The sequence below is a fragment of the Odontesthes bonariensis genome, chromosome 13 (assembly GCF_027942865.1).
Source record: "Odontesthes bonariensis isolate fOdoBon6 chromosome 13, fOdoBon6.hap1, whole genome shotgun sequence".
Classification (NCBI taxonomy): Eukaryota; Metazoa; Chordata; class Actinopteri; order Atheriniformes; family Atherinopsidae; genus Odontesthes; species Odontesthes bonariensis.
The window spans coordinates 3,249,462-3,537,819 of record NC_134518.1 but is presented as its reverse complement, the minus strand read 5'-3'; the positions used below and the strand labels follow the sequence as shown (position 1 = coordinate 3,537,819).

Below are 288,358 nucleotides of genomic sequence, written 5' to 3'. Positions count from 1 at the left end.
GTTTATACACAAACGGAGTTTTTTCCTCCGAAAACGAAGCTAAAAAAAAACTCCGGCAAAAGTGGAGATTTTTTAAAAACTCCGTTTAGCGTTTGTGTGTAAACTGGTTGAAAGAGACAAAAACGGAGTTTTGGGAATGGAATGAGGAGTTGTCGTCATAGTACAGAGCCCCGCCCCTATCCGCCATGTTGGCAGGATGCTAGCGTGAAAACGCCATTCTCTCCATCCATTGTTTATCTGGCAACCATGGCGGTACTAGCAGCATTTCTGTTGTTGAGAGCTATACTCGCTTGTGTGATTTTGAAAATTACAGTCATACAATGTATTGAACAACAAAGACATTTTTCACGGCTTTAGCAGTTTTATAGTCCAGCGCAACGTGTAAAAGTAGCTCAGTCTCGCTATCAGTCCACACACATGAGCCTGGTGCCATATTTTCTTCTTGAAAAGGATCCGGAAGTTCTTCCTGTCAGCGGTTCTCTATTAGGCTTCTGATTGGCTTGTGTGGAATTCTCATTGTTCTAACACTGCCACCGTCAGGCTTGGCGTAATTTAACAGCTCTTGATAGCTTATTTATGCGGATCAATGTAGACGTGTTTTTTTTTTAAAACGGGGCTGTGTGCACCTAGTTTTTTTTTTGCAAACGAAGGTTAGAAAATATGCGTTTATCAAAATACCCGGGTATGTGTAAACAGCACCTAAAGCACTGGCACTGACCTGTGATAGGTCTGTTAGTGCATTAGGTCCAACCCCCCTATGGGCGGTGTTGAAGGGTGGGAACTAGCGCTTGTGGTCTCAACAGAAATCCACCCCTCTTGCACTTCCTCCTACAATGACGCAAAATGACGATTTTTGCGTCATTGTAGGAGGAAGTGTTAAAGAGGTGAATACGGATTTCTCCCGTCTCAGGGGGAAATGAGAGAGTGTTGCATGACCATTCAAAAGTATGACTGGGTTTCTAACAATGCAAAGCCTAATGCAAATGGGTGGAGTGTTCCTTTAAGGAACTTTCTGCAATTCTCAGTTTATGGTATTTAATGTCACTGGTTACTTTCTAGCCCTCAAACTGCAGAGCACAGGGGACAGAGAGAAGAGGAAAGAGTGGCGCAGAGGGTGAGAAAGACCAGAAGACAAACATGTTTAGGAGGTATTACAGAAGGAAACAATTCAAAAGAAAGGAAATATCTGGTTTGAGTAAAGAGGAGGAAAAAGTTTAGGTCAGGGTTAAGACTGGATATCCGTCCACTAATCTGTCCTGTCTGACCAAGAGGATGGGAACCGACTGATCACACCTTCATTGCTGAGAGCAGAGAGGGGAAAAAAAGACATCCACTTTCACAAAGGCAAGTGTGAAGGATGTAGGAAAAGAGATGTTGGAGGACTTGAGTCTTGTTCTTTGAAATTGAAAAAGAGAAAAGGTAAAATGAAGGCGCTCACAGTTTCATCTGAGCTGAGAGAAAATGCTTCAGAAAGTGAAGATCAATAAAATATCTGACAAAAATCTGCCCAGTCCAAAAAACAGATAACTTCGGAAGTATTTCAACACTGTTGAAAATGACAGAAATCCTTATATGCCCAATTACTTTCCAAGGGAAAAAAAGTCTGCAAGCGCATGTTGAAAATAGTTCTATTATTTATTGCTGAAGGAGACGTGCAAATTTATCAGTTTTAAACCAGTTTAGCAAAGTCAGAATGTTACTTTTACACAGTGCCCTGGCTTTTAGAGTGTGATATTGTTATAATACATTAGTAATCTTGCCATTCATAGTTCCACCAGTGAAGGAAAACAGTGACTTAATGCCGCTGTATCACATGCTTTGGTTCATCTCCTACATATTGTGTGAGGGCTTTTCATTGTCCTGTGGATAGCAGCGAGCCACAATGGAGAAGAATCTCTGATTGTTCTGTGGTTTTAATCCTCCAAAGTTATGTAGCTTTTAACAGTTGTACGCTGTGCCCCAGTGCTTCCCCACACATGGATGAGCCTCTGATTGCACTGTGACTTTCAGATGGATCAAACCTAATCTGAGCATGGATGCAACGAAGAGGGAACAGTTTTATAACACAGCAGAAAGTTTCACTGACAGCTTGTCTATTCTTATCACAGAAACTCTATGGCTCCTGAATGACTCAAGCTTCAGTGTTTCTGGACCACTGGTGTAAGTGCTGTGTGTGTACATGATCTGTTCCTTATTAGCTTGCTGTGTGAAATGGCATTAATGACAGCAGACAAAGGGATCAAATCGTCTGTGACAACAAAGTCATTGTTTGGAGTTCTGTGCCCTTCATGAACAATCTTATCTTCCAACAAGTAAACCAACAGCCAAATAGCTTATTTAGCTTGTATATGCTCCTTTCAAAGACATAAGTAAAGTGATCAAAGGGGAGAAAAATAGATCTCTCATATTACTGACTAACTTTGTCTTGATTTCACCTCTCATCCTTCTGTTATGCTGCGTGTACACCAAGGGCGACCTACGCTGCCTGGTAGCTGCAGAAGCTTCGCTTGAGAATGCGCTTTGGTAGCTTTGTTCGCTCGTGACGTCACATTTAGAATGTTCAATTTTTAAAGGCCCCGCGGCTGTGCAGCACCCCCGCGAAAAAGAACAAAGGAGGAAAGAGAGGGCAGGGACACGAATAAACGTGTTGTTATTTACAATTTGTTATACAAGATATACATCACATTACAAGTGATGTAAAACTACATTAGGTACACCTGAGAAGAGCAGGAATAGCAGAGGCAGCTGTGAAAAATAAAATAAATTCGAAATAAAATCTGAAATAAATCTGAAATAAAACTTAATTGCAGTGAGAAAGGTATGCGTGGGGTTACTACACTATTGTATTGAAGCACTCGACACGGCAATTGCAACGGATTAAACGACTATTGTTTGGATAGGAACCAAAGTTTACACGTCTGTTTCCACGAACCCCGCGGATTGTCGGACCCCTACAATCTGTGGATTGTCATTGGTTTTCGCCGAACCGCGTTATAGATCATTACCATAATATTAGCTTGAGTTTAATCGCTGGAATCCGCTCTGGTCATTCAGTTCGCTTCGCCCCTGGCGAATCCGCTCTGGTCGCTCAGTTCGCTCACCCTCCATAGAGAAATAACGATTTCCGGCGCTCAGGTAGCGTAGGTCGCTCTTGGTGTACACAAGGCATTAGACTTTTTCATTGCTGGGCAACAAACAGATTTTATCTCCTCATTTTGAACAGCTGCCAAGATAAAAAATTGACTTGCTATGGTGGCAACCCCCAAGTAAAATATGCCAAAGACTGTCTATAAGAGAGATTGGGACTGATACGGTATGTCATAGTATTACAATTTCCAATAATGGTCATAAATGTTTCTAAAGCACTTTCAGAGGAACTTTATCCCATCCCCCCCGACAGGTGCCATGGTAACAAAATGAATAACGCCGTACAGATCACATTGACTTCACAGTGTGTCTGATTGGTGTCATTTTCATGTAATAGTTTTCCAGTTGTGAGACATTTCAAATGTTTGTTATGTGCATGCTCTGAACTGAAAGGTGATGACTGTTAGCAAGCCACAACAGAGATGCAAGACTATGCAAAGACTATATATTTCTGCCCAGGGCACTGATCAAACGTGCGATGGATGAAATTCTAGGTGAGATAGGTGTCAGTACGACCAATGATGGTCAGTAAAATCTCTGGTATTTTCTCCAGACAGCCTTTTCACACAGCAGAGCCTCTCTGTACACACAGGCACACAGTGAAGGGTCTTTCCATGAAGCTTCCTGTGAAGAATGTTTCCTGTGGGGAGAGCAGAGAGAGGCAGTAATTACCTTCAGCACCTTAAACACTGTTATTGCACTGTAAACCCGGAATTTGTTTTCAATTAAACGTTTTAGTGTTCATTACTTATTCTATTATGTTTTGTAAAAATCTATGTAATTACTAAATCAAATTAGTTCTTTGGATTAGAAATGTGAAAATATACACTGCAATGATCATGTTAAGCAGAGATTACATATAAAGTTACGTTCTGTGAGGGAGGGGCGGAGCCTATTTGAAGTTCAACTGAGAGTCAAGACCCGTCCTGTGTGAGAGCGTGACCAGCTCGATTTTTGGAGAAAACTGAATTGTGTATTTAAAAATAAACTGTGGATGTTTTAAAGTAGTTTTAACGACACTAAGTAGACGGAAGAGTGTGTAAAGCAATTATTAAGATTATTAAGAAGGTTAGCTTAAGACTGCACCAGTCTTAATTCATTATTGCTGCAGTGAATTATTTGTGTTAATTTTTATTTGTTAATTTCAGTGTTTTCTGAAATAAAATAACTTGAACAATTTAAAAGTATTTTTTAATTTCTTCCTTCCCATACAAATTTCTTTTTAAACAATATATTGTGGCATGCTTTGGGTGTGTTGCCGCATTGCATTATGGGTGCTCTCTGTTCCCCGTTTATGTGCTGTATTTAGTGCTGTGGTAGAGTTTGTATGTGTTTATGTTTATGTTCTGTACGCAGTGACGGTGTAGTACAAGGTTTTTGTTCGTGTTGCATTTTAACTAAATCTGCACCATAACTGAAAGTGGTGAGATAGAAAGTTACCACCACTTGTTCGAATACATGTGGGTTGGTTGAAATTCACTATTGTTCCTGTGAATTGTCTGTCAAGATAAAAGTGCTTACTGCAGGAGGAAGTCTGGACTAAGCCTTTTCTTGCCTCCACCTCTACCATTGCTACAATGGTATATACAAACTCTAAATCAAAACAGTATAAGTCATTAATTAAAATTTGAAGACAATACATTACTTATATCAACAAATGATGTTAAGTAATGCTTTTATATATATTTATGTGCATTTGACCTAAAATGGTTGGCTAGACCTCAGAAAAGAGATAAGTTATGTGAACTAATGGTTTTGAGTAAAGGTTACTAATGTAAACTTGAATATGTCTAAGTTATCTATGCCAATACAACTTAAAAGGTTTAGTTTCATGTTTTGTAAAAACTTAAACGGGATAAGGCAACGGGTTTCCACGCGATTTTCTAGTAAACTCAACTAGTTCGGGTTAAGAGTGTGGGAACACTCAAGAAACATACAGTAATGCGCATGTACAGTGCCAGATAAACAAAAGGGTAAACAGATTCTTTATTCCTCTACCTGGTACCTCATCAAATGAAACAGTGCAGAGGAGGACTTTATTCATCAAGCAGTGAAATGGCCACTGTTTATGTGGTTTATATTAAGGTAAACATTACTCCTACTCATCAAACTGGAAAAGGCTGGTTGTTCCGTTTAATTTCAATTTTTTATGTGAAAGAGTCTCTTCCAAAGAAGACTGAAGTAGGAACATATCTGTTCTGACATGTCTTTATTCAGAAGTCAGTGAAGATGTAGCCTACAGTTAACCCAGGCCCCACATGCAAATTATATTTTCTGTCAGAAAAAAGAAGATTTTCACAAAAAAAATTTAAAACATATTATTATTAGGATTTTTCATTGATTTAAACATTGACATTTAAACATAAACATTATATCCCCATCTGGCAATAATAATAATGAAAATAAATAAATAAAATAGAATAAAAATAAATAAACAGATAAACAGTTAAACATACAATAAAACAAACAAAATTATACTAATGTAGATAAATAATAATTAATAAAACAAAATTACATTCCAAAAGGGTCACAGCAGTGCACACATTGCAACCTTGAATCACAATTCAATAGAAGGTGTGTCCACACTTTTCCACAATAATGCAATTATCCTCCTGGCTTGTAAGAGTCAAAAGTCAATGAGCAGTAACTGATGCTGATACACCACAAAGTTCTCTGAGTATATTACCACTAAATATATTTTGACTCGCAATGGAACTTCCCTTCTAACTATGAGGCCGATACAATGTAATACATTTTTCCAGAATTGGTGTATCTTTGAACATTCCCACAAGCAATGAATTAATGTACCCTTTTCTTCTCTGCATTTCACACAAACATCAGGTACATTAGGGCATATATGATTCAACCTGCAAGGTGTAAGACAAGTGCGCATTAACCACTTATATTGCAGCAGCTTATATCTGGTATTAACTGACTGGGTCTGAGCCTTAAAACAAGCCCTTTCCCAGTCAACTTCCTGGATATTCTCCTTTAAATCAGTTATCCATGCCTCCCGCTTTTAAGAAGATGACTCTTTTGAATGTTGTAACAGTAAATCATATAACAGTCAAAATTGTCCTCTGCCCTCCATGCGGGATAGAGCCAAGTCCTCGATTTTAGATAGTAGGGATACAGACAATTGCCTATGTGTGGATAAAATAAAATGTTTCAGCTGGAGGTATTTAAAGAAGTGCTTTCTTGGAATATCATATTTCTCACACAGTTGATTATATGATAACAAGCTACCTTCTGCATATAAATCCAAAATTTTTGCAGCACCTTTGTCAAACCACATCTTAAATCCACCATCTGCTCTCCCTGGTATGAAACAATTATTGCCCCATATAGGGGTAAACTGTGATAATGCTGGTGTGCCTCCAAAGATTTTTACAAATGCTTTCCAAAAAAGATTTTTGAAAACTCCACAGCGACCAATGTTTTAAGTTTGGATTTCCATTTATAAATATATCCATAGTCATGTAGTCAAGGCTTCAGTTGGGAAGGGTTTAATCTGATATATCCCCATTTAACAAGCATCTACGTCTCTTATAAGATAATAAGTCAATACATTATTTCCTTAAATTGTGATTGTGTCATTAGCTAGACTCACTTCCAATCAGTGTACTAGATTTTAGCATTCAAAGAGAAGTGTGGGGGGGTGTGACTGTCCTGATTACTATGAATGGTTTGGAGTTATTAACTTTTATTCTGCTGTCATTGTCCGAAGGTATGGAGGATACATTTTCAAAACATAGTTTTACCGTGTTTGGAAACCATGTATTATGCCAATATCTCATTTAAGAGTATGTTTATTTTTGTTATGGATTCCAAATTGAATGCACTTATTTCTAATGGTTCCTCTCTTGATTGACTTGCAGTAGCACTGCCAGGAAATCAGCTCTTTAAATCTGATAAAGGGATTATGGCTTCCAGTACCAACTACAATTTCATCTTCTTTTCCACTCAGCAAAATAAAACTTTATTATTTACCATGTGTTTTATAGTGATGCTAAGTGTATGCCATTAATTTCCCTGTAATGTTGTGTCCTGTAAATGTCAGGTTGGGTGAAGATGTGTATCGAAGTGGCAGTTATGATAAAAGCTGGTCAAATTCCCTAAATGCTAAAAAAAAGAAAGAAAAAGGAGGCGTTTAAGCTTGCTTTATTGTCTTGTTTGGTTTAAGATACACTTAGCTAAGGAAAACGAGATAATCCCAACCCAGAATCCGACCACAACTTTCAAACCTCTGCTCTAATATTTCCATACCGTTCAATTAACTGGGATTAATAAATAATCATGAGGGCAGAAGAATGAGTTGGAACTCCCTATATTCTTGTTTCATACAAAATTCAGCTCAATCACATGACAAAATCTGTAATAGCTACATTGTTCCCCAGTGCAAACAATTTCAGTTTCACATAAATGCTCAGAAAGAGTTGAATAACTACATTTCCGTTGCTCTTGTTCTTACAGAGATGCAGCTTATATCTTGCTATGTGATGACGTAGATGTGTGATGAAATCGATCACTCAATATCTCACTATGATGTCTCGTTATGTCCCTCGCGACAATGATCTTCAATGTTTGACAACGTTAATTTGGCCACAAACACTAACAACGAGCTGTTACAGAGATGTTAGTCCATCAACTCCCTTGCCACTTTATATCCAGGTTTATTTATATAGCACCAAATTACAATAAATTTCATCTCAAGGCACTTAAATAATAAAGTCCAATTCAAGCCAATTGGAGTTCAATTAATTGTAATCATAATTAATTTAAAAATAATCCAATTCATTCATATAGAGCCAATTCAAAAAAAATTTCCTGGCTAAGGAAACCAACAGATTGCACATAAACTTGTCTTCAGTCCAATCTCCCGTCCTGAGCGTGCCTGAGGCGACTGTGGAGAGAAACGACTCCCTTTGAGCAGGAAGAAACCTCTGAGAACCAGAACCAGGAAGGGTGGCCATCCGCCTCCACCAGCTGGGGTTTGAGAGGACAGAAAAGAGGGGACAACAAACACTGTAACACCATTCAAAGGATACCTGATGGGACAGGGAAACACGAGTTAATGACCACAAAAATGTTACATGTACATAATATCATTTGAGAAATTAAACGAGGGGAAAAAGAGAGTAAAGTGAGGAAAGGTGCGTCAGATGAGGCCCCCCAGCAGTCTGGGCCTATAGCAGCTTAACTATGGGATGTTTCAGGGTCACCTGAGCCATCCCTAACTATAAGCTTTATCAAAAAGGAAAGTTTCAAGCCTGGTCTTAATAGTGGAAACGGTGTCTGCTTCCCGGACATTTACTGGCAGCTTATTTCACAAGAGAGGGGCCTGATAACTGAAGGCTCTGCCTCCCATTCTACTTTTAGAAACTCTGGGAACCTCAAGTAAACCTGCAGTTTGGGAGCAAAGTGCTCTGTTAGGAAAATATCTTATAATGAGATCTTTAAAGGGATAGTTCGCCTCTTTTGACATGAAGCTGTATGACATCCCATATTAGCAACATCATTTATGAACACTGACTTACCCCCCGCTGCGTCCTGTGAGCCGAGTTCCAGCTGAGTTTTGGCGTTGACGTAAGTAGTCCGGCTAGTTGGCTGGGGCTGAAAAAATAAAGCATCTTGCTTCTCAAAACAATATGCGTTCAAAAGAGTAATACATTTGCATCACAAAATTGTCCATACAGAAAAAGTCAGACCTCACATCGCTTGGCGCTATTTTTGCCTCCCTTGATATCAATAAGTTCAGCCACCTAGCGATAGCCGCACCTGTTACGGTGTTTACTGCTCGAAAGCAGGGGAGTGCTCGGTCTGCTCTTCGGTCTGCACAGTTTACATAGCCCGTGGTGATACAAAGGTAGGTAGAGGTAGAGTAACTTTCACCAGTGCTGTTTCTGTGCTATGATTCACTCTGAATCCTGACTGAAACTTTTCAAAAGGTTTAATTACAGCAACCTTAAAAGTCTGAGGTACATATCCTGTCAATAAAGACAGATTGATCAAATCTAATATGGAAGTATTGATTAATGGGAAAACCTCCTTGAACAGTCTGGTTGGGATTGGGTCTAAAACACAAGTTGATGGTTTAGATGAGACTATTGCTGTTGTTAGTTCAGAGAGATCAACTGGGCAGAAGCCGTCTAAATACAAATCAGGTTCTAAAGATACTTCTAAAGCTGCTGTACTTGATGATACATATCTGATAATAGTGGGAAGGACTCCATCAAACTTCTTCTCTGATAGAAACAATTTTATTGATAAAGAAGCTTATGAAATCATCACTGCTGAGAGTTAAAGGGACACTCCACTCATTTGCATTAGGCTTTGCATTGTTAGAAACCCAGTCATACTTTTGAATGGTCATGCAACACTCTCTATTTTTCCCCCTGAGACGGGAGAAATCCGTATTCACCTCTTTACACTTCCTCCTACAATGACGCAAAAATCGTCATTTTGCGTCATTGTAGGAGGAAGTGTTAAAGACATAAAGACCTGGATGACTCAGAACTGTCTGCTTCTAAATTCAGACAAAACTGAAGTCGTTATCTTTGGACCTGAACGTTTCAGGGAGAAATTGTCTAGCTATATAGTTACTCTAGATGGTATTTCCTTGGCTTCTAGTTCTACAGTGAGGAACCTTGGAGTTATTTTTGACCAGAACTTATCATTTGACTCGCATATAAAACAGGTTTCTAGGACTGCCTTCTTTCACTTTCGTAATATTGTTAAAATCAGGAACATCTTGTCTCAGAGTGATGCAGAAAAACTAATTCATGCATTTGTTACTTCAAGATAGGACTACTGTAATTCTTTATTATTGGGCTGTCCCACATATTCTCTGAAAAGCCTCCAGCTGATCCAAAATGCTGCAGCCAGAGTTTTGACGAGAACTAACAGGAGAGATCATATTTCTCCAGTTTTAGCTTCTCTTCATTGGCTCCCTGTTAAATTCAGAATAGAATTTAAGATTCTTCTCCTTACATATAAAGCTCTTAATGACCGAGCTCCATCATATCTTAAATATCTCATTGTAAGATATTTTCCTAACAGAGCACTTCGTTCCCAAACTGCAGGTTTACTTGAGGTTCCCAGAGTTTCTAAAAGTAGAATGGGAGGCAGAGCCTTCAGTTATCAGGCCCCTCTCTGTGGAATAAGCTGCCAGTAAATGTCCGGGAAGCAGACACCCTTTCCACTTTTAAGACCAGGCTTAAAACTTTCCTTTTTTATAAAGCTTATAGTTAGGTCTGTTGAATCTGCTAGTGTATCTGCTAGTGTGTCTTGTCCTGCCTCCACCTCTGGCACCCTCTATACTTTCATTACCCCCTACCCGAACCAGGGTTTGAATCCCCACCCCGCTGTGACTGGTGTGCAGTTGGTGAGAGGCTGAGGTAGCTTGTGGCTGTAAAAAGATGGTTGTTGTGGTGTGAGGAGCAGATCTATATAGGGATTATAGGGAATTACTCACTGAGTCTGGTCCTTTATTTTATTATTTATTTTTTCGTTAGCACAAGTTTCTTGTGTTTACCTTGAATAGGGATGGCTCAGGTAATCCTGAAACATCCCATAGTTAAGCTGCTATAGGCCTAGACTGCTGAGGGGCCTCATCTTTCACACCTTTCCTCACTTTACTCTCTTTATGTATATGTGATATTATTGTGGTCATTAACTCGTGTTTCCCTGTTCCAACAGATATCCTTTGAATGGTGTTACAGTGCCGCCGCCGCCGCTGCGGCCCTCCCCCCCTCCCCCCCCTTTCTGTCTTCTCAAACCCCAGCTGGTCGAGGCGGATGGCCACCCTTCCTGGTTCTGGTTCTGCCAGAGGTTTCTTCCTGTTAAAAGGGAGTCGTTTCTCTCCACAGTCGCCTCAAGCACGCTCAGGCGGGAGATTGGACCGAAAAACAAAAAGTTTTCAGTGCAATCTGTTGGTTTTCTTAGCTAGGAAATTGTTTTTGAATTGGCTCTATATGAACGAATTGGATTATTTTATGAATTATGATTATTATTAATTAATTGAATTCCAATTGGCTTGAATTGGACTTACTATCTAAGTGCCTTGAGATGACATTTGTTGTATTTGGCGCTATATAAATAAAAATGAATTGAATTGAATTGAATTGAAGTGTAAGAGGGGTGGATTTCTGTTGAGACCACAAGCGCTAGTTCCCACCCTTCAACACCGCCCATAGGGGGGTTGGACCTAATGCACTAACAGACCTATCACAGGTCAGTGCCAGTGCTTTAGGTGCTGTTTACACATACCCGGGTATTTTGATAAACGCATATTTTCTAACCTTCGTTTGCAAAAAAAAACTAGGTGCACACAGCCCCGTTTTAAAAAAAAAAAGACGTCTACATTGATCGGCATAAATAAGCTATCAAGAGCTGTTAAATTACGCCAAGCCTGACGGTGGCAGTGTTAGAACAATGAGAATTCCACACAAGCCAATCAGAAGCCTAATAGAGAACCGCCGACAGGAAGAACTTCCGGATCCTTTTCAAGAAGAAAATATGGCACCAGGCTCATGTGTGTGGACTGATAGCGAGACTGAGCTACTTTTACACGTTGCGCTGGACTATAAAACTGCTAAAGCCGTGAAAAATGTCTTTGTTGTTCAATACATTGTATGACTGTAATTTTCAAAATCACACAAGCGAGTATAGCTCTCAACAACAGAAATGCTGCTAGTACCGCCATGCTTGCCAGATAAACAATGGATGGAGAGAATGGCGTTTTCACGCTAGCATCCTGCCAACATGGCGGATAGGGGCGGGGCTCTGTACTATGACGACAACTCCTCATTCCATTCCCAAAACTCCGTTTTTGTCTCTTTCAACCAGTTTACACACAAAAGCTAAACGGAGTTTTTAAAAAATCTCCACTTTTGCCGGAGTTTTTTTTTAGCTTCGTTTTCGGAGGAAAAAACTCCGTTTGTGTATAAACGAAAGGCAGAAACGAAGGGAAAGGTCTTCGTTTATCAAAATACCCGGGTATGTGTAAACAGCACCTTAGACTGGCAGAGAGCTGCAGCTAACTATATATATATATATATATATATATATATATATATATATATATATATATATATATATATATATATATATATATATATAATTGTCATGAGATACACACTCCTTACCAGTTGGTGGCGGTAATGCTGCTTTAAGTTGTTTGCCAACCGCCAATAAAAAAAACGAAATAGAGAGAGAGAGAGCTGCAGCACAGATTCTATAATAGTACAGATACGCCACTCACGGTGCATTTCCGGTTTCCAACGAGGCGATTTTGGTTGCAGGTCCACCCTTTTTCCACGTGGGGCGCTCAATTTTGGAGACCAGAATGAATGGAGTCCTATGGAGCTATACGCCCTTTCGTGCCCTTATCTCAAGATATAATTTTTTCTCTAGTAATTCGAATGTTGTTTTCGAAAGAGGATGTTTAGAAAATACCCATGGCTGAGTTTTAGATTTTTAGAGCCACTCATTTGCTTAAAAAAGGATTTGAAGTGTAAATGACGTCATACATAGCTTACGACCGGAGATGCCGCTTTACGGCAACAATCCTGCTTGTTGTTGGTCTCAAAGGCAGCAGCGTTTTCAAGGAAGAGCTGTAGTTAGAGAGAATGTGTGGTAACATCACAGATTCTTAGGCTGTGGTAACATAAGCGGAAAAAGTCCATCTTAATTCTGTTGTCGCTTGGTATGGAGCCAGCCGTCAAGCGGTGCCTCTGGTCGTAATTCTGGTCGAGCGCTGTCATTAGCACAATGCTAGCGCGTGGTGGACAACAAGAAGCCAACCTGTAAGAAATCAAAGGGATACATGTACTCGTTCAGTAGATTTTTGACTTGAAACCCATGTTGAGCTCTCAGAAACTACATTCAAATCTGAGCGCTCTTGAGGAGACTTAGGTGAAACTGACCATTTGTAGCATCTAGCTCCATTGGGCCCCATTCATTCTGGTCTCCACCGACGCCCCCAGTGGAATTCTGGTGGAACTGCAGCCAAAAAGCCGGTACAATGGGGCTTAATAGAGAGTGGCAAGGCTGTTCGTTATAATGGCTGTGGCTGCAGCTAACACGGAGGACTGGACTGGGATTTTGAAGAAGATATCGAGCTAGGGCGAATTGGTGGCGACCTGGAGACCTACTTTAGAATACCTAAAGTCAACTGAAAACGACAGCCAAAGCCTACAGGGCCAAATGGACGTCTTTCTGTAAAGTAAGTTTGTTTTCTTTGTTACTATGTCAAGGAGTACTCTTGCTAACACGCTAACGTGGCATGTTCATTGCACAAATACTGCGGGCAAGTGGAGGACGCTCAGGAGAAGCTATAGTTTCCTTGTTTTATATTCATTCAACAGTTTGTATAGTTATTTAATTAAATGGTTAAAATATACGTTGTTGTGGTTCTTTCTTAGTAATGTTGCTCCAAGTGTATTCGAGTTATTGAACGACCAACATTTCAGAACTGGAACTACTTAGCTACTGTTACCTCAGATGACAAAACGACAGAATTGTGATCATAGCCTACCTATAATTACTATAAATTATGAAGCATTACAAGTATACATTGCATTATAAGTTTGTTGCAAATCAGTTACCTCCTTCCAAGTTTATGATGCTATTCTAAACTTTGTTGAAGGCAGACAGGAGAGAAGGAGTGACATTTTGTTTTTTAATTCACAAAATAAGAATTGTCATGAACATAAAGACACACAAACAACATTATCCACACTATAAAAAAAGAGGTATTGACCCTGTGATTGAGTATACAGTAAGGTGCTCGATGGAAGTGCAAACAGGTAAGGCAGTGACATGATTTCCAGGTATAGTAGAGTCGGGTGGAGCTACTACACTCTCGGGGGAGTGGCCTGCGGATCTTGAACATTGCAATGCACTATGGGGATTGTTGTCTTTAATCCACAAGCACAAAAAAGTCATTTTCTGCCTTTTCTCGGTCAAGAAGGCACCAAATTAAAAATTTATGCTACTATTCTACTACATCTATGGCCCACTTTCAATACATATTCATGTCTCCACTGGTGGAATGTTCCTTTAAAGGAATACCTGGCTCAGCAGAGCTCGGACTCTTAGTCAGACTGGCTACAGTGCTGAAAAGAAACCTGGGATTGTTCTTATTCTCTTCTATCAATGATGAATAATAAGCAGTTCTAGCTTTACGAAGGGCTTTCTTATGCGTTATTAAACTATCTTTCCAGACTAATTGAGACTCTTCTAAATTAGAAGAACGCCACTGTCTCTCCAGCTTTCTTGCAGTCTGCTTTAAAGCAGCTGTGAATTATACCAAGGAGCCAGCCTCTTCTGACTGATTACCTTCTTTTTTCATATCTGCACATGGTAGTGAAGAAAAGGATGATGGAATTCATTCTTTAAATCTGGTTACAGCCTCCTCTGATAGACACCTTCTATATGTAAATTTCTTCTCAGAAACTGTATAGTCAAGTAATGTAAACTCAAAGGTTATCAAAAAATGGTCAGATAAGACAGGGTTATGAGGGAACACTGTTAACTGTTCACTCTCAATGCCATAAGTCAGCACAAGATCAAGGGTGTGATTAAGGCAGTGAGTCGGTCCGTGAACACTATTAATAATTAATAATATTTAGGCTGTCATTTTCAACATGAATATTAAAGTCACCCACTACAATGACTTTATCTGTACTCAGCACTAACTGGGATAAAAACTCAGTCTAGGACTGATTAGTAACCCTGATCTGAAAATAGCTGCCACTCCTCCTCCTCTGCCTGTGGTTTGAGGAACGTGAACATTTAAACAGTCAGAGGGAGTTGATTCATTAATGCTAACATGATCCTCCTGCTGCAGCCAGGTTTCTGTAAGACAAAATATATCAATATGATGATCACAAATCAACTCATTCACTAACAGAGACTTCGAAAGGAGAGATCTGATATTCAGCAAACCACATTTAATAGTTTGATGTTTTTGTTCAGTTAAAGTTTTTGTTTTAATTTTTTTTGCACAAGAGGATTTGCTCCTTTTGTGTTAATTGATTGGGTGGGTAGCAGCAGGTGGGAAGATGCAGAGAAGTGTGTAAGACTACAACTCTGCATCCTGGTCTGAACCCTGGGTTGTCATGTTTTAGGCGGGTGACTAATGAATTTCATATTTCTAGAAATGAGAGCCGCTCCTTCCGAAGTGGGATGGATGCCGTCTCTCCTCATCAGACCAGGTTTTCTCCAGAAAGATTGCCGATTATCTATGTAGCCCACGTTGTTTGCTGGACACCATCTAGACAACCAGCGATTGTAGGACGACATGCGGCGAAACATGTCATCGCTGGTCAGATTTGGCAGGGGTCCAGAGAAAACTACGGAGTCCGACATTGTTTTGGCAAAATTACACAACGATGCAACATTAATTTTAGTGACCTCCGATTGGCGTAACTGGGTGTCATTACCGCTTACGTGAATAATTATTTTACTGTATTTACGCTTATTGTTAGCCAGCAGTTTTAAATCGATTATACGTTGCTCATTCTGGCCCCTGGAATGCATTTGACTATGGCTGCTGGTTAGACCCCGAAGCCGCCGCCAAAAGCGCCATTTAGAATTCCAGCCGCCGCCAGCCAACAATTTTGTAAGTCAAATTGAGCCGCCATCTATTAAAATTTGGAGAGAGAGAGAGAGAGAGAGAGAGAGAGAGTTCCCACCCAGTGATGCGCGTGCTGACCCGAAACCAGCGGGTGCCTGCAGGCATCCGCGGTCACCCGCAGTTGCGGGTCATAAAAAAATATTTTTTATGATATTCGGGTTGCAATCGGTCGGGTCGTTTGAGATAAACATTAAAACATAACGTGGTAAACGTTTGTAATTCAAACAGTACACACAATGTTCTATTAAATAAATAGGGCCTACACTGAATAACTTCCGCAGAGATGACGTACGTGGTCAGGAGACGGCAAGAGAGAAGGTCAAGTTGGGAGAGTGGAAGCTCCGCAAACACACACGCAGAAAAAGCCGAGATCATCAAAGATGATGAGCAAAGTGCAGGCTTTGTCATGTGCACCTCCTGTGAAGCAATGCATGCATTTGATAGCCACAAAACAGTAAACAGACCAATTTTAACACCTTAAAAATTAATGCAGGTAGGCTATATGAGGTCCGTTGTGCGTTGCCAATGACGCTAGGATGTTCATTAAGACCATTGGCTACTTTTTTTAAAAGCGGGTCGGGTCAACATTTTTTCATAAATATTTCTTGCGGTCTGAGTTAACGGGCGGGTTAGTGGAAAAAGCGGTCGGTTGTGGGATGTTTTTTCGTCGACCCGCGCGTCACTGGTTCCCACCCCTTGGGCTTGAATTCTTTTTTTTTTTTCATGGTTCTCCGTTGTTCTTGAACTTTAAGTGACTGAGATAATACTGTAAATAAGACATGTACATGTATTTGTTCCAAATCAGTACATTGTGCTTGAAAAGGTGTTTTTAATATGAATTTTTTTTAAACTTTTAATAAACAAATGCTAAAATAAATACATTATTTGTTGTAGTACTATCCGGTTTTTTTTGCTAACCTGTGTTGTGGAAATAGCCTATGTATATGTGTAACCAGTACACTGCATGTTGGGACCTTGTTAATCAGTAGAACGTAGACCATAGGCATGAAGTAACTGTATGAGCCATTTACAGCCATGAACATTTTGGTGGCTGCAGCAGCCATTAAGGTTTTGGCTGAGCCAGCTAGCCAGCCAATAATTTCATCAGCCAGCCATTATCCTAAATACAAACGGCTTCGGGGTCTACCGCTTGTGCCTCTAATGCCACATTTATGACTATAGAGCTGCCAATTACCAGGGTTTTGTCCTCAGCGGGTGTGTCGCTGAGTGGGGAAAATCTGTTTGAAACGTGGACAGGTCGATGGTGAACCACTAGCTTGACTTTAGGGCTGTGCCTCTTCTTCCTGACAGTCACCCAGCCAACCTGGGGTCCCGGCTGCTCAGGTTCTGCTAGGGGGAGGCTATTGGAGCTAGCTACGCTAGGTGGCTCCGCACTGGCTAAAGGGACCTGGCTCGCTATCGGGTGATTTTCAACGGTGCAGAGCCGAGCTTCCAATTCAGATAACCTCGCCTCCAAAACTATAAAAAGACTGCATTTGTTACATGTACCATGAATGTATTATCGCTAAAGGAGACAGAGGAGTAACTAAACATCTGATCTGACACACGGAGCAGGTGAAAGCAGGAGATGGAGGGAGAGAACTGGTAGCCATGCTTAGCTAGAGAACCAGACACACCGCTAAAAAGTGAAAATAAAGACTAAATGTCTGTAGGAGTGTGTTAGAACAGAACCATATGCTATAGAGTTTAACTATGCAAAATTGTGTAAGTTATCGGGATAAATAAAAAAAATGATTATCAGTAGTCCAAGAGGTGCAAGAAATTCCACAGTACACAAACAAGGTAACAGGAAGTGATGCAATACGTCTTACCGCAAAGCAAAGCGTCAGCCGAGTTGTATATTATCCCGCTCAGCCATTTCACTTTTCAACTTCACTCTGACTTTCAAATGTTGAGGGGTATGAGTTCAAACCTGTTCAGCCCAATGAGTTATTCTAGGGTTTGTGCTCGAAAAACGACATGCCCAAAATTAATGAAGAGGACTATTTATCTTTAATTACAAACTGTGTGTAAACCATCTTGCTATCAAAATAAAGCTATCACTCAGAGCCGGATCAAACCCGATGTTCCCCTCTGGCCACTGCCACTGGGGTTGAAGATGTTAATGGATAAGTTTGTTGCCCAGTATATAAAGTCAGAATGAAAGAACTTTGGTCAAAGTATCAAATATGCATTTTTTTCTCCAACTCTGGAACAGCTGTAGTTTCAAGTGTTAGATGTGGTTAGAATTGCAGCATAATTGTGTTTTTCTAAGTCTTTAAGAATTTTTACTCCCATCTTTCCTGAACCTCACACCATTTCCTATAGACGTCGATGTAAATGATTTACCTAATGACATAGTTTTTATTGTACAGTACCACTCAAAGATTTGGTCAAACTTACCCTTGATTTGTCATGATATGTAAATCAGAAAAGAAGATAAATGGACTGAAAAAAAACAGCATATGACTTCAGCATCAGGGGTTGTACCACAAGGAACTGGTTCTGATTTATCTGATATATGTGATTCAGTTGTATTATTGTTATTATTATTCTTTTTTTTTTTCTATGATTTCTAATCGATTCTGTGATCAAACTAATCAATTCTATTGGGTAAGTTGAATGGATTCATTTTGCTGAATAGGGGGATACCATTGAGCTTATATTTGCAATGAATACATCTTTATGTGTTTGTCTTCAACTTGTATAATCCTTTCAAAAATGGAGGTCCTGGTACAGGCTTAAAATGTGTTTCTAAAACACAATCCACTGGGGCTTAAAAATTAAGCCAATGTAGATATTGAAGATATCTCCAAAAGACAAACAGTCTCCATAGACCTCCATATTACTTTAGAGCAGAAATAAATACATTTACCTCAGGTTCATATGAGAGGTTTTGGTCTCTTGAACTCTCAGTTAGACTCATCGCTTGATTGTCACCTCTGGCTTCAAAACCCCTTGGATGGCAACAAGTAAATGATAAAATCAAGGCTCAAAATTGCAGTACTAATACTAATTATTAGAATCAGAATCAGAATTCGTTTTTATTGCCATTGTTATTGAACAGTGTTCACTAACTAGGAATTTGCTGCGGCGTAAGGTGCAAACATGTAACAGGGATATAATGATAAAAAATAAAGAATAAAAATATATGAATACAAAATGTACAAGGTGTGTACAACAATACACAGTAACCAATATACAGAGCAACAACAGTGCAGCTTCATTAGTGCAATTTTAATGATGGTAACGTAAAGTAAAGTGAAGTAAAGTGACTGGGGCAGGTTATGAGGTGATTATGAAGTGTTTATAAGTCTGACTGCAAGGGGGAAAAAACTGTTTTTGTGACGGGAGGTTCTGGTCCGAATGGACCGAAGCCTCCTGCCCGAGGGGAGTGGTTCAAATAGTCCATGTGCAGGGTGAGAAGGGTCAGCTGTGATCCGAACTGCTCGCCCCATAGTCCTGGACACGTGCAGGTCATGGATAGATGGGAGACGTGCAGCCGATCAGCTTCTCTGCGGAGCGCACAGCTCGCTGCAGTCTGTGTCTGTCCCTGGCAGAGGCCCCGGGATACCACACCGTGATGGAGGAGCAGAGGATGGACTCGATGATGGCCGTGTAGAACTGCACCATCAGCTGGGCCGGCAGCTGGGCCTTCCTCAGCTGTCGCAGGAAGTACATCCTCTGCTGGGCCTTCCTGGTGAGGGAGCTGATGGTCGGCTCCCACTTGAGGTCCCGGGTGATGGTGGTGCCGAGGAACCGGTGACAGTCCGCAGTGGTGATGGGGGTGTCAGTGAGGGCGAGGGGGGGCAGGGGGGCTGTGGATTTCCTGAAGTCTACGACCATCTCCACTGTCTTCTGGGCATTGAGCTCCAGGTTGTTGCTGCTGCACCAGGTCACCAGCCGGTCCACCTCCCTCCTGTAGGCAGTCTCATCGCCGCCCGAGATGAGTCCGATGAGGGTGGTGTCGTCCGCAAACTTAATAAGCTTAACGGAGTCATGGCTGGAGGTGCAACAGTTAGTGTACAGGGAGACAAGTAGAGGTGAAAGTACACAACCCTGTGGAGATCCTGTGCTTAAGGTCCGAGTTGCAGAGACACTCTTCCCCAACCGCACGCGCTGACTCCGGTCCGTTAGGAAGTCTGTGATCCACCTGCAGGTGGAGTCGGGCACGGAGAGCACAGAGAGCTTGTCCTGGAGCAGAGTGGGAAGAATCATGTTGAATGAAGATCTGAAATCCACAAACAGGATCCTGGCGTAGGTTCCTGGGGAGTCCAGATGCTGCAGGATGAAGTGCAGGGCCAGGTTTATGGCGTCGTCTACAGACCTGTTGGCTCTGTAGGCAAACTGCAGAGGGTCCAGGAGAGGGTTGATGATGGATTTGAGGTGGGATAAAACCAGACGTTCAGAAGTCTTCATGACTACAGACGTAAGAGCCACAGGCCTTTAGTCATTGAGTCCTGTGACACGTGGTTTCTTGGGGACAGGGACGATGATGGAGGACTTGAAGCAGGTTGGGACGTGGCATGACTCCAGGGAAGAGTTGAAGATCCCTGTGAAGACCGGGGTCAGCTCCTCAGCACAGTGTCTCAAGGTGGAGGGAGACACAGAGTCAGGGCCCGCAGCCTTGTGATGATTCAGCCTCCTGAACAGCCTGTTCACGTCCTCTTCTCGGACTGAGAGGGCAGAGGGGGGAGGGGGGCAATCCAAGGTGGATGAGTTCAGGGTGGTGTAAGGGGTGGGGAGGGGTGAGAGGGCAGAGCATTAATTTAGCATATTGCTCAGCATTGCAGAGTACTACTCTGAAGACAACGTATACACAGTTCTTGTGCCTGCTGTCAGGCGCATGAAATATATTAACAACTTCAGTAACAGTGTTCATTGACTCTTAGAAATCACCTAAATGGGACCAAAGCCCATGATATGAAATATCATGAAATATAATTCTGAAGAAGCATCCTTATTGTATCTTTTTGAGAAGATTAAAACTCTAAATTACCAACTAATCTGCTGATTCTGGACTGTGTTAGTGTAAATTTATCTCAAGTGCTGGCAATCTGAGCAAGTAACCACACAACAAATTAACAAAGATATGTAATATTACTTTTTTATTACCAGAGAAAAAAGACAAACACAAAACCTACAGATAAAGAAACTGAGAGAAAAATAGGGGGTCGCGGGGGGACTGGAGCCCATCCCAAATGCCATTGGGTGGGAGGTATGGTGCACCCTGGACTCGTCATCAGTCAGGGCAACACCAGTTTCCATGAATTAATATGATCATGACCTAAAATACCAAGATGCGTCATGTTTTCCAAGTCTGATAATCATGAAACAGACATCTGAGCAAAGAGCATCCCACATTCCCACAGCTATTTAATTGCATATCCTGTTATAAATACCTCCTTTACCAAGGCTGAGCAATTCCAACAGGTTCCGTGGTGAGCCATTACAATTGCAAACCATCAGCTTAGAGCTGTTGCAGGCTCCCTTACTTGTGAGATAAAGCTGTGTCTCTTAGATCTTTCTGTATTCCAAAGTGTCTTTGGGGAGGATAACTCCATCCTGATAGAGACAGACACACACACACATCAGTCTTATTAAGTTTGTGGGGACATTACATTGAAAAAATATATTCTCTTTCCCTAACCTAACCATTACAATAGAAAACCTAACTGCAAACCTTACCTTAAACCTAACCACAACTTAAGTCTCAAGCCTTAAAAATCACTTTGGACCAGAGTGGACCTCGTTAGGTCCCCACATCAATAGGAGGTCCCAGTAAGTTGGTGTTTTAGCAAGATATGGTCCCCATAATGAATGAAAACAACAAACACCCACCCACCCACACAGGTGGCCTTCCTCTGTTTACTCCAGCGCCTTGTGTCAGATGAATGAATCCCTCCTTCTCTTCTCTCTTTTTGTCAATATTTGACATGCTTGAAAACTCTGTTTGTTTTTCAACAAAAGAGATTTTCTGTCAACAATGAGAAAAAGAATAAGATGGTTTACAAGTATAGAGCCAAAATGCTTTTGGAGCAGCTATGACTTCTATCAGTTAAGGGGCAGCTGGTGGCACAGCGGCTTGCCAAGTGGCTGAGTTTGTGCCTTGAGTGTGTGTGTGTGTGTGTGTGTGTGTGTGTGTGTGTGTGTGTGTGTGTGTGTGTGTGTGTGTGTGTGTGTGTGTGTGTATGTGTGTGCAGTTTTTTTTCTAGATATTATGTAGTGCTACAGTAAAAGTAAGATTAGTGATTAGTAATGGAAAAGGAGTGGCAGCCATGTCGCCTTCTCCTTCGTAAGGAACTAGTGTCGGTCCTAAATGGAGTTGATCTCACAGAGAGGAGTAACAACTGTTTTCAGAAACTGAAGAAGAGATGGAAGATCCCTCTTTATTGAGGAAAATGCATCATACTGGAAAACATAAGAACTCTTCACCTTGAAAGGAGCGAGTTAAAGTGGTTCAAACGTCTTATTTTTAAAAAACAATAATTACAGCAAGAACATAATTTCCCTTCGGGATAAACATTTTTTCACTTAATTTCATTTCATCTCATTTTAGGCCCCTTCCAGTGGAGGCATTCAGAACATGTGAAAGACCTGGTGAAAAATGGATGGATGAATGGTATGTGTACACCACCCCGGGTGATCAATTAATTTAGCATCCACATTTACAAATCTCCAACACTCTGCACTGAATGCTGTTGTCTGCATTGCATGTTTTTTTAGCTGCAGGCATCGTTGCGTTAATAACAATGTCTGAATAGAAATTATAGCATGGGAGAGAGCCATAAAATAAAGCACAAACAACACAGGTTAAAGGAAAAAAATCATTTGTGGTGCAACAGATTTTTTTAGTAATATATTTGTCATATATATATTAGATCAAATGAACTGGTAAAAGGTGTACACAGATCCAAAACACCTTTCTTTTCCCTTTTCATTTACATCTTTATGTACCATTTGGTCCCCACAAGTATAGTGGGCTTCTATTTTTGAGGTTTCTTTGAGTATAGAAAAACATGTACGCACACCACTAGCCTATTTGACAAACCAAAACCAGATAATGATGTTCTAATGCAGCACAGCAGTAAAGGTGCAGACGTTGGCACAGTCCGGCTTCATGAATTCGGTTCAATAAGAATTAGATACAAATTAATTAAATGAAGCTCTATCCAACATATTAAATTTGCTGCAGTGTCTGGGCTGCGGTTTAAGGAGCAGATGATTCTTTCCCCTTGTTGTACTTATCATCTGAGAGAGCTCTCTCAAGCAAATCTGCCAGGTACCTTGGCTAAGTAGCTCACAGAGGAATATGGTGTTATCCATAATAGTGATAAGAGCTTATTAGTGTAAAGGCACAAAGGGCAAAGCAGGCTGTGCGTGGGAGATGGAGGAGATGAAGGCAAAGCAGTGAGACAGACATTTCCTCTCTCTGTGTCCGTGAGTGTATTTGTGTTGCGCCCATGTTGCCAGGGTGACATCACACCCTCCTCACGGACTGGACTCTCTAAGCTGTTTACCTACCAGTTCAACCGAAGAGGAGACTCCTAATCGGTGTCTGGCAGGGAGGATCTGGGAGCTCTGTACAGTTCTGGGGACTTCCTGTGAATTTCTTCCGTAAACAGCGACCAGAAAATAAACTTTGAAGAACAGATGAGTCGATGTCTCTCCAGCAAGATGCTTTGACTCATCGTTTCATGTCTTACATCTCTGCTTCCTTTCAGAGACGCAATGAGGATTTCAGCTTTATGAACCTCTTTCATTTCTTTTCATTATTTCCCATAAGCACTGGGCCTGTTTTACAAAACACAAACAAACTACTGTGATGAATAATGAATTAGAATGAATAAACATGAGGGATACAGAGACATAGGGACAGGAAAAGCTGAATCCAAGAGGACTGCTGCAGGTAAAAGGCAGATAGTGTGGATTCATACATTCACTGTATGTCAAAATCTCTGCTTGCTTTCAAAAGAACAGTGCAAACTGCTCCAAGATACACTGGCCACTGAAGATAGTCAATGTACTGTACAGCTGAATAATGTAGTTTAATGCTGGTAGAAAATGTTTTACTAGTAATATTGAATAGGAATTAAGACAACTCAGTGGAGCTGTCTTCATAACCGTCTCCACTGGACTTATAAATCCAAGCTATTTTTAAATTTCTGTACAAATATGAATCTGTTACAGCGAACAGCTGTAACCTCCTTAATTTGACACGTAATAAGACAAACTGTTGGGCAAATGTGACCACTGAAAGGGACAAGATCTAAGGATGCCTTAAATATTTTTATATGTTTTTATGTGTAATATTACAGGATAATACTTAAATTCCCTCAAATAAAACAGAAATAAATATGCATTCTGTGAGTCTGTCATGTCGCAGAAAGATGTGTTATTAGCCATTCGGACAAAGTAAAACATTTAAACAGATCTTAATTACATGCAATTAGGTTAAAAAACAAAAAGTAAATAAAAAAAAGGTGTTCTCTGATGTGAGACGCTGGGGGCAGGTCTGCTCCCTAGGAGTGAGTGTGAGCATGGATGGATGAATGGATATATAATTGCAAATACAGGACATAGTAAATGTTCCCATCACTTGGCATCTATGGACTGAGTTGCCAACATTTTTACACTGTGTAACTTCACACTGATTTAGTTTAGTTTTGTTCATACAGCACCAAATCACAACAAATGTCATCTTAAGGCGAGACACGGCAGGCAAAAACAGTGATTTTTCATGCAGTGGTCAATTTTTAGATTTTGGGCCAGTCTACTCCTTCAATATGTGTTATTTCAAAACATAAATTAAAATGTTTATTTCATCACATTTTGTTTAATTGCGGCAGTACGTTTCGCCCAAATTTACCAAAATGAATTCCCCTATTTAAATCTTTAAATGCCATTTTCTCAAAATCAGTTTTTTGTATTTTTCCAGTATCAATATCTCAGCCTATGGAGCACCTACTAACACCAGACTTTCCAGTTATACACTTAACAGTATTCTGAAGATATTTACAGAAGGACATGTTGATAAATCATTCCTGGCCTGATTTATGTGACATTAATAATAAAAAAAATGGCGAAAATTGATGTTTTTTAGGCTATGGGCAGTATATTTTGATTTCCTTGGAAATTAAAGCAGATATCCTGAAATCCCTCTGTAATTTTCTTTTCATTTTGTGTGTAAACAAAATGAAAAAAGAAGTTTGCACCTGGCTTTATCATATGTTCAGATCTATCTTCCGGAAATATATGCAAATATCCATCCATCCATCCATTATCTTCCGCTTTTCCGGGGATTGGGTCGCGGGGGCAGCAGCTTGAGCAAAGAGACCCAGACGTCCCTGTCCCCGGCTACTTCCTCCAGCTCTTCTGGGGCGACCCCGAGGCGTTCCCAGGCCAGCCGACAAACATAGTCTCTCCAACGTGTCTGGGGTCTTCCTCAGGGTCTCCTCCCAGTGGGACGGGCCTGGAACACCTCACCAGGGAGGCGTCCAGGAGGCATCCTAACCAGATGCCCGAGCCACCTCATCTGACTCCTCTGGATGCGGAGGAGCAGCGGTTCTACTCTGAGCCCCTCCCGGATGACCGAGCTTCTCACCCTATCTCTAAGGGAGAGCCCAGACACCCTGCGGAGGAAACTCATTTCGGCCGCTTGTATTCGCGATCTCGTTCTTTCGGTCACTACCCACAGCTCGTGACCATATGTAACAGTGCCGAGAGGTAGACACTACTTTAAACAATCAATTTTATGCAACTCAATATTCCTTTAAATATACACCGATTGTAGGGGATGAATAACAGAGACGTGGGTTACAAAATTACAATTCTTTATTTTTCTTTGGTGATAAACAGGTAAAATACCGGCATTAAAGGATAAGACCGGTTTTTTGACATTGGGCCCTTGATTTCATATTATAACATGATGTTCTACTCACCCCTGCTTGTTGTTGGTCATTTGGAGCTGTTCCGAAGATATTCGCGAGGCGTCTGGCTGCTCTCTTGAGATATTCGGCCATGAAACGGTTTCCTATGGGCAAGCTTATACAGGCACAAACTATGCTGTTTATAATTTATTAATTACTGTACACTAGCACTGATAACGTGGAGGTGCGTCGCTTACTTAAAAAAATCCGGGTTACTAATTTTGAATTTTAGCCGAATGAATAAATAGGCAGCAGGTCTGTGGGCTGTCTGTGGCAGTAGCACGATGAGGACGTCAGTAACACCCACTTTACGACAAAAAAAATCAAAATTACAATAACCCGGATTTTTTTAAGTAAGCGACGCACCTCCACGTTATCAGTGCTAGTGTACAGTAATTAATAAATTATAAACAGCATAGTTTGTGCCTGTATAAGCTTGCCCATAGGAAACCGTTTCATGGCCGAATATCTCAAGAGAGCAGCCAGACGCCTCGCGAATATCTTCGGAACAGCTCCAAATGTTCAACAACAAGCAGGGGTGAGTAGAACATCATGTTAAAATGTGAAATCAAGGGCCCAATGTCAAAAAACCGGTCTTATCCTTTAAAATCACTCTCACACACACACACACACACACCCACACACACACGCCGGACACTGGCTTAGGCTATAGGTTGGACACTCCACCCTAGTGGAGCGGTTTCGACAAACAGGACCAAATGATGCTGAGGTACACAATTAACAAACAAAACACTGCAAACGAATAATAAGAAAGCAAAATAAATCACAGAAAAACAATGAGGACGGCAAACAAAACACACAAAAGCAAAATACCCAGCACACCAGGTTCAGCAGAGGGAATGCACCATTAACTGGCGGATTACAAGTTCACTAAAAGCACATACAGCCAGCGCACACAGAGAAGGGCAGACGTTGACCAAACTGACCAGACAAACACTTAAAGGGGAACTCCGGGGCATTTGAAGCGCGTTTCTATTGCTAGAGGTTGTCAAATACTGATAGTAGGACACAGAGAGGTGCAAATCTGCGCTCCCTGTGTGGAGATCGCGCTGTTCGCACACCCTGTCATGCGAGGCTAATACGTGGTGGCTAAGGGGCAAATTCTAAACCTTCCATGTAAAACAACAACTTGCACACTGCAGAAACGTCACACCACTTTATAAACCATCCGACAATAAAGTCACAAGCCTTATCATCAAAACCATATGCATGGTTCTCACATTACTGGCATGGGGACGTTACAAAACAACTTTATAAACAGCATGTCACTCACCGGCTGGTTGTACGCTCGCGCATGTGAAAAGAATTGAGCCCAAAAGAGTCGATGGACGATAATCCCATATACAAAACAATTATTTTCTCTAGAAAAACTGCGTTCAAGTATTTAAAACATTACAACAATACATACCCAGTAATATTGTTGTAATGTTTTAAATACTTGAACGCAGTTTTTCTAGAGAAGATAATTGTTTTGTATATGGGATTATCGTCCATCGACTCTTTTGGGCTTTCACATGCGCGAGCGTACAACCAGCCGGTGAGTTACATGCTGTTTATAAAGTTGTTTTGTAATGTCCCCATGCCAGTAATGTGAGAACCATGGATATGGTTTTGATGGTAAGGCTTGTGACTTTATTGTCGGATGGTTTATAAAGTGGTGTGACGTTTCTGCAGTGTGCAAGTTGTTGTTTTACATGGAAGGTTTAGAATTTGCCCCTTAGCCACCACGTATTAGCCTCGCATGACAGGGTGTGCGAACAGCGCGATCTCCACACAGGGAGCGCAGATTTGCACCTCTCTGTGTCCTACTATCAGTATTTGACAACCTCTAGCAATGGAAATGCGCTTCAAATGCCCCGGAGTTCCCCTTTAATCACGGGACAGATGATGCAGCCTAGCGAGCAAGCTCAGCGCCATGCACCTGCACCCAAACCTACAAGCGGCAAAGCCGCCGAGGCTAGCAAGCAATGGAGAGCGGCTGTTACCGTGAGCAGACGGGAGGACACAGCGGCAACTCTGATCGTTCTTGGTTGGAAGCCCCACGGGCCCGCTGTAGCTGGCACACGCAGTCCTGAGAGGCGACTCCGGTTACGGACTCGTCTCGTGATGTATACTGTATACATGAAAATGTCAGCATGTTGCCTAATTAAACATTTAGTGCATATACGAGTAACATTACAACTCACCTGAATAAAGGTAAACCGAGCGCGTCGGAGGAATAAAGATGGAGCCGTACGGCCAAACAATTTGCAACAATTAGCCCAAGCTGAAACGAGAACCCCCCCGTAAAGACACGGAAGCATTTAAGCACAAGAAACGCACGTGAAAGGAAACCAGCAACCCACCGAACAGCCAGGGGCAAGACGAGTTCCCTTCGGGGCACCAGCGACGAGGAGCGCACAAAACCAGAGCCGCTGACCTAGTCTGTTCCTCTCAGAAAAAGCAGAGAGCCTGTGCGCAGCCATGTTGCTTTATGAGGGTGTGACTTGTTACAGTCGCCCAATCGTGAGCCCAGGTGAGCCCCCGCTAAGGGGCAGTCACCAAAGTGTCAACAACACACACAGGGAAGGTAGAGATGTAATGGTAGCCCAATAACCAACTCTACTGCTACACATAGGTGAGGGTAGGAACATAGACTGACCGGTAAATCGAGAGCTTCGCCTTCTGGCTCAGCTCCTTCTTCACCACGACGGGCCGGTGCAGAGCCCGCATCACTGCAGACGCCGCACCGATCCGTCTGTCAATCTCCTGTTCCATTCGTCCCTCACTCGTGAACAAGACCCCGAGATACTTGAACTCCTCCACTTGGGGAAGGATCTCATTCCCAACCCGGAGAGGGCATTCCACCCATTTCCGGCTGAGGACCATGGTCTCAGATTTGGAGGTGCTGATTCTCATCCCAGCCACTTCACACTCGGCTGCGAACCGCTCCAGTGAGAGCTGAAGGTCACGGCCTGACGACGCCAACAGAACCACATCGTCCGCAAAAAGCAGAGACCCGATTCTGAGGTCGCCAAAACGGACCCCCTCAACGCCCTGGCTGCGCCTAGAAATTCTGTCCATAAAAATTATGAACAGAATCGGTGACAAAGGGCAGCCCTGACGGAGTCCAACCCTCACAGGAAACATGTCCGACTTACTGCCGGCAATGCGGACCAAACTCTGACACCGGTCATACAGAGACCGAACAGCCCATATCAAGGAGTCCGGCACTCCATACTCCCGGAGCACCCCCCACAAGAGTCCCCGAGGGACACGGTCGAACGCCTTCTCCAAGTCCACAAAACACATGTAGACCGGTTGGGCGAACTCCCATGCTCCCTCCAGGATCCTGCGGAGGGTATAGAGCTGGTCCACTGTTCCACGGCCAGGACGAAAACCACACTGCACCTCCTGAATCCGAGATTCGACTATCCGGCGGATCCTCCTCTCCAGTACCCCCGAAAAGACCTTACCAGGGAGGCTGAGGAGTGTGATCCCCCTATAGTTGGAACACACCCTCCGGTCCCCCTTTTTAAAGCGAATATGCACATATTTAATGAGATAATGCCTAATTTGCATAATTAAACATACAAATTTCTAAAACTTGTAATACATATTTTTTTCATACTTGTATAAGTAATCAACTGAGGAAGTTTCATGGTGATATCTATTATTTTAAAATATTATCCTATTCACCTGTAGTGTCTCGCCTTAAAGCGTTTTACAGATACAGTGTGCATAATCCCAGCTTTCTGTGGTTTATAAAAGTACCAGGTGAAAAATGAGGTGGGTATTGGCTCCAGACGTCAACTCTCTTTCACTGTGGCTCTGTATAAAGTCCAACTACTCAGTATCAACTTATTACTCCAGCTCGCAAACCTCTGCTGCGCAGATGGGTCTTCAAAACATTTTTTCATGGTGTGTTACTCTAATAAGTAAATATGTATTCAGTCCATAACAGCCGAGGTGCATGGTCACACGGCCCTTCTATCCACGAGCACAAATATGATTCTCTGAGTTGGTGCATTAATGTTCCAACATCAGCCATTCCTCGTTTCAACATTGCTTATTCCAAAAATAATCCAATTTTTCTTCATCTCATTATTCTTGTTCTGCAAATTCTGGGATACAGGAAATATCAGAAGAGTTAGTGTTAGGTTAGTCAGGTGTTAGGGGCAGGATCTGCTGTTATTCACTTTCAATGCCACTATGTTGTGTCAAGGAGCCCAGACTTTCGACCTGTTTGATGAAAAATGCACAACATAGTTCATGTTCTTGTCTAAAATGTATACCAGTTTTCCATGCAAAAAGTACCTGCATTTGCTTTACTCAAACTTTAAAGCTATGTAATGTTATCGATTTACCAAACCCATTAATGTGTTGACTGTGTCTCTGTCACACAAACTTTGTTCTATTTACAGATGTTGTTGAGACTACAGAAAACCCCAATTGAATGATCATTGCTGTAAAACATTGTGAGCTTCGAGCAGCTTGAAAAAAAAAAATCTGATTTTTTTGTTTCCACCAATCAATCAGTATTAGAGTCTTAATGTCAACTTGGAAATCAGCCACCTGGAACAGCCTTTTTTCTAACTGCATCAAGGATCCCTTTGGAGAAGTTTGCCATGTGGCAGCATTCCTTGTCATATTCATCCATGCACACACAGGTTTGTTTACATCTGAGCCTCGACAGGTGTTCACTGTGAGCTTATACTCAAGAGGTTGCAGCATATTCAGCACCTGAAAGGTGTCCTCTGTGTAGGCTGATGCCAGTTGTTCAGAGAGTGGATGTTGTTAGTGGTGTGTAAGAAAGAATAAGTCAACATTTTAGCTTATCAATTTTTAAGATTCAAAGGGGTTTTACTTTTAGACAGACACCATTTTTAATGTGAAAATCCTACTAAATGCACCTTTAATGCACCCCCTTGATCAGGGGAGCTGAGCAGAAACCTGTGCTACAGAACAATGAAAATATGCTCCTGGTGCTATGATGCTGGTTTATAGTGCAGGACAGAACAATGAAATCAAATTCATTTGTGTGTAAAAGTCATCACAAACCTTTTATGACCCTACAAAACCAGTCCTGACCTGTACCCACAACCACACACACACCTAAGTCATTACATCCCGATCCAATAAGACGCTGTGAGTTAATGAGGCAACCGGGTTTACTGCCGAAGCAAGCAGGCATTTGAGCACACACACACAGCTGGGTGTGTAATGTACCAGATGCCATTGGCTTAACACACAGTGTGCTGAATAGGAGGGGAACCAACTTTTGCTCAGCAGCATTAGTGTAATTGATTGCACCCATCCTGGCCAGAACTATATTTGAACACAGGGTTTTCTGATGGACCAGCAGGCCTGTGTACACTGCAGAGCCTGCGATTCCCTCTGCACACCATGTGACATACCAGTGGTACAGATCACACAGGATACCCGAAGATAATGTATTACAAGTAATATGCATTGAAATGCTCTTTAAACTCACTTATTTTAGTAAACTTTACATGTTTGCAAAGCTTGGTCGGTAAAGGGCAGTAAAGTTTGAAGTTATAGGGAAAAACCTGGGATCTACATCATTACAGCTGAGGAGATTTCTGAACCATATTTGAGGCAGCAAAACTTGAAAACTTGTTTTGCAGTTGAAAGTGAAAAGCAAGACCTTTTATAAACAGATAATTGCAATTATTTCAACGTGGCGTGTCTCCTATCCTCACAAAACTGCCTCTGTTAGAATTAAAAGCACAAGTTCCATGCAGCTTTGCAAAAAATGTTGTTTGGTCTCAAACCTGACTGAAGTTAAAAACATAAATGACTGAGTTTTACTCTTCTTTATCTGGAGACACAATGAAATCTTTGTCACTCTTAATAATTTAATTAAGCTGTGTGACAGCAACACCGGTAAAAGGAAATTTCAGAGACTAATAGGGCTAATGACCCTCTGTTAGGGCTGATAGCTCACTCATACTTGATAGACAAGGCTATAAACAACAAATAATGCAAAATGATTGTAAAGCACTGAAACGGTTACCAAATGGTTTCTCTCGGACGGAGAACTTCTTTGCGTAGGTTTTTTTCTCTCTTTTTGTACAAGCTTGGCTCTGCAGTCTTAAACTAGACAACACATGAATTTTCATCAAGAAAAAGACATTAGCAAAGCATTCACGAGACTTACGGTTTGCAGCTCTGCTAGCAGATTCACCAGGAAAATAGGAAAAATAATATTTACATATAAAGCTTGGTTTAAGAACACTTGTCTGTCTATCCTTTGTATAGTTGACTCAAATGAAATTCAAAAAGGAACGAAAACATAGTCATGTACACCACTGGATACATTTCTCGCACAGTTAGCCAGACAGAAGTATGCTACCTTAGAAGCAGTTATATTTACTTTAAAATAAAGTTAAGTTTCACTTTATACATATTTTTTTCAATTCAAATAAGAATTTTGGAAATGTGAAACAGTCAGTTATGTTACATAACTAGTCATGCTGATGAAGACAAAGTCAGCATTTTTAATGTGCCACCCAGCACGACTCTCTGGTTAATAGGATGTCTGGTTCATGTGTCCAGCATGTTTTGTGTGTTTCACTGAGGCGCAGCTAGTAATCTAGAAAAAGGATTTGATTCAATACGTTTTACCAGGGTCGGTTTTAATGCAAACCACGAGGTTTCCCTAGTCTTAGGGGCACTTTACACGGAAACGAAAATGGGTTAAAAACGCGAAACCTTTTTGCGGATGCACTATATCGTTTAGATGGTAACGGCGTTTTGGGGGCATGAAAACGCAAAAAAGTGAAACCGCCCTCCAGAGGGGAATTCTTGAAAACGCTCCACTGTCACGCCACCGTGTAAAGGATGAAAAACGCAAAACTGTGTTAGTTAGCTAGTAGTTTGTAATGTGTAAATATGTGACAATATAGTGAGCGAAAGTGCGACGAGCCACTGACTGAGTGCAACAACAGCTGCTCTATCCGAAAGAAGCAGTAACTGAACACAAAAACAAAATTTGAAGATCAATGTACCTGAAGGCAGTAGCTGATGGTCCAACAGGCCACATTTCATCCCCTTTTCCATGGTGTATTTATTTGTCTGGTGTATCTAAATCACTGTTCAAAACACCACCAGGTGCTTAAAAAGCACCAGCTGGTGTTTTGAAAAGTGTAACACCACTAGTTGTTCCTTAAATGCCAGATGGCACTATTTAAAAACCTGTTGGTGTCTAATAATGATTTCCTGCCTCAGCCAATGAATTTGGAGGTTTCTGACCCCATGGAAAAATTACAAGGGCACACCTTATTAATCAGGAACTGACTTTGGCTTTGCAGTTTGTGAGACTGTTACACTGTGGAGTTATTTTAATGTGCTGTAAGCACCAAAACACAGGAAATCATGTCTCTGGACACATCAATGATATAACATTTACGTGATTCATGTTTTGCTGTGAGACAGGGTTGTGCTAAAATAAAAATGGAGCTGTAAAGTATCCTTAACTGAGTATTTCTATACAACTGCACATCCCCACCACATTTTCAGAGGAAAACTTTGGACTTTCTAACCAACACTTTTAGCGGACTGCAAGTTTGTAGTTACTTTCAAGATGAAGATTTTACACAGCTCATTTTATAGCAAGCTTTTACGATAAAATAAATTGTTAAAAGCTGTTGAGCCACATTCCAAATGTCAACAAGTTAACAGCTCCATCAAATGGGAAAATACAATTTTTCACATGGTTTAGTTTCAGGGAACATCCCTGGAAGCCACTTTGTCCTTTCATTCTTTGTCTTCTCTCATTCATATCCTCATGACCCCACATATTAATTTGGTACAGAGTACTTCACACTAACTCCAATTTTAGGAACCGCAACGGTGACATAAAGCTCACACATTCACAGACTGGTGCCTCATAAATCTAGTGCCATCACACATAGTAGCATCAGGAGTCAGAGGTACAAGATGAGAACTTGTTCTTTGATACATAATTTACTAATAAGTTTTTTGCTTCATTTATTTTTAAAAGTATTACATGAAAGTCTGAAAATAACAGTTCTTACAGCTTAAACCTTTATAGTGACGTGTTGTGTATGAATATAAAACAGCCATTAAACACTTGCTGAATGTTTGAACAGATTAATTTGGCTCTTAATGAGTAGATGTGTGAAAAAAGTAGGATCCTATTAATCTATTAAAGAGAAACCCGGTGGAGAACATTTTGAGATGATACAGTTTTTTTCTGAGCATGCTCGCGTAATTTGGAACATCTGAGCAACAAGTGTATTGATTTACATTTCCAGCAGCTCAAACAGTGAGGACTGCTTAAAAGCAGATCAAAATCAGCAGGGGGAAGTCTCTTTTTGTAAGCTGCTGGATTAAGGCAAGAGCATCTCAAATGTCAGTGTAAATTAGAGGAGCACGAGGATGAGCTTAAGATGGTAGGAAGACAGAATATACACAGCTGGTGACATGGTCGGCCAGGATGAGGGAGGAATAGCAGGGGAATGAAAAGTGAGAGAGATTGTGAAGTAAAAGAGAAAGATTAGAAGGGAGGAATACAGTGTCTGAAAATTAAACAACAGGTGAGGTGGGAAGCATGGAGAAATGAGAGAGTAATGGAGAGAAAAGACACATAAATATAGGGAACAAATAGGGCAGGAAGCAGCCATATTATGTAAGAAAATCCAAAGAATATGAAGAATGAATAGAAAACAAGTTTGAAAGGAAAGTTAGAGCATGAGTGGTAAACAGCTATCTGGATCATAATGCCATGATGCAGCTGTGGATCCCCCTGACCTGCATTATTACCACATATAAACACACACCTTCCCTTGTTACACACTAAAAATAAATGCAAGAAAAAACACAAACCGCTACTCAAAAAAAAAAATAGCATAGAAAGAAAATGCACAATGCAAAATCATCACCAATGTTTTTCTTCCTTTTCTTTGTCTTAGCGCTTTCCATCTCAACAAAGAAAATCTGAAACACCCCCCCTTTCATTTTCACATTAAAACTTCATGGAATTCAAATCAGAGGCTGTGCAGTTGCATTATTAATCTGAATACATCAGCAGCTTTAAAGCAGCTATTATTTATCTCTCATTTGGTTTCTTCTTCTTGAACAATGCTACTTAATTAGTTCTCTTCACTGCATGCTGTGGGGACTAAGTTCAGCTCAGGAAAACACTTCCGTTCATCCATCCATCTATTTTCTATACCCACTTAATCCAACTTACTTGCAGGGGGGACTGGAGCCTATCCCAGCTGTCATTGAGCGAGAGGCAGGGTCATGTGATGGACAGGTCGCCAGTCCATCACAGGTGCCACACGGAGACGAACGAGAGACACAACCATGCACGCTCACACTCTACACACTCTCTCCTAAGGACAATTTAGAGTCACCAATATGGCTGGGCAACGATTAAAATTTTAAATCTAATTAATCACATAATTTCCCTGATTAATCAGGATTAATCGCATTTGTACGCAAAATCCAAAAATTAATCCAAAAGTAGCGTATAGCTTTTAGCATTTAGCTTTATTTTAAATGTGCTGCCATATGAATGAAAGTGCCATAACATTTGTTGTGCAAACACACTTTTAACATCAGCATCTTTCTGTAGTTTTTATGTAGAAGCCTCGCTCCACTGTCTGTTTCCTTGAATGACTTGCTGCTATCAGTTGTGTGTTTTGCCTTTAAGTGATATTTTAGACTGGAACTACTACGCTGAGAAGACAATTCAACTTGGCAGAGTTTACAGATGACTTTGGTTCTGTCGACTCCGCCGTCTGGAAGAACTTTAAAATGAAAATGGCCGAGTAAAAGTTCCGTACCCTTCTCCATGTTTGGTGGATCCGCCGATTACTTTCTTTTCCTGTTCCACAGCAGACAGCAACAGACTTTTACAAAATAAAAGCCTGTGAGCAACATACTTTTACAATAATAAAATAAATAATAAAACCTGCGTTACTGCGCGATAAAATATTTGTTGGCTTCAAATAATTAACGTGATGATAACGAGTTAACTCGCCCAGCCCTAGTCACCAATTAACCAAACATGCATGTTTTTGAATGGTGGGAGGAAGCCGGAGTACCCGGAGAGAACCCACACAACAGCGAGAGAACATGCAGATTCCCTTTTACGTTCAACCAAACCGAATCTAAACCAGTGATCATACAGTTAGGTACTTTTTTGTACACATGTTCGTATAATGGATTGCATCTAAGCTCTGTCACAAATACACTCTACTTTTATCATCCATTGAAAGCGTGTTCGAAGCACGATCTTCAGGCAATCAGAGGAGACAAAGAGTTTTTCAGGTTTTTGGCTTCAGTGCCTTTTAGATCATTTAAGGAATCCTAAGTGTCACTGTACAAACCAGATTCTAGCAGACACTAGTAATTGCTTCTCCAAAGGTCCCTCCTCTGTGCGTGTTCTTAACGGGCGGATGTGTTGGAAATCTATCCTGAAAATTGCTCTTTAAAAGTTTTGTTTTTGAACATGAAAAAAACTAAAGAGTGTTTGCCAGTGGCAGGCAGGCAGGCACAGTTTTTAAGATGGGAAGAGAAAAGCACCGCCTGCAGAAGGTGGATGAAGGCACTTCTTGACACAGTGTGGTTGAAAGCAAAGAAACAACACAATGTGTGACTCCAAAGATGGAGGACAAGTCAGCCTGCAGTACAAAGACACACGATTCATCTTTATCTGTAGTGTTTTAAATGTCTGCCAGTCTGTGTTTTCCTGTTTATATCTGTTTCCCTCCCTCTTTCTATCCTTCCTCTGATCCGTTGCATTCTTATTTCTCAAGCAGCAGTTGCCAAGGTAACTGACATTAATTCATACGGCCTTCGATTCACTGCTGTGCTTATTACTGTTTACCTCTGACGTTCCTCTTTGTGTTTGTTCCCCCAAAGCTTAGCTGGACCTCACCGTCCACATGCGTGTGTTTATACTTCTCACTTCTGTCAACTTTTGTTGTTTCGGGGTTTTCTTTGTCTAACTTCCATTCATATCAGCTGGGTTTTTTCCTTTTTCATGCGATGTGAGCCAGCACTTGACGGCACAGAACTGAGACTGTTCCGCTTTAATTGAAAAAGCCAAAAAGTGAGAGATGGAAAGAAGAATAGAGTAAGGCACAAATGATCAGGACGAGCTATCACACACACACACACACACACACACACACGCTCGGATATACGCTTGTTTAAGGTCACACTGTTTCACAGAAGGCATCGATGTGTGGGGTGATGTTTCAGCAGACAAACACAACGTAAAGTCCCTCCCTTTCACTCCTCTCCCTCACACACACACACACACACACACACACACCTGACTTCATTATCTGCGCTCTGCGATCAGGATCTCAGCAGCAGCAACCATGGTAACAAGTAGAGAGAGACTGCTGAGATTCACAGCCACTTCACACCAACGCAGCATCATTAATGTCATTTAACTCACCCCTCGGTGACACTTTCTATCTACCCGTCTGTTTTCCTGAGTCGCTCCCCGCTGCCCCCCACCCACCCACGCTTTCTTCCTCCCATGTTTCGCTCTTTTCTCACCCATCTGTCTCACGCTATCGCTCTGTCTGAGTCAGGTTTTTATACGGGGCTTTACTGATGACTCACATTACCTGCTTACTTCCTAAATTGAGCGTGCGCGTGTGTGTCTTTTTGTGCATTAGTGACGGCCAGGTCCCATCCTGCAGCCTCATTACAGCACAGCTGCAGCGCACAGCTGCACTGGAGTCACTATGAGGGTTAGTTACTGTTATTTCTGGAATTCATTTCACTTGTGGTGTGGTGGTTAGCACCGACAGGGTTCCCAGCTGGGGCCTTTCTGTGTGGCGTTTGCATGTTCTCCCTGTGTATATGTGGCTTCCCCCACCATCCAAAAACATGCACCTTAGCTGCACGTGCATGGTTGTGTATCTTGTTTGTCTCTGTGTGGGCCTGGGATGGACTGGCAGCTTGTCCAGGGTGCACCCTGCCTCTCACCCAATGGCAGCTGGGAACCTAAATGGGATTAAGTGGGTATAGAAAATGGATGGAGGGACTGGCAGTGCAGAGCCTTCCCTGCATTACAGTGGGAGGAATGTGCAGTTTCTGTGTCAGAGGTAGCGCTTCTTTAAAAATGAATGAGAGGTGAGGGACGCCGATTCTCTTTATTCAGATATTTCATGCATTCGACTGGTTGCCTGCTGAGCCTGACAGATGAACTTCCTTTGCTTCACCACTGTGTTATCACAACCTATTAATGTACAAGATGAGAAAGTAGCCAACAGAAACCCACAATTATACATGCTGAGAAAGTCTAATTAATATTATACGTATGTATAATGAGAGTCCCGGTGCTCTGCACATGAATGTGTTGATGAAACTGGAAAATTTCTGAGCCAAACCGGGCAGTCACAACACGTACATTTAAACAAATAAAAAGAAAGTTATTTATTTTGTTGAAGTTTTATAAACAGCCTGAGTTTAATGTAATCAGTACATGTTTCTGAAGAGCACTACAAAGGTTTCTCTGATTGGGAGAGACAGAGAAGTCAGAAAGGGAGAGAAAAGCATAAAGATGTGCTTAATAAATGGAGTAACAGTGCCATCTGCTGGTCACAAAGATGGCTCTCAGTCATCCTGCTTTCAGGAAAGTCATCATCATGTTTATGTTTATGTTTATGCATTTGGTAGATGCTTTTATCCAAAGCAACTTACAGGTAGGCAGGTAGGGTAAGGGGTCTTGCCTAAGGACCCCTACTGGAGGTAATACCTTTCCTGCAGGGGATTTGAACCCAGGTCACCTACATCATCATCATCATACACTCTCACAGTGAAATTTCTTAACAGAGGTTTGCAGTGGGGCAAGTACGCTACAGTTTAACCCAGTTTCCTAACTGTCTCCTTGTCCCAAAGCACGTTTTACTGTACCATGTCTAAATCACATAAAGACAACATGAAGAAAACACTTTCAGTCAGTGCCTCAACCTCAGGGTTCCGGTTATGCAGAAACATTTTTGACATACATGTTTTTGCATAACCGTTTATATATATATATATATATATGTCTGAGCCAAACCGGGCTAGATGTTTATATATATCTATATATATGGATATATAAACATATAAATCTACATAGCACAAAAGTACACAGAAATTGAAGTTGGTGGCATCAAGGTAAATATTTCCAAAATATATTAACATGGAGCGATATGTATTTAAATATAAAGGATCTAGCTGGCATATAACAGCCAAATAAGAGAAACTGTCAGACTTCCTATAACATCAGTAGTCCTGTGTGTATTTCTTGTTCAAACTGCCCTGTTATATAGTAGGCCATAAGCCAGCCATTTTGTTGGTGCATTTGGCATGACCTATTAGGAGTTCCTTTCCTCGGGCTTCTCCATTCATACCGTAGGAACCGGGGGCTAAACAGTGTACCTGGGAAGACATTTCAGCCCTAAAAAGGGCCTTGGTAGGGAGGTAGTGTTGAGGAGACTACCCTGAACCTTTGGGATGGGGCTTGGAGCATGGGATATCTCTGAGTGTTTTAGTATTTTCAACATTATCTTCTCCTTTCTGTCTCAGTAACCTCAAGTTTGAGGTCCACAATAGCTCATAAAGTCTGTTAAGTCAAAGTTGTACCACAGGTAGGCTATAGTTACTGCTTGTAAGCAGTCAAACTCATCTCATTCATTCTGGAGCTCCCAAAATAAATGTCTGACATCACAAGAAAATAATCAAATCAGGGCAATGAACTTTTAATCTCTAATTGTTTCACAGTGGTAATACAAATAAAAACACCCAAAACCCTGTAGAAATGTTTAACATTAACAGAAGTCAGGACCCAGAAGTTGACATAGCATGCTAATGCTAGCTACTGCTAGCTGGAGCTAACGTTTCTACAGTGTATAAATGATGTGCAGGGCTCTCAAGTCTCACGCAATGAGCGTGAGACACACGCATTTCAACAAGTTCACACACTCACACGCCACACATGCCATTTCTCACGCTGAGAAATGATCAACTTCGTCGCACAGAAATTCTAATGGCCGATACTATAAACGAGTCAATGGCAGGTTACTGTGCGCTCGTACAGCTCAGAACTATAGCTCTGGTACAGCTAAAACAATTTATTTTAAAATATAGCAGAATTTAGTGTAAAAGTGAAGATTTGTGATTTTGGTATAAATAAAACAATTTCTTTGTTCTTTAAGTAGCTAGTTTATGGCGATGGGATACTGCAAGGGACCCCCCCCAAAAAAAAACCGAAAGAAACCCCCCCACGCACACGGCCCGGCCCCTGCCCCGCCCGAATCTCACTCCAAGCAAACTTGAAAACTTGAGAGCCCTGATGATGTGACTATTCTCTTTTTAAGCCTGAGATGCAGGACTTGAGAAATTATTAGAAACGTATGTACAGAAACCACATTTGAAGCTTTATTTTGAACAGTAAACCTGTTAAGTTGTTGCAATGCTGCTTGCTTTTCAATTATCTAACCGCAAGATACAACAACACGACCACAGGGGCTTTAAGAACAGTTTTGACATATTTCATAGCTTTTTGTGGTTAATATTGATTCCTTACAAATACATTGAAGATCATTTTGATTCGAGCAGCAGTCAGTGTATATGTAGGTAAATACGGTACAATTGGGAAAAATTACGCACCGACTGTATTTATGTCTTAAGTTTACATCATTGTTGTGGACAGAGGTGTCATTTTACAACATGTTCTCATCCCAAAAAGAACGAGTTACCTCAGATTGGATGTATATGTTTTCTGCTAGCGTGTGACTGTGAATGTACAGCCCATACTTATGAAGTACCACTGCATTTAAGTGGATACCGAAAAGCTGTCTGCCCCTCTCCACTCTATATAGTGAACACTTTATAGAGAATGCCCTGAGGCTGTCTTTAGTGTGCACAGACCCTGAATTCTGACTTCAGCATAATGTGTCTATGCTCAAACTGTAGGATCATCCTCCAAAATCTCAGTCGCTTTCTACTATTCATAACCAAACACTAAACATGTCCACTGCAAGCTAAAAGAAAACATGTTTCTGATGATACAAGAGGCTGAAATGAGTTTCCTTTGAAGGGTGTCTGGGCCCTGCCTTAGGGACAGCGAAAGGAGGAAGCTTGGAGTCGAGCCACTACTCCTCCGCATTTTTCAGAAGTCAGCTGAGATGGTTCGGGCATCTGATTGGGATGCCTCCTGGTTGCCTCCCCTTGGGCATTCGGGAGGAGACCCAGAACTCTATATCTCTTCTGACCTAGGACCATTTTAGGACCCCCCCCCCCCCACCCACTCTTAAAGCATAGTTAAGGGGAGCTAGTATTAGTATTCCATCCATACATACATTTTATATACCCACTTAATCCGATTTAGGGTCACAGGGGCCTAGTAGTCATTGGGCAAGAGGCAAGGTACACCCTGCACAGGTTGCCAGTCCATCACAGGGCCATGGAGACACACAACCATGCTCACTACTTCACCAATTAACCTAACCTTTTGGACGGTACCCGGAGAGACACATACACAGGGAGAACATGGAAACTCCACATAGAAAGGGAAATTAACCTGGAACCCTCTTCCTGTGAGACAGTGATGCCAACCACCACGTCACCATGCAGATCTCAGTATTTCAAACTGCAGAGACGTGATGCTCAGTTTAAAAACTGAAATATTTCTCCTGGCATTTATTACATTCTAAAAAAAAACTATCTAAACAAACTCCCAACTGATATTGAATATATGCGTAATGTCTTGATGACTATAACTGTAAATGGCTTAAAGGTTGCCTCATTTAGTTTCTGAGGATTTGCCAATATGCAAATTCGCCTCACCTCTGCTCCCTGCGATCCAACACCTTGAATGGAGACCGCAGCTCCTCCATGTACTATCTCTCCTACCTCTGCTGCATTATGGCAAATAGGGTTTGCACATTGATGAGTATCATTGTTTTTGTTTTTCTTCGACTGTTTGTTTGTTTTCCAAAAGACTGTACAAGGACTTGACCCAGTGCATAAAGTAATGGCATCTCGCACCACTCGGTTCTCACATTTCCGCAAGATCATTTTTCCCCATTAAACGCTAAAGCCAGAAGAGCTCCTCTCTATCACAGAGCTCCATATCAGAGCAGAGCTGAGCACACATGAGGAGCAGGGTGTTATTTATTGCCTGGGAGGAAAATCATACAACCCTGAGGATAAACTCAGGCCTGAGGGAAGAGATCAAATTTTTTAAAGGATATTACAACTTCTGCTTCTTGCATTTGCATGTAAGTTTAGGCAACCTTGGGCTAATTACATTTGTTGTTGATTTTCCCTTGCAGCAAAGAGACATAAAAATCAGCTGTTTCTTCAAATGTGACATTAACGTATAAACTGCCGCCCAACCGAGAGATGGCTTTAATTCTTTTTTCATAACTTCCCTTATTTATTCTGTTCATGGCTGCCTGTGTCTCTGTGTCAGTCTGCTCTGTAACGGGCCGGCAGCCTGTCCCAGGTGTATCGCTCAGTGGAGTCTGGGATACCCTAAAGCATCCTGCTACTTTGAACAGGACAAAGTGAGGCTGATGTGATGGCTGGATTGCAAAGTAATTCTTTTTTTTTTTAATTCTTTATTTAGGCACTTAAACAAACCCCGAGCTGTTGTGGAAGACGGGCTGCTTTTCACTTTCATAACTAAATCCACGACATTGGCACCCAGAATTAGTTGATTTTTCAAACACACAAATGTTTTCTTTCAAAATCTGTTACTGTGCACAATGTGTTGTACCAGTCGATTTAGAATATAGTGGTCTCCAAATATTTGAGACATCAAAATATCTTTCATGTTTTCAGTTCATTTGGAAATAATCCACATGGCTGAGGTTTAAGAAACACTTAAGAACAAAGAAGCAAATTAGTGGCATTGACAATTCAAACTAAATCTGTACACCAAGTCAGATATACTTTATATGTGTCCTTCCACTGAAGCAGCAAACAGATGAAACTATAGAAAGAAAAATATTCATTTAAGGGGCAAAAATACAAGTAAGCAGGAAGATTTCTTTCTTTTTTATTAACCTGTATCTTCATTCAATTTTCTCAGCCTATTAGGAATATTCATCCATGTGTCCCATCTCATCCTGTTTAGGGCCTGGCGCCTATCCCAGCCTCCACTGGCTTAGAGGCAGGGAACACTCTGGACAGATGCCAGCCCATCAAAGGGCTAACACAGTGAGACAGGAAAGGATGCACACTCAAACCTAGAAGTTTAGAATTCACAATTAGTTGAATGTGCATGTGTTTGGACCGCAGAGGGAAGCTGGAGCATGTGGATCAAAGCCACTCAGGCAAAGGTAAAACATGCAAATTCCACACTAAAAGACCCAAGTCAATGAGGAGGAAGTTCACACTGGGAGCCTTTTCACCATGAAGTAATTGTTTAACCATGTGTACATTACTTATATTTCGTAAGACTTTATTCAGGGATGTAGAACATAAAGGGGGCGTATTATGCCATTTTTTTGACAAGCTGACACAATTTCCTGATGTCTCTTGATGCTTTGGTCAAAATACCAAAGAGACTAAGTACCAGAGCCTCTTTTTTCCACTCCAGGCGTCTTCTGCTGGATCTGTCTAATTTGAGATTGGTATTTTAGCTTTGGGCTACAATGCAAACATAAATTTGGACACAAATTACACTCACCTTTAAAGCATGTTATTACTGTATGAGAAAACATACACCTGACAGCTCCCACTGGCACACACAGCAAACTGCTCTCATTGGCACACACAAAACTGATAGAAGTAAATGTTTGACTGGCAGTTTTATTCTCAAATACTTACATTTTTCTTGTTGAAGTGGCCCAGGTTGTTAAAACACTGCACCACAGATAAGAATGCTAAATTGACATGATGCGTACCGATTGTTTACCGATTTTATAAATTAATTTAGTGATGGGTAATGTCTAATTCTTCCACATTTTTGGTCAGGTAGAGAGTGTTAGCGTAACAAATTTGAAATCTTTCATTGCATACTCTGATACAATGTTGGACAAAGTGCTGACAGAGAATTATAAGCTCATTCCTTTCAAAAGTTAACCAGATAACTGCTGATGAAAACTTGTTGTTGATAGTAAAGCAAAAGCAGAAGAGTTCCAACTTCCTACTTCTGAGGTACAGTGGATGCAGCCGGATATGAAATTGCTGATGGAGAAAAAGGCTTGTGTTATGTTGGACTTTTTGAGTCGGGAGCCACACAACTATTTTTTAGGTTCTTTTTTTTCAATTTGTCTCCTTTAACAATACTAATGACTACTTCAACTCAACTTTACTTTTAGATTTTTTTTTTCTTTTTTAATTTGTAAAACTTAAATTAACATCAGAGTGAGGACATAACGAAAATAGGAAAATAGCCATAAATACAAAAAGACTGTGACTATTTTGTACCCAGACTGGGAGTTGTTTGGACCAAAGAGAAGCCTGAAAACTGAAGGCTCTGCTTTTCTTTCTAGACCTGGAAAATTTGGGAACCACGAGAAAGCTTGTGCTCATACAGAGAAGACTAAAGACACACAGACACATAGTTATATGTCTTAAGTGAGATGAGCTCAGCTGAAAAGTCACCAAACACTTTTGGCCATATTACCTTACCATTTGGCCATATTGTATACTGATTTCCTCAGTATACATTCAGAATAACAGAACACAGTGCCCCCTGCATAAAAGCTGTTTCTGTTTATGAGTCAGATGAGTCAGATGAATCCATGGTTCGGCTGTTTTTGTGGAGGTAACTTTAATGTAGGGATATGTATCAGAATTTTAGGCAGACAAATGCTACAATCGTGGAAACGTCTTTTTAGCAGGTTACAGCCTGACCCCATTCTGCACAACATCCAGCAGCGTGGCTTCATGGAGAGACGGGGGGGGGCTCATGTACAAAGGGTGCGTACGCACAAAATAGTGGCGTACGCACTTTTTCACGTCAACGATCAGATGTATCAAGAACGAAAAGACCGTGGAAATGTGCGGTGCCTCACGCCAACTTCAGGGCTGGCCTACGCACTTTTCTGCAGCTGTTGATTCTTTGACGACACCTAAGGTGATGTTGGGAAACTGTTATAATAAATAAATGTGAAAACAATTAGTCCTCAGACAGTGATGTGCACATTTGAGATAGATGAACAATTAATACTGATAAACAATGAACACACCCATGTGTCTGCAGTTACACGAGTGGATATAAAAGCAGCGCAAAGTTGTCCAATGCATACCATTAAAAACAATGGCTGCTTTAGCAGAATTAGAAGACTTGGTGCAATGGTGCAATTTGAAGAGAGAGTGTGTTCAGAGACAGAGAGGATTTGCTGGCATATGATGGCGACTGGCTCATTAGCTGTTTTGAGGGAAATCCTCCTGGAACTGTGCGCAGAGCTGCCGCCGGCGTTGGAGCGCAACACAGCGAGGAGCCATGCGCTGGCTGTGCTCACAGGTGATGTGCACACTGGGGTTCCTATAGCAACCGGGGCATTCCAGAAGGAGCTGGCCAACCGATTGGGACTGTGCCAGTCTACCCTGAGCTGAGCCATGCCAGCCGTGTGGGACAGAATTATCCACATCTCAACCACGTATATCAAATTCCCACAATGCAGTTGAACAGGCCAACAGTAAGGCTCAATTTGAAGCGAGAGCAGGTTTTGTAATCGGAGCTACCGACTGCGCACACATTGCTATAAAAGCGCCATCACATGATGAATTTGTATGTTAACAGGAAACATTTTCATTCGATCAATGTAGGTGCAATTAACCAACATTGTGGCGAGGTGGCCTGGTTCAACGCAGGATTCATACATTCTGAGTAACAGCATCGTTGGGAACAGACTACAAGCTGGCACTGTGCGTGATGGCTGGCTTCTTGGTGAGTAACTTTATTGTGTAATTGTCCTAATATTATTCCCTGTGACGTGCATTGAGTATGTGCGCCCCAATTTCTATCCCGTCTTCACAGTATCAGTCTGTGGTTAAAGTTAGTTTCTTGCTGTTTTTTGCTGGTTAAACTTCAGCTTAATATCTTTCTAACAAGCCCCTGATCGTCTCTGTGGGCAAATGTTAATAACCCCTGCGCGTAAAGTGTGAAATGTCTTAATCAGCCTCACCTTTTCCCCGGAGCACTTCTTCACGTTACTGTATGAACACGTTGTTGTGAGTTACACAAAAACATCGGTATTTACCTTAGGGGATTTAAGAGGTCACCCACATGTAAAAAAAAAATATATATATATATATATATACTTTATGGGGTTGGGATTCTGTTCTGAGTGTTTCTGTATGTCTGTGTTTTATTGTGAAAAAAGCTTGATAAACAAAGTTGAAAAAAAAAATGTATCATTTAATTACATTCCTATGACCTCATCGACAAACAGTGTATCTACCCTCTTCTTCTCTCAACTATTCGTTGATGTCATCCTGGTACAACAGCCACACCAAACTCCAGTTTTAACCTTAAGTTTAAATTTTTTGCTTTTGGAATTCAGCCCCAACTAATGAACTTAATTGAAATAAAAGAATAAATGAAAAAATACTTAATTTATCTATTCATATTGTCCCTGCTTCCAGGGATACCTGCTTCAGTATCACCACGCAATCCATTTTGATCAGTCGACCTGCTTGTTATTTCGCTTGTAATCTGTCTGTTGAGCAGAGAAAAACTAGGATTTCTAGAGCTTTTAGAGTAATCAGGGTTAGCCACTAAAATGTGTGTTCTGCTTTTATAAAAGTCCCATTAATACTGAGCTAACGAGGTGATTGTGATCACTTGCAGGCACGATGAACCCATATGACCTATAGTGCCTGGAAGGCAGGTGGAGAGTGAATGTATTGGCTTCGTCCTGTTAAGGTTCGTGATGGATCTAGAACCTATTCCCCTTCTGGTGAGAGGCAGAATACACCTGTACACAGGTGATCCCCTGTCCATCACATGGCCAACAGACACAAACGAGACAAACCACACTCACTCCTGTAATCAATTTAAAATCTAACTAACCAGACATGCATGTTCTTGAACTGTGGGAAGAAGCCAGATTGCCAAGGGAGAAACCATTTGGGGAGAACAATGAAACTCCACACAAAGAGACATAATTTGAACCAGAACCTTCATGCTGTCAAGTGTCTGTTAACCATCACACTACCATGCTGCTCTTGTCTGTAGTGTATTCTTTAAAAAATACTATAACAACAAGATTGTTGCATTGTTTTCAATGGCATCTCACTGGTGATAGATACACACTGATTAAATTTTATCTTATGAATTCTGTCATATTTTTCTAAATCCATAAGATCCAATGTTGATTATTTTGTTTCTTTATAGAAACTGACAGACTTTTAGGATGTTTTTTGTTTTCATTATTTTTTTTCTGCAGGGAAATTTTTAAAAAGCTCAAAAAGCAAACGTATTTTATTGAAACAATAATTTATTTTTGCAGCACAAAATAAGACTTGACTATGTAAGAAACAAAATATTACAGAATATTTTAGAAGAATGACAAAGCCACAGTCATTTGGGTGGAACAGGACTGAACACTCAATGTGATTACATTTAAGGTGGATCACAGCACAGCTTGAGAAAGCAAAATATTGCTACAGTTTCAATCATTTCAAGATTCATTTTCTCAAAGACAAAATACTTTTTCAGTTTGACATGCTCAACTATTCATAAACACTCATATAAAAAATAATAAGGAACAGGTAAATCCTTTGATAATTTAATGATAAATAACATTTAAAATAATAAATCATATTTCACGTTCAGCATCAATATCTTGAATTTTGCAAATGTACCTCTGCCGTACTGACATAGTGTTTGATTCAAATTTTACATTTGGGATTCAGTGACTCCTGATTGGTTTAATAAATTACAAATAATATTTAAAATGCCACGTTATCTTGATCTGAAGTTAAATTATTCTGTTACATAGTTCATCTAGAAGAGGCTTTGCCACTAATGTAAGATAACAGTTTAGAGTGCAGACTTAGACACCAGTGAGGATGAGATTGAAGCTGGAACAGAATGCTCTTCAACAGGACATCTGAGCCTTCCCCAGTGAGGACTTCTGAGTCACTGAGTCTGTGAAACGAACAAGAGGAACAATGACGGAAAGCACCATTTTTAATGAGAAGAAGAGGAAGGGCTAAAAGCATTCAGAGTTTGGATGATAGAGAAAGAGCAGGGGAGAGGGAGGACCAGGCTCAGCTTTCAATTATGAACATGGACTATGAGGCAAATTTTCTCAGATCCTTTTATGTTGTTTACTTTCACTGAACTTATTTCACTGAAAGCCTCGCCATAAATTAAATCCATAAATATTCAGAACTGTCACTTCTCATCCCAAATTAACCGCACTAAATTGCAACAACATTTTCTCAGATGCTGACACGATACAGCAATGAGACAAATTTTCAAATTAGTGTTATTTTAAAAGCAACTTAAGAAGCAAGCTTTGCAGCACATGGTGGACACAGGGATGATTGCAAAAATGAGAGGTTGATGCATGACAAGGGTTCTTTTGGATTAATGAAAAACAATCCAGTTTTCTGTTCACCTTATTGAATTTTCTCCTGGTACATCTGTTTCAGCCTTTCCAGTTTCAAGTGGAGACTTCCTTGTGAAATGATTGGCTCATAATTCATTTCCAGTGAACAGAACACTTGTGTCTGTAAATAAAAAGATTAATGAACATTAAATCAACCGTTTTTAATCCACAACATATCACTAGTATTTTGATTACATACTCTATGCTTATAGTCATGAACTTAATGAGCTCAACTGAAGCACAAACGGCCACTTATATATTTTTTTCCATTTTAATTTTAGGAATTTTTTTCATCCCTCTTAGCCCAAATATTTGCTGCAGCAGCTTCATAAGTGCGGAATATGTGAACATGTTCTAATTTGAGTAGATCAAGATCAAGCAGTACCATTTCTTTTTTTTTCCTTTTTTTGCAGGGTATTGACTAAAGGTATAACTTTGATACAATACATTACATGTATTACATAAATATATGTGATTTATATATTTTTTTAAGAGAATTAAGTCTGTTATATTCATGCCTATGTAATTTGCTTCATTGTTTGCTCTCGTTAAAACTTAAAACGTGCTTCAGTTGTAGCTTTTGAGCTGTGAATACTGTTCTTCTGAGATGTTATCACTGTGATAATAGATCAAATGTTCAGTGTGAAATGCAACTGTTTCCTGGCTTTCAATTGCAGTACGTTCAATCATTTTAGGTGCTGCATCCTTTGCAGAGCATCTGCAGCCAAACAACTGCAGTACAGTCACACAAAAAAGCAACCTGAATGAAAACAAGTCCATCTGAATGCTATCCTTCCAGCTTTACAACACTGAGTGAGCTTACGAAATGTTGTGAGCGCTGTTATTCAGAGCGTTCACCAGTTCAACACAAACCATTAGCCATGGTCACTTACCTTCTTCTGACTAATTCCTCTCAGCCTTCTGATAATGTGTTTTATGCAGGTATTATGGGCACTGGAGGGCAGGCATTCAAGGCCTTTAATGAAATAATCAGGAAAGGCACATCGCTGTCAAGAGAAAGAAATACATTATTAAAAACTAATTCACTCTACAAATGTCACGCACACTTAGTGGATAAGATAAGCTTTTTGACAGTATATCACGAGCACTTGTTACTTTGTTGTGTGTAGAGCACAAAGAATCTGCAAATATCCATATCTGACTGAGTACAATTTCTGGCCCCTAGCTGACATTAACCAAGTAACACAGTATGGACAGGACTTTTTAAGTGATACAGGAAATAACTCATATGTCCCAGTGTGTCCTAAAACTAATAACTAAAGCTAATGCTAATAAGTTAACAAGGATAATAAGGATTCTAAAGCAATTGCAAGCTTAGAGGTTCTATCTGGTTCATCTTCTGGTTAAGTTATGCCAGGCAGTGCCCCATGCCTGTTTTTTATCTGTATTAAATGCTCACAAATTAAAATCATCCTTCTTCTTCTCATCAGATTCTGAGGGATTTTCTTGTTCAAAATATCAAAAATGTGTGCACAAAGGAAAACAAATTCATATAACACATAAGAATGAGTTTATATGTCCTAATGTACATGAAGGAAGATATGATATGACATGACGCGTCAGGCGTGTTCCAGCACACCCTACAACTTATTGAACATGTCAAAGTCATTTCCACATGAATGTCAGGACCCAAGACTTTCCAGCATGTGATTATCACATTATAATGAGTAGACAATTATCAGTCACCTCTCCTGTCAGTGGTTTTGAATATCTGGCTAATCAGTAAAAATTCTTACACTCGCACACAAAACGCACTGCCTCACTTACCCCCTGTGGCACACTGAGGTTGAGACACTGGCATGCTGTATTCTGATGAGATAAGAAAAGAGAAGAGGTAAATATCTGATTCACCATTACATTCCTCATGAAGTCTGCTTCCATGTGCAGAATGTCTTGGTCAGCTCTATCAACAATGAACCAATCTGAGGAAACTATTTTTAAAAAATCTACAACAAGTTGTATGTTTTTCACATTACAACAGAGAGAATTCAATTCGCCTCACAGATGTATTTTATATAGAGCTGGAGGTGGATCAAACAAGTTACATCACTGTTTGCCTTTGCATGGAAAGTCGAGAAAAAATTAAGACAATTAAAACAATAATGTATCCAGTCAACAAAAATCTTCTCAAATAACTGGAATTGGCTCATATGAGATGAATGCAAAGCAAAGAGGAAGTGGTAAAGATCTATTGATGCTGAAACTATGTTGGTACAGAGTAGACTGTCAAAGAGTGCAAGTCTGAGCTTTTTTTTTTTTTCTTTAGTGATACAGTAAAAACATTATAATACATCTGTCGGTCCTATTATTATTCCTCATAGATTCTCAAGTTTTAAAAAATGTATGCAATTTCCAGTGATCTTACATTAGACTTTCCAATCAGTTTCCCTATTCATTTTGTGACATTTTAACCTGACACAATAAATGGCAACACTGGAAATAAAGCAGGTCATGTAGAATACCACATCTGTTCAGTGTTGTGAAAATGAAGCTGTCAAAAAAGGAGAAAAATACTTTTGCTGATAATAAACTGACAAAATTAGGAGAAAAACCTATACGGGATTCTTCTTTTTTTCAATATTCAAAGACTGAGCCGTAGAGACAAGAACAAGTGAGACATCATTGTATAAATACCAACACTCAAAATAATACAGCATGCTTGCAAAATCAAAAACAACCTAAATGTTGCAGCTGAAACTTCCAGGGAATTAGAAGGGGTGGATAAAGTAGCTAAATTTGTCAAACAGATTAAGTGTTGTACTTACAGTAATGTTCATCAAGCTGCAGTTCTGGGGACAGTTCTGTCAATCCAAATAAGAAACACAGTTGAAGAAAACACATGTAGCATCACCATCAAAAGACAAGCTAAATGTTAATTGGCTACAAGCACCAGCAGCTAACAGAAAGCGTGTTGTTATCTGTGTATCAGCTGACCCACATATCAGTTTTCTTTGTGGCTGAGGCAGCAACATGAAGGTTGCATCTAAAACTTCCTCAGACAGTCTGCTGTGTTTATCAGTGATACAAGTTTTAAAAAACAGTAAATATCATGAATTGGTCGTTAATTCATAATTAGCACTCTATTAAATGACTCAATATACTATTTCCTGTAACATATTGTTACAGTATTTTTTTTATTCATTTTTTTATTTAACCTTTATTTAACCTGGCAAAAACCTCATTGAGATTAAAAATCTCTTTTTCAAGAGTATGTCACCTTACCTTCACTAGATCTCCCAGAGTTTTCAGTTCTTTGTCAAACTCGTGAAAATTTATATCATCTGGTGATGGTGCACAAGATGACTGTTGAAAATGGATTAAAAGAGGCAGCAGCAGTAGGAGCTGTATCCATGGAGAGGAGGAGAGAGAGGATCCAGTCATGGCTGGTGAACACTTCCAGCTTACAATGTGAATTCAAAATAAAATCAGTTTTCAGCCTATTTTATTTCTGCCACTATTGTCTTAGCTCTTCTTAAACCCACCCCTCCGGCCCTACCCTTCTGCCCTTCTTTTCTCTTGTTAAGCGACCTTGGGTACCCTGAAAAGCGCTATATAAGTCCAAGTTATTATTAGCTGGATTTTCTGGCTCAGAATCGCCTATAGAAAGTCTTGATGCATAAACCCTGTCCTGTTGCTTTGTCAATGGATAGGTGAGAAGTTTGCAGCTTTTAACACAGCAGGTTGGGACATTTAACTTTTGGGGAATCCCAGAATTTGTTGTCCAAGTTTCAATCATTTTCATTCAGAATGTTCCCACACAGGATGTCCTTACTCAACAGGACCCTGACACTATGACAAGTGTGCTGTGATGCTAGCCACATATCAGTGAAATCTCATTGCTTATGACTGTCACGGCATTTCCTCACCTCTCAAGATCTGGCCGTCACTGCAAAGAGGAAAAAAAGTCATGCATTTTCCTTTTCTGTAGTCTCACAACTGTGGATGGACAGTCAGCCCTAAAAAATATTCCCTTTTACCAACTTCTGGCTGAGGACGTATTATTTCATTATATAACTTGGTTTTACTATTATAACTTGATACAGTCTTGATACAGTTGAGAGAACAAATGCATTACTTGTAATTTTTGCCTTCATTTTTCTCAAACTGTATTAATTCAAAGGTGTCTCACAGGGCAGCATCCTTAATACATTGAAATGTTAATACATTCATTTTTACTCCATCCATTTTCTATCCCCGCTTAATCCAATTCAGGGCCGCTGGGGGTGGGGCTAGAGCTTTTCCCAGCTATCATTGGACGAGAGGTGGGGTAAACGTTGGATGGGTCACTGCGTTATGAGAGATTTTAAGTACAAAATTCTGGCCAAAGACAGCACCAATATTCTAAGAGGGGTACAGATGTTGCCAGGGAGAGGGCTAATACAATGACTGACCCCCTCAGCAAAACAATCAAGGCCAATCTTAAGGACCTCGGTTTTCTCAGAGGAGTGACAGGAAAATATTTATTTCTTGTAAAAAAAAAGACAATTGTGAAATTGGCGAGGTTACTAAGATTAATAAAACATTTACTACTGAAGCCAGCAGTTCACATTTAGCTTAGAACAAACCAAAAGTACCCTGCCTTTCTAATTTTTCTCAATTCTCAATGCAAAGCAATTCAATAAAAATTTGACAACCGCTGAAAATTCAACAAAACTTCAACAAAAACAACAAAATTTTGTTGAATTGTCAGCAGGCAAAGACAAGCGTTTGCCGTCAGATTGAGTTTAGCACATTCTGCCACAATACATTTTTTCTTTATCTTGTTTAACGTTTGGTTTTATGGTACAAAATTAAGTGTTGCTGTAATGAGACTAGGGTAGCACAGGGTAACACTCATCTTTAGGTCTCACTGGTTTATGACTCTTATGCTAAAGTTTGGTACCCTGTCTAAGGTTGCTTATCAAAGTCACTGTCATACATACCATTCGGTTCATTCATTTTATTTTCAGAAAATACCAGTGAGTAAACAACTATCGGTTACAGTGTGGGTTCAAGCATTATCAAAAATCATCATTTTTTTTCCACTGTTGCCTTTCTTCATAGTCATAAAAGAAAAACCGATGTTGAAAAGCTGATTTTCCTATCACATTGATCAGATAACATTGTTAAACCAAAACACATCAAACAGTATAAACAAGGCTTTCCCCAAGCATTGAAGTGTAGTGAGGAGGCTCAGAAAATTACATGATGCAACAGACCGCACTGTTTTTCTAGGAAGATAAAAACCATCCTGCCACATCTGAGACTGTCTGTGTTGTCAGTGGACATTTTGGTGGAAGCTTGGTAGAGACAAAACCCCAAGCAACAATGAATGTATGCAATTTTTTTTTACTTTTTGAATTTAATTAAGTTGGTCAGTGAAAACACAAAAAAATCATTTCAATTGTCTTTTTTCTTTTGCTTTTTTTTCGGAAAATGTCTCAACTTTTCAAGAAATTAGATTTGTACATGAATATTCAGTATGGTGCACCTACATTATTTAGATGCTATTATTTAATCAATATCAGTGTTTGTGTAGTTTTGTTGTTTTTGAAGTCAACATTTTATCCACAAAATATTAGTGAGTAATTTACATTTACGTTTCTGTGTATAATTTAAGCAGATGTAGCGTACTCAAGTGTGGAATTAATACAAGCTTAAACCTTTGGAAGACCCAAACATTCCTGTGGGCGATGTTTTTCTGTGTAGGGACCAGATGTGGGACGACTTATACAAAGAGACTGATTTACAACAACCTTCGGCCTATGAAAGCATTTGGGAGTGGATTCAGCAACAGACCTATACCATACACTTGCATTAACAACTTAAGCTGAACAAACAAAGAACCCTCTTAGGAGAAAATCTGAGAAAAACTAGACTAACTCACTAAGGTGACAGCTACCCTCAGCCAGATGGGACTAGAACTGGAAACTACTTTACTCAGATTCACAGCCAAATCTTAAAGATCCTATGGGATGAAAATAAATGGAGGCTTTTATATATTTTTATAGGCTTTAGTGGTCCCCTTATACTGCATCTGAGTTTTTTTCCCAAAAATTCTGCCTTGGTGCAGAATTATAGCCAGTCCCAAAAATGAGCTTTTCTTAGGATCCTCAGAATGAGCTGTTTAGGGTCTGCAGCTTTAAATCCAAAGCGGAGGGTGGGGGTGTGGCCTTACTTATGCCCGTGGTACCATGCGCAAATGTTTTGTGAATCGCTATGGCACGGCAGCCCTATGCCGTAAAACTAGCGAAACCTGTTAAAATGAGCTTACTTTGACAATATGACGAACTAGTTAGTGAACAACTCTCCTAACACAGTCAAACATCAAGCAAGAGCTACACAAGACACAGCAAGACGACAAAAAAGGCATGCGTGAAGGGGAAAGCAGGAGTGAGGATTTTGACATTCTCAGCTGATTGCTCTGGTTTGCAAAGATGCACGAATCATTATCCTGATGAAATGCACTGAATTTGCGGATTCATTGTTCTTCAGGAAGCTTGAAGTAGGGGGTTTTGGTCTAAAATGAGCGAGCTAACCATCTCATGGGCATGCAAACACCTCCAACAGCCCAGTCGGCAGAGATAAGAGCTTGCAGATGCTATTAGCTGCATAGCTAACGATACAAACCCTTTCTTGTGGTAACAAGCTATATAACTATACTGTACATACAGGAAAGCAACACAATTATAGAGCGTTAAATTACTTACTCTCGGGAATGAGATCCTTCCCCAAGTGAGGGACGAATGGAGCAGGAGATTGACAGGTGGATCGGTGCGGTCGTGGTGAAAAAGAAGCTGAGCCAGAAGGCGAAGCTCTCGATTTACCGGTCAATCTATGTTCCTACCCTCACCTATGATCACGAGCTGTGGGTAGTGACCGAGAGAATGAGATTGTGAATACAAGCGGCCGAATTGAGTTTCCTCCGCAGGGTGTCTGGGCTCTCCCTTGGGCTCGGTATTGGCCCAAGTTCTGGAAACATTTGTCTGTGAAATGTTTGGCGCACACATACACAAATCTCTTCAGTTCTGTCGTCACTTTCCCAGAAAAAAACAAAATCTGTCCACTGGCTCTTTAGAGGTTCTGATGCAAGAGCTCTAAACAATTTTTTTTTACATCCATGTACAGAGCAATGAGCTGGCCAAAGAGCTGTGGGCGGGGAAAGGCAGTTTTGGCAGAGCCATATATGGGCTCTGGGCAGAGCCGGTCCAAGGCATAAGCGAACTAAGCGCCTGCTTAGGGCCCCGCGGCCAGTAGGGGGCCACCAAGAGCAATTTTTTTTTTTTTGCATGTATGAGTGATGCTTTCTGTATGATCAAAATACATATTATTGTAAAAATAAAATAAAGTAAAAAATTTTAGTGCTGCTGCTGATGTAGGCCTATGATTCATACTGCCGTTCTCCATCAAAGCTCAGCTACCGTTATGTGCCTCCTGCTGTGCAATGTGCACTGAGCATCCAAAGCCCAGGTAGTTATGGGGCAAAACAATGTCGCAAAAAAGGACCTATCCTTCAGGAGTAGAGAAAAGAAAGAGGAAGAAGAGAAAAAACGCCAAGATAAAGGTATGTTTGCATGTCATTGAATGTTAGTCAAAGAGATTTGTGAAGCTGTTGATAGCATATTAGCTAGCTAGTTAAAAACGAAAGAGATTTATCTTTCAACTGGCCTGTTATAGCTTAATATTCATACTACAGTAACGTGTTTGTATTTGTGGGGTTGGGTTGGCCCTATATATCCCCCCCCCCCTTTTTTTTCCTTTTTGGCTTCAAGTTTTGCTAATGTTTGATAGTAAACATCTGTTTGCTAGCAAGCGCAGTGCAAGCAATATGTTTTTGGATCAGGCTGATAGGCAGATGTTGCTCAAATTGTTTGCTGCAGAGCATGGTAATTTATGTGAGTAAAATAAACATTCTATTTTTTATTTTATTTTGTTTTTATTTTTTACATCAACTCATAATGTGAAACTTCCCTAGGAGCACTGTTAAAGTACTTTGGAGGCACAGAATCAGCTCAGTGCCAGTCCACATCCTCAGGCTCAACTGTGGGAAATGCATCAGGTCAGGGAAAGACTGGCACTACACAGTACATTTAATTTCTAAGTATAGTAATTACACCTGAAGGGAAATTAATTTAGGGAAAGTATCTCATTAATATGTGTGTATATGTATTTCATCTTAGGTCCATCTCCATCCTCTATAGAGCCTTGTCTCGCACCTCCATCCTCTGTTCCCACTGTCCCCTCTGTGTCTGCAACCACAGCTGATTTACCTGGTAAGTTAACAGCAAAACACCTTTTATAATTGCTCATTGTACTGCAGAACATTCAGAAATTAATAATTATGTCCAAAACTGTAATTTAATGTCCTTATCAGTCTTTCTTTTTTAATCATTGTATTTCTTTGGTCACTTTCTCAGCAACTTCCACCACGACGTCCCCTTCGCACCATGGATCATCATCAGCTCTGCCAGTTGATCCAGCTGAATGGCCTTCTTTCCTCTCAGATTTAGACAGGACTGAGCAGGTAATCAGAGGGCCACCACCTATTAAGGAGAACTTTTCATTCCCCAAAAGGCATGATGGCCAAAGTTTCCATTATCACTATACCTACAGACAGTTAGTCAATGGGGAAAAAGTAAAGCGGAGCTGGCTGACTTATTCAAAAAGTAGAGACGCAGTCTATTGCTTTTGCTGTAAAGTATTTTCAAAAAAGTCCTTAAAATTGGCAACTAAGGGACAGCGGGATTGGGTCAACATAGGTGCTCTGCTAAAACAGCATGAGAATGGTGAAGATCATTGCAGCAACGTGGTGAAATGGAAGGAATTGGTCTTGCGTCTGTCAAAGGGGAAAACTATTGATGAGACAGAAATGGGCTTACTTGAGGCAGAAAAGAATCGCTGGAGAGATGTTCTCACACGCTTAATCAGTATTATCCAGTCACTAGCAGAAAGGAACCTGGCACTGAGGGGATCTGATGACACATTACATCAGGCCAACAATGGGAACTTTCAAAAAGAAGTGGAACTGATAGCTAAATTTGATCCTGTGTTGAGAGATCATGTGAGGCGCATCGACAGTGGAGCAGAACATATCACATACTTGGGGAAAACGATTCAAAATGAGTTGATAACCTGTGTTAGTGATAAAATAGTGGAGACAATGGTGTCTGAAATCAAATATTCAAAATACTATGCCATAATACTGGATTGCACCCCAGATGTTAGTCATCAAGAACAGATGTCTGTTGTGTTGTTGTAAATCATGGAAAAACCAGAAATAAAAGAGCACTTCTTGGGGTTTCTCCTAGCTCCTGACTCTACTGGTCAAGGCCTATCTGAACTAATTCTTCAGAGGCTTGAAGAATTGAACATCCCCTTTGACGACTGTAGGGGACAGTCTTATGACAATGGTGGAAACATGAAAGGTGCAAATAAAGGCGTGCAGGCAAGGCTTTCAAAAAGAAATCCACTTGCTTTTTATGTGCCTTGTGGAGCCCATAGCCTAAATCTAGTGGTCTCAGATGCTGCTAAAGTGTCCATGGATGCCACTTGCTTTTTTGGAAATCTGGAAAAAATATACAAAGTCTTCTCAGGTGCCCCTCAAAAAAGGTGGACCATCTTGAAGAAGCATGTGAACATCACAGTAAAGTCTTGGAGTGAAACACGCTGGGAAAGCCGGGTTAAAAGTATCGAACCGATACACTACCAAACAGAAAAGGTGAGAGAGGCTTTGTTAGAAGTTAGGGAAAAAACTACTGACCCCATGGTAAAAGTTGAGACCCACTCGCTTGCTGAAGAAATCGGGTCATTCAGATTTCATATTTTCTGTGTGGTTTGGTATGACATTCTCTCCCAGATTAACACCACAAGCAAACTACTTAAGTCAGCCAACATGCAGTTGGATGTTGCAGTGGGCCTCATTCAGAAAAACAAAGAAAATTTAATCAGTTACAACTGGCAACTGGTTTCAAAGATGCACAGATATCTGCAAAAGAGACATGTGAACAAATGAACACTGAAACAGAGCTGAAACAGAAGAGGCTATCCTCATACATAGGAGTGTACCGTTTGAGTTGACAAACTCCATTGAAAACCCTAATGGTCGATTTGTAATCATTGTGGGTAAATTGTGTGGCATGCCTGTGGTAATGGCCTGTGTTTATGCACCTACATGGGATGGTGATAAATTCATTACGAGCTTTTTCTCCTCCCTTCCTAAAGTTGATGACCACTACTTAATTATTGGTGGCGACTTCTATTCGATTCAAAACCCCTCCCTGCACAGGTCCTCCTCTAATCCTCAGGTGTTATCCAAATCAGCTAAAGTCCTTGACACAGTTTGGGTTTATTTGACCCATGGAGAGCTAAATTTCACTCAGACAAAGCTGTTTCCTTTTTTTCACATGTCCACCATTCATTTTCGCGGATAGATTTTTTTCTTTTGGATAATTATTTTTTATCTGAGATCCACTCATGTGCGTACCATAGCGTTGTTATCTCAGACCACGCCCCTGTGTCTGTGGATATTGGCTTTCCCAGGCGTACCCCCCCGTCCAGGCACGGATTCTCCAGAGATCTGTAAGGCGTTTATGCCACTCACCAGGGAGATTCTTAAAATTGACAATTTGTATGCTACAGCTCCGACCCCTGCCCTTTACAAAGAACGCCTTCAGCTTCAGTCTAAATTTGATTTATTATCCACCAATAAAACTCAGAAGCAGTTATTCCTCGCTAAACAGCGTTTCTTTGAGACTGGGGACAAAGCAGGAAGATTACTAGCGCATCAGGCACGTGCTGCCACACTATCTGGACTGATCCCAAAGATCAAATCCGCGTCAGGTGAAGTTACCTCAGATCCTGTCAAGATTAATAAGATATTTTGTTCTTTCTATTCTAACCTCTACTCTTCACAATGTCCTTCAGAAGTTTGGGACGGAGACAACCCTCTAGATAAAATTGTTTTTCCTAGAGTGGATGGAGAGTTGTGTAGGGAGCTGGTGGATCCAGTTTCTGCCGGGGAGGTACAGGAAGCGAATGGTAAAACTCCAGGCCCTGATGGGTTCACTGTTGAGTTTTTTAAGCTATTCTCAGCCACCATTGCTCCTGCCCTCCAGAGAATGTATAATGAATCCTTTGCTGAGGGCCGCCTGCCTCCAACCCTGTCGGAGGCCTCTATTTCTCTCCTGCTTAAGAGTGATAGAGACCCTCTTATGTGCGGTAGCTATAGGCCCATTTCTCTCTTAAATGTGGATCTACAGATCCTGTCAAATTCTAGCCCAGCGCCTACAGCAGGTCCTGGCAAAGATAATATCAACTGACCAAACCGGTTTCATGCTGGGAAGGCACTCATTTCCTAACACAAGGAGGCTCTTAAATATCATTAGTGCTCTCAGTTCGACCACCCCAGAAGTGATTATCTCATTGGATGCAGAGAAGGCCTTCGACAGGGTGGAACTTCCTTTTTTTTGTCTTGCAGAAATTTGGTTTCACCCCAGAATTTATATCTTGGATCAAATTGCTTTACGCTAACCCAGTCGCCTCCGTCCACACAAATGGACTCCAGTCCGACCCTTTTCCACTCTATCGTGGAACATTAAATTTTTTACATTACATTACGGTCATTTTGCAGACGCTTTTAACCAAAGCAACTTACAATAAGTGCGTTCAACATCAGTAGGCAAAAGAACTTCAGGTCACAAGAAATCATAAGTGCATTTCCTTCCAATACCAAACAGCTAAGAGCAAAACTAGTGCTAGAGTAAGTGCGATAAGTCAGGTACCTCAGCCTCTCACCAACTGCACACCAGTCACAGCGGGGTGGGGATGCAAACCCTGGTTCGGGTAGGGGAAGAAATAAAAGAGGTAAGAAAAGCAGGAATGGGATGCAAACCCTGGTTCGGGTAGGGGAAGACATAAAAGAGGTAAGAAAAGCAGGAATGGGATTCAAACCCTGGTTCGGGTAGGGGGTAATGAAAATATAGAGGGTGCCAGTGGTGGAGGAAACAATAAGTGCGTAAGGAACTAGGACGGATCAGGGTAGTTTTTCCTGAAGAGGTGGGTTTTCAGCCTGCGGCGAAAGATGGGCAGCGACTCAGCTGTCCTGATATCAGTCGGGAGGTCGTTCCACCATCGGGGTGCCAGAACAGAGAAAAGCCATGACCGTGTCGATCATGCGCAGGGACCCCTGAGTGACGGGGCAGCCAGGCGCCTGGTGGCCGCAGAGCGAAGTGGTCGGGGGGGGTGTAGGGCTTGACCATAGCCTGGAGGTATGAAGGAGCTGTTCCTTCCACTGCCCTGTAGGCCAGCACCAGAGTCTTAAACTGGATGCGAGCAGCTACAGGGAGCCAGTGTAGAGAGCGGAGAAGGGGAGTGGTGTGGGAGAACTTGGGGAGGTTGAACACCAGACGAGCAGCAGCTTTCTGAACCAGCTCCAGAGGTCTGATGGCAGAAGCCGGGGCGCCAGCAAGGAGGGAGTTGCAGTAGTCCAGGCGGGAGATCACAAGAGCCTGGATGAGCACCTGTGCTGCCTTGTCGGTGAGGAAGGGGCGAATCCTCCGGATGTTGTAGAGGAGGAATTGGCAGGAACGGGTCACTGATGCGATGTTTGGCGAGAACGACAGTTCGTCGTCCAGGGTCACACCCAGATTCCTCGCGGTCCGGGTTGATGTCACCACAGAGTCATCCATGGTGATGGCCAGGTCTCTGAATGGGCAGCCCTTCCCCGGGAGAAACACCAGCTCAGTCTTGTCCAGGTTGAGCTTAAGGTGGTGCATCGACATCCACCCCGAGATGTCTGCCAGGCACGCAGCAATGCGTGCTTCCACTTGGGTGTCAGAAGGGGGAAAAGACAGAATCAGCTGGGTGTCGTCTGCATAGCAGTGGTAGGAAAAGTTATGGGAGTGGATGACAGAACCAAGAGATGATGTGTAGAGGGAGAAAAGAAGAGGACCCAGGACCGAACCTTGGGGAACCCCGGTGGTGAGCCTACGTGGCTTCGACACAGACCCTCTCAGTGTGACCTGGTAGAAGCGATCTATCAGGTAGGATGAGAACATGGAGAGTGCAGAGCCAGAAACCCCCATTCCCTCCAGGGTAGAGAGAAGGATGTCATGGTTCACTGTGTCAAATGCTGCAGACAGGTCCAGGAGAATCAGGACAGAGGAGAGAGAGTTAGCTCGAGCAGTTTGGAGTGACTCAGTTACTGCTAGGAGGGCCGTCTCAGTTGAGTGGCCCACCTTGAACCCGGACTGGTAGGGATCCAAGAGGTTGTTCTGGTGGAGGTAAGAGGACAGTTGTTTAAAGACAGCACGTTCAAGAGTTTTGGACAGAAACGGTAGAAGGGATACCGGTCTGTAATTCTTGATCTCTGAAGGGTCAAGAGCTGGTTTCTTTAGAAGAGGAGTGACTCTGGCAGTCCTGAAAGCAGAAGGAAAAGAGCCTGATGTCAACGATGTGTTAATGAGGTGGGTCAGGTAAGGAAGAAGATCAGGTGCAGCAGAATGAAGGAGAGGGGAAGGGACTGGGTCAAGGGAACATGTGGTGGGGCGGCTGGATGTTACAAGGTGGAGGACCTCATTTGCAGAGAGGGGAGAGAAGTGGGACAGAGAGGGAGGTGAGGGAGAAGGTGGTAGGGAGGGAGGAGTGGGAGGGCGACAGGTGTGGGTGGTGTGGACAGCTGGGAGGTGAGGGAAGGAAGATCGGATATCGTTAACCTTCTTGTCAAAGAAGTCGGCGAAATCGTCAGGGAGGAGGGAGGAGGAGGGGAGAGGGGATGGGGGTTGGAGGAGGAATGAGAAAGTTTGGAAGAGTTTTTTGGGGTTGGAAGCAGAAGTTTGAATTTTGTTACAGAAGAAGGCAGTTTTTGCAGCAGAGAGAGGAGGAAAAAGTCGAAAGCAAGGACTGGAAGGCAAGAAGGTCTTCAGGAAGTTTACTTTTCCTCCATTTGCGCTCGGCCGCCCTCACGCTCCGCCTCTCAGTACGCACTGAGTCCGACAGCCAAGGGGCAGGTGAGCTGAGCGTGCAGGCCTGGAGGTGAGGGGACAGAGTTTGTCCAGAGAGGAGGACAGGGTGGAGAGAAGAAGATCAGTAGAAGTGTCAGGGTAAAGAAGAGAAAAAGATTAAGGGGCAGGCAGAGCAGAGAGAACAGAAGAGGAGAAGTCAGTGGGGGAGAGAGAGCGGAGATTGGGACGAGAAGATACCAAGTGGGTGGGGGGAGGTCGGGAGGGAGGAGAAGAGAGGGAGAGGGTGTAGGACATGAAGTAGTGGTCAGAGAGATGAAGAGGAGTGACAGAGAGGTTGGCGCTAGAACAGTGTCTGGTGAAGATAAGGTCCAGTATGTTGCCAGCCTTGTGGGTAGGAGGAGATGGGGAGAGAGCTAGGTCGAAGGAGGAGAGAAGAGAAACAAGAGGGTGAAGCTTCTCTGTCTGGATGTTGAAATCACCGAGAAGGGTGAAGCCGGAGCCATCACCAGGGAAGTGAGAGACAAGAGTGTCCAGCTCCTCCAGGAAGTCCCTAATAGGGCCTGGTGGGTGATAAACTACAGCGATGGTGAGCTTGACCGGGTGAGAGACAGTGACAGCATGAAATTCAAAGGAGGAGGGAGAGAATTGCAAGAGGGAACAAAGAGAGTATTTCCAGTCCTTGGAAATCAGCAGGCCAGTACCACCGCCCCGCCTCGCAGCTCTGGGAGTGTGAGAGAAAGAGTACGCATCAGACAGAGCTGCGGGCGTGGCAGTGTTTTCTGGGGTGATCCAGGTCTCTGTAAGAGCAAGAAAGTTAAGGAAGAGCATGGATGCATAACCTGAGATAAACTCAGCCTTCTGCACAGCAAACTGGCAGTTCCACAGCCCCCCTGCCACCACTTGCTCAATATGAGTAGAGAGAGAAAGGTGGATGAGGTTAGTGGGGTCCCGGCCTCTGGGTCTGACCCTGTATCTGCGTGGGCGCCAAGACCGAGAGGAGAGAACGGGAATGAAGCACATGGTTACTTGAAAAATGGTACTTTACACTTACAGGGACCGTCCAGATGAAAATCGTCCTTGAGGAAGTCGGACTTGAAAAAGTCAAGTGCCTTTGTACGACAGCCTTCGTTTGAAGACTGACGCTTCAAACAACAGGAGTTGCTGACAAGTGACCACTCAGGCCTGAAGCTAGTTTCAATGGGGCTGTTATCACACAGTGAAAAACAAGCCTCCAGCAAATTTACTTTTAGCAGTCAAAATCTAGCAAAGATTTAGCAGAAATCTAGCAAAAAGCTAAATGGTACACAAGATAAATGTAGCTTACGAATTCCGGATGAATTAAGAAGTCCACAGCTCCTCCAGAAGGTCAAACACACTCAAACAGTCACAATATGATCTGAGCTGACTAAATAGGGGCTAGGGTCATGCAAACCCCTCCCACAGATTAAAAGACAAGTGGCCACTCAGGCCTGAAGCTAGTTTCAATGGGGCTGTTATCACACAGTGAAAAACAAGCCTCCAGCAAATTTACTTTTAGCAGTCAAAATCTAGCAAAGATTTAGCAGAAATCTTGCAAAAAGCTAAATGGTACACAAGATAAATGTAGCTTACGAATTCCGGATGAATCAAGAAGTCCACAGCTCCTCCAGAAGGTCAAACACACTCAAACAGTCACAATATGATCTGAGCTGACTAAATAGGGGCTAGGGTCATGCAAACCCCTCCCACAGATTAAAAGACAAGTGGCCACTCAGGCCTGAAGCTAGTTTCAATGGAGCTGTTATCACACAGTGAAAAACAAGCCTCCAGCAAATTTACTTTTAGCAGTCATAATCTAGCAAAGATTTTGCAGAAATCCTGCAAAAAGCTAAATGGTACACAAGATAAATGTAGCTTACGAATTCCGGATGAATTAAGAAGTCCACAGCTCCTCCAGAAGGTCAAACACACTCAAACAGTCACAATATGATCTGAGCTGACTAAATAGGGGCTAGGGTCATGCAAACCCCTCCCACAGATTAAAAGACAAGTGGCCACTCAGGCCTGAAGCTAGTTTCAATGGGGCTGTTATCACACAGTGAAAAACAAGCCTCCAGCAAATTTACTTTTAGCAGTCAAAATCTAGCAAAGATTTAGCAGAAATCTAGCAAAAAGCTAAATGGTACACAAGATAAATGTAGCTTACGAATTCCGGATGAATCAAGAAGTCCACAGCTCCTCCAGAAGGTCAAACACACTCAAAAACGGGAACCAGACAGGGCTGCCCTCTTTCCCCCCTTCTTTTTGCCATAGCTATTGAACCTCTGGCCATCTGGCTGCGTCAGGAGGGCGGGTTTGAAGGCATCACCAGAGCTGGTACAGCTCATAAATTATCACTGTATGCCGATGACCTCCTTTTATACATGTCGAATCCAGCTGTTTCTCTCCCCGTGGTTCTGAACATCTTAGACAAATTTGGGTCCTATTCAGGTTATAAGCTTAACCTCCACAAGAGCAAACTTTTCCCCATCAACTGTCTGGCCAGGAATATCCCCCCTGCTTTTTTCCCTTTCAAATACACTACAGATGGATTTAAATACTTGGGGGTGCACGTTACAAATCCAATTAATCAACTTTTTTCCCAAAATTTTACTCCTCTCCTTGAGAGGTGCGAGCTAGACTTTAACAGATGGTCTGGTCTCCCTCTATCCCTGGTGGGTCGTGTGAGTTTAGTTAAAATGGTTGTTTTACCCAAGTTTTTATATCTCTTTTCACATATCCCTGTCCTTATTAAAAAGTCATTTTTTAGATCACTCGATCAATTAATAAGTTCCTTTCTCTGGGGCAATAAAAATCCACGCATCAGAAAATCAGTCCTGCAGCTCCCAAAGGCTCTTGGTGGCTTAGCATTGCCAAATTTCTTACACTACTACTGGTCCTGTAATGTTCATAAACTTTTATACTGGATTACCAACACAGCAGATGAAGAACGTCCTGCTTGGGTGGATATGGAACTGGCATCCTCTAAGCTTTCCCTTCACTCTCTGGTGTGCTCGCAACTCCCTTTGACTGCCTCCAACTTTACCTCAAACTCAGTGGTAACTAATTCTGTTAAAATCTGGATTCAAATTCGGAAAAGCCTGGGCCTCCATAGAGCCTGAGAACTCTCCCCCATTGTAAATAATCACCTATTTCTGCCTTCTTGCACTGATTTGACTTTTAGGACTTGGTTTGATAAAGGCATAACTAAATTTAGGGACCTGTACAAACAAGGGACTTTTATGTCCTTTTCTGAGCTTTCAACAAAATTTGACCTGCCCAAATCTCACTTATTTCGCTTTTTTCAGGCAAGGCATTTTATTCAGAATCAGAACCCCAAATTCCCTAGTCGTCCCCCTGAAACTCTGGTTGACTCATTATTGGCTCTTGATCCTAAACAAAAGCGGTTAATTTCTAGCATTTACAGCCTTATTAATTCTGCTATAGACACACCAGCATCCGGTCCCAAGCATTCTTGGGAGCAAGAGCTTGGAACCGCACTACCCAATCATTATTGGCAACAAGTTTTACGGTTGGTCCACTCCTCTTCAATCTGTGCGAGGCACAGCCTTCTACAGTGTAAAGTTGTACACAAAGTTCATTACACTAATTTGAGGCTATCTCGTATTTACCCCAATATAACCGATTCCTGTAATAGGTGCAAACAATCCCCAGCCGACCATTCCCATATGTTTTGGTTTTGTCCCAGGCTTGCCACATTTTGGTCTGAAATCTTTAAAACTCTTAGCACAGCTTATAACACTACTATTTCTCCGGATCCCCTCTTGGCCCTATTTGGTTCCCCCCTGCAGCCTCTTGCATCTAAAGTTATGCAAATTGTTCTTGCATTTGCCACTTTGCTGGCCAGGCGACTCATACTTCTCAATTGGAAACACCCTCAACCTCTGTCTCACAGCAGGTGGGTGAAAGAGGTGCTACTGTCCATTAAACTTGAAAAGCTCAGATTTTCCCTCAATGGTTCCTTAGGTCCTTTTGAAAAGTCTTGGAGACCTCTCTTAAACTATATTGAATCTTTGACATCTCTGCCTGACTGCGACGACTGAGCCCCCCCATATATATATTTATATTTTATTTATTTTCTTTTTTTCATTGTTTTTTTAATATATTTTTTTTAATTTACTAGTTTACTTTGTCATTTTCCATATTCATGTGTTTGTATGTGTTTTGTACTGTTTATATGTTGATATTGAATTCGTAGAACTGTTATGTTGCGTGGGGTGGGATTGTGGGAGGGATAAAAAAAACTGGGGAAAAAATTATTGAATCAAAGGCTTCTCTGTTGCGCTGTACTGCTACATTTCTACCTGTGAAATTGCTTCCAATAAAGAAAGTCTATTAAAAAAAGAAGAGGCTGCGAACCACAAAAAGGCACTTTGCCTATGAGATGCCTGATGAGCCACAATCTGATGCGATGAAGAGACTGGAAGTATCCTTTTTCAATGCTGTGGTAGACTGTACCATCCAGTCTTTGGAGGACCGCTTTCAATCCCTAGGACAGGTCAGAAGCATTTTTGGAGTGCTTTCCAACTTTGGCCAGCTTGATGCACAGACAAGAAAGGACCAGTGTAAACTTCTCAGAGACAAACTCACCTTTGGAGAACAGTCTGATATTGATGGGAGTGCACCCGCTACAGAGATGGAGAACCTTCCAGTTCTCCCTAAAGCACAGATGAGCCCATTTGAACTGCTCACTTACCTGTCTCAAAATGAGATCTGTGAGTTGTACCCAAATCTATGGGTAGCTCTACGGATAGCGTGCACTCTCCCTGTGACTGTTGCATCTGCAGAGCGGAGCTTTTCCAAAGCTCAAATTAATAAAGAACTACTTGAGATCTTCCATGGCACAAGAAAGACTGAGTGGACTGGCAGTGATAAGCATTAACAACAAAGTTGGCCATCAGATTTCTTACAGTGATGTCATAAATGACTTTGCCTCCAGAAAAGCCAGGAAGCACAGGTTTTAAGGAGTGGGTGGAGTATTGAGGAAGAGCAGAGTAAAACCAAAGCTTTTGCATTTTTGTTAACTGGTTTCAGGTAACTCTGTTCATTTACATCATTATTGAAGTATCTGCTTGACATTTTAATTCTGTCTGTTTTTGTACTGAATTGAATTTGTTATTATTTTTATATATTTAAGTGATTTTATTTGTTGTTGCAATTTATTGTTGTTCTTGCACTACAATTTTTTGCACATTGCTGTTGCAGTTTTTGGAAACCAGATGACACTTTTACAGTAAACGCAATGCTTTATCACTTGGAATGTTGTGAAAATCAATCCCAGGCCGCTCTTGTAGCTGAATGTGCTACATTTTGAGATTAAAAACCATATGTGGCACCCTGAACATCATTCATCGTCATTCATTGGTATTATTTGTATGGTTGCATTGGTATTATTTATGTTATTACCTAGGCCACCCCCTTAAATGTGTAAAGACATGTCAGGTGCATTACATTTATACTGTAGTAGGTGTGTGAATGATCAACAATCAATATTATTGGCAGAAATAGAGGGCCCCAAAATCAAATTTTGGTTAGGGCCCCATGGAGGCTTGGGCCGGCTCTGGCTCTGGGAGGAAACAACCTCCACGTCATATCAGGTGCTACGTCATAAGAGGCAGCTTTCCCGATCAGGCCATCTGCATGGTCACATTACCAAAGGCGGAGAATAATTTCCATTGCATGGTTTAGGTCTTTTGTCATTTTTAGCCACTGGGGGACCACAGACAGGCTAGGGGAACTCATATTAATGTTAAACAACATTAAAAAGTTTAAATTTCATGCCATGGCTCCTTTAAAACTGTATTAAATGTGTACAAATCTTGTACAAATCTTTGTACAAGTTCTTTCAGGTTCTCAGTGAAATCACAAGCTGCATTGTAAGACCCTTTTTACAAGGTACCTGTGAGGCAAAGATGGATGTTGGAGTTTTGGAGAGACATATGCTACCCTCAAGGTGATGTCTTGTCCCGGGTTGTCCATGGTTATTTCAGCATGCCAGATTTGCACAATATTGCCATGAACAAGGGTCTCCCACTACCTGAACCGGCCCAGGCAGACCAGAAGGTGTGGTGCCAGAAGACTAGCCTGATTAAAGTCGACTTTCAAATCTCTTCGAGATTCTGGTCTGACCAAGACAATAACGAATACGATTCGAAATGGCCTGGTCAACCCGCCTCCCTCGGGTTGCTACTGGTTGAGGCCAGAAAAGGCTGTGCCTAAGCTTAAGCCAATCACACCACTCTTTCCTCTGACGTATGTAACGCGACGGGAACTGGTTGAGTAACAGGAAGAAGAAGGAGCCGCCGTGCTGACAGAGAGTAAAGAAGGACGATAACAACACGACGAGCGAAAATGGAGAGACACGACTTTTGCAGGGCATGTAACTTTAACATGCGAGTGGCTGGTACATATTCTCATTGTAGTGTGTTTTTTGAAAGACGCTGCTCCATATTGATATTGAATGAAGCGCTTCCGTGTACAATCCATGGGTTGAGTCGTAGTTCAACCACGTCACTACCTTGAACACGCCTCTACCCTGGGCCGTTGGCACTGCTCAAAGTTGATTGCTTCCCGACAAAGTGGGTGGAGCTTCCCCTGCCAGGGGGAACTCGAATCAACCTGAATAAGCAATTTGCCTGAGGTAGTGCAGCAGAGCCGAAGGTGTTGCGTCACTGCGAGGGCGGAGCCTGGGTACCAGAAGACCCTCCTCATGGACCACCCCATCAAACTGCCATCATGATGAGGAAACAACTGATTGCATGGCTTTAGTTGCAGTCATTGAGCGCCTGGCCATGGCGAGACATTTTTTTAAGCCATTTTCTGTCACAACGGGTGGGTAGGCAGGACACGGATGCGGACTTAGAGATGTAAAAAAAAGCAAACTGGGTTTATTAAGCAAACAAAGGTTAAACAAAAGGCGCGGCTGAGCTGGGTAACATGACTTAAACTGTGAAATCAAAACATTAACAGGACTATGACAAAAACAAAAGAAACGACTAAGCATGGCATGGAAAAAACACTTAACTTTAACGTGGCGACGTAGCGTGGCATGAGGGGTGAAAATCAGGTAAGGATATCACACAATGACAGGGGAGCCTGGAAACTAAATAGGGAACTGGGAGTGATGGGTGACAGTGTGCAGTTGGGTGCAATGACAAACAGGTGACGTGAGTGACAACTAATGAGCAAACAGAAACTGTGGGGAAGACAATGGTAAACTATGAACTCAAAAACCAAAACATAACCTAAAACATAAAACATAAGACTAAAAACATGGGGAAACATCCCATGGGCGTGACATTTTCATATCAAACCATTTCTTCTTTATTTCGGTGATATTGCGAAGTACAGGTGACATGGAACTAACAGCACTTATGATTGCTTCCCATTTCTTGGCTTTAGCAGGTCCCGTAATTCCACTGCTGACACTGCTAAAAATGACAGATTTTCCTTTCTGGATCTCTGAAAGCAGAACTTCAGTCTCAGAGCCCGTAAAGTTGTTCTTTATGCACCTTGATCCCATTCTCATAACTCAACACTCAACACTTCCTGGCACAGGAGAAAGGAAGCGTAGCCTTATATGGTATTATTTTGAGCGTGGAGTATGCAAATTTACTATCCTCGTGCACTTAAATACGCACAGGTGGGATTCATCATTTACACAGGTTGTTTACACATTTTTTCCGAAGTTAAGAGCTTTTGTTGAATCTGATATGGCGTGTTCGTACGAGACCTTCGTACGACAAAAGGGAGAGAAATTTAGGATAAAAATACAAAAATGTTCTTGGATGAGGCCCAATGACGTTTTAAATTATGCTGTTTGAGAAGTGTGGGAGTTGTTTTTCGGTCCATTTTTAACACAAAATGATCCAGCCAGTGTAGGATTAAAAACTAAATATCTCACAATAGATACTGTGTACTCTACATCACTTTGAAGCAAGTTGCTGATTTCACTTTATTGTTATTGAGAAGTAAAAACTTTAAATCACTTGGAAAATGTACTTCAATCAGTTGATTATAAAATATATGTTAATACACAATAACTAAAGCTTTTTAAAGTCAAAGTCAAATTTATTTGTATAGCACATTTCATGTACAAAACAATTCAAAGTGCTTTACATAAAGAGAAACAAATAAAATAAAATGGATTTAAAAATGTCTCCATTTGGTGAAAGTTTAATCTCCACTGGCAGTTTGTTCCACTTGTTTGCAGCATAACAGCTAAATGCTGCTTCTCCATGTTTAGTCTGGACTCTGGACTGGACCAGCTGACCTGAGTCCTTGGATCTAAGAGCTCTGCTGGCTTTATATTCTCTGAACATATCACAGATGTATTTTGGGCCTAAACCGTTCTGGGATTTGTAAACCATCAGCAGGCTTTTAAAATCTATTCTGTGACTGACTGGAAGCCAGAGTAAAGATTTTAAAATTGCTGTGATGTGTTCAGATCTCTTAGTCCGGGTTAAAACTCTAGCAGCAGCTTTCTGGATGAGCTGCAGATGTTCAATGCTCTTTTTGGGAAGTCCAGTTAAAAGAGCGTTACAGTGATGGAGTCTACTGGAGATGAATGCATGGATGAGTTTCTCCTGGTCTTTTTGGGAGAGGAAACCTTTAATTCTGTTGATGTTTCTGAGATGGTAAAAAGCTACCTTGGTGACAGCTTTGATGTGGCTGCTGAAAGTCAGATCTGAGTCTATCAACACTCCGAGGTTACCAACTTGGTCAGTGATTGTAAGGTCCCGACTCTCAAGATATTTACCAACGCTGACCCTCTTCTCTTTGCTACCAAACAGAGTGATCTCAGTTTTGTCTTCATTTAATTGTAGAAAATCCTCTCTCATCCAGGTGTTTACTTCCTCCAGACACTGACACAGTACGTCTGCTGGGCTGCAGTCGTCTGGTGACAGAGACACATAAAGTTGTGTATCGTCTGCATAACTGTGATAATTGATGTTAAAATTCTGTAATATCTGACCCAAAGGGAGCATATACAAGTTAAACAAAAGAGGTCCAAGAATTGACCCTTGGGGGACTCCACAAGCCATGGCCACTCGCTCAGATTCATTGCCAATTGTAACAAAATAACTCCGGCCTTCTAAGTAGGAATTGAACCAGTTAAGGACCGCTCCAGAAAGTCCAACCCAGTTTTTCAGCCTGTGCAACAGGATTGAAAACTAATGTAAAATCTTGCACAGAAAAAATGGTGAAAAATAAGTCTGAATGAAGCTAGTGTAACGGGGTCCTCGCCAGCAGGCAGCGCTGCCTCCTCACCAGGGGAGGCTATTTAGGTAGGCCGGTACCAGGTTCCGTCCTTTCTCTTCCTCTGCCAGGTCATTGGGAACTCAGCGTGAGGGGGCCACTGAATATAAGAAATCAGTTGCTGTAAAGGTACACACACTTTCATTCCATAATGCAGTTGATAATTAATCCCGGTTCATGCGCACATTGTATAGCAGGGTAATTGTTGTTTACCGTTCTGATTTCCTTAGCGTCCCGCGATTTGCAGCGCGAACGCAGGGGCACTGGTCACCAACATGTGGTGTGTACATGTGAGTACTATATACTGATGCATGACGGTTTATGCAAACTGAATGAATGTCGAGTGTAATATGATTTTTTATGGAATTAGTTTGGGCTGATTGGCGGACGGGGACACGCGGCTCATCGGGCGTCCTCATACTGACAAAGGGATTGTTCATTAGACAGGACTGTCGCTGTTTTTTTCTCCCCACACAAGGAGTCTGTTAGGGCGGTCCTTTTTTCTCTTTCTTTCTTTATTTGTTTGTTCGTTTTTAATACATTTGTATAGTTAGAGGGCATAATCCATTCTTTTATTTGGTATTGAGCAACCTATTCCTCAGACAGGCATTTTTGACCAGGTGAACATTTGAGGGCACCTTTTTTGCTGTGACTTGAACTGTTTAAGCACCTCATCTGTGTGTAGTGTGAGATGTGTACCTGGTGCCATATTTAAGTAGCTCTGTGGATATGTGGTGTTTTGGGTCCTAAATGCATAATTCTGAAATCTAAGATTGGCGGCCTGAAGAGTTACTGGCTCTATTGTTGCTAGACTGTCTACATTGCTCTGATACTATTTTTATTCTATTGTGTCCGAAATTATTGTTTATAAAAATTGTAATTTATTTATAGACGCATCTCTCTGTCGTCCTGTTTATTCTGGACACTTACCTGGAGTATAGTGGAGTAGGAGGGTTGAACACATTTACACCAACACCCTACACTTTTCCCCACTACACTAGTAACAGCTTAAAGCTGACTGGGGCAGGCTGAATCCGGTAATGTTCAGCCAGAGAGTACGTGTGACACCATTAGGTAAAACATAGGGAATTCAGTAGGATGGATGCTGGCCAAAAGTTAAACCAGTAGTATAGAAGATTGCGTGGAACGTCATTGTTTCGGGGCAGAAGAAGACTTCTTTTTTTAAGCAAAAGCAAACTCTGTTAATGTCCAGGGCCTTTTTTTGTCTCCAATGCATTTTTGACTCCAGTAACTTTGAAGGTGTTTTTCTAAAAGTGCTGGACTCAGGACCAGACGAGAATTTTATTTTTGAAAAAATTAATTAGTAATGTGTTGTTTTTCAAATACCAGTTCATGCTAAACCCTTTCATGTCTTTCTATTATTTGGTAAAGCACATTTTCTACACTATAGGAGATACTATACTAAATCTGAAATGCAGACTATTTCGATTTCTGGAAAATTTCTTATTTTCCAGCGATCCAGAACATCCAGAACATCTATATCATGTTCTGTTAAATAATTAAAGCAATACTATGTAACATTTCTACCTTAAAATAACAGCTTGAAAAAATTTGTGTGGCTAGAATGAGTTTTAATATTACGATTGGCCTGTCTCCTATGCCCTTCGGGGGTCTGAGTTGGAAAAACTGCGCTATGTAACTTTGCTGGAGCGGCCTGGTGGCGGCCCGGTGGCGGCCCAGGAGCTGAGCGGAAGTACTTTGACTTGCTTTCTGGCACACCTACCGCAAAAACAAATAGACCCCTCTCACGCTCCCAGGTACATTTGATTACTCTTACCTTCTTGGTCGACATAGCTTGCACCTTCTAACTCCTCGCCGGTTCGTCAACAAACGTGAAAAGTGAAAGTGAAAGGGTGATGTATTTACGACAGTGTAACCGTACATTACCTCCAAGCCTGTAGGGGGAGCTCCAGAGTGGGCTTTTTGAGGAGTTACATTGTATCGCTTTAAGCCTATTTAAACTAACACAGACTTCTACTCTGCCTACAGAAAGAAGGCAGATGCCCGTAAAACGGGTGGTGCCCAGCACCGCCACCTCTAACTGAGGCAGAGGAGCTGGCCCTAAGCCAGAATATTGGAGGGCCAGTGGCTGAGGGAATCCCTGGAGGGAGTCCACTCCCAAGACACAAGTGACTTTAAAAAAAGTAATAGGCCTATATATATATCTTTTTAAGCCTGTTCATACAAATATTTATTTGTCTTTTATGTCTTTTTTTTCTTTTGTCCCAACAAAATTCTGATGGTGCCGCTCAAAAAGATAATTGTCTGGAAATGAAATGCAAACATCTATGAGCGGTCTGATAACCATCTCCCGACGAATATTTATTTCTCTGCGCAATAATGCTGCACCTTCATCCACGGGATCGTTGTCAAAAGGACATGCCATGTTTGTGAAAAAAGTCGCCTCCTGCTGTGCCTAATGGACTTCTAGAAGTAGAAGAACTCGCTCTGCTGACTGAGTGAATGAGGAAATCAAATGGCGTGTGTGGCTGAAAGAGGGCGGAGAAGGAGAGAAACTCGAGATTCATTGAGTAAAATCTGGTCCCAACCAGGTTAGGTTCAGAGAGTCTGTTACTACGGTAACTGACCGAGAGCTTAAGTTGCCTCTCTTTGTGAAACAGGCTAGAGTTACCCCTCTTTCTCTGGTTTGAGTTGCCTCCCTTTGTGAAACGGAAAACTCAGAGTTTTCCTCATTCCAGGGTTAATAAACTCAGAGTTTTCACTAAACCTGCTTTGTGAAACAGACCTCTGCTGTGGGACCAGAAACAAAAGCACCACAAGCTTTTCAATTTAAGTTTTAACTGGAGAATGGCTTAAAACGTGATACAAGCTTGCTTGTCTGTTGCTTGTGATACCAGCACCCAATGCCATCAATTTTTAAGTAATACAATCATTAAATGGTAAGTAAATAAGGGTTATGTGAGTAATAATGTATTAAATCTCCAAATTCTAACTGGTGGTGTAACTCTGTTATTTTTCAGTGTGATAGAAACTGGAGTGTGATCACTGATGGTGATGGGGTGGATTTTGGTGTCTGAAATATCACTCATCAAATAACTGCTGACTAAGAAATAATCTATTCTTGAATATGAGTGGTGTACTGCTGAGAAGAAGGTGTACTCTCTGAGAATGGAGTGGTGGGAGCACCAAGCATCACAAGACCAAAATCATTCATATATTGTTGAACAATATTTGTGGACTGCCAGTTCCGCTGACTTCCTGCAGTACTGCACCTGTCCACTCCCGAGTCAGATACCATGTTAAAGTCCCCTCCTATGATGAGTGTGTTATCTGAGTGATCAGAGAGTGAAGTGAAAAAGGAGTGAAAAAATGAGGGGTCATCAACATTTGGGCCATATATATTAGCAATGCATAAACTCATATTTTGGATCAATAAGTTAACTGTTATAAATCTGCCTTCTGGATCAATAACTGTGTTGTTTACCGTGAAATTTACTCTTCTACTTATCAGAATGGCTACACCTCTTTGTCTGGAGTTGTAACAGGCTGAGTACACATGAGGAAACTGTGCTGTGGTGAGAACATCAGCTGCAGTCTTTGATAAATGAATCTCCTGTTATAAAACAATGGGCCTCATGCAAGAACATTTTCGTATTTTTATTCTAAATTTCTCTTACTTTTTTCGTAAGAAGGTCTTGTACGAACACGCCACGTCAGATTCAACAAACGCTCTTAACTTCGGAAAAAGTGTGTAAACGACCTGCGTAAATGATGAATGCCACCCGTGCGTATTTAAAGGGATAGTTCGGGATATTTGACATGGATCTGTATGGCATCACCATAACCAGTGTCGTGCATTCAAACTGACTTACCCCCGACAGTGTCCTGTGAGCCGAGTTTTTGTCCAGTGTTGGTCAAGGCGAAAGTAGTCCGGCTTGTTTGCTGGGGTCAAGAAATCAGCGCGTTTTTCTTCCCAAAACAGTACGTGTGCTAAAGAGTGATTTATTTCATCACAAAAACCGAAGCCGGCAAAAGTCACTCCTCGTTATCACTTGGGCCCTATACTGTCTCATTGTGTATCAGTGCGCACGTCATTCTGACCGCGAGCTGTGCGCACGAGTCTTTCTGTTCTTTGGCAGTGCTCAACACTTACTCTGCAGACAACTGGCCATCGGGTCCAGCTGGTCTGGGACGCCTCTTCCAGTTGATCTTGGGAACATGGAAAAAAGTTCTCAGACGCCTGCATTCAGGAGTGCAGGGAAGTCACCGTTATTTGTGATGCAGGCAGCAGCTGTCCCGCGGCCGCCGACATCCTCATCTATGGAAAGGTTTTGTATCTGGGGCATAACTAAATCCCACTCGTGGCAGCAGTAACATTCCACCTCTGTCTGCATTACTTCGCACTTCAAACAAGTGCACCAGGATTTGTCGGCCACCCTGGGTATCGCAGCTCCAGCAGTGGCTCCAGCTTCTGTTTCCATCACTTCTCTGTCCACCCTCTCTCTTTCTGCCCGATCTAAGTCCATTTGGCGAACTTCCTCCTCAGTATAAACGGGTTCATAAAGATACCCCCTTGGCTCTGAACGGAAGTCAATATGTTCCTCGTCGCTCTCGTTGTCAGACATCTTCCCGAGCAGTAAACAAAGTGAACTCGTGCGCACAGCTCGCGGTCAGAATGACGTGCGCACTGATACACAATAAGAGACAGTATAGGGCCCAAGTGATAACGAGGAGTGACTTTTGCCGGCTTCGGTTTTTGTGATGAAATAAATCACTCTTTAGCACACGTACTGTTTTGGGAAGAAAAACGCGCTAATTTCTTGACCCCAGCAAACAAGCCGGACTACTTTCGCCTTGACCAACACTGGACAAAAACTCGGCTCACAGGACACTGTCGGGGGTAAGTCAGTTTGAATGCACGACACTGGTTATGGTGATGCCATACAGATCCATGTCAAATATCCCGAACTATCCCTTTAAGTTCATGTGCACGAGGATAGTAGATTTGCATACTCCACGCCCAAAATGATACCATATTAAGAGCTGTACTTCCTCGCTTCTGTGCCAGGAAGTGTTGAGTGTCATGAGAATGGCATCAAGGTGCATAAAGAACAACTTTAGGGGCTCTGAGACTGAAGTTCTGCTTTCAGAGATCCAAAAAGGAAAATCTGTCATTTTTAGCAGCGTTTGCAGTGGAATTACGGGACCTGCTAAAGCCAAGAAATGGGAAGTTATTACGAGTGCTGTTAATTCTGTGTCACCGAAATAAAAAAATAAATGGTTTGATATGAAAATGGCTTAAAAAAACGTCTCGCCGTGGCCAGGCGCTCGATGACTGCAACTAAAGTCGTGCAATCAGTTGTTGCCTCATCATGATGGCACTTTGAGCACGGGGGCTTTGATGCGTATATATGTCTCGTGCTCCAATTATGATAGGCAGTCCAGCCACGGCATGAAAGTCCCTTTTAATTTGTACTTGTTGGACAGCGGTGAATGGGAATTTGATATACCATGGGTGATAAACTGAGAGTTTTGATGACCAAGGGGAGCGCACGACTCACAGAGGACTGGGACACACCCTATCTGTCTCCAATCTCCCTCTGAAAGGTTCCAGTGGCCAAAAATCCAAGGGTGGTGAGGTCCTGGACGTGTGGTGGAATTGGGTTTGATCGGCGTGTTTCTCTCTGGAGTTGTGGCTCTAGCAAGCTACATATTTGCAGAAGCACAGTCCTTGGGAATCTTAATCACGATGTCAGCCATTCGTCTGTCTCCACACGTTCTCTTCTAGAGCCTGACGCGCTAAGGCTTCCAAAAGCAGCCACTGGTTACACTTCCCATTGACCTTGTTATGCACAGATTCAAATGAACCTTCAATTAGTGCACAATTCAAGTCAAACAGAATAATGTCAGCATAATCATGGGGTATAATGTATATTTATTTATGTTTTCTTCAAAGTAATTAAATATACAATCCATTAGTCAAGTAAACTTGATTGGAATAACAGGGGACTATTTTACGAAACTCCTACGACAGGTCTGGATCACTCGTAAATTCTGTTCGTACCTGAAAGAAAACGTAAAATACGAAAAGATTGGTGAATGCGCAAATTCTCTTAAATCACTCGTACGGACGATTTAAGAACAAATCTGTGCGTACGAACGGTTCTTGCATGAGGCCCAATGTCTGCCTGTAGGTCCTTCAATCTATTGGAGATTTTTAATCTCTTCTCCCTGGACCCAGCTCCATGCACATTCCATGAAATAAACCTTAGCGTGGACATGCTCAGACTAACGCAGTGAGTCCTGGATGCTTGCTAAAAGCATCCCTTGCGTGCGTGTGCATTTATGCTTGCAAGTGACTGATTGTGCCTCTGTTCTGAGTGCTTGTGGGCTGTCAGTGCTGTGTAAGCGTGGTGTTTGATTGCGTGTGCTACTCAAATCTCTATCTGTGCCGTGTATGTTAACATTAATATGACATATTAAGGTGGAAACGCAGCAGGTTGGGGAAGAGAGACAAAAGAGAAAAGCAGTGCAAAAGAGTAGAAGTCTGAAACAAACCCAAATAAACAAATGTGACCTGCTAGTGAGACTGGCAGTGAGCTACTGTAAATTATGTAGAATATATCAGGGTTACATTATGTACCATCAACAGTGATAGTGATTTATAAAAGTTAACGAATTCAGATGACCTGGAGTTAGAAGAGCAAAGGAGTGGTGTCCTGGTCGCGGTACAGCTGCCCATTGATGAATAGTTTATCCACCGCGATGACAGCTCGGGAGCCTCCCTCCATGAAATTCCTTCGGATGGGGAACAGGACCCTGCGTCTTTCCAGGATTTTTGGGAGAAACTGGTCGTTGATGCTGAAGTCCGTTCCTCTCAGCTCCCTGCCGCGGCCCCTCACCTGAACTTTCTGTTTATAGTGTCGAATTTGGCCACAATAGGTCTTGGTCTGCGGGAATCAGGTCTCTTCCCTCCCAGGCGGTGGACTTGGTGAAAGGCGATGTTCTTCACTGTATCTCCCGGAAGTTTAAGATGTGTTTGGATGATGCTTTTAATTGTTTGTTCAGGATCCTCGTCTGCTTGCTCCGGAATTCCAGAAAACACTAGGTTATCCCTCATACTGCGGGACTGGAGATCAATAATAGTGTAAGAGCCAATTTAACCCTTTGGACACAAGTACCTCTTTCGCACCCTCTATAAACCTGGAGTATAAACTAACGCTTTCGTTTTGAGTGTCCCTTGTGCACCCTCTACAGGCCTGGAGGGCTTTGTCTCCAAACCTGAGGCTTAAATACCTGCTGATGACCAGACCTGGGGCCCGTTGCACAAAAGTAGGATAAGGGATTAAGCGGGGATATGTTGGCTATCCTGGATCAACTTATCCGTGATCCGGTTGCACAAAAGTCGGATAAGGGAAGTGGGATATGTTCAGACGTAAGTTACCATGGAGATTTATTCTGTGAAGCTAGCCTGCTCCAGACCAGGCTAAGTTCCAGGATCTATTTAATCTCATTCCTTATCGCAGTCAGCGGTCGCCACATATGGAAACCAATATTTATTCCACTGCCTAGAACATATTGTTAAAACATTTAACTATACCCACTATCATTATTGAAACATTTGTGATCATTAATTACAATCATTTTAGATAACTGATGATTTTAGATGAACCACTAGATAATTTAGTTTCCCACAGACTGCACATAAAGTACATCACCATATAAATATAAATACACAGAGAGTACCATGATGTTCCTTTATTGAACAAGGATGAATCAAAGCAAGTAAACCATCAACTCCTTTCAAAACTGAAGTCACACAGTGCTCTACAAGACAAAGCACAGAATCAAAGCATGCAGTTTGAGACAAACTGTTTGTAAAAATGGGCTATACAAATAAAATTGCCTTGCCTATACAGCACAAAAACCTAACAAAAATTCCTCTGCCATTGCAGGCCCAACTTAAATCAACATGCATATTAATTGAAATAATTTAACACATATTGGTCTCTGACCAGCCGACCACAGTCGTCATCCGGGAAGATGGCAGGAATGTCCCAGTCTATGAGAGCTGGCACTCTGGGGCCCTCTCCTTTCTCAGGCAGGCCACATTGTGGAGGACAGCACAGGCCACAATGATATCATATGCCCTGTCTGGGCTGACTCAGGTGGTTCAGACACTGAAAACGTGCCTTCAGTAGGCCAAATGTCATTTCTATCCGGGCCCTTGTTCTGGCATGGGCATGGTTGTGTGCCAGTTGTGCCTCCAGAGGGTCTGCAAATGGAGTGAGCAGAAAAGGCTGGCAGGCGTACCCTCTGTCACCCAGCAATACACCCAGGAATTCCCCTGTGAATACAAAATGTTACCATCACAACCTCATAAGTAGTGACATTCTTAACACAGCCATTATGTTAAAAGTGGTTATCAATAGAGGTTCTGTGGCTCACCTTGATAGGCGCCGATAGATCTCTGAGTTCCGAAACACTCGGGAGTCGTGGACCGAGCCGGGCCACTTTGCCACAACATTACTGAACAAATAGTCAGCATTGCAGACCATCTGAAATGATAAGATCTTAAACCAATTAATGCACATCACAGGCAATGTACAGTGTTCATTAATCAACTTTATCAAAAGTCATGTTCACCTGTACATTGATGCTGTGGAAGTTTTTCCTGTTCACAAAATCCCCCTCATGGCCACCTGAGGGGGATTTTATTTTGATGTGTGTGCAGTCCACTGCACCAATGACATTGGGGAAACCTGTAATACGATGCAATGAGTATCTTACTCTGAATGTTAACATTGTAATTGTAACTGTAATTTAAAAAAAAAAAAATTCTTACCTGCAATCCTATAGAACTCCTCCTTGATGTCACAGAGTCTTCTATGCCCAGGGAAGGAGATGAAGATGCTTGCAAGTCCTTTAATTGTGTTTTTTTCACTGCTGAAACAGTACAGGCAATGTGTGGGCAGGCACATTCTTAATAAAAAGTTGCTGCCATGTCCATTTTGGTTGCTTGCTTGCGCTTGACTCAGAGCGCGGATCTCGAAAACACATGAGAAGCTATACAGAATCATACGCGGCGGACAGCACAGCTTTATGCCAATTACGCACACAGGCTCCACACCTCCACACGCATCGCGTCTGCAATCATAACTCATCAGGGGAAATCACATTTTGCCAATATTTTAGAGACCCCTCAACATTTCCCAAATCATGTTTTCGGGGGAGTCTCGTGTCAGTTTCAGGGTGTCTCGGATCCCCCGAGTCCCCCGTAGTTCGAACACTGCCTAATTGTGATAATTTCAGTGGAGTGGTGAGTGTGATTTGTGCACTACTTACGCATTCAGGCGGTCAGCAATGGTTTGCCACGCTTGCTCCCTTTGTTTTTTAACTGTGGCAGTATTTCCTTTTTGTTTTATTTTCTCCGTCACCTCTTCATATGCTTCCATTAATAATTATTGCTCCGCTGGGGAGGAATACGCCGCCCTTGTTGCCATGGTGAATCAGTGAATCTATGATCGATCGTGGGGTCTATTTAAGAAAGCCGTGTGCTGCACTTATCCAGGATCGCTTTCACCTGGCTTAATGAATCCGTGTCTGCTCATCCTGGATTGGCCTTTGTGCAACCAACTAAGCCTGGGCGCCCATGTTTTGGATTCCTTGAACCTGGCTAAGTAACTCATCCTGGATGTCTAAATCCTACTTTTGTGCAACGGGCCCCAGCTGATTGGAGGCAACAGCTTTCTTACGTCTGTCTCCTGCCCTGAGAAGCTGAACTGGACTGAACACTTAAGACTCTTTTTAATTTCTTTATTTTGTTATCTGTGACAGTACAATTAAATCCTCAACCATTTGAGGTAAAACGATTTTCTTTTGTGGACATTCCGTTCTTTCAATTTTGATGGCAAGGACAAGTCAGTCAAGAACTAATACTCCCAATCAGTTACCGTGGAACATTGGTGAAAGACCAATACAGTAAGTAAGAAAGCTACCTTTTGGAGTACTGGACTTCAAGACTTGGAACAAAATGGACTTCTGTTTGAAATTACTTTGGATTCATGGACTTTAAGGACACTTGAACTTGTGAAGTGAATTGTTTGGAAAAGCACATGGAAGCAGACAGTGGACGGCCATCTTGAAAAACTTGAACAAAGGCAAGTACTAAAAGCCTCATTACCTGCAAAATAAGAAGATTTATGTTAGTTACTTGCAAAAGAAGAAGATTTGTGTTACTTACCTGGAAAAGAAGATTTATGTTACTTACCTGTAAATGAAGAGGATTTCCGTTACCTGCAAAAGAAGAGGATTTATGTTACCTGGAACTGATATGAAACTTTTCTGTTGACTTGTGACTTACGAACATTGATGAAAATATTAAGAAGATAAGAAGATTGAAAGAAGTGAATTATATTTTGTTCACTTTTTAAGAGTCTAAGTGGCTGACTTAGTTTGTAAAAATGGCTCAAGAAATGACCAAAGACACTTTAGTTGAAGATATTGATGTCTCAGATGGTGTTGAAATTAACAAACAAACTTTGGAAGAAGCGCGCACAACCAGAAAAGTCAAGCTTGGCCAGCTGACTAGGCGCATGAATATAATTAAAGAATTAATGACAGACACCACTTGCAGTGATGAACTGAAAGCAAATGAGACAATTTACCAAACAACACTGAATGAGTTTAAAGAAGCACACTCAAAGTATCAGTGTTTATTGAGTGAAGAAGAATGTGAAAATGACATAAAAACATGGTTTGAAGCAAAATGGGCAGTGATAACCGAATTCCTTTCCTCTCTTTCACAATGGTGGGCCAACATGAAACCAACCGGAGAAACATCCAAAGAGGAGATCCATGACCAGTCTGCTGAAGCTACTGATGACATCAGGCCCGAAGACAGTGCATCAGCAGTAGGAAAACCTGGCTCTCGCACATCAAGTCGAAGTGGCTCTCTCCTATCTGCAAAAAGCACAATGTCTTCGCGCATACAGGCAGAGGCTGAAAGAGAATCACTCATAGTGAAGGCCAAAGCATTGAAAGAAAAACATGCTATAGAGGTACAAGAGGAACTACTAAGAAAGAAAAAGGAGCTGTTGAACATACAAGCAGAGTTGGAAGCAGCATCAGCCAAAATATCCTTTTTGAAATCTGCTGAAGAAAATCCTGATTCACCAAACATGGATGGCATGAATGAATACTTTGAGAGGTTACACATAGACAAGGATGACACACTGGACTTTAAAGCCATTGCCATGACACCTAGTGTAAAACCAAAGACAAGTGGAACCATCTGGCATCATTCTACTGTCCTTATCCCTGTACACACTGAAGTCAATGCGCCTCAACCACAACATGCCAAAGTCAACATGCCACAACCACAACTTCAAACAATGGCTCAACAGACTACTGCACCCCCCACCAGACCAAATCGTCAAACAGTACAGATTAGTGACACCCCAACAATCCCATCTCCACCTACAACTGAAATGGCACAGCAAACTCAAGCTTCACAGGGAAGAGCGGAGCCTGATCAACTCCACACAATCCTGGAAAGGCACACCAACATCACCAAGTCTCTGGTAAGACAACAACAAATTGCAGCTCTGCCAAAAAGAGATATAGTGCCCTTTGATGGTGACATCTTGCAGTACCAGTCATTTATCAGGTCTTTTGAGCTAATTGTAGAATCTAAGGTTGAGACCAGTGAGGACAAATTGTCTTTTCTTGAGCAGTATACAAAAGGAGCAGCTCAGGAACTCATTAGGAGTTGTCAGCATTTGCCCTCGGACACAAGTTTTGTGACAGCCAAACGTCTGTTGAAAGAGAATTATGGCAATGAGTACATAATTGCAAATGCCTACATAGACAAGGCCCTTACCTGGTCACCAATTAGAGCAGAAGACCCAAAAGCATTGCAGGCATACACACTGTTCCTCAGAAGTTGCTGTAATTCAATGGAAAGCATTATGTACATGGATGAATTGAACCTGGCATCCAACCTCAAAGCCATAGTCTTCAAACTTCCTCACAGAATCCGTGACAGATGGAGAACAGTGGCTTCAGACATGCAAACACAAAACAAAAGAGTGACATTCATCCATCTCGTTCAATACCTTGAAAAACAAGTTCGCATCTACTCTGACCCAGTATTTGGCAACATCATTGATAGCCCTCAGAAAACAAACAAATCAAAACCTCTGCTCAAACCCAAATTCACTGGAAACTTCGCCACAACGATTGACCAACTGGCACAACAAGGACATTGTGTATTCTGCAAAGGAACGCACACACTTGCACAGTGCTCGAGTTTAAGAAAAAAGTCAAACAAGGAGAAAATTGACTTCTTAAGAAAAAATGGAATCTGCTTTGGATGTCTTGCAAAAGGACACATCAGCAAGGACTGCACAAAGCGCCTGACATGTGATGTATGCAAGAAACCCCATCCTGGACTTTTGCACTTAGAAAGTCAACAAAAGACAAAGCAAGAGACCCCCTGCTGACCAAGACAGTGACCACCCTGTTGCCTTAACATCCTATGGGCATATCAGGGCCGGTAAGAATGAATGTGCTCTTCCCATTGTCCCCGTCCAGGTAAAAAGCAGCAAAAGTGATAAGATAATTAAGACATATGCTTTCCTTGATTCAGGCAGTTCTGCTACTTTTTGCACTGAACAACTAATGTTAAAACTGCACATTAATGGAGGAAAAACCAACATTATGCTGCATACAATGAGTCAAGAAAAAAGCATCCCCTCATATCTAGTCACAGGACTTGAAGTTGCTGGATTAAACCGTTCTGACTTTGTTGCTTTACCAGACGACTACACCCAACAGGAGATGCCTGTGACAAAGAACAACATGATGAGGCAGCAGGATCTGTCAAAATGGCAGTATCTGCAAAAGGTGACACTACCTGACATCAATGCCAAAGTTGAATTGCTAATCGGATCAAATGCTCACAATGTCATGGAGCCCTGGGAAGTGATTAATAGCGAGCAAGGTGGACAATTTGCCATAAGAACACACCTAGGCTGGGTTGTCAATGGTCCTCTTAGAGGCTGTGATCCAGGCACAAACAACTGCCCAACAGTCACATGCAACAGGACCTCAATAGCCAGAATAGAGGAGCTTTTGATTAACCAGTGCAACCAAGAATTCAGTGAAAGAGCATCAAAAGAAAAACTTGAAATGTCAGTGGAAGACAAGAAATTCATGAAAACCATGAACAAAAGTGTAGTGCTAAAAGATGGACACTACAATCTGGACTTACCTTTCAGGAGAGAAAACAAGGTCCTGCCAAACAATCGATCCGTGGCAGAACAGCGCCTCCTTGGCCTGAAGAAAAAAATTCAAAAGAAAAGAACAATTCAAAAAAGAATACAATGAGTTCATGTCAGACATCATTGAAAATGGATACGCTGAGGTGGTACCTTCTGAACACCTAGGAAAGGCAGATGGCAGGGTGTGGTTCCTCCCACACCACGCGGTGTACCACCCCAAGAAGAAAACCTTAAGAGTTGTCTTTGACTGCAGTGCATCCTACCAAAGAACCTCAGTCAACTTAGAACTACCACAAGGCCCAGACTTAACAAACAGCCTAGTCGGAGTTCTTGTTAGGTTCAGGCTGGAGCCAGTTGCTGTAATGGCAGACATCCGCTCTATGTTCCACCAAGTGAGGGTTTCAGCCAAAGACGTGGACTTCTTAAGATTCCTCTGGTGGCCTGAAGGTGACATGGATCAGACAGCAGTAGAACACCGCATGCTTGTCCACTTGTTCGGCGCAGTGTCTTCTCCAAGCTGCGCCAGCTTTGCCTTAAAGAAAACAGCAGAGGACAACAAGGGTAATTACTCCTCAGAAGTCATCAATACTATCAATAACAACTTTTATGTCGATGATTGTTTGAAAGCCCTGCCCTCAGAACAGGATGCCGTGCAACTAGTTGAGGACCTGTCTGCTGCATGCGAGATGGGAGGATTCCACCTCACAAAATGGGCAAGTAACAGTCGCACTGTGCTCTCTGCTATCCCCCAAGAAGATAGAGCCAAAGATGTCAAAATGCTGGACCTGGAGAAAGATGAACTGCCGACGGAGAGGGCCCTTGGGCTACAATGGTGCGTTGAAAATGATTCATTCATGTTTAAGATCACATTGAAACACAAACCACTTACTCGAAGGGGCTTGCTATCTGTTGTTAGCTCAGTGTACGACCCACTCGGCTTCTTGGCTCCCGTCATGCTACCTGTCAAGCACATGCTCCAGCAGTTATGCAAGGACAAGTATGGCTGGGATCAACCAATTCCTCCCACAACATCCAAGAAGTGGACAGAGTGGACATCTAGCCTGGAGAAGCTGAGTGACTTCAGGGTACCTCGCTGCATCAAACCAAAGTACTTTGGAAAACCAACACGCATCCAACTGCATCACTTCTCGGATGCCTGTGAATACGGCTACGGCACTGCAACTTACCTGCGGATGGAGAATGGCAAGGGTGAAGTCTGCGTCGCCTTCATGATGGGAAAAGGAAGAATGGCTCCCTTGAAACAGATGACGATCCCCAGAATGGAGCTCTCTGCTGCTGTGCTGGCTGTCAGAGTGGATAGAATGCTCAGGTTTGAGCTGCAGCATCAACTTGAGAGGTCAGTGTTTTGGACTGATAGTCAAACAGTCTTGAAATGCATTGCTAATGAACATTCACGATTCCACACCTTCGTCGCAAATCGAGTATCCTTCATCCAGGAAAACTCCAGCTTGTCTCAGTGGAGATTTGTGGGAACAAAATCTAACCCAGCTGATGACGTGTCCAGAGGCTTGACTGTCAAAAAATTCATTGAGTGCAGACGTTGGATAGAAGGTCCAGCCTTTCTCTGCAAACCAGAAGATGAATGGCCAGTCCAACCTATTGACCCCCAGCTCAGCCCAGTGGTTGACTAAGAGATTAAAACCAAAGTCACTGTCATGAGTACTGGTGTTCACGATAACCCGATTGCACAACTGCTGTCTCATTTTTCAGATTGGCTGAAACTGAAGAAGTCAGTGGCTTGGCTGTTGAAATTTAAGAATGTGTTGCAGATCCTCACAAGAAAAAGAAAAGAAATCGCATCTGCAAAAACACGCTCTCAGAGCAGAGAAGTTGCTCTAAAGATGCAAGCCTTCAAGTCAACACTAGGTGGCCAGAAACTTGACATTGAAGACCTGGAAATGGCAGAGAAGGTAATCATTGGAATAAGCCAAAGACAAACATTCTCTAAAGAATTGGACAAGTTGGAAAAGGCGCCACCTGGTGTGCAAAGAACAAGATGCATATTTAAGTTGGACCCAATTCTAGACAATGGCCTACTGAGAGTGGGTGGGCGGCTCAGCAGATCTGCTATGCCTGAACAAATGAAACATCCAGTCATCCTGCATAAGAGCCATCCCATCTCTTCTCTGATCCTACGTCACATCCATGAGCGTACAGGCCATAGTGGAAGAAATCATGTCATTTCTGAACTTTGGAAAAGGTACTGGATTAAACATGCAAACTCTGCAGTGAGAAACATAATCAACAAATGTGTTGTCAGCAAAAGAATATCTGGAAGAACAAAAATACAAAAAATGGCAGACTTACCAAAAGAAAGACTGATGCCTGACCTCCCCCCATTTACAAATGTGGGAATGGACTACTTCGGACCAATCGAAACTAAAAGAGGAAGAAGCCTTGTGAAAAGGTATGGAGTTGTCTTTACATGCATGTCTAGCAGGGCAGTGCATCTCGAAATGGCCCACTCTCTAGACACAGACTCCTGCATCTGCGCCATTAGAAGATTCATGTGCCGCAGAGGTCAAGTGTCTTACATCCGTTCAGATAACGGGACTAACTTGCAGCATCTCACCATGGAGGCGTATGGGAGAGGATCATCAGAATGGTGAGGAAAGTGCTTTTGTCAGTTCTGCAACAGCAAGTACTCGATGATGAAGGCCTGTGCACCATCCTGTGTGAAGCAGAGGCTATCCTCAACAGTAGGCCCATCACCACCCTGTCATCTGACCCACATGATCTCGAAGCTCTGACTCTTAACCATGTCCTTCTCTTAAAATCTAAACCCATTCTACCACCAGGGACCTTTCAGAAGTCTGACACTTACCTGAGATGCAGGTGGAAACAAGCCCAATACATGGCTGATTTGTTTTGGAAGAGATGGGCCCAAGAATACTTACCACTGTTACAAGAACTCCAAAAATGGATGACTCCAAAGAAAAACATCCAAACAGGAGACATCGTCCTGATAGTGGATGCAACAGCGCCCCAAGGGTCCTGGGTGATGGGTCGGATCCTACAAACCTTTCAAGATGGAAATGGGCTGGTTCATTCAGTGAAAATAAAAACACAGACCAGCATCCTTGAACGGCCCACCACAAAAGTCTGCCTGCTGATAGATGATTGCTCTCCTGACAACTAAATCAGTGGAAGTACGTAACCTTTTTTGTTTAATCTTTAAATAAATGTATTTGGTATGGTTAAAGGCTCTATTGTTATGTTTATGTAATTGTATTATAGTCACACTCCATACAATTAGGGGCCGGAGTGTAAGAGCCAATTTAACCCTTTGGATACAAGTACCTCTTTCGCACCCTCTATGGACCTGGAGTATAAACTAACCCTTTCGTTTTGAGTGTCCCTTGTGCACCCTCCCAATCAGTTACCGTGGAATATTGGTAAAAGACCAATACAAATAGATTCTTTCATTTTTTTGTTTTCCTCAGAGATTCGGCTCATTCCCTCGGAGAAGGATTTCACCGATCCTCTGAGGGTTGCGTTTTCTCCAGCCAGCGTCTGCACCTGTTGCTAGCTGAACTCCAACGACTCCCGTAATGCCTGAAACTCTCTGTGGAGAATCTCTAACAGAGACAAACGAGCATCGAGACTGGATAATTTCTTGTCGATTGATGTTAAAATGTCCGACCAATCATTACCAGCTGGAGAAGTCGCACCAGGTGACTCTTTGTTGCGACTTCTTTTGGAGCTTGAAGCCGTTTTGCTGGCAGACGGGGTTTGGTTGGTTTTCCCCATGACGATCCTGTCAAAACACTCTTCGATTTATAATCCGTTAGGCTTTCCAGACTTTCTTCCCTGTACTCCAGTGTTTTGTTTTTGTTGTACCCAAGAAAAGACAGTTCAAGGAGGTTTTCCCCTTAATTGACACTTCCATATTGGATTTAATCAATCTGTCTTTATTGACAGGATATGTACCTCAGACTTTTAAGGTTGCTGTAATTAAACCTTTACTTAAAAAAACAACTCTTCATTCAGAAGTGTTGGCTAATTATCGACCAATATCCAATCTTGAAAAAATAGTTGCAGCTCAACTTTGTGATCATTTACATAGAAATAATCTATTTTAAGAGTTTCAGTCAGGATTCAGAGTGCATCATAGCACAGAAACTGCACTGCTGAAAGTTACCAATGATCTCCTCTTAGCCTCTGATAGCGGACTTGTGTCTGTGCTTGTCCTGTTGGATCTCAGTGCTGCATTTGATACGGTCGATCACAGTATCTTATTAAAGAGACTTGAACATGTTATTGGGATTAAAGGAACTACACTAGGCTGGTGTAGCGTAACTTGATAAAATATAAGGATTTATCAGAAGTTCTCACTATCTAAATAATTCTTATTTAACCTTGTATATATGGGCACCACCTTCAAAGAAGGAAAAAGACAGAATCTGGTATGTTAAAATTAATGTTAAAATTATTAACCAGTCTCAACACTACTTTCTTGAGTTCTTGTTAGGTTTGACCGACATTAAGTAAAGAAAACGTACAACATAACCTGTTAATTTTTATATATATATATATATATATATATATATGAACTATTCATTAAACCGATATAACCAAAAACATTCGCCTTAAGACAAACAGGAGAAATGCTTTGAATATGGGTGAATATATAGGAAACACTTAGTGAACTGAAAAACAAACTATGGGGGATGGAGGAATATCGGAATTACTTAAATTGTCTAGATTTTGTTTACTATTTGCAGTTAAAGGTATTTTGGAGTCATTTATCATTTTAACAGTGAATCCTCTCGACACCCACCGTATACCGTCTGAAAGGTAAGAAGAGGGCAGACCTTACTTCTTTGTTGACACTTTAGCCCAGTTAGTCAGCTCTGTACAAACCAGGTGATGGCCACAGTGTCCAAGTGGGTTTCTCTCGGTTCCACCGTCTCAGGGCCTTCCTTAATTGTGACTTCCCGTGGCCTTTCAAGTTGCCTGGAATGGTTGGTTCTTCTCCACCACGGCTTCTCATTGCCAAGGAGACGGAACTGGCTGGTACCGAGGATTTCACCGCAAAGAATGACTAAAATGTCAGAGTGTCGGAGTTTGTTTGGTTGCTGACCAACTCTGAGGTGAACTGAAATTCACAAAATATTAACAAAAAGCTGACAAGCTTAAGATGGCTTTCTTGGTAAGATAAACGAACTATGTGATAACGTGTGCAGCAGCGGAGGTTAAAAACGTGCGACGTAAACAGACATGGAGATGAGATGACGATGGATGAACGAAAAACCCAAAAACGTATATCTTTCTACTAGTTCATCCTGTTTCTTTCTTTGCTCAGATCTTTTTCTTCCTCCTCATCTTTCTATCCTGTCATCTTTCTGTCTGTCTTAGTCTTTCCATTTTCTTCCATCATTCTCTGTCTGCTTTAGACTCCCACCTGTCAAGGAATTACATCGCTCGGCTCAGCCTCCCCGTCCCCTACAATCATTCTGCCAAGAGACTAAACTCCCGTCAAGCCCGGTGGTCGCTGTTTTTCAGCCGCTTTGACTTTACCCTCTCGTACCGTCCTGGTTCACGTAATATCAAGCCCGATGCCCTATCCCGCCTGTTTTCTGCTGAAATGAATGCCCCTGAGCCTGAGAACATTTTACCCACCTCCTATTTTGCAGCTGCAGTCACCTGGGGCATCCAGTCTGTTGTTAAAGAGTCACATAGTCGCCAGCCTGTGCCCAGCAACTGTCCTGTTAACCGTTTGTTTGTTCCAGATGAAGTCCGATCTCAAGTCCTCCAGTGGGTCCATTCCTCCCGCTGGGCCTTTCACCCGGGGGTCAATCGGTCCCTGGTCTTGGTGCGCCACCCCTTTTGGTGGCCAACCCTGGAGAAGGATGTGAGGGAGTTTGTCTCAGCCTGCTCTTTCTGCACCCGCAGTAAGGCTTCCCACCAGCCTCCCTCTGGTTTGCTCCAGCCTTTGCTGTTGCCTGGGACACCCTGGTCCCACATGGCACTGGATTTCATCACTGGTCTCCCTCCTTCTCAATGTAACACCATAATCCTCACGATAGTTGACCGCTTCTCCAAAGCTGCCCATTTTGTCACACTGGACAAGTTACCCACTGCCACAGAAACTGCTAGCTTGTTGATCCACCATGTTTTCCGCCTGCATGGTATTCCTTTGGATATAGTCTCTGACCGAGGCCCTCAGTTTACCTCTCACGTATAGAAGGCTTTTTGTGGGGTTCTCAGGGCTACTGTCAGTCTCTCCTCTGGTTATCATCCCCAAACTAATGGGCAGACTGAGCGCCTCAATCAAGAGCTAGAGGCAGCTCTGGAGTTCTCAGTTGGCTTGGGTAGAGTACGCCCATGCTTCCATGGGATTATCACCTTTTGAAATCTCTCTTGGTTACCTACCACCACTGTTCCCAGCCCAGGAAGCTGAATTGACAGTGCCCTCGGTCCAGATGCATCTTCTCTGCTGTCGGAGGGTCTGGAGGTCCGCACGGGCGGCTCTTCTCCGCTCGGCTATAAAGAACAAACAGCTGGCGGACCGACGTCGGATCCCTGCACCCACCTACCAACCAGGTCAGAGTGTTTGGTTGTCCTCTAAAAATATCCCTCTCCGGGCTGTATCCAGGAAACTCTCTCCTCGCTACATTGGCCCCTTCGTGATCGAACGCATCATCAACCCATCCGCTGTCCGTTTAAAGTTGCCTGCTGCCATGAAGGTTCATCCTACTTTTCATGTGTCTCAGCTTAAGCCTGTCTGCCACAGCCCTCTGAGCCCTCCTTCCGGGCCCCCTCCTCCCACCCGGCTTGTGGATGACCACCCGTCATTCACTGTTCGCCAACTGCTGGACATGCGTCGGCGGGGTCGGGGCTTCCAGTAATTGGTAGACTGGGAGGGTTATGGTCCAGAGGAACGGACCTGGATCCCTCGCTACTTTGTTTTGGACTCACAGTTGGTGAGGGACTTTCACTTGGCTCATCCTGATAGGCCTGGGGGGCGCCCGTTGGAGAGGGGGTACTGTCAGGGTGCTAGGCTGTCTTCCCACTTCCTTGTTGTCTGGTGTGTCCCCGCCCTCTTGTGTCTGTGTGTGTCTGTTTGTCTGCCTGCCTGGGAGTCTGGAGCTGGGCGTGGCCTGTATGTTTTGTATTGCTTCCTTTATTCTATCTCCGTCTGCTTTGGACTCCCACCGGTCAAGGAATTGCATCGCTCGGCTCAGCCTCCCCATCCGGCCTAGGTCTGGAAACTCTGCCTGCTCATTCGCCTGCTCCAGAACACCACTCTACCCATCTACAATAAAGACAATTATTCACTGGCACTATCTCCCTCTTCTGGTCCTCTGTTCTGCCTTGTGGGTCAGAAATCCCATCCAACTCTTAACAACAACTTGTTAAGATATGAAGGTTAAAGATATGACATGGACTTATGACATAAAGACGTTAAATAACAACATAACAGAACATAGGTGACGATTATGAGTCTCAAAATTCAGATCGATATCTGTCAAGTTATGACATGAATAATGAACCAAACAATGTTATTTTCCTATGTTAACCATGGAATACAAAAAGAAACAGCAGGAAGCATTGGTCAACAGTTGAGTTACTTCAAATAAATGTCCAGTTACTGACCTCATTTGGATTTAACTTTTCAATACTACAGACCACTAGAAGGCAATGTGGCTCCATACAGGTTAGTCATTTTCCAAAATAATGATTGTGAAAAAGGTCTTAAAATGCAGCTCATGATTTGCCAGAGAACCTGAAAGAACCTGTACAAACATTTAGGGCACATTTAATGCAGTTTTAAGATTTGACTGAAAGTGAATCTGAGTAAAGTAATTTTGAGAGTTCCATGAGACGTCTGTCTGTCTTCTGGCTGGGTCAGAGCAGATGTCACTTTTGGTTTACTTTTGTTGAGATAAGGTAGGCAGTGGTTTAGTCTGGTTATTCTCCAATGTTCTCCTAAGAGGGTCCTTTGTTTGTTCAGCTTAGTTAACACAAAGTCTTTAATGCATCCCCATAAGTGCATGGGGCAGGTCTGTGGAAAGAGGAACTCCCAAATACTTTAATAGGGCAAAGGATGTTGTAAATTAGAAGATCTTGGTCTCTTTCTTGTTGTAGAAATCCCCATCTGGTCCCTACACAGAAACATTCCCCTTCAGGAATGTTGAAGCCTTCGAAAGGTTTAAGTTTGTATTAAATTCCACACTTGAGTTCACTACACTGGTTTAAGTGTTCTTGTAAATGAAGAGTCTTCCTCACAAACCAGAGTAAGTCATGAAGTTCCTCAGGGTTCTGTGCTTGGACTGATTCTTTTCACTTTATACATGCTTTCATTAGGTAACATAAAACAGCATGGCATAAATTTCCATTGCTATGCTGATGATACTCAGCTCTACTTATCTATGAAAACAGATTAACCCAATAGGTTGGTCAGACCACAAGCATGTCTTAAAGACGTAAAGACCTGGATCACTCAGAATTGTCTGCTTCTAAATTCAGTCAAAACTGAAGTCGTTTGGACCTGAGCGCTTCAGGGAGAAATTGTCTTGTTATATAGTTACTCTAGATGGTATTTCCTTGGCTTTCTCATACTACAGTGAGGAACCTTGGAATTATTTTTTACCAGAATTTATCAATTGACGCACATTTAAAACATGTTTCTAGGACTGCCTTCTTTCACCTTTGTAAGATTGTTAAAATCAGGAACATCATGTCTCAGAGTGATGCAGAAAAACTAATTCATGCATTTGTTACTTCAAGATTGGACTACTGTAATTCTTTATTATTGGGCTGTCCCACATATTCTCTGAAAAGCCTCCAGCTGATCCAAAATGCTGCAGCCAGAATTCTGATGAGAACTAACAGCAGAGATCATATTTCTCCAGTTTTAGCTTCTCTTCATTGGCTCCCTGTTAAATTCAGAATAGAAATTAAGATTCTTCTCCTCACATATAAAGCTCTAAATGACCGAGCTCCATCAAATATTAAAGATCTCATTATAAGATATTATCCTCGCAGAGCACTTTGCTCCCAAACTGCAGGTTTACTTGAGGTTCCCAAAGTTTCTAAAAGTAGAATGGGAGGCGGAGCCTTCAGTTATCAGGCCCCTCTCTTGTGGAATAAGCTGCCAGTAAATGTCCGGGAAGCAGACACCCTTTCCACTTTTAAGACCAGGCTTAAAACTTTCCTTTTTGATAAAGCTCAGGGATGGCTCAGGTGATCCTGAAACATCCCATAGTTAAAATGCTATAGGCCTAGACTGCTGGGGGGGCTCATCTGTCACACCTTTCCTCACGCTGCTCTCTTTTTCCCCTTGTTAAATTTCTCAAATGATATTATGTACACTCTCCGGGTACTCCGGCTTCCTTCCACTGTCCAAAAACATGCATGTTAGGTTAATTGGTGTCTCTAAAATTGTCCTTAGGAGTGAGTGTGAGCGTGGGTGTGGTTGTTTGTCTCGTTTGTCTTTGTGTGGCCCTGCCTCTCGCCCGATGAGTGCTGGGAGACCCGACGGATTAAATGAGTATAGAAAATGGATGGATGGATATTATGTACAGGTGACATTATTGTGGTCATTGACTTGTGTTCCCCTGTTCCAACAGGTATCCTTTGAATGGTGTTATGGTGTTTGTTTCCCCCTCTTTTCTGTCTTCTCAAACTCGGTGAATCCAGGAAACAACACACCCAGAAGGCTGGGGGGAAATAAATATGGAAATGAAGTGACTTATCTTAAATAGGAATGCCTTCGGGAGTGTCGATAAGGAGAGGTACATGTGGGTTTCTCTCTCAAACCTGTTCCATCCACGACTAGGGATGGGAATTGATAAGATTTTTACGATTCCAATTCCATTTTCGATTCAGCTTAAAGATTCGGTTCTTTATCGGTTCCCTTATCGATTCTCATTTGGAGAAAAAGGACAACAAACCGGTCAATTAGCATTAACTTTGTTTAGTTTAGAAGTAACACGAGTCATGACCTTACAAACCCAACAACGGTGAGGTCCACATTGGTCTATCATGGCCTGGGTAATTTAACTCTTCCCTGCTCTGGTGAAAGGAGAAGCTGGAGGTAGACGTGAACTGGGGTTAGTACCACCAGCCTCTGGCTCTGAGCCAGTCAGGCTCTGACTCTCATGATTTCATCTAAATGTAATGCATGAGAAGGCATTCATTTAACCTTAACCGTTACTAATAGCAGGTTTTACAATGAGGCAAATGGCGCTAACATGATAGGCAGTGTTTGTTAGTTAGTTACCTGCAGTGTTAGCCGAGGACATGCTAACGTTGCTAACATTGCTAACATTGCTAACGTTGCTGGGTTCAGATTCATTCATAGTTATTGCACGTTGGTAGTATTTCCTCCCTTTGGTGAAATATTCACTTTGCAAGTTGCCCTGTTGTCGTCTTTTTTAGGGATGTGTAACCAAACTTTCCAGCGTTTGTACCGCTTGGGCGCCATGTTTACTGTTGACTGCTGGCTGCACTGGACTCGCCACGCAACGTTGCGTGGTGACGCCATTCGCGCCCACTGGAATCGATAAGGGAATCGTTTGCAAAATCGCCAAACGATTCCAAGGAATTGAAACACTGGGAACCGGTTCTCGATTCCCATCCCTATCCACGACCCAACCTCAGATAAGAATAATGATGACAACAATCTCTCTGGCTTGAAACACCTTGTCAGGGCTCACCAGCATTATTCATCATGATGAGAAATTTTATTACTTTTTTTACAAGTTACATCAATAGGTAACACAGCATTTATTTTCTCACTGAGGTTAACCACTCCTTCGTAAGTAGCAGACATGAAAAGTTGCTTCTAAATTAATACAGTGAGGTGGGAATTGAGTAATAACTGTAATGTGTATTTTCTGTTCTGGGCAACAAGTCAGAACAGTATGTTTCCTCAAATGTCAGTCTCAAGATAAGATCAAAGACAGTTTCACTAGTAGTAGATGTCCAGCAGAGCAGAGTGGGTTGTTGAACGAGATAAGCCATAGTGTGTTAATGGAAGACTTGCCTTACAACACAGGTTTTAAGGTAAGATAAGATAAACCTTTATTAGTCTCACAAAGGAGTTCTTTGGAAGGGTTTTTGTGGGGCGCACAAGGAAATTAACAAGAATTGAATTGTCATGCCCACAAAAATATTTTTATTTGTTTTAAATAACGTTCAGTTCTTTTGAAGTAGTTTGGCTGTAAAATGGCTTTTGGCGAGCTCTGCCATTATATTTGAAACAATTTAAGTATGAATTTTACACACTGGTGTTATATAAATATGTATTATTTACAATTTCCACATATGCACAGCAGCCATAAATCTCCCAGACTGAAGGACTGCATGCAAAAATGCAAGAGTTCACATCCGATTTACCTTACTTAATCCACTTTAAAGTGAGTAGACATTTAAATATATGTGGCAGGAAATGAATTGAGTTTCGTGATTGCTGCAATTGCACAACTGCTCTGATCAATTGGGTCTCTGCTTGCAGTAGCCTATATAAACGTAAGATGGCAGTTTGCGTCCGGTGTTGAGTGCACGCCCTGTTATCTGGCTTCCGTTGCGCTTGCAGATCGGCTCGCGGTGGGGTTTCTTCCTCTGCTCTTCTGGATTGTTCCTGGTTTATACTGCAGGTAATTGGATGAGCGTCATCCTGTCTCCTGTGTTGATGTTGGGAGTCAATACCTGATCGGGATCCTGGGTCTGTTTTGAGGTCCTTGGCAGCTGGAACAGGATTATTACCATATTATTCATCCCTACATCCCATCCATCCATCCATCCATCATCTTCCGCTTCTCCGGGGATCGGGTCGCAGGGGCAGCAGCTCAAGCAGAGAAACCCAGACGTCCCTGTCCCCGGCCACTTCCTCCAGCTCTTCTGGGGGGACCCCGAAGCGTTCCCAGGCCAGCTGAGAGACATGGTCTCTCCAACATGTCCTGGGTCTTCCCCGGGGCCTCCTCCCAGTGGGCAGGCCCGGAACACCTCACCAGGGAGGCGTCCAGGAGGCATCCAAATCAGATGCCCGAGCCACCTCATCTGACTCCTCTGGATGCGGAGGAGCAGCGGTTCTACTCCGAGCCCCTCCCGGATGACCGAGCTTCTCACCCTATCTCTAAGGGATAGCCCAGACACCCTGCGGAGGAAGCTCATTTCGGCCGCTTGTATTCGCGATCTCGTTCTTTCGGTCACTGCCCACAGCTCGTGACCATAGGTGAGGGTAGGAACATAGATTGACCGGTAAATCGAGAGCTTCGCCTTCTGGCTCAGCTCCTTCTTCACCACGACGGGCCGGTGCAGAGCCCGAATCACTGCAGACGCCACATCGATCCACCTGTCAATCTCCTGCTCCATTCGTCCCTCACTCGTGAACGAGACCCCGAGATACTTGAACTCCTCCTCTTGGGAAAGGATCTCATTCCTTTCATTTTGTTCATTTTAGCCTTCTGATTTAGATATTTTAGCTTGTCACCACAATCTGACTTTATGCAAGTTTTACCTGATCGTTCATTTTTACACTCAAACAGAGTGCAAAACTTCCTGGTTACACAGCTAACCGGTCGGAGCCTTGTTACCACAGCAGTGACAGGCGCTGTGATGTGCACGCATTGTGTGAGGGCAGGCAATGATTTTATTATTTTAACTTTTAGAAAGAGAAATTTAATCTTCCCTGGCTTTCAGTTTTCTCTTCAACATATTGTCTGGTGTTTTATGTGATTTCTCTTAGAGTAATTGACATATTAATTTGTCGACATTTCTTTAATTTGTTGTGTTTCACTGTTGGCGAGAGGCCTTTCCTTAGCTGTTGATCACCACAGTGTTTAGTGTTTAGCATGAAGGGGTCCCTGTTATCCTCGTTCTTTTAAAGGATAAGACCGTTTTTTTGACATTGGGCCCTTGATTTCACATTATAACATGATGTTCTACTCACCCCTGCTTGTTGTTGGTCATTTGGAGCTGTTCCGAAGATATTCGCGAGGTGTCTGGCTGCTCTCTTGAGATATTCGGCCATGAAACGGTTTCCTATGGGCAAGCTTATACAGGCACAAACTACGCTGTTTATAATTTAGTAATTACTGTACACTAGCACTGATAACGTGGAGGTGCATCGCTTACTTAAAAAAATCCGGGTTCTTGTAATTTTGAATTTTTGTCGTAAAGTGGGTGTTACTGACGTCCTCGTCGTGCTACTACCACAGACAGCCCACAGACCTGCTGCCTATTTATTCATTCGGCTAAAATTCAAAATTAGTAACCCGGATTTTTTTTAAGTAAGCGACGCACCTCCACGTTATCAGTGCTAGTGTAGAGTAATTAATAAATTATAAACAGCATAGTTTGTGCCTGTATAAGCTTGCCCATAGGAAATCGTTTCATGGCCGAATATCTCAGGAGAGCAGCCAGACGCCTCGCGAATATCTTCGGAACAGCTCCAAATGTTCAACAACAAGCAGGGGTGAGTAGAACATCATGTTATAATGTGAAATCAAGGGCCCAATGTCAAAAAACCGGTCTTATCCTTTAAATGGCGTTTTCTTGTTTCAGAGGCTGATTTCCCAGTGGTGTTGGTTGGGGTTTTTCTAGTACTGACATATCCTTCCCATGTACTGTGTTTTTTTTGCACCTTGGATTTTGGGTTGCACAGCTGTGTGCTTGTGGGTGAGATGTATGTGTGCTTTGGGGTGCTTTGAGATTTCTTCTACCCCTTAACCTGACTCCCTACTGGTAAGACTCGGCTATATTTCTAGCAGTTTTTGATTACTCATTTTTAACTTGTGTTTTTAAGAGGAAATATAATTAATTTTTGGATGTAACATGTCTACTGTTCTTAGTTAAATGAACAAGTGCCTTTTTAAATCTTGAGGTGGTAATTGTACTAGTTTCTTGTGACTTTTTAATTAAGGGATATTCCCTGGGCGAAATTCCCTGAGTGGCGTTGTTGGTTGACTTCGGCACTGGAGAGACTTTTCTCTCCTGTGGGCCATTGTAACATTTGTAAGTTCAATTTTATTTGGTAGGTCTGTTAAAAAAATGTGGAGCTTAAAGGATCAGTGGCATGTTTTAAATATTTTCTGTCTTATCGTCAGTGTTAAAAAGTTGTGTTATCACCTTAAGCATCACCCAACCTTTAAAAAGTGGTATTCATAATTATGTTGAAGTGTTTTTTGTGAAAACTCCACGAACACTTAGGAGGAAGGAGAGAATGGAGGAAAGCATTAATTAACAAGCCCTCATGCAAGATATCGCTTGTTGAGATTCATTCATGAGACTCCCCCTTGAGCTGTCACCTTATCGTGGTGGGGGGGTTTGCGTGCCCCAATGAGTCTGGGAGCTATGTTGTCTGGGGCTTTAAGCCCCTGGTAGGGTCACCCATGGCAAACAGATCCTAGATGAGGGACCAGACAAAGAACAGCTCACAAGACCCCTATGATGAATAATATTTATGGACACCGTGTTCCCTTGCCCGGACGCGGGTCACCGGGGCCTCCCCCTGGAGCCAGGCCCAGGGGTGGGGCCCGCCGGCGAGCGCCTGGTGGCCGGGTCTGTGCCCGTGGGGCTCGGTCGGGCACAGCCCGAAGAAACGACACGGGTCCCCCTTCCTACGGGCTCACCACCCGTGGGAGGGGCCATGGGGGTCGGGTGCAATGTGAGCTGGGCGGCAGCCGAAGGCGGGGACCTTGGCGGTCTGATCCTCGGCTACTGAAGCTGGCTCTTGGGACGTGGAACGTCACCTCTCTGCTGGGGAAGGAGCCTGAGCTGGTGCACGAGGCTGAGCGGTTCCGGCTAGATATAGTCGGACTCACCTCGACGCATGGCTTGGGCTCCGGAACCAGCCTCCTCGAGAGGGGTTGGACTCTCTTCCACTCTGGAGTTGCCCGCGGTGAGAGGCGTAAAGCAGGTGTGGGCATACTTATCGCCCCCCAGCTGTGCGCCTGTACATTGGGGTTTACCCCGGTAGACGAGAGGGTAGCCTCCCTCCGCCTTAGGGTGGGGGGACGGGTCCTGACTGTTGTTTGTGCTTATGCACCGAACGGCAGTTCAGAGTACCCACCCTTTTTGGAGTCCCTGGAGGAGGCACTAGAGAGTGCTCCTCCGGGAGACTCCCTCGTCCTGCTGGGGGACTTCAATGCTCACGTGGGCAATGACAGTGAGACCTGGAGGGGCGTGATTGGGAGGAACGGCCCCCCCGATCTGAATCAGAGTGGTGTTTTGTTGTTGGACTTCTGTGCTCGTCACGGATTGTCCATAACGAACACCATGTTCAGGCATAAGGGTGTCCATATGTGCACTTGGCACCAGGACACCCTAGGCCGCAGCTCGATGATCGACTTTGTAGTCGTATCGTCGGACTTGCGGCCGTATGTCCTGGACACTCGGGTGAAGAGAGGGGCGGAGCTGTCAACTGATCACCACCTGGTGGTGAGTTGGCTCCGCTGGTGGGGGAGGAAGCCGGTCAGACCTGGCAGGCCCAAACGTATTGTGAGGGTCTGCTGGGAACGGCTGGCGGAATCCCCTGTAAGGAGGAGTTTCAACTCCCACCTCCGGCAGAGCTTCAACCATGTCCCGGGGGAGGTGGGGGACATTGAGCCCGAATGGGCCATGTTCCGTGCCTCCATTGTTGAGGCGGCCGACCGGAGCTGTGGCCACAAGGTGGTCGGTGCCTGTCGTGGCGGCAATCCCCGAACCCGCTGGTGGACCCCAGTGGTGAGGGAGGCCGTCAAGCTGAAGAAGGAGTCCTATCGGGCCTTTTTGGCCAGTGGGACTCTGGAAGCAGCTGATGGGTACCGACAGGCCAAGCGGAACGCAGCCTCGGCGGTTGCTGAGGCAAAAACTCGGGCTTGGGAGGAGTTCGGGGAGGCCATGGAGAACGATTTCCGGACGGCCTCGAGGAGATTCTGGTCCACCATCCGGCGGCTCAGGGGGGGGAAGCGGTGCATCGTCAACACCGTGTATGGTGAGGGCGGGGCTCTGCTGACTTCAACTAGGGACGTCGTGAGTCGGTGGGGGGAGTACTTCGAGGGCCTCCTCAATCCTACCGACACGCCTTCCGATGAGGAAGCAGAGTTGGGGAGCTCGGACGTGGGACCTCCCATTTCTGGGGCTGAGGTTGCCGAGGTGGTCAAAAAACTCCTCGGTGGCAAGGCCCCGGGGGTGGATGAGGTCCGTCCTGAGTTCCTCAAGGCTCTGGATGTTGTGGGGCTGTCTTGGTTGACACGCCTCTGCAGCATCGCGTGGACATCGGGGGCAGTGCCTCTGGACTGGCAGATCGGGGTGGTGGTCCCCCTCTTTAAAAAGGGGGACCGGAGGGTGTGTTCCAACTATAGGGGGATCACACTCCTCAGCCTCCCTGGTAAGGTCTTTTCGGGGGTACTGGAGAGGAGGATCCGCCGGATAGTCGAATCTCGGATTCAGGAGGTGCAGTGTGGTTTTCGTCCTGGCCGTGGAACAGTGGACCAGCTCTATACCCTCCGCAGGATCCTGGAGGGTGCATGGGAGTTCGCCCAACCGGTCTACATGTGTTTTGTGGACTTGGAGAAGGCGTTCGACCGTGTCCCTCGGGGACTCTTGTGGGGGGTGCTCCGGGAGTATGGAGTGCCGGACTCCTTGATATGGGCTGTTCGGTCTCTGTATGACCGGTGTCAGAGTTTGGTCCGCATTGCCGGCAGTAAGTCGGACATGTTTCCTGTGAGGGTTGGACTCCGTCAGGGCTGCCCTTTGTCACCGATTCTGTTCATAATTTTTATGGACAGAATTTCTAGGCGCAGCCAGGGCGTTGAGGGGGTCCGGTTTGGCGACCTCAGAATCGGGTCTCTGCTTTTTGCGGACGATTTGGTTCTGTTGGCGTCGTCAGGCCGTGACCTTCAGCTCTCACTGGAGCGGTTCGCAGCCGAGAGTGAAGCGGCTGGGATGACCATCAGCACCTCCAAATCTGAGACCATGGTCTTCAGCCGGAAAAGGGTGGAATGCTCTCTTCGGGTCGGGAATGAGATCCTTCCCCAAGTGGAGGAGTTCAAGTATCTCGGGGTCTTGTTCACGAGTGAGGGACGAATGGAACAGGAGATTGACAGACGGATTGGTGCGGCGTCTGCAGTGATGCGGGCTCTGCACCGGCCCGTCGTGGTGAAGAAGGAGCTGAGCCAGAAGGCGAAGCTCGCGATTTACCGGTCAATCTGTGTTCCTACCCTCACCTATGGTCACGAGCTGTGGGTAGTGACCGAAAGAACGAGATCGCGAATACAAGCGGCCGAAATGAGTTTCCTCCGCAGGGTGTCTGGGCTCTCCCTTAGAGATAGGGTGAGAAGCTCGGTCATCCGGGAGGGGCTTGGAGTAGAACCGCTGCTCCTCCGCATCGAGAGGAGTCAGATGAGGTGGCTCGGGCATCTGGTGAGAATGCCTCCTGGACGCCTCCCCGGTGAGGTGTTCCGGGCCCGTCCCACTGGGAGGAGGCCCCGGGGAAGACCCAGGACACGTTGGAGAGACTATGTCTCTCGGCTGGCCTGGGAACGCCTCGGGGTCCCCCCAGAAGAGCTGGAGGAAGTGGCCGGGGACAGGGACGTCTGGGTCTCTTTGCTCAAGCTGCTGCCCCCGCGACCCGATCCCCGGACCAGCGGAAGATAATGCATGGATGGATGGATGGATGGAGATTCATCCTGTGAAACATATTCAGTAGTTCTTACACTTTACTACATCATTCACTCACTAATGGTTAGAGTTAGGGGTTAAAACTAAATGGTTGGTGCCAGACCGAATATGTATGGTTAGGCACACATGATCAAATACATCATTTGTAAAGACAAAAAAAAAAATAAATAAATCTACCTGGTTATTAATAAAACATTTCACTATTTGTGGCTCACAATTCCCGTCTTGTCACAGCAGAGAGGACATATGTCGACATCTCACCATTTACAACAATGTGAGGGACACGACTGCATTTTGAGAAATTTACCTTTTTTCTGGACTTTTTTCTCCAGTGATCTAATTATCTTTTCAAAAGTACGCCGACTTTCACCAAACTGTTATCAGTGAGTAGATGAACGCATTTTATGCCAGAAAAAAGGTCCAGGTTTAAAAAAAAAGAACTTCTCCTTTAAAGAGAAATACTCCAAGGGACTTGTAGGTATAATGTTACAAAAGGGAGATCTACAAAGTAGGTGGATATTTATCCACAAATACATTTTCTGCTATATTTTAAGTTGTTTTTTGTTTTTGTCTGTTGTTTTATTAATATATATATATATATATGCACCAATGAAGTAGTAGGCAAGTTAAAATGTCTTTGTCATTGTACAGTTGTGTTGATCAAATGGTAAGGCAAGGCATCTTTATTTATATAGTGCATTTCATACCACAGGCAACTCAATGTGCTTTACATAAAGACAAGGCATTTAAAAGAACAGCATAAAGCAGCATAACAACAAGCAATTTAAAGAGAATAAAAAAAAAATAGATGAAAACACAGTTAATGGGGTGGTCTGTGGCGTAGTGGGTACAGCAGACACCCCGTGTACAGAGGCTATAGTCCTCGCTGCAGCTGGCCCCGGTTTGAATCCCGCATCGGATGGCCCTTTGCTGCATGTTATTCCCCCTCTCTCTGCCCCCCGCTTCCTGTCTCTCTCTACTGTCCTATACAATAAAGGCATAAATTTTTTTTTTTTTAAACACACAGTTAAAAGCAATCAAAGAAGAGGGTAAAAAAGAAAAAATATAAAATAATTAAGAGGATTTATAGCATTATGCTTTAAAATTATTTAAAGGAACCATAAGCACACCGAAAGAGAAATGTTTTTAACCTGGATATAAAAGTGCTTAAAAAGTGTTAAAATATACAAAGCCTAGAAAAATTCCATTTTAATTCCAGGTTTTAACTCAACAAAATAGGAAAAAGCTCACATAAACAGAAAACTGCAGGGAAGACAAATGCACCTTCATTTCCAAAATTCTGTAGGTATGGCTACAACATTCTGGTGCTGAACGATATGAGCCGTTTATCTGTTTCTTTGGTTGCATAATGATAATTTAATAATATCATGAAAATTATGTTTGCTGAGTTTTAACTTTATTTAACTCCATTTGGTTTCATTTTTCTGGAGGCATGACTTGTACCATGGTTTGAGAAAGTGCTGGAGTCTTGTGCTTTAAGAAAAAGAAACTTTCCGTCAACCTGAAAAGTGAGAAAGATCTTTATTTCTCAACTCTCAAATGCTGACTAATTTAAAGGTGGAAAGAGATTCATGTGGCCTGAACTAATATGATGGCTGAGATAGAGAGTAACAGTTGGCTTGTCTTATCTCTCTGTCATGACAAACATCTGAATGCAGCTGCACAAGGTTTTCCACCTGCCTGTTTATGAAATTGAAATTTTTAATGTTTTTCTGTACTGCTTCAGTGCTTCTTCACTTCATAAGAATGCCTCTTTCACACAAAGTTACTGAATTTTTATTGAAGTTTTCATTGTTCCCTTTGTGATTTAATTGGGAACAAATAAAGAACAAAGACCAGGGTATTTGTAATAAAAAGCACTGACTGCAGTGGTGTTATTATGAGCTTTAGTATGTTCCATGCTGACTGACTCACATTTCTCCTTATGCTTATCTGGAACTACTGAAGTTGAGATGAGCATGTAGGAATTCTACTTATCATACAACAGCTATTCATGTGAGTGTGATGATGCAACCACAGAAACCTTGCTGCTGTGCTTACAGTAATTCACATAGATGATGTAGAATCTGAGGATTCCCCTTTCGTTGAACTAATCCTGCTGGGGGAGTTCCAGTGTGGAGGGGTCACAAGGCTGACAACTAATTGACCAAAAGCATCATACATTATTTTCTGGTATGAAATTTGTATAAATTTCAGATGTGTCAGAATCCACTTGACATACAGTGCCTTGCGAAAGTATTCGGCCCCCTTGAACTTTTCAACCTTTTGCCACATTTAAGGCTTCAAACATAAAGATATAAAATTTTAATTTTTTGTGAAGAATCAACAACAAGTGGAACACAATCGTGAAGTGGAATGAAATTTATTGGATGTGTCAAACTTTTTTAACAAATTAAAAACTGAAAAGTGGGGCGTGCAATATTATTCTGGTCCAGTCCAGAGTCCAGACTAAACATGGAGAAGCAGCATTTAGCTCTTATGCTGCAAACAAGTGGAACAAACTGCCAGTGGAGATTAAACTTTCACCAAATGGAGACATTTTTAAATCCAGGTTAAAAACATTTCTTTTCTCATGTGTCTATGCATGAAATCTGCACGGTATTTTTTAACTTATCTGGACTGTTGCTTGTTTTTAAATTCATTTAAATTATTTTATTTGTTTCTCTTTATATTCTTTTATGTATTTTTAATGCTTCTTCCACTCCCTGCTGCAATGCTTTTATTTTATGTAAAGCACTTTGAACTGTTTGTACATGAAATGTGCTATATAAATAAATTTGATTTGATTTGATTTTGATTATTTGGCCCCTTTACTTTCAGTGCAGCAAACTCACTCCAGACGATCCCAGTGAGGATCTCTGAATGATCCAATGTTGTCCCAAATGACTGATGATAATAAATAGAATCATATTTGATGGATTATGCTATGTTATGATATGGAAAATAAATAAACAAGAGACCAAAAAGTTACATCTTAGTGCACGTCATCAATTATCTCCCATGTTTAACCTACCGCGACAGCTGAGTAAGATTGGTTTGGACAGTTAGCCGGAATATTAAGTTAACAAAACAATTTAATCAAGAAGATCCCTAGGGAGTGTTTTTGAAGTTGGATTTCTGGGATTACTTTGTGAACAAGTTGGAGTGCGCGGAGACGCGGTGTGTGGATTGTCGTGATTGGAGCGCATCAGTTCATCCATTGTTAGGTTTGCTTCATTCATTGCAACCTTCGGAATTAAGGTATGTCTATCAATACCAAACAGGTTTTCTTTCTAAACGAGTTCATTTCCCCTGATGGCTTTAGCAGTACAGCCACATTAGGTGTATGTATTGTTTTGTTTGTTTGTTTATTTGTTTTTTTTACATTAGTGGTGGCAATAGCGGTTGAAGCTATATGCTTGAGAGCATCGCCGTAGTTCTTGTTTAAGGCAGAATGTCTTGTTCATGGCTGTCGGTATTTAGGTGCATAAATACCAGCCGCTCACACTCACCAAAGGTTAGGGAGAATTTATTTAGCTGTTGATAGGGAGTTTAGTGGGAAATGTAAAGTAAATTACTCGCATGTTGGATGAAAATCTAATTTAATAGCTGACCTTTCATCAAAGTAGATATCAACATGTCTTGTACTTTGTTTAAATGGGTTGCATGAAATGAATATAGGACATGGAATTTGCATGAGTATGATTTTTTTATTGTTGGAAAATGGAACAGAGTTGTGTCCCAAACAGATCAGGAGAAGCTGAATCATGCTTTCATCTCCAACAGACTTGACTACTGTAACGGTCTTCTGACTGGACTCCCCCAAAAGAGTCTCAAACAGCTGCAGCTCATTCAGAACGCTGCAGCCCGAGTTTTAACCAGAACAAAGAGATCACATCACATCACCCCAGTTCTCAAGTTTACATTGGCCCAATCCCATTTCACCCCTTGGCCCTACACTGTAAAACCCGATGAGTTAGTTGAACTCAAACCATTTGAGGAAACCGATTGCCTTGAACCATTTAAGTTGGCAAACTTAAATGAAATATTTTTCTGTAGTTGAATTTTTTAAGTTCAAGTAACTCAAGTATTTATTGTTACTTTACCTTGGGTAAATTAAGTTATAATTACCAGTTTACTCAGTTCAATGAACTTAAAACTAATTATTATATTTCACTTATATGTAACAGTTCTACAAAGTAATTTAAAATGTGTTAATTGAATTGATCAGAATTAAATACTAGTAACTTAAATGGCTCTTTTTTATTAAATGTTACCCTTTAAGTTGAAACTACTCACTACATGTATTACTACATTCTAGTTCTGACAACTCATTTCATTTGAGGAAACCGATTGCCTTGAATAATCTGAGTTCTATTAACATAAAACAAACTCAAAATGTGTAACTTAAAAGTTTTATTAAATTGAATGCTTAACACCCAAAATACAATAAAAACAGACATGCCTCTGGGGCTCAGATCAATCACCTTATCTTAACAGTGGAAAATGGTGACGCATAAAATTATTAAGCCTCTCTGGGGCTCACGGTACAGTATATCATCCCAATAGAACTGGTGACACCATACAAATATGTACAGTAAAATGATTAACCATAACTACACTTAACACTTTCAATAAATCAACTGGCCAGCCACATGGTATTTTGTTTAGAAACTGCTGACAACAAATGCAAGTTTATGTTAGAACTTCACTCCAGCTCATTTTTTAAGGCCTGTAGTTTAGGTCTAAGCTGCTTCCTCCCATCATCCAGGTCAAGGAGGATAACCTGAATGAACTCGAAGAAGCCACTGAGCTTTTCTGGGTACTTCAAATGCAGTGCATACACCAATGCAAACAAAATCACCAGCGAATCAGTCCATGATCTATGTGACATGACAACCATATCTTCAAGAACAATGGACACATGCTGTGTTTCGAAGGGAACCTGAAGCACCTCCTCCTCATTCACCACTGCCACCAGAGCCACTATTCCCTCCTGGCCGGCTTCTGAGTCATCCTAAAAAAAATAAAGAGAAAGGAACGTCTAAGTATAATTCTACAAATCAAGCTTATTTGTCTGATGATGAACACCAATAACATTATGGATTCTGTAGATGGCCTGAATCAGCAGCCCAAGGAGCAGAATGTAAGCCTCCAAGTGGAGGGCATGACATTGGTGACATTAAGTTGTTTTGTAATCCGGTGTGAGGGTTAAAAATATAATGTTCACATTTTGATGAGCAATAAATCAGAATTTAGCACCAAGAAAGTGAAACTAGCAGTCGCTAAAATTCTTTTCCAGATATGGAAGCAGATAATCTGTTCAATTAATCTTCATGTGCATGATGAGACCTAATTTGAACCACATGTTAAAAAAGAAAAGTGATCCTCTCATGCTCAGATGTTAATTGCATTGAGAAGCAGAACCCACACATACCTTGCATGTTCTGAAGACTTCTGATGAATCCTCCTTCAAGTAGTGTGGTAGGCCGGCCAGGGCTGCTGTTCGAGCTGCACAGATATCATTTTTGTCCTGTTGCACAAAGAGCATATGCAAGGGATGTTAGTGTTCACTGTTCACATTCATGATGTAACACATGAAATAAAAATAAAAGATTACCTGTTCCTCAAATGCCATCATAATCGCTTCAAGCGTCTGTCCAAAAGGGCCCGTCTTCCTCTTTTTGTAGAGCTGTAGCAGCCGAGGTGTGTACTTGTCGAGTGAAGCATAGAATGTTGATGACAGATTCAGATTTGTGATCCTGTGGAATTCACTGTAGAGCTGCATGGGGAGAAAAAGACAAAAGAAAAGAAAGTTTAGTAGCTCCTTTAAAAACAATTTGTCTCTCTCTCATCCTCTGCCCTTTGACCCATCTACTGAGGAAAAACAAGAAAAAACAGGAGAAACATCAGGGTGAGACAGAGGAGGGATCCTTCACACAGGACAGACAGATGTTCAATGGGCTCTATGCACAGCTTCACTACTTCCTGAATTTAAGGCACTTCTTCATTTCCTGTCTTACATTATTGGACTAACTGATTAATCCAGGTGTGTCTGACCATAATGACTACTCAGACACACCTGGATTAATCAATTTGTCCAATAATGTAAGACAGGAAATAAAGAACTGCCTTAAATTCAGAAGTAGTGAAGCTGTGCATAGAGCCCATAGATGTTGTGTACAGACAAGAAAAAAAACAAAAACAACCTAAGTAATGTGATATTATTGTGAAAGTGGGCTTTTCAGACATAAGACATAACAAATAAAACCACTCAAAATTAATTTGGTGATACATACATAACGGAATTTTCATTCTGTTTTTGTTTTTTTATATTATTATTCATAGAGCTTTTTGAACATTTTAGACAGTGTGGAGTACAGCACCAGCCACAAGGGATGCATACAGTATTTTTAAATATTATTTGTAGTTTTTACTCACCTGGGCTTCACAAAAGAGTGCAGGCCATCTGTCCTTCAGTTCAACGACTGGAGGGGCTAAATCCACAATTTCTTCACGTCTGAGTGCAAAGGTACGTTGCATATGTTGATGGATGGATATCATGTCTCTTTCCATTGATGTCCTCTTGAACTGCTCGACCATTGCAAGCCTCTGCATCTCCAGTGTCTGCCTTGTTTCACCATGAGGGTAGTTGGGAAGGAAATTAATTTCTCCTCTTCTGGGTCTTTTGATGCTGGCTCTGGATGCTGCACCCTCTGGATTGGTCCTGCTACGCTTTCCCGCATTAACAGCCACATCTTTAATGCCAGCCTTGCTAAGTTTGGTCCTGTAGTTGCCCATCTTGAAGCGCAAACTGTTCTGCCAGCCCTCATATCCTTTTTTGGATCCATTTTCTTTAAGACAAGGGTGCTTGCTCACAAGAGCCTCTGCAGCTAAGCCAATCTGTTTGGTACTTGGATATGCTTTGTGCTTATATATTTCAGCAGCCATAACATCTAAAATGTTATGCTTTTGATCCCTGGTCAACCTGACAGTTTTTCCCTCTCCCAGGGCAGAGTTGCTCTCTCTTAGCATATACTCCACCTCGTATGAGAACGTCGGAATGACAAAGATGTCTGTCCATCGGCACAATCGTTCCGGTGACTCTGTGTTGTCTGATAATAACACAGTGTCATCTGTGCTTGTGGAACTGAGATCTGACTCAATAACTCTGACTACCTTAATGGTTGCCTTAGCTGGTAGGTCTTCCATGTTGACCAAGTTGTTGAGGGCATTGTTAAACTCGGGGTCTTCAAATTGAAGCCGGAAGTCATATGTCAGATTTAACTTATCTTTCATTTTGGTTATGAGGGCTTGCACAGTCTCAGGACGAGAGGGCAGAATGACCCTCTCTGCATTGACGTCATCGAGGATGACTCTTAATTTGAGGACATCAGTTGCCATTACTGTTGTGTTGGGGAAGCCTGAAACATACAAAAAGAGAAAGACAGAAAGAAACACGTCAATGAACTCCTTTCCTTCTAAACACAATATACTCAATATATTCACATGTACATTTTTATTTTTTATTGGTGTGCAGCAGGTTCAACACACATGTAGTCCAGGTAATAGTTTTCAGACATTAGGATGCTTACTAAACAATCCTTTATTCAGACACTGAAATGAAATGTTTAGTTGTCAGAATTAGCCTGCCTGAAACTTTGTAGGCAATCTGTGGCATTTGGTCAGTTAGTTGACTCAGAGATTTCACAGAATGGCTCTTGCTTGTATGTTCTGTTAGCTCATATGACCGCAAATGCTCAAGATACCAGGTCTCATAGTCTTTTAACAGAAAAAAGATATCTCTTCCAATGAGCAATATGTTTCTGATCTCTTGAAACTCAGGCAAGGCAGCACGTGTCCCAGTACATACAAACATGCCTACCGCAAAAGTTGTGCCTTGAATGGTTGCCTGTTTTGTGCCATATACACTGCTGCTGTTTGTGATGCTTGACACTACTGGATGTGTATCAACAGGCAATGTTTCAACAAAGACAGATTCCACAGTTGAAGTCTGTACTGGTGGCTTGAAAAATCTTTGTGACGACAGATAGAATGCCATCATGTTTTGGTGTCTCTCGGCCAATGTTTTCAATACATTTTTGTAGTTGTGAGTGTCACGAACAATCTTCTTAAAAACCTTGTGCTTCCCCTCAAATCTCATTGTCCAGAGATGCACCAGAGGACCAAAGCACTTGATGAGAAACGGATAGTGTTCTATATAGTGATGCTTTGGTCGCAGTCTTAAGTTGGGGAAGACTTCCTGAAGGAGTTGCCTGTGATCTAAAATCTTGCTCGCCATGTACTGAATGGTACTATCTGTAAAACTATGAGAAACTGCAAGCTCAACTATATCCTTCAATTCCATTAGGATCTCCCATATTTTGTCCCCCTCGGGCACTCTGGACCCGATGAAAAGAGGTAGCAGTCTCAGAAGAGTGTGGTTTTCGTGCCCATTCCCACCAATTGTTCCTCGACTAGAAAAGTTTTGAGGAACTGAGTGAGGGCGGTCAACCTTGTCAGAATGCTGGTAGGGAAAACACAGGATTGCTTTATTCAGCTCCTCCAACGTGAAATATTTTTTTGATATCAAACCTTTCAAACAGTGTGCCAGCTCCACAGGGACCACTCCCTCAAACAGGTCGTGGAGGACATCCGGCGGGAATCCTGTAATGGGATGGAAATAGGAGAGATGATCAGATAGAGCACAACTCTGTTTTACACCATAATTCTCCACAGTTTCATTTGTCTGTATCTCCTGAACTAGGGTATCATGTGAATCTTTTTTTCTCATTTCAAAACCACCGGTCACAGCATCTGATTTCTGCATTTCTGTCTGGGTGGCAAGGCAGAATCTGCAGAAATATGTAGCCCTGAAACTCTCACTGAAACCAGCGAGCCCATGGGCTGCGAGGTTATCTGCCACAACAGAGTAGACTGTGCCTTTGAGACACTCACCAAATGTTTCAATGTAGACATCAACTTCTTCAAGTATTTTAAGATCAGCCAAGAGAGGTGCAAAAACCTTCTCATATCCAAACTGTCGTACATCATTTGCGTTGCATAAAAGGGCCAACTGGGCAGAGTGGAGGACTGAGCGATACTTAACTGGTATGTTAGCTAATGTCCAGTACACTCCACATACTTTGTGAATTTTTCTCGATGTCCCTAGAGGATTTGCAATTTCAAAATCATCAACATAAAGAATTATTGATAATTTCTCACCCTCATCAGAAAGAAGCAAATTTTCCTGATAGTAGGAGCCATCGCGATATGATAAATACTGTCCAGGCATATGTGATGTTGGTTCTTTGACTTTCTCAAGTACATCAGGTTTTAGCAACAACTGTTGTAAAGATGTGAGAATAGGCACATACATGTAGGTGCGTTGTGATGACTCAATTAAGTATTCCACAGGCTTAACATATGGAAACTTCTCCTCAAAATAAGATTTTCTCCTCTTAGCTGTTGAGAGTGGTCCCTCAGAGGTAACAGACTTATGCAAAACATTACTCTCTGAAACCGCCTTGACAATCTCACTTACAAGTGTGTCAGCGAAGGAACAGTCATGTTTTTTCAGTATATTGATAACAGATTCTCTGACAAAAGGTTCAGACAGTGAAAACAACTGATCAATGTGTTCAATAATTTCCTGTATTGCCCTCTGTGATACATGGAGAATAGTTTGCATTTTCAGAAAGAAAGCAGCCAGATTGTACTGTAACTGCTCTGCTAATTCCTCAGTGCTAGTGCCTGCTACTGGGGCAGTTTCATCCTCATGTGATAGCTCCACTGAGTCATGTTCAATGTCACTTTCCTGGGAAACATCTGGAACGTTTTTCACTACAACTGCTACATCATACTCTGATGCATTCTGATGTTCTCTGCATTTGTGTGCATTGTATGTGGAGTAAACATTTGTTTTAAACTCACAGGCCTCAAATGGACATGGCACAGTTTCCTTCTTTCTTAAATGTCCCCTTAGATGATTGTACATTTCCCTCTCAACAAATGGCTGTTTAAATTCACAAACAGGGCAATGAAATGCCCGGTCAATATTCAAAACATGACCGTCACCACCTACCACTCTTCTAGCAGAATGATTTCTGGACAAATGAACCTTCAGTGAATTAAACGTAGTAAATGTGCACATGCAACTGGTATACAGGCAAGGCAAAGGGGAAACCGTAGAATACTGGCCATGATAGAGCCTGTAATGTCTCAATAACTGTGTTTTCAAGCAACTAGAAAACTCACATAATTTACATTTCCACATATTTTCATCAAACAATTACGTTTTTCTACAAGTCTGCTCGATGAACACGTTTTTCTGTCTAATGCAGAATGTACTTTTCTCACTGACCAAATGAAGTGACTTTTTATTTTTTTATTTGGCAGTTATCAGCCAGCAGAGCAGAGACGCTACCTAAAACGCCAAATGGCGTCGAGGCTCCCGCTTAATTAAGTTCACGGTAGCTACACAGGAAGCCTGAAAACTAACATCAAGGTTGTATTTTCAAGCACTTGAACAGATATACACAGACTCAGCAGCCAAATTTAACAGCAACAAATAAAAAGCACGACGGTTATTTTTTTTAACCCCGCTGCGTGCTAGCTAATTAGCCGTTAGTGCATAACATTTGAAAAGTGTAGCTAACGTTAACTTACCCTCACTCAAGCGCGCACGTTCAACTTTTTCAATCCAAGAAGTCCGTTAAAAAACAGCTTGCCGAAGAAAATATGGAAAACTCGAACAAAACCACCAAGAAAATGCCCCAACAACGTTACTTCCTATGTTCCTCAGGAGGGGAGACACATGTGCAGTCATGGAGGCAGCAGATATTACAGATAGCCTCGTGAGCGACGTAGCGGCGCAGTTTTTCCCGCTCCGTCTGCAGCACAGGACAAAAAAAAACCTCAATCTGCAGGTGGCGGAGAGGCGTTCGTGCCGTGTTCAAAACAGCTCACCGAAGAAATGTCGCTTTGTCTGTTCGTCAGGAGGACAGACACGTAGTCTTTCCCGCTCCGTCTGCAGCACAGGACCAAAAAAAAAAAAGCTGCCTGCAGGTGACGGAGAGGCGTCAGTGCCGAGTGCAAACGCTTCACCTTTCAGAGTGAAAAAAACTAGAACTGAAAAAACTTCAGCTAGCTGCCCACGTTTCTAAAATATATAAATATTAATTAATGTATTTATTTATTTACTGACAATAAACTGATTTCTGAACCAAAATGACAATAGAATGAATTATGCTAAATGGCTAATAATAATAAACACAACTTATAGAAAATGAGTTACTGGAATGAAACGGAATTACATCACCAATACTTAAATGATCCCAAACTTTAAGTGCACCCAAACCAACTGAGTTGTTGCAACAACATTTCATTTTTGAGTTACATTAATTCATGGAAATGAGTGACTGTAACTTTTTTCAGAGTTTGAGTTACGTTAACTTTTTTCTTTTATTAACATGTACTGTTAGGTTTTACAGTGTACTCCTTACCCCTTCCCCTCCGTTTTGCGCGTTCACGTGTAGGGGTAGGGGTGTCCCAATTCACCTTAAGACCGAGGGGTAGGCCTAGGGGAAGGGCTTTGTAGCCCTTCAAACGGAGGGGTTCGACCAGGCAGACTCCGTTCGAAGGGGTATGATATATTTCCCAGAGTACAACGCTTTTACCGGGAGAACGCGAGTCTTTTTAAAAATGGCGGAAGCAAAGAAAGCACCATACAAATGTAAGTAGCTCTATTTTTTTGCCATAATTTAACTGTTTTAGTTTGTGATAACTGGTGTATTGTGTGAGTTTAACATGGTGGCAATGTGTAGTTGTTTTCTGCTATAAATGCACATGGGAAAAGTCGCTATTTACATGGAGTAATCGGTCAATGCATGTGAAGGTGCTGCGAAAGAGTTGTCGTTTTTTAAATTGTAACACAAGTATTTACAAGCAATGTAGTTGGTTAACTTAGAGAAGTTCCTTTTGAGTGACGTGAGCGTCATTTCGCTACCTATTATCACAAGTATTCATGTACGTGACTGATTCACAGGGACTCAAGCACAAACAAAGAGCCTGATCAGGTTTAGCGCCGAAAACGAAGATCGGTTTCTAAAGTCATCCCCATCCCTAAAAAGAAGAAGGAAGTCCAATCCCATAATGGATTACCTGATACAGGAGAGCCTGAAGGAGCAGAAGCGCCACGAGCAGAAAACGGAGCGCTTTTTAGCTCTGTTTGAGCGCATGATAGACAAACTTTAAGGTGAGTTTATGCGCCATGCACCTATTGTACACACAGCCACCACTACCGCATTCCGAAACACCTTTTTAAAATTTTTTACAATGGATGAAAGTGCATGCTATAATGTCATGTCGTGTCTTGTTCCCCCAGAACATCACTGAGCCCAGCACCTCCGATGTGCCATGCACCTTCGCTGTTCCTGCTCCGGTCACCCCACCATCTCGTTCTCGATGATTGAACTGTTGCCCGTTTATATTCATACTGTTTATTGTCCATATTTGCACCACAACCTTTAAGCTGTTATTTCTGAAAATAAGCTGCCTTACCAGTCTGTAATGTGAGCCTAATAAAAGAAATTAAGGACAAAAGGTTTGTGAGCATGATTATCACATCAACATCACATGAACAACTGGAACGGATATTGGTATGAAGAGATTTATTATACAAGGGATAACAAAAAAATTGGGGTACATGTTGTGGTCCAATCGGCAATAATTTGTAGGATGACCCGTCTGCTGGAAAGAAAAACATGGAAAGATCAGGCTTTCATCCTCCCAAACCAACACATTGATAGCACACACAATGCAGTGCATTTATTTATGTCATCAAATCTGAACCTGGTACAAAGAAAACCGCTTCAAAAACGCTTGAACTGCATGTTTATCCCAAACGGAACAAGGCGAGTAACAAAGGCTGTTTACTTCTGGCTAAAGCCGTCACTTTTGGTTACGTAACAACTGACGGCGCGGACTTATTACGTTTGTGAGTGTGAAGGGCTGTCCCAATTCGAAGGGGTGACATTTCTAACCCTACCCCTCGCCCCTTCAATCGAAGGGCCAAGGGGTAGGGCTAAGGGGTAGGGGTAGAAAATAGAAATGGGATTGGGCCATTGGCTCCTGGTCAGATACAGAATAGATTTTAAAGTTCTGCTACTCGTCTACATATCACGGAATGGTTTAGGTCCAGAATACATGAATGACATGCTGGTAGAGTATAAACCCAGCAGAGCTCTGAGATCTGCTGACTCAGGTCAGATAGTGGAGCCCAGAGCTCAAACTAGACACGGTAAAGCAGCTTTTAGCTGTTATGCTGCACACAACTGGAACAAACTACCAGCAGAACTGAAATCAGCCCCAACTGTAAGCACTTTTAAATCCAGGTTAAAAACATTTCTCTTTTGGTGTGCTTATGGTTGACTTCTTTGATTGCTTTTAACTGTGTGTTTTAATTTTTATTCTATTTTTTTATTCTCTTTAAATTGCTTGTTGTTATGCAGCTTTATGCTGTTCTTTTAAATGCCTTTGACATTGAGTTGCCTCTGGTATGAAATGCGCTATATAAATAAAGATGCCTTGCCTTGCCCTGCCTTGACGTCAGTGCAAAGGATGAAAAGAAAAGACATGTCAAACTATCTGCTAAGGCTCTGGGAAATTAAATAGAAAGTCTTCAATAAGAATGAAAGACAAAATTGAATAACATGAAGTTTGTTATAAATGGAGCAACCTGCGATAGTTCTAGCAGACCACGTAGTCAACGCGCCCTTTGCCTATTGGCTGACGCCGACCCAACCCTCATGGCTGTCCACAAACCAACTGCGCTTATGGTTAATCAGCTGCTGCTCGCAATTGGATGCTGGCATTTGGGGCGCTTCATTTAAACTACCAAATTGGTTTTGCTGTCACTGCTCTTTTTGCTTTCTGCTTGCAAGACGTAGCTCCGATCAACATACGCGCCGATGCTAGTATTATTATTGCTGCTGCTTATAAGCAGCAGCAATGGGCGGACGACCGGCATGGATCCCCGCCTGCCGGCGGAGTCGGAGAGTCTGCCGGAGGACTCGGAAGATTCGGCTGAGATGGACGCCGTGGAGGACACCCAACCTTCCCAAGTCCAGCTGAGCCAAGACGCGACACCGGGCGGGCTGTCCACAGCGCGCCGCGGCCAGAGTCGAGGTTGAGGACGAGACCGTGGCCAGGCTCCTGCCAACCCACCTGTACAGCCTGCAGCTCCCGGCCGGAAAAGCTCCCAAAAACGGAAACATCCATCCCAGCCATCGCCAGCTGGGACCGCCAAATGCGCCTCCTCTCCACTCCAGAACCAGCCAGCCACGACCACCTCTTCCGACCACGTACTCCTCGCGCTTTCCAACATTCAGTCTTCCATCGCGTCCTTTAACATCAGGATCCAGGCGTTGGAAGACCATCCAAGCCACAAACAGCCAGCTGTGCTCCGAGTTGTGCGATAGACGCACTGTTGATTGTGGCGAAGTATCAGTGACTCTCAAGGACAGTGATCCTAGGCTGTCGAAACCCTTGACCCTGGCCGAGTTCAATGTGGCCTTCGGTGTATACCGTGATGTGATCTGCGAGGTTTACCCTTCGCGTAGAGCCGAACTGGACACATACCTTGCTATTATTTCTGATCTGGCCTTGTCCTATGGAGGACTATTGTTTTAAGATTACCACAAGTCATTTTCAGCTAAGGCAGTGATGTTTATCCAGCACTTTAATCAGCGGCTGGATTGATCCGTGATCGATCTTAGCCTCATCAGCAGGCACTTTACTGGCCATCAAACAATTGCCTGTTCGCTCTGTGGCTCCCATTCGCACTCTACCCACCTCTGTGCAAAGGCTGCGCAGCCCAAGCCGAAACCTGGCATGAGGTTTCGGCATTATGTTGGATACTACTCAATAACGATAAACTGCCATTCGTGCTCCATCTGCTGGATGATTTTTTACTAGTCGATTTTCCTTCAGCCAAGCCCGACTGTTGCATTACGGCACTTAGGCGCTCATTCGAGAGCTTGGGTGTCCCGCTGTCTCAGGAAAAAACTGTTGGCCCTCTAAACGTGATCGAATTTCTAGGCATAACCCTCGATTCGAACCTCATGCAAGCCTTGTTGCCTTCCGAGAAATTGCAGCGCATCAGACAAATCATGCTGGAGGCGCAGCATTCTAATATCGTTACGAAACGGGACCTCCTTTCGCTACTGGGCCATCTTAACTTTGCGATACGTATTATTCCCCAAGGTCGCTCCTTTATCTCCAGGCGTCTCGACCTCGCTAAATCTGTTAAGGTCTTACAGGATGTTGTCATTATGGATGCCGGGTGTAAATCCGAGCTCAGGTTTTGGTCTAAGCTGCTGGACAACTGGAACGGAATTTCCTTTTTTCGTAATGAATGTTTGGAATCCTCTCCCGACCTTAGACTTTTTACCGATAACGCACCGTCAGTTGGTTTTGGGGGGATATTTAATAATCAGTGGTTCGCAAGCGAGTGGCCAGAAGAACTAATTTCTTCTCCAGCTAACCCTCTAGTTCTATCTACAGCTGCTTTAGAGCTGTACCCTATAGTCATCGTTTGCATTTTATGGGGAAAATACTGGTCTAGGAAGCAAATCATTTTCTTCTGCGATAACGAAGCCACGGTTAATATTATCAACAAAGGGCGATCCTCAGTGCCATTTATCAATAGATTCATCCGACGCCTAACCTGGTTGTCAATTGAGGGACATTTCTACTTTCGAGCAGCGCATGTACCCGGCTTAAATAACAAAATCGCGATGCTTTATCTCGTTTCCAATTCCAGAGATTCCGCCTCCTGTGTCCAGAAGCAGCACCTTACGATCAGGAATATCCTCCTTTCAGCCAGACTGTCCTCTAATAAAACCCAGGATATTACCTTATTTGCAAACAGCGGCCCAATACATGCGTAATGGCCTGAGCACATCCACATTAAAATCATATGACTCTGCATGGTCTTTAGCTCCTTTTGCGCCGCACTGTCTACAGTGCCCGTTCCTGCAAATATAGCTTGTGTTAGTGCTTTCATTGTACACTACTTCGAGTCTCGAAAAATGCAGCCCTCCTCCATCAAATGCACGGTAGCCGGCATACAATTCCACCTGCGCCGCACGGACCCATCTGCCATCAGCCTACTGGAGAACCCTTCGATTTGGCTCCTGCTCAACGGGCTCAAGAAACAGAATCCTCAAGGCAATGACCGCCGCCTCCCCATGACACTTTCTCTATTGCAAAAAATTATATCAAGGTTGAGTGAAGGGTGTTTTTGTCGCTATACTGATTTGCTGATAGAAACCATGTTACTCACCGCTTTCTACGGGTTTCTTATGGGTGGTGAATTTTGCACACGCACAATTAATTTTAACCCTGCTCACGACCTGACTATTTCCGATGTTGGAATCAATTCTCACCATTTCACTCTATTTCTAAAGCATTCCAAAACTGACAGAGAAGGGAATGGTGCCTGTATTTATGTGTCTGGAACTAACGATGGGTTTTGTCCTCTGTCTTCTATGTCTGCATACATGAGGAGCCGTCCCGGGGCTGGACAGCTGGAGCCGCTGTTCCTCACACCAGAGGGGAAGCCTGCTTCCAGAGCCTGGTTCGCCACTCATCTCCGCCTGCTCTGCCAGTATTGCGGGCTCTCACCTGAGCGCTACACAGCCCATTCGCTGCGCATAGGGGCTGCGACTACTGCTGCAGCCACCACTCCAATCTCCACCCTGAAAGCCATGGCCCGATGGTCTTCCTCTGCTTATGAACGCTATCTCCGACCTGATGCACGTGCTATTCTAGACGCTCAAAATGCCATGAGCGCTGCTTCCTAATCATGCTGCTGTTTCGCTGCTGGTGGGTAAATAGTCTGTAGCGCTGGTGACTTATGCTTGCCCCAATTAAATACTCACATCACATTTCAGTCTGTGTTCATGTAGGCCTACGGCAGTTCCACCTTTTTAATGTCAATCATAGTCGCGGTTTAATAATTATTATTTTTGTAATACTACTACTACTAATCATAATGGTTACACTCGTTTGGTAGCCTAATATTTCGTTTTGGGGGGTTGTAGGATACCCTGGTTCCAACTAATCCAATTGGCTGGTCTGCGTTCCGGTATGGTCTGTTTGGGGGGTATGTTGCCTTTACATCAAATGGAAGGCACTCCACCTGAGGATGCTGCTGTTCCAATTCTTGGCTTTCAATGGAGCTCATGGAAAAGTCGGGAACTTCCTCCGAACAGAGCCATACCACCAAAATACATATTGTATGCATTCAGAAATAAAGGTTCTGAAATTTATCTCTGTTTCTCGTCTCGTTTTTGACTAGAGTGGTTCTGACTGAAAGAAGATTAAAGAGCTTATGCAGGATGAGGGAAATGCTGTTGAAAGTCAGTCGTGTCTGATGAATGAAGACTTGACTAAGATGTTTGAAGATGCTAGTTCGCTTCATGAATCTGTGCTTTTTTTGCTTTCTGTGGAAGAACAAGATAAACAAAAGGTGTGGTTTTCAAGTATACACAAACATAATCTTGGATTTATAGAAGTTAAGAATTGGCTTTGTGATATAAACGGACAACCTGGTCAAAGTTCAGGTGAGAGGAACCCATGAAGAATACAGCTGATTTACCAAAGCCACAGCTATCTTCTGTGGAATCAGCTGTCAATCAAAACGATGAAGGTGAGTCTTCTGTGTCTCAACATTCAGAGAATAGTTTGATGATGTTCAACCAGATGACAGTGTTTCTAATGTACAGAGTAGAAGATCAAGGAAGAAGAGTTCATTGGGTAGCCATAGTGTTTCATCTACTTCATAAGTACGTATTAAAACTGAAGCATGTGGCTGCACTTGTTCTTCGCAAAAAACTTTTAAAGAATAAACATAAGCCAGTGGGGGTTCTCACTTGTCTGCTGTGTGATGCAAATCTGAAGTCATGAAGGGAGGCAAAAATAGCGCCAAGCGATGTGAGGTCTGACTTTTTCTGGATAACGATTTTGTGATGCAAATGTATTACTCTTTTGAACACATATTGTTTTGAGAACCAAGACGCTTTATTTTTTAAACCCCAGCCAATTAGCTTCATCAACACCAAAATGAGGCTGGAACTCTGCTCACAGGACGCAGCAGGGGTAAGTCAATGTTCATAAATGATATTGCTAATATGGGATGTTATACAGCTTCATGTCAAAAGAGGCGAACTATCCCTTTAAAGCTAAGAAAACCAGGGAGCGAATCATCTCCCGGGAGAGTTGGAAGATGAAGGGTAGGAATGCAACCTAAGAATGAGACAAAGTGTTTATGTGGATAATAGAAAGAAAGAAGCTCTAAAACTTGAAATAAAAGTTTAACATCTCAAGTGAAAATGGAAATCCATTTTGTAGATGTTATCAGTGCACTTTTTTGCCTTACATATGGACCAGTAGGCCTGTTGTCAGTTGTACCCGTTTCTTCTACAAGATTCAGGTTGTCATGCAATGATATCATAAGCTCTCATTTTCATACAACACCGGGCCAACAACAAAATAGTGTCCTCTAATTTTTCAACAGCATTTGGAAATAATGTGTTTAATCCCAATCTATGATCTTTATCTAACCCTAATCAAGTAGTTTTGGGCCATAAACCTTACCAGGAAACTGCCGCCCAACTCTAACTAAGATATTTATTTTTGATGTGTATAGAAAGAGTGAAAATGAAATAACAGAGTAAATGAAAATGAAAATGAGGAAGTTAAAAAACAAGTTTTGTATTGTGGACTTGAACTGGACTCCTACTGTTGAGAGCTCTGCTGGCCCAATCTCACCTATCTCCTCCTTGTGAGGACTGACCAGTTCAAGGAAATAATTTATAGTGACATTTGCTCTGTCTAAATCAAATCAAATCAAATCAAATCAAATTTATTTATATAGCACATTTCATGTACAAACAGTTCAAAGTGCTTTACATAAAATAAAAGCATTGCAGCAGGGAGTGCAAGAAGCATTAAAAATACATAAAAGAATATAAAAAGAAACAAATAAAATCATTTAAATGAATTTAAAAACAGGCAACAGTCTAGATAAGTTAAAAGATATTTCATGCATAGACACATGAGAACAGAAATGTCTTTAACCTGGATTTAAAAATGTCTACATTTGCTGAAAGTTTAATCTCCACTGGCAGTTTGTTCCACTTGTTAGCAGCATAACAGCTAAATGCTGCTTCTCCATGTTTAGTCTGGACTCTGGACTGAACCAGCTGACCTGAGTCCTTGGATCTAAGAGCTCTGCTGGGTTTATATTCTCTGAACATATCACAGATGTATTTTGGGCCTAAACCGTTCTGGGATTTGTAAACCATCAGCAGGCTTTTAAAATCTATTCTGTGACTGACTGGAAGCCAGTGTAAAGATATTAAAACTGGTGTGATGTGTTCAATACAGTATGAATAGTTACAACTGCCAACCAAAAGGAAGAGTAGGTACCATCCATCCATCATCTCCTGCCAGGGCCGTACGCGGGACCATAAAAATAATGAGGTCATGAGTCAGAACTTCTAGGCAGGTTCGGCGGCATGCTCCCCCAGAAATTTCATTTCAATTCCATTACTTAAATCTGACCATTTTCAGAGTCTTAAGGAGCAAAAACAACATCATTATGACCTTTGAAAAGGTTTATTTGTTTTGTTTGCTATCAGAGGACATCACCCTCATCCTAAATGATTTGCAAATGAGTCCCATTATAAAACTGGAGAATGAATTTCATCAAGTCATGGATTAGGAATAAAAAGGAAATTAACTGGCTGGGACAGAGGGATAATATATACAAATGCTGAAAATCAGTGGTATATCCCTTTCACTAGTACTGAAACTTATAGTACTTACATTTTGAGGACTTAAAGGGCCAGCCAGTAAAAAAGACAAAAAAAAATCCTTAAAAATAACATTATATCAATGTAGATGTGTCAGAAATCTTAAAAAAAACTTGAGGGCGGTGCAGAGCTTTTGGACATTTGAGGTAAAAATGGGGCATTCTGAAGCTTTTTGAAGGACCGTTATGGCGACTCATGAAGTAAGGGCAAGTTACAAAAGAAAATTATTTATTACTATTTTGAAAATTAACCGGGTGTTTTATTTTGTTTTGCGCATGACTTCCTTTCCCCGCACGATCTGCTCTATGTCTATGGTTACCATAGCGACAGTGCGTGTTGTATGCCCAAACTCTCGAGCCACTGTTTTATTAAACAGTTGCGCTACTCTTGGCTCACCTTAAGGTTTTGTGGGAGATCAAGATCATCGTCCTGCAGTCAGTTTCACGTGTAATTTATTTTGAGTTCATAAACCACAATTTAAGCCAAAAAATAAATAAAAAAATACCTCTGTGTCCTCAATGGTAGTTACGGCCTTGCATCTAAGGTAGGCAGGAGGTGAGGCAGAAAGCCAACATAATAATTAACTTTCAGTTTGCTGCTTACCTTACTTGTTGTGTCTTGTTTGCGCCACGTGCCAGCAGACTGCTGTCGGTGCATAGCTACGCTGCTCAGTGATGAGCGCAACTGTGCAGATACAGACGTATGTGGTACTTAAATGACATTGTACTATTTAGTAAAGGCACCTTTTAGCCTAGCAAGCCAGACCCCTACAGCAAAAAGCTGTACAGGGGTCTAGTGACGCTGGATAGCAGTGTGGGCGGGATAAACGGTTGTCTGTCAAGTTGCCTCTGCACTCAACGCCACGCAATAGGATGGCACAACAACCAATCAGAGCGATGAAGTAGGATTACGTAGTCAGCGCAACGGAAAGTACATGGTGGTAAATTAAACTTTTACCGTACCCGGTGGGCAAAACTCCAAAAACGTCCTTTTTTTTTAAGAAAAACTTAAGTGCAGTTATCTGTTCGTCTCACAAAGAAAAATGTATATTTAAATCTTCTAGAGTCGCTGCCAAAGCCAAATGGAAAGACTGTTGGCTGGGGGCAGCCATTGTTTACCTCTCTCTGGAACTACACACTGAAGCGTCGCACCTCTGACCCCGCTCCTCACGATTTGATTGGCCTGATTAAGTTTTGATTTTCAGCCTCGCAAAACGACCACAACTGACTAGATTGCGCCCGGGGGAAAATTCAATTTGCGGTCGCTAGGGGTGTCTAGATTTCTAGGCTAGGCACCTTTAATTTACTTTCCTTTAGTAGAATTTCAGCCATACAAAGGGAAATCTATGCAGGCAACAACGGTCTTAAACAAAGGCAATGGGAGCGTATTTGTTACAGTATGGCATGTGGAAATGTAAAACAAACTGGAGATACCGGGGATTATACCCGGGGCATCTTACGTGCAAAGGATGCGCTCTGCCACTGATTTACATCCACTGTGTAGTGACGATTTGTCTATGAAAATAATAGAAACTTTTGACTTAAAGGTGACCAAACTAAAATTAAACATAACTCAAACAGTCACTTGACCAACTGTGGGTTTCTGGTTTACGCAGTACAAAAGGTCCAAAACGTCAAAAACATAGTTCATCATGGATTTATTCCAAGTTTGCAGGCCAAACTAGTGATGTTACCTCCAACACCGAAGCTCCGAAGCACGCTTCAAACTCGACAGGGTGGTTATAGTGAAGCAGTGGGCCGGAGATTGCTTCATGTGACGTCACTGATGACATTTGAACCACTTCACTGCTTCATTCGGACCGAGTCAGCTGATTGTTTCGAGTTGATGGGCGGAGCTTTGAACATTTTTTATATTTGTAGTTTTGGATTATTCTGTCATGGAGCAACCATCGAGGAAGCGTTCCCAAGTATGTGAATATTTCGAGCCAAACAGTTCCTTGTCATACCAGCTGCCTCTGTTCCCTGTGAAAGAGTATTTTCCAAAGCTGGAAAAATTGTCTAAAGAAAAAAAAGAAACCGTTTGAGCCCTTCCACTGTGCAAAAACTACTTTTCTTGAATAAAAACACCTGAAGTAACACAAGCACCCTCCTTATTACACCATGCACACTCCCAAAGAAAATATGAATGACAAACCAAAAATTTTCACATTGTTTTTAAATTATGATTTCATGGGTAAATTACTCAATCTTTAATGAGGTACTACAAACACATATGTACAACAAACATACATACATAACTGTTATTATAGTGTTATTATATACACAAGAGCTGCATCACATTCCCAGGGCTTCGTATGGTGCAACAATTGCGACTGCCAGTAGATGTCACCCAAGGGAATTGAATGAAGCTTTGGGTAGTGAACCACTTTATGACACAATGGTTCAAAATGCTTCAAAAAGCCTCATTTTGCCATCACTAGGCCAAACCAACCATGGCAAGTTTCACAGTATCCCTTCCTGCCTCTCCTGCTCTGATTCCCGCACTTGCTCTTTCTGCCTGCTTGCCTCACCTGTTCACCCACCGATTGACTGACTACTGAGAACTGGTAAAAAAAAAACACGTGACCACTCAAGTGCGTCCAGAGCTCCCTAAAACCTATGTATTTATGTGTGAAACGCCCATTTCCCAAACCAAAATGTATTAAATTAATTACGAAACCAATTTATCCTAAACAACTAAAATGAAATAAAAATACTCATTATTAACCAAAAACTAAGCAAATAATATAAAATAAATCTAAATTCTAACACTTAACTGAAAATAGAGAAATAGCTCCTACACCCTGGTTATGCTTTTTCGCAAATATATGATCATATCCATATCGAAGTTAAACAACAAAGCATTCACATGGAAGAATATAAATGTTATCCTGACAACCCTTCAGTGGTGTCATTTTTTTGGCTTGTGGAGCTGTATGGACGTTTTTCTGTGCCATCAGAGTTTGAATACGAATTTCTAATATCGAATTTTTACAGCATCAAGATCATAATTTGAATTTGAAAAACCAACAGTGTAAAAAAAAAATTAATTGGAAAAAAATTCAACTTCAAAAATTCAGTGGAAAAAGAACCAGACTAACGTTTTTGGAAAAAAAAAGATGGCGGTAGCGTAAGACGTCCTTTCACCGTGCTCTCAGTACCAAGTCTTTCACTTGCAACTTCTTCTGCTTTGCTTTGCATGAGGGCATAATTAATAACTTTTGAACTTTATAAGTTATATTAATCCCAGGAAGATGCCAAAAACAGCCCAGAAAAGACCTAGTGATCACAACAAGCTGGAAAAAACATGTGCGTCTGCTGATAAAGACCATGATTATACCGGCTCGTTTGCTGGCGCTCTTCAAACTGAGGCTGACAACGAGGAAGACTTTCCACCGCTCCCGGTAACTCCAAGTAAGCCTCCTGTTGCCAAAAAAACGCTTCCAAGTGTGTTTCGTTCAACTAGCAACCCAGACCCCAATGATGCTACTGCTATGCTTGCTAACCTGATCAACGCAAGAAGCGATGCTTTAGAAATGAAGATGGGAAATATGTTGGAAGAAATTAAGGATATCAAAAAGAAAATTAACTCTGTTGAAAAGCGTGTAGAGCTCAATGAAAAGGATTCTACGTTCTGCTTATCCCGCATTACTGAGTTAGAACGATATGATCGTCGCTGGAACCTCCGACTTCATGGAATCCCTGAGGCCGAGAAGGAGGACGTAATGAAGGAGGTGCTGCGGGTGTGCCAAGAGGTCCTTCCTCAAGAAAAAGAAAGGCTTCAGATCTTCATTGATGTTGCTCATCGAGTTAGAAAAAGGATCTTCGACACCTCCCGCCCCCGAGCTATCATTATTCGCTTTGTTGCAAGGAGATACCGCGATTACATATGGAAAGCAGCCAAAGAAAACGTCTTTTTGAAAAAAAAATGGGCTCCGCTTTGTCGAAGACCTCTGCAAAGTAGATCGTGAATCCCGGCAGAAACTATGGCCGTCTATCAAAAAGGCTCGAGAAGAGGGAAAATCAGCCTATTTTGTCGGTGGCCGTGGTTTCATCAACGGTGTGGAGATTCCCTCAATGTTCAGTTCAATGCAAGATTAATATTAAACCCTTGTGTCTTGCTGGCAGGTCCAGTCTAGATGGTTGGATGGATGGTTTTGAACTTCAATAGGGTACTGTTCCACGGTGTTCATGTTATTTAACTACCTTCGTCATTTAAGTTACTTTTCCTGTTCTTTGAATGTCATCTTTCTCACTTTTTTCACTTAATGCCAGGGGGATGCGAGATATGTTGAAAAGGAAAGCATTGTTCTTGTTTGCCAAAAATTTTAAATCCGACCTTTGTTTTTTTCAGGAATGTCGCTCTACAGTTGATGATGCTACCTTTTGGAAATCCCAGTGGGGTAATTCTGTTTGGTTTTCACATGGGTCTGAACATTCTGCTGGAGTAATGATCTTAAAACATAGATTCAATGGGAATATTATTTCTACTAAATGTGATTGATATATTGGGACACTTTATTTGTCAACTTCTCTTCTATGAAAATCATTATTTCATCTGTGCCAATATTTATGGTTCCAAAAACAAAGGAGAAAATGATAACTTGTGTCTCTCAGTTGAAAAGATCTTTCTGGAATGGTTAAAAAACATCCTAATGCTACAATTATCATGGGAGGAGATTTCAATACTGTCCTTGATGGAAATTTTGATAAATGGCCGCCGGGTAAACCAAATGCCTCAAACTCAACTGTCAAATCATTTATGGAGAGGTTTAATCTAATCGACATTTGGAGAGCTATTCATCCACATGAGCATTTATTTACTTGGAGTAATAAGTATTCATCTCGACAATCTAGAATAGACTTTTGGCTTGTCTCAGATTCAGTAAACCAGGAAGCTGTTACTGTTAATATTTTGCCCACCCCCCTTACAGACCATAAAGGAATCGAACTAATTATTTCATTTTAGGACAGAAGACACTCTCTTGGCTCTACTTCATACTGGAAATTGAACAATTTATTGCTAAATTACGAAGAGGTCTCTACAAAGATAAAACAATTTATAAAAAATTTTTGGCATAAAGCTCAAATTGAAAATCTTTATGGTTTTAACTGGGAACTTTTAAAATTTGAATCAGGTAAATTTCTGCGAAAATTTAGTAGTGATAGAGCCAAAGTTAATAGAGCTGAGGAAACCAAGATTATATCTAGGATTCTTGAGCTTTCTCATTTAAACCCCTCTCAATTAAACAATTTAGAACAACAAGAGTTATCTGTGTAACAAATCAAATTAGATCATTTTTACATTAACAAAGTTAAGGAGCTTTTGTTAGATCAAGAAGAAAGTGGCTAGAAGAGGGAGAACAAAATACTCATTACTTTTTTAACCTAGAAAAACATAATTCTGTCAATAACTCTATTACCAAACTTAAGGTCAACAACTCTGTTACAGATGACCCTGATATCATAGCTAAATATTGTAATTCCTTTTACGAAACTCTGTATCGTTCCAGCTTCTGCCAAGTTTCAGCTGATGCCTTGTTGACCAATCTCACAGTTAAACAAATCTCTAATGTTGAACAGAAACGCTGCGATGAGCCAATTTCCTTACAGGAAATTCTAGATGCTGTCTCGCACCTCAAACTGAACAAATCCCCCGGGATTGATGGTTTAAGTGCTGATTTTTATAAACGTTTCTCATCAGACCTTGTCCCTTTTCTTCTGAAGGTTTTCACAGAAAGCATAGAAAAAGGCTTCCTCCCAACAACCCTCACCCAGGGTCTTACCACGTTGATACCAAAACCTAAAAAAGATCTTCTACTGCTTGATAATTGGCGTCCCATATGTCTTCTTAATACCGATTACAAAATATTTGCTTTAACTGTGGCTAAAAGATTAAAATCTGTTCTACATTCAATTATTGATGAAACTCAATCTGGCTTTATGAAAAATAGGCACATCACAAATAATATACGACTCATTTTGGACATTTTAGATTACCCTGATTTTGTTCACGATAATGGTTTTATTTTATTCTTAGATTTCTATAAGGCATTTGATACCGTAGAACACAATTTTATTTTTCAAAGTCTGAATAAATTTGGATTTGGAAAAAGTTTTACTTCCATAATCAAAACCTTATACCAAAACAATAACAGTTCCATCAAACTAAAAAATGGCTCTTCTCCTAGATTTAACATCTGTAGAGGAATCAGACAGGGGTGTCCTGTCTCCCCCTATCTATTCCTCTTAGTAGTTCAGCTTCTGGCCGATCATATTAAAACTGGTCCGTTAAAAGGGATCTTGGTTACTGATAAAGTGATTACATTAACACAACTGGCAGATGACACTACCTTATTTTTAAAGGACGAGAATCAAATCCCCTTAGCCATCAATGAAATTAACATTTTCTCTAAAGCTTCTGGTCTTTATCTTAACCTTAAGAAATGTGAAATAATGGCTCTTAAGGACCGTTCCAAAACCTCAATTGAGAGCATACCAGTTAAAGATGAGGTCGTCTATCTAGGTATAACCATCACAAAGGATCAGAAAAGAAGAAGGCATTTCCAGGCTTACTTATGCTGCGCAGGCGTTAGAAGTTGTCAATAAAGCTGAGAAAGAAATTGACAAGTTATTATTTAATTTTGTCTGGAAAAATAGGACTCACTATATTAACAAATCTACTCTAATGAACTCGTATGAAAACGGAGGACTGAACTGTTTATCATTCTCCATTTTGAATAACACCTTTAAGATAAAGTGGATTCGTCAATTTTTTAAATCTCCAGCCTCAATTTGGAACATTATACCTTTCCATATTTTTTCTAAATTCGGCGGTTTGAATTTCTTTTTGGTTTGTAACTTTGATATACAGAAGCTTCCAATCAAACTCTCTAATTTTCACCGTCAGGCCTTTTTATCATGGTTACTTATCTACAAGCACAATTTCTCTCCTCATCGATACATCATATGGAATAATAAGGACATTTCATTTAAGAAGAAGACTTTGTTTTTGGATACCTGGTTTAATCATAACATTATTCTGGTAGATCAACTGTTTAACAGTACTGGAATGTTACTAAGTTATGAAGATTTCCTATCTAAATTTAATTTTCCCATTTCTTATGGAGAATTCGCAAAAGTTTTCGGGGCTATTTCTACAAAGATTTGCATGTTATTCAAACAGAGGACAAGACTCAGTTATCTTCATTCTCCAACTCTTACTCCTCTACATTCTCCTGTTGGTAAAATATGCTTTAACCCTCTTCTTCGTAACAACAACAAATCAATCAGATCCTTGTTTCAGAAGGAGACGACTTCTACTCCTGCTGTCATTCCATTTTGGAATCGTTTTCGGTCTGATATATCTTGGAAATCTACCTGGTTGCTCCCAAATCATTTTATTCTCACAACAAGGTAAAAGAAGTGTCCTATAAACTCATTCACAGGATCTACCCTGCTAAAGACTACCTGAAGAAATTCAACTCAAACATTAATGTGAACTGTACCTTCTGTGATCTTTGCCCCGAGTCCATCACTCATTTGTTCTGGTTATGTCCTCATTCTAAAGAGTTCTGGCAACATTTTTGTAATTATATTGATTTAAAAAATTTTGCAAAGTTTCAGTTGTTCTGGGAACATGTCCTATTTGGCTATCAACAAAGTGCTAAAATGAATCCAAAGATTTTCTTTATTAATTTACTAATTTTTAAAGCTAAATTTCACATACACAAACACAAATTTTTGAAAAGAAAACCATATTTTTTTGTCTTTTTGGTTGAATTAAAGCAATACCTTCTTACAATTAAACCTTTAACTAATAAAAAAGCAAAAACAACTATATGGGCCTGTTCCCAACTTGGGATTTTGGACGAACTGTTGTCATAATTCCTAATTTTTTTTTATTTTTTATTTTATTTTTATTTTTTTGTTACAAGAGATTCCTCGGCACATATGTCTTTGTGTTCATTAGCTTTCTTTTTGTAAGTGCATCATGAAGGTCATCTTCTTCTTTTTATTATTATTCCTATGCTCCTCCTGGCTATCTTCTTTTTGGCGTTATGCTCACATTTGTAAACTGTTATTTTGTTGAATTACTAATAAAGTTAAAAAAAAAAAAAAAAGAACCAGACTAACATCCGGATGAACAGGGAGAAGCAATCGATCCCTGTCTCAATTCATCAGATCAGCTCAATAGATATTGAGTAATATCTATTACTCAATTTTATTAACAAAAATGGCAAATAAAGTAAACTCACTCATCGAAGCACCATCACCCGCGTTGGTGGACATGGCTGATCTGTCCAATGGAGCGTAACCTGATTGGCTGCCGTTGGATGAATTGAGACAGGGATCGATTGCTTCTCCCTGTTTACCCGGATGTTGAGTCTGGTTCTTTTTCCACTGAATTTTTTTAAGTTGATTTTTTTTCCACTGAATTTTTTTTTTTACACTGTTGGTTTTTCAAATTCAAAGTCTGATTTTGATGCTGTAAAAAAATCGATATTAGAAATTCGTATTCAAACTCTGATGGCACAGAAGAACTTCCACAGAGCTGCACTCAGGTCTATGACTCCACCAGCAGATGTCCCTGTTGACTGCGCGTGGCACTTGAGGGCCAGGTACCTCTGCCAACACTGACTTGTGATTGTGTCCACCCGCCGGGCCCTTCAGTGGAGAAATTGGCAGGAATGCTTGTTGTTTCTGACGTAAGCAGAGTCGTAAATGAGACGTCCAACATTACCTGTAAGTCACCTGTGCAGATCCACCTGTACCCTCCGGAGTCTATCGCGGATCGGAATAAAACAAAAGTGCCGGGCTGCAGGACAGAATTGAAATGAGGTTTTCTCTCCTTAGAGTTGCATGTTTGCTGGCTTTTGCGTGTTTTGTGTCCGTGACTTGGATTAAACCACCCCCCAGCGATGACAGTAAGTGAACTCCCTGCACTGAAAAAAGTGACTTTTTGGTGAAGTAAACTCTATTAGAGTAACTGTCATAATCTCTACCTTGTATTTTTAAGATTCAGTAAGAACTCGAGCTTCTTAAGTAAAATTAAACATTTTATTAACGTAATACATGAATTATGGGGGAAGAGTAAGTTTTACTTAGGTTTCCTCATACAATTTAAATGTTTAATAGTTGTATGTACATAAACCTAGAAATACTACATAAACTTTACTCTGAAAGTGTATCATTAAAATCTACTAAGTTACTTCATAACAGCAAATACTACAGATACATAAAATTTACTTAAAATTATGAGTAAAATGATGATCCTGAATATGAAAAACAAGTAGACTTTACTTAATTTATTTAAATAAATATAACTTAAAACTTCGACATAATTAAGTAAATGTTACTTAATATCTTCAAAACTGTTATGTTTTATGGTAAGTAAAATGTTCTTGATACTGGCAAGTGAGTGTTACTTGATATTGCAGCATTCAATCTTACTTAAATCTTTTGAGTGCAAATACTTACAAAGGGTTTTTTAAGTAAATCTTATGAGTTGTTTTTTTCAGTGTGCTGCTTCTTAATTCACTTCAAAAACATCCATCCAGAGACTCTGATAAAGTCCTGGACCAAAATTCATTACAAACACAAACTTCAGTTAGTTTTCGTCACTCTGTAGCTTTTTTTTTAAATAATATAACTGAAGAGGAATGTTGTAAATTTCTCAGTAGCATACATTTTGTTGAGATTTTTGTACTGTCAGGCGAGGGATTCGTTCAGATTTTTTCTTTCTTTTTTTTAAACTTCATGAAGAACATTGTACATTTTTGTTAAATAGAATTACGGCCTCTGAAATATAAATGTATTATAAGTGTGTAATTTTTGGGGGTCAGTGTATTGATCCAATACCAAAATATTATGAGCTTTCTCGTTTCTAAAAAACCTCTTTCGTCCGCATACTTGAGCTTTGAGTCATTACAAAAATGTATTGTGGGGAGCAGTCCATTTATCTATTTTTTTGTTTACTTGATTCTAAATTTTGATTGATGCACTTAATTTAACCTCCATACTTATGACTGCATCAGTTTACCTTCTCTGTTCTGCGTTAAAAACAAGGTTTGTTTTCACTGAGTACACCAAACCTAAATAAGTTCATAAAGCACCACACTGCTAGATTAGTGAACTGTTTGACTAATTATTTTGGTTGAAGCCTGAATAGTTTTCTTTATTTGAAGCATATTTTTAGCAGTTAATGTTGATATCTTTGGAGTGATTCCTGTTTTTGTTATTAATGTGGCCACATGTGAAGAATGAGAATTCCCTCTCTGTTTTCTTTTTCCTCTTTTAAACCCCCCCCCCCTATGAGCTGTCACCTTACCGCAGTGGGGGGGTTTGCATGCCCCAATGAGTCTGGGAGCCATGTTGCTTTAAGCCCCTGGTAGGATCACCCAAGGCGAACAGATCCTTTTTTTTATTCAATTTTTTTTGGGGGGCTCTTTATGCCTTTAATGGATAGACAGTTGGAGAGAGACAGGAAGCAGGGGGCAGAGAGATGGGGAAGACATGCAGCAAAGGGTTATTAATAAACTGAGCAGGGCGAAGTATATGTGTGCTGTACATCTCATACAGAGACAATTCAGCATGCTTTATGTAAACAAATTATAACACAAAGAGGAGAGCATAAATACACGAGGTAACGTGTAACTGTGACAATGGCATGAAACGTACGCATTTAGTCTGTCGGCAGTTGTTAGTCATGTCATTTTCTTCGCTTTATTGATCGCAGCTGTATTACCAATTCTGGTGATGACACTTTTAAAATCCTCATACAGCTCCATCAGCATTATTTTTTCAGCTGCTGAAAAAACAACAGCTCTTGTCTTGCTCTCCTTTTCTGCCATCTCCGTTTTTCCACCATCCACTCGTCAGGGCTTCCTACGTTCCTCGTGCACTCAGCCAGGCTATGTGAGCCTCGCTTGGATTAGCCTCGCTGACATGCAGCTAAAATGTCTTCGTGGAAAAATTGAGGCTTAATTGGGAGATGGTGTTAGTTTAAGCGAGGCTTTCCTGATACAGCCTGGCTTTCTTTAGCTACTTTTGTGGAACACCCCTCAGATCTGCTTTTCTGTTGTTTGTTGTGGTGTTGAGCTCAGGTCATTGGCCTGCCACTTCACACTGCTGACCCTCTGCACAAACTATCACTATCAATTTGTAGCAGTGTGTGATGGTGTCTGCCAACCCTCTTTAAATCAGTCATGTCCTTTGTCTCATCAACATTCAGGGTGAGGTTGTGAGATCTGCACTATGACATAAGCATCTCTACCTCCATCCTGTATGCTGCCTCATTATTATTACTGATGGCATCCACCGAACTTTAGGATATAATTGCTGCTAATTCTGGAAGGGCAGTCACAAGTGACAACAAAGTGACAGTAATGTTAGTTTTAAACCAGTTGAAATGAAAGTGGGAAAGACAAATATCTTGAAAGTGCTAAAGTGTGAGATTACTGCTCATCAAACATTACAAAATGTTAATGTATTCCAGCTTCAATGGCACCTGGCCTGCAGATCTTTTTCAAGCGTCTGTTGGTGGCTGAGGAGTTGGGGGGCCGGGTCAGCAAGGATCTCAGCAGTATCCTGGAACAGCTGGTGAACATGTCCAAAGTTGCTAACAGCACCCATCTCAGCAGAAACTCTACAGCCAACGGCAACAACACCATCTCCACAGGTGGGTGATGCAGGACCGGACGATTCCACTAGTTCTAGTAGCTAGATGGACCTTCAGTTCCCATAATCCAGCTTTTTAGCTTCTCTTCATTGGCTCCCTGTTAAATTCAGAATAGAATTTAAAATTTTCCCCCTCACATATAAAGCTTGTAATGACCGAGCTCATTGTAAGATATTTTCCTAACAGAGCACTTCGTTCCCAAACTGCAGGTTTACTTGAGGTTCCCAGAGTTTCTAAAAGTAGAATGGGAGGCAGAGCCTTCAGTTATCAGGCCCCTCTCTTGTGGAATAAGCTGCCAGTAAATGTCCGGGAAGCAGACACCCTTTCCACTTTTAAGGCGCCGTTTACACATACCCGGGTATTTTGAAAAACGCATATTTTCTAACCTTCGTTTTCAAAAAAAAACCCGTGCACACAGCCCCGTTTTTTAAAAAAAACCCGTCTACATTGATCCGGAGAAATACGCTATCAGGAGCTGTTAAATTACGCCAAGCCTGACGGTGGCAGTGTTAGAACAATGAGAATTCCACACAAGCCAATCAGAAGCCTAATAGAGAACCGCTGACAGGCAACTTTCTTCACAAGTACAGAAGCGCGCATGTGAGTACTCTCACCCTGGATGTGCGGGCGTAGCAGTTCTGCTAGGGAAAGGAGTGAAAATCGTGACATCCTGAAATTTTCCCTCCATTCCTCCGGGACAACAAAGCCATTTTCAAAATTTTCCCACCATAAAGCAGTCCGTCCGGGTCTAATCCAGAATCGCCGTCGCTGGCGGTGGTATGGCCGGGCTCTGTCTGCCAACAGAAGCTCCGCAATTGTTGCCCTCCGCGCCGTAATGCGCCTTTGTTGTTCAATACTTTGTATGACTGTAATTTTCAAAATCACACAAGCGAGTATAGCTCTCAACAAAATAAATGCTGCTAGTACCTCCATGCTTGCCAGATAAACAATGAATGGCGTTATCCTGCCACTATGGTGGATAGGGGCGGGGCTCTGTACTATGACGACAACTCCGCATTCCATTCTGAAAACTCCGTTTTCGTCTTTCAACCAGTTTACACACAAACGCTAAACGGAGTTTTAAAAAAATCTCCACTTTTGCCGGAGTTTTTTTTTAGCTTCGTTTTCGGAGGAAAAAACTCTGTTTGTGTGTAAACGAAAGGCACAAACGAAGGGAAAGGTCTTCGTTTTTCAAAATACCCGGGTATGTGTAAACGGCACCTAAGACCAGGCTTAAAACTTTCCTTTTTGATAAAGCTTATAGTTAGGGATGGCTCAGGTGATCCTGAAACATCCCATAGTTAAGCTGCTATAGGCCTAGACTGCTGGGGGGCCTCATCTGTCACACCTTTCCTCACTTTACTCTCTTTTTCCCCTGTTTAATTTCTCAAATGAAATTATGTACATGTGACATTATTGTGGTCATTAACTCGCGTTTCCTTGTTTCAACAGAGGTCCATTTCACAAAGAGAGGTAACTGAAGCTCTCAGTCAGTTACCGTAGTAACAGACTCAGATGGTTGTTGTGGTGTGAGGAGCAGTGTTGGCTGGCATTAGGGGAGTGACTCTGGGACGCCAGTGATCACTGTCTAGCCTCCTGGAGGTGTCGTGGGTCCAACTAGACGAAACACTGATGAAAGGAGGTTCCCACCTGATGACCCCAATGACATGTTGGTCAGCACTGCTCACTGACCTATATAGGGAGTATAGGGAATTATTCACTGAGTCTGGTCCATTTTTTCTTTAGCACAAGTTTCTTGTGTTTACCTTAAATCTCAGAGTAGATCAACTCAGGAGTTCAGGATTAGAGTCGGGCTGTGTTCGAAACCGCCTACTACATACTACATACTTGGAAACGGCATACTCATCTATCTGACAGTATGCAGAGCGTTTACACACAGTGCACTTCACTCCTGCCCGAGCCGAAATCAGCCGGCCTGAAAAGCTGATTTCGCTTAAGCTATAAACTCTGTAAATATATAACTTTAGCAACATTTGACACATTTTCAGGCGAGAAAGTAGTCATTTAGACCCCCAAGGTGTTGAAAATCTGACAAAATACCAGCTATTTACAATTTTGTTCCCACGAATTCGCCGCTAGTAAAGCTAGCCGCAGTGAGCAACGCACTTCCGGTTATGCCGTTTTGACTGCTCTCGTCCCGTTAACGGAATTTGACCGTTCAAATGGCGATGGGCGACGTCACGTTACGTTGCATCTTGGGTAGTTTGAGTGTGACAAGTAACCTCATGATGAATACTCAACATTTCGGCGAATCTAGTATGCATCTAGTGTACATCCGGGAACTTAAAAAAGTAGGACTAGTAGGAATAGTAGGAGAAGTAGGCGGTTTCGAACACAGCCTCGGAGTTGAACCTGCTTTGTGAAACGGACCCCAGGTATCCTTTGAATGGTGTTACAGTGTTTGTTGTCCCCTCTTTTCTGTCTTCTCAAACCCCGGCTGGTCGAGGCGGATGGCCACCCTTCCTGAGTCTGGTTCTGCCAGAGGTTTCTTCCTGTTCAAAGGGAGTCGTTCCTCTCCACAGTCGCCTCAGGCACGCTCAGGCCGGGAGATTGGACTGAAGACAAGTTTCGGTGCAATCTGTTGGTTTTCTTAGCTAGGAAATTATTTTTGAATTGGCTCTATATGAACGAATTGGATTATTTTGAAATTAATTGTGATTACAATGAATTAAACTCCAATTGGCTTGAATTGGACTTTATTATTTAAGTGCCTTGAAATGATATTTGTTGTAATTTGGTGCTATATAAATAAACTGAATTGAATTGAACTCATATAACATATTCTTCTTTACTTTTAAGGTCATTTTCATGATTGCTCAGTCTGGTGAAATTGTTGTGAACTTCTATGCACAGTCCACATGGATGCAATGCTTACGTACATTTTAGTTTCATATTTGTTTAATCTTTTTTTTTTCTTTTTTTTTAACAGAAACTTGTAAGAATGTTGTGAATGCTGACTTCTGAGCTCATACCTTTGTTCTGTCGATAGAAGCAGTCAGTCAGTCAGAAGTTATGTCAGGCCAACAGCCTCTCCTTCAGCCCAACATTTACCTCTACATGCCCCACCTTAAACAGCATCCAGGCAGCCTAATGCCTAATGTTGTGCTGGGACAGGGGCGCCGTGGAGGTACAGAGCACTGACACACCAACTCAGTATTTCAAGAGAAAATGACAGGAAAGTATATCTGTCAAGAAATGCATATGCAAATACAAGTAGATGAAACTTCACTCACTGTCATTCAGTGTTTTCATCTTTTCTTTTGTTACCTTTGTGTGTGTTTGTGTCCATCTGTTCACCCTTAGTGTCTATGGTGTTGGGAATTCCAACAGTGAAGCGTGAGAAGGAGAGTTACCTCAGCAGCACTCTCGGGTCCCTCCTCTCCAGCCTGACTTCCTCACAATGCCAAGATCTCCTCATCATCGTCTTTGTTGCTGAGGTTGCACATATTTTCCAAATGTTACTACTTATTAACTACTCTGAAGTAAAACTTGGCCCCTCCTCCACCACGCTCCAAGCAACAGTCGAAGTGGAAGTAGTAGGAACATAACTGTAAACCAGTATTCTTTACATTTTGTTTCATAGAGGTTATGCTCCTCTATCACAGAACAATATGTTCACACGTTCACACAGCCGTGTGGGAGGGACACCCCCCATCTTTCCCCATTCTGCTGAAGGAGCCATTGGACATCAGTATGACTGTGTTTATGCTGAAAAATTTAACTGGAGCCAGCTGCTACTTTGAACAAAGAGACTGGTTGTCTTTTAGTTTGACACTCTCAATGCGAAGTCTAAATATCCATTGTATGGTTTTAGCTTTATATTAGCTATCCAAATGTGACAGCAGTATCAGTCCTGTCCGCAAACAGGCAAAGCAGGTTCTTTTGCATAATATGCAAAGTTGTTCGCTCAGAGAAACATGAATAGGCAGTGTAATCAGATTGGTTGGATATTTTCTTTCCCAGTGTTTTTAAAATAAGCCAAAACAAACAATAGGTGTGTGTAACTCACCGCTATTGTATTACTTACTCACCAGTTTAACAAATGGTAGAATGTGAAGAAGATTTCCTGACAGCACCTCTAATCTATCCCATAGCATTTCCTCTGAACGGTCTCATAAAACATGATATCATAAACCAAGAATATGGTTTAACCTTTATTAACAGTTTGTCATTGTCAATGCAGTGTTTGTGGGGGTGTTTGCCACCGGGTGTGCATGTGCACTGGCGACAGATTATGTGTCTGATGCTGACATTCCCTGAATGAGTCACAAAAATTATAAATACTGAAACTGTTTTACAAGCTCTGGCCTTCAAGGAACCAGCACAATTAGGCCATCTTACCTCTATGCTCTGTTCTTTGTTTCTGAAGAATTCGGGGTCTGACCTTTGGTATTAACCTGTTTCTAGATCAATGTCACTGACCTTCTCCTTGTTCTCTCTGTGTTCAGACAGATTCAGACTATGTGAACAGTGTAGCACAGACCATCAAGACAAAGTAAGTGACTCTAGATTGGCTCCCCTGGGAGAGATACACTGAGATCACTGTTGCTTTTTATTTTGGTTTAATGTCTTCTGATGTCTACAAAAACAGCCAGCTTAATCAGTCAGTGCTCAAGTGGGTTTTTTGACAGAAAAGTTTTCAATAAGACCTGCTCAGGTAAAAAAAAAAAACTTAGTGGTTTAATATGTTGTAGCTTGTTGCCGCACAGTTGTATAGTATGTTAGTGTACATCTGTGTTGATAGTCTTCTTCACAAAGCACACAGCCTTCCATCCAATTAAATTTAGACATCTTTTGCTCAGCCTGTCCTGGGTTTGTTTTTCCTCTGCTTAAAAAGCAACACGTCATACAACTTTATGACTGACAAATCAAAAAAATTGGAGTCATATGTGTCTGTTTAAAAATAAAGTAAATGTTCAGCAGCAACAGTTCAGAGGTCCGTTTCACAAAGGGAGGCAACTCAAACCAGAGAAAGAGGGGTAACTCTAGCCTGTTTCACAAAGAGAGGTAACTTAAGCTCTCCGTCAGTTACCGTAGTAACAGACTCTCTGAACCTAACCTGGTCGGGACCAGGTTTTACTCAATGAACCTCGAGTTTCTCTCTCTCTCCGCCCTCTTTCAGCCACACACGCCATTTGATTTCCTCATTCATTCAGTCAGCAGAGCGAGTTCTTCTACTTCTAGAATTCCATTAGGCACAGCAGGAGGCGACTTTTTCCACGAACATGGCATGTCCTTTTGACAACGATCCCGTGGATGAAGGTGCAGCATTACTGCGCAGAGAATTAAATATTTGTCAGGAGATGGTTACCATAGATGTTTTAGCATTTACAGACAATTATCAGAATTTTGTTGGGAAAAAAGAAAAAAATAAATAAAAGGCAAATAAATATTTGTATGTATAGGCTTAAAAAAATATATCAAGGCCTATTATATTTTATAAAGACAATTGTGTCTTGGGAGTGGACTCCCTTCAAGGATTCTTTCAGCCACTGGCCTTCCAATATTCCTGCTTAGGGCCAGCTCCTCTGCCTCCGTTAGAGGTGGCGGTGCTGGGCACCACCCGTTTTACGGGCATCTGCCTTCTTTCTGTTGGCTCAGTAGAAGTTTGTGTTAGTTTAAATAGGCTTAATTATTTCACAGAACATGATATAGATGAGAAGACATAGTTTATGTGTGTGAAAACAGCATTATGTTGAGGATAAAACAACTGCACGGTGAAATAGCCACTTAATATTTACTTTACAGTGTAAAACATGATCAAAATGAGCCTCCATGCCGAGGTCTCACCTGTTTGAACAATGTTTTTATATTTCATCTTAAACTGCTGCCAAGTGCGCTTATCCCCCGCGGGATTGCACCTAAAGGAAATAAATGAATGGGTTACCATTCAAGCGGTTTCCCTGTAATATTATTGGGATTGCAAAGGACTACATTTAAACTTACACTTTTGCTGCTGCAGCGGTGTTGCACTTCTTTCTAAAAACGTGTTGAAACTCGCCGTATGAGCGCATTAAGATTTCCAATTCGAGGTTGGTGAAAAACGTAGCCCCTCCTCTTCCCCGTTGCCATGGTGACTCGTCGAATCAGGGCTCAATCGATGCTGGCTTTTGTGGTGCACGTGCTTAACTCAAAGTGAAACTACTCAGAGTTGACTAAACTCACTCAAATCAGCGTTTCTGGAACCAGAAACTCAGAGTTTTCTATCTCAGAGTAGATGAACTCAGATTTCAGGAACAGACTCAGAGTTTGTTGAACCTGCTTTGTGAAACGGACCCCATGTCACCTTACCCTGTTGGTTAGATCAGGAACATTGCTAGAACACATAGTTAAGTGTACGAAAAAAACTTTTAAAAGAGAAATCCTTGGTTTGTTAATTGCATTATCTATACTTTTCTTCTCCCCTTAAACGTGGTTAGTTTGCACAGACTAGATTTATTCATGTCCCAGTCAGGATCGAAGTCAAACTCAGATCAAGCTCCTGCTCTTCCTTGGATTTCTGAAGGACCACCTGTGTTTGGAGTCAACTTTTGTTGATCTGGATTATGTTTATAAATAAGTATGAATGACTTTGAATTGAGGATGTCAAATTTTGAATACTCAATAAATTATCACAGCAATAATTATATTTGGTCGGCATTCATATCCTATGTGAGTTTAATCCTAAATAGACACACATTTGCAGAGAAAAAGTCCAGCTACTAATTTCAGATGTTCAGGACAGATAAAAGTGTGCCTCTGACATTTCAGCTGCTGGAGGGCTACTTTAACATGAAATAACAAAGAATAGTTATGAAAGGGAAAATGGAAATGGAAGCAGCACAGACATGTATGCACAGAAAAATACACGAAAGTAGAATTTTAAACTTGCTCACGCTCTCAGATGACTACAGGAGAAAAGTTTTCTGTTCTCTGGTCTGACATGTTGTCTCATTGTATTTGTGCAGTTAAAGGATAAGACCGTTTTTTTGACATTGGGCCCTTGATTTCACATTATAACATGATGTTCTACTCACCCCTGCTTGTTGTTGAACATTTGGAGCTGTTCCGAAGATATTCGCGAGGCGTCTGGCTGCTCTCTTGAGATATTCGGCCATGAAACGGTTTCCTATGGGCAAGCTTATACAGGCACAAACTATGCTGTTTATAATTTATTAATTACTCTACACCAGCACTGATAACGTGGAGGTGCGTCGCTTACTTAAAAAAATCCGGGTTACTAATTTTGAATTTTAGCCGAATGAATAAATAGGCAGCAGGTCTGTGGGCTGTCTGTGGCAGTAGCACGATGAGGACGTCAGTAACACCCACTTTACGACAAAAAAATCAAAATTACAATAACCCGGATTTTTTTAAGTAAGCGACGCACCTCCACGTTATCAGTTCTAATGTAGAGTAATTAATAAATTATAAACAGCATAGTTTGTGCCTGTATAAGCTTGCCCATAGGAAACCGTTTCATGGCCGAATATCTCAAGAGAGCAGCCAGACGCCTCGCGAATATCTTCGGAACAGCTCCAAATGACAAACAACAAGCAGGGGTGAGTAGAACATCATGCTATAATGTGAAATCAAGGGCCCAATGTCAAAAAACCGGTCTTATCCTTTAAGTGCAAGGGAACAATTCCAAGTATATTCAAATATTAAACAAGTATGTAGTCAGGTGTTAGTTAGATCAATGATGACCAATAAGGAATTTAAAAAGAAGTTATTTTGAAGCAATGTTTTTTTTGTTTTTGTTTTACTTTGTCTCTTTTGTATTTTGATGAAGTGGGTTGCTCTTTTGTTTACCAGCTCTTTCTTTTTTAGTTTCCCCAAAGAAGTGAAGTCTGGCCTGCTGGAGGTGGTTTCACCTTCACAGTATTACTACCCTGACTTCAAAAACCTCGAAGAGACATTGGGAGACTCCATGGACAGAGTAAGGTACATATAGAAATTCACATGCATGTTTGAAATGCTGCAAATATTGTAGGAGCTATGTATTCTATAAAATCTGTTTTTGCCATATGATTAACTTTTTTTCTAAACATATTGGTTGTTGCTACTGTGGAGTCATGTTGCACAGATGAGGGTGATAACAGGTTCAGTTTATAGCAACACAGACCTCTCAACCGTCCTGCACCCACATCCTCCTTGGCACACCTCCATGATGTCACCCTCTACCTCAGAGTTGGATTTCATTACAGCCTCACTATCATCTCCCGCCACAGAATGACACTTCATCTGTTTTCACACTGAGATCCGCTACCATCGCGGGTCCAAATTGCCACTTCATCCCGCGTCAAGCAATGTGAAAGCTTGGCGTATTAGGTGATCTGTGCCGCCTGAAGCCGAGTTCAGGGGGCGTTGCCTAGTGGCAGAGCGTCACACGAAACACATAAAATGCTGGGCGTGTACAATGACGTAGGCACAAGCCATGCCCGTGTGTCTCAAGCCATCAGGTGAAGAGGGAGCAAGAGAAACTGGCATCAGAACAAGGCTGCAGGTCCAGATGGTGCCGGTCCCAGGGTCATGAAGGCCTGTGCAGAACAGCCCATCTTATGCCGTAACGCTCTAGCATGGTTGCCGCGTCGGCTAGCGTTAGCGGTGTTGATGAAGTCACGATTTTGTGCCGGCTATATACGGAGGCGCAAGTCGATGCGCGAGTAGTTGCTATTTTCTCCGTCACAGAGGTGGCGCTGCTACGTGAAGGTTACTGCTACTCTAAAACGAAGAAAGTGGGGAAGAAAACAATGCCTCTGTCAAGAGCAAGAATACTGTCATCAATGATACTGCTGCAGTATCTGGATCATTTAAATTTTTTAATTCAGTTAATAGAGGTGAAGGTCTGAAGCCCCCGGCATCACCACTTGGAGTCTCTGCCCTTTTCTTTGCCTTCACGTATCTGTCCCGTAGCTTCTTCCACACATTCTTACAGAACTCTCCCTCTTTCCCCAAAGTTCTGCCAATCTCTGTGCACCAGTTTGGGGAGTTTACGTGCTCCCTGTGCTGTTTCACTGCAGTTTCGTACAGGTGCCTGTACAAACGCACCTCCTGACTGAGCCTGGTCTCACATTGGTCCATCCAATGGACGCAGCCAAGTTACAAAAATCGACTGGTGCACGACAACACGCTGCGCCGTCTTTTCAAGGCAAGCGCCAGGCCTGAAACGTCATTTTGACCGCCAACGCCGTGAGCGACGCGTCAACTGTAAATTCGCCTTTAGTCTGAGTCAAGAGAAATTTTCAGCGGTATAGAAGACATCCTGCCTTCTTCCAGTATTTGATCATCATGGGGTTGGTGTTGAAGCTGCCATCATCTACCTGCTTCTCTTCACTATATACACCTCAGACTTTATGTATAACTCAGAATCCTGTCATCTCCGGAAATACTCGGATGACTCTGCAGTTGTTGGGTGTATGGACAGCAGGCTAAGTACAGGGAACTGCTCAAATACTGTGTGGCATGTGGGAACCAATCACCTCATCTTGAACACGGACAAAAGAGATGATTGTGGATTTTAGGAGGACCAGGAATAAGCCAAACAATGTCTCCATCGCAGAAGAAGAGGTAGATAGATAGATATACTTTATTAATCCCGAGGGAAATTTAAGGATCCAGTAGCTTATACAGACGGGCACAGAATACACAAATCACTGATTACAAATCAGAATACAAAATACAACACTCGTGCAACAAGGTGGAAGTGGTTGAGAATTACAGATACCTGGAAGTCTACTTGGACAGCATACCAGAATTTAAACACTGAGGTGATCTATAATAAGGAACAGAGTACCTCCAAGGGAAGCTTAGGTCCTTCAATGTCTGCAGTACTAAAATGTTGTATATCTTCTATAAGCCTGTGGTGGAGACAAGACTAGACAAAGAGCAATTCAAAGCAAAACAAACAGATAAAGAAGACTGGCTCTGGTGACTGCTCTGAACACCCTGGAGCTCATTGTACAAAGAAGAATGCTGCACAATTTATTGTACATAAGAAAATAAATATTAAAAGTTTACGATTGTTTTAAAAGACAACACTGATGCAAAGTGTGGCCTGTTAGTTTTTGTGAAATCCTTCTAACAGACAAATATCAATTCAAACAACGTCCTTAGCAGAAGAAATAAAACAATTCAGATTAAAAAGTAGATTAATGTATTTGCCTTTATCTAGGGCACCACACCTTAATGAGAGGCAGGTCTTTATTTCAAATTCTCATTGTGGTATGAATTCTCATGTTTTTCACAACTTGTTTTCAAATTCAAATTCAAAAATACTTTATTTATCCCAGAGGGAAATTAAATGTTGATGTAACTCAATTAAATCAAGGAGTTATTATAGATGCTGATGGCTGTGGGCAGGAAAGATTTCCTGTAGCGGTCCGTTTTGCATCCAAACTGAAGAAGCCTTTGACTGAAGAGACTCTGTAAATGAATCTGGAACAGTGTGTGTAAACACTTGCTCCTCCTTTACACATTATTGTGTGGTCATATGCTGACCAAAGCTGCTAAATATTTAGAAGCTCAGCAGCCGGCCACGCCAGAGAGAAAAGCAGAGGTGGACAAGAGGAAAACAAACAGGAAAAAAAACAGAAAATAAGAAGAGACATAAAAGGGAAGGGAAGCCAGAGCCAGACCCTCACAGTGCAGAGAGTGTGCTCAGCACCTTCCATCCAATGTCACCATTCGTCAAGTACAAGCTATTCAGCTAACAATTCACAATCTTCTACATCTTAATGTGCTGGGGGAAGGAGATGGAGAAAGAAAGTGCATAGATAACTACTAGGTAACTGCAAATAGGTAATAGGTAACTACTGATCAAGTTCAGCGCATTGGAATAAGACTACACCAAGTGGCAGAAGTCACCAGGGTCGTTAAAAAGCTTCCCTGTGGCAAAGCTTCAGGGGTGGATGAGATTCGCCAAAAGCTCTGGACATGGTGGGGCTAATTTGCTAACATGCCTCTTCAATGTCACATGGAGCTCTGTGTTCCAACTACTTTTTCCTGGGAAATTTTACTCCAGGGTGTTGGAGAGAAGGTTCTGACCAACTGTCAAACCATGGATTCAGGAGGAGCAGTATGGTTTTCGCCCAGGTGGTTGAACAGTGAACCAGATCCCATCTTACCCTTGTAGAGTTATTGAGGGGGTCATGGGAGTCTGACCATCCAGTCAAATGTGTTTTATAGATTTGGAAAAGGCTTACAACCGTGTTCCCTGAGGGATTCTGCTGGGGGTGCTGAGGAAGTATGAGGTACTAGAATCCCTTTTGCGAGCTATTTGGTTCCTGTATGACCAAAACATGAGCTGTGTCTGCACTCTTTGCACAAGGTCAAACTCGTTTACAGTGTGTGTTGGACTCCACCAGAGCCTCCCCTTGTCATCGATCCTGTTTGATTTTCATGGACAGGATCTAAAAACGTAGTCATGGAGAGGAAGGCATCTGCTTTGGGAACCACGAGGTCCCATCTATGCTTTTTAAAGGTGATGTGCTTCTGTTGGCTTCTCTAAGCCAAGACCTTCAGCTTGCATAGGATTGGTTTGTGACTGAGTGTGAAGTGGTCGGGATGAAAGTTGGCTCTTCCAAATCCAAGGCCAACTGGAAAAAGGTGGAATGTTCTCTCCAGGATAGCGATGAGTCCCTGCCTCAGGTGGAGGAGTTTGAATATCTTGGGATCTTGTTCACAGCAGGTTGGAGCAAGAGATGGACAGACGGCTTAGGGCTTCGTCAGCAGTAATGAGGGCACTGCTCCGGTCCGTTGTGGTGAAGAGGGAGCTGAGCCGGAAGGCAAAGCTTTAAATTTACTGGTCCATTTTTGTTCCAACCCCAGTGCTAGCTGGAATGATTATACATCCCTTCTGGTCGAGGAATGCCTTGAGATCTCCAAGTAGGAGCTGGAGAATATTGCTGGGGAGAGGAATGTATGGGTTTTTTCTCCTGAACATGTTGCCTCCGTGACCTGACTTTGGATAAGCAGAAAAAAATGGATGGATGAATAAACTTTACAGCTTAAGCCCAGTTCTGCATATTTTTTTCATAACCAGCCAGAACCAATCTTTTTTCATTCATGTTTTTTAAGGTACTGTATAACATGTGCCCCGTGTATGAATGTTTTGTTTGGGATTGTTGGGATAGCTGCCAGCTTGCAGAAGATCAGCTGATAACAGAAGGAGCTGAGATGCAAGTTCTCATTTCCCCACCAGCCATATTTGAGGCTAACCTGTCTACCTGTATTTTTATTAATTATTTAAGACTTAGTATTTTGTTCCGATAAGACGCTTGTGTTTATATTTTGAATGGATTATTTTGTTTTTTGGGATTGATGTCCACCTGCTGATGTCACAGAGGCAGGGACTAACAATGCACCTCATGTGTTTTCAGGTGGCGATCAAAGCAGAATCTTGACTTCAGCTTCCTCATGCTGTACGCTCAGGACAAAGGAACTTTTTACGTTCAGGTAGAGATCAGATTTAAGTTACTGATATCGGTGCAGTGTTATCTCACATTATATTGACAATAAAATCAAATGTATGCATGGATATCCAGCCCCTAGTGCTCCACTACTCATGAACACTTTGCTGGGAAATTAGAATATTCAGAGAAAGTATTGAGTATAGGCTATGTCCAGATATCCAACCGTGCATTTTTTTTTAATTTTTTTTTTTGCTGCTTTGCCAATTCCAGCTGGTATCCATGTGCACATATGACTTCATTGATTCTCCAAATCAGAGATATGTAGGACAGTATGGAAAATTAACGAGACAATTCTTTCATTTCAACCTTTATTTCATTTAGATGGTATGAACCCAAGATATTGTTACATCTAATCATCTGTACTTTGTGTGAAAATGCATTAATTTTTATATTTCAGGTCTGCATTATATGCCATAAAAAGCTGGGACAGGGCTATTCAGAGTTAGTAATGAGGTATAAGAAAAAGAATGAAGTTAAAAGGTGACTGTAACCACGAGTTGGTCCAAAAGCAGGACCCATGAAAGTCTGATGAAGAGGTAGGCCGAGGATCTCCAGATTGTCTCCAGAATGTGTGAGAAACTCTTTGAAAATAATGTTCCTCAAAGAATGCTGGGAAGGGATTTGCATATTTCTCCCTCCACAGTGCAAAATGTCATGAAAGCATTTGGTGACAGTCTGGCGGGCAGCCTGACACCCAGCAACGGAGAAGCTGGAGCCGTCCTGGCGGAAGTGAGCCTACCATCGCGCCACAGGAGAAAGACCAGGAAGAGGAACTAGAGGTGAGTCCTCCTGGGCACCCTCAGAAGCCGGATCAGAAACTAGAGGCGAGCTTCTCCAGGCTTTCTCTGGAGCAGAAACAGGATGAGGCAAGTCCTCATGAGCTCCCTGGAGATCGGGACAAAGAACTGGAGAAGGTGAGCCTGGCTGGGCTCCCTCTGGAGCGGGACCAGGAGGAGGCGAGCCCCCATGGGCTCCCTCTGGAACGGGGCCAAAAACCGGAGGAAGCGAGCCTTCCTGGGCTCCTGGAGATGGCCAAGGTGCCAGGAATAACACTGAACTGAGAGAAAGAAAGAGAAAGGAAGAAAAAAAAGAACAGCAACGACAACTCGGGACGACAACCTGAAGAAAACAGATGATCTGACAAAGATTGAATGAAACCAGGAATTTAAATACAGAGGAGGGTGATTGGTAATTGAAGACAGCTGAGGGAAATAACACAGGTGAAGGGAGTGGAGCTGATGACAGGGAGGAAGTGAACAGAACCCTAACAAGAAACGGAATAGAAAAACCCAACATGGAAAAAACAAACGCCAAAAAATACCAAAACACAGATCATGACAGTTATTGGCATTTGAGAAGGCATATATAACCTATTCTAACAGCTAATACTTGCAAGCACAGCAAACCAAGCTCATACTACCAACTTAATGAACTGATCGAATGAAATTAATTTTAAAGAATGACATTTAACTGTATTTGTTTTCCAGTTAGAAGATGATATTGTTGCAAAGGAGGACTATTATAGTAAAATGAAGTCATTTGCCATCCAGGAGGCGTCAAAGAAATGGCTCTACCTGGAATTCTCCCAGCTTGGATTTATAGGTGTGTTTGTGTGCATACACAGTATCATAATGGTCAATCCACTGACAGGTTTTTATTTTCAGTGTTATTCTCTGGTAGTAAGATGTGCGTGTGTTCACCAGGCAAGATGTTTCAGACCCGTGACCTTCCAATGATTGCCGAGTTCTTCCTGATGTTCCACAGAGACAAACCTATCGACTGGTTGTTGGATCACATTCTGTGGGTGAAAGTTTGCAACCCTGAGAAGTCGCCAGTAAGTCTATACCAAGAAATGCAAAGCACACTAAATAATAAACCAAACTAGTTGCCGTCTCATCAGAAAGTATTCAGGCCTCTTCATGTTTGAATACTTTATTGTGTTGTAGAGTCAATGATAACATTATCCAATCGTGATACACAAAGTGACGCATGACAGAAGAAACTCAAAGCCTCAAATCTAAATGAAAAGGGTATTAACATTAACATTAACAAAGTGTGAAACACTAAAGAAGTCTGAATACCCTCTGAAGTAATCTTATGACTTCTGAGTGGTAAGTTAACAAGCAAGGGAGGAGTATTATTACAGTGATTAAGAGGGAAGATGACTGTAATAGTATTGAATGTGGTGGTGTCAGAGGGGACAGACAGGCCAAAACAAAGTCCTTAACAAACTGCTTTAAAACCTCAATAAAAAAGTAAGCACAGAAGTGAAAAAGATGTGGTCCGTGGCGTAGTGGGTTAAGCAGCGCCCCATGTACAAGAGGCTATAGTCCCCGGTTCGAGTCCCGCATCGGACGGCCCTGTGCTGCATGTCATTCCCCTTCTCTCTGCCCCCTGCTTCCTGTCTCTCTGAACTTTCCTATCCATTAAAAGCATAAAAAATAGATTAAAAAAAAAAAATCTTAACATGCAAAAAATAGGCAGCTGCAGCTGTAGATGACTGTGTGTGAATCACAATCCTACTGGAAACTTGAAATGACATGCTGTACACGCAAAGATACAATTGATTTTAGTCTTACAATAAAGTTAGATATGGGGTCTTTAAATATCACAATGAATATTCATTATAGTGGGGTTTTTTTCACTTTCCCAGTCATAACGTACAAGTACTAATGAGATCTCTCGTGACACTTAGACATTAGACTCATGACACTTAAAATTCTTAAAAATCTGTTGTGAAAAGCCCTTGGATCAAAGCAAACAAGCACAAATAAACCTTAAATATACAGCAGCAACAAGGAGCAATTATGAGGGTCCCAGCAGCGGGTTAGCATTTGTGGACTTCAACAAAGTTGTCGCAAAGTTGGACTCTGCTGTCTGGAAATTACCACTGACTTCACCACTGGAAGAATGTTTTTTCACCCTCCTCCTTACACTGGGGCCCACATATCACACATGCAAAACCCTAAGGTTTTTACAGTCTAAAATCTCCGAGATAACCCAGTCATAGACAATTTAATGGACTGTCTCAGCGAAGACATTAGAAAGTAGAAATACCTCAGGCAATTATAACATATGAATGTTCAGCCAAGGTATCTGTGTTTGGTGTACGAATTTCACATTTTTCATGATGAATGTGATTCAAATAGTCATTGGCCAATTAGTAATGACCCACAGTAAAATTATACAGTTGAACTGTTTCTATGTAAAGAGGAAACAGGAACCGATGGTTCAGTGGTATTACTGTATTTTATGTGATCACAACCTCCTCCAGCTGTCCAGCATGATTTGTTGTCACCCATATCTTATCCCATCCAGAAAGACTGTGATGAACAGAAAGCATTGCTCAAGCAGCAATACAAGCCCTCCCTCTTCCAGCATATGGGCCTCCACTCCTCTCTGCCTGGGAAACTACAGCCTTTAAAGGTGAGTGCTGTCTAATCTCTGAAAAGGTGTGATGAAAGTAACGATTCAGTATCTGATGATGACACAATTAAAATGTTGCCAGTAGTAGTATGCATCTTCTCTGTTCCTTTCTGTCCACATCCTGAGCTCCTCCTCTAATAATGTTTGTGATAAGTCATCTGCTGTAGAATTGACAGTGACAGCCTCTTTCTATGTCCACCAATAGCCAGGCTTCCTGAAACTTACCCGAGTAGAATTTGTAGAATATATTCAGTTTATGATGAGGATAACTGTTTTATAAATGATGAAAATAATAAAAAATCCTCTTTTTGGTATTTGGGCATGAAAATTTCTATGATTTACATAATACCAAAAGGACCAGAGCACACACATGACCTCCAGCAGTGTGACAATCTCTCATAAACAATAGAGGAAACATCCGTTTCAGAATTATCTGTATATTTCAGACATACTCTTTTCAATTTTAGATCAAAAAAGTGTTGTATGAGACATTCTCTCGGAACTTTTAGATTTCATACACGTCTTGATGCATATCAGGGTGAATACAACTTAGTGAATCTCATCTGACCTGCAAACATTAAAATGATGTAACTCAGCAGCTGTTTCAGCTCTGAATAAAAAAAATAAGAATAAACTCAGTGACTGACCGGCCTCTTCCCGGATATGACCCAGAGAAGAAAGTAATTCCTGAAGAAGAGCTCTCTCTGTATTGCTCTTGTGGGTGTCCACCACAGTATTTCCTTGTATCTCTTTTGCACACACTCAATTTCCAAATCACTCCGACCAGAGAGTGGAGTGGAGGAAGTGAGGCGGGACACAAGGAGAGAGGAGGCACTGTATCAGATATTTAATGTGCAACACCCCATGAAGACCTCCCAGATGCCAAAAAAAAAACTTGTGTAAAGGATACACTGCTGTATTCTCATTTTAAAGTAATTGAGACATCCCTTTGAATATTTTGCTGGAGGAGGAGAATGGACGAAAGAGTGGATAAGGAGGCTGAAATGAAACAGGTTTCCTGTTTCCTGGTAGGACAAATACAGTAGTTCTACGGAATTACAACCACTGGCAGCGTAACCTATACTGTCACCCTCAGGTGAAATTACACCGTTTCAGAGTTTATTCACTTCAGACCATCAGTGGAAACATGATCGATTCACATTTATTTTTTGCGGCTGTTCATATTGCTATGAAAATTGCTTCAGCTTTGTTTCATTAGTGAATGGAAACTTGACTATTGTCCCTCTGCTTAGAACTTTATCTCCTTGGCCAGGGAAACAGGAAAAGAAGCTGCTAAATTGATAGTTCTGCTTGACACCTCCTTTTGTGGTTCTGAGTTTCCTGGTTTTCATGTACCCTTAAAGAAAATGTAGTAAATAAATAATAGTTCAAATGAATTTATTTCCTTGCACTCAGATTTAGGTATCTGTTCAGCAACTTGTTCCTGCCACTGTATCTTGACCAGAAACATTGTGACTATTGTGAAGTCGCTGCTGGGCATATGCTCTGGAAGGAAGAAAAAGGATCAAGGCTGTTTTCCAAATACACTTTGAAAGTACACAAACAAATCCCAGATGTAACTAAAAACTCATTTTTAGACTAGTTCAGATATAGACTAGTTCAGGATAATGTCCCACTGTGTAGGGAGATACATGCACATGTTGTATTTAGTTTTGCTGGATTAACCTGAGCAGAGAGACTGAAGTTACAAGATTGCTTTGTGTCTGATCATTGCTATGTGCAAATGTTGGGTAAGATCAGGGTTTAAGAATGGTGCCATCTGTCACTAAGCTCAGTAGCAGTATGACAGCAAAGATATAGCCACTGTAGAGCCTGGTGATACGGTGGGTCTAACCATTATTTAACACACACTCAGTATTTACATAGTTATATTATTTACTCTTAATTGAATTTAAAAGGGAAGTATTCAACCCCAAATGTTTTTACACTGAAGATTTATAAATGAACCATTTGCATTTGTAATTGTTTGATTTGAAATCAAAGCAGCTAACATACAGTAAAGTAGCTTCTTACAGCTGTAACACAGGTCAAAGGCTTCTTTGGATTTGTTCATGCTAGTATGTATGTGTGTGTTTCCATTCCTCCTTTGTTTGTCCTCCATTCCAGGATAAGAAATTTGGGAAACAAACCTACAGTAACCCACCTGCAGAGCTCAGCAGCAGCCTAAAATACTACAAGCAGCACAATCTGGACAGGGTTTACAATGGAGAAGACTTTCTGTGGGCATTAACACCTGTCCAGGGTGATTACATCCTCTTCAGCTTCCCCCAGCCAATCCACATATCTGGGTCAGTTGTTTTATTTTTGTTTTGTTTCTTTATTTGGTTTTTATTTCCTAAGCATCTGGGCTGGTGGCAATATGTCTTCCATGTGTCTGTTTGTGCTCTCACCTGATTCAGAGAATTTGTTCAAACTTGTGAAGTTATAAACTTCTTTCTTTTGAAAGGTCAATCCTTCAAACTGGGACTCAAGGATTAACTGGTTGAGTTGTAATGGTCAACGGTCAAGCTTTATAAGATCACCTCATAAAACCTATTGGCCATAACTCAAATGATATAGAATTGAATAATGATTATATTAATTAAGATTAATATATGCATACATACAAATTTGTCCTCCGCTTTTAAGCCATCCAGGTTGGCACCTGTTGACACGCACATGCACAGGGTCACACACTCGGAGACAGATGCCAACCTGGAGCGGTGGGCAGCCATGAAGCGCCCGGAGAGCATGGGGGGTATGGTGCCTTGCTCAAGGGCACCTCATCCGTGACAAGGAGGTGGACTGACTCCCCTCCAGCTGTCAGTTCCACCAATCTTTTTTGAGTGGCGAGAGTGGGAATTGAACCGCCAACCTTCCAGTTATTGGATGACCGACTCTAACCACTGAGCCACAGCCGCCCCACTTAATATTAAATATTAAATATTAATCTCAACATGGGAAGTTAGTCATATAAACTGTGCAAATTGTAAAGCCGACATTTTTCTTTTCCTTTTTTTTTTTCACCAAAATAGTAGGCAAAGTGGGAGGAAAGTGTTCCAAATGCAGTGGTGTATATAGTCAGTTTTAGGGTTGGAGGAACAGCCAGTCTATATTTGACTTCCACCTGATGTCAGAGTCATTTGCATCAGTCTCCATGCTGCAGCTGTTGGTTGGTTCCCAAAAGTGTTTTAGATTTACCATAAGTCATTCCAATGTTAGTTTGAGCTGTACTTTTTGATTAGGTTTTTAAACTTAGTCTTTTGACAACGATGTTTATTGGTTTCAGTGACATGTTTTTGTATTCATTCTACTTTAGTTTTCATGTAGTTCTATTAAACAAACTCACTGTCTGTTTGTTGTGGAAGGTTATAACGTAGGTGTTAGACAAATTGGTTCAGAGATGCAAACAATTATGAATATAGAAATTTGATCTTCATTTGGTTAGTTTTATATTCTTTAGTTAGCTTTAAGAGAAGAATTGTTACTGTTTGGAGAGAAAAAATATTAGTTTGTAAAATAAGTAAGTAGTTATTGAATATTTAAGCGGGGGGGCTTAAGGGAGCTTTCTTCTGGAGCTGTGCTGCAGCTGCGCGCGTTGATGAAGTCATCCCACTCGACGTGTGTGTAGAAAGTTTCCTATAAGCCCCCCGATAACAACAACATGGCAGCTCTGACCGAACAGTGCAATAGTACGCGTTCATTCATTCATTCATCTTAAAGTATTGGTGAAATAAAGACAGATAATGCCTTATTTAGAGGCTGTATTGTCTATGCCCTGTTCACTCCCGTTATATGGATATACGCGGATCTTAAGTAATCTAAATATCTATAAGGACGCCGATTTTCACCAAACTGTTATCAGTGAGTTGAACGTATTTTATGCCAGAAATAAGGTCCAGGTTTAAAAAAACAAACTTCTCCTTTAAGCCACAGAAAGCATTATTTTTAGAACTCTGTCACAGATGCACTCTGATCATTTAAATTTATATGAAACATCCAGCAATTTGGTTAAATCATTCTATTCTACTTCTGTCTACTCCCTGCTGTCCTGAAATTTTGGGTTCTGAAGGAGAAGTCAGAAAAATGCAACAAAGCCAGCCTGTTGCTGCTAATCAGATTGATAAATCTAATTAATTGATCATCAGGTGTTAGCAACTCTATAAAAGCAGAAGTTTTGTCTAAAGCATTTAGGAGGAAAGATATATGCAATGATTTTAGAAAAGCAATTGTTACTGCCCATCAATCTGGGAAGAGTTAAAAGGTAATTTCCAAACTATTTGGAGAAAGATTATTCACAAGTGGAAAACATTCAAAACAGCTGTCATCTCAGACTCTGCAGGCCTCAGTTAGCATGTTAAAGGTTAACGTTCATGATGGTACAATTAGAAAAAGACTGAACAAGTGTGGCTTGTTTGGAAGGGTTGCAGGAGGAAGCCTATTCTCTCTAAAAAAGAACATGGCAGCACCGGTTAATTTTGCAAAGATGCATCTGAACAAACCACAAGACTTCTGGAACAACAGACCAGACCAAAGTGGAGATGTTTGATTTCCAGAAATTTGCCACGGTCACAGTTCTAGTCTGTTAGCTGCTGTAACACATGTATATTTTGTAGGAAACAGTTATTTGTTTTTAAATGCAGCTACATCTGACAATGACATATTTTCATGCAGTTTACCCTGTATGCATCTATATATCTGGATGTTACAATAGAAGTACACACTGTTGCATCATAGTGCATTATACCTGTGCTGTCTTTGCTACTCTAGGTACCTGTTTTGTAGTGGAAATGCAGAAAATACTGGAGATAAATTCTACAATACAACTGTGGAAGTGCTGCCCAGCAATGTGAGTAGCTTGTTTGTTTGTGTGTGTTCTCTGGTTCCACTACTTACTAATATTTCTTAGGTCTTTGTTTTCCTATCAGGTGTTGATACCTTGGGAAAGAGTGACAAGGTAACCACAAACATCCACCAAACAAGCTATCTGTTGTCACTCCACAGCTTCCATTTGGATCATTATGAGTGTGTGTGTGGCTGTGTGCGTGCGTGCGTGTTTTTGTCTGCGCACACGTTAGTTGACACTTCTGTCACACTAAAGGGGAAAGGTGGTAATAGGAATCCTGATCTTTGAGTAATGTTAGACAGACATGGAACTCCTGTGTGGAAGAAGGTACATTACATGAGTTGAATCCAGGCCACAGGCTGCACACTGAAAGTGTGACACCAAAAGACCAAGGAGTGAAGCACTTTTTGACATGAAAAGGTGACAAGAAAAATGCATGAACAGGAGGTCAGAAAGTAATGACCAGGGGCCTCATGTACAAAGACTTGTGTGGATTTCCTACTGAAACATGGCGTACGCTCAAACCCAAATGCCCTCCAACGTCGGATGTATGAATCTGTGCGCACGCATCAATCCAAGCACATTTCGTTTGTACATCCCAATCAACGTGGAATTGAGCGCACATGTCGGAGCACCCGACTCCTCCCTGTCCCCACCACTACTTAAATATGCAAATCATATTTAAATGAGCCCTGCACTTGCGATTCCCCTCTCTGTACGATCAGAACATAAAGAAAAAAGAATGAATAAGATGGGAAAAAAGAAGAACTTTACGGAAAGCAAGATGTCGGTGCTACTTTCTGAAGTGGAGGCCTGCAAAAATGTGTTCTTTGGCACGCTGTCCTCCGGCATAAGCAGCAAATGCAAGAGGAGTGGGTGGGAGAGCCTGAGGCTGTTAATGCTGGGGGGTCTGAGAAGCCACAGGTGAAAAAGAAGTGGTCCCACATTAAGGTGGAGGTGAAGCGGAGACTGGCTGCCCACCGCCGCAGTGTGGCCAAAACAGGCGGGTGGGGGGGTGACCGACTGTTTGAACAGAGAGTCGGGGCAACTATGGGTGACACTGCTCTCTCTGGGGTGGTGGGAGCTCATGTGGGTGACTCTGATTACCCCCGAGCTAAATACCCATGTTTTTGTGTAACTCCCAACAACGTGTTCATACAGTAACGTGCAGAAGTGTGCCGGGGAAAAGGTGAGGCTGATTAAGACATTTCACACTTTACGCACAGGGCTATTAACATTTGCCCACAGAGACCATCAGGGGCTGGTTAGAAAGATCTTAAGCTGAAGTTTAACCAGCAAAAAACAGCAAGAAACTAACTTTAACCACCGACTATGATGCTGTGAAGACGGGATAGAAATTGAGGGCGCACATACTGCAATAGTGACAATACAGTGACAATAGTGGGAAAGATTACTACTAAGAGTGAAAAGGAACATATGGTTCAACAGATCTCAGTTTTTTAGTCAGCCTGGCTATAGTGCTGAAAAAATAATCTGGGATTGTTCTATTTCTCTTCTATCAATAATGAATAAAGAGCAAAGAAAAACTAAGAAAATAACTAAACCAGACGGAAATACTTGCGGGACAGGACTGACGAGGAAAATAGCTTGACGGGGTGGTGATTACGGGAAGTGAGACGAATAAGACGAGGAAATCAGACGAGGATCCGGTAAGGGGTGGTGAAACTAGAAAGACATATGTACTGGGGAGGTGATTACTGGAGCAGGAACTGGTTTGCTGACTACAAACGGGTTGCAGTTGAGAGTGAAGCGTGCAGAGGGCAGGAGAGAGAGAGAGAGAGAGAGAGAGAGAGAGAGAGAGAGAGAGAGAGAGAGAGAGAGAGAGAGAGAGAGAGAGAGAGAGAGAGAGAGAGAGAGAGAGAGAGAGAGAGAGAGAGAGAGAGAGAGAGAGAGAGAGAGAGAGAGAGAGAGAGAGAGAGAGAGAGAGAGATTTTTGAAACACAACTTTATTGTTCGTTTGTGTTTAGTTCAATTTACAACATCTTTCAAGAAAAGTATAGATATATAAAATAAAAAACTGGCTAAAACCGATCAGACCAGCTGATCAGAGAGCACCAGTTCGTCACCCTGGACAGAACACAGCACTCCACCATATGTCCACATTTTTTTGACCTGCTCCAGGTCCTTCATTGCTCTGTAATAATTAAAATCAATCAGCAGCCTCGCCCTCACCATCCCACTCAGCATCCTCACTATGTCACATTCCACATTGTTCTCTATCTTCCTTTTTCTGCTCACGTAGATCACCATCTTCGCTTGTCCCACAATAAAATTCATCAGCTGACATTTTTCCTTCTGAGTTTTTCTGTATTTAAAACCATAAATAAAAGTTCTCAGGGAGAAAACCTCTCCTGCCTTCCTGAAAAAAAACTCCAGGATGGCAAAGAGGGGAGTCAGACGGGGACAGTCGGTAAAACAGTGGAAAACAGTCTCTACAGTCTCACAGAAAGGGCAGATGTTAGTGACAGAGGAGTTTAGGATCGATATGAAGGCGTTCACCGCTAAAATCCCATGGAGGAGTCTCCACTGAAGGTCCCCCACCCTCTTGGAGAGAGGAGGCTTGTAGAGGCTCCTCCACTCAGGCTGGACCTCCTCTCCCAGGGCCAGGCGAGCTCTCCAGGGGAGCTGGGAGCGCCGTTGTAGTCTCTGATGGTTCAGACACCTCACTTCAGGAGTGACAGTGCTTTGCCCCCGGCCTCCTTCAGGTTCAGCCCGTACGTCAGGTCTGAGCTGGGACAGATGCTGAGGGAGGGGAAAGGGTCATCTGGGCAGGGGATGCTGGTTCCACGGCCAAACAATCCCAGCAGCTGACGCTCCTGACTCGTCAGACAGCCTCGCCAGTGATTCAGCAACCGGCCGACGATTCTTTCCGATCTCCACCTGAGCCCGGCTGCCAAACCTGTCGTCTCCTGCAGATCAGGCCCCGTGTGCTCCAGCAGGGACCCTAAAGTGGAGATCCCGGCCGCTCTGAAGGCATCTGCGGCTGCCGCACCGATCCAGGAAGGGGTGCCCAGCAGGGCTCCGTGCCCCAGCGGCTCCTGCAGCAGCCAGAACAGCGACTGGTGTTGCACCCTCTGCTTCCACAACAGCTTCCAAATGCTAAAAACTCCACGATAAAAAACAGGCAGGGAGGAAAAGTTCACAGTCTTAAAATCCAATAAAAACACAGACTCCTGTAATCCCAGACGTCCGGTGTCTTTCAGGATCATCTGTGCCAGCGGTCTCCACACCAGGTCTCGTAGTCCATAAAGCAGTCTCTGGACAAAGTTTAATCTGAATGCTGCCCCCCTGCTGGCCAGGTGTACTAGCCCCTGTCCTCCCTCCTCTTTAGGGAGGTACAGGATTGCTTGTGGGAGCCAGTGGAGCTTGTCCCAAAAAAAATTAATCAGGGTGGCCTGGATCCTTGCAAGCAGGTCAGTGGGGGGGTCCACCACCGCCAGCCTGTGCCACAAAGAGGAGGACACCAGATTGTTTGTGATGAGCGTCCTACCTCTAAACGACATGCTAGGCAGCAGCCACTTCCACCTCTTCAGCCTGCCCTCAATGGACTCTAAAACCCCCTCCCAGTTCTTTTTTAAAAACGAGTCGTCTCCCAAAAACACCCCGAGGTATCTCAACCCACCTGTCTTCCAACTCAGGCCTCCAGGTAAAATGAGTTGGTTCAGCGAGTCTTTCCTCGTTTTAAAAGCTACGCTCTTACCCCAGTTGACTTTGGCTGATGACAGTCTGTTAAAAAGCTCCACATTTCCCTCTAAAACCTGGATGTCTGCCTGCGTGTTTAAAACTACCATGACGTCATCGGCGTAAGCCGTCAGCCTTACCACTGCGGGGCAGCTAACAGCTCTCTCCTGAGCTTATGTAGTAGGGGCTCTATAGCCAGTGCATACAACACGCCTGACAGTGAGCATCCCTGCCGCACACCCCTCTCCACAGGAAAAGGAGCAGCCAGACTACCATTAATCTTCAGTATACTAGCAACATCACAGTACAGAAGCCGGATCCTAGCAATGAACCCAGGGCTGAACCCAAACGCTGCGAGTGTTTTCCACAGGTACTGGTGTTCAACCCGGTCAAACGCTTTTTCCTGATCTACGGAAATCAAACCAGTGCCTACACCCAATGAGCCAGAGATGTCCAAAACATGCCGAATTAAAGTGATGTTATCATAGATTAACCTGCCAGGCACACAGTAGGTCTGGTCAACATGAACCACCTCCGCCATCACCTCCCTCAGCCTCAGGGCCAGAGCCTTGGACAGGACCTTGTAGTCCCCACAGAGCAGCGAGACCGGCCTCCAGTTCTTAATCTCCTGGAGGTCACCTTTCTTTGGGAGCAGAGTGATCACAGCTCTCCTGCAGCTCTGGGGTAGCAGTCCACTCTTAAAGCTTTCCTGGAACATCTCCAGCATGTCCTCTCCAACAACAGGCCAGAATGTCTTGTAAAAGTCCACAGGAATCCCATCCAGACCTGGAGCCTTTCCGTTGGCCAGGCTCATGAGGGCCCCATGGAGCTCATCTAGTGTCAGGTCTGCTGTTAAAAACGAGTCCGCTGATTCCCCAACCTGAGGCAGATCAGCCAGGAAAACCTTCTCCAGCTCAGGATCTTCCACCAGCTCAGATTTAAAAAGGTCTCTGTAAAAGCTAGTGGCGTATCTCCTGATCTCACTAGTCTCAGTGAGTGGGACCCCGCTGCTGGATCGCAGGCTGTGGATGAGTTTCCTCTGGCCGCTCTTTCTCTCCAGGCTGAAGAAGAACTTGGAGGGGGCGTCCATCATAGAGGCGTTCATGAAACGTGACCTGACTAGAGCTCCCTGTGCTGTGATACCCAACAGGTTGGCTAGAGCCTCCTTTTTACTTTTAAGGGCTTCAGTATGCCCTTGATTTCCTGTACCGCTCAGTAAGAGCTGTACTTCAGTCTCCAGGTCCTGAAGGGATCTGGTTTTCTGTTTAGTGACATTGCGAGTATACTGTTGACAAAATTGCTTGAGGACAGTTTTTCCGAAATCCCACCACCCCTGCACTGAGGAGAAAGTGGGTTTTTCGGCTCTATGTGCACGCCATAAAAAACTAAAAGCTTCTCTAAAAGAATGGTCTTCCAGAAGGGCGGTGTTAAAATGCCAATAAGCGCTGGATGTCTTCACAGTCTTAATAAAAACACTACATTGCACCAGGGAATGATCTGACACACCCACCGGGATGATGCAGCAGCTCTTAAACGTGCTAAAATGATGCTTAAAACAGTAAAAGCGGTCTAATCTGGCCAGAGACAGCATGTTGTCTCTACAGTGAGACCAGGTGTATTGTTTGTCTCTGCTGTTAAAACCTCTCCACACGTCCGTCAGATCGTGTGTCTCAATGAGGCGCCTGAGCCGAGCAGACGACGCAGGATGGGGTTCCAGGTGATTCCTGTCCAACACTGCGTCAGCAGTGCAGTTAAAATCCCCCCCCAGAAACAAATATTCATCATTAAAACCATTAAAAACATCACCCAGCACATCCAGAAATCTGATCCTACTCACGCCTGTCACGGGAGCATAAACACACAGGAAGACCATTTTTACATTTTCATAGGAAGCCTTCACCATGAGGATGTGTCCCTCCATCACCTGCTGCAGCTCCACAGACTGAGGACAAAAACCCCGAGAGAACAGGATCCCCACCCCAGCACTGTTGGACAGCCTGTGGCTGAGGAAAACCTGCCCCGGCCACTCCCTCCTCCACTCACTCTCATTCTTGCTGTCACTGTGTGTCTCCTGGACAAACAGCACATCCAGCTTCTTCAACTCAAAGAGCTGGAAGAGAGAAGCTCTCTTTGTAGTTGAACGTGCTCCATTAATATTTATAGTCCCAATGTTTATGTTATTCATGGAAAGACACTCAGTGAAAAAAAAGACACAGATAATAAAGAACACACCGCCATTAATTCATTCATCGTCTACTAACAGTGCAGCTTTGGCCTTCGTCACCAGTTCTGTTTGTCTAAAAACCTCCGGATCGTTAAAAAACCCTTCGCTCTTCAGCCGGTTCACAGACCTGATAAAACCATCCAGATCAGGGAAAAAGTCCTCAGGCCTCACTCCCCTCTGACCTTTGGTTTCTGCTAAAAACCTCTGGATTTTTTCCCCAGAATAGGCGGTCAGTTTTTCCTCCTGAGAGGCTGTCATCACAACTTCCTCCTCCTCTTCTTCATCTTCCCCCTCCTCAGAGAGACTCTGCTGAGTTCGCCTAGCTTTGCCTCCCCCCTTCACCTTATCAGCTGTTTTTTTCCTTTTACTGTTTCTCACACTGAGACACGTCTCCATTGACTCTCCATCATTTACATTTTTATCACCACCTATCCTCGCTACATTATCCTGTCCCGCCCCCACCGTGTCGGGACCCGTAACAGCAGCCTTCTCCGCCGGCACCGGGCCCGGGGCAGCGGCTTCCCCCGCCGGCACCGGGCCCGGGACAGCGGCTTCCTCCGCCGGCCCCGGGCCCGGGACAGCGGCTTCCCCCGCCGGCACCGGGCCCGGGACAGCGGCTTCCTCCGCCGGCCCCGGTGCCGCGGCCGCGGCATCCGCCTCCCCCACCGGCCTCTCCAGAGCCGGAGCCGGAGTCGGAGCCACCGCCGCCCCGGGTAACGAAGCCCCAGCGGCCGCGGAAGCCGAAGCCCCGGCGGCCGGGGGCTCAGCCTCATCCGCCCCCCGTCCCGCACTCTGGACCTCGGCAGTCTCTTTCCTGGCCTCGGGGCACGCCCTGATGAGATGCCCCTCAGCTCCACACCCAAAACACTTCATAGTGTCGGAAGTGACAAACACGAAGTAATTAAAACCGTCAATCCTGAAATTGAGGGACAGGTTCAGAGGACTGTTAGGCTCTTTTAAAATCATAAATACTTTCCTCCTGTGGCACACCACGTGCCTGAGTTTCGGGGATTTACACCCCAGCAGCAGCATCCTTATGGGGGACACTAGCCTATCTGTCCATATCTGGACAGAGCTTTGCTCAGCTCTTCATTCTTTATGAAGGGAGGAGCGTTCGAAATGGTGACCCCTTTCGCCAGGTTAACCAGCGGGTACACCGGGGTGAGCACGTCTCTGAGGACAATGCCAGCCTCGACCACCCGCTCCACTTTGTGCACCGCGTCCAGAAAGACCACCACCGCGCTGTTCATTCTGGACGCGGATTTTACGCTGTCAAATCCCACCACTTCTCCCACAGCACAGCCCACCTCCTCCACTGAGCAACCTGCCTGCGCCAACACCCTGATGGCATGTCGGCGTGTGAGCTTCTCCAGCTCCTCCTGACCACCGCCGGCAGCGGGCATCCTGCCCGACTACCCCCCACCCCACCACCACCACAACACCAAACAGAGAACAGACACACAAGACAAAAAACACAGAAAACTGGAAAAAAGTTTTGATACAAGCTCAAAACACTCGCCACGCTCTCACAAACACTCGCTCTGCAAACCGCTCACGCATGCGCACAGAGAGAGAGAGAGAGAGAAAAAACACTAACTTTGAAAATGAATCTAACACAAGGAGTAATGAACATAGGCGTCGATTACGGGGGGGACGGTGGGGACATGTCCCCCCCACTATTTATGATTTGAATTTTGTCCCCACGACTTTTAAAAATGTGCTCTGATGCGACCGAAAAAAAATCCCCACATACTCAACCGAAATCGTCCTGTCTAAATCATGCGATAGGCGCGCAGGAACATGTGAAAACCCCAATTTGGTATTTAGTCGTTTGATTTGCCGACTGTGAGCCACTGTAGAAACATGAAGTTGTAAAATGACAGCGGAGTCGGTGCATTCCAATGACGTCACACCAGAGGTCCGTTTCACGAAGCAGGTTTAGTGAAAACTCTGAGTTGATTAACTCTGAAATGAGAGAAACTTTTACTCAATAAACCTTGAGTTTCTCTCTGTCTCCGCCCTCTTTCAGCCATTTGATTTCCTCATTCATTCATTCAGTCAGCAGAGCGAGTTCTTCTACTTCAAGAAGTCCATCAGGCACAGTAGGAGGCGACTGTTTCCACCAAAATGTCCTTTTGACAACGATCCCGTGGATGAAGGTGCAGCATTACTGCGCAGAGAATTAAATATTCCTCAGGAGATGGTTATCAGACCGCATAGATTTTTGCATTTCCAGACAATTATCTTTTTGATCGGCACCATCAGAATTTTGTTGGGACAAAAGAAAAAAAAGACATAAAATACAAATAAATATTTGTATGAATAGGCTTAAAAAAAACTATATAGGCCTATTATATTTTATAAAGACACTCGTGTCTTGGGGGTGGACTCTCTCAGCCACTGGCCTTCCGTTAGAGGTGGCGGTGCTGGGCACCACCCGTTTTACGGGCATCCCTCTTTCTGTTGGCTTAGTAGAAGTCTGTGATAGTTTAAATAGGCTTAATTATTTAACAGAACATGATATAGATGAGAAGACATAGTTTATGTGTGTGAAAACAGCATTATGTTGGGAATAAAATAACTGCACAGTCAAATAGCCACTTAATATTTAAATATAGCACATTGAGTTGCCTGTAGTATGAAATGCGCTATATAAATAGATGCCTTGCCTTGCATTGCATTGCCTATTTACTTTACAGTGTAAAACATGATCAGAATGAGGTACCTCCATGCCGAGGTCTCACCTGTTTGAACAATGTTTTTATATTTCATCTTAAACTGCTGCCAACTGCGCTTCTCCCCCGCGGGATTGCACCTAAATGAAATAAATGAATGGGCTACCATTCAAGCAGTTTCTCTGTAATATTATTGTGATTGCAAAGGACTACATTTAAAATGACACTTTTACTGCTGCAGCGGTGTTGCACTTATTTCTAAAAACGTATTGAAACTCGCCGTATGAGCGCATTCGAGGTTGGTGAAAAACGTAGCCCCTCCTCTTCCCCGTTGCCATGGTGACTCGTCGAATCGGGGCTCCATTGATGCTGGCTTTTTAAAGTTGTAGTGCACACGCTAAACTCAAGGTCCTACTCAGAGTTGATTAAACTCACTCAAATCAGCGTTTCTGGAACCGAAAACTCAGAATTTTCTATCTCAGAGTAGATCAACTCAGAGTTCAGGAACAGACTCAGAGTTGGTGGAACCTGCTTTGTGAAACGGACCCCGGGTAAACCGCTTTCCCGGCGAAACTCATTTAGCGCTACTTCTACACAAACAAAAATGCAGCGTTTCTTCGCAACTTCGCTGGTGGTTCTTCCAAGGATAACTTTAGAGGATATACACAGGGTCGTGGAGTCACACTCACCAACACCACAGTCCAGGCTGAGGAAAGGGTACAAGTTCTTTGTGGAGTATATACACAGTTATCAAGGTAAATTGTCTAACGTTTTATTTTTATCAGTAGGCTACTCAATAGCCTTCCACATTCATGTTTTGTAATGATAAGCAAACCATATACGATCCATAGAAATCATCTGAAATATTGTCTGTGTGTGAAATGTGTGTTAAATATTTGTCATGTGTAGACTATAATATTATGAATATAATTTGCCATGGTGGCTATGAAGTCTCCGCGTGCAGCGTTAGCATTTTAGTATTAGGTTAGCCAAGGAAACGTTAAGCTAGTTATTTGCTTGTTTTTTTTAGCAACTGCTGAAAATAACATTCTGTATATGCTCAGTGTCAAATGTAGTTGGTGGAAAGGTGGTAGTGAGAGGCTCGATGAGGAGGAATGAGGAGCCCCACAGACTACAGGTTTCTGCTCGTTGGCCGAAGTCTGTGTTTGTTTTGATAGTCTGTCCGGACTAACAACTGCAGTTGCAGTTGCACTTTTCCCCTTTTTCTGTTGTTCAGATCATTTTCACTGTTCTTTCTTACAAACAGTACAGTAGCGTAATTAATTAACAGTAATTAATTCATGAATAAATACATAATTTCGAATCAGATCATAATGATATGGAAACATGAAATTAAAGGATATATTTTATAAACTCTGTATGCGTTCATAAAAAAAAAGGGCAGCTTATTAAACATGACGCTGGAATAGATCTAGAATGCGTTACTTTTTAATGTCCTGGTTGGTGGGTGGTCCGTGGGGGGCATAGAATGCATTACGTTTTTTGTCCCCACCACTTCTAAAACCAAACTGACGCCCTTGGTAATGAAACATAACTGAATACAGAGAAACAGGACTAAGGTCAAACAAAGACTGAGCCAACACAGAAAGAACTAAGAGCACTGAATAAAAATAATAAAACCAATAACTAAGTACAAAAAAACACCACTAAACAACCCAGATCCTGACACTTTCTTGTATGTTAGTAAATCTTTCCAGATTATTTGAGATTCCTCTAAATGAAGTTGGAACCATTTTCTTTCCAGTTTAATTGCAGTGTGAAATATACCAAGGAGCCAGCCTCTTCTGACTGATTACCTTATTTTTCAGAGGGGCAACATTGTCCAATGTTAAACGCATTGAAGCTGTAGATGTAAGTGTCTTTGTAATTAAAAGCCTTCAGTGGCATGGCGGAATGTGTCTGCTACTGAAAAGCATCAGTGGTAATGGAAGTGGTGTCTTATCAGGTTAAAGTCATCATGTCTTGGCAGTGGCAGTTAAAGGGACAGCTACAGTGTATGAGACACAAAAGGTTCCTGCTTGTACGAGTGTGTTTATACATTGATACTTCCTGTTTGCAGCTCAGCAACCCATGAAAAGAATGAATTTATCCTTCCCGGGAATACGTGGGATTTTCCTGATATTTAACACTGCCCACATGTTAATCCATCAATCCATTTTTATTTACCGCTTAGTCCAATGCAGGGTTGCAGGCGGGGGCTGGAGTTTATCCCAGCTGCCACTGGGCAAGAGGTGGGAACATTCCGTACAGAATCACAAGCCCATCACAGGGCCCAAACGTTAATATTATTCATGTTTTTAGCGATTATAAATCATTTACTTGCTTATAACTTCTAATTTGAAATATTTCAGATGTTGTATTTCATTTTACGTCACATATACTCTATATGATAAATCTAATCAGCTGGACCTGTTTTTATGATCATTATTATTCAATAAAAAAAAATAGACAGGGTGTAATATGTTGTGTTTCATTTGATGTTGTATTTTCCTTCTTTTAGGACCAGATTATTTTTATGTCCTGTTTTGTACAACTTTATAATTGAAATAGGGTGTTCTTTGTTCTCCACATTACTGTATATACAGCCTGACGTCACCCAACATTGTTTACATGAAAATCCCTTGTCAGACACTTATGTAAGTAATTTTCTTTTCAGCAGACTGTTCAATGTTAGCTTGTGTGGGGAAAATAAAAGTGTGTTACAATCTGCTTCCTTTAAATATACTGTTAACTTAGTTAAATGAGCATGTTTTCTTGAAACGGGGAAGCCCTCTGGATTTAGGAAGATAACAAAGTGCTTTCATAAGGTTTATCCTTGCGCAACTGATTGATGTGTGTTGTATTTTTTATTTTTTTTTTCAGATGTCTGCAAAAGACAAACGAGTCATTGGTTCATCCTCAAAATACAAAGAATCAGATAAGGGCTTCTTCATTATTGGTAAGTATATCAATTAGATATTGACGTAATAATTCAGCAAACAGCAGCAGTCTTAAGCACCAGCTCTGGAGTGAAGGTGAAGACAAATTAAAAAAAAATTTTAACTGAAAGAAATTATTTAAAAAATGAAAATAAGATTTGGAAGGCTGAACTCAGAAAAAATTTATTTTTCACAATGCATCATTCCTGCTTCTTTAATGGAGACGAGTTCTGTTAAGTGGAATTGTTTAATTTGTGGTTGAAGAAAGTTGTTACACAGATAAGCAAAACAGGAATGCCTGTCATTCTTCCATTCCCCGAAGAAACGAACACACCTGTGAAAGTTATTTGGAAGGTGGTGTTAGATTCACACAACAGCTATAATAGCAAAACACCAGAATAAACAGACAGAAACCAGAAGTTGGTATTAATGTGCTTTTGCAAAAGGGAGAAAGCAGAGAGTGTGCGCTGTTGTCAGCTCCACTCACGGACTCTCTCTGCCTTCCCTCCCCGCTCTAGCCTTCTTTATTGCATAGTTATTCAGTGGTTATGCGACAAGATGCAACAAAATGTTTCACTGGGCATGGGAAGACCAGAGCAACCTGTTTCCCACAGTTCCCTTGAATTACTTTGTATCACACTAAGCAAAGTTCACACACTACATGTCTGTCTATAAAATGTTGTTTAGTTCGAAAACAGCCCTGCCATCATATTGTTAGTCATTGATTTAAGACAAGGAATAATGCACATTGTAAATAGGCAAAGCAGAAACCAATGAAGAAATTCACACAGAGTAAATATGCTTGATTTCCTGCTCAACTAGTTTGAGCAGAGTCAGCAAATAAACAGAGTAATTAAGCTTGTTTTATAAGCACACAATAATAATTATCCTTACAGTGGAGATGTGGGTGAGCTTTGAACCTGTTTCCTGTTCCAGAACAAAGGAAAACATTTGCACTCTGACTTAACAGGCCAGTCTAACAAGTTTCAAGCTCTAAAGACGAAGTCTGCCCTGACAGCATGACTGATGGGAAGTCGAACCTTCACCAACAATAGAAATCCACACTCAGTAACCATATGTACTTTAAAGCAGGGGCGATTTTAGAATCTGATCTTTAGGGGGGCCCAGCCCCCAGTGCTCACAGATCCACATTATTTCTCACTAATTGAGGCGAACTAGTACATTTATAAATTTTGGAGCCGTATTAGTTTTGCTTTGAGTAGTGTTTTCCCCTACAACATTCAATTTTGACCTCTTCATTTCAAAAGACTGTGGCTTGACAGGGATAACAGAGAGCCTGAGACAAATATTGAAGATAACTCAACATTTATTTTGGGAATAAAGAGTTATAACAAAAACAAATGCTAGAAAATAAATAAAATGGTCACTAAAATAATGCATCCTTGAGCAAAAAAAAAAGTGTTTTTGCATAATATAATATTTTAAAAATGTGCTGAGCCAGGGGGTGCCGAAATATCTCACGGTGGTGCCTTGGCACCACTAAAAATACCCTAGCCTCGCCCCTGCTTTAAAGTATCTCCAGAACAGGCTCTCTTTTACTTTTAATATATGTCATTTTTCAAGCGTAAATCTACAATCCAAATTTAAGCCATCGCCTTTAGCACACATCTTTGGACTGTGAAAGAAAACCAGAAAACATGTAGAGACCACACAGAGGAACCCTGGTTGCTGTGAGCCAACAGTGCAAACCACTGCAGCACTGGTTCTCTGACGCCGCATAAAAGGACATTCAGTCTAGAAGTAGTCATCAAACTTTCTTTGGGCTTCTGCATTCACACAAGTCTTTAGAGCTCTGCGGCTTGACTTGGCTGTTAGACAGATCATGTGACTTGTAGCTAAAGCAGTTTTCACACATGAACACGAACACAGGATGTTCAGGAGAATGTGGGAACAATTTGATCCGGACTTTTTCCACATGTTCCCATAAGCAGATCACAGCAGGTGGCTTTCCGCAGAAGATGACCTCTCCTTGGTGGAAATGTGATGGATGTACAGGGGAACAGGTGTTTAGAGCGCACAGAAGGCAGCATGTGTGTAATGGGGCAAGAGAATAGAGAACGATCCCGGAGTTGTGTTAAAATTGGTGTCCAAATAGTTTTTGACACAATCCACGGGTTAATGATTAACAACTTTGAAGTAACTGATAGTTGTAACCAGGAACAACCACTACCATGCATATTTGAACCAACATCGACCCTATGTTAGGCTTTTGGGACACTTGTATAGGCTAATAGTTATTATGAAAATAAATACATTTAAGACAAATATGGCTTCTATTTCACAATTATGTGGTAGCCAACAAAATGAGAGATTATTTTTTAATTATTTGACTTCGGCTGCTATCAGGGCCGTAGCCAGGATTTAGGAATAGGTGAGGTCCATGATGCGCGCGAATAGCGCGCGCCGAAATTTTTACAATATATATATATATATATATATATATATATTTTAAATTATATAGTTTTTAATATATAGCAGTGTTGCACATTGAGGCTAGTAGCAAAATAAACCATTATAATGTAACAAGAACCCATAGCTAAAAAGAACCTGATTATTTCCCAATGCAAGCCTACACAAATGTTTGGTACAAGCAAAGGCCATTTGGCCAGGCATAGAGTAAGGCTAACTAACCAATATAAAAAATAGAGTTAAATATAGATGGATAGATGCATATTGTAGGCTATAGCTGTTGCTAAACAACCTATAAAGATTTATGGGCTATATTGAATTCATTACTAAATTAGATGTGAAAAATTGTCTCCAGCCTACAGAAATGTGCATTGCTATAACAAGGTGCTGTCTTCTTTATTCACGAACCATACATGACATCGATATAACAATCATATCATTCTAAAGAGCTCGAGCTGAGCTTTCCGTCAGTATATAGCAATCGCCGCTGCACTGCAGAGTGGCCGAGGAAATCGTTCGTCAAATTCGTCTAATTTTTCTATTACTGATTACTGGTATGCAGCTACTATGTTGACGGTACTTTTTTCACCGACTACGGAGCGTACACACGTGTTATACACACCGTTGGAAAGGGCAGAAACAGACCTTTCAAATGGTACGACGCAGTCACACATTCACGAAAGTGATGTCAACACAAACGTCAATTGAAACGTGTATGCGAAAACCGAGATTAAAAAAATAAATAGATAAAAAATCCCTGAAAATTACAGAGGTCCAGACCTCACTTTCCTCATAGCTGGCTACGGCCATGGCTGGTATCACAGTGGTATGCAACGGAATGTGAATGGGATAATCAGTTACTGTAGGCTGTAATTTTGACATTTGGGCTCACCTTTCTTGGGAAAGAAATCAGTAAGCAGTTGCTTTCCTTCATTTTGTCTCTCTTGCCTTTCTTTTCTTTTCTGAAAGCCTGATTTTTTTTTTTGGATGACATCTTTCATGTGCCGGCTGCTGCGTTTAATGCCTAATAATGAAGTGAGTGAAATTTATGGCGCATGTACAATCAAAAGTCCGCCAGAGGGCGGACTAAACCAATGCGCACTGATAATGGGGGTGTCTGATATAGATTATAGCCTATTTGCAGGCTGGGATATACATTTCAACAGATGTATTTCCAGAGAACATTGGATTTTTATAAATTACCAACATATATTGATATTATTTAAAAAATGATTTTTAAAAAACGAAAGAAGAAGAAAATTTCCCTTAGGGCCCCCCCTGTAGGCTGGACCCTGTGAATCAGTCTGACTTTTCCCCCCTGTTCGACGCCGCTGGTTGTAACGCTGCATCTTTCTCGACACCAACCACACATCACCTCCGAGGGACAACGGGGATTGGATCTACTTTGGGTCGAGGTGGTCCCATACATGGTCCTCTTGTTTGGTGATCAGTGTTGTGGAGAAAAGAATAGTCGGACTCACCCAGCCTCTTATGGAGAATTTATTAACAGGAACTGCATAGAAACATATTACATGTCAGCATACATGGAATTCCAAAATACAGTATATTTTGGTAAGGGCTGGGCAACGGTTGTGGCTGAAACCAAAATCTCTATCTGACGCCACAGAGTCTTAGATTTTCCACCACAAGCCGCATTCAGCCATTCACAAACACACTCATAAAGCACATCTTAGTCTATACAATATTACAGGCTACTCAATGTTTTTCTCACAAACATTCACAAACCAATGAGCACATCAGAGGTATCATGGGGTTCAATGTCTTTCCCAAGGTAACTTCAACATGTTGACTGGGGAAGTCAGGAATCGACCCACTGTCCCCTCTGATTGGCAGACTCCTCCTTCTGAGCTTCAGCCACCCCTTTTTTTCTTTTCTCATTAACACGTGGCAATAGCCTGGCTGACGCGTCCACATCTCGATGAGATGGTGGTCTTGGAACTAGGTGTGCATTTTCTCGTATTTGAGGCGTGGTTTACGAATGCCTAGAGCCGTTTATTGGGCGCTACGAATGTCTATCAAATGGCGTCTGGTTCTACCCATGCTGCTTTGCGCACGATTCATAGCCAATTGTATCACTTATACCAGATGACGTATGTAGAGCGACAGAAATTTGACGAGGAAGAAGGCAATGAAATCTTTCAACGCCAAACGTTGCTCATTTTTAAAAGTAAACTTGCGTTCTAAGCTACTTATAACACTTTCTAAGGCTGCATCGAACGGTAACGTTGTGTCCGCTGCAGGGGTGGAGCAGTGATTTTAGATGTGGGTGTCTTCCAGGGGTGGCACATGAGCACCACATCAAGTCCGAAGACTGTATATAAAAAGGTCAAGCCTCACAATAGAGATACGGTATCATAATTTACACATTTTTAATCACAAAATGTAACATTTAATCACTGTCACGGAGTTATCACCGTGGATTTACTGTAGGCTACGAAATTGCCCTCTTTTGGCGATCTACGGTGGGCTCACACCGTAGATCGCCAAAAGAGTAAGATTCTAATCACTATTTTTTTTTTCCCATTAAGTTCCCATGTGAGGCTGGGGGGGGGGTGTCTCACTAATACAAAATTATTATGACTTGATCAGGTGCAGTGACAATGCATCCTTGTTCATATTTCACCAAAAATCATTCCCTTCCAAACATCAAAACCAATCAGATAAACAAGATATACAGTATATAAATATCACTGCAATTATTGAATATAATTTTTTTTGATGAATGTTATTTTAAATCATTCAACAAAACTTGGATTTAAATTCTTCTTTTTGTTTGACAGTCCACAGGTCTGGCCAGTCACTACTGATGTCTACAGAAAAACAACAAAAATGATGCATGCATATCTCTCTATCTGACACACCCACTCACACTATTGTGATCATAATATTCACCAGCAGGACCTACGCATCCCCCTCTTTACATTAACAATCTGGGCAAAGGGAGGCTACACTTCTATAAACTGGAGATGCATTTAGCTGCCTTTGAATCCTCTGACCTGGTGGTGGTAGACTGGCTCCTTGTGTCTGCCCACACTGACTTGCTTCAGGTTGGGGGCTGCCAGGGCTGCTGGTTTCATGGCTGGGGTCTGTCTGGGCCTGATCTGGGTCTGACTTTACCTGACTCCCGCCCTCTGGTATTCGCATACCATCTGGGACGAGCCCACAACCGACATGATTTCAAATGGGGCTATTTTTTCTAAAACTCGTGCATGTGATGGGATGAAGAATCTGTCCGTCATCTTGACTGACACGCCACTTCAGCCACTCCCAATGACTCAACCCGTGACGTAGCTCAGAGCTTACCTGACTCCCACCCTCTGGAGCATGAATGGGCGGCCATAACGCCGCCATAACGCCGCCCATTCATCCAAAGTCCCACCCAGCGATTAATGATTGACCTATTGACTATTTAAGACCTTGAGTCCCAGTTCCAGCTTGTTTATCAAGAATAAGAAATGAGGAGACCATTTTCACAACAATAGCTCATTTCCATCCATTTTGGCTGTTTTCGCTGGTCCATCCTGCTGCTACAGACAGGGTTCCATTGGGCACTCTGTTCAATGTCCTTAAAACAATACTAATGTTAATTTTAAAGAAAAGGTCAACTCACCGGGTGGTTCGTGGATGTTCCTGTGTGTCCCAAAAAAAATTGCGTTGCGAAATAAAAGTTATTTCTTGCTTTATTTAGCATTTTGTAATCCAATTCTATTCCGTTTGGAAGACTTTTCACTTTCACTTTCACTGTCAGATCACTGTGCTAGGGCTAGAGCCTCAGACTCAAATATAGAGCGGATGTTTACGTGAGTCTTGACTTAGCATGAAAAATAGTTCCTGAACAGCAAAGAACACGGATTACACGGATGGAAAACCATAAAATGTGGAAAACCACCCGGTTACTTTCATAACTTTAGCCTACTCGTTTAGCCTAACAATTGGCAACAAAATCTCTTCTCTAAATGTGCAGTCTTTAAAAACAATGACTCATTTGGAAATCACATTAAAACTTAACTCAAAATTATGTATTCCACGAAAGTAGATTCACTCTGACAGTACAACAGGACACTCTCTATGCCTGCCACTCATTTCAAAGACGCCACGTTTCTCACTCATCTTTCAACGAGACTTGCCTGTCAATCAACTGGAGTGACACCTGAGGTGTCCAATTAGGTTCCAGAGGGGGCTGTTCGGGAGCCGGCTCTTATTTGTTAGCCGAGTCAGAAGAGCCGAGCTTCCCATCACTAGCTCCAACTGTTCGTCTCTGACGTAATATCAAATTTCCCGGGCCGTGTCGCGGACAACAGTCTGTGATTGGGTGAATGTCCGTTCAGTTTGACCAATGCCTTTTCGTGCAGCGTAAGGGAGCTGAGGTGCGCTCCTTTTTTGTATGTTGGTGCACTACGAGGGTGGGCAAACGGGTTTACCTTTGGAAAATGTGGGGGGGGGGGTGAAATCGCCTTGCTGTAAAAGTGGGGGTGTTGAAACACGCCCATCCCCCACAGGTGCGACGCCCCTGGTCCGCTGCCATGTTGGATTAACACTCTACAAGCTTCAGTGTCGCGCATAGACGTCGTCATCGTCTTGCTGCCCCCCCCCCCCCCCCCCCGTTCTGTGATTGGTTCCCTAACTCAGGCAAAAATAAGGGCGGTGGTTTCCAGGCTGCCTTTGCAGTGTGAATGAAATTGCGCGCAAACCAGCATGGGAATTCCCAGGCTAACATGGCAACACAGTTTACAGCAAATCTGAATTTGAAAATAAAACCAAAATGACAGAGTCTGGATATTATGATGGTCGTAAACATGCATGTTAACAATGTCAATGTCCCATTGATTTTAGTTCAAAACACAGCAGTAATATTGACATTTTTTGTGAAAATTGAACCTTTAGCAACGTGTAATAACTGTTGTGTATTTCAGGTGCATTCCAGAATGGAGTAGCGGAGGGGAAGATTGAAGAAGTGCTGCAGCCAGTGTCTGCACTGCGCCTGGTGGTTCACTCTGAATCTGACGTCTGGGCTGTGCTGAGCAAGGTCTGGCTTCTGTGTGTATGCTCAAAACAATGCTCTATGAAGCAGAAAAATAGAGGGGGCCTATCGGTTCAAATTCTGACTTTGTATCACAAAATCTTTATTAAGAGGATCTCTTCTAGTTTGTCAAAATGAGCTTCCACTGAATCCCGTAGAGACAACAGATCACCTATACAAAATCCAGTCAGGACTCTAAATGCATAGTCAATGTGAACTTATGTATTGAAAGGTGCAGTGACAGTCATCATTAATGCATTTAAGCTTTTACTGCATTGACTGTACAGACTGTCAACAATAAACTCATTCATTACAAGGTTCTTGTAATGAATGAGTTTATTAATTACTCATTAATTAATTAGTAATTAATTATTATTAATAATAATAATAATAATAATAATAATAATAATATATTTTATTTATAACGCACTTTACATCAATTTAATGACCTCAGAGTGCTACATTTTAAAACTAGCAGAAAAAACCCCAGTAAAATAGTATTAAGATAATTCAGGCAAACTAAAGGCTATTCTAAAAAGGTGAGTTTTCAGGCCTTTTTTAAAAGAATCCACAGTCTGTGGTGCCCTTAGCTGGTCGGGGAGAGCATTCCACAGACTGGGTGCAGCTGAGCTGAAGGCCCGGTCGCCCATAGACCTGAGCCTTGTCCTTTGGAGCTGGAGGAGATTGGCCTGTCCAGAGCGGTGATGACGTGAGGAGGAATGGGGGGGCGATGAGTTCTTTGATGTAGGGGGGGGCAGTGCCATGGAGGCACTGGTGGGACAGAAGGGAAATCTTGAATTCGATCCTGTACTGGACAGGAAGCCAATGGAGGGATTTGAGGATGGGTGTGATGTGGTGGTATTTCCGCCCCCCCCATCAGGATCCTGGCAGCACAGTTCTGAATATACTGCAGCTGCTGGAGGTTCTTGCTGGGGATCCCGATGAGGAGTGCGTTGCAGTAGTCCAGCCTGGAGGAGACAAAGGCATGGACAAGTTTTTCGGAATCAGGGAGAGTGAGTATGGGGCGGAGTTTGGCAATGTTTCTGAGGTGGAAGGAGATTTTGCAAATTTGTTTGATGTGAGCCTCAAAGGTCAGGTGAGGGTCCATCCTAACACCGAGATTAGTGACTGAGGGTGAAAGGTGGATGTCGTGGCCGGAGAAGGTGATGCTGGTGATAGTGGATGACCGGATCTGGTGCGGAGTACCAACAAGAATATCTTCTGTTTTTGAGCTATTTAGTTGCAGGACGTTTGCCGTCATCCACGTCATGATCTCCTCCAGGCAGGTGGAAACTGTGGATAGGGCTGCAGAGGGGGTTGGGTTTGTTTTAATGTAGATTTGGGCGTCATCAGCGTAGCAATGGAAAGATATTCCATGCCGGCTGATGACACGACCAAAGGGGAGCATGTACAGTGTGAAGAGGGTGGGGCCAAGGACAGAGCCTTGAGGGACACCACAGGTAACGGAGTGTATGTCTGAATTTGCACCTCCCAGGGATACATATTCTGTTCTGTCAGTGAGATCAAGAAGGTCAAGAAGGATGAGAAGTGATGGAGAGCCAGCGTCAGTGGTCAGTAGCAGGTCATTGGTAACCCTGACCAGAGCGGTTTCTGTACTGTGGCCAGAGTGGAAACCAGACTGGAACTTCTCATACAAGCTGTTAGTGGTGAGGTGGTTGTGAAGTTGAGCAGAAACTACCTTTTCCAACACCTTTGATAGGAAAGGTAGGTTGGAGATGGGGCGGTAGTTGACAGGTGTTTCTGTAATTAATGAGTAATTACAAGGTTCTTAAATGGTTTTAAAGCTGTGTCATTCGTGTATGAGTTTGAAGTGGAAACAGTGATTTACTGATCTGACCATTACAATAAAAAACAATATACAAATTTGCCAAATTTGAACTGATAATCTAACAGCGAGTGCAGGGGGCAACACAAAGACACGTCATCTTCCCTCAGATGATGAGATGGTGAATACAGTGGATAGTTCCAGTGTGCTGGAACTATTTCTAACAGCTGTGATGTATTCCTCTCAGTCAGTGAGGGCCGTCTTTATGCATGTCTAGACTTCCTGTCCTTTTACAGCCTGTGCTGCAGTGAGAGACACATCATAGTTAACTGTGGCAAAATACACTATATAGCCAAATGTATTGGCTCATCTGCCTTTACATGCATATGAACTTAAGTGACATCCCATTCTTAATCCATATGGTTTAATATGACTTCAGCCCACCCTTTGCAGCTATAACAGCTTCAACTCTTCTGGGCAAGCTTTCCACAAGGTTTAGGAGTGTTTATGGGAGTTTCTGACCATTCTTCCAGAAGCACATTTGTGAGGTCAGACACTGATGTTGGACAGAAGGCCTGGCTCACAGTCTCCGCTCTAATTCATCCCAAAGGTGTTCTATCGGGTTGAGGTCTCTATGGACCTTGCTTTGTGCACTGGTGCGCAGTCATGTTGGAACAGGAAGGGGCCATCCCCAAACTGTTTCCACAAAGTTGGGAGCGTGAAATGGTCCAAAGTCTCTTGGTATGCTGCAGCATTCAGAGTTCCTTTCACTGGAACTAAGGGGCCAAGCCCAGCTCCTGAACAACAACCCCACACCATAATACCCCCTCCACCAAACTTTACACTTGGCACAATGCAGTCAGAGAAGTACTGTTGTCCTGGCAACCGGCAAACCCAGACTCCTCCATCAGATTGCCAGATGGAGAACCCTGATTCATCACTCCAGAGAACGCGTCTCCACTTCTTCAGTGGTGGCGTGCTTTACACCGCTGCATCCGACGCTTTGCATTGCACTTGGTGATGTATGGCTTGGATGCAGTTGCCATGGAAACCCATTCCATGAAGCTCTCTACGCACTGTTCTTGAGCTAATCTGAAGGACACATGAAGTGACTGAGTTGCTGTCGTTCCCAATCGTTTCCACTTTGTTATAATACCACTGACAGTTGACTGTCGACTGGACTGAGCAGTCTGCATGCTGAGGTGCTTGAATCTATACACCTGTGGTCATGGAAGTGATTAGAACACCTGAATTTGATTATTTGGATGGGTGAGTGAATACTTTTGCCAATATAGCGTAGTTCTTGTATACTCTTATCTTATTTATATACTATTATTTAATTTTTGCTGTCTTTTCACATTTGTAGTCCAACCATTTATTTTTACCTCTGCAGGGTTGTTTGCTCTGAATCGACTGAGCTGATCTCTTGTTACTTTTTTGTTTCAGCAGATTTTGTTCTGTTCTTGATCACAGAGCTGAGATCACTTACAGCACAGGCATATTCCATAATGACAAACTGTGAAACTGTCATTCAGGGAGCACGCAACATCATTTTCACACATGTATTGGCCACCAGTCCAGACCCCATTGAGATTTACTGCAGAGGACTTTACACATGACACTGACTCTCCATCTTAAATACAAGATGTTGGAGAAAAATTAAGACGGCTCTGGTTGGAGATAAATGCTGCGAGACTGTATATAGGCTTAAAGAAATGATTCCACAGTGAATGTAAGTTGTAATCCAAGTTAAAGGTAGTCTAACTAAATAGTATATATCTTGCTTTGGCCAGGCTCTATATGTTAGGTGTCATGTTTGAGAAATTCAAAGAAAATCTCTTCTTTGTGTGATTGTGCTTGGGTTGAAGGATGGTCAAATTAAACTGTCGTTTAGTATAAACTTTACAATCTGAGCTCTGTCTGTGTGTGCTTTGCCTAACACTCACTCTTGTTCCTGTCTGTCAGGTACACATCAAAGTATGAAAACCATCAAAAATTCAGCCATTTTTTCACACGCACTGGACAAAAGGCTCCACCTGCTGGACAAAAACTTTCACTGCGGGACCTTTTTATCAAGCACATGAAGGTCCTCCAACAACTGAGGCTGGACTGCAGAGGAAGAAGGAAGAAGTTGCTCTGAATTCAGGCAGCAATGTGAAACATGCAGAGGGATGACGTGGAGGGAGAAGCGATCTTTTTGTGTGTTCTGTTTGTCCAGTGTTTGAACACGCCACCCAGTGGCTGACTGAGGACAATCCACTCATCAAAGCATTGCTTGTTGCTAATGAAGCTATTGAGCTGTGACTGTTTTGGACTAATGATTTTTTTTTTCAAACAAACAAAAAACAGAAAAATACATTTTGTTGTTATTGTTGAAGGAACATCATCAAAGCACAAATAAGAACCTTCCCGTGTGGACAGCTTGGTTTTACTCAATGACAACAGATGACATAGGTTATTGGTGTGTGACCAGGAGACTGGCTACAACAACATAAATGTGGAAACTGTTACTTATTAAAGTCAGGTGATGTTCCATTCTTTTACAAATAGTTCCATGAAAACTCTGAGTTAATAGTTTACCTTTTTACAGCTTACAGTGGGCTTGGTATGTTTTTTTTTGTTTGTTTTTTTTTGTTTTTTTTGGCTGCTGAAAGTCAGATCTGAGTCTATCAACACTCCGAGGTTACGAACTTGGTCAGTGATTGTAAGGTCCCGAGTCTCAAGATATTTACCAACGCTGACCCTCTTCTCTTTGCTCCCAAACAGAATGATCTCAGTTTTGTCTTCATTTAATTGTAGAAAATTCTCTCTCATCCAGGTGTTTACTTCCTCCAGACACTGACACAGTACGTCTGCTGGGCTGCAGTCGTCCGGTGACAGAGACACATAAAGTTGTGTATCGTCTGCATAACTGTGATAATTGATGTTAAAATTCTGTAATATCTGACCCAAAGGGAGCATATACAAGTTAAACAGAAGAGGTCCAACTATGAAGGAAATACAAATGAAAGATACAACTGAATAATAACATGGATTAAATGATGGATTCATCTTATTTGACTTAGCATTCCTGGACATGACTTTGAGTTTTGCCTTGAAACAAACAAATATTCCACATTACAGTGCAAACCGATGATCAATTTGATGTTCTGTGGTACTAGTGGGTTGAAATTTGAGCTGGATGTGAAAGTACTTGTGCAGTATGCCGCTTACTATTCCAGTCAAACTCAGAAGAGACAGAGCGACAAGGGCAGCTAAAGCCAGATAACCTGCAAACCAGATAGCACTCAGTCATTCTTGTACTGTGGAAAATAACATATCAAATCATTTCTGGAATCGTCTTTCTATCCATTTTGTTTACATATTTTTTTACTCAGTGAAATTGATAACCTTTTCTTGGTGGACTTGATATATCCATTAAAATATATTTGCCGGGCAAATATATAGATAATTCCTCCTGCAACTACAGCCACTTCACTGAAGAACACCCCACAGCTCCACAGTGTCGCCAGGAAAAAGGGGTAAAACACACAGTTCTGACTGCAGACACACACACACAGTTAATGTTGGAATTCCCTGTTATGTTTTTTTAGGATTATTCTGTGATGAATATTTAGTGCTGAAAGTAAGGTATGTCATTAAGTAATCACTTTGTTTCCCATAACTCATGTCTTCCCTGGTTAATCGAAACATAAGTGGAAAATAATTAATTCCGTTCAATTCAGTTTTATTTATATAGCACCAAATCACAAAAAAATGTCATCTCAAGGCACTTCAGATCCAGTCCAATTCAAGTTGATTATACTTTACCTGTAATACAATCATAATCCAATCAAATTAATTACAATCCAAATTAGTCAATTTTAAAAGAAGTTGCCAAGCTATGGAAACCAACAGATTGCATCCAAATCTATAATAGAAAGGCCTCCCTGACTTTATACTGGTAGTTTGGCAATTTAGGAGGTACACCAGTTCATTTCATTGCCAAAAGTTGAATGATAAAATTGATATAAATTTTGTTTACACAATACAAAGCAGCTGTTTGCAACTTGCTAAGTGGTGAACAACATATAATCAAACTATTAATTTACAATTTTCTTGGTTACAACTTGCGAGTGGTTCAGCAACAATCATATCTTCATGGTGCCTCAGGTAGTTTAATTACATTTGTGCTATTTTTTTCTGTGTGTAGTACGGTAATCTACTGAAACTACAAACAATTTCTGGACAATAGTGGGAAAGAAAAAGAAACATTCTGACACAGTGAGCTACACTTAGTAGACTAGATATAAATACAAACACCAAATTATTCAACCTGTAAATCTTTTTCCAACATGTTTTTTTTCAAGAGTCTTGACTTTTTTAATCATAATTCTACCGAGCCACTTTTACTTTTCATGAATGACAGTATAAACAAAATTGGAGGGATGATTTTGTAGATCATCCTGGACCACCCAACTCGCCGGGCTCGGTAGCCTGAGGAAAACAGCCATGGTGGAATTTACATTCTTTAAACCGCTCAAATAGAACAGAATATAACTTTTTGTATAATTCATTATGTTGTAAATTTGAATTTAAATGGAGAAATTGTATGTCGCATCCAAACAAAGGAGATGAAGCTCACAGAACTTAATGTAAACCTGAGAAAACTGATCTCTTCCGGCAGGACTTCAGCCGAGATTCAAACCACTGTGAGATGACAGTGCTAACCACCACCGTGCAGCTAACTTCAAAAGTATTCGAAAGCAGAAGAACTTTGAAAACTATCTGAATATACAATGGAAATCCAAGCAGGGAAAAGCCTTTAAATAAATCTCAAGAGATATGGTGGTTCCCTAATGGGTGGAAAACAAAGGTAAGGATCTGTCAACTGTTGCTGTAAATGAATACCGTCCTCTATGCAACAACTAAATTCATATGCTGGAAAAATTTCACTCACTCATTTGCATGCAGGACAGAAAGGACACTGCACCCATGCAAAAAAAAAAAAAAGGAGTCCAGTGCCATTGCTTTGCAAATAATGAAGCCCTTCTCACAACTTACTTAATAGAATGAGAGACTTCCTGGAGAAAAGAAACTCTGGGCCATCCCACAAGATGTGCTGACATGTATGTGAAGTCAATACAATATCCTGCCCCGTCCTATCTCTGAAAAGATGGCCTCTCCATGAGATCCACCTGTAAAACCTGATAAAGGAGAGTACAACCTGTTCTTTGCAATCACTCATCCAGTTATATAGACTATGTATTGTACATTATCTGGCAATTGTGGACAATCTATAGAGGCAGCACCTTTCTCAATGATCGGTCAGATCATTTACTCTCATCCTTTCCTGGAAAACAGAAGCTTTCCCATTCATACAACCTATTTCAGGGTCTGCAGCTTCCATATGGACTCTGCTAGCCTGATAGCACTTTCTCAGGGCTTCATTCCAAATAGTGCTTAAACAGAATTGAATCCTTTCTCCACTCCTATTTTTTTTTTTTTTTTTTTTTTTTTTTTTTTTTTTTCAGAAACAGAGATGCTTCTTATCAGAATCTTGTGCGGAAGAAGCTGAGTGTCTTCTTTCACATTATCATCAGCCAGCCAGCTATCTGAGGACCCTGCTGCATTTTCAGAAAAAAAAAAACTACAACAAGCCCCTAAAATCTGAAGAGTTAACAGATATTTTTTTCCAAAACATCGGGTAGCCTATGTAATAATTATAATATTCGTAACGGATACAAATGATCTGCTGTGTAGATACACAGGCCTTCAATGTTCCCATCAAATGATCGTTGAAATATCTCCGAATTCAACTGATTTAGGACATCCCTTCTCATCCCAGAAATGAGTCCACATGTTGCCTGGCTTGTCCTGTAACAGAGAACTAACTGATCAAGTCAGAAAATATGTTTAAATACAAGACAAGGGCACAATGAAATGGCTTCAGTCATATAAATACTATCGTGTTTGTACGTGTCACTTCACTCTGGGGTCTACCGGGGCTGAGTCAGAAAGCCTGGTAGTACTGCGGGTGTTCGCCGGCATCCTCCGGCGGCATGGACAGCGAAGATGAAAATGTAGAGGAGGTCGTGGAAGGTATGTTACGTATCGCAGGGAATATGTGTCGAATGTGTAATGTCTTTCTGTATTTGAAAAAGAAAAAAAAAAAAGATTCTAATGACGCTTTTCCTCAAAATCTCCGAGTCAGTTAATCGGAAGGCCCATCCGGTAACTCAGAACGCCGGGGACTCTGTTTCAGAGAGGGATCCGCTTCTAAGGGGAGTGAGGCCGGTGTGGGCGACAGTAGTGTCCCGCTGTCTGTGTGGCTGTTAAAGATATTAAACCACACGGTCAATTTTACACGGTAGAATGTGTTAGACGTTGTTTATGACGAGCAGCACCACTGCTGAACAGGTGAGCCGACTTGTTATGCTTACAATTCGTTAATATCTTGAAGTTACCGTTATAGAAGAAGCGACTTCATAAAAACAACCAGTGCGATATGGTTCACACTGATAAAAGCCTGACTCTCATGTGTAGCTTTCCCTTGGACTCCTGAAAAATCCAAACATTTAATCACTCGTGGTTTTTGTTAGCAGTGGACTAAAGAATGAAGCCATGTGGTATGAAAGGGGGGGCTTATTAACCCACAGAGTAGTTTTCTCTTGTTGAAAGGGAGCATTTTAGCATCTCACTCACAAGCTGGAGTCTGTGGGGACCAGACCAGTCAAAATAGGATTAGACTTTGAAATTTCATTTCAAATCTGGTCTCCAAGATGACGCTGATTTCTGCTGGACAGGCTGTATGCTAGTGTCTCCTGACATTAATATCAGCTTCATGCAGGGACGTTTCCAGACAGAGCTTTACTCGGGCACAGCCCCCCCTTCAACAAGTTGGAGATAATAAGATTGTTAGTTGTGAGATTGTTGCATCGTTCACACTCACAACTTGGTATTCCTGTGATTGTGACTTCTGAAGTGTTTAAAGGAATAGTTCGCCTCTTTTGACATGAAGCTGTATGACATCCCTTAGCAATATTTATTACATTAGCAATATCATTTATGAACATTGACTTACCCCCTGCTGCGTCCTGTGAGCAGAGTTCCAGCCTCGTTTTGGCGTTGACGAAGGTAGTCCGGCTAGTTGGCTGGGGTTTAAAAAATAAAGCGTCTTGCTTCTCAAAACAATATGCGTTCAAAAGAGTAATACATTTGCATCACAAAATCGTTCATCTAGAAAAAGTCGGACCTCACAATCGCTTGGCCCTATTTTCTCTCCCTTCGTATCACTGCGTGCTGTGCAGACCGAAGTGCAGAGCGAGCAGTCCCCTGCTTCCGAGCAGCAAACGCCGTAACAGGCGCGGCTATCGGCAGGTGGCTGAATGCATTGATATGAAGTCCATGTTCATGAATGATATTGCTAATATGGGATGTCATACAGCTTCATGTCAAAAGAGGCGAACTATCCCTTTAAACTGTATGGCAGGGGCGTACAAACTAGAGTTTTTGCCAGACTCAAACTCTGAGCAATGGGCTGTCTGTCATCCTTAAGCCTGATTCTTACTCGGCGCAACCTCGCTTTGACCCATTCTTACTAGCTGGTCGCAAATGGCGCAAACGGTCACGTGACCCAAAATTCCGCCACGCCCCCCCGTCGCAAGCTAAAAAATCCTCGCGCGTCGCAAGGTCGTGCACACAACTTTTTTTCTGACTTCGCGCGAGCTCAACCGGAAACAGCTGACCAAGAGAAAGGAAACATGAACACTGCAGAGACCGCGGTGACCGAGAGGGTGCGCCTCTACAAACATCTGTACGACACGTCTATGAAGTTACACTGGGACAACGTTGTCCCAAAGGACAACGTTTGACAAAGTTCGTCTTGTTGCAAAGGACGAACATTCCACCTTCTCTTCTGTTTTTGCCGCAGCCGCTTAGCTCTGAGATACATGTACAGTTCTACACCCAGAGTAAATTCATTCCGCATCAGATGTGCCAGCCTCTGCTGACGTGACACCACAGGTGGCATTGTGTATGCTTTCTTCGTATGCTTTTCTTTGTCCGGTTCTTCAGCTTGTTTCCTCAACAGTGACGCTCGCTGGTCTGGAGAGAACTGCAAATGTGACGCATACTCGGCGCAAACTGCGCTTATGAGCTGAAGGAACTGTGAAGGGGCTGGCGCTTTCGATGACGTCATTAATGGTTCTCGAGCCAGAACAGTTGCGCGGTTGCGCCGAGTAAGAATCAGGCTTTACATTTTTAAAGGTTGCTCTTGATGATTTACATTATTTTGCTCACCTGGTTGTGCGAACAGAACTGACAGCATCTTTCGCTCAAGTCGTGATATAACACACTGGAAACATCAGAGTCACATGTGTAGTCATCTTGTTATTGTGCTGCAGTCAGAGGTGCTCCGTCACAAACTCTCACTGCTATATTCTTATGTGGGTTTGAACATCGGAGCCATGGCCAGAGGGCACTGCTTTTGAGTTGGAAAATGGGTCTGAATTTCTGACTTCCCAGTCATAAACATCAGCTGAAATGGCCCCTTAAAGTTGAAGAAACCTCACTGAGCCCGACTTCAAAATCTAAAGGCCTCAGTATGCTTCTCCGGCGCTGCTCTCCGTCCTTTCAAAGTTCTCCGCCGGGCTGTCTCTGGGAGGGTCTCCGTTGACAGAGAGGGCTCTCTGTAGACGACCATAAATCAGCCTTAACACAGCGACTCCACAGATTAAAGGTGATGATAGCTGCAGTAATAAAGTGTTTGTTATAATTTCTATCAGTCTGATTAGATAGGTTGCGTACACAATGATGTCTAACTTCTACCAGTGACCATGATGATGTAGCGTTTCAATGTGCAAACTGGAGCAGCTGTGTTATTATCAGCTTGTGTTGCTAATGATCGTTAGCCTGGTCAGTGAGCACAACAATAAACCAAGCCTGTAGGTTTTTCAGCTTGGAAGTGGAACAGGGTCGACTTCATTTGAGGTTAATGCAAGGCAGTATGTGACAGTGGGGAGAACCCAGTGAGCATAGTGAAAATTTCCTGGTTCACTGAAGTTTGTGCATGGGCATTGGACATTTACTTAAATGTCCTTTTTTTTTTTTTTTAATGTGGCTCCAACATGGAGCAATCCTGGATCAGGCCTCACACTGACTCTCTGGACAGACGTGTACACATGTGGACAATGCTCGACGCTCCTCAAATCCACACAGCGTCACGTCAGTTTTCAGGTCTGTTTTATCTCGTTAAATTCTTGTCGTGTGTGGATACATTGGGCACTACTGAGGACACTACTTTAGTCAATCTACACGTGTACACTGCAGCATACGAGACTGCACGGATCCAGAATTTTTGTGATTAATTCAGCTTGTATTTTGAGTAAATCACAATTGTTTGTCATATGGATCAGTGACATTAAGTATCCCTGTTACTGTTAAAAGGTTCTGGGGACACCTATATGATGATGATGATATATAGACACAAAGTAAATGATCCTTTACCCTTAATTCATTAACACTTTGAGTTTTTAGCCTTGTGGGCACATCAAAATTAAGTAATGGATAGACCTACAGACGGGGGTCGTCCTGTGGTCTTTGAGGACATATAGGTGTTATTAATTAAGCGAGCTGGCTTATAAATTGCAAATGATCCTGTAATACTCAGGATTTTTGAGCCCTTACAGAAGCTTGTCCTTTATTTCTGTATGTTTTTGATTAACCCGTAACGTTTTTATGTCCCGCCGGCAAGACGTTGCATACTTCAGGGATAATCTGGAGTTTTCCTCAGCCCCCCTGTATATGTTCCTAAATATGTTATATACTGTTGGAAAGCTAAGGGTCTTGCGATTCCATGTATGGCAATTCAAGATACAATCAGAACTGTGGACACAGTCAACGCTTATGTAAAACCAGTCGCAAATACAAAAAAGTGTCAAAGTCGCCTATAAAGCCTCACAGTATTCTAAGAAAAGATACAACTCCAACAAATACGGTCCTGTTACGTTGGCAAGGGTTCAGTAAATGTACTCTAGTAAGATAGTCTACAACAAGTCTAACACCCACAAAGACACAAAGTCAGCGGCGGCAAACTTTCAGTAATTCCGTTAGATGTATATTTTTCCACACATTCTTGATCATAACTTCAGTCAGCATGCATGAATTAGCCCCAACGTGACACCGAAACAGCTCTGGTCTTTAAACTTTTGAATGACATCTTACTTGCTCTAATAGATGACTGTTTACCCTGTCTGCTGGGGCACAATAGTCAATTACTCACTGATGTGTCAAAAGTATCTGCACCTATTCTTATGTGTGCGGCTCGAACCATGACTTTGGAACGGTCCATTGAATAGTTAATGATATTCTGAAAACAACGGTATGCAGGTTGAGGGGTGGTCTCTACTTCCATATATGGCAAATGTAACGCGTAAAAAGCGTCACAGAGTCTCTAGCTTTTAGAGTTGCAAATTACGCATCGACGTGTGGGGTGGGGGGGTGTGACCTATCAGATGGCCTCAGTGTTTCCCACAGAATTTTTGGAAACTATGGGGGGGGGGGGGTAAATTCATGCGGCGTAAATTTGTGCGACTGCAGATTTTATTTGATTTGATTGATTTGCACACATTCATTCAAATATAACACATACACAATAAAACACAACAAATTAAAAAAAAAGGAATGTGTGCTGGAGATGTCAGAAACCCTTGTGGGCTTATGAGGAAACCTCATCTTGTCATTAAAACCCAATGATAACAATTGTAATAGAAAATATTTACAGGTTAAAACTAAACTTCATGAAAAATATGAATGGATCATATACAGTGAGTACTTATGCCTTTTTGAGAAACTTGAAGAGGTTGTCCTTGATAATAAAGGGTGTGGGAAGTACACAATGAGTTCAGGAACACATCAGAAGTGGTTTGGTTTTGATATCTTTAAAAACAAGAGAGCTATTACAAAATAAAAGTCTAAAATGGAATTAACTATGCACACTGAGTAAATGTTCTACCTAAAATGATTTTTCTGGAAACTAAAAGGCTGTGAAAGCTTTATAGTGAGTTCACAAACCCATCAGAAGTGGTTTGGTCTGCATTGGTTGAATATCCAGTGAGAACAAAAAAAGGCGTTGCACTTTTGCGACGGTCCCTAAGCGCTCCGGCTGCCGTAGTTCACTTAGAAATATATTCGGCGCGGTTACTCTGATCTTTCAGGCTTACTTTGGTGAGTTGATAAAGCCTGTGGTATGTTAGTCTTAGTTTTCTGTAAATATTAATACCATCCTGAGGCTAATTGGTGCGGTTTTCGTGACGCTATTACAATTACAAAGCTGGAAAATAGGCGAATGTTGAATATAAAACCAACTTCACCCCGCTCCGCCTAGTCGGGATGGTTGAACCACACATGCGGGACGGATGAAACACCTTATTTTAAACTGAAACTATTGACCTTACTATTTTTTTAAGCAACATACCGGACAACATACTAGTGTACCCGTCATTGCTCAAATTTCACATTATTTTTCATAATATAAATAGGTCAAAAAAATACGTTTGTCAACAAAATCACGATGATTACAGCTGACCTTTGTGCACGCGCACCCACTGTGTCAATCGCCCCGACAGCGTCAGCGAAATAACCTTTTTTTGCCACTAAACTTAAAAACTCTGACACTGCAGACTTTAGGACATGTTTAATTAATAATTCACCTGTTGTATAGTCATATTGGTTGGTTTTCGAGGAAATCGCTGTGTCCATCCATCCATTATCTATACCGCTGAATCCGTCGATCGGGTCGCGGGTGGGCTGGAGCCTATCCCAGCAGTCAATGGGCGAGAGGTGGGGTACACCCTGGACAGGCCGCCAGTCCATCGCAGGGCCACATAGAGACATACGAGACAAACAACCATGCACGCTCACACTCACTCCTAAGGACAATTTAGAGATACCAATCAACCTAACATGCATGATTTTTTGGACAGTGGGAGGAAGCCGGAGTACCCGGAGAGAACCCACGCATACACGGGGAGAACATGCAAACTCCACACAGAAAGGCCCCAGCTGGGTGTTGAACCTGGAACCTTCTTGCTGTGAGGCGACGGTGCTAACCACCACACCACCGTGCAGCAGTGTCGCTGTGTTTCAAAAAAAAAAAAAAAAAATCGCTGTTTGGGATTCAGAAACTATGGCGGCCAAAAGGAAACTATGGCGGGCCGCCATAGTTTCCTCAATGTATGGGAAACACTGTGGCCTGATAAGATACCTCAAGGTCTTGCACGAAACACAGAAGTAGACTTTCTTCTACCACTTCATGGACGTTGCTTTTGTGAATGCATCTTGCACAAAGAACATGGCAGAAACAGAGGTGAGGTTCCTTTGCACCAGAAGGCATTCAGGGAGACCTTAGGGCTGATTTCTGATTCTCCTCGCCATCGACGGAGACCCTCTCGGAGACGCTCTCCGTCGCTTGTGTGCGTCGGCCAAAATTCCTATCTATCTGTCGAGGAGACGGAGACCGCAAGGGTTGTGATTGCTCGGCTAACATTTCCGGAATCACTTTTCCGGTTTAGATCCTTCCTCTCAGAACAACAACACAGCCATTTTTGAAAGAGTTTGATGTGTGCCGGTCAACATTTGGTCAAAATTATTTGCATTTCAAAATCAACAAGCTCCAACTCCAACAACAGTCTTTCTCTCTCGGTTGCCATCGTTAACCACTTTCACCATAGACGTCGTGAGATTGGGTCGTCTCACGTAGCGACGCCTACTGATCGGGAGGTGAATTGCCTTGGGTATCCGACATCCCGACGGAGAACTTCGAAAGGTTAAATAGCCTCTCCGTGGTCACGGAGAGGGGTTGACGGATAGCGGTGGAGAAGCATACTGAGGCCTTTAGCCATGGCGTTGGCAGAGGCGGGGTCTACCACCTCAGCTGAGCCTTTGCACATATCAGGACACAGCACAGCTGGATGCTTGAAGTGCAGACGCTGCCAAACCAAGGCTTTGTTCGAAACCAGCTACTTCTCCTACTACTCCTACTAACTTTAACTTTTTTTAAGTTCCGGATGCATACTAGATTCGCCGAAATGTTGGGTATGCATCATGAGGTTACTACTCATACTCAAACTACCCAAGATGCAACGTAACATGACGTCGCCGATCGTCATTTCCTGTCAAAACGGCAGTTTCAAGCTAGGTACAACGAGGGTAGATTCACTTCCTGTTTTCAAAACAAAAGCACCAATTGTATGGTAATGGCTTTCCTTATGATAAAAGGCAACGGGTATTTTATTTTGTGAAAATAACCGGAAGTGCGTTACTCACTGCAGCTAGCTTTAGTAGCACCGAATTCGTGGGAACAAAATTGTAAATAGCCGGTATTTTGTCAGATTTTCAGCACGTTGGGGATCTAAACGACTACTTTCTCGCCTGAAAATGTTTCAAATGTTGCTAAAGTTATATATTTACAGAGTTGATAGCCCGAGCCGAAATCAGCTTCAGGCCGGCTGATTTCGGCTCGGGCAGGAGCGAAATGCACTGTGTGTAAACGCTCTGCATACTGTCTGATCGATGAGTATGCAGTTTGCAAGTATGTAGTATGTAGTAGGCGGTTTCGAACACAGCCCAAGACTCCTGTGAAGTGTGCCACATGTGATGTGCCCCTATGCTTTGTGGCAGGCAGAGACTGCTACAATGATTGGCATGTTGCCAACAGCAAATAATGTCAATACAAATTGTGAATATTGTTCAGTTAGCACTTACTGAGATTCTGACTGTTGTGGGTGAAAATTCAGAGTGTTCTCTTTCAAAAGAGACCTCAGCCAGCCTTCTACTCCAAGTGGTTCAAGAACAGCTTTCAATTCACTTAGGGTATGCTTTTTTTTAGGAGTTGCAGGCAAACATTGCACGCCTGTTAAGGGGTTAAGATTTAAGATGTCGTTTTGTTCAGTTACCTAAAAGTTCAGTGAAACATCTTGAAACTTAGGGGTAGAGGTTATGGACTGGAAGTGAGTCCAAATACCAGGCAGGCTATAGATCATTCAAAATACATCCATTCAAGTGTCAAGTGACCAGGCTTAACGTGTGTGTGTGTGTGTGTGTGTGTGTGTGTGTGTGTGTGTGTGTGTGTGTGTCTTCAGGCCCGCTGGATGAAGATGGTCAACCCCATGGTTTCTGCACAGTAACCTACTCATCAAGTGATCGCTTTGAAGGACACTTCACCCATGGAGAGAAAAATGGCAAGGGAAAGTTCTTCTTCTTTGATGGAAGGTACAATATAGATAGAATGTTGTGTCTGTGTTTATATAGCATGCAAATGAATACTGAATTGTCAAGTTTTTTCCTATTAATGTTTGGATCAGCTAGAGGGAGGCAGTTGGAGATGCTCTGCTGCTCAGGATTGCTTGGGTCAGTCAGCCAAGCAGATCCAATCTAGCACCAATCAAATTACACTAGGCAGTTGTTTTCTCTCATCTTGCAATATATTTATTAGGGTACCCTAAAATCAAACTCGTTTGACAGGTGACCTTTGGCCTCCTTCCAATCAATCACAACTTGACAGGTGACACTTTTTCGACCTCTAAGAGGGTGTTACGAGGGCGAAGAGGGGTTAGGGGTAGGGTTAGGTGGGTGACAGCTTGTTTTACTTCTACATGATGGGGATGAAATGTACTGTACCTGACTGCACACCAACTTTTTGGGGACTCCCTATGAACCTGAGGACAGCAATTATGTCCCAATAGGTACAAAGCCATTTCTGTATGGCTTGGTAAGACTTGGTTTTATGGTAAGGGTTAGGGTAATGCACTCAGCTGTGATGGTTAGGTTGAGGGGCTAGGGAATGCATCCTGTCAAAGGAGTCTCTACAGTGGTTAGAAAAAAATCGGTGTGTGTTATCACTGTACTTTCTATGGTCATCACATCAACATGCAGCCACGAGCTGGTGCCAACACACTCTCTGCCCAAAGTTTCAATGCCTGGAATGTCCCACACACAACAAAATGTGAAGCAGTGAGGTAACCACCAGCAGAGGACTGTGTCTGCTGGGAAACAGATCAACACACTTCTACTGGGTTTTAAGATATCACCAGGAGAGATTACTTTGACATGGGTCTATCTGTTAATACTTTTTTGGCTAACCCCTTGGCTTACCCTCAAGTTTGTAGCACTGACATTATTCACATTTGTCCATTTGACCTTTGGGGTAGAAATATTTTAATGTAATTTAAAATGATTTTTTTATTTCTTGTGTTATAGGCTGATGTGAGAGGGTTTCAGTGATATTGAGTGTGTTCTTTTGACATCAAGAATTCAACCTGAACCCGCTGAAGAAACATTTCCACATTAATGAACTTCTGGGTTGCCTTACCTGCGGTTGACTTTAACTTGATTTCCATTGCTGCTGTCTACTGTGTTTCCTCTGTCTGCAGTACCTTGGAGGGTTTCTATGTAGATGATGCTCTGCATGGGCAGGGGGTGTACACATATGAAGATGGGGGTTTCCTCAATGGAACATATGTGGACGGTGAGCTCAACGGTCCTGCTCAGGAGTTTGATGGTGAGGGCCGCCTGGTATTCAAGGGCCAGTACAAAGACGACAGCCGCTGTGGGGAATGCTGGGTTTACTACCCTGTGAGTCAGCACATTGGCTATGTTCACGTGCACTGAAAGTTCTATGATTAGAAGAAAATAAATAAAGACAACTTTTGTGTTTGTTGGTGTGTACTATGGTGCGTCTAGGACAGGGGCTGTGTGTTTGGGGAGGTGAACGAGGACGGGGAAATGACCGGGGACTCTGTGGCGTACATCTACCCCGACAGCTGCACGGCCCTCTATGGAAGCTTTGTGGACGGCGAGTTAATTCAGGCTCGCCTTGCCAATCGGATCTCCAAACCAACTGAAAGGCCACGCTTCGAATTCACACCCAACAGTAAGTAGTGAGGTCATCAAGTAGAGATAAAATGTAATTTTTTTTCAGGTTTCCATTCATTACTTTTCTGTGACTATAACAAAAGGATACAGGTCGTTTAGGCCATTGGCGTTTAGGCCGCAGTCGTTTAGGCCGACAGAGGAGTCGTTTAGGCCAGACTACCTGAGCAGCTGAAATCTTTATTACTGTACATTCGTTATTATAAGATATAAGTCAGCTCTACTGGTCTGTCTGGGTAGCCTACATAACTATGGTAAATTATTTAATAACCAACTTTAGTGTGGAAACGTTTTTTTTATTTAATAAATGGTGATTTATAAATTCATAAAATTGTGGAAATAATCATCCGCATTGCCACATTCATTGGACAATAATGCTGTATAATACAAATTCGGTTAGCTTAACAATGCTAAATCGCGATCATGCTAACAAGCAGAAACGGACATTTTAAAGAGTGCAAATACACACCAGGAGCAAGAAAACACTATCAGAAAGCTAAGTAACATGTACACATTCATTTCACATCAGTATGAACATAACTTACATCGTCAGTGACTGCCGCACCGGTGTAAACATGTCGAGTGGTGAACGTGAAGAAAGGAAGAGGAACTGCACAAACCGTCTTCAAAGTAAAACGCCCACTTCAAATAATAACGAATGTACAATAATAAAGACTTCAGCTGCTCAGGTAGCCTGGCCTAAACGACTGCAGGGGGGCCTAAACGACTGCGGCCTAAACGCCAATGGCCTAAACGACCTGCTCCCTAACAAAAGCTGCTGCTCGAGCCAAATAAAGTGCTGGAACTGCTGTATGTTTTCAGTTTATGCTTCATTTTGTTGGGCAGCCATTAGTATACTGATATTTGTATCAGTTGCTGTGTTTTCAAACACATAAAAGTACATATTTAATATGAAATGGAACAAACTAGAAGTGTGTCATATTATAGATCACCTCTTATATAATCAACTGTATTCTTGGCCACTGTCAGAAAAATGTCACCATCAACAGTTCAAAGTTCATAATAAACTATATGTAGTGCAATATCAGACACACTTGCTCCTTGTGTTTACATTTTTTTTTTTTTTTTTTTTTAAAGTTCAACATCTAAACCAATCCGCTGTTAGCATGGATCAGGTGAGAGCCAGGTATTCACCATCCTGTAGTCAGTGGTGAGCAGCAGCCTGGGGTTACCTTTGTCAACTTCTGAATCAGATCAGACTGTGTTGTAGTTCAATCAGATAGACATTTAACTACTGCACAGTGATTACCAGTGATGGATTTTTCACCCACCTGATAGGCCTGTCACAATTGGCAGTTCTTCATGTAATCAGTTATTTAAGATAATCATGATTGTGTCCTCTGGATCTATAGAAACAGCTGAGTGAAACAGAAATGTCATATTACCACATTGTTTTCTGCCATCTGAGTTTACACACTGACGCCCTACACGATATATTATGCTCTTTCAGTAATATTATCTTGTTGTGACCCTGTCCTCAGCTGTACACATGTCATAATAATAATAAGATAAAATAATTATTTCAAAAATCTCATAAGGTCCTAAGCAGGTGTTAAAATTCAATAAATCCAAACTCGTTTGCACAACTACACATGACATATTACACTGTGTCATATTGATGTTTCTTGGACAAAAACTGAGACCAAACAAGAGAAGAGGTTTGTGAGAAACTAAACTATTGGTCTGGGTGAATACTCGATTCTGATTGGCAGGAGGGTGTAGGTTTAAAAAGTTTTCATTTACACCTGATGACAGTTCTAAATTATTGCGCTGGCTCCAACACTAGTTGGTAACCATGGCAATGTAGACTCAACGTTATTACCCCTTGATTTCTAACTTGATTTTTAGGTTTTAGAGAGAGACTCTCAAGGTGACTGATAACACTTTCTCTTTGTTTCTGTGGGCCACAGACAAGGATTTCAGTTCTGTCTGAGTTTAGCAGGAGAAAATATTTTTGCATCCACACTCTGATCTGTTCGATGCAGTGACACCTTCATCTCCACTTTGGTCTGGTCTGTTGTTCCAGAAGTCTTGTGGTTTGTTCAGATGCAGCTTTGCAAACCTAAGCTGTGCTGCCATGTTCTTTTTAGACAGAAGAGGCTTTCTAATGCAGCCCTTCCAAACAAGCCACACTTGTTCTTTTTCTAACTGTGCTGTCATGATCTTTAACCTTTAACATGCTAACTGAGGCCTGGAGAGTCTGAGATGTAGCTCTTGGCTTTCTGACCTTGGGGTGACCTTTAACCTTTAACATGCTAACTGAGGCCTGCAGAGTCTGAGATGTAGCTCTTGGCTTTCTGACCTTGGGGTGACCTTTAACCTTTAACATGCTAACTGAGGCCTGCAGAGTCTGAGATGTAGCTCTTGGCTTTCTGACCTTGGGGTGACCTTTAACATGCTAACTGAGGCCTGCAGAGTCTGAGATGTAGCTCTTGGCTTTCTGACCTTGGGGTGACCTTTAACATGCTAACTGAGGCCTGCAGAGTCTGAGATGTAGCTCTTGGGTTTCTGACCTTGGGGTGACCTTGCTGGGATGTCGACTCCTGGGAAAATTGACAGCTGTCCTGGATGTTTTCCACTTGTGAATAATCTTTCTCTCTGTAGAATGATGGACCTCAAATAGTTTGGAAACGGCCTTCTAACCCTTCCCAGGTTGATGGGCAGCAAGAATTGCTTCTCTCAGATCATTGCTGATGTATTTTCTCCTTGGCATCGTGTTAACACACACCTGAAGCAGACCAGTAACTTTCATGTTGTTACTTTTTAAGTGATACCAACCATGGATAACACACACTTTGTTTAAAACCAACTGTCTGCTGCACCGCAGAAGATTTGCAACAAAGGTTGTTGGTATGAATAAAAACATGTTGTGACACCACAGTTGAGCAGAACTCAGGACACGCTTTGAGGGACCGAGCCGATCAAGCATGAGGACACAGAAATAATTTTTAAGAAAAATGGGTTTATTCCCCAAAAAATAACAAACTTCAAACAATAGTTGCAGGGCCCTCAAAAGAGGTCAAATGAAGAAACTAAACTCAAAGCCAAAAATCAAGGTTTTAACATAACATAACCTCAAACTAACAGCTCAAAAACAAAACAAAGTGACCTGACACACAACACACAAAGGGGACTTAAATACTGGCTGATCAGACTATATTGACACACTGAGGAAGAGGGAAGGGAAACATCTACACAAATTTAACTAACAAAAGTAACTTAACACAGTTGGCTTAAGAATCAACTTTAATGACTAATAACTAAACAAAGTTAACAAAATAAGCAAATCATAAAAGCAAAGAGAACTGATGCAAAAATTAGAATGAAGACTCCATAGGCTTCCCCCATGGAACTCCAGATGGTATCACCCAATCAGCCAGTCAGTCTGGGATTGGAGTGTGCCAGCCTGAGTGCTTTGCTTCAGCCCAGCCCAAGGTACTCCCCCACAGCACCAGCAAAAGAAAGCACAACAAATTAAGTATTTGACCAAATTAAACTTACAAAAGCTAACTAAATGTGCGCACTACAATTAGAACTAATGTATTTCAATATTAACAAATGAAAATAAGCAACCCATATATCTGCTACAGTAAACGTGTATATGTAAACTCAGAATGAAAAAGTGTTGGTGTGTGGGGTTACCGACTGTGTGGCCATCACACACGCACACACCACACCCCTGGTGTGAACCTGGCCTATGGGTGGACTTCACTCACTGCTTCTGAAGTTTGTCTCAGTTTTTGTTCAGTAAATAATGACACAGTGTAATATGTCATGTGTTGTTGTTCATCTGAGGTTGAATTTATTAAAGTTTAACACCTGATGAGTTTTTAATCTTTTCATATGTAAAATCTGAGAATTGAAAGGTGGTCTGCCATCTAGTTGATGAATCTCGTGTATTTTTCCTGTTGATGTGTCCTGCAAGCTGACATGATGTAATGAATCCTGTAGTTAAAGTGTAATTTGTTGGAGTGAAGCACACTGTAATTGTACTCGGATTGTCCTGGAGATGAACATTTCTGTTTTTAAAAACAAAAAAAACCTGGAGAATAAGATGACTTGATGTTGTTTGAAGGTCCTGTGTACTCACATGACAAGTCCACATCCACCTGTATTGCCACCCATGCTCTGCTTCCTGACCCATATGAGAGCCAGAGGTAGGTCATCTTCATGTGAATTCCTACACTGATGGATGACATTTGTTCTTCTCGAGCTTGATGCCAGAATTAATGTGCATTTCGTGTGCCACCATTTGTTCTGTCTGTATCAGGGTGTTTGTGACAGACTCTATGATCAAAGGAGCGGGGCAGGGCCTGTTCGCCAAGACAGATGCCGAGCCTGCCACTGTGATGGCGTTTTACAATGGAGTCCGCATTACTCACTCTGAGGTATGAAACCCACAGCACATGGAAAGGAATAGATCATTATTTCCATGGAATTCTTTGGAGACTCTCTTTTTTACTCTTCTTTATTGTCTATTTCAATGTTTTCCAACCCTGGTCATCGAGGCACACAGCCCTGCATGTCTTCCATGTTTCCCTACTCCAACATGCCATATTCAAATAAATGGGTCTGCTCTTTAAGCTCAGCAGAAGGCTGATGAAGACCTATTCATACAAATTAGGTGTGCTGGAGCTGGAAAACATGGGAAACATGCAGTGGGCATCCGCACCTAAAATCAGTCAGCACAGCTGTTATGCTCCTGCTTTTTGCCCAAAGTGTGCACGGCTCTGCTGTCCTGTGGTCCAGCTCCATTTTACAGATGTGGCATCTAGTGTTTTTATGGGAGTTCTTCAGCAGCACTGTGTTTGATTCTTTTAGACATTCAGAGCTCGGGCTGAGCAATTTTATCGATACTGCGATATATATCGATATTTCGTTTCCCGATAAAGTATCGAACATTAAGGTAATACAATACAATGCCAGGGGGTCACATTCTACAAAACAGTGATAAATTAGTTGATAAAAATGTTATAAAGTGCATAGCTCTCACGTTTGTGACATGTTCGTCTGTTTCTGTTTGTCTGGCGGTGTTGTCCTTCCGGTTCAAAGGTTGGACCACCGGTCCAATAAGCGACGATTCATGTCCCTTTTTTCCCCCAGAAAAATAATGTAAGTGTATCCAATCGAATCATATCGTTGGCTGAATATCGTGTATCCAATCGTATTGTGAGATTAGTGTATCGCTACAGCCCTATTCAGAGCCCCCATCAGCTTTTGGAAGCTTTGGTTCCCTTTTCTACACTTCCCTCAATGGCTAAAGACCTACAGTTCCCAGGAAAGCGCATGTTGCTGAGATACTCTTAAGCTGGATATTTTTCCTGGAAAACTACTTGTGTGTTTTTAGTATTTCTCAGGTAGCTGGGAAACTATATGAGGCTTCCTCATCTGTTCTGTTGTCTTGGGACCCTAAACTGGACATATTTGACGCTGTGTTTCCATTATTTGATGCTTCAGCTTTGCTTTAAAGTAGTCTGGGGTAGCTGTTGTAGTCTGTTGTAGCTCTGCTCCGGATGGAGTACTCCATCCCTGGAGCCCTTTTTAAACTGGTCAAAAAGCCACTAACCTGTAGCATTTTAGAGCAGGGTGAAAATGTTTTGGCATACAGTCAAATGAGCTCACAGTAGTCCTAGGTTTGTCTGCTCCGGCTCAGCACTGCATTGATAGGAACACAGCACCTGGGGAGACACACTAATATTCATAGAGGGAGCTGCACAAGGGACTGTGCAGCTCACTTTTTCTTTACAGAAATACTCATTTAGCAGCTGTAACATCTCACATGGAGGCTTTGAAACTCAGGCAAAAAGCGATGAGACCCATTGATGTTTACTGTCTGTAAGACGGCTGTCTTACCGGCTCACCACAGCCTGCAGGATACACTGTAATACCATCCCTTCATGTTGCCATAGTTACAGGCTTTACCTCTGCAAGGTAGTAGTTACTCAATGGTAACTTCAGTCTTTCCATGGTTGTTACATGCACTCTTTAGGTGGACAGCCGGGACTGGGCTCTGAATGGAAACACGATCTCACTTGATGAAGATACTGTGATCGACGTGCCTCAGCCGTTTGACCAGACAGAGATGTACTGCGCCTCACTGGGTCACAAGGCAAACCACTCCTTTACGCCTAACTGCAAATACGACCCGTGAGTACCAACTGGCACAGCAATGGGAGAAAGGGGACATCTGTCACACTTTTTTAGAACAAAGATGAAATATTTGAGTAGAATTAACCTATCCTCTGACCATGGCTGAAGAAAATAGACTTTAAACCTAATTCCAGTCTATTATAATTTGGGGTGTAATTTTGTCCAGTATTTTCATCAGCATCGATATTGTACATGACAACAGAGTCAGGCTAATGGAGACATTTCTAACTTTAGGCCTTATAGAAACCTCTGGTCTTTTTAAACCTTGATCCAAAATTCTACCTATTTTGGATCTTGATTTTGAATAGGGACAAAAATCTTTTGAATCCAGGAGTGAGATTAACTTTGTAGCCAGGAACCAAGGTACATTTTTCTGTAATAAACTCTAGGTGCATCTTTTTTTTCACCATTGACAGGCTTATTCTATGATGCAACCCAAGGTACCGTCAGAAAGCAGCAGCCTGGCACAGACAGTATGGTTATTAGTGTAGTTATTGTGCATTAGAGAACTATAACCTGAGTTTACCTGTTATTAGCTGTGTTATGGCTGCACATATATGAAGCATATACACTATATTCAATTCAATTCAAAAATACTTTATTTATCCCAGAAGGAAATTAAATGTTGATGTAACTCAATTAAATCAATGAGTTATTATAGATGCTGATGGCTGTGGGCAGGAAAGATTTCCTGTAGCGGTCCGTTTTGCATCCAAACTGAAGAAGCCTTTGACTGAAGAGACTCTGTTTTCCGATAACAGTCTCATGGAGAGGATGTTCAGGGTTGTCCATAATTCTCTTGATTTTATGCAAAATCCTTCTTTGCATTATTGTCTCCAGAGGTTCCACAGTTGTCCCCAGAACAGAACCAGCCTTCTTTATCAGGTTGTTGAGTCTTTTTAGGTCCCTGGTTCTGATGCTGCTGCCCCAACAGATGACGCAAGAGGAAATGACGCTCTCAACAACAGACTTGTAGAAGATCTGCAACATCTTGTTGCAAACCTTGAAGGACCTTAGCTTCCTCAAGAAGTACAGTCTGCTCTGTCCTTTCTTGTAGATGGCTTCACTGTTGTGTCTCCAGTCCAGTCTGTTGTCCACATGAACACCAAGGTATTTATATTCCTCAACCACCTCCACTTCTTCTCCTATGATGGAAACAGGGTTTGATCTGACCCTGTTTCTCCTGAAATCTACAATCATCTCCTTTGTTTTGTTAACATTCAAGATGAGATGATTGTTCCCACACCATGCCACAAAGCGGTCCACCAGCTCTCTGTACTCAGCTTCTTGTCCATCTCTGATACACCCGACCACTGCAGAGTCATCTGAATATTTCTGTAGATGACAGGAGTCTGACTTGTACTGGAAGTCTGAAGTGTACAGAGTGAAAAGGAATGGTGAGAGTACAGTCCCCTGTGGTGCTCCTGTGCTGCTGATCACCTGGTTAGACACACAATTCTTCAGTCTGACAAACTGTGGTCTGTTTGTCAGGTAGTCAGTAATCCAGGTGATTGTTGAGGCCTCCACCTGAGTCTTCTGGAGTTTCAGACGAAGCAGATCAGGCTGGATTGTGTTAAATGCACTGGAGAAATCAAAGAACATGATCCTCACAGTGCTGCCTGCTTTGTCCAGATGACAGTGGGTTTGTTGAAGCAGGTGTATGATAGCGTCGACAACTCCAACTCCATGGCGATAAGCAAACTGCAGGGGGTCCTGATATGTGCTGGTTTGCTTACACAGGTGGGTCAACAGGAGTCTCTCCAGGACCTTCATGACGTGGGATGTCAGGGCAACAGGTCTGTAGTCATTGATATCTGAAGGGTGAGTTTTCTTTGGTACCGGAACCAGACAGGATGTCTTCCACAACAGTGGTACCTTCTCTTGGGTCAAGCTAAGGTTGAAAAGGTGTTGCAGAATCCCACAGAGCTGCTCTGCACAGGCCTTCAGGACTCGGGGGCTGACACCATCTGGACCTCCAGCCTTGTTCCGGTTCAGTCTCTCCAACTGCCTCTTCACCTGACTTCTAGAAACAGAAAAGTGGGAGGGGGAGGCAAAGGGGACAGCAGCATCTCCTGATTGGGTTGAAGACAAACTAGTGGAAGCAGAAGAATCCATGACTGAGGTGGAGGTGGAGATGTTACAGGACAGCTGTGGGTCAGAGGAGGGTGGGATGTCTCTTTGGCTGGGAACAGGAGGGGAGGATGGTGAGCTTGTTCCTGAACTGAACCTGTTGAAGAATGTGTTCAGCTCATTTGCTCTGTCCAGACTTCCATCCATCCGATCCTCCCTCTGCTTGAGGCCTGTGATCTTCTTCATTCCTGACCACACATCTCTGATATTGTTCCTCTGCAGTTTACTCTCAAGCTTCTTTCTATACACCTCCTTGCTCTCTCTGATCTTGACTTTGAGCTGCTTCTGTATACTCCTCAGTAACTCCCTGTCTCGCTCCCTAAAGGCTCTTTTTTTCTTGTTCAATAGTTCCTTTAGCTCACTGGTGATCCAGGGTTTGTTATTAGGGAAGCATCTCACTGTTCTGGTGGGGATGGTGTTGTCCACACAGAAGTTTATATAGTCAGTCACACACTCAGTCATGGCATTAATGTCCTCTCCATGCGGCTTACAAAGAGAAATCCAATCGGTTGCATCAAAACAACCCTGTAAGGCTTCTTCAGCTTCATGTGACCACTTTCTAACAGTCCTTTTTGTGACAGGTAGTCTCTGGACAAGGGGTTTATATGCTGAACAGAGAAAAACAAGGTTGTGATCTGATTTACCCAGGGGAGGTCTTGATTTGGCAATGTATGAATCCTTGACATTTGTGTAAAACAAATCCAATGTCTTGTTTTCTCTGGTAGAGCAGCTGACAAACTGTTGAAAAGTTGGCAGTGTAGCAGAGAGTGAGGCATGATTAAAATCACCAGATATTGCCACAAAAGAATTGGGGTGTTGTGTCTGTATCTTAGCAACAACGGAACTGATGACATCACATGCAGTGTCGGCAACAGCTGAGGGTGGAATGTAAACAGCCACCAAAACAACACTGGTGAACTCTCTTGGCAAATAATATGGACGAAAACTTACTGCCAATAGTTCAATGTCAGGACTGCAGAGACGACTCTTCACAGTAACATGTCCTGGGTGACACCATCTGTTGTTGACAAGCACTGCCAATCCACCCCCTTTCCTTTTCCTGCTACTCTTTAAATCTCGATCTGCTCGTACAGTCAGGAAGCCCGGCAGAGAGACGCTGGAGTCGGGGATATGATCCTGCAGCCATGTCTCAGTAAAACACATAATGCTACATTCCCGATATTCTTGCTGAGTCCTTGTCAAGGCTAGAAGTTCATCCAACTTGTTAGCTAACGATCTTACATTGCCCATGATGACGGATGGCAGAGATGGTTTGAACTTCTTCTTTCTTTCTCTCCTCTTTGCTCCTGCTCTGCATCCACGACGCCTCCTTTTCAATTCCAGTGGGATTTCTGGCTTCAGTTGTCGAATTATTTCTGCTTTTCCAATGTTAATCAGCTGCTCCCTGTTGTAAACCACCCTGTTGCTATGGTTATGCATCATAACAAAAGAGCAAAATATACAAAAGTATTGGGAAAAATCAATCCAGCTGCACAGCATCCAAGGCAGGAAGGAACAGTTGTCCAAAAAATGCAATTTCTTCCAAGAAAAAACAGGAATGAAATTTAGAAAAAAAAAATATATATATATAGCCAAATGTATTCACTCATCTCCCTTTACACGCCTATGAACTTAAGTGACCTCCCATTCTTAATGTTTAATATGGCGTCGGCCCACCCTCTGCAGCTATAACAGCTTCAACTCTTCTGGGCAAGCTCTCCACAGGTTGTTTATGGGAGTTTCTGACCATTCTTCCAGAAGCACATTAGTGAGGTCAGACACTGATGTTGGACAGAAGGCCTGGCTCACAGTCTCCGCTCTAATTCATCCCAAAGGTGTTCTATCGGGTTGAGGTCAGGACTCTGTGCAGGCCAGTCAGGTTCTTCCACACCAAACTGGCTCCTCCATGTCTTTATGGACCTTGCTTTGTGCACTGGTGTGCAGTCATGTTGGAACAGGAAGGGGCCGTCCCCAAACTGTTTCCACAGAGTTGGAGCATGAAATGGTCCAAAGTCTCTTGGTATGCTGAAGCATTCAGAGTTCCTTTCACTGGAACTAAGGGGCCAAGCCCAGCTCCTGAGAAACAGCCCCACACCATAATCCCCCCTCCACCAAACTTTGCACTTGGCACAATGCAGTCAGACCAGTACCGTTCCCCTGGCAACCGCCAAACCCGGACTCCTCCATCAGATCTCCAGATGGAGAAGCGTGATTCATCCCTCCAGAGAACGCGTCTCCACTGCTCTAGAGTCCAGTGGCGGCGTGCTTTACACCGCTGCATCCGACGCTTTGCATTGCACTTGGTGATGTATGGCTTGGATGCAGTTGCCATGGAAACCCATTCCATGAAGCTCTCTGTTCTTGAGCTAATCTGAAGGCCACATGAAGTTTGGAGGTCTGTAGCGACTGACTCTGCAGAAAGTTGGCGACCTCTGAGCACTATGTGCCTCATTTCATTTTATTCCATGTATTATTATTATTATTATTATTATTATTATTATTTATTCCAACACCACTGATAGTTGACTGTGGAGTATTCAGTAGTCAGGAAATTTCACGACTGGACTTGTTGCACAGGTGGCATCCTATCATGGTACCATGCTGGAATCCACTGAGCTCCTGAGAGCGAAACATTCTTTCAGATGTTTGTAGAAGCAGTCTGCATGCCTAAGTGCTTGAATTTATACATCTGCAGCTATTTAAGGGATTGGAACACCTGAATTGAATTAGATGCGTGAGTGAGTACTTTTGGCAATATAATGTATCATTTCTGTGCAAGTGTCTCTTTTAGATTTTTTTCCAGCTAAATCACATCTTTACCCTAAAAAAAACTTTCTCAAAGAGGGGGATAAGACCAGAGTAAACATCAGTCTGGCTTTCATAAGATGGAGACCCGCTAAGTCAGGCTGGAGTTTCAGAGGTTATCCAAAGTGGAACACTGTACTTTTTAATGCTTTGCTAAATCAACATGTTTCTGTATAATTTACTTTTTGTTGTTTTGGTCAATTTGTCTTTGTTTTGGAAAGGTTCATCCATCCACGTTTTGGGCAAATTAAGTGCATCCGAACCTTGAGGGCTGTGCAGAAAGATGAGGAGCTAACAGTTGCCTACGGCTACGACCACGAGCCGACGGGAAACAATGGCCCAGAGGCTCCTGGCTGGTACAAACAAGAGCTGGAGGTGTTTCAGCAGAGACAGGAAACCCCTCCGGGCCAATGAGAGCACAGATGACAACCAACACCCCTCCACCACTTTACAAGACTCCTGGTGCCTGAAGCTGATCAAGGAGGCCTTGCTTGTGGCAGAGTAACACAAGATGTTAAAAAAAATAATAATAATTGTCTGACGGTCCTCTTCATCAACTACAGTATTATTCAAGATTCACATCTTCATTGCAGGCGCCAACAGATTCAGTCTTTGATGGACAAACGACTACCATTTCATTCTATTTCCACAGCCTCAACTAATGTTTGTTCATGCAGTCATCACTGTGCAGCACCATATTTATTTCATCTGTTCAAATCTGTTTCACTCAACTAATTCACCTGGCCCAGTTTATACATTTAAACATCTTTACAGGCCAGTTCATTTTACACTCAACACATAATACAGTGATTTATTTCTAACTCTTTAACAGCTTACATACTGTATTTCCCATGCTTTGTAAAGTGCATTTGTTACTTTAGGACTCCAGGAATATAACAGGTCTGACCTACGGGCATGTTCCACTTTTTTAACTGTGTTTATACGCCCTCAATAATAAAAGTCCCAGATGATTAAACTCAGTCCACATGCCTCATTCGTCTCATGATGGGAGTTAGACTGTGTAGCGTTCTGTCGCTTTTAAATGATACAACTTGCAAAAATCATGTTTGTGAGATAATAACCTGGAAAATGAATCTATACAGTCATTTCACATGTGACAATACGATTACATCAGTTAACAGAAGCAATACAAATACAGTGATAAACAATAACAGTTTTTTATTGTTAACAGTACAAGTTAATCCATCCTCACAGTCACCAGATCGAAGCAGCTTCAGAAATATGTTGGGAAATCTTTGAAAAAGAAATCCTGGTCAACTCCAGGGCCCACTTTTTTTTTTTTTTTTTAGTTATGTGGGCCCTGAAAGGCAAATTATTTTATTTTTCTTTAAGTGAGGCTTATTTTTCAGTGTTTGTTTTTGTAATACTTTTTCTCTGCCACGTTAGGGAGTCTTAACTGAACCGCTGCCCTTGATGTGTATAATCAGAGATCTGAAACCATTACACCATGATCTAAATGGATCATGGATTTATCCCTGTATTCTGAACAAAAGTTGCATACTGTGTCTGCAGTTGAGCACCAAAGGCTCATGGGAATATGTTTTTTTTAATGTAATTCATTGTTTCAGTTGGGTTAAGTATGGACTTGTTATGAACATGTGGTGTGGCTTTTCAGCATTTCTGTGCTTTTACCTGGCAGTGAGCCACTATGGATCAAAATTTGCTCTTACAAGTGATTATGTACCCATATATTGATTAGAGCATATTTAAAGACTTGAAAAAATTTCTGCAAACATTTTGATACGTGCCAATGCAGCTACAGCCCGCTGAGAGGACCTGTCTGCCATGGGGGGGCAATTTCCCAAGGTACGTCCCAGGTAGACCTAGGGAGATAGACATAAGTCTCGTTTCCACTCTCAGTACGGTTCGGGTCGCTTTGGGGCCAGCTTTGCGTTCCCACTGTACAAAGGGGACCCTCAGGGGTGGGCAGAGTGCGTGCCGAAGCGTCACTACGTCGATGACGTCATATGCTCGACCAATCACCAGCTCGCAGTGCTTTGGCTCCTCCCCAAGGGAACCGGTCCTGTGTGCTAGGTACCCCAAGCAGAAGGGTTACAAAAATGGTAACGGGTTCCATGGGACCGGGACGCTTTGGTGGTAGTGGAAACACTGAAATAAGCAAACCGTTCTGAGGCGACCCGTACCGGACTGCATAGTGGAAACGGGGCTTTAGAGAGTAAAACGGGTTAGGTGATTCAGTTCCCACAGAGGCAGCAATGACAGAGGTTGTTCCACTCAGAAATCAGGGCCATCTAAGTGAGTGGTTGCTACAGCAATAACCTTTTGTTGGGACAAGGGGGGTTGTGGGAAGAAGTACACAGCGCCATTCAAAGATGGAGACAGACAAACATGGAGGCAAACGTGTCCTTCTGATGGTGAGACATGAATAATGTTGCTGTTTAGGGATGGGAATCGAGAACCGGTTCCCAGTGTTTCAATTCCTTGGAATCGTTTGGCGATTTTGCAAACGATTCCCTTATCGATTCCAGTGAGCGCGAATGGCCCCCAGCGCAGCCAGCAGTCAACAGTAAACATGGCGCCCAAGCGGTACAAACGCTGGAAAGTTTGCTTAAACATCCCTAAAAAAGACGACAACAGGGCAACTTGCAAAGTGAATATTTCACCAAAGGGAGGAAATACTTACCTGACTCCCGCCCTCTGGTATGAACGCCCCCGCGTGTAGTTGGTGAACGCAGCCAGATGACGTGAGTCAGGTTAAGGAAATACTACCAACATGCAATAACTATGAATGAATGTCGCGTTTTCGATCAACCACAAAGAAAGCAGAAATCTTAGCCCAGGATGTGCTATCCTGGATGCTGGATGAAGCTATCCATGAGGCATCATGTGCAGGCTCAGCTGCAGATGAGTCCACTGATGTGTCTGACAATGCTCAGCTATCAGTTTATGGAAGGTTCTTCAGCAAAGACAAGAATGTGTTCTGTGAAGACCTGTCAGGTGTTACTCCCCTTCAGACGAGCACAAGAGGAGAGGACATCTGCATGGCAATTAAGGAGATGTTAAAGGGATAGTTCGCCTCTTTTGACATGAAGCTGTATGACGTCCTATACTAGCAATATCATTTATGAACATTTTCTTACCCCGCAGCAGGGGGCTGCGTCCTGTGAGCCGAGTTCCAGCCTCGATTCGATCCTCAAAAACTAAATGAAAACAAAAAACAGACAAACAAAAATAATGGACCCCTAAGTCCATTCAAACATGGGTTAGAATGATGAATCCCACTAATTGTTGTCCTTTCAGGTGCTGAGAGCTGAAGGTGGTGTCCCTGGTGGCGGCCCCCCCCGTGTGTGTGTGTGTGTGTGTGTGGCCACCAGTAGGCCTCGGCCCTGATGCTGCTCCCCCTCCTGGTATGAATGGTTTGGTGTTTTGAGAAAATGAGTATTTTTCTAAATAAAATTGTGCATTTTTAAAATGCAACCATGTCTCCATGCCACATTAATGACGGACCTGGCTGCCTTATAGTTAACTGTTCAATCTGTTTCCTTGGGTGTAATTCCCGAGGTGGCGCTGTCGGACAGATATTACTTAGTATTCCCTCCATAAATATTTTTCTTTTTGTTTTGCTTCCTCCCCACTGCTTGCGCCACCTCACCATGGCTGGACTGCCAAACGGAACCGGAGCAATAGACTGCGGATCGGGGCTAGTCGTAGTCCAAATGGGGTTGTCGTGGACGTCTTTTCTACGCAACGTTTAAACTCATTTTAAACATTTTTTATATGCCTACTGCTTCTAGGCTCTGTGCGTAACTGTAGTGCCATTTCAGAGGGTGATGTACTGTTCCAGTTCATTTTCCTACAGGTTCATTTGATTGTCTCAGCAGCAGAAAACTGGAAACGCATTTTCTGTTCAAATCTGGTGCTGAGCCAAAGGAAGCTACAGGAAAATGAACTGGTCCAGTGAACAGGTCCTCCACCTTCTGGAACTACAGTTATACACAACAGGCTTTACAAATAAATCACAATCCCCACTCGTGTCTTTCTGTTTTCATCTTTAGTCATCACAGGCAACAACCAGTAAAACTAATGAAATTGGGAGGTAAAAAGAAAAAAGGATCCCAGTCGGCTATGAGTCCTCCACGTCTTTGTGGTGCGTGCTTCAGATGTTCTGACTAACACATCCTGATTAAGTCCTCTGTGGCTGACTCCATCTGCAGGAGTAGAACAAGACCAGTGATTAGAAATATGAAGGCAATCTACAAGTCCCCATAAGCAAAAACGGGTTGCCTATGCACGCACTACCAATACTGGATTAATACAAAATGATCTCAGCAGATGTTAGGAATAGCCATGGTAGACAGTTGGCATTGTATTTTTTTTTTAACGTCAACAAGAGAGGAAATGTTTTGTCCAGTCAAGTTATTTACAGACTGGCAGGGGTTCATTTTCTTCTCTTAGTCAACATGAAATATGGCCTTACCTTGTATTGCTTTGTAAACCTTTGTCCTCTCCAAAGGTTTCTTGCCCTTTTCCCCCTTCGTTGATCAGTGTATCCTAGATTGCCCCCCTCTTTTCTGAAAAGCTGGTCTTTAAGACACCAATGTGTTGTGTTGTGAACTTGTAATTTTGTTTAATTTTCACCTATTATGACATGCTCAGACATTGTTTTATGCCAACAAGTAGAGAAAGATCAGAAATGGATGTTATAATGGGAGTCAATAGTGCAAAAAATGTCTTAAGGGTAAAAGATGGAACTTTTTCTTCTACAGTGTATTATAGTTCCAACTTAATATCCAAGATTGAAAATTTCATAAAAAACTGAAATGCAAAATATGTACCAAGGGGTTGTGTTGGGTCTAAAAGTTAACCCAGCTGGAACACAGTTCACTCAAGACAACCCCAGTGATCAACAAAACACACACACAAGATTGTATTTTTACTTGCAAAGGGAGCCTGACGGAGTGACAGAACTTACTCCTTCACCCGTACTTAAACGACTCCGTCTGACTTTCCCCGTGTAGTTCTTTTTATCACACAGCTTCGTTACAATCAGCATACGTAAAGCAATCTTGTGAGCAAGATGCAACAAATGTTTCCCTGGGACATGTAGTTCCTCACGTGTTGAGTGGTTGCACATTCTCCTGCATGAGAAGACCAGAGCACCCTGTTTCTCACAGTTGCCTTTCATTACTTTGTACCACACTAAGCAAAGTTCACACACTACATGTCTGTCTATAAAACAGTTTTTTATTGTTAACAGTACAAGTTAATACAAGTCTATAAAACGTTGTTTACTCAAAATGAAAATCTATATACATTTTTCCAACATTTCCAAGGATTAAGCAAGAAAAAAGGCAAATGAAGGCTGGCATGCAGACTGGTCCACATCCAGAAAATAAAGTTGAAATTGAGTATCCAAACATCACACACAAAATTCCTACTGTATGTAGAGACATACCTGTTGAGGACTTTGTGGACACAGTCCTTGGTGTTCTTCCCACAAACTTGAGAAGTTTGCCGCACCTGATTGAATAAGTCCATGATAAAGGTGACTGATACCCCCCAGAGGAACCTAACAGTGTGTGAGTGCACACTGTTAGCTGTTAGGTGGAATAGTGTGTATTGTGTAATGCTAAACCAGTGTTTCCCAACCCTGGTCCTCAAGGCACACCGCCCTGCATGTTTTCCATGTTTCCCTGCTCCAGCACACCTGATTCACATGAATGGCTCAGGTCTTTAAGCTCTGCAGAAGGCTGAGGACGACCCATTCAAAAACATCTACTTCATGCCAGCTAAACGTACAGATAATTACCACCCAGTGCTGAATTAAGACCTAGTGAGGAATAATATATTGAGTGAGGTATTAGTCACTCAGACAGTGAACCATTCATTTGAATGGATTAAAAAAAAATGTAACCTGTAACCTGTAAATGTAACTTGACGTCTTTTCCAGTAGACCTAACAGTAGCCTAAATGACAATGACCAAGACTTGTTTAATTTGATACTTTTCACTGATTTCTTGAAACAGGCTCACTTATTAATGGACATTTAAAACATGAGTTGGCATTCATGAAGCCATCTCTATCATTAAATTTAGGTTATAATCATAAAACTATTGTACATCATTTCCTTTTTCCTTTCACCTATTATAAGCCCAAATTGGCTGTTCTATTCTCCAGTGGATACACATTACAGCATCGCAGAGGGAAAATTTAACCAGATGCTAGCATCCATCCACTAATTACACATTTCAATATATGTGACTCCTCATTTTAGTCTTGACCTGACAAACAGTATGTTTTGTCACCATAACACAACATTCCTGGAAACGTTGAATGGGTTCTGGTGTGAAGTAGCGTTAAGACGATCAGGTACTATTTGTGATTTAAGATATTTTCTACAGTGGAAGCTGCCTTTGTTCTTGTACTTTGTCAATTAATTCAAACTGCTTTTTCTGGGATGTTTTTAAAAAAATTTTTTAATTAAATCTAATTAAATTATCATTACATATAGATGTATGGATTCCATATATAAAGGCTTGCATGAGCCGGATCAAAGTGGCAGTAGGTTGCAGTAGCTCCTCATATTGTGTTTATTTTAAGTTTTTTTCGTTCTCCACATTGCTATTTTTTCCACTAAACATAATAATTATTATTATTATTTTTTTTAATCAAGCTGGTTTGGAAGCCATGCTACTTGAGAGGATTCTTTTCATGCTTCCGATACTTTCCAGAATCTATCATGAGGTTATTGAAGTTTTTACAATGGGGAGCAGCTGATTGAGCTCTCCAAATGTTAGTTCATTCTCTTAAAGAAGTACACAAAATCCCTGATGGTTTAAAGATGAAACACTGGTGATGTCAGGCAGGAGGAAGACAGAGAAACAGCTGGAGGAGGTTCAGGCCAGGTCTTCCCTACATCCTGATGAGGAATGTCCAATCACTAGCAAATAAAATGGACCATCTTGGAGCACTCAGGAAGAGACAGAAAAACATTGAGAATGCAGTATTTTGTGTTTTATTGTTTCATAGTTGCAGGAAAATATACTCCAACACCAAAAAAAAAGAGACATTAGGAGCAGTGGCAAAAGCAAAGATGGAGGTATCACAGTGCTTGTTCACAGCAGTGTAATCCTGGACATGTCACTGTGAGGGAGAGGATCTGTACCCAGGACATTAAACTACGAGCTGTAAAATTACAGCTTCAAAAGTGTTGTTCTGGTAATGGTTTATATATTACCTGCAGTCACTGCTGACACCGTCTGTGACGTCATCTGCTCAGTCGTTGCCAGGCTACAAAAACAACACCCCGACACATTTATGGCAAAGTCTCCCTCCAAGATACACTTCCAACCTGTCCACAGTTTGTCAATTGCTTTACCAGACAAAATATGACCAATTATGTACATCATATATTGTATATATATTATACATACATATGTATGTATGTATATATATATACACATACATAAAAATGTCACTTAACACTTGTAATATTGTCATATAATATGTGCGTTTCCTGTCCAGAGACTATGCTGCCAAGTCCCCCCAGCTTCTGTGTCCAAGTCGATGAACCCCATGTTGCTCTCAGGATGAGCAACCATACTGGCCCATAGGCATGCACACGGACAATGACTAGCTGAGGAAAAGTGGACTATTTAAAAGCTTAATTAGCTTATTCCTACAAATAGTTGATGGAAACAACCATAGTAATTCTCTTTGATCTATGTATTTCTTTTTATCCTTTAGCCGTGTTCGACTGCATATTTTGCCCAACATGTTTTAGATGTTTAGCACACTTGTTTCAAATGAATGGATCTTTAACAGGCTTGGGCAAAACTTGAGGACGAGCTATTGGGGAGTCATTCCATTTGAATCAGGCGTTTTGGAATTGAGGAGCACTGCTCGATAGTCAGATGATGGACTTCTTCTCGTCTCCAAGCGAGAAAATAAAAAAACTCAAGAGGACTTTTGTTAATACCATGGTGGTTTAATATTTTGCCAAAGATACAAACAATGGGCATCTGTTAGTTCAATCCGTTTGCAAATACAATCTCATCAAAAAATGTAATATTATACAGTTTTCCACACACAGCAGGGAAGAGTTGAGTTTATTTACTCTACCTTTAAATAAAGGTATTCTTTCTCATCAGTAATGCATTAAGAATTCTCCTTTCGTCTTGTAATTTATCGTACAGTATAGTAACCTACGATAAAGTTTTTCCATGTAGAGAGAGGTGGAATATTGTGAAACACAATGAAACCTACAAAAACAGGAGATCAAAAAGTACTATTGTGTGTTACCATTGGCTTATCACAGGAAGGCTAAAGGTTGACAACCACACACTGGCAAAAACATTGTACAACACTTAAGACACTGCAACAGTTTCACTCACTCCTAATTCTTCTGGCTGCTGCGGGGCAAATTCCATTTCCATGCAGATGTAAGAAAATTTGAGGATTGACAAAGAGGCCGTGCTCAGGTGCCACTGCTTTGTGGACAGTCTGAAAATCTTAAACATCATCTTGACCCCCAAACTTTTTGTATGGGGACACTTGAAGACGTAGAGTTTTCTTCTGTTCAGTCACGTGGCTCACAGGGCTTCAGCCTCCCATGTTTAGTGCAGGTTCGGATACTTCCGGCAAAATCTATTAAATGCATCATATATGGCTTGTCTGGAAATAAAACATATATGCCAATTACTCTAAAGTAATAACACAATGAAAGACTGTCAAACCATGTCGAAAAAAGATAAGTCTTTGAAACGGTTTTTAAGTTGGAATGAACACAAACAGAAGCTATCAAACCTTTTTAGGTTCTGACCACTGACTTCACTCGCTGCTTTGAAGTGTTGAGTTCAGCTGACCAACACCAAGATTGTGCCAGTACATTATGTGAAAATATTTAGATATTTTTCCAATTTTTTTTTACATTACAACCTGCATTAAAAAGGTATTTTGAAGGTTTTATATAAATTAATCAGCACATCTTATCAGTTCAAAAGTCCAAATCCTTCTCCTTCAATCTGGACAGGTCCTGACGGTGTACAGAAGTTTTACATCCATTCCATAGTTCCTCTTTGTGTTTTGAAGTGCTCCCATACACCAAACTAATGTCAAGAACCAGCAGCACCAAAGTGAATACTTCCTCCCCGTCTCTGTGGGACTAAACTATGTGTTCCTAAAGAATTTAACTGCAATGAGCATCATATCCATCATTCCTTCAATTCCAAACAATTTCCCGGACTCTAATAATCGTTTATTCATTGAATTTTGAAAGAACTTTCAGGATGAGACGTGAAACATCTTCAGGATCCAAGAAGTCCAGCCGCCCTTATTCAAACTCTTATGATAAGAGAAAAGAAATTCCATTCAAATGTATTAATCACCTTTAGATAATGTAATTAATAATGCCAGTAATCCTTAGCTATAACCTAACCCGTAAACAAGGAACATTTTAATAAATGAATACCAGAAAATGCTCTCTTACATTTTTGTCCATTATTTTTCATAAATAATTAGTCCCAAAAATTGAAGGTGCTGAAAACAAAGAATGAGATGTTAAATAAATGTTGAAAGACGAATAGTTTGCATGTCAGTGGACTGATGCAGACTCTGAATTTGGATTGTGGATGCGCACATTATTCAGTTCCTACATTGTGTGCAGTATGTAAGCTGTCCTCGCAATATGTTGCAAGTTTAGGAGTATAAAGAAAATTGTTTCAAGACAGCATACAAGATAAGTTCTTGTACTTACTAAAGTAAGAAATTACAAAACATCCGTTTGTCTTTTTAGGCCTATTCTCAACTAAAAATGAGAGAAAATCTCCTCACACAGCCTTGCCCCAAACCAGCCCACACTGTTTCACTCTGGGATATGGTCAGTAACTCCTGAATCACACATGTGCCAACAATACCAACAGCTACTTCAACACATTCTCCGAACCATCTAGTCACATCCGGATGCTTGGTCAGGTGCACTTTGCCTCACATTTTTATGCCCTACACATTGGGCCTCATGCAAGAACCGTTCGTACGCACAGATTTGTTCTTAAATCGTCCGTACGAGTGATTGAAGAGAATTTGCGCATTCACCAATCTTTTCGTATTTCACGTACGAACAGAATTTACGAGTGATCCAGACCTGTCGGAGGAGTTTCGTAAAATAGTCCGCTGTTATTTGAATCACGTTTGCTTGACTAATGGATTGTATATTTAATTACTTTGAAGAAAACATAAATAAATATACATTATACCCAACAATGATGCTGACATTATTCTGTTTGACTTAAAATATGCACTAATCGAAGGTTAATTTGAATCTGTATATAACGGGAAGCGTAACCAGCGGCTGACTTGCTACTTTTGGATGCCTTAGCGCGTCAGGCTCTTGGAAGAGACCGTGTGGGGACAGACGAATGGCTGAGATCGTGATTTAGATTGCCAAGGACTGTGCTTCTGCAAATATGCAGCTTAATTGCTAGAGCCACAACTCCAGAGAGAAAGACGCCGATCAAACCCAATTCCACCACACGTCCAGGTCCTCACCACCCTTGGATTTCTGGCCACTGGAACCTTTCAGAGGGAGATTGGAGACAGATCGGGGGTGTCCCAGTCCTCTGTGAGTCGTCAAAGCTCTCATCAGTTTATCACCCACAGTACATCAAATACCCATACACCGCTGTCCAACAAGTACAAATTAAGAGGGACTTTCATGCCGTGGCTGGACTGCCAATCATAATTGGAGCACGAGACACATATACGCATCAAAGCACCCGTGCTGTCGTGGAGCGCACTGCTGAAGGCCAGGTGGGTGTGTCTCGATACAGCGGGGGGCAAAATAGCCCAGAGAAGGCATGCCAGATTTGCGCAATATTGCCATGAACTAGGGTCTCCCACTACCTGAACCAGCCCAGGCAGACCAGAAGGTGTGGTGCCAGAAGACCCCCCTCATGGACCACCCCATCAAAGAGCCATCATGATGAGGCAACAACTGATTGCACGGCTTTAGTTGCAGTCATCGAGCGCCTGGCCAGGGCGAGACGTTTTTTTTTTAAGCCATTTTCATATGAAACCATTTATTTTTTTATTTCGCGGACATGGTATTAACAGCACTCCTAATTGCTTCCCATTTCTTCACTTTAGCAGGTCCCGTCCACTGCTTACACTGCTAAAAATGACAGATTTTCCTTTTTGGATCTCTGAAAGCAGAACTTTAATCTCAGAGCCCGTATTCTCAGCACTCAACACTTCCTGGCACAGGAGAGAGGAAGCACAGCCTTATATGGTATCATTTTGGGCGTGGAGTATGCAAATTTACTATCCTCGTGCACGTGAACTTAAGATACGCACAGGTGTGATTCATCATTTACGCAGGTCGTTTACACACTTTTTCCGAAGTTAAGAGCGCTTGTTGAATCTGACGTGGCGTGTTCGTACGAGACCTTCGTACGAAAAAATTGAGAGAAATTTAGAATAAAAATACGAAAATGTTCTTGCATGAGGCCCATTGTTTTGATGCACATGGCACTGACCTGCATCTTGCAAGTGAAAAAGCTTTTAACCACGGATAAAGTCTGCATTTGAATGTTGGAAATGTAGAGGGAGAATAAGTTAAAGGATTTCTGGCCAGGAAACCAGAGTTTGAGTCTCGTGACAACTCGACTTCTCTGTTGTTGTTACACTCTTATCCAATGTTACACCTTAATTCGACCTTTTAATGTTTTCAGGGTTTCAGTATCATTTGTTTAGGTAGAAGGTGTGGGAGGGAGCAGTGTCTTATCATTTGGGAAGATCTCATGACATCTAGCTATTTGATCTTATCAAGCAGCCATATTTGATGAGTTGGGGTTGAGAGTGGGATGTCTATGTTGCCACAGATTATGAGATGTACACAGACGGAGGGTCAAAGGACCTTTGTGGACTTGGACATGACAATTTATTAATGTAACAAATACCTTTGCACTCACACACAGATGCAGATGGCATGACCTGATCTATAAAGGTTGGTGTGAGTACAGACATCAGCTTGCAGGAGACACATGAACAAGGTGACAGATTTGAGCATGTTTTTCTTTCTAGTGCACATGTGACTTATTCTAGGAGGGAAGTATAAAATAACAATATTATAAATCAGAAGTAATACAGTAGATGTTTTCATTTCAGTTGTGTTTAATTCAGCTTTTGCCTGACTCAGAAAATCTCAAAAGAAGTTTGGATAGTGTGGATTACCTGAAGACATTCTGTTTAAACAGGTATGCGCTGATGTGGCCTCCGTTCAGATACCGGATTTCACATCCAGGCCAAATCTCCTGCAGACCAAGGACCCCCGCACGAGGAATGTACGCATCCTCTTTGGCTTGGACCACAATGATGAGACTGGTGTCTACAGGGACTAGGAGAGATGGAGAGGACAGTTTTTTTTCTGTACACATGCTACAACTATGACATAATGCACATAAACAATATTAGGTGCACTGTTTGGAGCAGGACACAAAAATGTTAAGAAAGCAACTTTCATCAATTCTAATTTTGTCAAAAAAAATAACTCAGTCCATCACAACCTTACAATAATATCCCAGTTTACATACATCATCACATTTTCTGAACAATATTTCTTTCAGTAAATTTTGTCTGACTCTAACATTTGTTAAACAGCCTTGTTTGCACTAAATGTGGGAAGTTTTTCCTTCAGTAAAGTCTAATCAACGTCTGTAGAGCATCAGCTTACAACACTTACACCAAGAGAAATTAAAAAAATTATCTTTGAATAGCTCTTTCTGGCAGCCTCTCAGGATCATAACATCTTTTGTGGGGCACAGACCATCAAATCATCGCCAATTCAGGAAATATTTAAATACAGTCATGTATGGTTTCTCTATCGCACACAAAGATATATGTGTAGACACAAGGGGCAGCAATGAGTCAGAAAGACTATGTCTAGCTGGAACCTCTCAACCTCGCGCACCAGCTCAGGCTCCTTCCCCAACAGAGAGGTGACGTTCCACGTCCCAAGAGCCAGTTTCAGTACCCGAGGATCAGACCGCCAAGGTCTCTGCCTTCGGCTGCTACCCAGCTCACACTGCACCCGACCCCCTTGGCCCCTCCCACGGGTGGTGAGCCCATCGAAAGGGGGACCCACGTCATGTTTTCTGGCTGTGCCCGACCAACCGAGCCCCATGGGCACAAGCCCGGCCACCAGGCGCTCGCTGCTGGGCCCCGCCCCCCGGGCCAGGCTCCAGGGGAAGGCCCCGGTGACCCACGTGTAGGGATGGGAATTGAAAACCGGTTCTTATTGAGAACCGGTTCCCAGTGTTTCAATTCCTTGGAATCGTTTGGCAATTTTGCAAACGATTCCCTTATCGATTCCAGTGGGCGCGAATGACATCACCACGCAACGTTGCGTGGCGAGTCCAGTGCAGCCAGCAGTCAACAGTAAATATGGCGCCCAAGCGTTACAAACGCTTGAAAGTTTGATTACACATCCCTAAAAAAGACGACAACAGGGCAACTTGCAAAGTGAATATTTCACCAAAGGGAGGAAATACTACCAACATGCAATAACTATGAATGAATCTGAACCCAGCAACGTTAGCAACGTTAGCATGCCCTTGGCTAACACTGCAGGTAACTAACTAACAAACACTGCCTATCATGTTAGCGCCATTTGCCTCATTGTAAAACCTGCTGTTAGTAACGGTTAAGGTTAAATGAATTCCTTCTAGTTTAGTTTAGTTTATTTAGTCAGGGACCATGTGCAAAGTACATTAATTACAAAGTAAAGAGATGACCTGCACCAGATTGTAGCTTAGCAGCTAATTTCCATCTGCAGTCCCTGGGCAGGTTAGAAACATAAAAACATAAAATACAATAAAATAGAAGCAGTCACTCAGGCAAAGACCACACACACACACACACACACACAAAACATAAAAAGATTATCATATGCAAATGCTCAGCAAAATGTCAAAACAGTCATGTGCACTGCAAATCTATTAGTGGTGACAAGACTGATTACATAAAAGCCATTGTTTCACTTCACGTGAAAAGGTATAGAAATTTGCAATGTTTTTTATGTGGGTGGGAAGGGTATTCCATTGCTTAGTTGCTCTAAAAGAAAAAGCAGATTGTGCAAATGCAGTGAGCCGACTTGGGAGGCTACAGTTTCCCCTGCTGGTATATCTAGTTGTTCTGCTAATGCGTTCAGAGCAAGGATGGATGAAGGTTTTCAGAGGTGGTCGCTGTATTGTGGATAATTTTGTGCATGAGGCGTATATCAGAATATAGAATGAGGTCGTCAAAGGTGAGCAAGTTATACTTGTCCAGTATGACACAGTGGTGAAATTGAGAGGGACGTCTGTCCAAAACTTTAAGAGCTTGTTTGTAAAGTGATGCAATTGATTTCATGGCAGTCTTGGTAGCCTGAGACCATACAGTAGTGTAAATGAGACATTATCATGGCATTTACATAGATCTTTGCCGCATCAAGTTAGGGAATTGCGAATATGTCTAAAATTTGCTATGCTGTATTTTACAGTGTTGCCCAGTTTTTTAATGTGTTTCTTAAAAGTAAGTGTGGAGTCTAAAGTCACTCCCAAATATTTAAACTCATCAACATTTTTTAACGGTTCTCCACTTACATATATATTTGATACAGACTTTAGTTTACATCTGTTTTTAAAAAACATGGTGACAGTTTTATCAGTATTAAGTGTAAGACAAGAATTGGTCAACCACTTGGTAACCTTAGTGAGAGTTTGTGTCAGTGTGTTTGCAACTTGTTCTGAGTCTTTGCCATGTGTGAACAATACTGTATCATCAGCATACATCAATATTTCCACATCATCACATACTGATGGGAGGTCATTGATATATGCGCTGAACAGAAGTGGCCCCAAAATGGAACCTTGCGGTACCCCCATAGAGCATGCTCTGAGGGATGATGTTTTATCCTTTATCCTGACACACTGGGAACGATTTAAAAGATAAGACTCAATCCAATACAATACACTTGGAGACAACTGAAAGCTAGCTAATTTGGAGAGGAGTACTGGGTGGTTTACAGTGTCAAATGCCTTTCGCAGATCTAAAAACTGCACCCACTACTCCTCCCTTGTCCAGATTTGCCTTGATGTGCTCAATAAAAAAACAACACGCCGTGTCAGTAGAGTGGTTAGCTCTAAATCCAAACTGCATGGGGTGTAATAAATTTCTTTTATTGAAGTGTGCTATTAACTGTTCTGACACTGCATTACATTTAGATGAAATCATGAGAGTCAGAGCCTGACTGGCTCAGAGCCAGAGGCTGGTGGTACTAACCCCAGTTCACGTCTACCTCCAGGTTCTCCTTTCACCAGAGCAGGGAAGAGTTAAATTACCCAGGCCATGATAGACCAATGTGGACCTCACCGTTGTTGGGTTTGTAAGGTCATGACTCGTGTTACTTCTAAACTAAACAAAGTTGATGCTAATCGACCGGTTTGTTGTCCTTTTTCTCCAAATGAGAATCGATAAGGGAACCGATAAAGAACCGAATCGTTAAGCAGAATCGAAAATGGAATTGGAATCGTAAAAATCTTATCAATTCCCATCCCTACCCACGTGCGGACAAAGGAAGACGTTGTCCAACAAACCTTTTCTTCATTAGGGGTCTTGTGAGTTGTTCTTTGTCTGGTACCTCATCTAGGATCTGTTTGCCTTGGGTGGCCCTACCAGGTGCTTAAAGCAACATAGCTCCCAGACTCCTTGAGACATGCAAACCCCCCACCCCACGGTAAGGTGACAGCTCATCACCTTTGGTGATGTTCAGATAAATAGATGCAAGATCACTAAGCTGTAGAAACAGCCTCTGACTAGAAAGATAGCTCGAAAATCAGTCCACAGCTTTGTCAAAGAGGACTTTGTCTGAAAGCCTCTGACATAAGATGCCCTGATGCACAGTGTAAAATGACTTGGACAAATCTATAAAAGTACAGTACAGTTGTCTTTGACAGCATAGTTTGATGTTGGTTTGACATCCTGCTGGTTAGATAGGATTAAAAACTGCCTCTGTTATAAAAGCTCAGCGTTAAAATGAAGGTTGCAGAATACTGCATGTGTGTGTGTTGTCCCTGAGGGATCAAAATGTTGCATTTTTGGACCTATTCTAAAGACTGCTCCTGCTTAATTGCCTGTTTTCATCCTATCACCTATTTTTCTGTCCCTTAACTGATCACGATCCTTGCTGCATCATATAACCTACCAGAGAAGTTAGCCATGTGTGTGCATTCATCCATCACTCCCTTCATGAAGCCGACAGACTCCAAGTGCAGCGACGGCCGACAGAAACTGGCTGAAACTGTCTTCTTCCCATGGTTTGCACTGTGAACACTACAATTATCAAAAGAGAGAGAAAGGGAAAAAATATAAAGATAGATTAAACCTATATGATGACTAAAACAAAAAAAGTATAATTACAACAACACAGAAACAAGAAATAAGTGGAAATTACAATAACAATGAAAAAACTGCGAGAGCAAAATTTGCAAAAAGCAAAAAGTTCAAAGCACAGTACTTGCCAAATAACTTCTTTTTCTTTTCTTTTTTACAATGTGGCACAATGAATCTTGTGGCACCATGTTCAGGTCTTTGGATGCACATAATGTGGAAATGTATTCAATGTCAACTCGGCATTTCTACCTCTAGGCGTATGGGTTTTTTGTTGGGTTTTTTTGGTGAAAGAAAAATTTTAACTATATAATGAATGAATCCCAAAAAAAATACGAAAGGAAAAAATATTAGTATGATACATTTCACATTTTGTCAGCTAAAGGCACAAAAAGGAGCTAATCAAGCAAATATGTATTCATTAATTTTATAACCAACTTTTCGGCCTTTTGACATGTCGGCCTTGCCTTGCCTTGCCTTGCCGACAAGGCAAGGCAAGGCAAGTTTATTTGTATAGCACAATTCAACTACAAGGCGATTCAAAGTGCTTTACAGAGACATTAAAACAGTAGAAATAAAAAGCATGATTTAAATTTTAAACAAAAAAGAAAGAAATAAGAACAATAGATAAAATCAGATAAAATCAGGATCTAAAAAATGATTAAGTTTTGAAACTCAAGCTTCAGATTTGGAGCTTTATTCAAATGCAGCTGAAAATAGGTGTGTCTTCAACCTTCAACCAGCTGATCTGAGGCTTTCTGGGAGTTTGTTCCAGACATGTGGAGCATAGAAGCTGAATGCAGCTTCTCCATGTCTGGTTCTGACTCTGGGAACTGATAGAAGACCGGATCCAGATGACCTGAGGGGTCTGGAAGGCTCATACTGTGTCAGGAGGTCACTGATGTATTTTGGTCCTGGACCATTCAGAGCTTTATAGACCAGCATCAGAACTTTAAAGTCTGTCCTCTGATGGACAGGCAGCCGGTGTAAAGACCTCAGAGCTGGACTGATGTGCTCCACTTTTTTGGTCTTAGTGAGGACTCGAGCAGCAGAGCTCTGAATGAGCTGCAGTTGTCTAACCCCCTTTTTTAGGGAGACCTGTAAAGATGCTGTTACAGTAATCAAGCCTAAAGATGAAGGCATGGACTAGTTTTTCCAGGTCCTGCTGAGACATCAGATCTTTTAACCTTGATATATTCTTAAGGTGATAGTAGGCTGACTTTGTTATTGCCTTAATGCGTTTTTCCAAGTTTAGGTCTGAGTCCATCACTACACCCAGATTTCTGGCCTGGTTGGTAGTTTCTAGGTGTATAGATTGAAGTTCTGTGGTGACCTGTAATCATTTCTCTTTGGCTCCAAAGACAATTACCTCAGTTTTGTTTTTGTTTAGCTGGAGAAAGTTGTGGCACATCCAGTCATTAATCTCCTCAGTGCATTTACCAAGAGCCTGTACAGGGCCTCGATCTCCTGGTGACAGTGTAATATATATCTGCGTGTCATCTGCATAGCTATGGTAGTTTATTTTGTTGTTTTTTATAATCTGTGCCAGTGGGAGCATGTAGATGTTACAGAGAAGAGGTCCCAGGATGGAACCTTGGGGAACTCCACATGTGATTCTTGTCTGCTCAGATGTAAAGTTACCTAATGACACAAAGTACTTCCTGTTCTCTAAGTATGTTTTGAACCAGTTTAGTACAGTTTCGGAAAGACCCGCCCAGTTCTCCAGACGTTTCAGTTATATATTGTGTTCAACTGTATCAAATGCAGCACTGAGATCCAGTAAAACTCAGACTGACATTTTTCCACCGTCTGTATTCAGACATATGTCATTAAACACTTTGGTCAGAGCAGTCTCAGTGCTGTGGTGCAGTCTAAAACCTGACTGGAAGGTATCATAGCAGTTATTTTGTGTTAAAAAGTAATTAAGCTGTTGAAAAAACGCTTTTTTCAACGATCTTAGGGCGTATTCACACCAAACAACCAAACGGACCAGATTTTCGTTGGTTCGGACCTTTTGGGATGGTCTGAATACAAACCACGAACTCTGGTCCGGACCAAACAAGCGGACCGAGACCGAGCTGAAAGGTCGGACTCGGCCCGTATCAAACGAACCCTGGTGCGGATCTTTTGGAGGTGTGAAAGCAGACCGGACCTAATCCCAGACTTTTTGCTTTTTTGTACCTCGGGAGCATCCGTTTGTCTGCTGCTAGGTAACAGAACAGAGCGTCGTTCTTCTAATTACTAGACCGGCTGTGGTAAAGCTAACGAAAGACCGAAAATAATATTTCTAGACCGAAAATGAGTAGGGGACAAACGTGGGCCGAAGAGGAGCCTTGCCCTTTGTCGTCGTTGTTGATAAATTACAGCAGCATAGTAATTACACAGTTCTGAAAATAGCAAAACGTTGAAAAAACATATAGTTTTGATTATATTAAACGCAATAACGGCACGGAAAGCGTCCATGAATACATTCACTTTTGAACTTAGCACTTTGTGTTGCGCGTGTCGATTCTGACCAATAGCCGAACGACTTCAGGGCGCGTGGCTTTGTTGACATATTTTGGTCCGTTTACTGAAATGTACAGTCTGAAAGCGAACCGCACCAAAATTAAAAAAAAAGGTTCGGACCAAAGCAAGTGAACTATCGGACTTTCCTGGTCTGAACACGCCCTTACTTAAACATGGGAGATTTGAGACAGGCCTGTAGTTGTGCATTTGTGTCTTGTCAAGACACAAGCGATTGTAAGGTCTGACTTTTCCTGGAGAACGATTTTGTGATGCAAATGTATTACTCTTTTGAACGCATATTGTTTTGAGAAGCAAAACGCTTTATTTTTGTGGCCCCAGCCAACTAGCCGAACTACCTTTGTCAACGCCAAAACGAGGCCGGAACTCGGCTCACAGGACGCAGCGGAGGGTAAATCAAATTTAATAAATGATATTGCTAATATGGGATGTCATACAGCTTCATGTCAAAAGAGGCAAACTATCCCTTTAAGTCCAGCACCCTGAGACTATACACTAAGTGAAAGGGGGGAGGTCGAAGGCTGGTGAGCACCAGTGCGACTATCCACTACTTTAATAAAATGTCATAAAGATGGCACAATGATTAAATTAATGGTACTTTCAAAAATAAATATTATTGTCTACTAAGCTAATACTAAGTACAAAACGTGCAATGTGCTAGCAATGTGAGACAGATCATTAGTCTGTATGTGTGTGTGTGTGTTCGTGCGTGTGGGTGGGTAGGCGTGTGTGTGTATTTGTATGTGGGTAGGCGTGTGTGTGTGTGTGTGGGTAGGCTTGTGTGTGTGCGTGTGTGTGTGTGTGTGTGTGTGTGTGTGTGTGTACGTGTGTGTGTGTGTGTGGGTGTGTGTGGGTAGGCGTGTGTGTGTGTGTGCGTGTGTGTGTGTGTGTGTGTGTGTCTGTGTGCGCGTGTGTGTGTGTGTGTGGGTAGGCGTGTGTGTGTGTGTGTGTGTGTCTGTGTGCGCATGTGTGTGTGGGTGGGTAGGCGTGTGTGTGCGTGTGTGTGTGTGTGTCTGTGTGCGCATGTGTGTGTGGGTGGGTAGGCGTGTGTGTGTGTGCGCGTGTGTGTGTGTGTGTGTGTGGGTGGGTAGGCGTGTGTGTGTATGGCACAAGATGGCAGTTGTTGCCATGTGCTCAATAAGTCATGCGTTAGCCAGAAGCTATCCCAATGGGGGATGTGTAGCCCACATGTTACCTGGAGATCTCGAGGCACTTTGTCTGTGTAAGCACGTTTGCCAGCATGTGAAAGCCAACAGTAAACATTCTACACCACAACAAAAAGATCATTCAGAGCGGGATATTAAAATCCCTGTCTGGGTGTCCAATTCTGGTTAACAAAGACTTCCTCTTACTTGACTTTTGTTTAAGGTCACAGGCTAATCTTAATCTTAATCTTAAACAAAAGAGGGATGTTTAGTTTGCATGCAAGACCACAACTAACATCAACTCAACCTCGCATTAACCTTCATTTGAAACATTATCACAACAAAACCTTAGAAAATACAATGCATTTAAATAAATTGGATTTGACTATGACTGGATTACAATGAATTGGATTCAAATTGTCTTGACTTGGACAGTCTCTTTGGAGCACCTTGAGATTACATTTGTTGTGATTTGGTGCTTTACTAATAAAACTTAACTGAAAATTGTCCAACAGGTAGTTGGACAGGTAGTAGTAATTTCTTCAAATAACCTATCTTGAAACAAATAAGGGGGTTCTACAAGGGTCTTCTCTCAGTTCAATACAAAAGCTGTGTAAGTGAATCTTAAGACTCAAACTTTCAGTCATTTTTCATTGACGAAATCTTTCACAGATTACCTTGCCAGATGGTCTGTACTTGTTCCAGTGCTGTTTATTGATGACAAAAAGCGATGTCCTCTGTCTCCAGCCCTCTGCCCTTCAAGGCCTCCACCAATTTCTGATTCCCCCATTACTTTGAAATGCTGGCCTACTGACATTCTAAGATCTCCAGGCAGACCAAGCAGATGTCCTAAAGTGTCTTCACTCTTCATCTTGAAGGAATCAGCCTAACAGACATGGACACATAGAACAAAAAATAGCTATATTACATGTATTGCATGAAACAGAGAAACGTTCGACTCTGAGCATCAGCAAGGATACGACAACGAATAAATAGATTATGGATTTATGCAAAATTATTCACAGTTTTTAAAAATCCTGATCTAACCAGAAGTATAACCTTGGATCCGGCTGTACCACACAGGCACTTATTACAAATGTTTTAGTATTCCTGTTAAAGTCCTTGAAGAGAAGTTGAAAAATGACTTACCCCACAGTACTCCAATAGCTTTATGATCTCCCTTTCATACACTGAATTAACAGCATACTGCTTTTCCAGTTCTGTCCAGTTGACTGCTCTGCTCAGCACACCCTACACACAAACACACACATTTACACAGAGAAACAGTCAGAACAATTTGGACATAATTATTGGAAGACAACACATATGCAGCAGGCCTCTGGGATAAGCGTTTTTTTTAACCAAAAGTACCAGGTACATTTATTATCAGGGAACTAAATGTTTGTTTGTTTCCACTATCATACACTGTTGCAAAGATTAGGACAATTTGACTACTGGGGTAGAAAAATGTCACCTCATTGATCTGCGGCAAAGTTTCAGGCCTGGTCATGGAGAAGTGGGCAGTGGAAAGGAAGAGGTGCAATTCAACAGCATTAACCAATGTGCTTTTAAATAGATATTAGTCATATCAATGCTCTGTTCCCGAGTAGAGGCCAAGTACACTTATTTATGGTTCTTGAAAACATTTCACTTCTCTTATTCATCAGATTTGGGCAACACGTTTTTGCGACACAGTACAACCCTGGCAGGAGGGTCTTGCTTTCTATCTTTTTTCTGTACACCTGCTTCTTCTCTATTATCTTCTTTTTCAGCTTTTTCTCCCTCCCCAAAAGCTTTTTTTTTTTCTTGTTCAGCAGCTTTTTCTGGTGATCCACAGTTTGTTACAGGGAAAGCATCTCACTGTCCTTGTGGGAAAAATATTCTCCACACAGAAGATACTGTCGTCTGTTACACTCTCAGTCATGGCAGTGATATCATCTCCATGTGGCTCACAGAGTGTATTCTACGGTGGCCGACACGTGCAAACGCGCTGCAAACGGCGAAACAAATCCTACAGTAAAATGCTGCAAGAGAAAAATGCGGCAATCACAAAAACGACCGGAGCACACGCGCTGCAAACATCAAAACACATGCAAGAGAGAAACGCTGCAAACATCAAAACACATGCAAGACAGAAACGCTGCAAACTTCAAAACACATGCAAGACAGAAACGCTGCAAACATCAAAACACATGCAAGACAGAAATGCTGCAAACTTCAAAACACATGCAAGAGAGAAACGCTGCAAACATCAAAACACATGCAAGACAGAAACGCTGCAAACTTCAAAACACAAAGGAAGTTCGCCAGGCCACTAGGGGGTCTCGACCTGTGGGATAGGGGATATATATGGGAGATCTACCATATTAATGAAAGAGAAGAAAGTCAAAAGGTACGTTGTCATTTATGTCTTTTTTAAACACTTGGTCGTAATCTTTTGCCTTAATATAGAGACATAACTCCGCTGCTCTTCTATAATAAGGCAAAAGATTTACGGCCAAGTGTTTAAAAAAGACATAAATGACAACATACCTTTTGACTTTCTTCTCTTTCATTAATATGGTAGATCTCCCATAGTCGATTCCCTATCCCACAGGTCAAGACCGCCTAGTGGCCTGGCAAACTTCTGTTGTGTTTTGAAGTTTGCAGTGTTTCTCTCTTGCATGTGTTTTGGGGTTTGCAGCGTTTCTGTCTTGCATGTGTTTTGGGGTTTGCAGCGTTTCTCTCTTGCATGTGTTTTGATGTTTGCAGCTTTTCTCTCTTGCATGTGTTTTGAAGTTTGCAGCGTTTCTCTCTTGCATGTGTTTTGATGTTTGCAGCGTTTCTCTCTTGCGTGTGTTTTGAAGTTTGCAGCGTTTCTGTCTTGCATGTGTTTTGAAGTTTGCAGCGTTTCTGTCTTGCATGTGTTTTGAAGTTTGCAGCGTTTCTCTTGCATGTGTTTTGAAGTTTGCAGTGTTTCTCTCTTGCATGTGTTTTGAAGTTTGCAGCGTTTCTGTCTTGCATGTGTTTTGGGGTTTGCAGCGTTTCTCTTGCATGTGTTTTGATGTTTGCAGCGTTTCTCTCTTGCATGTGTTTTGATGTTTGCAGCGTTTCTCTCTTGCATGTGTTTTGGGGTTTGCAGCGCGTGTGCTCCGGTCGTTTTTGTTATTGCCGCATTTTTCTCTTGCAGCATTTTATTGTTGGATTTGTTTCGGCGTTTGCACGTGTCGGCCACCGTAGTATTCCAATCTGCAGACTCAGAGCATCCCTGCAGCTATTCTTCGGATTCCTGGGACCACTTCCTGAAAGTCTGTATGGTCACAGGTAACTGCTGAACAACAGGTGTATAGTTGGAGGTGAGGAGTGAACCAGATTGTGGTTTGGTTTTCCTAATGAAGGACAGGCAGAGAGCTGTATGCATCTCTGGTTGAGCAGTTAACAAACCCTTTGAAAGGCTGGAAGTGTATTAGAGAGGGTGATGTGGTGGAAATCTCCACAAATCACCATGAATGTGTCAGGATGTGGTGTTTGTAGCCTGGTAACAGCTGAGCTGATGTCATCACAGATGGCATCTGCAGTGACAATGGGTGAAATATACACCTATCAAGATAACACGTGAACTCAGTTGGGAGTTTCTGTCCATATTATCTACCAGCAAACAGTTTGACGTCTCAGGCTTAAATCCTCTTCTTCACAGTGATATGTACAGGATTACACCATTTGTTGTTAACAAGGCTTTGAAGGAAGCACTGGAACTAGGCAGGTACAGTACTGCCAATTTAGTGACATTTTAGACACTAATCCTTTCTGTGATCTGTAGCAATGCTAGTATTATTTTGCAAGAGACGTGTGGAAAAAAACACCCCATGTATTTACCTATATTTTTATCTATTCTCTATTTTTTTTATATACATCGCAGTTAAGTTGTGAAGGCATAGATAAAACAAACAAGTAAACAGAGTTGTGAGGAAGTAAAACCACGTATAGTATCACCAATACAACAGTTACATGGGACTTACTGTGGTGAACACACTGGAGGCCGTAGACCAGGATAAACAAGGAACTAAGGGGATGGGTTTTGGCCAGTCGGTAACTGCCAAGGATGCCATCTGGACATAAAAACACAGAGACGGCATCATTAAAACATTTGATCTTCAGACAGGAGCACATATAATCTTAAACGCCATATTTATACACTTTCTAAAAAAACAATTAATTAAAAAAAAGTAATTAACTAAATTGGACTGTTTTTAACAGGACTTGTGTTGGATTTGTTTACTTTCACTGTAAAGTGTTCTGAGATTTTTCAATCAAAAGGCATTGTATAAATAAACTGAATTGAGTTGAAATATAAGGGGTGATGTTAGTGAATGTGGATGTTACAGAGTGGCTAGTTGTTTTTTTGTGTGGGGATCCTGATGGCACAATTTTCTGGCAAACTGCTTGTGGATAGATTTGTCAACATGACAGCATTACAAATTAGCAAGGTGCTACTGTGCATTACAGAAAATTACAGGTGTGGAAATGAGCTAGTAATGAAAGTCACAAAGTAAGAAAAGAGCACTTCAACTTTGTTTAACTCACTTTGTTGTTAAATAGCAATGCCTATGATATCATTCATGATGTGATTCCATCAGAATGTGGTCTCTTTCAAATCTGGTAAAATATTATCTGTGTGTTTGACAAAAGGAAATGAAAGTTAAACTTGAAAAGGTTGTTCCTGCGAAACAGCAGTGAGAATGCTGATGAAGTTGAATGGGGATAGCTGACAATGCTAAAAAAAAAAGCAGGAAAAACTTTCAATCCTGAAAAACCAGTTGCTGAAGTCTCAAGAAGGAATTAGAAATAACAAAAGTGGAATGATTTAAACCTATTGGAAAAACGAAAGATTTGATGAAAGAGCCAAAAAAATGCAGAAGTATTTTTCATGTTTTTGAAGCTGTCGTATTTATAAATTGGCTTAATATTTGCCAATTTTTATTTATTTATGATTTATCAAAAGCTGAACGATTTGGTGAATGTCTTGTGACCCGTTTAATATTTGAATGGTGTCTCTAGCTAAAAGTATGCAGAAATAGTTAGGTTGAAAAGAGATGAAAGAGTTGAAAGTTGAAATTTGCATAAAGGGCTTCATATTTTAAAAGTATCAAAGTTAGAAACACCAAAAGATATAATGGTAATCTCCTGAAAGAGCTGAACGTTTTGATACCAAAATTGGTGAAAGTACTGCTGTGATTCAGAGGCTTCGAATTCAAAAAGTAACATTCTAAAGACTATGAAAGTCACATCGGCTGAAAGAGGACACATTCTCCTAAGTTTTAAAGCGATACTCCGGAGTAGATTCAACCTGGGGTCATTTGAACCGTGATATCCAGCCAAGTAGCCCACCCGCAGTTTTTTCGATATTGGCTGAACATCAGCTGAGTTACTGAGTTATCCCGAATAGCTTCGTACAAGGGTTAATGGATCCTGGCAGTATCTCCAAAATTACCACACTAAAATCACATGCCATGACACCAAACTTCTACAGTAGTACAAATATGGTCTGTCCTCACAAAACGATGCATTTGGAAGTTTGAAAATAGTCCAGGAGTTTATTATTATCAACACAAGCCTGATAGCTTTTCTGCAGCTAAAGCTGCGTCGACGTCATTTCTGGGAGCTGGGAGCTTCAAAGTAAGATGAGGGTTGATCTACTACTGTAGACAACAAAGTATATGCTATATTCTACATGTTTTTTTATGAATTTTTTGTTGTAGTTGTGAAATTATTTTATCAATGGAGAAATTGAGCAGCCTTGCTTTGTTGTCTACAGTAGTAGATCAACCCTCATCTTACTTTGAAGCTCCCAGCTCCCTGAAGTGACGTCGACACAGCTTTAGCAGCAGAGAAGCTATTAGGCTTGTGTTGATAATAATAAACTCCTGGACTATGTACAAACTTCCAAATGCATCGTTTGGTGAGTACAGACCATATTTGTACTACTGTAGAAGTTTGGTGTCATGGCATGTGATTTTAGTGTGGTAATTTTGGAGATACTGCCAGGATCCATTAACCCTTGTACTAAGCTATTTGGGATAACTCAGTAACTCAGCTGATGTTCAGCCAATATCGAAAAAACTGCGGGTGGGCTACTTGGCTGGATATCACGGTTCAAATGACCCCAGGTTGAATCTACTCTGGAGTATCGCTTTAATGCTTTTTTTTTGCATTATTTCTGTGGCTTAAAGATTTTGGAAACAGTGACAGGTTTAAAAACTTTTTTTCTGAAGAATCTTTCTGTATTCTTCCACTCAGTCAGTTGGAGCCTCCACTGTGCACACGAACATTCCGTGCCATTGGAATGCATTGTAAACTCAGAAATGATTAATTTGCCCAAAAACCTTAATATTTTAAAAACTATAAAAGTCAGGAACATGCTTTTACAACTGACAATCCTACAATGGGTTGTAAAGCAACACAAGCAGCTGGTTGATGAACTAGCTAACAGACTAATGCTGTTTTGTTGACTCACATATCCTCCCATGGAGATGCCAGTCATTCCTAGTGGCCAGTATCCTTCTCTCTCCAGCCAGCGGAGTAGGACTGTGGACTCCAGGATCAAAGCCCCTCCCATCACAAACAGGTCTGACACGTTCTTTAGACAGGACCGCCTAAAATATTTAGATGAAATATCTGTTAACTATACAATTAATCGATCCCCACATTTCACTGATAATCTCTAACCAGTCTTATGGTCTTCTTCTTGATCCCCAAATGTCCGTATGGTCCAGATACATTATGTTTTGCTAAATAAGTTACAACATATTGGCTAATAATTCTGTCACACTGATTTTTCCTGCTGCAGTTTTCTTAATTTGTTTGTAATTTGTTTCTTTAGTCATTTACCAAAATATATGGAAGTTACAGTTCTATAATGAATACAGGTACAAAAGGAAGGAAGTTGATCCGAAGTGTGGAATTTGGTATCTGTTGGTATGAATATGATTCAGTGCAAGTAAAACAAACTATGCTCGTTCATTTGAACTTGAAACCATTCTCCCTTGTTGAAGATACTGAATATATCAGCAAAGGAAAGGTTTGTTAACACTGAGAAATCTCTTTAGAGGCTTTACTTTTTGCCGTCGCTCTGGTTTTCCACTGGTATGACACTAAAGTAAATGAAAGCTGAAAATGGCTGCTCTCTTCTGCACTGTGCTTCTATCCAACATTTGCTCATTTTTGATCAGGACTTTTCTGATTCTGCATTTTACTGTATCGCCACATAGCTGCCTACATTTGGACATTTGGATATTGTTTGAGAAGTGAAACACTGTTGAATCAATGAAAAATGGTTTGGAAAAAAAGCTTAAAACCTCATTTCCTTTTACAGTTTCAGCGTGTACGTTTGAGTGACATTTATGGGCAGAAATGCAAACATGTGTTCATTGTTGTAGAAAGATGTGAAAAAAATATTTGTCTTGTTTTCATTACCTTAGAATGAGCCATTTATATCTAAAGATACTGTGGATTGTTCCCTGTCACTCAGACATGTTTCTACAGTAGACCAGAGGGGCCAAATCCGGACGGACCTTTCATGTTTTTCAGGCTCACTGGAATTTTTTTTTCTTCCTTGCTTCAAATTGGAGAGTATGGTATGGGGTTACTTAAACAGTCTATGCAGCAAGATGTCACTACATCATCCACACTGCTTGTTTTTATCATATCTAGTTTACTTTGACAAAGAGAATCTGTATTTTTAATTTGAGGAGTTTTATCTGTGATTATTTTTTTCATTTCAATAAACTTATTGAAAGAATTGTCCAATAAAATACATTCCAATTAAATGTATTTTAATACACTAATGACAGCAACATAATAACAGATAACAGTGGTCAAATCTACATCTACAATCTTAGTGTTTCTGAGTATATCTGATGCTGATGACTCTCTGATTTACAGTATCAATCAAAGTTGGGATACACCAAGTCATGCATAAGTGTTCCTTTATTGTGGCTATCATCTGTGGAGTGATATAAGTGGGACAAAAAAGAAGCCATTTTTCATAGAATAAGAAAATGAATGAGAAAACATAAAGAGGAATAAACAAAAGAGTAAATGTGGAAAGATACCAGTTTCCAAAGGGATTGTTAAGAAATCAATACTCAATAATAACCTTAAAGGTCAGTACATATTATTAACTGACGTAGTTTTTGTTAAACTATACCAGTTAAAATGATTTTTTCACAATATATAGGACAATAGAGAAAATAAATGTCACCCAAATTAAAAATATATAAGCTTTTGATTAAATCTAAAAGCCTTTTATCATTTTAAATTAGGGGATGGCTGGGATTCAGGGGGTAATGTGGACGTCTTCAAACTACCCAGTCCACATGTTGAAGTTCCCTTGAGCAAGAGACTAAGAGTCACTGGCCCTCATTTATCAAGCCGTCATAGAAAGCATCGTTGATATGAGCGGAGAACTCGTCGTACGCAGAGGCTCAAGTGAGATTTACAGAACATGCGTACCACACCAATCCCATCGTAAGACCGAGCGGCTGTTGATAAATCCGGCGGCTGAAATCCGTTTTAATTTGCGACATGGATAGACGAAAGGCGGCAAAAGAAACGCTGTCAACGCTGTTGAACAGCGTTGGCGCTGTAAATCGCAGACCGGACGAGTTATGTATTTTCCCCTACTGTGATGGTCAATAAAATGTGATAAACTCCAGATTAAATTAAATCTAAAATTGAACGATGTTTTACTTTTTCTCCAATAAGATCAGGAAGAAGTGGTCCGATATGAAATTTGCCACCAAAGGAGGTCGCAGCTCTCGGAGGGGAGGGTGGCTGGCCTGATCGGAGCTACGTCTTTGCGTATGCGCAGTGTTTAAGTGCCTCTCCTGTACGGCTCATAAGCCACTCATCATTTTCCCAAAAGAAATCCTGCCTGATGCGCGCGTTCAGGTCCTCTAACAAAGCCAGATCTGCCATCGTTTCGCCATTACCGCGCCGCTAGAATCACCTCTTAAATAGGCGGTTGAATAATGAGCCATCACTCTTCCAATTACGGAGTTGTACTTGTTTAATTTTTTTATTTATTTAATTTGCGTTTATGTTTATATTTATGTTAAAGTCAAATAAAACATGGGCCTTCTTTGAAGTGATAAGTCTGTAATTTTAACCTAGGGATTTGTTGCGACTCATGAGACACCTGCTGTTTATGTATGCTATTGCAGTCACCGCAAGTCAAAATGGAAAAGTGCGTACACGGCCTCAGACCTGTCGTGGCGATTTCATCTTTCCTGCGCTCACGATGGATTTGATAAATGCCAACCTTTGCGCAGAAAAGAACGTACACACGACCTACACATGTTTTTCGTCTTGCGCAAGTTTGATAAATGAGGGCCACTGAGTATGATAAATTACTTGAAAGGCTAAATTGTAAAGACTAAGTGCTGTATGAAAGTGTGAGTCAATGGCTTTTGTGGCTTGTTGCGAAAAGAGATTAAAGTGGCCAACAAGACTAGAAAGGTTGCTGAATAGACGTGTTTGCTGCCTGCCTTGAAACAACATCACTGATGGTCTCAAACACAGAGAAGGGAAGAAGTTGAACTAATTATCTCCAAAACTTATCTCATGAGACTGGTTGGGATGATGCAGAGAGTGTGCACAGCTGTCATCAAAGCAGAAAGTGGCTATTTGGAAAGATCTAAAATGATATTTTCTGTAAAACCCTTTTTCTTTTTTTAACCACATGATTCCATAGATATCATTTAAAAGTTTTGAAGTCTGCGGTACTGTTAGAGAAGAAAATAATCCAAATAAAGCAAAGCCCATGCATGAGAAGGTGTGAGAAAGCTTTTCAACTGGAATTGGGTATTATGAAATTATAGCCAGAGCAGTTGAAGTTGCAGTTGTGGTTCTTACATTATGTGTTTTACATGTTTACAGAAAAACATGAATATGCCTAAGATCTTTGTTTGTTTGTTTGTTTAAAGTCAATATCAGTGGAAATAGTGATGATCACTCTGAAAACTGGTAAATGTGTCTTTTAAAAACTGAGATAGGATATTGCTGAGCACACAAAGTTTTGTTTTGAAAATTTCATATATGTCCTAGTCATTTTGCTTTGCATTTTTACATTGAAGAAACTAGCTCATCATTTGACTCTTTCTTACATAATGTGGTCTCAGTGAGACTAAACTAAGACTCACTGAGAACGTGCAACGCTCACATCAGTACAAGCTTCTTATCTGCCTCTATCTGATCCAGCTGTCATTAACTACTGATCATGGAGGAGGAGCTCACTTACAGCTGGTCTTTAGGTTTACGGTAGCCATGTGAAAGGTCAGTCAAGGAATAAAAACGGGTTCACATACACAGAATAAATGATAGAAAGACAAACACTTGACCACAGGATGGAATTCAGATTTTGATCAGAAAATACTTCTGAATTCCTTTCAGTTCCACATGCGAGCATGCTGCACACAAAAGCCTTTTCACAAACGTTTTTCATCAAGATGTACTGTTTTCTTAATTCTGCATTACTGTATTTCCAATAGATCACCATTCTCATCCTATTGGTTGGTCAAGAAATTAGGGAGTAAACTTTTTAAAGTAACTTTCTGCCACTGCAGAACCAGTGTGCCTTGACTCGCTCATATAACCTTTGTTTCCAAGAATTACCACTATGACTGCTCAGGCACACAAGTTTTAAAGAATGACAGAAGTGCAACACTAAATAAATGGAAAAACAAAGGATATAGCCTACTGTAGCTGTGGAACAAGGAATATTTACAAAAAAGATAAAAGAAGAGGGAAGCAGATGTTGGAAGACCAAGGAAGGATATAATAAGGATTCTCCAGAAGCAGTGAAGCCATTCCTGCCTCTTTGATCATGGGCCTGGCCATCAGGGTCCGCCGACGCCAGAAAAACTTTGGACACAAGTCAGACACACAGCAGAGTACAGAGAAAAGGGATCAGGTTTCTATCATCTATACATCCATTTTCTATACTCGCTGAATCCGTTGGTCGGGTCGCAGGGGGGTCTGGAGCCTATCCCAGCGGGCATTGGGCGAGAGGCAGGGCACACCCTGGACATGTCGGCAGTCCATCACAGGGCCACACAGAGACAAACGAAACAACCACACACACGCTCACTCTCACTCCTAAGGACAATTTTAGAGACACCAGTCAGCCTAACATGCATGTTTTTGGGTGGTGGGAGGAAGCCGGAGTACCCGGAGAGAACCCACGCATACCCGGGGAGAACATGCAGACTCCACACAGAGTTGAGCCTGGAACCCTCTCGCTGTGAGGCGACGGTGCTGACCACCACACCACCGTGCTGGGTCATGATAAAAGCTTGATGAAAGCTGTTATGTTAGGATGGTTAATAAGTTATTTTGTTTGTTTTGCTCATAAGCCTGACCATATATACCTCAAACTAAGCTAGTTAAATGCTTTCACAGTCTCTCAGTCATTCATTAAATATGTTTCAGTGTTATTTTATTTTTAAATTCTCTTTTTATTCAGAAAGGCACATCTCCCTCACATACACCGCTACACATGTACAATAATACAGTTTGCTAAGGATTCAGTGATGTAGTCCATACTGCCCTTCTGGATCTTTCTCCCACAGACCCAAACCATTCCAGGTGGAAGTAATGACACAAAAACAACAGAATTGGGGAGCGCACCCCTACATGCAATCAATAAATCACACACATAAAAAAAAAAAATAAAAAAAATCGCTCTCTATATATATATATGACATATATATAAAAAAATAGAAGAGGGTAGATTGAGACAAAGCACGAGTATAGTCAGATAAAATCAGATCTGATTGGTTTTACATACTCTGTCCACTTGGTCCAGACCTTATAAAAATGTTCTTTCTCAACTTTGAGGGAAAAAGAAATCTTCTCCGTAACATAAATCTCATAAACAATTTCAATCCATTCGTCGATGGTGGGAGGTTCCACTTTTAACCATTTCCTAGTGACACATTTTTTACTAGCTGCCAACAGCATAGTCTACTATCTTTTGTCTTTTATGTTCCATGTTTCAAACTTTATATTGCCCAAGAACACAGTTTCACATTTTAATGGAATATTCACATTAAATATATTTTCAATATGTTTGTGGATCTCTTCCCAGTAGGATTTTATTGCTTGGCAGTCCCAAAAGATATGGAAGTGGTTGGCTCCATTAGACCCACAGAGTCTCCTTTCAGTGTTATTTTAATGCAAATTATAATATTTTTTACCTTGGAAGTCATCACTCGTATACTGCATACATGGTATGCTGCATATATGGTCATTTTAATGGCCATAATGTATTCAGTAATATCTACTCTGGGCTGCATGGCGGTGTGGTGGTTAGCACCGTCACCTCCCGGTAAGAGGGTTCCTGTTTCGAATCCCGGCTGGGGCCTTTCTGTGTGGAGTCTGCATGTTCTCCCCGTGTATGCGTGGGTTCTCTCCGGGTATTCCAGCTTCCTCCCACCACCCAAAAGCATGCATGTTAGGTTCATTGGTGATTCTAAATTAAGGAGTGAGTGTGGATGGTTGATTGTCTGGTTTGTCTCTGTGTGGCCCTGTAATGGACTGGTGGCCCGTCCAGTGTGTGCCCTGCCTCTCACCAATAACAGCTGGGATAGGCTCCAGCCGCCTCACGACCCTGAGTTGGGTCGTATAGAAAATGGATGGATGGGGATACAGTCATCTTTAAATAATGCTGATGTTAAAAGGTAAAAAGCCTTACGTGGTCTCCAGTCCCAGCTAAATGGATGCATACTGGTCTATTCTTCTGCCACTTCTTAGGAACTAGAAACTGGAACCTGAAACAACACACACTGTAAGTGCTCACAGACACATCCTGCGGGATTAGTTATAACCTCTACTGATGCACGAAAAGGCAAAAAGTGCCTGTAATTAATGATCTATGTTTGTTTTGTTAAATTCACAGGAACAATACATATTTGCTGAAGGCAAGGGTTCTGCATCCATATACATACTGAGATAAGATGCTAATTTATTAACTAAATGGTCCCTTAAAGTTTATAACTACATCTCAAAACAACTTGACAGAATCCAATAAATCCCTCAGTAAAACTGAGTAACAAGCAGAATTGCCTATGTTGTTAATGGAGGAGAAAGAGAAAAATTCCAGAATGAGAAAAGCTTTAGACTTAAATGTCCTCAAGACAAAAGACTTATAGCTCGGTTACGGCATGTATTCCTTTGTCTCTCCGTATCGACGACTTCATGTCTTCTATTAGAGAAAACAATTATTATCATCCTTCCCACCATTATCACTGATGTATCATCAAGTGCAAAACCTTTAGAAGCCTCTGTAGAACCTAATTTGTATTTAGATCGTTTCGGTCCTATTGAGCTATCAAAGACACTTCAGCCAGATCCTCTGTTCTCAGGAGGCAGCTGTCCCCAAAATAAAGCTCTTACTTGTTCTGAATAATTACAAACTATTTGGAGTTATGAAGTGTGCAAAATTGATCTAGAAGTATCCCAGATTAAGATGACTAGAAACGATTATGCCATGTCCACTAAGTGTGTTCAGTCAGAGGTTTCTTCAGTTCCGGTGTGATAAGGAACCATACGAGGGCTCGTGCATACCCACAGCAATAGCCTTACACAATGACAGTTTAGGACTATTTCATTTGTCATTTTGTTTTGTTCTATTTATATAGTTATCTTAGTTTAATCATTAATCATACTGCAATGACATGAATTCCCTTTTGGGATCAACAAAATAATATTACATTCCAAATCATCAGCTTGTCTGTTCATTCCCATCCCAACCAGACCGTTGAAGCATGTTTTCATAACAATTCCACATTGGGGTCTGTACCTGGCTTTGACTGCCTCAGGTGGCAGGATTCCTGGCACCAAGTGCTCCAGAGGAGAGATGAAGTAGCCATTATGGACAAAACAGTCAGTGAGCTCCTCTGTCTGGACACAAGGCAAAAACCATGAGAGGGAACACAAAGAGTATCCTGATAAACAGTGAAGAGAGATCAGTTTTGTGTCAACCTTGTTTATGTAAACTGGATAGTCTTCAGGCACAAGAGTCTTGCACTTCTCTCTGTCTCCAACGATCTTACGAAACTCAAAGATTCTGCAAAACACAACCAAATAGAAATGCATCAGTGGGGCATTAGTGAGGATCCAGTGCATCTGGGAGAACAGAAGGCTCTTTGTTATCTCTTAAGAAATAAATGTAAGACTATTTTGCACAAAGGGCACGTTGCATACATGCATTTCAATGCTCATTAGAAAGTACATAAATTTGGGCACCCTTCTGAAGCTGCATAATAATTAACTGAACACAGAAAATGATCACAGTGGCATGTCATTCATTTTCTAATAAAAGCTGAGTCCTGGGGTGTTTTCCAGACAAAGACATTTAGAGTAGCAATAGAATAGAAAAGAATAGAAAAGAAAAATATTTTATTCACAATAGCACGTTGTATGAAATTAAATCAACTGCTGGATATTTCAACAAAACAACAACCCAAAACACCACTCAAAATCTTCTCAGGCATTCGTGCAGAGGAACGAGTACAATGTTCTGGAAAGGCCATGTCATGTGTTGATAAATCATGTTTTCAGTTCTCCTTATGTCTCACCTGTCACGTCTTTTAGGTTTCCGCCTTCCCTGCGTGTCATCCCTGCGCCCTGATCACCTGCCTCCCTCAATCTGTTTCACCTGTGCCTGATTCTGTTTCCCCTTTTTATTTTAGTCTCTGTGCTTCCTCTGTTTGTCGCCAGTTCGTCTTGTCTTGTACAGCGTCCCAGCATTACTTTGTCTTGTATTCCTAGTTAACCTGATTATCGACCTTGAGTCTGTTTTTTTTGCCACGATTATTGCCTTAAGTTTTTGTACTTTCGCCTTACATTTATTGTACCATCTAGCACTGTCCAGTAAACTGTTTGAACCTCCAGCTTTGTCTCCGAGTCTGCATTACGAATCCTTCTGTGCACCCACCCTGATAGGACACCCCAGTCCCCGGACAGATTTTCATCACTGAAAATCTGTGGGATGATTTGAAGTGGGCTGTACATGCTCAGAAAGCATCAAGCCTAACTGAACTGGAGATACAGTTTGCAGTACCTTTTGAGGTCTTCAGGCTTCCCCCATCCCCCAATGAAGAGTTTGGTGAGGAGCAATCTTCTGTAGAACACATCCAGCCGACTCACACCCATGGACCAGGCCTTGGCATCTACAGAGAGAAGTACATGCTTCATTCACACAGTAAAGAAATACATCAGGTCACTACCATATGCAGACATGTCTACACAAGTTCATCATACAGAGGGGAGACATACAGTGTGTTGAAAATTAGGACCAAAATCAGGTGAAGAACTTTCTGGACATTTTTTCCCCAATTACAGCACAAATGTTAAACAAATTAACAATGTGATCTATTGTATTCCATTTCAAAACAGATCATATGACAAATAAAGACTTTGCACAATAAAGTCATTCACATTCACTACAACTTGTAGAATTACTGCTTCAACAATTAGGAAAATGTGATCAGGTTGTTTATTTGGACACAAGGGACAAATTCTGATGTAACAAATAAGAAATAAAGAGTGCATCACAGGGGCCTTGCATAAGAGACGAAAAACCACATTGCGTATGTTCTTGAATTGCAAATGTACACGAACCTCTCCAACGCTAAACATAAAATGGTTGGACAGAACACCAACTTTTTAGCACTAAAGGGTAACTTGTGTCAGGGTAGCAGAGCTAAACAGAACCCTGTTCAGAACCCAAAGTAGCATTATTTCACATGGGTAAAAATACTGAGTGCAAAACAACAACTACTTGTCAGGTGTGGTAGTTTCAGGTCACATAAGGGTTAAAGGTTATATAACAGGCATACACATAGGCCCACAAGTCGTTTTAATACATCACATCATACACACACAGCGGGTTTGGACTTGTCTTCAGATGTACAGTAGACAGGCAAACCAAGGGGTGCTCTGACTTTTTGAGGTTCAGAAAACAGGTGATCGAGTAGGAAGCGCATCAACCTTTTTTGTTCATGCTAACAGTCTAACTTCTTGGTAGAGATAAAAATAGGGATGTGAGAATTGAGAAAACAAGTATTGTGTTCAGGATAAGGGGGGAACTTTCACTTGCAATGAGAAGTCCAGACAATCAGCTGCAGCCACAAGTTTTATCCTCCATACTTGAGAATACACTTGATGTTACACATTCACACATGAAGGACAGAGATACACACGCTCCCATATACACCCAGTATATGCTCCCAGTTTTGCAAGAGGAATAGGGCTTGGGTTTTATGGACGCGACAAAACTAAGAAATAACTCAGCTGACTAGTTGGCCAAGGAACTCGGGCCTTAGTTTAACGGCCGCTACAGGTGGGCCGACGTCATACTAAACTCTATGGAGTAATAATGGGATGTCACTTAAGTTCATATGCGTGTAAAGGCAGATGAGCACATACATTTGGCAATATAGTGTATTTTTATACTGGTCTATTTATTAGTAATTCTCTTTTTTATTCTTGTAAATAGAAAAATGTTTCGGAAGATATTTAGATGAATGGGTCTGCCTACAATTCATAAAGGGTGGTATTCGGGGTCCCTGGAAACAGCAGACATCCTCAGAGCAATATAGCATTGAAACAACACAGTGACCCCCATCTATCCAAAGTTCAGCCCACCGTGACATCACATCGCATCCTCCACAGGTGCTAACATCTGGACCTGAGGCCCGCTTTAGCTACATCTTTGTGAAAGAAAAGAAAACAACAACAACAACAACTAAGGCCACTTACAGCGATTCACTGACCGTGAACACGCAACACAATCAGCAGCAGAAGCAGAACAACAGAGTGCGGCTATAGTTTGGAACAGGGGCGAGGCTAGGGTATCTTTAGTGGTGCCAAGGCACCACCGTGAGATAGCTCGGCACCCCCTGGCTCAGCACATTTTTCAAATATTATATTATGCTAAAAACTTGCTCTGCCCCTGCGCAATACTTTGGTGCGACTGGCCAATCTGGCAACCTTGTGTGTCTGGCAACCCTGCTTCAAAACGAGGCTTGTGACCAGTCCACTTATCAACTACATCTCTTCTGATGAAGAGTGTTTTGTTTGTTTTTTTGCTCAAGGATGCATTATTTTAGTGACCATTTTATTTATTTTCTAGCATTTGTTTTTGTTTTAACTCTTTACTCCCAAAATAAATGTTGAGTTATCTTCAATATTTGTCTCAGGCTCTCTGTTATCCCTGTCAAGCCACAGTCTTTTGAAACGAAGAGGTCCAAATTGAATGTTGTAGGGGAAAACTAGCCTAGCAAGCCAGACCCCTACAGCAAAAAGCTGTACAGGGGTCTAGTGAAGCTGGATAGCAGTGTGGGCGGGATAAACGGTTGTCTGTTAAGTTGCCTCTGCACTCAACGCCACGCAATAGGATGGCACAACAACCAATCAGAGCGTCGTCCCACCAACGGAGCAAGCTGGTAAATTAAACTTTTACCATACCCGGTGAGCAAAACTCAGAAAACGTCCTTTTTTTTCAAGAAAAACTTAAGTGCAGTTATCTGTTCGTCTCGCAAAGAAAAATGTATATTTAAATCTTCTAGAGTCGCTGCCAAAGCCAAATCGAAAGACTGTTCGCTGGGCGCAGCCATTGTTTACCTCTCTCTGGAACTACACACTGAAGCGTCGCACCTCTGTAGTCACTAGGTAGCACGGCCTCCGACCCCGCTCCTCACGATTTGATTGGCCCGATTAAGTTTCGATTTTCAGCCTCGCAACACGACCACAAGTGACTAGACTAGCCCGGGAGCAAATTCCATTTGCGGTCGCTAGGGGCGTCTAGATTTCTAGGCAAGGGGAAGACACTACTCAAAGCAAAACTACGGCTCTTATAAATGTACTAGTTCGCCTCAATTAGTGAGAAATAATGTGCCTCTGTGAGCACTGGGGGCTGGGCACCCCTAAGACCAGATCCTAAAATCGCCCCTGGTTTGGAACAAAGGTCATAAAGACGATATGATTAATGACGGAACTAAGCACAATGTTGAATAAGTCAAAGTTGGGTTTTGCTGATACACAGCACAGCAGATCAAATAAAAACAACAAGACGAAGAACCATGATAAAGCAGAAACCTTTTTCATAGTAATTACGGACACTTTGTAAGAGCCCTGACAGGCTGGCCTCCAGCTGTTTGCAGCTGTCCGAACTTCAGCTCCCACTCAGTTATCTGAGCAGACTTTCTGACCCACTCCAGGTGCCCTCGAACGACGAACACACACACACGAAGACAGACAGACAGAGGCAGGCTTTTTGGGAGAATCAGGAACCTCATACTACCTCAGAACACACGCGCGGGTTGGCTTTTTCTTCGCTTTTTGAGTTTCAACCTTGTGGCTTCACTCCGGAGAGGGCAAAGGAAATTAATCAAAAGGGAGCTGCGCATGCGCCAACGGTTTACGGCCGTTTACGGCGCCGCTGTGCGTGGATGTGTTTTCCTCCGTTATTCGCTAACCTGAACGGAAAGTATGTAACAGTGACGGGTTAGTGGAAAACAGCATGCCAACACGGAACGTCAGACAGAGAGAGACACAAAAGTAAAGATAGTGGATGTTAACTGGACATTTAGTGGCGCTGTTACAGAAAAGGAGCTTTAGGGGCTCACAGTGGCTTAGAATGAGGTTCAAATGTGGAAGTTTTTCTGTTTAGGGAAGCTGTTTTTACAGCATCAAAATCAGACTTTGAATTTGAAAAACCAACATTGGAAAAAAAAATCATTGGAAAAAAATTCAACTTCAAAAAATTCAGTGGAAAAGGAACCAGACTCAACATCCGGGTAAACAGGGAGAAGCAATCGATCCCTGTCTCAATTCATCAGATCAGCTCAATAGATATTAGTAATATCTATTACTCAATTTTATTAACACAAATGGCAAATAAAGTAAACTCACTCACCGAAGCACCTTCACCCGCGTTGGTGGACATGGCTGATCTGTCCAATGGAGCGTAACTTGATTGGCTGGCGTTTTGAGAATTGAGACAGGGATCGATTGCTTCTCCCTGTTTACCCGGATGTTGAGTCTGGTTCCTTTTCCACTGAATTTTTTGAAGTTGAATTTTTTTCCACTGTTGGTTTTTCAAATTCAAAGTCTGATTTTGATGCTGTAAAAATTCGATATTAGAAATTCGTATTCAAACTCTGATGGCACAGAAAAACTTCCATACTCAAATGAGGGTATGAGAAAAGTCTTTTCCAAGTCAGGTGTTTGTGTAACCTGTACCTCTGTTTTAATAGCTCATTTCTGTCATTTTTATGTGCAGATTATCTCAATTTGGTTTGCATCTGTCGCCGCAAATGGCACTTCTGTCTGAAAATATGTTTTAGAGGAATGCTGAATAAGGATCATTCTTGAGCTTTATTAAACAACTTCCATTCATGGGGTTGAACAGAAAAAAGGAAGTTAGAATATTATTTATGAAACTCGATCAAGGAAGGCTCAGAATATCTTATTTTGGGTTCATGTAAAAAAAATCACCCTGAATAAAGATTACTTTTAAGACCAACTAATAATCTCTGATTTTCAAAATGATCCAAATGTAATGTCTTTCATAGAAAATCCAGGCAGAGCGGTAGCCAAAGAAAGAACCAATATCTGAAATCACCCCAAAATGTTCTACTAACAAATACAGTTGGAGTCCAATCCAAATCGCTAAAACTTATTTGAGGGATTTTTTTTTTTAGATTAACTTTTTAAACTTTCAGACAAATGGAACACTTTTTATAGACAGGTCTGATTTTTTACATTTATTCAAATGAAAAAAGTTTGATAACAACTTTGAACTATAAAATGCACAGAACTTGTTGCTTCAATTAAAAATCTTGGAATTGATAAATTGATATGCTCAGGGATATAAACCCAAATCTGTTTACCAAAGGCTCAAGAAGACTGGTTTCTGTTGGAGGAGTTCCAAAAAAAGCCAGAGATCAGTTAAACCACACTCATTTTAAATGATCCCCTATTTCATAGATCCATTCTTGAATAAGATGATGGAATAAAGCAGCATCTCCCTTAGGGAAAACAAAAGGGATAAAGTTTAAATTAAAAGCAAAAGATTTCTTCAGTGTTAAGCTTAGAGTCTCAAATCTTGAAACTTTTTTTTTTATATTTATTTTTTTCTAAAGAAATATGCAGTACTCTTCTTTGTCTATCCACCTTGCTTGAGAAATTAAAATTTCTTAATGTGCTTAAAATTTCTTTGGATTTTTAATATTATATACACACACATATATTAATAATATGTAAACATATGTATTTAATACGTATATATAGAGATGTATATTAATATCCAATTTTCTATACACGCTTAATCCAGCTCAGGGTAGCGGGGTGCTGGAGCCTATCCCAGCTGTCATTGGGCAAAAGGCAGGGTACACCTTGGAAAGGCCACCAGTGCATCACAGGGTCACACAGAGAAATGAGAAGAAACCACCATCCACGCTAACACTCACTCCAAGGGTCCATTTAGAATCACCAGTTAACCTAACATCCATGTTGGGCGGTGGGAGGAAGCCAGAGAGAACCCATGCATAAAAGGGGACCTCATGCAAACTTCACACAGAAAGGCCCCAGCTGGTTTGGGGTCTGTGGTGGCTGGGGGGTTGCTGGCCCCTAGATGTGACCGCTGCGCCTCACCCCAGCGGAGCAAAGCAAATGTGTTTGGCACAACACAGTATTTAGATTACAATTCTTTTTTTTAAAAATTTGCTAAAAGCTTTAATATTTCAACAGTCGACTGTAGCTTTACAATGTCCAGCTGTCCTGTATTTCGCACCCTACGGGGGCTGAATAATTTGTGATCGTATGACATAACTGAAATCGTCTCAAAGTTTTCTCATCAAGTCTTACCTGCAGTCGGCATGTTCAGTGTTTGGTTGATTTTTGCACTGCATCAGTTATCTAACTGATCATATTTTCTAATCTGAACAATGTTCATGTATCAAACAAGTCCATTTCTCTTTTCAAAAATCCTCCATATTGCATAATTTCATACAAATCTCAGCTATGAAATTGCAGTTGGACTAGGTTTAGGTGGGGATAAATGTAGTCTTTTGTTGTCCCTGGTGTGAGCCATGATTAGCTTGGCTCTCTTTGCTAATCCTGCCCGATTCTGAAAATTTCAAGACAATATCTACTGACAGGCGCTGTACCAACAAGCACAGTGTGCTTTTAACACTCTGGGAAAGGGAAAGAAAAAACAAACAAACAAAAAAAAATATATACTCATTTGCTTGCTTTTCTTGAAACCCATCAATGCTCCCAGGAAGGTGTTAAACCCAGGACATAGCAACTGCCCCTCTACAATAGTGTCAAGTAGGAAGAATTCAGAAATTGTCATTTCCTGCAGCAGATTTTTGAAAAAAGCAAGAAGCCTGAGGCAGAAGAGAACTATGCCTCTCAGTTTGAGTTGACAATCTTTGGCCTCATCCCAGGAGTGGATTGCTGGTTAGTCAGACCACTATGGCAGCATAAACCTGTGGGTTTATTTCTAAAAAAAAAAAAAAACTTTCAGTGGAGGCAGCATTTCTATTTACATGCAAATGTTACCAAGTGGACCTAAATGTGCTGAGAATAGCATCTGTAAAATCCAGACATGATGCCGACACGTTTGGGTCGCTTGCAGATGGAGGGTTATGGATGCAACGCGAAGGTCTCGGTCTGGACTCACACAACAGAACACTAAATGGTGGATTGCGTTTTCTGGAAACATGGCAAGACAGGTTCCAAGCTCTTTTTCTGAACATATCTTCCATGATATCTTCAGGACATTTTCTGCCATCTAACGTTATTATGAAGGGAATCCCAACCCAGACCAACAAGTGGGTGTTGAAGAATCTGCATTTAAACATGCAACATATGCAGATGTTCAGATATTCATACGTCACACATTACCACAAGGAAACATTTGACAGAGTCAAAACTCACAGCCGGAGACTATAAAAACATTCATCTTAGTCATGGAGAAGTGGAAGAATTGAAGCGGTGGTTTCCATCTTTATTGGCTTTGGCATCTCAGCTCCAGCTTTGACAGATAGAACAGTAAAATGTTGACAACAAACTTTCAGCATTAATGACGTCATCTTTGTTAGACTGAGGGATCAAACAAGAACAGTTCATGGTTTAATTGTATACTATGACTTGACTATTTTCCCCCACCACTGTGGACATGTAAATGGGAAAGCCTTTTCATACAGCTGTGACAGATTTTCATTCAATTTTCAAAAACTTGACACCACAGTCGAACCTTTTTAAATTGAACTCAATTTAAAAGGGAGGCACTCAGGAAGGGAACACTTCAATGTCTATGTCCTACTTTACATTTCCAAAGACAGTGATCTGGGTGTGCAATAAGATGTAGCGGGTTCTTCAACCTTCCTGTTCCCAGTTCCAGTTGTTGGGAGCATTTGTAAAATCTTGTTGACGGCAATAAGCACATGACTAACTCAGCTGTCACCTTAGCAGATAAAAGGATTAATGAACAGGTTTTTAGGTCAAAGCTGCGATGCCTTTCATGGTCTGGTGATCTTTTTACGCAAACAGTTTTAAAGATCAGAAATATGTGGAGCATCTGCTTCCTGGATAATTAGAGGATGAGAAACACGCCTGTGAGGACACCACTGTGTTGGGGATGAGTTAGCCCATGTTCTTGCGGTTTCCATAACCTCTGCTGTGATCATCTTTCCACTCATCCCAGTTTCTGGCTTTCTGCAGAGACTCCTCGTCATCATTTTCCACCCTTTTCTCTTTTTCTTCTTCCTCCCTGTCCGCTGCGTCGGTGTCCTCCTCCGCAGCAACCCTCCTGGGTATTCCCTGCTCTGGCAGAACTCCACACTGTAGGTGTTGCTCGTACCAGTCGTCCACTGTCATGGTGGGAAGGCTGGGGTAACCGGCCCCAAACACCTGAGCCTGCGGACACAACAAAAGTATTCGGACACGTGGTAACAGAACAAGTTAAGGAAAAAAAACAGAACGTAAACAGATAACACGATGAGCGACTCACACCGATAGCTGTGGCCAGTTACCAGCAACTCTCATATCTATGCAATTCTCTGCCGGTCAAATTTATGTGTATAAGCTGTCTAATGGCTCATATCAGGACAGACAGTAAGGCCACAGCTGAATGCTGGAAATTTGATGATGTAGACAGGGTTGATCAAATGAGACTGCATTTAAAGGCGGGGTAGGGGATCTTTTTCTGGAACATTTTTTTACATATTGCTTGAAATACTCTTCACACCCCCATTGCAACCAATTAATTAAAAGTTTTGACACAAATATGAAAAGTTTTAGTGGCCTCTAGAACGTACAATCTAGGAAAAACAGTATCCAATCATTGTGAACGGTCCGTTCACAATGATTGGATTCTGATGCCGTCTATCAAACTGCAATCTGCTCCTCCCTCCCCTGTGCGCGTACCCTGCTCCGTGAACGAGAAGCTTGGCAGGAAGCTAAACTAGAGCCAGCTTGGCTAGCACCTAGCATTATTAAACGTATAGTTAGCATATACTAAATACTAAATACGGCAACGATCGATGCTTGCTGTCAGAACAGCGCTCGTGCACCTTCGTGCTCGTTCATGTACTCTAGAGGCGTGCCTTCGGGGGGAAAGTGAAGAAAAGGGTTGGGACTTTTTACCTGTGTATTTTCAAAATGCAGCTTGGCTGGACTCAAAATCCAGGATCTCCTACCCTACCTTTAAATCGGCCTTGAGCTTAAGTTTCTCTGTAAAGTACCCTGAGAATACTTGGGAATCGACACTAAACACACCGAAAGTTCCACCAATGCTTGCAGCATTTGATTTATCAAATAAGCTCATGGTTTCTTATTAATGGAGACAGGATCAATAATTAGAAGCTCACTGAGCAAAACAAACGTTTCAAGTTTTCTAGAGAGGCATAGCAGCCTGCAGTCTGTGTTGCGTCCTGCAACTACCCCCAAAGATGAAGGATTTCAAACTGTGTGTCCAGCTGAATGAGAAACAGACACCTTGATGCTCTGAGAGACTCGTCACACATATGGAAGAAGGTCCTCAATCAGTATTAAGGGGAGCAACATTTTCAGCACTAGAGAAAGGCTGCGTTTTCTTTCCATTTTATTTTGAGTTTGAAGAATTCTGTGGGTTTAGATGTTATCCTCAGTAATATTTTGTATGTCTACTTTTTAAAATCAAGGTTTGCATGAGATGTATTTGTATTTATTGGCACCTGTTATTGCAAAGCACCAGCACTGGGTCAATATCCCCTTTCACTCTGGAATAATGAAGTTTTCCTTCATGTTTACGTATCTGATACATGATATGAAGGATGACTGTTATAATAATAATTATCATTGACTGCTACAATCATGCAGACCAAAGGTCTGGTGGAAAATATGCCATCACCCTATAGTCTCTGCCTAAACGCCTTTCCTTCACCGTGATGGGAAACGTCACGCGGTTACAGAAATGTAGGAGAAATTCCTAAAAACCGAAGAAAAGACGACCACTCTGCAACCACACTGACACTCAGCTGTGATGAGGGTCTGCAACACTTAAACTACAAATGCTCAATACATATTCTACTAAATGTGCTTTAAAGCAATGTGGTAAGGTTTTACCACATTGTTACACAAAGTTGATCTCAGACAGCTCAGACTATTTATCTATGAGATAACACAGAATATTTTTTTAATCACCAAGGGTCATAATAAAATAAAAGTTCAACTTCTCCCTCCCGTCCTCATGAATCACATGGAAACCGGCACAGTGCTAATGGCCACACTACTGTGCGGCCCTGAAAGGGGGAAATAATACAGGAAAAAAAGAAACTGTAAATAAATAGAGGTATTTACGAAGTTAAATTAATACAGCTGAAAATTAAAGCAGAAATAATATATTTCACATAAGCATCTAAACGAATCTTATTACAGTGGAAACCGCTTATAGTGATCACGTTGGTCCAGAGCCAATTTGAACACTATAAGCGGTTGATTACTAAAACCGAATTTGTATTATTTTTTGCCATTTTATTTTTTACTCCCTTTCTGGACGTCTGCTTCTGCCTCGCTAGCTAATGTAACGAGTTGACACCGGGCAGCAAGCCGAGATGCTGGGGCGAAGCTTGGCATTCCTTTTGGTGCACTAATATATGTTTTAAACAAGAGTTTTAATAAGCATCTAATGTAATGTATTGTATTTCTAACATTATAGACAACTTGTTATATGAACTTTTATTTTGTTGACGGAGTATTATAGCTTCCTACACGGCCTGCTGTTCGGTTGACAGGGTAACCAGGTTGTCATGGGAACGGAGGGGAGAGCGTGCGAGGGGATTGTTAACAGGAGAGACATCTTTCGATGCCGAGTTGGAAAAGAGTTGAATTAGTTATTTTAAAGTCAACATGTCAACTACAGACGTTTAGGAGAAAGAGCAGTTCGACACATTCGTCTTTCTGTGTCCGTTTGGTTTCAGTTCTTGATTTATGTTTCGTTTGAGAAGTTTAGTTTACTTTTTACCGTTTGACAGTTGGATACTTTCTACCGTTGGACACTGACAGTTGGATAATGCTATCTAACGAACGGCCAACTACGGAGACTCCGCTAGCCTGTTAAGACCGGGTCGCGGTGTTAAGACCAACAGAGGAGGCTACTTCGTGTCAGAAAACCGTTGCCTTGGATGGTCATGACGTCGGTACTCGGGTGACGTCGGTGGATGTTGCAGTTGTGGATACGAGGTGGATTACATTGTCGGTTGTCTGTGAGTAAGCGCTTCAGGTCAATGGACGGTATGAGCTCCATCGCGCGCCATCAGGGTACCCACAATAACTTTGCTTAACCCCGGCCGGGTATTTTTCTTTTTCTTGTTTGTGTATTGTTTTGTCAGTGTCCTGCATTTCTTGCCATTGTGTTTGGGCTTATCATTTTCAACTATGGGATCAAATAAATGGTTATCAGTTTAATATAACTTACGTAATGTTTCACTCTGTTTTATTTCTGTGTGATTGATCAGCTAAAATATGAGCAGTGTGTGTTAAACGAATCTCTGAGGTGTAATTCAGAGTGGGGGCTCGAGAGCACAACCTTAGAAAGCACAGGAGTCACCAGTAAACATTTCTACTGTTTACCCCAGGCCTCTGGGAAAGTGAGTAATCATCTCTAGACCGTTAATATCTTAACGCCATAAAATGCTGATGAGCAGGTTGGTTACATTTACATTCATAAAAATGGTAAAAAAAAAATGAACATTATAAGCGGATTTCTTGATCACTATAAACAAATTATTTAAACAGCATTTGTATAGAAATGATTCCGTCCCAAGCCTTTTGATCTATATAAGCGGTTGATTACTATATCCGTGACCACTATAAGCGGTTTCCACTGTATTTTTGTTGCATCTATTGGCATTAAAATTTTAATTACTCATTTAAATATTTTAGATACACATTTCTGATTATGACAGTTTGACTCATGGACACAGAACAGTCCAAAGTGGCACGCTGAGTGGCAGCTGGCTCACCTGAACAGCATCCCTGGTGAGGATGAAGGGCTTCATGGGCCGCCTGCCTGCCTGAGTTGGCTGCTTGGCAGCGCCCTGCTTCAGAACATCCATGTTTCGGAGTATCTCCACCTCCTGGTCAATGCTTTCTATTTCCTCCAGACATACGGTGATCCATCTCCGGACATTCAGAAGGTAAAAATCTCGGCTGACTTCATCGTCGGCCTGTCCGCTTTCCACCACTCGCCGCACATCTGATAGCCTGGCCTCAATCTCCTTCTTCTGCCGATACTGCTCAATCTTAGATTGCCTCTTGGCTGCCATGGCAACCAGGTCTGATGGATTTACAGAGACAGACTGAAACATAAAGTAGAAATAATCATTATCAGTTTATGTTTGAAATGTATCTAAGTCACATTGATCCCTCTGTGTTTCCTCTACATAAGCTTCATACAAATACATTTGTGCTGAAAATAAAAAAATGTTACAAAGGCCTGTGATGTACACTTACATCAACCTGAACTACTCAGATCAATAACAGACAAACAAATATAAAACATTTTAAATATTTAAAAAAAAAAAAAATCCATGGGACTTATTACAATAAATAAATAAATATCATGATTTAAAAAAAAAAAAATAGCACTTTCTTTGCCCTTTGATCTGTTGAAAAATGAAATTGAAAACGCGCTCTTTCCTCCCTGCTTCTCCAAACAAAGAGCGCTCTGACCGCTGCCTACTGCAGGTAAGGTGTAGCCTAGAAATCTAGACGCCCCTATCGATCGCAAATTGAATTTTCCCCCGGGCGCAATCTAGTCAGTTGTGGTCGTTTTGCGAGGCTGAAAATCGAAACTTAATCGGGCCAATCAAATCGTGAGGAGCGGGGTCGGAGGCCGGGCTACCTATTGACGACAGAGGTGCGACGCTTCAGTGTGTAGTTCCAGAGAGAGGTAAACAATGGCTGCGCCCAGCCAACAGTCTTTCCATTTGGCTTTGGCAGCGACTCTAGAACATTTAGATATACAGTTTTCTTTGTGAGACGAACAAATAACTGCACTTTAGTTTTTTTTTTTTAAAAAGGACGTTTTCGGAGTTTTGCCCACCGGGTACGGTAAAACTTTAATTTACCAGCTTGCTCCGTTGGTCCGTCGCGCTGACTACGTAATCCTTCTTCATCGCTCTGATTGGTTGTTGTGCCATCCTATTGCGTGGCGTTGAGTGCAGAGGCAACTTGACAGACAACCGTTTATCCCGCCCACACTGCTATCCAGCGTCACTAGACCCCTGTACAGCTTTTTGCTGTAGGGGTCTGGCTTGCTAGGCTAGGTAAGGTGCCAACTACTCTGAAATCCCTCACACAAAAATCTGATCTACCCTTTCTTTTTTTTCTTCCCCCAGATGATGCTGCATTCACTGTACACCAGAAGTGGGAAGCTGAAACTCTTCGATGTTGCTTTTTGCTTGGTTGTTAATAACAAATCTTGAAATTAGTTAACTAATAAAATATAATAGCTAATTATTCTCTGCCAGTATTTTATATCCTGGCAAAGAATTTGACTTAAATAAAAATAAATTTCACAAATTACAATCTAAAAATTCTGATTTCCCAGGTGTTATTGAATGCACCATCAGTACAGCAGTATCAGCCTTTATAAAAAAACTAGCATTAGTGAAATATTGTCCATATGATCAACAGTTTTTAACGTTAGTCACTATAAAGTGAAACAGAACACAGGAACGGAACGACAGCTTATGGAGCCGATATGTGACGGGTTCTCAGGGAGGTTATTAACCAACCAGCAAGAGGGATCAACAGCTGCCAGGTGTCCATGGTCCAACTGCAGATGAGGGAAATGAAAGGATTTGAGAATAAAACTGCCAGTCAGATATTTTCCTGTTAGTTTGGTGTGTGGTCTGAGCTCTCTGGTTATTTACTGTATGCTTTCTGACTGTAACGAGTTATTTAGTACTACAGATCTGAAAAGAGGAGGAGTGGGACAGAGTGGAGTCCAGGGGGGTTAAAATAATTCACTTGAATATGGGCATAGATTGATGGAAGAAAAGAGAAGCTGCTGTACTGCCAGTGAAATAATACCATTCCTTAAAAAAATTAAATCATTTGTGTTCAACAGCAGCATGCATCTTAAAGCAAACGTGGTGATGATGTACATTCCATTCACATCGAGTACACTGGACACGGGCTTTAGTGAGTTTACCTCAACCATGGCATCGAACTTTATACACAACCACATTCAACTAACAAGTACACCACATTCCTCCAATTCTGCTCAAAGTTCAAAGCTTTTAACAGAACAGCATGACAACATGCAACTTATCCGATGAGACTTTCTATTAGTCTTCCACAGCAAGCAAATTAATGTGTGTAAGAGATCAATCCACTTGAGAACTTTTCTAACCTTGAAGCCAAATGTAAAGTTGATTTTTATAATAATTACTTTTATTTCTTGAGATTGGTAGTTTATGTGAATAGCTGCATACTCTTTGCTATGATGGCCAGCCACATATGCATGTTTGACAGTATTTTCTTTGGTGCCGTACACTCACTGAGCAGCCACGACACTGAATCTACTGACAGGGGAAGTCGGTAACACTGCTCATCTTCTTCCAATGCAAAGTTCTGCTAGAAAAAAAAACAGCATCCAAGCATTCAGGAGAACACTTGCCATATTTCTAAACATTTTTTTTGCAAACCTGTCCCCCATCCTCCCCCCAACTGCCACCATTCCACTGAACCCAGTATAGGCCTGATCATAAAAGCTTTAATTGTAGGTCAATTTCACCTTTTCATCTGTTAGAAAAGTAGTTTCTAAGCCACTTTCCAGGCAAGGAACATTTAATCTTGAACAAGTCAATTGTTTGATTTCCCAGAACGGTTTAGGCCCAAAATACATCTGTGAAATGTTCAGAGAATATAAAGCCAGCAGAGCTCTTAGATCCAAGGACTCAGGTCAGCTGGTCCAGTCCAGAGTCCAGACTAAACATGGAGAAGCAGCATTTAGCTGTTATGCTGCAAACAAGTGGAACAAACTGCCAGAGGAGATTAAACTTTCACCAAATGGAGACATTTTTAAATCCAGGTTAAAAACATTTCTTTTCTCATGTGTCTATGCATGAAATCTGCACGATATCTTTGAACTTATCTGGACTGTTGCTCGTTTTTAAATTCATTTTATTTGTTTATATTTATATTCCTTTATGCATTTTTAATTCTTCTTCCACTCCCTGCTGCAATGCTTTTATTTTATGTAAAGCACTTTGAATTGTGTTGTACATGAAATGCGCTACAAATAAATTTGATTTGATTTTTTTATTTGATTTGATTGGGCCCTTTGTCTAAACCAAAAAGCACGAGTGGAAATTCTCACACCCGTGTTACTGGTTACATCGTACAGGTTTGCTTTTCTAAGCCACCTACCTTCGCTTTGGGACATCCATTTTCAGATGCTTCCTCGTGAACTGTGCTTTCATTCGCGGCGTTGGGCGGCAGTTCAAACTGTGAAACGTTATAGTCGTGACATCTTCTTAAGAAATCCATAAAATAAACCCGGGCTTTCTGGACCATCTGCAGTCGTTTGTCCCGGCTGGTTTGCTTCATGTAAAGCGCTCCCAGCAGAGCCGGCAGCAGCAGATATCTCAGGTCGGCTGTAGCTATCTCCTCCAGCTCTTCGTTGCGGCTGAACAGGTTGAGCTGAGCAACCATTCCAGACGCTTCCTCCAACATGTCAACACCGCGTTTAACCCTCACCTGGACACTGTTGGAGCCAAGAGGCTCGTTTGTACTGTCCACGTCCTCGAATATTTTCCAGCCACGGTCTAGTATCTCAGATAACTTGAAAACTTCCGACTCTATATTTAATGGCTGTGTTGCACCGTTGCCGTTATCACTTTCCGCCATCTTGTAATGTTTTCCTGGTCCTTTTCTGATGTTTTACGACAGGCGTTGTTTACCGACACCACCACAGACTCTTCAGACGGGGTGACCCTGTCGCTAGGCTCGGGTGAGAAGAACAAGCCCTTTGTAGAATCGTGCCAAATTCCCTTGACTGATTTCTCTCATCTTTATCGGAGCCTGTTTTATGGACAGTGTGCTGAATTTACGCTTTGAGCCCATTAGCCAATCAGAAACGAGAGTGTTAGGGTTCCGCCCATTTGTTTAGTCAGGAAACAGTCAACTGGCAGCACACCAGCTAATCAGAGCGCTCGAGATTTTATGAAACCACACCTTCTGATGAAAACGAACTGTTGTTTTTATATTTTTATATTATACATCATAATTATACTAGTCTTGTCGGGGAAAAAAACAGAATACCAAAAGCTGAATGCTGTTTTTTTTTGCTTTTTCCTAAATTCCAAAACGCTAAAGTCTATGGTGTTGGATCGAAGTCCGTTTCGCCATAGGGCTCGGGCACACGCGTTGCATTCTGGGATATGGTCGCCATATTGGAGGCACAATCTCGTAAACAAACCCTGAGGCAAGACGGAGATCAAAGACCAAACAATGGGCCTCATGCAAGAAGCGTTCGTACGCACAGATTTGTTCTTAAATCGTCCGTACGAGTGATTTAAGAGAATTTGCGCATTCAGCAATCTTTTCGTATTTTACGTTTTCTTTCAGGTACGAACAGAATTTACGAGTGATCCAGACCTGTCGTAGGAGTTTCGTAAAATAGTCCGCTGTTATTCAAATCAAGTTTGCTTGACTAATGGATTGTATATTTAATTACTTTGAAGAAAACATAAATAAATATATACATTATACCCAACAATGATGCTGACATTATTCTGTTTGACTTAAAGAATGCACTAATCGAAGGTTAATTTGAATCTGTATATAACGGGAAGCGTAACCAGCGGCTGACTTGCTACTTTTGGATGCCTTAGTGCGTCAGGCTCTTGGAAGAGACCGTGTGGGGACAGACTAATGGCTGAGATCGCGATTAAGATTCCCAAGGACTGTGCTGCTGCTAATATGCAGCTTGCTAGAGCCACAATTCCAGAGAAAAACACGCCGATCAAACCCAATTCCACCACACGTAAGGTCCTCACCACCCTTTGATTTTTGGCCCCTTGAAGCTTTCAGAGGGAGATTGGAGACAGATCGGGGGTGTCCCATTCCTCTGTGAGTCAGGGCGCTCCTCTTGGTCATCAAAGCGCTCATCAGTTTATCACCCACAGTACATCAAATACCCATACACCGCTGTCCAACAAGTACAAATTAAGAGGGACTTTCATCCCGTGGCTGGACTGCCAATCATAATTGGAGCACGAGACACATATACGCATCAAAACATCCGTGCCGTTGTGGAGCGCAATGCTGAAGGCCAGGTGAGTATGTCTCAATACAGCGGGGGGCAAATAGCCCAGAGAAGGCATGCCAGATTTGCGCAATATTGCCATGAACTAGGGTCTCCCACTACCTGAACCAGCCCAGGCAGACCAGAAGGCGTGATGCCAGAGGACCCCCCTCATAGACCACCCTATCAAAGTGCCATCATGATGAGGCAACAGCTGATTGCACGGCTTTAGTTGCAGTCATCGATCGCCTGCCCAGGGCGAGACGTTTTTTTTAAGCCATTTTCATATGAAACCATTTATTTTTTTATTTCGCTGACATGGTATTAACAGCACTCGTAATTGCTTCCCATTTCTTCACTTTAGCAGGTCCCGTAATTCCACTGCTGACACTGCTAAAAATGACAGATTTTCCTTTTTGGATCTCTGAAAGCAGAACTTTAATCTCAGAGCCCGTATTCTCAGCACTCAACACTTCCTGGCCCAGCAGCGAGGAAGCACAGCCTTATATGGTATCATTTAGGGCGTGGAGTATGCAAATCTACTATCCTCGTGCACGTGAACTTAAGATACGCAGGAGTGTGATTCATCATTTACGCAGGTCGTTTACACACTTTTTCCGAAGTTAAGAGCGCTTGTTGAATCTGACGTGGCGTGTTCGTACGAGACCTTCTTACGAAAAAAGTGAGAGAAATTTAGAATAAAAATACGAAAATGTTCTTGCATGAGGCCCAATGAGAGAAAAGTGAGAGAAAAGCATGTTAAAATCGAAGAAAGGATGTGGGATATACCGGGATACATTACAGAAGGAAGCCAGAGATCGGTACATACAGAAGATTGGCGTTTTAAACGGACTGGACCCTTATGAAATATCGAGCAAGGAATGGATTGTCGACGAAGATTTACTGCCTAAGTTCACCCTTTCGGACATAATTGCGTATATAGTATGTGGTGTCAGTGCTTCTACTTTGCAACAGTTTCAATTCTAATGACACTTTACACTTTTGTCATGTTACTCTACTTGTAAATAAATAATGAAACACACACACTTGGCTGTATCTCAAAGCATATTTATTTCAGACGACTTCAACTTTGCACAACACTCCTGCTCATGGTGGTCAGAGTACAACATACAGACACGATCTTGTCAAAGAATGTTTTGTCTTCACCTTCGCATGGCAAAACTATGTTGATAGGTACTTTTGCTGACAAAAAGGTGTATTGTTTCTGACAGTTCCAATCGCCCTTTCCATGTGAATTTGGAGATGGATTTTCCTTGTATTTTCCACATTAGATTAAGATTAAGATCAGATTTATTGTCATGTATACATGCATACACACGAAATTTGTCCTCCGCTTTTAACCCATTGAGACATCCCTTGCTTCCAACTGACAGTGTCCTCTTGTGAAGGCGGGGATATTTACCACACAAAAGTCTGTAACTTACCAGAATGAAAATGCAGAGAACACACTCTCATCGACACCGGGATTGAGTGGAAAGTTATGCTTGGTCGTCTTACAGCAGCGATCCATGCTAGTCGACGACGCTTTGTTATCTCGGACACTTGGTCTCCGTGGGTGCGCCTCCAAGCAGGAAACCGGTAAAAAGATAAACCATTTACGATTTCCCCCCCATTGCTGTCACGACTTACGCTATTGCACCCCACGACACAGCAACGTGCGACCATAGTGGCAAAGACAATAAGTAAAATAGATAAACCAACGAAGAAAGTTCCGAGACCAGGCGGGAGTACGTCTGCGCGCAGTGGAAAACAATGTAAACAAAACAGTTCTGAGCCTCCAGTATGGCCGCCGCTCACGTAGTGACGTCACGTGCCCGATATCCGTCCCCCCTCAGCCACTTCCGTTTGGCGAAAAACTCGTTCCCAACGTAACTTGCCCGTCCCTCCCATCCTCCATAGTCATAATTAAGGCTGATTCATACTCGGCGCAAACGCGCAACTGTTCTGGCTCGAGAACCATTAATGACGTCATCGAAAGCGCCAGCCCCTTCACAGTTCCTTCAGCTCATAAGCGCAGTTTGCGCCGAGAATGCGTCACATTTGCAGTTCTCTCCAGACCAGCGGGCGTCACTGTTGAGGAAACAAGCTGAAGAACCGGACAAAGAAAAGCATACGAAGAAAGCAGACACAATGCCACCTGTGGTGTCACGTCAGCAGAGGCTGGCACATCTGATGCGGAATGAATTTACTCTGGGTGTAGAACTGTATATGTATCTCAGAGCTAAGCGGCTGCAGCAAAAACAGAAGAGAAGGTGGAATGTTCGTCCTTTGCAACAAGACGAACTTTGTCAAACGTTGTCCCAATGTAACTTCATAGACGTGCCGTACAGATGTTTGTAGAGGGGCACCGTCTCGGTCACCGCGGTCTCTGCAGTGTTCATTTTTTCTTTTTCTTGGTCAGCTGTTTCCGGTGGAGCGCGCGCAAAGTCAGAAAAAAAGTTGTGTGCGCGCCCTTGCGCCGCGCGAGGATTTTCTAGCTTGCGACGGGGGGCGTGGCGGAATTTTGGGACACGTGACCCTTTGCGCCATTTGCGACCAGCTAGTAAAGGCTGATTCTTACTCGGCGCGACCTCGCTCATACTAGCTGGTCGCAAATGGCGCAAACGGTCACGTGTCCCAAAATTCCGCCACGCCCCCCGTCGCAAGCTAGAAAATCCTCGCGCGGCGCAAGGGCGCGCACACAACTTTTTTTCTGACTTCACGCGCGCTCAACTGGAAACAGCTGACCAAGAAAAAGAAAAAATGAACACTGCAGAGACCGCGGTGACCGAGAGGATGCGCCTCTACAAACATCTGTACGACACGTCTATAAAGTTACACTGGGACAACGTTTGACAAAGTTTGTCTTGTTGCAAAGGATAAACATTCCACCTTCTCTTCTGTTTTTGCCGCAGCCGCTTAGCTCTGAGATACATATACAGTTCTACACCCAGAGTAAATTCATTCCGCATCAGATGTGCCAGCCTCTGCTGACGTGACGCCACAGGTGGCATTGTGTATGCTTTCTTCATATGCTTTTCAGCTTGTTTCCTCAACAGTGACGCTCGCTGGTCTGGAGAGAACTGCAAATGTGACGCATTCTCGGCGCAAACTGCGCTTAAGGCTGATTCTTACTCGGCGCGACCTCGCTCATACTAGCTGGTCGCGAATGGCGCAAACGGTCACGTGTCCCAAAATTCCGCCACGCCCCCCGTCGCAAGCTAGAAAATCCTCGCGCGGCGCAAGGGCGCGCACACAACTTTTTTTCTGACTTCACGCGCGCTCAACTGGAAACAGCTGACCAACAAAAAAAAAAAATGAACACTGCAGAGACCGCGGTGACCGAGAGGGTGCCCCTCTACAAACATCTGTACGACACGTCTATGAAGTTACATTGGGACAACGTTTGACAAAGTTCGTCTTGTTACAAAGACGAACATTCCACCTTCTCTTCTGTTTTTGCCGCAGCCGCTTAGCTCTGAGATACATATACAGTTCTACACCCAGAGTAAATTCATTCCTCATCAGATGTGCCAGCCTCTGCTGACGTGACACCACAGGTGGCATTGTGTATGCTTTCTTCGTGTGCTTTTCAGCTTGTTTCCTCAACAGTGACGCTCGCTGGTCTGGAGAGAACTGCAAATGTGACGCATTCTCGGCGCAAACTGCGCTTATGAGCTGAAGGAACTGTGAAGGGGCTGGCGCTTTCGATGACGTCATTAATGGTTCTCGAGCCAGAACAGTTGCGCGTTTGCGCCGAGTATGAATCAGCCTTTAAGGCTGATTCATACTCGGCGCGACCTCGCCCATACTAGCTGGTCGCAAATGGCGCAAACGGTCACGTGTCCCAAAATTCCGCCACGCCCCCCGTCGCAAGCTAGAAAATCCTCGCGCGGCGCAAGGGCGCGCACACAACTTTTTTTCTGACTTTGCGCGCGCTCCACCGGAAACAGCTGACCAAGAAAAAGAAAAAATGAACACTGCAGAGACCGCAGAGACCGCAGTGACCGAGAGGATGCGCCTCTACAAACATCTGTAGGACACGTCTATGAAGTTACACTGGGACAACGTTTGACAAAGTTTGTCTTGTTGCAAAGGACGAACATCCCACCTTCTCTTCTGTTTTTCCTGCAGCCGCTTAGCTCTGAGATACATATACAGTTCTACACCCAGAGTAAATTCATTCCGCATCAGATGTGCCAGCCTCTGCTGACGTGACACCACAGGTGGCATTGTGTATGCTTTCTTTGTATGCTTTTCAGCTTGTTTCCTCAACAGTGACGCTCGCTGGTCTGGAGAGAACTGCAAATGTGACGCATTCTCGGCGCAAACTGCGCTTTTGAGCTGAAGGAACTGTGAAGGGGCTGGCGCTTTCGATGACGTCATTAATGGTTCTCGAGCCAGAACAGTTGCGCGTTTGCGCCGAGTATGAATCAGCCTTTAGTCAACAGCAGCTGAGAAACATGCGGATGGCTGACAATCCCCCATCAAATACAGTTTCCTCTGTGTTTTTTGTTGGAAGATCACACGTGTGTCATACTATTGTCTTGTTACCTTGCAACATATAACTTCTATATCCTATTTTGTCTGTTTTAGCAAGGGGTAGAATCAGCCTTGAAAGTAAGCCGGTGCGAGGCGGTGCTGCGTTCCTGTAAAAGATTTCGGGGCGGTGCGGCGCACCGGTAAGATTTGATAAGGGTTTATTATGCTGAATTTAAAAAAAAAAATACAAAAATACAAAAAATGCAGTAACGCTCGCCTTTTAAGAAGAAAACATATCTAGGCTACCCACAATATGTCATTTTTGACCAGCTCCGATGAAGATAACAGCTTGTTTTGCTTAAAATAGTCAAAGGATCTCCGGCGTGCGCCATCTTCCAATTGGATCGACTGACGCTTTCAAATCCACCCCTATTCAGACCCCAACAAAAAATATTTGGAAATAATGGTACTAAATTTTACTAATGGGAAAGCCATCCAGTAGCCTATCAGTTTTCAAAACGTCTGCAAATATCCCATATATTTTGATCTTTCTGTTGGTGCCTTTCTGGAGCTTGCGTTCCGTTTGTTTCCATCTCCTGCCCGCGCTTGCTCCGCAGGTATGGCGTGATCTTTGTGCCACCAGGTTGAGCGCGCAGTGACACTGATTTGAGGGCACAGATCTATCTGAAGGAACAATCATTTTAAGCGTGTGCGTATGAATGTCACACACGCTCGCTCATAGGTGTTCGGACACGCGCTCAACTCTGACAAACTGGCGTGGCTCATTTACATACAACTAACAGAGTTGCGAGCGCAGAGACAGAGCCGCGAGCGAGCAGAGAGATAGAGCCGAGCGCGAGCAGAGTGCCGTTCGAGCGAGCAGTTTGAGCAGAGTTGAGCGCGTGTCCGAGCACCTATGAGCGAGCGTGTGTGAGATTCATACGCACACGCCTAAAATTATTGTTCCTTCAGATAGATCCGTGCCCTCAAATCAGTGTCACTGCGCGCTCAACCTGGTGGCACAAAGATCACGCCGCAGTTAGTTCTTGTGAATGAAGTCGTCTCGACTCTCGTCTTTAAAACTGTCAGCGAAATGTTAAATCGGCTTTTCAAAAACTGCATGTTTTTGTGATTGGGTGGCATACTGAGACATGTCTTCCACTCGGACAAATAATAAATTACTCTTCTTCAAATAGGCTGTTCACGCTGTTTGTAACGGGGGCACAGCTGAGCATAGAGCGTAGGCCTATGTCCGCTTTAGTGGGCTACAGGACCGTAGCATGTGATTTAAATGCTTTGTAAAGTAAGCACGCGCTTTCCTGACACCCTAAAAAGTATTCATATGAGCCCTCTCACTCCCTCGTGGCTCACCAGCACCCTGAAGAAGACAATTAGGCCTACTTTGATTTTTTAAAATATTTTTTTTGTTTTTTTCCATCATTTTGCATTTTTCAGTCCAGTTCCAAATGTACTGAAAATAAAGTACTCACAGTAAAATATTTACAAACTGAAATATTTTGTAATGTCATTTTTTCACATAGAACACTTAGGTAGGCCCACAAGAATGTGAAGTAGTTAAAAAAATCCGGGTTACTGTAATTTAGATTTTTTTTGTCGTAAAGTGGGTGTTACTGACGTCCTCATCGTGCTACTGCCACAGACAGCCCACAGACCTGCTGCCTATTTATTCATTCGGCTAAAATTCAAAATTACAGTAACCCGGATCTTTTTTAAGTAAGCGACGCACCTCCACGTTATCAGTGCTGTGTAGTGTAATTAATAAATTATAAACAGCATAGTTTGTGCCTGTATAAGCTTGCCCATAGGAAACCGTTTCATGGCCGAATATCTCAAGAGAGCAGCCAGACGCCTCGCGAATATCTTCGGAACAGCTCCAAATGACCAACAACAAGCAGGGGTGAGTAGAACATCATGTTATAATGTGAAATCAAGGGCCCAATGTCAAAAAAAACGGTCTTGTCCTTTAAGACAAAACTAAAAATACAGCCTATTGAGTTGAAGGTGACACATGATCAGTAACTATTGCATATTCAGCCTAGATGAAGATTTTATGAATGAGTACACATTTTGCTGCTAGAGTTTTAACCAAGGACTGAGAGATCTGAACACATCACAGCAGCTTTAAAATCTTTACTCTGGCTTCCAGTCAGTCACAGAATAGATTTTAAAAGCCTGCTGATGGTTTACAAATCCCAGAACGGTTTAGGCCCAAAATACATCTGTGATCTGTTCAGAGAATATAAAGCCAGCAGAGCTCTTAGATCCAAGGACTCAGGTCAGCTGGTCCAGTCCAGAGTCCAGACTAAACATGGAGAAGCAGCATTTAGCTGTTATGCTGCAAATAAGTGGAACAAACTGCCAGTGGAGATTAAACTTTCACCAAATGGAGACATTTTTAAATCCAGGTTAAAGACATTTCTGTTCTCATGTGTCTATGCATGAAATCTGCACGCTATCTTTGAATTTATCTGGACTGTTGCTTGTTTTTAAATTCATTTAAATGATTTTATTTGTTTCTCTTTATATTCTTTAATGTATTTTAATGCTTCTTCCACTCCCTGCTGCCATGCTTTTATTTTATGTAAAGCACTTTGAATTGTTTGTACATGAAATGTGCTATACAAATAAATTTGATTTGATTTGATTTTTTGATTTTCTCCTAAATCTGTATTCAAAGATGAATTCTCTGGAACAGTTCTGCAACAACTAACAACAGATGGTTGAAATGATGAGGACCTGAAAATGAAGTATTTACGACGTTTTTACGACGTTTCTAACTGTATTTAACCCCATAAGGAAAAATGCACAAAAGGAATTTTGGGTCTTTACCTTTTCCGTAGTAGCTCCGTGGTACGCGCACGGTACATCGCGAGCGCGCGTCTTTCGCTGTGCGCACGAGGCGAAGCCGGAGGGTAAACGGATGTCGACGCAACACTTTCGCTGTGGCAGAGATCAGATAGCAGCGTTTGGTGCTTGTTCCTTTCAGAGCAGCAGGGGGCAGCAGAGGGCAGCACGCGTCTTGGTTGAACATTAGGGTGAGAATACACGTAGAAAAAGACCAGTATGAGGAAGTGTTGGAGAAGACTGTTGACGCGTATTGGAGAGTACATTTGACTAATGGAGAGCTCGGAGCTGTCCTTTACCTTGTTGTACTTTGTGCTTGCTCTCTGTTTCATATTTACACCCAACGAGTTCCGCGCGGCCGGTTTGACCATCCAGAATGTGTTTGCGTCCTGGCTGGGGAGTGAGGACATTGGCTTCATTCAGTACCACCTCAGGAGGACCAGCATTACCATACTGGTCCATTCTGCACTGCCTTTAGGTCAAGTCTAATATTTGCATATCCTTTTGACTAAACGTAACATTCACAGCACGCAGTCAGTTCCGCGCTCCCGCAGCTACGTGTCACGCGCACAGTGTGTGAAGACGTGACTTCTTCTGCTTTTCCTGCTTTTCCTGCTTCTCCTCCTGCTTTTCCTCCTGCTTCTCCTCCTGCTTTTCCTCCTGCTTTTCCTCCTGCTTTTCCTCCTGCTTCTCCTCCTGCTTCTCCTCCTGCTTCTCCTCCTGCTTCTCCTCCTGCTTTTCCTCCTGCTTTTCCTCCTGCTTCTCCTCCTGCTTTTCCTCCTGCTTTTCCTCCTGCTTCTCCTCCTGCTTCTCCTCCTGCTTCTCCTCCTGCTTTTCCTCCTGCTTTTCCTCCTGCTTTTCCTCCTGCTTCTCCTCCTGCCTTTCCCCCCGCTTTTCCTCCTGCTTTTCCCCCTGCCTTTCCCCCTGCCTTTCCTCCTGCTTTCTCTCCTGCCTTTCCTCCTGCTTTCTCTCCTGCCTTTCCTCCTGCTTTCCCTCCTGCCTTTCCCCCTGCCTTTCCTCCTGCTTTTCCCCCTGCCTTTCCTCCTGCTTCTCCTCCTGCTTCTCCTCCTGCCTTTCCCCCTGCTTTTCCTCCTGCTTTTCCCTCCTGCCTTTCCTCCTGCTTTTCCCCCTGCCTTTCCCTCCACAGGGCTCCCTATAGTTCACCTGCTACAGCTGAGGCTGAGAAACAGCACCTTAGAGACACGGTCACATATCACGGTGTGACATACATGTATTATGCTCTGGTGTTTATTCCATGTGGATGGGATAGGGTGCTGTGAGGTGCATGTAATCTGTCCCTGAAGAGCTCATTGTGCGTCTTTAACTTTATATTCTTGCTGTTTTTCGTCTCTTCAGGCTACTACCTGGGAATGTGCATCGCTGCCCCAGAAAAAAACCTGGGCTCCATTCACCAGGTGGGCTTATCTCTCTCTGCAGTGTAGTGAACGTTCTTGGGGTCTGGATGCATGCATTACACTCCACAGTGCTGACATTTGAGTTTTCAAAGAGTGCCAGTAGGTCAGAGTTGTGCTAACATGATGTTGGAGATTTTTAACAGAAGCTGCACAAAAGTTAAAAAGCTTTTATCTGCAATTGAAATGTTTTATTGTAAGTATTACAATCAAACTGTTAATGTCAGCTGTGCAACTAGTTTGACCAATTCTTAGCGGATGTTGAACTGGTATAATTTCGTCACAGCCCTTCTGAACACTGCGCATAGTTAAAGCCCATTCTTTGGAGAACGTATAAAAACTGACACCAAAAAATGGGGCGACGGGCTTCTAAAATCCCGAGTGCCGATGCCAACTCCGTAGCCTCAGTGATGAATGTGTGGGAAGGAAGACAGATTTAGTCTTCTCTATACATCATCTCTGAACTGTCTGAAATGTCTAAATGTAAGTGGTGCAGCCTGCTATTAGAGGTGATGAGAGGCAGAGCAAAAATCAGCTTTCCAAAAGCTAAGCCGTTGTACAATTGCTGTGGAGCCATCTTTTCCAAAGACTCTTGATTTTGATTTTGACAAAGATTAAAACAAATGAACAGAACACAAACAATGATCACAACTAGTGCAATGGATTTATTTAAGTCTTCATGGCATTACATAAGAAGGGTAAATAGTAATAATCTGCTCTCCTAAAAGAGTCACTGCAACTTTTCCTTCTAATAATCAGAAGCTTATCATACAACGCCTTATATTTTCCATGTCATTGTCAAATTGAATGTGAAATATTTGATTAGCGTCTCCTTTTCCAGGTTAAGCTTATCGACATTATTAATGAAATGTGCTAAAGATCTCAGCTTTGCTGCCCTGTGTTTCACCAGGTGAGTGACGGCTGGAGAGCTTTTCTCCTTCTTTCCCTCTGCCTCCAGTTGGCCAGCTGGATGCTGGTCATTTATTGGTCCCGTCGTCACTGGCACAATCACCCAATCAGCAAGGCCCTGCAGTCCCATGCACAGCCTGCTCACTCCGGCTGGGGTTCTGTGGCATCCAGCATCAACACAGAGTTCAGACGGATAGACAAGTTTGCGACGGGGGTGTCTGGAGCCAGAGTTATCGTTACTGACAGCTGGGTGTTAAAGGTGAGTGTGGAAGCCTTTGTTGCTTAAAACAAAAGAGAGAGTGCACTTGTACTGCAAATGTATGCACAGGACACAGATGACGATGTTAAATGTGACATATTCTGCCCTGTTTTCACAAGCGGATCCAGTTTCCTGAAGGCTTAATGAAATGTCTTTGGTGAAAATAACACAGAGACCATACAGCAGCACCACATACAGAAGCATTTGTATGTGGTGTATATGTGAAATCAGTACATGTGCAACATCATTTACCGTATATATGCATTCCAGTGTCATGCATTTAAGACAGCAGAGAATATTTTGATGGAATCTATTTCCACGTTGGTCTGAAAGAACTGAGGAGCTAACTGAGGCTTCACCTGTGAGACGGATGATAACCAGAAGGTTAGACTTGTGTTTCAATCTTTGACGGGGATGAACATGTTGCTATTGAAATGTTGTGTATTTCCTGTTACTCATGATACAGAGCACTACAGCAGAAAAAACACATTTCATTAGTTTTATTACAGGAATCAACCACAACTCCAGTCTCCTCTGATTTCCAGCCTACACAGAGCAGAGGGGGAAATGATCTTGGATCGTATTCTTTTCATGAATTTAAACCTGCACGTCAACAACTTCACCAACAGAACCAAGCAAAGCAAACGGGACAGAACCAGAGAGCTGATCAGTTATTACCTACTGATGAAGCTCACTCTGCATCTGTCTGTTATCCTGTTTTTCACTCAGCTCTCTGCTGTAGAATCCAGTGTGATGGTTATTCTTGCTGCTACGCTTCATCTCTTCTTCCTCACTTGTTTGTCTCTCCTGCATTGGCCACAGTGTTTTGTTGGGTTCAGTGTCATTTTTCTTTCACATTTCCATTGGTTATTCTGGTGAAAGTATATTTTTATTTCGTTGCTGGTGAGTTGCATGGCATTGTGAAGCAAAGCAGTGGATCTGGAAAGCAAAGTTTTGAACTGCAGTATCTCAACCTCAGACTGCTGAAGGGCAGCTTCTCTGTTCACCATCATGCAATAGAACTTCCTCCTCCTCAGCGCTCCACCACTGAGAGCTTCAGCTCCCTTCCTATCACAGAACCGGCCATCTTCACCAGTTTGTCCAGGCGCCTACAGTTTCTGTCTGTAGTCCCACTCTCTGCCAGCAGACAACAGCATAGAACAGTGCACTCTCATTGACAGAGTGATAAAACATGCACAGCATATCACTGCAAATATTGAAGAATCTGAGCCGTCTCAGGAAGAAGGCTAACAGGAAGAAGGCTCTGTCCCTTCCTGAACACGGCTTCTAAATTGGCAGACCACTCCAGTTTATCGTTCAGTACCAAGAGGGTACCAAGAGGGTGAAAAGAAAAGGAGCTAAAACAGTACCCTGCGGAGCCCCAGTACTGCATTCTAGTGTTACAGAAACACATCTCCCCAACCTGTCATACTGTGGTCTGGCAGACAGATAGTCTATAATCCATGATGTCAGGGAGGGGGACACACCCATACCGAGCAGCTTATCTTTCAGTATGGGAGGCCGTATGGTGTTGAAGGCACTGGAGAAGTCAAAGAACATGATTCTCACATATGAACCAGGCACATCCAGATAAGCATATGCCCGATGCAACATGTACAGAATCGCGTCTTCCACTCCTGTGTTTCTGGTAGGCAAACTGGAGGGGGTCAAGAGCCTCAGCAACCTGCAATCTCATGCGACGAACAAGAAATCTCTCCAAGGTCTTCATGATATGAGATGTCAAAGCCACCGGTCTGTAGTCATTCAGCTCATACCGGTCGCCGAAGTCTTCCACAGCACTGGGACTTTCCATCTGAAGGCTCATATTGGAGAGCCTCTGAAAAGAGACTGCTAGCTGTCCTGGGCAGTCCCTCACAATCCTTGGACAGACTCCATCTGGGCCTGCAGCCCTCCCTGACCGAAGTCTCCTGAGCTCAGCTCCCACCTCCTCTATAGTTAGAGGGGGAGCCGCTGAGGTTGTACTGGAGGGATGGCGGCAGAAGTGATGTTGGTGTCAGTCACATAGATGGGGGGTGGGGGTGCAGTTACAGCGAGATGTTTTTTTTTTTTTTTCAAACATAGAAAACAATGAAAAAGCTGCCACACCTGTAAAAACAAAACTGAAGACAATGCACGGCTTTTGTGGGGAATCCAGCCTTAGAGCCACCAGGAGCACCTGTAGGCAGACAAGCAGAGAACAAACACAAACCAACAAACAAACATACAAAAAAAAAGAGATGATTTCAGATGGTATTTTTGAAGGAGCAGTTGCAGAGGTGGGGTTGCAGCTAGGCGGAAGAGGCAGTATGGAGGGCGCAGCAGCAGAGGTGGAAAAAGCCACACTATCAAACCGGTTGTGATATTGGTTGAAGGTATTAGCTCTGTCTACACCTTGCTTCTTCTGACTGTAGTGTTGGTAAGCCTTGTGGTCTGTTGGTCTGTATCTGCAACGTCTGTGTTTGTTCCCCTTCTTCCTTCTTTATCTTCTTCTGGATACTTAAACACAGAACAACAGCACAGATCAATAGTAAAGAGAGATGGACATAGAATAGATTATTTTCTGTCTTGAACCAAACAGCTTTTTTGACTTTGATGAAGAACATGGGGTCATTGAAACATGGTACATGGAAATCCTAAAGAGTGAGGAAAAGCCAGTAGTGCTGCAGAGATTCTAACCGCTCGGAAACTAAGATGTGATGATGCGTTGCCGTTCATATTTTATTGGACTTGATTTAAAGTGCCTTGAGATTATCTCAAGTTTGCACTCTATAAACAAAACTGAATTTAATATAACTACTTTAAGATATTGCTTCACAACCAAGGTTTGTAATTTAAAAGAGAAAAAGGAAGGAACATTTTTTTTTTTTCTCTTTAAATTTAAGGTTTTAACGTGCATTTTAATTGCGATGGTATAATTTTTTTTCCTTACATTCCTTACACGTCTTCCCATCTTTTTCTGCCTCCAGGTGACCACCTACCACATGTACATGGTGTCACAGAGCGATTGCCATGTGACCGTGACACAGTCCAGGCAGCATGAACTTAGTCCTGATTCAGCCTCCCCCATAGAGCTCTTGACCCTGAGAGTGAGCAGCATCAACCCTGCTGTCAGACCATTCAACATCAGGTATGTGTGTGCGTGCTTCTACGTTTGCTTCTACACACTTAGTCTCAGTCTCTGTCAAATGGGTCTGAAATGTGCATAATGTTGACGGTTTTGTTTAGTTTGGTCTCTTCTATTGTTTGTGTGGAGACCAGTGCTCAGCATTAATATACTGTTCATCATAGCATTGGCAGCCTAAGCTCATTTACAATGCTTGTCCCTCAAAGGGCCTTTCAGGTCAGATTGAAATAAAAACACAAACTGGTAGGGGACAGGATAGAGACCTCATGCTCGAGATACCTGAAAACCAAAAACACAAAGTTAACATAAGTGATATTACCAAGTACGTACAATGAGAGTTCAAAAAAAAAAAAAGCTGAGGAGAGGTGCTCAGTGCATCAGCCCACAGCAGCCTCGGCCTACAGCGACATAGATGGGTCCTTCATGCTGGTCAAACAGCACACTAACTCTCACTGGCATCTGGCTTTTAACTCATTGGCTGCCAGCCATTTTCAGTGCAGAGACACCCATACTGCCAAGTGTTTTACAGTATTTTGACTGATTTTTCAAGACCCACAGAAAGGTGTGTCTTATGACTATGTACACACCGAAATTACCAAAAGAAAGAGTAGACTCTCTTCTTTGATCAGGAAAAAGAAGTTTGTTTCTACCATTTTCAGTCCTTTAGTACTAGACAGTAGAACATAGGTTGGTTTCACCAAAAACAGCTGTTTGACCCAAAAAAACGGAGAAAAAAAGCTTCTTTTTTTTGTGCAAAGTGGCACTGCTGCCACCTAGCGGGTAATTTTGCCAGTATATTCTCTGTTTAGTGTTTACAAGCCTAAGATTTAGTGACGAACTCCGCTAGATTGTCCCCCAGCCCGCTCCGTTAAAAAACGCAATTGACGTCTATAGACGTCTTTGGCACCGAAAGAGTTAAATACAACATGGAAGTGTTTAATCAGCATTTAGCCCTGTGGCAAACAGCTCTTCAGTATTCACACGTTTTTATCAACTCCGCATTAATGTGAACACACACACAGTAAATTTCCTGGGCAGTGGAGTGACACGGTTCACATTTCGATTGCAGGAACACATTTAGCATATTTAACAATCACACATGCTCTGAATCAGTTCTGAGTCAGAACTCACTGACTTAAAGAGGTGAGACTGATATTTTTTTTTCTTCTTCTTCTTCAAGGACTTTAGGAACCCCAAGTCAGTCATTGTAGTTCTCATCAGAAGAGTGGCAGCAGCAGTTTGTATCGGCAGGTTTTTTGGGACAGCTTGTTAAGAAATTGCAGCAGCCTAACAAAAGCATGAATGAGTTTGCATCACTATGAGACTAAATCTTTGACTTTGACAGCGTTACATAGGTGAAAGAAACCCTGTCCTGTGGGCAGGTATCTTACTGCTCTGACAAACATTACAAGTTATGAATGGAAAATGCTTATAATAGTACTTTTCTGGTCTAGCTGACCATTCAAAGCACTTTTAAGATTAAGATCAGATTTATTGGTCATGCATACACATGAAATGTGTCCTCTACCTTTAACCCATCCAGGTTGGCACCTGTTGACACACACATGCACATGCACAGGGTCACACACTCAGAGACAGATGCCAACCTGGAGCGGTGGGCAGCCATTCACAGCGCCTGGGGAGCATGGGGGGTACGGTGCCTTGCTCAAGGGCACCTCGGCCGAGACAAAGAGGTGGACTGACACCCCTCCAGCTGTCAGTTCCACCAATCTTTTTGATATTTGATATATTTGATATATTTGATACTTTATGCACACGAGGTTAACAGGGAACAGGTGCAATCATTCATACCACAATCAGACTGGAGCACGAGAGGAAGGGCACGTGACCTGAAACGAGAGGGAGAGTTAATCTTTCAAAATAAAACAGGAAGTGACGAGACAAAAAACCCACATGACCTCACCGCAGTGACAACATGATTCTTATGTCTGATTTCTGACATTTTGAGACACAAAGTGGGCATAAATACACATTCATTTACACACACATGTATGTGTTTGGCTTGTTATCTGCTTCTAATTTATTTATGTGTGTGCGTGCGTGTCAGTTTCACATGGTGGAGACCAGTATAACAACCAGAAAAACAACCCTTTCTATTGTTTCCAGGCTTAACTCTACAGATTATGCAGATTTTAGGGAGAAGCTCCGAGCTCCCATCAGAGTTTCTCCCAATGTTGTCATCCATCAAACAGTCAGTGAGCTCTTCCTGGAAACATTCCGAGCCCAGGTGGAGTTCAATCAGCCGTACACACTCCCAAGTGGACAGGTACGCCGTCATGTCTGCAGCTATAAGCGTTGTGGCCTTATTCCCTTCAACCAAAGTTTAAAGTAAGTCAGAAGCATGTGTTTGCTCCGTCCGTCCGCAGGAGGTGGAGCCCTGCATCGGCTGCATGCAAGTTCCAGCAGGCACCAAGCTGGTCAGACTCTGCCAGGCTGCAGGTAAGAGTGTGTGTGTGTGTGTGTGTGTGTGTGTGGGGTCAAAGAACAAGTGTCAGATTCATAAAACGAATACATTTTAATGTGAAGGTCTTTAAAGACTAAAGTCTTTGGAGGTTAGAGCACAGTTGCTTTCAGGTTAACTTTTAGGACATGATCTGGTACTTCTTGGAGTCGCTGGAGTTTGGTCCCATTTGATAGACTATTATATTTTGAGTGCCCCCCCCCTGAATCCTGCAGCAGATTTTTACCAGAGTTCCAACAATCCTCAGCTGTGGGGATCTCTCTGCTGTATCTTCAACATATTTTAACAATTATTACTGACTGCATATTAGTTTAGTTTCAGTTAGCGCTAGTTTGGGAAGTATGGAAATGTATTCCCCTGTTCATAACAAGTTAACCCTTAGGTTGTTAACATGTTGCATGTTTGCTGCCTTTAAGGGACAGAGTGATGGAAATCTGCAGGTCTGGTAAGAAAGAATGCTGTAAACGTGTGTTGGATTGTTGTTAAGATGTTTGTGTCATCAGCGTTTAGTTCTGAGGAAGCAGGAAAGTATCATTTCCTACAACTTCATAAAACGTCTGTCCATTGCAAATGATGTGGATGTGAATTATTCTCTCTTTTTGGCACTGGTCATTTTCTGTTGCGTTGCCATAACAACGTGCTCATGGAGCATGTGTGGTTTAAAGTAGTGGCCAAGCTGCCGTGCCAGGTTTACAGAAGCTTCTACAAAAGGACCAGAACCATGGCCAGGATAATCCCCTGCTAGTCCTGATCTAACTAACATAATGACCACTGGGGCATATGCAAAGATAATCATAATGTTTATTTCTTTGTGTTTTTTAACATTCTTATTCTATTTGAAGGGACACTGTGTAATATATTAAGTCATTTATTAGCTCAAATCAACATATTCATTCATAAATTAGTCCTCATTGTTGTAAAATTATCTCTGTCAAAAATCTCACTTATCCTCCTGAGTGAAGAATAAATTCTCTGTATCTACATAGAGCGGGCAAGCTCTATGGAGGCTGCCATGTCCTTCCGGTCTATGAAAAACGACAAAGTGCCGAGAGGGACATAAAGCACTTCGAATCGCGTTGTCCCCAACGCCAGCTGCAAGCGGAAGTGACGTCATTTTGACGTCACGTTTGCACGCATGTATAAACAGAGCCAGTCTACACCATTAGACATTCTCTGGTATAAACCAGCCTGAACGGCCTGCACTTTTGTTCGCAATGGAAGACCATACTTATGCCACGCCACAGGAGAAGGGATCCTCGTCGCCAAAAAAGCGAAATCTATCTATAGCTTCTTGAATCATGACACATACCGCCTGCCGTAGATCAACAAATTGCAACGCACATTTGAAAACGCGAGGCGCTAGAGAGCAAATTCATTCGACTTTGCAAAATTAAATTGCGCCACTAGATGGGGGAAGAAATTACACAGTGTCCCTTTAGGTCTCTGGAAAAAGAAAAAAACAAAACATTTTTCTTTCACTTTGTCTCACTCCTCCGTCCAACCAGGAGTCTGTTATGGTCAAGGTCAAGAATTTCCCCTCGGGGATCAATAAAGTCATTCTGATTCTGATCTTAGCTAGCTCTTGGACTCTTGTGTTGTGTTGTATCTAGTGTTTTTAACGTGCCAAAATCCACAGTCCGCTGTTTGATCCACAAGGTTGTACAGAATACATTCAAGCTTTCCAGCAGCCCTGTGTTTAAATCCACTGTGCACGCATGAGTTGGGAGCCGTATCAGAAATAACTGCCCCCCCAACAGCATCAAAGGGACTATCTGATATCACAAAGTAAAGACTGAACAAACCTTTCTTAGGGAAGGTCTTTAGACATCAGTGCTGGTTACCGAGCTTGGTTAAAGGGATAATCCGGAGTAAAATGCACTTTAGATCAATTTACGGGATGTTGGGAGTACATACATTGAGTTGACATCAAAATCATGTCATTCGGATGTGTTTTGAGAATTTCGATTTGACCGTTTTTAGCCAAAAGTCGTTAGCCTGGAAAGTGAATGGGGCAAATCATGTCACCGCTACAAAACGCTATTTTTATACCTCTTCTACAGCTCCAAACAACATAACACTTACGTGGTAGTGAGTAGAGGGTCCCTAAAGCCAAACCGAAGTGTCCCGAGGTCTTCATGTGGTCGGATATAGAGTCCAGAATGAATTTAATCAAGCCAGTACCTTTCCGGAAATGTGTCTGCTGCAGCTGCCGCTACAGACCGTGGTGAAGTTGGTTTGATATTGGATATTCGACAGATATTCACAATAAGGAAATAAGGTGTCTTTTTTTTTTTTCAAACCAATATCAAACCAACTTCACCACGGTCTTAAAAAACGGTTGAATCGAAATTCTCAAAACACATCCGAATGACATGATTTTGATGTCAACTCAACGTATGTACTCCCAACATCCCGTAAATTGATCTAAAGGGCATTTTACTCCGGATTATCCCTTTAAGAAAACCGCTTCTTCGTTGGGACTGTCAGAAAAAGCAGAGAATTTGCTGGAGGGAGGACTTAAAAAAAAAAAAAAAAAAAAAAAAAGCTGAATGATCCAAAAAATTGCCGAACAATTCCAAATTTGAATGATGTTTTCACTTGAAATGCACATCCCTGGAAGCGGGACACCCCAGTCCTTGTAGTGAACATGTAAAATGAGGGTTTCAGGAATTCAGTGGAAGTCTACGTAATGTTCCCGACTATGTGTGCACATGTGAGTGTGTCCTCATTAATATGATGCCTGCCTGTGCAAATGATTTGTGTTTCAGGAGCCGATGAGTCGGAGTGTCAGCAGTGCTTTTGCAGACCCATGTGGTGTCTGACGTGTCTGGGTCGATGGTTTGCCAGTCGCCAAGACCAGCAGAGACCGGAGACCTGGTTATCCAGCAGAGTCCCCTGCCCCACCTGTAGAGCCAGATTCTGCATCTTAGACATCTGTGTGGTCCGGTGACAGGACGCGGAGCCGGATCCACGACCACCTTTTCCTCTCCCAGTAACGTGGACATTCACCAATAAAGCCACTGCAAGGGGAATGGACAGGTCACTCCACAGAGTCTTGTTATGGATGTGCTTTTTGTCTTCTTACAGTACGGAGGAAAAGTAGAAACTTTTTTTGGAGTTTGGGCTGTCATGATATCACATTTTCCCAGTACAATAAAACTCACTAACAATACTTCTACATCTACAAAAATATTGGAACACAAAGAAGGGCATCATGCTCTCACTCCAATTGGTTTGTTTATTGTGTGTTTTGTCTCTTTTGGGTAAACGAATCAAGGAAAGTCGGTGCAGAGAGGGGAAGCAATCTGTAACTCTGCAAAAGGGTACAAAAAGAACAATTCCATTGCACTAATAAGAGAAAAGTAAAACCAGATCAGCTGATCCAACAAACAAAACATCTGTAATGCCTACAGTCATTAATATCAGTGAGTCATAACAGCCCTATTTTTATACCCCTCACATTTGAAAGGTTTTGACATCATTGTTGAACAATGTTTTTAAATCTGGTCATTTTTGTCTAAGATTGAATAAATTGGGCAAATCATTTTCATTATGTCCTTTCTGATTCCTGAACATTTCCCCTCACACATTGCCAGGAATTTCCAGCCAGTAAGCGTTTTTTCTCTCGTGCACACTCAGGACGGGGGATTGGATCGAAGAGAAGTCTTGGTGCAATCTGTTGGTTTCCTTCGCTAGGCTAGTTTTTTTTCATTTTTTTTTGTGCGATTGGACCTGTTTGAAATTGAATTAATTTGATTGGATTGGATTACGATTGTATTCCAATGAATTGGACTGTACTTGGACTTTCTCTTTGAAGTGCCTTGAGATGACATTCATGTGAATGTGAATTTTTCTGTCAATTCCAACATGTTGGGAAAAGCAGCGCATTGTGCGTGCACGTATCCTGCTGCCATTTGTTCTTGCAACATGAGACTGAACAAACAGCCCACCATTATGACCAACGTATTCAAGTAGTGCCCAAACACGTCAGCATCTCTGGAGCCCGAGGGTCGACAACCCCAAATACTTTGACATCTAAAATGAAGATACTGTTTTTTTACCTTTACGCTTTGTATAAACAATAAACTATAGTGTGTTACTTACCAAATCCATGAAGTTCTACAGAGAAAATTTTATTCTATTTATGTAATAAACACATTTTGAACTCTTAAAGTAATTAAAAAAAAAAAAACATGCTGAGTTGAAGGTCTCTTTCTCACCACAGATTAAGCATAATGGTGAGCCAGTCTCAAATGAATCTGCCCAGGCATCATTAAATGTTCTATTTTTCTTTTCTTACATTTGTCCATACTTGGCCTACCTGGGGTTGAAAGCCTCGATAAATGCACAGCGACGGTGTGACGCATATTTTTGAGGGACGAAAATATTTTATTTTATTATTTTTTTTAACCCCTTGTGCTGTCCAGCATTATGGCAGCAGAATTGTAATCTGAATATCGTTTATGCCAAACACATTTGCTCTGCGTAGGGAAGCTTTATGAATGTAAAGCTCCCCTTGATGCCCATCAAACCCATAAAATATCAATTTTAATGTTTAAAGATCACAATAATCTTCCAATTTCGAACTCCAGTAAAAAATCGAAGTAACACAAATAAAATCCACTTGAATTGGCGGATCTTGGTCGTTGCTCTCTATCAGCCAATCTTTTGTTCCACCTGTTTTTAGTTTCTTGCTTGTTTGAAAGTTAGTTTTTGGATTCCCTAACTCATCAGTGCCTTTGGGTTTGTTGAAATAGGTTTTAGTTTGCATCCCGCTAGCCTCGAGCTTGTTTAGTTCACCCTTACACTGCTTCATGAGAATAAAACTACAGTTTATAGTTTGGGCTGATTAAGATGGTCTTAAGCTATGACAGCTGATGCATCTGAAAAAGGAAGGTTGAGGTGTGAATAAAGTTTAAAGGCACCGTCTGTCTTAGAAGGTGGTCGCTGACTTGAATTGGTTAGACTGAGACATAATCAAATGATTTCAGAGCAGATACACTGATGTTGAAATCTGATTTGAAAATGCTTAAACACATACTTATAGTTATGTGATCTGTTTGTTCGTTTCTATAACAACAGTATACAATCATTTTAATAATAAGTTTTGGCGTTGTTTCCACTCAGAGACATGAATGGAAAGCACATATTTAATAACTCAGAAGAAATGGAGTGAGATTCCAGCCTTGTTTGGAGCTGTTTTCCACATAGGTCAACATGTGCATGACTGTGTTCTGGAGCTCAGAGAGCGCTTTTCCTCCTGAGGACACCAAAGGAAAGCATAGGGAAACAAAGTTCTTATGAATCTGCAAATGGTCCTAAAATAATCTCAGTGATATTCATAACTGACAGTTCAGTGCAAGCATTTATGGCTCAGGTCAAAAGTTAAAGGTAAAATCTTCTCATTTGTTTCCATAGCTGAAGTGTGCAGGGGAACAGCAGACACAGCAGAGGATTCCAGCACAGCGCTGATGGGGAGTCAGCAGACCTTGGTCCCAGCCACTGTGCCAGTATTCATCAGCTTCTGGGTAATTGTAGCTTTAAAGGAGACACATCCTCTCCTTGTTTTTCACCAGCTGACACAATGTCTTCAGGTCTCAATGAAGTGTCTGTGACATGTTTTGGTCAAAATAACAGGCAGTACAGCAGTCCCTATTCAAGGGAATTATTTGAACCCCCAGGCAGAGCCGGCCCAAGGCATATGCCAACTATGCGGTCGCTTAGGGCCCCCACACCACCAGGGGGCCTCGAGAGCAATTTTGAATTTAATTTTGATTACAACTTTATTTTTCTGTAAGATAATGTGAATGTCATTTGATTCTATTTTGTATTTGTATTTTGAACATTTTGCACACCATCGCACATCTGAAAGAAATTAAACTATTTAACGTGTTTACTATAAATGCAGTCTCCAGCCTGCTGATGTTACTTTCAAATAGTTAAATTAATGAGCCATACTTATACATCACTCTTTATGTAGAAGTTAATTAAACCATATTTATGAGCGTGCTGACACCTGTATAATGTAAGATGATTACAAATAATGCTAATGATTGTGGGTCCGTTACACACATAACAGTGTAGCCCAGTGTTTCCCAACCCTGGTCCTCAAGGCACACTGCCCTGCATGTTTTCCATGTTTCCCTGCTCCAGCACACCTGATTCAAATGAATGGGTCGTCCTCAGCCTTCTGGAGAGCTTTAAGACCTGACCCAATTATTTCAATCAGGTGTGCTGGAGCAGGGAAACATGGAAAACATGCAGGGCAGTGTGCCTTGAGGACCAGGGTTGGGAAACACTGGTGTAGCCTATGGAATAATGAGGCATCTGGAGCTGAAGTGATGGTAGGGGGGCCCCAAATGAAATTCTGCTTAAGGCCCCATAAAGGCTTGGGCCGGCCCTGCCCCCTGGACTCCACTCTGTCCCACTCCTCCTCTTTTCAGATCTGTAGTACTAAATAACTCGTTACAGTCAGAAAGCATACAGTAAATAACCAGAGAGCTCAGACCACACACCAAACTAACAGGAAAATATCTGACTGGCAGTTTTATTCTCAAATCCTTTCATTTCCCTCATCTGCAGTTGGACCATGGACACCTGGCAGCTGTTGATCCCTCTTGCTGGTTGGTTAATAACCTCCCTGAGAACCCGTCACATATCGGCTCCATAAGCTGTCGTTCCGTTCCTGTGTTCTGTTTCACTTTATAGCGACTAACGTTAAAAACTGTTGATCATATGGACAATATTTCACCAATGCTAGTTTTTTTATAAAGGCTGATACTGCTGTACTGATGGTGCATTCAATAACACCTGGGAAATCAGAATTTTTATAACTTCCGACTGGTAAAAAATGAAAGAACACCGAAAAGAAGTCAGATTTCCTTCTTAGAATATAAAAACTTTTTTTTATTTACTTGTAGAGTATTAATACCTCATTTATTTAATCTGTTAAATTAACTATTCAAAAATTATGAAGTTAATATCAGAGCAAAACAATTTCAGCTTCCCACTTCTGAGGTACAGTGAATGCAGCATCATCTGAAGTTAAAGTTTGGTGGAGATACAGATGGAGGAGGCTGGGTGACCTTGTAGAGAGTAGTGTTTATTACCCTCTTACAAATACTTTATACATAATTTTTAATTTTTTTACATTTATTACTTTATTCTATTTTTATTCTATTTTTTGTTCTTATGGCACCAAACAGACCAGGTCAAATTCCTCGTGATGTAAAAATTACTTGGCAATAAAACCTTTTCTGATTTCTGATTCTGAGAGAGAGGAACTAAAGTCTTGCCTTCTTTTAGATGAGAAAATGTTGTATACTCAGTTATATTGTGTACTTAGATATAATTGCATTCCTTTTTCAATGGAGCTTATGAAGGGTTTCAGTCCAATGTTTGGGATATTTCTTTCTATGAACCAAAGCTGTCCTTCCAACGCTTTTATGCTTACAGCACTAAAATCAAATAAGAGCAGCAACTCAACCACCAACTCACTATGGTCCGAAGTAACGAGCAGAACGCACACAAACTCAGCGCACTCTGAACAGAAGCCAGCAGGATAAGTGTTTTACAGCCCAACACGGTCTGCAGTGCTTGTGTAAAAATAGCTTTAAATGAGCACATAAACATCACAGTATAAGGAGTCATTTTCAAAAGCATTTTATTTGTAATGAGTCACCTGTCAAATAAACATACTATCAACAGGCTTAAGAGCTATAAAATAGGATTTGAACTGAATATCAGCAGTTTATTTTAATCTTCGTTAAACTAACACTTGTTCTGAAGATGTTTCATACTTGTGACAAGATAACCTCAAAAATGAGTTTCCAAAAAACTATAAACTTAAACATAAGACCCCTGTGGCGACATCAGATAATAGAGATTTAAAGCACAGTACTATATGGAGCTGTTTGCATACTTCAGGAAAGTTATTGCTGTACGCTTCAAAATACGGGTAGAAATTCTGAATTTTAAGTACATCATTTAAATATCTTGAGAAAAAAAATAAAACATACTGTTTATATAAGAAGTCAAAGAAAAATGTAAAGAACAAAGATCTGTAAACATCCGCACTTATATAGTGTGTTTCCTGTTCTAGTATTCAGCCATTCTTATTATATACATGCATAGAGTATGCAGCCATTTTTTCTCTATGGTCACAAGCACTGGGGGCAAAAGTGTCTGACACTCAGAAACTCTGAGAGCTGGAGGACGATCAGCCTGCCAGCTGAGCCATGGCCGCCCCAAAGCCAAATCTTTTGCTGGTTGTTTGGTGCTTCTGCAGCAGTGTATGAGATTGGCTGAAAGTAAAATCCTCCTTAGACCTTTGCTGCTCAGAAACTGTAAAGGATGAGTGTGTGCACCCGTCACATTCCTCAGAGCACACACACACGTTTTAACAGCCACGTCATCCTGATATGAGATCCAAACAAAAAGGAGACTGGATCATTCCAGTTCAAACAAAACCTTTTCACTCACATTCATTTTTCGGACTTTTTTTTGTTTCTCTTCGTTAAGTTTTCACAATGTGCTCTCATCTTTACGTCGTGTCATGGTTTGTGCAGATGAACAGCATTTAACGGCACACGTGATGCATCTGTGCATCAGCGTCTCCTGCTGGTCACCTCCACACAGAGCGTATGTGTCCATGCACTGCAGGTAGAACAGCAGCACCTGCTGTGATGTGTGAACAGATGCACGTTTCTCATCTGCACGCCATTTATTTTGACCTCTGCAGAGTCGGAATCGATCTCTCGTTACTTTTTTACTTCAGCAGATCTGTTCCTGATCACAGAGCTGAGACCACCAAATAAAAGTCATTTCTTTCTGCTGTGATGAGTATCTCAGTTTTATATTCAGTACAGCTCAGCTTCCTCTCCACTGTTGCTTTCATCATCATGTCCCGATGTGCAAATGGCTAATTAGGCGAGTCCATCAGGTGGGGATCAGGTTTGTGCACGTGCACATAGTTTCATGATGAATATAAAGGAGAACCATCTGCGCACACAGCTTTAGAAATCTGGAGAAGAGAAGGCACGTGCACATTCTGCCTGTGTGCACAGTTTTTGCCATGGAACTACACAGTTTTATGCTTCTGCTCCCAGGTCAGCCTGAGCTGCTTTAGATGGCACGTTTACTACAATCTGCAGCAGAGTTTGTTTTTTAATATCCAGCAGCCACTGTGATTGTTTTTTTTTCCTTTTAAGTCTTCTATTGTTGATGGTGTTGATCAAATGTAGACATTTTATTACAAGTCTTTGATTTCACAGAATGGGCTCATTTGCATTTACTAAAAAAAACCATCGTAAATTCTGTGCTTAAAGTTGAGGTGTGAGCAGTGATATATAAGGCTGAACCTGGCACTTTTAATCTTTTCTTTTCTCTAGACCTTTTCTGAACATTTACAATGAAATCTCATTTAGTGAAATTATGAATAGGTTAATAGTTACTCAATTCACCCTGTATGTGAATGTGACCTCATCAAGACAAAATGAATAGATCATACTCTTCATTCTTCCATCAGTCCACTTCCTCATCTTAGCTGTGCTCCGCATCTGGTTATACAGCCCTCCTGGCACCTTCCTGGTACTTTACTCCTGAAACACAAAGAGGATACGGTGAACATTTTTACATTTAACTGCAGCTCAGTTTGATCTTCAGTGAGATACCTCGTGGTTTGAATGTCTTAAGAAGACAATTAGAAGAAAAACTATTCTTCACATCCCAAACATTCTAATATCTGAGGATTGTACATCCCAATTCAATTCAGTTTTATTTATAACGCGCCAAATCACAGCAAATGTCATCTCACGGCACTTAAAGCTGCCGTCGGCAGGTTTTCAAAATTACGAGTCTAAGGTCGGAAAATTCGAACTGATACAACTTTCAGGTCCCTCCCCCAACCTCTACCAAGCTCCGAATCGCCCCCCAAACCCCTCCCCCTCTGTGGACGAGGTTGTGCACGTGAGTTCACACCAGTGTGAGCGCACACAAGCTGGGGCAGACTCACGCTCAGCAGCGTGTGCACAAGCTGTGATTGACAGGTAGGATTCCTCCACCCTAACTTGATTGGTTAAAAACAGCCGGGAGCGCTCGGTTTTTGCAAGCACGATTACAGGCTTCAGAGGGAGCTACAGAATTCGTTATTTTTCCTAAACAGCCTATTTAATATTCTACTTCCAGAATCCCATGACAGTTCAAGCTAATATGACTTAAAAAAAGTTGCCGACCGCAGCTTTAACCCCGTAACGTTTTTACATCCCGCCGGCGGGACGTTGCATACTTCAGAACGAATCTGGGGTTTTCCTCAGCCCCCCTGTATATGTACCTAAATGTGTTATATACCGTTGGGAAGATAAGGGTGTTACGATTCCAATGATGTATTCCAATCCAGGATACAATCAGAACTGTGGACACAGTCAACACGTCAAACCAGTCGTAAATACAAAAGTGTCAAAGCCTCACAGTATTCTAAGAAAAGATACAACTCCAACAAATACAGCTTGTTACGTTGGCAAGGGTCCAGTAAATGTGCTCCAGTTGGGTATTTTCTGCCTTTTGAAATGTAATAATTTGTGTGCTGGACATATTTTGATACGATTTTTCTTTTTTGTTTTTCCAACTGTCCTTTTAGGTGGTGGGGGCGGGGGGGTGTGACCTATCAGATGGCCTGATAAGATACCTCAAGGTCTTGCACGAAACGCAGAAGTAGACTTTCTTCTACCTCTTCATGGACGTTGCTTTTGTGAATCCATCTTGCACAAAGAACATGGTGGAAGCAGAGGTGAGGTTCCTTTGCACCAGAAGGCATTCAGGGAGACCTTAGCCTTGGCGTTGGCAGAGGCGGGGTCTACCACCTCAGCTGAGCCTGTGCACACATCAGGACGCAGCACATCTGGATGCCTAAAGTGCAGACGCTGCCAGACCAAGACTCCTGGGAACTGTGCCACATGTGATGTGCCCCGATGCTTTGTGGCAGGCAGAGACCACTGTTGCCAACAGCAAATAATGTTAATACAAATTTTGAATAGTGTTCAGTGTGGTTTGCTATGTCATTATTTATGTATATAAACTAATTGCATTTAGAACTAGAGCTTAGAACTATTTGTTTGGACATTTATTGCATGCACAAAGCTCTGGTTGTAGACAAAATGTGTCTACAGTTTTGGCACAGCTTTGGCACAGTTTTGGAACAGCTTTGGCACAGTTTTGGCACAATTTTGGCACAGTTTTGGCACAGTTTTGGCACAGCTTTGGCACAGTTTTGGAACAGCTTTGGCACAGTTTTGGCACAGCTTTGGCACAGTTTTGGCACAGTTTTGGCACAGTTTTGGCACAGCTTTGGCACAGTTTTGGCACAGCTTTGGCACAGTTTTGGCACAGTTTTGGCACAGTTTTGGCACAGCTTTGGGACAGCTTTGGCACAGCTTTGGCACAGCTTTGGCACAGCTTTGGCACAGCTTTGGCACAGTTTTGGCACAGTTTTGGCACAGCTTTGGCACAGTTTTGGCACAGTTTTGGCACAGCTTTGGAACAGCTTTGGCACAGCTTTGGCACAGTTTTGGCACAGCTTTGGCACAGCTTTGGCACAGCTTTGGCACAGCTTTGGCACAGCTTTGGCACAGTTTTGGCACAGCTTTGGCACAGTTTTGGCACAGTTTTGGCACAGCTTTGGCACAGTTTTGGCACAGTTTTGGAACAGCTTTGGCACAGTTTTGGCACAGCTTTGGCACAGTTTTGGAACAGCTTTGGCACAGTTTTGGAACAGTTTTGGCACAGCTTTGGCACAGTTTTGGAACAGCTTTGGCACAGTTTTGGAACAGCTTTGGCACAGCTTTGGGACAGCTTTGGCACAGCTTTGGCACAGTTTTGGCACAGCTTTGGCACAGTTTTGGCACAGCTTTGGCACAGTTTTGGCACAGCTTTGGCACAGTTTTGGCACAGTTTTGGAACAGCTTTGGAACAGCTTTGGCACAGCTTTGGCACAGTTTTGGCACAGCTTTGGCACAGTTTTGGCACAGCTTTGGCACAGTTTTGGCACAGTTTTGGCACAGTTTTGGAACAGCTTTGGAACAGCTTTGGCACAGTTTTGGCACAGCTTTGGCACAGTTTTGGCAGCTTTGGCACAGCTTTGGCACAGTTTTGGCACAGCTTTGGCACAGCTTTGGAACAGCTTTGGCACAGCTTTGGCACAGCTTTGGCACAGCTTTGGCACAGCTTTGGCACAGCTTTGGCACAGCTTTGGCACAGTTTTGGCACAGCTTTGGCACAGCTTTGGCACAGCTTTGGCACAGTTTTGGCACAGTTTTGGCACAGTTTTGGCACAGCTTTGGCACAGCTTTGGCACAGCTTTGGCACAGCTTTGGCACAGTTTTGGCACAGCTTTGGCACACCTGGTCCTATCCTTAGAAAAACCTGTACAAAATACTCAGTTTCTGTTGTATTATAGTCAAATTTGAAGTGGGACAAGGTAAGACTTCAGGCTGTAGTCCCATTGTGTTTTTCAGTCTGCAGCCCTATGCTAAAGTCACTTTTAAGACATATTTGGGAAGAAAAAATTAGGCAGAAATAACAATCCATCTCTGTCCCTGTATTCAAGCTCATATTACTCTGTGACAGTAGCACTTACAGAGATTCTGACTGTTGTAGGTGAAAATTCAGCGTGTTCTCTTTCAACCAGCCCTCTACTCCAAGTGGTTCAAGAACAGCTTTCAATTTACTTTGGGTACGCTTTTTTTTTTTTAGGAGTTGCAGGCTCAACTGTTAAAATTGCCCGACTGTTAAAGCTGCAGTCTGCAGGATTTGTTGTTGTCATACGTAAAGTCCTAATTGTTGGCATTTTAAGAGTTTACATGATCTATCAGAACGCTTGAAGTTGAAAACGGTGACCTCCGTAGTCGCAAAATGCAAGAAATGCTTATTTTTTAACCGAAAAATAAAAAGTTATTCAACTTCCTGTCCCGCCCCATCAAAACACATGAGAACTTGTGCACGTCTAAGTGCACGCCAGATGCGCGTACACGACTCCTCATTCATCAACTCACCTGTCATTTGCGATCATGGAAGACACAGTAAGTAGACTAGCCCGTAATGAAGTTCAATAGTCCAGATAAATAAGCGTGGGGACGAGCCTACCTTGTATCGCACGTGCACAATCGGTGATTGACAGGCAGCAGAGCCCAGCTCGTAACCTGATTGGTTACCTTTTACCAGTCCGGCCTGCAATTTTGTAAACAAACCTGCTGGCTTTGGAGGGACCTAGCGGGACATATAGGGGACCTAGAGAACTATTTTTTTTTTTTGTATTGGGGTATTTAATGTACTACTTTCAGAATCCCCGGACAGTTCCAGGCATTATGCTTGAAAAAGAGTTGCAGACTGCAGCTTTAAAATGAATCAAAATCCAAATTAGTCCAATTCAAACAACTTATCTCAACCACCCACAGAAGTCCGACTACACTGATGCTGCTGTTGGAACTTGAAATTTTTCAATGGACGATACAAGTGAATTCACTTCAGTAATATTTTATATATCCCTGAAGGAAAATTATATGAATTATTGTTATAGATTACAAACTAGAATGAAAATCAGATGACAAACTCGTGCTCTTGATCTTTGAATGACTTGAGAGGAGAATACCATCTGATAATATTTAAGCTGGAGTCGTCCGTAAACTTGGAAAATGTATCTGTCGACCCTGTGAAGGACCTTGTTTTCTCTCAGTGACGAGACATTTTGCTTGGAGCGATGCACAACATCATCTAAACACTAGGTGGAGCTCAACATTTCAGGCAGCAGCTTCTGACTCTGAAACAGAATGTTAAAGCTCTCAGAGAGCCATTACAACAGCCGTGTTCTGCTTATGATCATATGTCATACACAGTTTTTTAAATGTCAAACTCTATAGACTTATGACACAAAATCAAATCCTTTCAAACAACTTGTTGCTTCAGTGAGATTTCAGTCTCATGCGGTTGGTGTGATGGCTGGATGATCAGAACTCCACAGCCAGTCAGAGCAGGAGCTGACGTCGTCAACCTGTCCCCCAGAACAAGTCCCGCAGTAACGGACTTTTTTTGGTCTCTTGGGAGCAGCAGGAACAGGGGCACACCATCATTCTTTTTGGATGGAAATCCCATCATCACTTTCTCCATTGTTTCTGGTCTGAGTCAAAGGAGATATTTGGTGCTGAAGCTGTTGAATCCATCACTATGAATACCAGCTGGCCCACCATGGGGTGAAGCAAAGATGACCACACTGAGTGCCTCTGCAGCAGGGAAACTACAGATGCTCAATAAATGTTCTACAAAAAGTGCTTTAGATCCTATCATGTTGCTACATAAATGCTATGTCATATAAATATAAGAAGACATAGTATAAAATATTACTTTATTATCAGGGTTGGTAATTATGAGAAGAAAAGAATACATTGCACGAGTGTTCAGCCCCCTTTCCTTATTTTTCTCTCATTTTTGTTTTGTTGTATTATAACCTGTAATTTAAATGTTTATGTTTATATATTTGGCAGATCCTTTTACCCAAAGCGACTTTCAAATGAAGATAAAACAATGCAGCTAACATCAAAGCAAACATTAAGCTGCATGGAAGGAAGGTGGCAGGGGTGACAGTGTAGAAATGGAGTGCAGGCACAGAGGGAAGTACAGAAAGAGTAAAGCTTCACATTCATTCACAGCTTGGATCCTATGAGCAGAACTCGTCCTTTCAGGCAGGTAGATGATTCAGAGGTGATAATGACTCTAACAACATGCACATTGGTCAGTGACATGTGACTGTAACTCTGCTTATAAGCTGATACTCCCAAGCATCTAGTTCAGAACTGAAGAAGCCTTTCAGATGAGAGGTGAAACGTCTTCGAGATCCAAGAGGTAGTCTAAGTTTCCCTTATTCAAGCTCTTATTATTAAATGGCTGTTCAAATTCTAAAAAAAATAAACTAAATGTAGTCTTGTGGAGCCAGCTGCCAGTAAATGTCCGGGAAGCAGACACCCTTTCCACTATTAAGACCAGGCTTAAAACTTTCCTTTTTGATAAAGCTTATAGTTAGGGATGGCTCAGGTGATCCTGAAACATCCCATAGTTAAGCTGCTATAGGCCCAGACTGCTGGGGGGCCTCATCTGTCACACCTTTCCTCACTTTACTCTCTTTTTCCCCCGTTTAATTTCTCAAATGATATTATGTACATGTGACATTATTGTGGTCATTAACTCATGTTTCCCTGTTCCAACAGATATCCTTTGAATGGTGTTACAGTGTTTGTTGTCCCCTCTTTTCTGTCTTCTCAAACCCCAGCTGGTGGAGGCGGATGGCCACCCTTCCTGAGTCTGGTTCTGCCAGAGGTTTCTTCCTGTTCAAAGGGAGTCGTTTCTCTCCACAGTCGCCTCAGGCACGCTCAGGACGGGAGATTGGACTGAAGACAAGTTTCTGTGCAATCTGTTGGTTTCCTTAGCTAGGAAATTATTTTTGAATTGGCTCTATATGAATGAATTGGACTAATTTTGAATTGAATTAATTGGATTGGATTATAATTACAATGAACTGAACTCCAATTGGCTTGAATTGGACTGTATTATTGAAGTACCTTGAGATGACATTTGTTGTAATTTGGGGCTACATAAATAAAACTGAATTGAACTGAATTGAATAGTGCATGCACCCTTTTTTTGTTGAACCACTACATTTGACCTGGTGCTGCTGATGCAGTCATTAGTTAAATTAAGTCCACAAGTGTGCAATCTATTTGTCATGTGGTGGAGAAGGAACTTTACTGGTTCTGTTGTGCATTATGGAGGAGGTGAAGTAGAATGTCTATGATTGAGACCTCCTCCTCACTGACTTCATCACATCCAACCAATCATTTTACCAGCTTGTTGCTTGCGGGAGCTGCTGTCTCTGGCAGATATGCTGCTCCCTGAGCAGAGCACAGTAGCTGAAAAGCTCCACAGCAGGGCTGTGAGTGTTTGTCCATAGAAACACATTATACTCTAAACTCCACAAAGCTGCACTTTATGGGAAAGCGGACCGAAAAAAAAAGAAACATTGCATGAGCAAGAGAGAATGGTTGAAGCTAGGAACACACCAAAAGACATCTCACTGTTTAGTGATGAGGAATCAAGTCTTTCAATGTCATGTGTCCTGGCTTATTAACAGTGCCAGCAGTTTATATGGGAGATAAAGGCGGGGGGATTAAATTGAAGGAGAACACACTCCACACTGCCAGGTGATCACAAGAATTATCAGGCCTCACAAAGATATTCCTATGATTTTATCCCTCTCTTTGTCTTTCTAACCAAAGAATGTGGATTATTCAGACAGGATTATTCATCCGGCATATAATACAACATCATATACAAGCCACACAGACAGAAAGAGGCTGTTAGTTCTGCTCCCAAACCTCCACAGAGCCAGCGCGTCTGCAGTGTTAAGGTAGAACATATGGTAAAGTAAAACAACAGCGCATTAAACATTTAGTCCCAACATGGTGGACAGGATGTTCATATAAAAGCATTCCCTGGCTCAGCTCTATCTGTCATAAAATGTGTAAAACTTCCCCAGTCAGAATGAGTCCTGAGCATACTCCTGATGAGAGGGCCACATTAGGGCCACTATGAAGCTAAAAAGTATTTTTCTTCCTGCTAACTCTGCACACGGCTCTGAGAGAATAACACACACACACACACACACACACACACACGCACACACACGCACACTCCCTGACTTTCCACCAGCTGCTGCTGTCTGACAGGCTGAGGATGACTGTGTGTTTTTCCCCTCCTTGTGTCAAAGTATGTTGGAGCAGATGGTCTGGAGTGGCAGAGTGGGAGAATGTGTTGGAGAGACTATTGAGGAATGTGCCAAGTGCAATTTGTGTGTGTGTGTGTGTGTGCGTGTGTGTGTGTGTGTGTGTGTGTGTGTGTGTGTGTGTGGTTTCAGTTCGCGTGCCTTCTCACTGCCCTCTGCCCTTCGTGGCGCCAGCTCCACTTCCCCTCCACTCTAAACATCTGGTGTCTAGGACTTCCAGAACACACACACACACACACACACACACCAGCAAGCACACAGAGAGGAACAGCCAGCAGGGAGAAAGCCCTCAGCTAGTTTACATCTAAAAGAGCAACAGGACTGCATGAGGGAGCTGTACACAGAGTGTGAAAATATTTCTACTCAAACCAACTTAGTTTGAGACATCACTGTTGAACTGCACTGATGTTATTGTGTTTTTAGGGTCCTTTGGGTAATGCCTCAGTATGTTCTTCTCAAAAATATTAATCAGAGTATACCATTGTAGTAAACTAATTATTAAAGTGACGCTTGTTTGATCCTCCACACAAACTCACACAATGCTCCTACATGGAGGATCTGTGTCTTTAAACAAAAGGTTCATTTGTAAGATCCCATTTAACTAGAACACAGTATCCTTAAAAACAACCATCATTTGTGAATAACACACTGGTTATGGACTCTCTTTGTTTTTCTGTTACAATGTTTGAATACCGATATTGTCCGTCGATGTGCTGTTGTTCCAGAACTTACTAAAACTGCATTAAAGCTGTGTGTCAACATGGAGCTACAATACTTTGCAAACATTTAAGCCACCCCCTCATACATATTTACAGGAAAACAGAAAATGGGTGCAGTGATTTATTGAAACATGTATAAATGTAAATACAGTAAAGGCAGAAACAGAGTTGGTATTATTCTAAGGAGCCTTAAAGTGAATATCTGCTCTGAGCTCCTTTTTCCTCCAGCACAGCCTGAACCCTCTCAGACGAGCTTTCTGTCCTTTCTTTAAGGAGTCTTCAGGAATAGTTCTCCAGGCTTCTTGAACGCCATCCCATCCCAAAGCTCTTCTTTGGATGTTGGCTGCCTTTTGTTCCGTTCTCTGCCAACATGATCCCACACTGCTTCAGTAATGTTGAGCTCCGGGCTCTGGGGAGGATTCATCCCTCCATCAGACCTGCTGCCACTGATTTTCAGCCCACTTCTTGTGTCCTTTGGCACAGCTCAGCCTTTTCTCCCTGTTTCCCTTCCTTAAGAACGGCTTCTTGACCGCCACCCTTCCATGGAGCCCATTTCTGATGAGGCTTGGGCCAACAGCAGATGGATCAGCTGAAGGTCCAGATGCATCTCTCAGCTCCTGTGTCAGGTCTTTGCTGGATTTTTTCCTCTTTCTTAAGGACATCACTTTCAGATCCTGTTCATCTGCTGTAGACAGTTCTTTAGGCCTGACACTTCTTCTTTTGTTCTCCACTTGTCAAGACTCCTCAAATGTTTTAAGGACACACTGCACACCATGCTGAGATATAAAAAG

At 42.1% G+C, this 288,358-nt stretch overlaps 7 protein-coding genes and 1 long non-coding RNA gene across 13 annotated transcripts in view; 3 read left to right on the top strand and 5 right to left on the bottom strand.

Annotated features, from left to right (window-relative positions):
- Positions 1-80,003: 80,003 nt before the first annotated feature.
- On the bottom strand, positions 80,004-80,470 carry LOC142397110 (uncharacterized). The gene is made up of 3 exons (XR_012772661.1): positions 80,382-80,470; positions 80,183-80,298; positions 80,004-80,094 (listed from the first exon to the last, which is right to left on the bottom strand). It is a non-coding gene; the product is annotated as an uncharacterized LOC142397110 (long non-coding RNA).
- Positions 80,471-131,065: 50,595 nt separating this feature from the next.
- LOC142397461 (alpha-1,3-mannosyl-glycoprotein 4-beta-N-acetylglucosaminyltransferase A-like) lies at positions 131,066-178,614 on the top strand. 4 transcript variants are annotated; one of them, XM_075480833.1, is made up of 15 exons: positions 131,066-131,259; positions 133,830-134,012; positions 137,029-137,160; positions 137,337-137,470; positions 138,482-138,528; positions 141,843-141,956; positions 146,393-146,468; positions 147,973-148,087; positions 148,189-148,319; positions 149,804-149,911; positions 152,039-152,220; positions 154,682-154,760; positions 166,242-166,317; positions 173,662-173,774; positions 177,520-178,614. In XM_075480833.1, the coding sequence occupies exons 1-15, from the start codon at positions 131,169-131,171 to the stop codon at positions 177,535-177,537; spliced, it is 1,599 nt and encodes a 532-aa protein (XP_075336948.1). In that variant the 5' UTR covers positions 131,066-131,168; the 3' UTR covers positions 177,538-178,614. The 4 variants fall into 4 exon arrangements, with proteins under 4 accessions (XP_075336948.1, XP_075336947.1, XP_075336949.1 ...); XM_075480832.1 differs by having other exon boundaries at positions 137,026-137,160; XM_075480834.1 differs by having other exon boundaries at positions 137,023-137,160; positions 148,036-148,087.
- Positions 178,615-178,671: 57 nt separating this feature from the next.
- LOC142398136 (microsomal glutathione S-transferase 2-like) lies at positions 178,672-181,597 on the bottom strand. Its single transcript, XM_075482114.1, has 3 exons — positions 181,566-181,597; positions 178,928-179,094; positions 178,672-178,823 (listed from the first exon to the last, which is right to left on the bottom strand). Exons 1-3 carry the CDS (start codon positions 181,595-181,597, stop codon positions 178,672-178,674), a joined length of 351 nt encoding a protein of 116 aa, XP_075338229.1.
- Positions 181,504-203,545, top strand: setd7 (SET domain containing 7, histone lysine methyltransferase). Of its 2 annotated transcripts, none has more exons than XM_075480829.1 (8): positions 181,504-181,635; positions 189,675-189,804; positions 190,965-191,166; positions 191,275-191,464; positions 195,560-195,641; positions 195,755-195,872; positions 197,474-197,631; positions 202,791-203,545. In XM_075480829.1, the coding sequence occupies exons 1-8, from the start codon at positions 181,596-181,598 to the stop codon at positions 202,981-202,983; spliced, it is 1,113 nt and encodes a 370-aa protein (XP_075336944.1). In that variant the 5' UTR covers positions 181,504-181,595; the 3' UTR covers positions 202,984-203,545. The 2 variants fall into 2 exon arrangements, with proteins under 2 accessions (XP_075336944.1, XP_075336943.1); XM_075480828.1 differs by lacking the exon at positions 181,504-181,635 and adding an exon at positions 184,647-184,770.
- Positions 203,546-210,517: 6,972 nt separating this feature from the next.
- abhd18 (abhydrolase domain containing 18) lies at positions 210,518-241,096 on the bottom strand. The gene is made up of 14 exons (XM_075480836.1): positions 240,988-241,096; positions 237,745-237,853; positions 236,664-236,748; positions 236,482-236,582; positions 235,375-235,450; positions 233,459-233,543; positions 232,921-232,948; positions 229,138-229,276; positions 226,643-226,732; positions 223,794-223,895; positions 223,322-223,530; positions 218,789-218,916; positions 214,780-214,942; positions 210,518-211,224 (listed from the first exon to the last, which is right to left on the bottom strand). The coding sequence occupies exons 2-14, from the start codon at positions 237,834-237,836 to the stop codon at positions 211,167-211,169; spliced, it is 1,356 nt and encodes a 451-aa protein (XP_075336951.1). The 5' UTR covers positions 237,837-237,853; positions 240,988-241,096; the 3' UTR covers positions 210,518-211,166.
- Positions 241,097-244,680: 3,584 nt separating this feature from the next.
- On the bottom strand, positions 244,681-253,320 carry igbp1 (immunoglobulin (CD79A) binding protein 1). Its single transcript, XM_075480827.1, has 3 exons — positions 252,615-253,320; positions 249,200-249,535; positions 244,681-245,612 (listed from the first exon to the last, which is right to left on the bottom strand). Exons 1-3 carry the CDS (start codon positions 253,092-253,094, stop codon positions 245,340-245,342), a joined length of 1,089 nt encoding a protein of 362 aa, XP_075336942.1. The 5' UTR covers positions 253,095-253,320; the 3' UTR covers positions 244,681-245,339.
- An 8,522-nt stretch (positions 253,321-261,842) lies between these two features.
- Positions 261,843-273,216, top strand: tmem129 (transmembrane protein 129, E3 ubiquitin protein ligase). Of its 2 annotated transcripts, XM_075480824.1 has the most exons (7): positions 261,861-262,318; positions 263,197-263,255; positions 264,163-264,420; positions 267,387-267,547; positions 269,672-269,831; positions 269,932-270,004; positions 272,795-273,216. In XM_075480824.1, the coding sequence occupies exons 1-7, from the start codon at positions 262,114-262,116 to the stop codon at positions 272,974-272,976; spliced, it is 1,098 nt and encodes a 365-aa protein (XP_075336939.1). In that variant the 5' UTR covers positions 261,861-262,113; the 3' UTR covers positions 272,977-273,216. The 2 variants fall into 2 exon arrangements, with proteins under 2 accessions (XP_075336941.1, XP_075336939.1); XM_075480826.1 differs by lacking the exons at positions 269,672-269,831; positions 269,932-270,004; positions 272,795-273,216 and adding an exon at positions 268,725-269,664 and having other exon boundaries at positions 261,843-262,318.
- A 4,456-nt stretch (positions 273,217-277,672) lies between these two features.
- atoh8 (atonal bHLH transcription factor 8) overlaps positions 277,673-288,358 on the bottom strand; it is a 22,061-nt gene continuing 11,375 nt past the window's right edge. Inside the window, exon 4 of the mRNA XM_075480823.1 lies at positions 277,673-279,625. Coding sequence (XP_075336938.1) covers positions 279,620-279,625 — 6 coding nt within the window. The 3' untranslated portion in view covers positions 277,673-279,619. The remainder of the gene's footprint in view (positions 279,626-288,358) is intronic.

What these genes read in the sequence shown, in the direction of transcription:
- LOC142397461 (XM_075480831.1), top strand. Translation starts at nt 131,169, where the DNA reads ATGAGGTTTTCTCTCCTTAGAGTTGCATGTTTGCTGGCTTTTGCGTGT. An exon ending in GGGACAGGGGCGCCGTGGAG is followed by an intron (nt 137,161 to 137,336) that starts GTACAGAGCACT and finishes GTTCACCCTTAG; the next exon opens with TGTCTATGGTGTTGGGAATT. An exon ending in GACTCCATGGACAGAGTAAG is followed by an intron (nt 141,957 to 146,392) that starts GTACATATAGAA and finishes ATGTGTTTTCAG; the next exon opens with GTGGCGATCAAAGCAGAATC.
- LOC142398136 (XM_075482114.1), bottom strand. Translation starts at nt 181,597, where the DNA reads ATGCCGCCGGAGGATGCCGGCGAACACCCGCA. An exon ending in GATGCCGGCGAACACCCGCA is followed by an intron (nt 179,095 to 181,565) that starts GTACTACCAGGC and finishes GTGTGTCTGCAG; the next exon opens with TCAGAACTGTGTGTTTTACC. An exon ending in AAGGTTATCAATTTCACTGA is followed by an intron (nt 178,824 to 178,927) that starts GTAAAAAAATAT and finishes TCTGGTTTGCAG; the next exon opens with GTTATCTGGCTTTAGCTGCC.
- setd7 (XM_075480828.1), top strand. Translation starts at nt 184,662, where the DNA reads ATGGAGCAATCCTGGATCAGGCCTCACACTGACTCTCTGGACAGACGT. An exon ending in TTCTTCTTCTTTGATGGAAG is followed by an intron (nt 189,805 to 190,964) that starts GTACAATATAGA and finishes CTCTGTCTGCAG; the next exon opens with TACCTTGGAGGGTTTCTATG. An exon ending in CTTCGAATTCACACCCAACA is followed by an intron (nt 191,465 to 195,559) that starts GTAAGTAGTGAG and finishes TGTTGTTTGAAG; the next exon opens with GTCCTGTGTACTCACATGAC.
- abhd18 (XM_075480836.1), bottom strand. Translation starts at nt 237,836, where the DNA reads ATGGGTGTGAGTCGGCTGGATGTGTTCTACAGAAGATTGCTCCTCACC. An exon ending in AAGCCTGAAGACCTCAAAAG is followed by an intron (nt 236,749 to 237,744) that starts GTACTGCAAACT and finishes TGTGTTTTGCAG; the next exon opens with AATCTTTGAGTTTCGTAAGA. An exon ending in TAGCTGGGACTGGAGACCAC is followed by an intron (nt 233,544 to 235,374) that starts GTAAGGCTTTTT and finishes TTGTGTCCAAAG; the next exon opens with TTTTTCTGGCGTCGGCGGAC.
- igbp1 (XM_075480827.1), bottom strand. Translation starts at nt 253,094, where the DNA reads ATGGCGGAAAGTGATAACGGCAACGGTGCAACACAGCCATTAAATATA. An exon ending in ATGGATGTCCCAAAGCGAAG is followed by an intron (nt 249,536 to 252,614) that starts GTAGGTGGCTTA and finishes TTTATGTTTCAG; the next exon opens with TCTGTCTCTGTAAATCCATC. An exon ending in TCACCAGGGATGCTGTTCAG is followed by an intron (nt 245,613 to 249,199) that starts GTGAGCCAGCTG and finishes TTGTGTCCGCAG; the next exon opens with GCTCAGGTGTTTGGGGCCGG.
- tmem129 (XM_075480824.1), top strand. Translation starts at nt 262,114, where the DNA reads ATGGAGAGCTCGGAGCTGTCCTTTACCTTGTTGTACTTTGTGCTTGCT. An exon ending in ACACACTCCCAAGTGGACAG is followed by an intron (nt 269,832 to 269,931) that starts GTACGCCGTCAT and finishes GTCCGTCCGCAG; the next exon opens with GAGGTGGAGCCCTGCATCGG. An exon ending in CAGACTCTGCCAGGCTGCAG is followed by an intron (nt 270,005 to 272,794) that starts GTAAGAGTGTGT and finishes TTTGTGTTTCAG; the next exon opens with GAGCCGATGAGTCGGAGTGT.